The sequence below is a fragment of the Gopherus flavomarginatus genome, chromosome 2 (genome assembly GCF_025201925.1).
Source record: "Gopherus flavomarginatus isolate rGopFla2 chromosome 2, rGopFla2.mat.asm, whole genome shotgun sequence".
Taxonomy (NCBI): Eukaryota; Metazoa; Chordata; order Testudines; family Testudinidae; genus Gopherus; species Gopherus flavomarginatus.
The window spans coordinates 257,124,942-257,364,882 of record NC_066618.1 but is presented as its reverse complement, the minus strand read 5'-3'; the positions used below and the strand labels follow the sequence as shown (position 1 = coordinate 257,364,882).

The following is a 239,941-nucleotide window of genomic DNA, read 5'->3' as shown; positions in this document are numbered from 1 at the left end:
GAGGAGGTGATAGAATGTGTAGCAAAACTGGGGGATGCGAGGTTGAGAGGCAATAGGAGACGGGGGAGCCAATAGCATGGGGAAGGGGCAGCCGCAGCCCGAAGGTAATGGGGCAGGAGAAGGAGGCACTTCCTAGCGAATGCCTAAGTTGCCGCTGTGAGATCAACATGTCTTCTAGTGCCCAAAGGAAGGAGCTCAGCTGAGACCTGGCTGCGTCCAGCCCTTCGCTCGCCCTGCAGGGTCATTGCAACCTTTCCCCTTCCTGCGGGTGATGTGTAAAACCAAAGAAACGTGAACAGCTATAACACCGCTTGGTGATCACTAGAGTCCCAACGCCTCTCTCCCCAGGGGCTCTGTGAGACGAGAAGGGAGTTTGTCCTGCAGGAGGGGGTCAGGAGACATCGCGCCCCCCACTGCAGGGAGAAGAAACGCAGCGCACGCCAAATCCACGCTACAGGGAAACCGGCTCTGTTGAAGCTTTGAAGTTCAAAGGTGGACTGAGGGGACCTAGATGGGGGAGTAGGATCAGAGAAGGGAATGTGGATTGTGGAGGCAGGGGCTGGGGCTGGGGCTGGGAAGCCGGGCTTAGGGGAGAGGAAGGAGCTGATGACGAGCCGCAAAACGGGAGGTTGCTCAAAGTGTCGTCACACGGGCAGGTGAGGTGAGTACAAGGGAAGCCGATCACGTGGAACAGAGGGCTAAGAGTGTGGAGCTGGGAGCGGGAGGGAGGCGAATGGGTGGGGAGCTGGTGGTGGGTGTGGGAAGGGAGCACTCATCGGGCGTTGCTGGAACTTGTTCTGTGCAGACGCAGCAGCGCGGCGTGGCTCCCACAGTAGGAAGAGGGTGATGGGCAGTTTCCCGCTGACTCCCTTTTCAGGATCAGGGGCGGGAGTCTAGCAGCAATTCAAGGCATTGAACCCAGGACGGCTTCCTTCACGCCCTCAGTCCCTTTAACCGCGTTGTATCCAAGGGTAAGAAGATGGCAACAATACTGCTGAGAAGACATCTATCAAATCAGCACTGCGGCCACCCTGGCGGCATTGCTGCGTGTGGTTCAAACTTCAGGCAGAGACCCGCCGCGCTGTGCTGTGACTTCAGCAGGCAGGTCTGGCATCTGTGCTAGGGTTGCCAAGTTTCTAATTGCATAAAACCGAACACCCCTCCCATCCCTTCGGGTGAGGGAGAGGGCTCCAGGCTGGGACAGGGGGTTGGGGTGTGTGTGTGTGTAGGGGGGTGAGGACTCTGGCTCAGGGTGTGGGCTCTGGGGTGAGGATGGGGTTGAGGGGTTCAGAAGGTGGGAGGGACTGGGGTTGTGGCGTCTGGGGTGGGGCTGGGAATGAGGGGTTTGGGCTGAGGGAAGGGGCTCTGGGCTGGGTAGGGCATGTGGGCTCTGGGGTAGGGCGGGGGATGCGGGTTTTAGGGTGGAGGTTGAGACAGGGTGTTGGAGGTGTGTAGGCTCCGGAGGGAGTCTGGGTGCAGGAGAGAACTCTGGGTTGGGACAGGGGGTTCGGATGTGGGATCCCAGCAGAACTTTCCATGGACACCAGGTCCCTGGAGCCCCTAGACGCATGGGTGACCAGGGAAGGTCTGTGCACTACCCTTGCACCCGCAGGCAGGGGAAGCTCTAGGTATTTTGCTGCCTGAAGCACGGAAGGCAGTCTGCCTTCAGCGGCTTGCCTGTGGGAAGTCCCTGGTCCCGCAGATTCGGCGGCATGCCTGTGGGAGGTCCGCCAAAGCCATGGAACCTGCGGACCTTCCACAGGCATGCCGCCAAAGGCAACCTACCTGCCGCCCTTGTGGCGACAAGCAGAGCGCCCCCTGTGGCTTGCCGCCCCAGACAGGCGCTTGACGTGCTGGTGCCTGGAGCCACCCCTGCCCGCAGCTCCCATTGGTTGGACACCTGGCAACTGCTGCCCCCACAAACACCACCTACATTTCATAAAGTGGTTCCAGACCATCAATCAAATCCCTATGGGAGACCCACCTGCCTTTCCCCATCCCCTCAACCCCTCGAGGGAGTACGGGGCTGCTGCTAAGGAGAATGGAGCGAGTGCAGTACAGTGTAGTTGACCCCCAACCCCAGACAGACACATGTGCTGGGCACACTGAAGAGATGCAACTATTGTGAAAGGCCATTTATGTGAAAATTCACTTCCAAATTTTTCGTAATTAGACATAGCAGATACTTATTTGTACCTCTAGGGCAATGTTCATTCATGGATCTGAAAGGTGTTTACAATTATTCATTAATTAAATCTCCCATACACACACACACATTTTTTTAAAGAGATCTGCAGAACATTTTAATCAGCACTGAAATGCAGCCATGTTTTTTTTTCTTTTCAAATTGCAGTTGTTACACAATATTACACAACAATTTGGGACAGGAAGTGAAAAATATCCAGATGGAACTAATGGCTGTAGGCAGCTAGTGCCTTTCATACAAGTATCCCTATCTCATCACTTAGGTGGTATTATACTCATTTTAAAAATATGTAACCTGAGATATCAAGATATAAGGTTGGAAATTTACACACAGCAGTTCCAATGGGGCTAAGTCTCAAGCTCTCTGCATATTTGCTCCCTTATTTTCAGGTGCTCAAGTATCAAAAGGGGACAGGCCATGGGCAGAGAATGGCTTGTTTGAGGAGTCATGTCTTCAAGTTTGATTCTCATTGTACTAATAAGGCACTAGACTTCAAGTTCCCCTTCCTGGGTAGCCTGATCCAAAATCTTCTGAAGTCGATGGGGGCCTTTCCACTGACTTCAAGAGACTCTTAGGCCTAATCTATACCTAAAACATAGGTTGACCTAACTACGTTGCTCAGTGGTGTGAAAAATTCAAACCCAAGAGAGATGTGGGTAAGCTGACCTAGGCCCCATTAAAATAAAGCTAGGTGGATGGAAGAATTCAACCTAGCTAAAGCCTTTAGAGAGGGTGGATTTACTCAAGTGATCGATAACTTCCTTTCATCACTGTAACAATTGTCTACACAGTTGTGCCACTGCAGCACTTGTTGTATAGACATCCACAAAGGGACATAGGCATTGCAATGCCTAACTTTTCAGTGCCTGGAAAATAATTCAAACAACAATGAGATCTGCAAACCCACTGTTAGACACACCTAGGCTCCCTATACAATACATGGGAAAAGACAGACACCTAAGAATGGGACCAACAAAAGCTGGCATGCTGGGCAGGAAGCCACCTAAGCTCGCCAGTGGGAGATGCAGACCAGAGGGATGTGTCTTAAATCCCGCCCCTCAAGAGTTAGGAACAGTAAATCTGGGCTGTAGAGGGAGGCACATATCTCTGCTTTTGATTCAGGAGGCTTAGGTGCCCAAGTTATTTCTTGCAAGAAATGCTGGATGAGAAGGAGATGGTGGTGGTGTCTCCCTCTCTTAATACTTTTAGCCCACTGGTTAGAACACTCACCCCAGATGTAGGAAACCTGATTCAATTCTGTGCTCTCTGCCTGAAGGGGGGAAATAGTTTTAAATAGCAGTTTCCCAACTCTCAAGATAGTGCCCTTACCACTGGGCTATATAGTCATTCTCACCTCATGATTAAAAACAGCAATACTGGTTAAGACCGTGGTCCATCCGCCCCAGTTTCCTGTCTTTTGACAGTAGCAAATACCACAGGCTTCAGAGGGAATGAACAAAACAGGAAAATTGAGTGATTCATCCATTCTTTGTAGTCCAGTCCCAGCGTCTGGCAGTCAGGCTTAGCCACTTTGCCTAACAGCCACTGATAGACCTATTCTCCATGAACTTAACTAATTCTTTTTTGAAGCTAGTTATACTTCTGGTGCTCTGAACGTCCCCTTGTAATGAGTTCCACGGGCTGACTGTGCATTGTGTGAAGAAGTACTTCCTTGTTTGTTTTAAACCTGATGCGTATTAATTTTATGGAGCGACCTCTGGTTCCTGTGTTACGTGAAGGGGCTAAAAACATTTCGTTATTCATTTTCTCTACAATGTTCATGATTTTATAGACCTCTGTCATATCCCTCCTAGCAGGGCCGGTGCTTCCATTAGGCGACCCGAGGTGGTCGCCTAGGGCGCCAGGATTCAGGGGGCGGCATTTTGTGCGCACCCCATGAGGCGCACGGGAGCTTCTGGTTCCGCTCCCATCGCACCGCCCAAGAAGGACCTTCTGCCAACGTGCCGCGGAAAACAGCGGCAGGCAATTGAGCAGCTCAATGACTGCCGCTGTCGCCTGCGGCATTTCAGCAGAGGGTCCTTCTTCGGCGGTGCGATGGGAGTGGAACCGGAAGCTCCTGCGCGCCCAGTGGGGAGTGCACAAAATGCCGCCCCCCGAATTCTGCCTAGGGCGCCAGAAAGTCTGGCACCACTCCTGCCTCCTAGTCTCTTTTCCAAACTGAACAGTCCCAGTCTTTTTAATCTCTCCTCATATGGAAGCTGTTCCATACACCTAATCATTTCTGACCTTTTCCAAGTCTTTTTTGTAGGGCTGTCGATTAATCACAGTTAACTCATGCTATTAACTCAAAAAAATTAATTGCAATTAATTGCAGTTTTAACTGCACTATTAAACAAGAGAATACCAATTGAAATTTTTGAAATATTTTGGATGTTTTTCTACATTTTCATATATATCTTGTATTCTGTGTTGTAACTGAAATCAAAACATATATTTTGATTACAAATATTTGCACTGTAAAAATGATAAACAGAAGAAATAGTATTTTTCAATTCACCTCGTACAAGTACTTACAAAAGTATTTTTTTTGTTACATAAGTGCACTCAAAAACAAAACAATGTAAAACTTCAGAGCTTACAAGTCCACTCAGTCCTATTTCTTGTTCAGCCAATTGCTCAGACAAACAAGTTTGTTTACATTTACAGGTGATAATGCTGTCCTCTTCTTATTTACAATGTCACCAGAAAATGAGAACAGGTATTTGCATCGCATTTTTGTTGCCAGCATTGCAAGGTACTTACATGCCAGATATGCTAAATATTTGTATACCCTTCATGCTTCAGCCACCATTCCAGAGGACATGCTTCCATGCTAATGGTGCTCATTAAAAAAAAATGCGTGAATTAAATTTGTGACTGAACTCTTTGGGGGAGAATTGTGCAACCCCTGCTCTGTTCTACGCACATTCTGCCATATATTTCATGTTATGGCAGTCTACGATGATGACCCAGCACATGTTGTTGTTCATTTTAAGAACATTTCCACTGTAGATTTGACAGAATGCAAAGAAGGTACCAATGTGAGATTTGTAAAGACAGCTACAGCACTCGATCCAAGATTTAAGAATCTGAAGTGCCTTCCAAAATCTGAGAGGGACAAGGTAAGGAGCATGCTTTCAGACGTCTTAAAAGAGCAACACTCTGATGCAGAAACTACAGAACCCGAATCACCAAAAAAGAAAATCAACCTTCTGCTAGTGGCATCTGACACAGATGAAAATGAGCATGTATTGGTCTGTACTGCTTTGGATGGTTTTCGAGCAGAACCATGGAGGCATGTCCCTGGAATGGTGGTTGAAACATGAAGGGACATATGAATCTTTAGCGCATCTGGCACATAAATATATTGCAACGCCAGCTACAACAGTGCCATGTGAATGCCTGTTCTCACTAACAGGTGACATCATAAAGAAGCAGGCAGGGTTATCTCCTTCAAATGTAAACAAACTTGTTTGTCTAAGCAATTGGCTAAACAAGAAGTAGGACTGAGTGGACTTGCAAGCTCTAAAATTTTACATTCTATTCTTGCAGTTTTTTGTACATAATTCTATATTTGTAAGTTCAACTTTCATGATGAAGCTATTGCACTACAGTACTTGTATTAGGTGAATTGAAAAATAGTATTTCTTGTCTTTTTACAGTGTGAACACTTGTAATCAAAAATAAAGTGTACATTTTGTATTGTGTTGTAACTGAAATCAATATATTTGAAAATGTAGAAAACAGCCAAAAATATTTAAATAAAAGATATTCTATTATTAACAGTGTGATTAATCACATAATTATAATTAATTTTTTAATAGCCTGGCAGCCCTACTTTTTTGAGATGGGGTGACTAGAATACTCCCAATATTGAAGGTGTGGGTGTAACATGGATTTATATAGTAGCATTATGATATTTTCAGTCTTCTTATCTATCACTTTCCAACACTGTTAGTTTTTTGAGCAGATGTTTTCAGAGAACTATCCACACTGACTCCAAGATCTCTTTCTTGAGTGGTAACTGCTAATTTAGACACCATCATTTAATCATAGTCATAGAATATCAGGGTTGGAAGGAACCTCAGGAGGTCATCTAGTCCAATCCCCTGCTCAAAGCAAGACCAATCCCCAGATAGATTTTTGCCCAGATCCCTAAATCGCCCCCTCAAGGATTGAACTCACAACCCTGGGTTTAACAGGGCAATGCTCAAACCATTTCACATATATAGTTGGGATTATATTTTCCAGTGTGCATTACTTTGCATTTAGTAACATTGAATTTATCTGCCATTTTGTTGCCCCGTCATCCAGTTTTGAAATCCCTTTGTAACCCTTTGCAGTCAGCTTTTGACTGAACTATCTTGAGTAATTTTGTATCATTTGCAAACTTTTGCACTTTACAGTTGCCTCTTTTCCTAATCACTTTTATGAATATGTTAAAAAGCACTGGTCCCAGTATAGCTGTTTGGAAGACCCTGCTATTTACCTCTCTCCATACTGAAAACTGACCATTTATTCCTATCTTTTAATCAGTTATTGATCCATGAGAGGACCTTCCCTCTTATGCTATGACTGCTTACTTTGATCAAGAGTCTTCTGCAAGGGACCTTATCAAAGGCTTTCTTAAAATCCAAATACGCTATATTAACTGGATCACCCTTGTCCACATGTTTAACCCCTTCAAAGAATTCTAATAGGTTAGTGAGGCATGATTTTCCTTTACAAAAGCTGTTTTGACTCTTACCCAACAAATCATGTTTATCTAGGTATCTGATAATTCTGTTGTTTACTATAGTTTCAACCAATTTGCCTACTACTGAAGTTAGGTTTACCAGCTTCTAATTCTCAGGATCGCCTCTGGAACCCTTTTTTTAAAAATCAGCATTACATGAGCTATCCTCCAGTCATCTGGTACGGAGGCTGATTTAAGCAATATGTTACATACCACAGTTAGTAATTCTGCAATATTATATTTCAGTTCCTTCAGAACTCTTGGGTGAATACCACCTTATCCCGGTGACTGTTTCATTTATCAATTTGTTCTAAAACCTCTTTTATTGACAACTCAGTCTAGGACAATGCTTCAATTTGTCACCTAAGAAATGACTCAGATGTGGGAATCTCCCTCTCATATTATGCAGCAAAGAGTAAAAAATTCATTCAGCTTGTCCACAATTGCCTTGTCTTCCTTGAATGTTCCTTCAGCACTTTGTTTTCCTGCTTCTGATCTACTTTAAAGAAATGTGCTTTTGTTTTTGTCTCTTTTGCTAGTTTGTTCTTCAAATTCTTCTCCGACCTGCCTAATTGTACGTTTACACTTGACTTGCTAGAGTTTATGCTCCTTTCTATTTTCCTCAGTAGAATTTGACTTCCAATTTTAAAAGGATTCCTTTTTGCCTCTAACCATCTCTTGTACTCTGTTGTTTAGCCATGGTGACATTTTTTTTTTTTTTGGTCCTCTTACTTTTTTTATTTGGGGTATATATTTAATTTGAGACTCTATTATGGTGTTTTAAAAAACTTCCATGCAGCTTGCAGGCATTTCACTGTTGTGACTGTTCCATTTAATTAGTTTCCTCATTTTTGTATAGTTCCCCTTTTTGAAGTTAAATGCTACTGTGGTGGGCTTATTTGGTTTTCCCCTCCTTATCCCCACAAGGATGTTAAATTATATACATTACAGTTGCTGTCACTGAGTGGTTCAGCAATATTCACCTCGTGGACCAGATCCTGTGTGACATTTAAGGACTAAATCAAGAATTGCCTCTCCTCTTGTGGGAAATTAGCTGCTCCAAGAAACAGTCATTAATGGTGTCTAGAAACTTTATCTCTGCATCCTGTCCTGACGTGACATGTACCCAGTTAATATGGGAATAGTTGAAATCCCTTATTATTACTTAGTTTTCTGTTTTCATAATCACCATCATCATCCTGTTCAGATGGTCGGTAGTATATCCCTACTGCTACGCTCTTATTATTCAAGCATGTAATTTCTGTCCATAGAGATTGTATGGTATAGTTTGATTCATTTCAGATTTTTACTACATTTGACACTGCTTTCTTTCACATATGGTGCCATTCCCCCCACCAGCATGACCTAGTCTGTCATTCCTATGTATTTTGTACCCTGCTATTACCATGTCCCATTGATTATCATCGCTCCACCAAATTTCTGTGATGCTTATTATATCAATATTCTCATTTAACGTCAGGCACTGAAGTTCATCCATCTCAGTATCTAGACTTCTAATATTTGTATGCAAGCAGTTATAAAATTTGTCACTTTTTAGCTGTCTGCCTTTTTGTGACGTAACTGAATGGGACTCTTCTTCATTTGACTGTTTCTCTTCAGCTCTTACCTGTATTTTAACAACTTGTCCTCACCTCTTTACAGGGATATAGAACATTCCTGTTAATAAATCCTCCTCTAAGGGGTGTCTCTGTCTGAACCGTGTGCTCATTGGTGGCGGGTGGAGCCCTCCTTCGGGGAGGCTAGCATCAGCTCTGCCCCCCCTCGGCCATAGGAGCCCTAAGCTGGCCAGAGCCCTGAGACCCCCTCTTTTCCCCACAGTTGGAGTCCCTCCCCCCCAGGCTGGAGGAGCCCCGAGCCAGGCAAAGCCCCCTTCCTCCCCCCCATGACCAGAGTCCCCAGTTGCCCCCCACACACCTGCCTGGAGGAGCCCCCAACTGGTCAAAGCCCTGAGCCCCCCTGCCCAGAGTCCTAGCCCAGTTGTGGCTGTGCTTCCCCTCCCCAGACCCCAAGCCACCCGGAGAAAAGTGTGCATCCCTCAATGCTCCTCTGGAAGCTTTGCTATGCCCCATGCAGGTTCCGGGGTGGTTAAGAAGGCAGTATGTGCTACTCACCTTCTTTTTGGGTTCATCAGTAATCAACCCAGGAAGCTGAATAGCACATACCACCACCTCAGCCGATCCAGAGCCTGCATGGGGCATAATAAACCAAAAACTTCACTCCCAAACCAGGGGTCCAGCAGCAGCACTAAGGGAGGCTCTGCCTCCCCTAGCCTATTATACCTGCTACCCATGCATGCGCTTCTCTGCACCTGTTATCTTTCCCCCAGTGATTAGTTTAAAAACTCCTCTACCTTTTTAATTGTACATGCTGTAAAAGTAAAATAAATTATATTGTAAGAATAGAAAGGATTAAAAAAATGTTGTCTGTACCTTTAAGCAAATTGTTGGAATGTTGCAATCCAGGTGTCAGGAATACAGACATTAACATAAAACAATTGCACCGTTTAAGGGCAATTGGTAAAGTATTAGCCTTAAATCAATAACAGTTAATAAAAAAATAAAATATGCATGCTGTGCCCCAGGTAAATTTTACTGTTTTGCGTTCTTTGTCCCTTTGTCTAATTCCCGCTCTTTTATCTGTATAAATAAGACTGTTTGGGCCTTGCATGGCCACTCACATATTCTGAATGTTATTGGCAGAGCGCTGCGCTAATAAACAGAGTGGTCTGACAAATTGTGAGTCCTGATTCTAACTTTAACAATGCCAACAATCTGGTTCCATTTTGGTATAGGTAGAGCCTATCCTCCTTTTATGGTCTCCTCCTTTCCCAAAAGGTTCCCCAGTTCCTAATAAACCTAAATCCCTCCTCCAAATACTATAGTCTCATCCATGCATGAAAACCCTGCAGTTCTGTCTGTCTACTCTGGCCGTGTGTGGCAAACTGGAAACAGTTTCAGAGAATGTGACTACTGAGGTTCTGAACTTTAATCTCTTACCTAGCAGCCTAATCTGACCTTCAGGACCTCCCTCCTACCTTTCCCTGTTATTGGTACCTTCACGTACCATGACCTCCAGCTCTTCCCGAGCGCTGCACATAACACTGTCTAGATCAGGGGTTCTCAAACTGGGGGTCAGGACCCCACAGGGGGTCACGAGGGTATTACATGGGGGAGTCACGAGCTGTCAATCTCCACCCCAAACCCCTCCCCCCCTTTGCCTCCAGCATTTATAATGTTGACTATATAAAAAAGTGTTTTTAATTTGTAAAGGGGGTTGTGTCACACTCAGAGCCTTCCTATGTGAAAGGGGTCACCAGTACAAAAGTTTGAGAACTACTGGTCTAGATGCTTTGAGGTAGCCACAACCTTTGCACCCAATAGGCAAATCACAATGTGTGTAACCCTTCTGCCCTTCTGAGTTGGCAGCAACAAGGGCCGGGTTCAGTATCCAGGGGTTCCGTTTCAGTAACACAATGCATAACCGGCTCGAGCCCCCACCCAGTGACCTGGGACACTCACATACCACACCCCCCTGGGCGCCTCTAGGAGGCAATACTTCCCCTCTCGCAAGCACGGAGTCTGAGTGTAGCAAAATCTTTTTAATAAAGGAAGGAATTAATGCGGCATCCCATTGGAGAAACACCACAAACAGGGTTATAACACAAACCATAAACAAAAACCCACCTCCAAGTACGTTTGGCACTGTCCTTTTTCCCTTTAGGGTTTTAAGTCCAATCACCCCAAAGTCCAACAACCCAAAAGTCTCTGGTCAATGCCACCCCAGAGTTCAAGAGTTTATCTGTAGAGGTCCCTCCCCCCAGCGTGGATAGAAAGGGGCACCTTACGTGGTCCGGGGCCAACTGCCCTGCCTCTCCGTGGGTTCTGCTTCTGCCTTCTCCACGAACTGCTCCGCTTTACCAGCCGCTCCACGCTGCTCCTCCAGCCGTCCTCAGAAACTGCTCCGCTCCACCAGCTGCTCTGCTCCATGAGCTGCTCCAGTTCTCTCTGCAAACGGCTCAGCTCCACTCGCTCTGTGGGCCGCTCCACCCGTCCCACAGCTACTCCGCTCTGCCAGCCACTCCGCTGCCACCAGCTGTCCCATGATCCGCTCCAGCCATCCCCGCAACTGCTCCACTCCACCAGCAGCTCTGTTCCACAGTATAGCTTTGGGCTCCCCACTAGTTAGCACCATACTCAGTGCTCTCAGCTCAGTGATTTTAGCTTTTTAGTGAGTTTCAGCTCTTAATGTGGGAGCCCCAGTGCTAGTGCACCATTAGCCCAAAGTGATTTCAGCTCAGTCACCTGTATTTAAATTCTTAAAGGAATAAAAAAAAATCAACTCTGACATTCCACACTGGAGAGAGAAGGAGGTGCAACTGGTGCTTCTGGCTCCACAGGAAGACTGCACCACCAGGCACAAATAGCTGCCCCCAACCTCTCTCCATTCTCTGGGTTTTGGAACCCATGTCCCATGTCTAGCCAGTACCACGCAACTGAGGGTGAGCAATTTGTCACCAAGCAGTCCCACAGCTTGAGAGTCTGGGATAGGGTGGGCGTGCCTATGCAAATACACTCTCTGAAATTCTTTCCACCAGATGTCAGGGTAGAGCTTATCCTGACTCTGCTTACATGTGGTTCTCTGTCACCACAAACTCAAGTAGCTGTATTTCTAATAATCAAGCCCCCCACTACTACTGCCTGTCTTAATAACAGGAGTCCCCTTCCCGAGAGGTTTTCTAGTGGGAGACGATACCATGACAGCACCTGGAAGGAGAATCCTAAGTAGTGATCATTCCCCTCTGCTCCAGTTCAATGTTCTCCCTCGCCTTAAATAAACCCTCCTATGAAATTCTATGGCGCTGAGCGCAATACAAACACAGCTGATGGGCCCCCGCCTGCACTACGGGGCTCAGTGCACACAGCCGGTGGAGTCCCACAAATGCAACCAGCACATTTCTCCCGCCACTACAGGTCACTTTGCGCCGGCAGAGCTCGCAGCGCGAGCCGCGGGGAGGGAGGCGGGGCTCGCCGCACTATGCGTTGCTCTGCCGCACCACCTGCTGCCGCGCGCGAGCCCTCGCCGACACTACACGCCGCCTCTCCCCCAACGAGCGTTCCGCCGCTTCTTCCTTCCGCCACGCTCCCTTCTCCTCACACTCACTCGGCCCCAACCGCAGCAGCGTGCGCATGCGCGCTCCAGGGAGACCCTCAGGGAGGGGCTGGAGGGCGCAGGCACCGCGAGCGACCCTGGAAGCGCTTGTTTTCACCCGGAAGTGCTTCCGCTGCTACTGAGCAAAGATGGCGGCTGACACTGCAACGGAGCTGCTGTTTTTAGACACTTTCAAGCACCAGAGCGCGGAGGTACAGCTGCCCTCAAAGAAAGAGAGAGGGAGGCAGAGAGATCCTCCCCTCTCCTCTGGGCCGGTCCGCTCAAGAGCGCGGGGACTCTGGCTGGGGCTAGGATTCGTGGGAGAGCGCAGGCAGGGGCGAGCCTCGGGGTGGGCTCTAGAAGGGCAGGGACAAGGACTGGGAGGGTGACGCTGCCTGTTCCAGATCCGGGTAGGGGGGGGCCACAATGGCATAAGCATGCAGAGGAGGCACTCCCAGTGCCCTCGTATCACACGGTGAAGCCCTGGCCTGGTCAGATGCTTGATGCATTGTAGCTACAACAGGTGGATATTCGCTGCCCCCTCAACTTTAGCATGGCTTGTGCAGGTGACTGGCAGCGTAGAAATGGCGTGAGTGTTAATGAGGAGGTAGCAGAGTAAGAAAATAGGAATTGGAGGAAGTTAAAGGGGTGGGCGATGGAGAAAGGGGGAAATGGGAGAGAAATTATAAAAGGGACAATTTGATAAGGTTATGTGAGTGAGGGTGAGGGGAGAAGTCAGGAATAAGAGTGCTTTTCTGGAGCCTATGGTGCATTTCTCCCTTGCAGCAGTTAATGAGGAGATGGGAAATATTCATTTACGGTCATATGTTCTTTGTGTCCCATTGCACAGTAGGTGTAGTGTGGATGTACCAAGCTCCCAGGGTAACCTTCCTTGTTGTTGCCACAGAAGCCCAGTGTTGCAAAGATACTTTTGTTGCAGCAGAGAAATTTGTCAGTGATTGTGTCACCTAATGTGACACTTTGTGTGAGAGAGATGTATCTTTAAGCAAGCATGATGTTAAAAGTTAAATTGTCAGAAATGGATCTGCAGGAAGTCGTTGAGGCCGAGAATTTAACTAAATTCAAAAGAGATTGGACATTTGTATGGCTGTCATCTCAGTCTTAAAATAAAAGTGTTTGGTGTTTTCACGGTGGAAAGGGGTAAATAGCAGAGTTCCCCAAGGATCTATAATGGGACCAGTGCTGTTTAATATATTCATAAATGATTTGGCAAAAGGAATAAACAGTGAGGTGGTGAGTTTGCAGATGATACAAAATTACTTAGGATGGATAAGTCCAATGCAGACTGTGAAGAGTTATGAGTGGATCTCACGAAACTAGGTGACTGGGCAACAAAGTGGCAGGGATGGTGTCCCAAGGCTCTGTTTGCCAGAAGCTGGGAATGAGTGATGGGATGAATCACTTGATGATTACTTGTTCATTCCCTTTGAAGCACCTGGCATTGACCACTGCCGGGAGACAGGATACAGGGCTAGATGGACCTTTGGTCTGACCCAGTATGGCTGGTCTTATGTCTAGATGAAATTCAGTGTTGATAAATGCGAAGTAATGCACACTGAAAAACATAGTTCTAAATGTCTGTACAAAATGATAGGATCTAAATTAGCTGTACCACTCAAACATATCTTGGAGTCACACTTGGAGTGGTATGCTGACATGTTGAATACTGTTGAATACTGCTTGCAGTTCTTGTTGGCCCATTTAAAAATATATTAGAATTGGAAAAAGTACAGAGAAGGGCAACAAAAATGATTAAGGGTATGGAACAGCTTCCATATGAGGAGAATTAAAAAGACTGGGATGACTAAGGGGAGATATGATAGAAGTTTATAAAATCATGAATGATGTGGAGAAAGTGAATAAGGAAGTGCTGTTTACCCCTTCATGTGACCCCTGGTTCATGTGTTACCCAACAAAATCAGTGGGCAGCAGGTTTAAAACAAACATAAAGATATACTTTCTCACACAGTGCCCAATCAACATGTGGAACTCATTTCCAGGGGACGCGTTGAAGGCCAAAAGTATAAATGGTTTGAAAAACAAATTAAATAAGTTCATGGGGGATAAGTCCATCAATGGCTATTAGCCAGGGAAACAGCATCATGCTCTGTGTCCCTAAACCTCTGATTGCCAGAAGCTGGGACTGGATGACGGGATGGATCGCTGAATAAAATGCCCTGTTGTGTTCATTTCTCCCCGAGGCATCTGGCACAGTCTGCTGTCGAAAGACAGGATGCTGCGCTAGATGAACCATTAATCTGATCCGGTATGGCCATTTTTACATTCTTAATTAATAGTTTTTGGAAGTGATATTAAAACTTGTTTTAGGGATTAAGCCAATCTGTAATTATAAGAGATCAGGAGGAGACCTAATATGGGGGCAGATTATCCCACATCTACCTGCTATGGTTTCTTGCACCTTCCTCTAAAGCGTCTGGGACTGGCCACTGTCAGACAAAATCCTGAACTAGGTGGAGATCAAGTCTGATCTAGGTGGAGATCAAGTAGCATGGATATGCCACCCACCACATTTTGTCTAATAAGATGGACCGTAGTGCAGCCTAGAAACTAGAGTCCTGCACTAGAGTCCTCAGCAGGCTTGCATTGGGGCAGCTAGCCTGTGCTGAAGCCAGTGCCACCCTGACTTCACTACTACTCTTGTTACCCGCCCTGGCCAGATTAAAACTAATGTGGGTATGCCTTCCTGCAGTACAATTACACTTTCGTTTGTGGTGTTGACATATCCTTAGACAGGCCTAACAGGCCTATCTGAGTTATGCTGGAGCTTTTTCTAGCTCCCCAAAATAGCCTAGGATGGGGAAGGTCCAAAGGAGGCTTAAAACCATCTACCCTTTCCCCTTGCATGGTGGCAAATTCTGTACTGCGCCTCTTAGAAGTGCGGCACAGAATCTCATCCTGTGTTTTTAATTGCTCATATGTGTAACTTTAAGCATGGGAGCACTTTTGTTGACTTCAGTAGGAGTAAGCATATGATTAATGTTATGCATGGGCTTAAGTGCTTTGCTGGCTTGGAATCTGAATGAGGGATGTCTCCACAGTATTAGCAGAAATGAAAGGACCAGATGAAAGATGTCTGTGTCATATATATATTTGTAAAACAAAGGAAAAATCTGTAAAGCAAACAACTTTTGTGATCTACTCTTCTTCGTAAATTGTGAGCACTAAGAGCAACATCCCACTCCGTTGTCTTAATGGTGTTCATAGACCCGTAGACTTTAAGCTAGAAGGGACCATCATGAACATCTAGTCTGACTTCCTGCACTTTGCAAGCCACGGAACCTCAGCCACCCTCTCCTGTAGTAGGCCCAAAACCTCTTGCTGAGTTATGGAAGTCCTCAAACCTTGATTTAAGACTTCAAGTGACACTAAATTCACCATTTACTTTAGTTCAAACCAGCAAGTAACCCATGTCCCAGGCTGCAGAAGAAGGTAAGAAACCCCCAGAGCACCTGCCAGTCTGATCTGGGAGAAAATTCCTTCCTGACCCAAATATGGTGATCAGTTAGACTAGGGGTCGGCAACCTATGGCACACGTGCCAAAGACAGCATGCGAGCCGATTTTAATGGCATGCTGCTGCGTCCTGGGATTGCAGCATGCCATTAAAAATCCAGCCCAGCCGGCTCTTCTGCGCCCTCTGCTCCCCCCCCCCCCCTCCGCGGGGGCAGGGGGAAGAAGCTTGGTCCCGCTGGCTCCCCCGCCTCTCCGTTGATCAGCTGATGGCCCTTGTGCTGGGATGGGGTTGGGAAGGAGCAGAGTCGGCATGCTCACAGAGAAGAAGGGGGGGCAGGGCCTTGGGGAAGGTGGGAGTGGAATAGGGGCATATCCCCTCCAACCCCCTGCCCTGACCCCCCTGCACACACCTCCCAGCCCTCTGCCCTGAGCCCTGACTCCTCCCTCACACACCCAGCCCTCTGCCCTGACCCCCCTACATCTCCCAGCCCTCTGCCCTGACCCCCCCCACACCCAGCCCTCTGTCCTGAGCCCTGTGCCCCGCACACCCCCTACGCCCCTGCACTGAGCCCTGTACTCCCTTCATACACACCCAGTCCTCTGCTTGACTCCTTCACACCTCCCCCACGACCCCAGCCCTGACTCTGCCACCCCACATACCCAGCTCACCCACCCCCTGCCCTGACACCTACACCCCCTCACAAGCCCTCTACCCTGACTCTTGTGTCCCCCCACACCTCATGCACTCCCTACATCCTGACTCTTGCACCCTCCACATTCCCACCCCCACCCTGAGCACCAAATGGGAGCTCCTGCACCCTCCACCCCCACATTCCCACCTGCACCTCTCGCACCAAATAGGAACTGCCCAGGTAAGTGCCCCACACCCAAACCTCCTGCCCCAACCCTGAGCCCCCTCCCTCATTCTAGCTCCTGGCCAGACCTTTCACCCAAAGCCCTGTGCTCAGTACACTCCCACCCTCAGCTTAGTGCAGAGAGAGGAAGAGAATGGGCCAGAACCAGGGAGAAGGTAGGTACCCACTCTATGTGGGCAGGGTCGGGACCCCAGACCGGCAGCAGGCTGAGCGGGTCCGGAAGCCGGGATCCCGGCTGTCAGGAGCCGGCGGATGGAACCCTTGAGTGGGAGTGGGCTGAGCCGCTCAGCCCACTGCTGGTCTGGGGTCCCAGCTGCTGGCCCCGCATAGCCTGCTTCCAGTCTGGGGTTCTGGCTGCCAGACCCTTCCCAGCTGGGTCCTGGCCACAGGCCCCACTCAGCCCACTGCCAGCCTAGGTGAACAGAACCCTAGACCGGCAGCGGGCTGAGCGGGTCCGGAAGCTGGGGTCTCGGCTGGCAGGAGCCAGCGGATGGAACCCTTGAGCAGGAGTGGGCTGAACTGCTCAGCGCACTGCTAGTCTGGGGTCCCAGCAGCCGGCCCCGCACAGTCTGCTGCTGGTCTGGGGTTCTGGCTGCTGGACTCTTGCTAGCCGGGGTCCCGGCCGCAGGCCTCGCTCAGCCCGCTGCCGGCCTAGGTGAACAGAACCCCAGACCAGCAGTGGGCTGGCGGCGTAAGATCAACATTTTAATTTTAAATGCAGCTGCTTAAACATTTTGAAAACGTTGTTTATTTTACAGTACTACAATAGTTTAGTTATATAATATATAGACTTATAGAGAGAGACCTTCTAAAAAACATTAAAATGTATTACCGGCACATGAAACCTTAAATTAAAATGAATAAATGAAGACTCGGCACACCACTTCTGAAAGGTTGTCGACCCCTGAGTTAGACCATGAATATGTGGACAAGACACGCCAGCCGGACACCTGGGAAGAATTCTCTGTTGTAATTCAGAACACATCTCATCTAGTGTCCCACCTCTGGCTGTTGGAGATATTTGCTAATAGCAGTCTTGATTGGCCCATATGCTATTGTAGGCAATCTCATCAAACCATGTCCTCCATAAATTTATCAAGCTCAGTCTTAAAACAAGTTAGGTTTTTTGCCCCCACTACTCCCTTTGGAAGGCTGTTCCAGAACATCACTCCTCTGATGATTAGAAACATTCACCTAATTTCAGGCCTAAAGCTTATTGATTTCCAGTTTATGTCCATTTGTTCTTGTTCCAACATTGGCCATTAAGTTAATTAATGCCTTTCCTTCCCTGCAGTTTATCCCTCTGATGTATTTATAGAATGCAGTCCTATCACCCTTCAGCCTTCGTTTTGTCATGCTAAACAAGCCAAACTTCTTAAGTCTCCTCTTGCAAAGTAGATTCTGCGTTCCTCTGATCATCTTAGTAGCCCTTCTCTGCATCTGTTTCAGTTTGAATTCATCTTCTTAAATGTGGGAAACCAGAAATGCACACACTGTTCCAGATTAGGTCTCGCCAGTGCCTTGTATTATGGTAACAACACTTCCCTATCTTTACTGGAAATACCTTTCTTGATTCATCCTTGGACTGCCCTAGCCTTTTTCACTGCTATATCATGTTGGTAGCTCATAATCATCCTGAGATTTACCAATATACCCAGATCCTTCTCCTCTGTCGCATCTTCAGCTTATAGCAAAAATTCTTATTGTTTGTCCCTAAGTGTGTGACCTTGCACTTTGCGCTGTCTTCTTATTGCACATTTGTATGTTAGTGTGGACTTTGTTAAAACAACTCATAAAAATCATTCTTGTATCTAAAATAGTTCTTAAAAAAACATTTTAACAATGTGAGCTGCCCCTTCCCCATTGATGACACAGTTGTGTTTAGCTGAAAATCTTTTATAAACAGTTTCCAAATACAGTAATGTCTGCAGTTTAGATAGGGCACTAGTAGTAAGATGTTTAGTTAAATGTTCATAATCATTTAATCCTTGGCTTTTCTGATAAGACTTCCTACAAGGAATTCAATTATAGTAGTGGCTTTGTGCAGAATGGTTGTTCTCTAGAAACTGGAATGAAGCTATGAATTCATTTCACATCGATTGCTGGAAAGTCAGCAGATACTAATGACCAGAGTTTGATTTGAACAGATGACGTAATAGTGAATGATTTTGTATCCCATAAGCAGTCTCATGAGCTATCTAGTTTCCCTTTGTTCCTGTTGTCTTAAAATTTTTTTAACTACAGTTCCACTTTTTAGAATGTGTTGATAGGTAGTTAATTTATAGGCCGGCTAGTGGATATATAGTATTAAGCTGTTCTAATTAGAAATGTGATCATGAGCTTCAGGGAAAGTAACTGCTCATGTGTAAGAGAGACAATTTAATTCCTTGCACATTGTCTGATATTTACGGATAAATATATATTTTCCTATTTTATAAATGTGTCTCATGAGGATATATACAGTTTAGTGAAAGGAGACTTTCAATGATCAGTGTTTGCTGAGGCAGTGTCTTTTACTTTGATAAACTCTGATTATTTTTCAGTTTCTAATACATTGGAAGCCATCACATCTCAGTTTTTGTTTGTATCTTTCTTTGTGCAAACATATCTAAGTCCTGGTGTTTGAATGTCCTGAAAAGTCTCTGTCATCCCTGATTTATATGATGTCAGCAGAAATGTCTAAAGCATCTGAAAGTTTTCATATGCTGCTGCAGAGGTAGAAAAGTCAGCACCAAGTAGTATCTTTGCATAGCTCTCAGAAAATTCTGGCTGTAGTCTTTAATATCTCCAACAGTGTTAGCTGCTCTTAAAAAAATAAAATAACCTTCTGATATCTAAAATAAGAACATATTTTATTTCTTCTACAAGCATAAACTTGGCAGTGTTTAAAGTGGCACTGTCTACTTGAAAATTAGTGAATTTTGAAAGTAGCTTCAGTTCCTCTGTCAATTTTTGTCTTTACTATAATTTTCGAAATGTATCTCCCTCTTGTTGCTGTTTGAAAGGTCCTCACAAATAAAAAGGGAAATATTTCTGTAGGGGAAACAATGAAACTTTCTATACGCAAGCTTTCAAATGTACAAACTGGAAAAAAAAAAAGATTTTCTCAACCCTTTCAATTACATTAATCTTAGGTATTGTCACAATAAGAAGTTAAAGAAATTGTCAGGATTGTCCTTTTTAAGTTTGTGCTTTTTTAAATAGAGGGTCCATAAATAAGTTGTCATGTAAAGTAAAAACAAGATAGTATTTTTCAAGCTTAATGACTTTTGTTTGCTCTTTGTTTTTAGCAAAGTACCAATATAGATGTAGTTCGTTTTCCATGTGTTGTTTATATAAATGAAGTACGTGTCATTCCTCCAGGAGTAAGAGCTCACACAAGTTTGCCTGACAATAGAGCTTATGGGTAAGTCTTAAAATATTCAGATGCCCATTCCTTGCATTTTGTTTGAGACGTGGGAATCAGAGTTAAAAACTGCAATATAGGAAGGTAGCCTGTGCTTATGCATTCACTGAATATGCAGTATATATATTTAATGTTTTCTTTCAGGTTTTAAACAATAACATGTTAGAGATTTCAGGTCTTATTTGTTTTGGTTAAGTGAAGCCTGACAGGATTAATTTTTACCTTTGTTCTATCACCAGAGAGACATCCCCACATACATTTCAGTTAGATCTGTTTTTCAACAATGTCAGCAAGCCAAGTGCTCCTGTTTTTGACAGGCTGGGAAGGTAAGAATTTGCGAATTCGTGTACTTCATACATTCATGAGTTTTTTGCATAGCACTGAATGTTTTTCTGTAGAAGAATGTGCTGCATTTACTGGTGTTTAGAAATGAGAAATTCAACACAATATTGTTAAATCTCCAGAGGAGTTTCTTATTTTTTAAAATAAAGATTTAGGGTCTGATAGTGATTAGTGGACATAATACTTAATTCATTGAGTAGCCCTGGTCTCTGTAATGGTACTACCGAAGCTAATAAGTGTTATGGTTAGTAAAAAGTGTTTCTAGGATTGGACCCTTACTTGTAAACACCATTAACAACAAAAGTTCACAATTTTTTGTTTGCAAGCATGTTTCTGTTCCCTCCACCATGACCCTACCCTGTTTGTGGATCTGTTTAAGATTTCTGTGAGGGGAGATGGCTCAGCAGAAAAGATAGTACAGCTTTAGAATTTATCTGTTCTTGAAAATCTTTGAGACGAGAGGATGCATGTACATCCAGGCCTGCCCATCTATGCTTCCATATTTGCTTCTTTCTACTCTTTTCCTCGCATGAACCCTAGTTGCCCCCCTCTTCATTCATTGTGTTAGTGGAGAGAGATCTATGCTTAAAGGGTCTGGGTAGAAGTTCCCAACCGTGACTATTTAACTGACAGTCTCCCTTAAATGTCAATGTATATTGAAAGTTCTTTGAGCTTTTTACATTCCTAAGTTGATGAACCTAGATATTGTATAGTGTTTTGATACTGGCTTGAAGTCTCGTTCTTTCTTTCACTTAAGGTGAAAATAAGGTGATATTAAAGGGTCATGTACAGAAATGTCCATACTTTATGTTAAACATTGAGAAATAAGTTTGTGTTTTGTTTAACAGCCTTGACTATGATGAGAACTCTTCAATTATCTTTAGACCCAATGCAAAGGTAATAACTGTACCTATTTATGCTATAATTTCAATGTTTTTCTTCTTCCTGTGTGGCTATTATTTGAATACTATGATGCTGCTATTTAGTGTGCTTAGCGCTGTGCAAGCAGTTGTAGGGGAAGACCCTATTCTGGAGAGCTCATATTCTAAGCTAGTCCATACAGTTCAATCGTATGATACACTAGGACAGGGGTCGGCAACCTTTCAGAAGTGGTGTGCCAAGTCTTCATTTATTCACTCTAATTTAAGGTTTCGTGTGCCAGTAATACATTTTAACGTTTTTAGAAGGTCTCTTTTGATAAGCCTGTAATATATAACTAAACTATTGTTGTATGTAAAGTAAATAAGGTTTTTAAAATGTTTAAGAAGCTTCATTTATAAATTAAATTAAAATGCAGAGCCTCCCGGACCAGTGGCCAGCACCTGGGCAGTGTGAGTGCCACTGAAAACCAACTCGCGTGCTGCCTTCAGCACCTGTGCTGTAGGTTGCCTACCCCTGCACTAGAGCCATGATTTTAAAAAGTGACCTAAAGTTATGTTCCAAGTAAGTGGCTTGATTTTCAAAAGTGTTGATCACTCAACAGTTTCTATTTAGTTCACTAATAACAATGAACTGGGTGATCGCAGCCATCTTGGTGGATGTTCACCTCAGAATTTGACTTGATTGATGAAATGGAAAGGGTTTGAGATCAGGGTTGCTTCATTTTGAGAGAGCCAAACCACTTCATGTCTGGGTCTAGTCACGGGTCTCAGTCTGCATATATGGAAAACACTAAAATCAAACATCACGACTATACTACTATGTGAAGAATAAAGAGGGTTTAGCCTTTTTCCTTTCAGATTACTTATTACTAATGCAGAGGCATATCAGTACTGATTTGTTAAAGAAACAAGGTGGGTGAAGTAACATCTTTTATTGGACCAACTTTTGTTGGTGCAAGAGAGAAGCTTTTGAGCTACATAAAGCTCTTATTTAAGTCATTTAATAATTTTTTGACAGTTACAAACCAGAATTGTTGTTGTTGATTGTAGCCCACATCTGAGCATATCCGTTAGGTTTGTCTGATGCATTCCAGTGCCATCCGCCCCAGTGAATATTTTAATATACTGGATTTAGTGGCTTTGACAGTGTGTTATAATGAATTCTTTTTGTTGTAAAATTATTCATATGGTATAACCAATATGTTAATTTTTCAAAACCTTGAAGAGATATAAAATATATTAATCTGCAGTTTTTCTTGTGTGTATTTTAAGCATATACCAATACAGAACTAATAATTTAAAATTAAGTAAAGAGCCTCAGATTCACTTTGAGTTTTTTAAAGATGCTTTTTCTTTTACAAACTAGGTCAACACGGATGGATTGGTCCTAAGAGGCTGGTACAACTGTCTGACATTAGCAATATATGGATCAGTTGATAGGGTAATAAGTCATGACAGAGATTCTCCTCCACCCCCTCCACCACCACCTCCTCCTCCCCAGCAACAACCAGGTTTGAAAAGAAACCCAAAACATGGTAAGTGTGTCAGAATCATCTGAAGTAGGACAGCAAAAGTTTTTTCATTAAAAGTAATTATCCCAGCGGCTAAAGGATAATCTTCATATTCTGAGTCCATATTCTGGACTTAATTATCCAGCTGTAAATTTTTGTCTCTTTCTATGTTATCTCTTTGCAGGTTTTAGATAGAATATTTCTTAATAAGTTCCTCTTCTTTTTCTAATGCTTTTAGTGAGAGCAAGTGACTTTGATTAACACAAGGTACTTGTGCAGCTGAAGATGTAAATTAGTTTGTGTTTTCCATGAGCTAAACTTTAAGTAAAAAGTGTTGGTGACTAAAATCAGTGCTTCTAAAACTGAGAGTTAATGAACAAAGCAGTAGTTAAAGGACATGAAAGAAAGCCTTTTACTTAGCCCTTTGTTTGTGACTCTCAGGTTGCTAAAAAGCGATTGTGATCATACCAGAAGTAGAGTGGCCCTGTGCAGCAGTCACGAACAGGTTGCCATTTCTGCCTCAGTAATAGTTTCAGAATTAGGGAGAGAACTGCATTGTTCAGATCTTTAATCATTTTACTGTAGAAATGTAACTATTGAACTATAAACTTTCAGCTTCAGATTAAAATTTGATTTTAAATAATTTTAACTAGTCATGGCAGATTTATAGTATTACTAGACACATTGAAAGCAAATAATCAAGTGGCTAAGTAAATACAACTCTTCACTGCAACTTATGATTTAAAAAAAACTCTAAAATGAATCTTGAACTCAGTGTTGTTCATAAGCAGAGGCTTCTGTTAGCTTTTAATTCACCCAATGGCTTTAAATCTTTATGGGTGCTTCAGCAAGAGTAGTTTCAGCATGAGAGCACCTTCCAGGGAACATTTCCCCCTAGATGTTGCATGATGAAGGTACATACGGTACATGAGTGGTGCTTCCTAATCAAGGTTGGCATCTAAAATGTGCTACATTTTCTATCCTCCTCCCCTAAAATAATTTTTTTTGTTTTTCGAAAAACAAAAATATAGTTGATGGGGAGAAAGAAGATCAGTTCAATGGGAGCCCTCCAAGACCACAGCCCAGGGGACCAAGGACTCCTCCAGGCCCTCCACCTCCTGATGATGATGAAGATGAGCCCATGCCTGTGACAGGTATAGCTAATATAGTTTCTTATTCTCTGTCTACTGCACAGCAGTGGATAATGAAGGGAAAAAGGCCTACCATGTTACTTAGTGGTAGGTGAGCTTTCTGCTCTCATTGATGTTGACAGATTCATTGAGGAGGGGAAGAGATAGCTCAGTGGTTTGAACATTGGCCTGCTAAACCCAGGGTTGTGAGTTCAGTCCTTGAGGGGGCAATTTAGGGATCTGGGGCAAAAATCTGCCTGGGGATTGGTCCTGATTTGAGCAGGGGGTTGGACTAGATGACCTCCTGAGGTCCCGTCCAACTCTGATATTCTATGATTCTATGCTCTTTAGGAAAAGCAATGCAGGTGTAGGATTGGTAAGAGAACCCCTTGTTTTGATGTACCATTTTCAATAACTATATTCAGTGTAAACATTTGAAACATTAAATATAGATCTGTGTAGTGCCTGATCCTGCACTGTATATCCCATGCAAAATTTCCGTGGACTTCAGTGAATTTTTTTCCTGCATAAGGACTATAGAATCAAAGTACAGTAGTCGTCTATGCATTTTTTTACTATGGATTAAAAGTACATAGAACTGTTTATGTAAATACAATTGTAATAAGATAAATAATTGTAGTGAATGTTAAGTAAAAGCCTTTGAATGCTTTTTGAATTTTTTTTTTAATTTCACTCTTCACACCACAAAACCTGTAAACATTAACTACTGGGTTTAGTAATAATGAGATTTATCCCTTACTTTTTCAGTGGCTGGGGAAAAGGAAGATGATGTTGATCACAGGGAGGACTACTTTGAGCCAATTTCTCCTGATCGAACATCCGTTCACCAAGAAGGCCAGTACTCTGATGAAGGGGAGGTAGAGGAGGAGCAGCCAGAAGAAGGGGAGGATGAGGAGGAAGATGTGGATGTTGAGGAAGATGAGGAAGAGGACGAGGAGGATGGCCATACAGTAGAGAGTATTCCTGAGGAGGAAGACGAGGAGGAGGAGGAGGAAGATGAGGAAGAGGAAGAAGAGGAAGGTGAGGAGGAGGAGGAGGAGGGTGAAGGTGAGTATTATACACAAATAGAAATGACTGAGATAATAGAATTTTTTGAGGGAGTGGAGTCAAAAGATTAAAGCAGATGACTCGGTGTGAGTAGATCTGATTCTTATCCTAGCTCTATCACTGCTTTGATTGTGTGACATTTGGGCAAGTCACTTAGCTTGTCTTTTTCTCAATTTGTAAAGAATGTGGAAGGAAGGCCCTATAAATGTAAATTACCATTTATTAATAAAAAATCCGATTCTTCTGTCTCAGTAACTGTGAAGGTGCATGTGTGCTTTACCTACACTATCTTGCACCTTTGACTTGATAAATAACCAAATTAATTGAATGAACAAGTAAGTTTCAAAATAGCTGGTATTAAACCCTGTGCTAGGACAACTCAATAATCTTTATTTTCTTAAAATATAACCCGCCCAATATTCCCTGAAAAACAGACAAAACCTGCCCAAACTCCACTGCCCATGACTGATACCACAGTAACAAACTTTTACAATTACATGATGGAGGACTGAATACTTTGGAAAGGAATTAGACTGAATTTTCAAGGATATGTGAAAATATATGGAAAGGAAAAGGGAAAGTTGATATTCACCAATGCCCAAGAAGCCCCTTGTGTTCTCAGGAAAGTGACCAATTAATATATACCTATCTGACCCAAAATAATCCATGCTTCTCAGCCTTGAAAATTGTTTAACCACTTCACCATGCCTAACTTGCCACGTGTGTGGAGCAAGACACCCTTCCATTGCTGCTCCATGGACCTGCTATGGTTTGTACCAATGTGCCAACATTCTAGCAGAATGTCAGCATTTCAAAGAATACAGAGGAGTTCTGTTGGCTCATAGAGACTCAAGCAGAGAAGAGCAGCCAAGCAGTGAACATTAAGAAGGACGAGATAACTAGATTTATGGAAAGATTTTTTAAGCCTGAATAAAATTATCAGGGAGAGATTTTTAGCAGCTGTTCAGCTTATTGTCAGCCTTTCATAATCAGAGATGTTTAAAAGAGTAATTATGATATATGCTGCTGCTGTTACATAATGTTGTCTAGAACTATCATTTTATGATTGGATTTCTCACTCTAGTAAACAGGCTCTTTGCTTCCTTCTTCATGGATGTGCTGCAGCCATGCTGTGAGAAAGAGTAGTCTACTAATTTTGACTTCCAAGTATAGTAGTAGAAAGAAATCTTTCAGTGTTTTGGCTATTTTAGATTTTCCAAGTAGAAATTTGTACATTACTTTTGTAACCCTGGGGCTGTGGCAGTGGGCTCGGGCAGTGCTTTAAATAGTCCAGGGCTCCGGCTGCTGCAGGGAGCCCTGGGCCCTTTAAGTCACCGGTGGAGCCCTGCCGCTGCTAACCTGGGTCTGCGGCAGCAGGACTCACCGGCTATTTAAAGGGCCCAGGGCTGCTGCAGGGAGCCCCAGACCTTTTAAATCACTGCTGGAGCCCTGCTGCTGCTACCCTGGGGCTGCGGCAGCAGGACTCCACCGATGATTTAAAGGGCCTGGGGCTTCCTGCGGCCGGAGCCCCGGGCTCTTTAAATCACCACTGCAGCCCTGCCACTGCTACCCCGGTATAACGGTGTTTCACTTATAACGCAGTAGAGATTTTGGGTCCCAATGACCGTGTTATATCAGGGTAGTGATGTACTTTGAGTAGTTCTCTGAAGTTCATAAACTGGGCTTGATGTAACTGATTTATTTATTAAACTAACTTAAAACTCTTTTGCAGGTGATGATGGCTATGAGCAGATTTCAAGTGATGAAGATGGAATTGCTGATCTGGAACGTGAAACATTTAAGTATCCAAGCTTTGATATTGAATATACTCCTGAGGATCTAGCCTCAGTGCCACCTGTGACATATGAGCCTTATGAAAGAGAGCTTGGACCTCTTTTGTACTTTAATTGTCCTTACAAGACCATATTTGAGGTTGAAGTTGGTAAGATAAAGGATCAAGATCCAGACAAGGAAAATTCAGGGGCAGTGGAAGCCTCAGTTAAGCTAATTGAACTCCTGGAATTATATCAGGAAGAAAGGGGTGCAAAGTGGGTCACAGCTTTAGAAGAAATTCCAAATTTAATAACAAAAGGACTAAGCTTCCTGCAAGTGAAGAACACAACACAGGACTATATTACCCAGTTAGTAGATTGGACAATGCAGGCTTTAAACTTACAGGTAGCTCTCAGGCAGCCTATTGCTTTGAATGTCCGACAGCTTAAAGCTGGAACAAAATTGGTGTCATCGCTAGCAGAATGTGGGACTCAGGGAATCATGGGACTCTTGCATTCAGGAGTTATTAATGCATTATTTGAATTGTTATTTGCAGATCATGTTTCATCTTCCCTTAAACTTAATGCTTTTAAAGCTTTAGATAGTGTTATCAGCATGACTGAGGGAATGGAAATGTTTTTAAGAGGTGGGTTAGAGGTACATGAAAAAAGTGGTTATCAGAAACTCTTGGAGCTCATACTATTAGATCAGACTGTGAGAGTAGTCACTGCAGGTTCTGCAATTCTGCAGAAATGCCATTTCTATGAGATTCTGTCGGACATTAAAAAGCTTGGTGACCACTTAGCGGAGAATACTCCTCCCCTTCCTAATCATATGGAGTCTGAGCAGGAACCAGACCTTGGACTTGAGAGAACCAACCCAGAATATGAAAATGATGTGGAGGCACCTATGGATATGGATCATCTTTTGGAATCTTCTAATATCAGTGAAGGAGAAGTAGAAAAACTTATTAGCCTCTTAGATGAACTCTTTCATTTGATGGAGACTGCACCACATACAATGATTCAGCCACCAGTAAAATCTTTTCCAACAATGGCGCGCATTACAGGACCCCCAGAAAGGGATGATCCATATCCAGTCCTTTTCAGGTAAGACAGTTGTGGTTCACTTTCTATACCAGCTTTGGGTACCAGAACTGGGTTCTTTTTTCAGTTTGGTACCTATGCATGTTTTGTGGACTACATACGCAATTGAGTAAAGCAATGACTAACATTACGCTAGATTTTTCACTTTGCTAATATACCTTTAGTGGAGGCTTACATATTGCTTTAATAAGCTTTTGGGAGGACTGGATGGTTTATGGGATTGCAATTATGTTGTTGTTTCTAGTTCAGCCTATGTTAATGCTAACCTGAAGTTGTTACCGTCTTACTATTTTTTAGTCGTATTATGGTAGCACCTACGAGCCCCATTTGTGGATCAGGGTCCACTGTGCAAGGTACTGTACAGACATTTAACAAAAAGACAATCCCTTCCCCAGAAGAGCTTGCACTTGATAGTCTGAGACTAGTTCCTGCTGTGGACAAGCATCTGTATCACAAAATCCTTCACTGTCATCTTTGGCAGCTGCAGCAAAGTGACCAAGGACTGAATGGGCAGAGTGTCTGTATATTGCAAAAGATGCCTTTTAAAGCCCATCTCTATGTACAACTCCCCCCCACCCCCGAGAAAGAATCCTAAAGAAGTTGTGTTCTTTTTTTTTTTTTTTTTAAAGAGAAATTAAGTTCAAGAACTAGCAGTATTAAAAAGTTAAGGTTGATGATTCAAGTCCTAAAAATTTAGACTATTCCAAAAATTAAAGTTTTTGCTCATTGGTGATGGTGTTCAATGTGTGATTTTTATTGTGTACATTATTTATTTCAATGGGGATTTACTCCTCATTACATAGTTACAATAATTACATTGTGGAAAAAAGGCTCAGAATTCTGCTACTTAATCATGAAGTGTGGTTAATATATGGTTTCTCATAATATACAAAAGAATAAATTCTGTTGGTCCAAAATATAGGGTAAGATACAGAGGATCTATTTTCTGTCAATGTTCTATGTATCCAGATCATCATACGTTACAGATACTTCTATTTTACCTTTCTGCAGATACCTTCATAGTCACCATTTCTTGGAATCTATCACCTTGCTACTATCCATTCCAATAACAAGTGCTCATCCTGGTGTGCTTCAGGCTGTCAGAGATGTGTTGAAGTTCCTGGGACAGTCACAAAAAGGTCTCCTCTTCTTCCTGTCTGAGTATGAAGCAACAAACCTGTTGATTAGGGCGCTGTGTCAGTTTTCTGATCCAGATCAAGAAGAAGGTCTCCAATCAGATGGTGGCAGTGATGATGCATTTGCTTTGTGGCTCCTGCATTCAACACAGACACTGCAGTGTATTTCAGAATTATTCTGCCATTTTCAGCGGTGCACAGCCAGTGAGGAAACTGACCATTCAGACCTCTTGGGAACATTTCATAACCTTTACCTGATTACTTTTAACCCTGTTGGAAGATCTGCTGTAGCTCATGTGTTCAGCCTTGAGAAGAACCTCCAAAGTCTTATTACTTTAATGGAATACTATTCCAAAGAAGCTATAGGGTAATTGTATATTTGTGTTTACTCCTTATTTGCCTATACTAGCTGTCCCTTTTGTAAAGAAATAGGTAGTGTAGAAGACAACAAAAGAAAACCTTACGCTTTGATGATTTTGCAGAATTACCATTGATTCAGAATAGAATTACAGCATAGAAATTGCAGACATCTTTTGTAATCAAATATCTGTTAGCATGGAAACTATATAGGTCCTCAAGAAAAATGTTTAGTGGTTTCACTATAGGTCAATTTTTTAAAAAAATTTCTAAATATTAAGCAGTGTTTTATCCAAGCTTACTGTTTGAACTGTGAAACCAGGTATAGAATTGTAGGGTTAGAAGGGACAGCTAGGGTCATCTAGTCTAACCCTCTGCGAAGATGCAGGATTTGTGTGTCTAAACCATTCAGGGCAGGTGGCTATCCAGTTCTTTAGAAAACCTCCAGTGAAGGAGCTTCCACAACCTCCCTAAGCAGTCTGTTTCTTTCTCCTACTGTCCTTGCAGTTAGGAATTTTTTCCCAGAGATTTAATCTAAATCTGTTATCCTGTAGTTTGAACCCACTGCCTCTTGTCCTGCCTTCTGTGGCAAGAGAAGAACTTTTCTCCATCTTTTTTTTTTTTTCATGTTAGCCTTTCAAGTATTTGAAGACTGTTTTTATGTTCCCCCTTAATCTTTTCCAAACTAAACATCTCTGACCCCCCCAGATTTCTGAAATCATGAAATTTACAATTTTTAAAATCCTATGACCATGAAATTGACCAAAATGGACCATGAATTTGATAGGGCCTTACGTAGCTTGCATTCCATCCCTTTTATCATCTTTGTCGCACATCTCTGGATCCTTTCCAGTTTCTGTACAACCTCTCTATACATTGGTGACCAAAAGTAACCAGCTGAGTCTTATCCAGGGCCGAGTAGAGTGGTACTATCCACTCCCAAGACTTGCATGTTATGCCTCCATTAATGCAATCTAAAATTCCACCCCCTCGGAAACAGTATTGCATCGCTGACTCCTGTTGAGGTTGTGATCCACCACAACTCCTAGATCCTTCTCAGTGGTGCTGCTGCCAAGCCAGTTATCCCCTGTTTTGCATTTGTGCATTTGGTTGTTCTTATAGACTCATAGACTCTAGGACTGGAAGGGACCTCGAGAGGTCATCGAGTCCAGTCCCCTGCCCTCATGGCAGGACCAAATACTGTCTAGACCATCCCCGATAGACATTTATCTAACCTTCTCTTAAATATCTCCAGAGATGGAGATTCCACAACTTCCCTAGGCAATCTATTCCAGTGTTTAACAACCCTGACAGTTAGGAACTTTTTCCTAATGTCCAACCTAAATCTCCCTTGCTGCAGTTCAAGCCCATTGCTTCTTGTTCTATCATTGGAGGCTAAGGTGAACAAGTTTTCTCCCTCCTCCTGATGACACCCTTTAGATACCTGAAAACTGCTATCATGTCCCCTCTAAGTCTTCTCTTTTCCAAACTAAACAAACCCAATTGTTTCAGCCTTCCTTCATAGGTCATGTTCTCAAGACCTTTAATCATTCTTGTTGCTCTTCTCTGGACCCTCTCCAATTTCTCCACATCTTTCTTGAAATGTAGTGCCTAGAACTGGACACAATACTCCAGTTGAGGCCTAACCAGCGCAGAGTAAAGCGGAAGAATGACTTCTCGTATCTTGTTTACAACACACCTGTTAATGCATCCCAGAATCACGTTTGCTTTTTTTGCAACAGTATCACACTGTTAACTCATATTAAGCTTGTGGTCCACTATGACCCCTAGATCTCTTTCTGCCATACTCCTTCCTAGACAGTCTCTTCCCATTCTGTATGTGTGAAACTGATTGTTCCTTCCTAAGTGGAGCACTTTGCATTTATCTTTATTGAACTTCATCCTGTTTACCTCAGACCATTTCTCCAATTTGTCCAGATCATTTTGAATTTTGACCCTGTCCTCCAAAGCAGTTGCAATCCCTCCCAGTTTGGTATTGTCTGCAAACTTAATAAGCGTACTTTCTATGCCAACATCTAAATCGTTGATGAAGATATTGAACAGAGCCGGTCCCAAAACAGACCCCTGCGGAACCCCACTTGTTATACCTTTCCAGCAGGATTGGGAGCCATTAATAACTACTCTCTGAGTACGGTTATCCAACCAATTATGCACCCACTTTATAGTAGCCCCATCTAAATTGTACTTTCCTAGTTTATCTATAAGAATATCATGCGAGACCATATCAAATGCCTTACTAAAGTCTAGGTATATCACATCCACCGCTTCTCCCTTATCCACAAGGCTCATTATCCTATCAAAGTTCTTCCCTTAGTGTTGCACATTACATTTGTCTTCGTTAAATTTCATTGTGTTGTCTATAGCCCAGTTCTCCAATTTATCAAGATCCCTCTGAATTTTATCTCTATACTCCAAAGTGTTGGCAACCCCCATTGCTTTCTGTCATCTGCAGATTTGATCAGTACGTTCTCTATTCCAGCATTCAGGTAATTAATAAATATGTTAAATGAGACTGGACCCAGAACAGATCCCCGTGGAACCCTACTTGAGACCTCCCCCCAATCCCACATCATTCCATTAATAGTTAATTTTTGTTTGCAGTTGTTTTTTATCCAATTGTGTGTATCCACTTAATGGTAGTTCCACCTATCACACATTTCTTCAGTTTTACTTATCAGAATGTCATGTAGAACTGTGTCAAAAGCCTTGCTGAAGTCCAGGTATATTAGGTTCATCACATTCCTCCTATCCACTAAACCAGTTACTTTGTCAAAGAAGGAAATCAAGCTGGTTTGGCATGATTTGTTCTTAGTAAATCCATGTTGGCTGCTAGTGGTCACCCCTTCATTCTCCAGGTATTCACATATTGAATGTTTTAAACGTTGCTCTATTAGCTTCCCAGGAATCAAAGTCAGGCAGTTCCCTGACTCTTCCTTTCCCTCCTTTTTAAAGATGAGCACTACGTTAGCCCTTTTTCCAGCCTTCTGGGACCTCTCCTGACATCCATGAGTTTAAATATTATTGCCAGTGGCTCCGAGATTTCTTCAGCTAATTACTTCAGTACCCTCGGGTGAATAGCCTCTGGCCCCACTGATTTGAATTCATTCAAATTGGTCAGAAGATCTCTGAAATGTTCTTTACTTTTCCCAATATGCATCCTTTCCCCCGTATTGTCTGTGATAATTTCACTAGTTGTCCAGTCACGTTATTTTTTGTGAGAAGACTAAAACAAAGTAGACACTGAGGAGCTCTGCTTTCCTATCATTTTCTAAAAAAGAACAGGAGTACTTGTGGCACCTTAGAGACTAACAAATTTGTTACAGCATAAGCTTTTGTGAGCTACAGCTCACTTCTTCAGATGCATAGAATGGAACACACAGACAGGAGATATTTATACATACAGAGAACATGAAAAGGTGGAAGTATGCATACCAACAGGAAGAGTCTAATCAGTTGAGATGAGCTATCATCAGCAGGAGAAAAAAAACTTTTGAAGTGATAATTGAGATGACCCATAGAAGGTGTGAGGAGAACTTAACATAGGGAAATAGATTCAATTAGTGTAATGACCCAACCTTTCCCAGTCTCTGTTTAAACCTAAGTTAATTGTATCTAATTTGCATATTAATTCGAGTTCAGCAGTCTCTCTTTGGAGTCTGTTTTTGAAGTTTTTTGTTGCAAAATTGCCACCTTCAAGTCTGTCACTGAGTGGTAGAGAGGTTGAAGTGTTCTCCCACTGGTTTTTGAATGTTATTATTCCTGATGTCAGATTTGTGTCCATTTTATTCTTTTGCGTAGAGACTGTCCGGTTTGGCCAATGTACATGGCAGAGGGGCATTGCTGGCTGTTAGACTCTAAGGTGCCACAAGTACTCTTATTCTTTTTGCGGATACAGACTAACACGGCTGCTACTCTAAAACCTATCATCTTCTGTTACCAGTTCTCCTCCATTGAGCAGTAGACCCACACCATCCTTGGTCTTTCTTTTTTGTCGGACGTATTTGAAGAACTCCTTTTTGTTGTGTCTAATGCTTCTTGCCAGCTGAAACTCATTCTTTTCCTTGGCTTTCCTGATTGGGGACTGTACAGTACAAGAGATGATTTTTTTTTTCCACATTAGAAGTTTCCCCAAATCTTGAAAATGTTGTCACTCTGTTTTTCTGGAGAGACTTATGACATGAGGAGCAGATTTATTTATTCCTTTCTTGAACAGCACTGGTGAAGCAGCGTAAGAAAATATACTCTCTGCTTGCCTGAATATAGCCAATGCTATCCATTTCCCTTTTTTTGAGTACTAAAGTTTCAAAAGGGGAAACATAAGAAATGTCTAAACTATATAAGTAGCAATTACTGTAAAAAACCCAAACTGACCAGATATTAATTATATTTTGAGCTCTTGTCAATTGTTTTAGCTTTCAAAAACTACTGTAAAGAGAGTGATTTTTATTCCACAGTATGAAAATTCTTTAGGTGAACTTGTAATGAAGATAGAGTTCTGCAGGCAAATTCATAAAGGCTCAGGAGTGAAAAAGTCTATCAAGTATCCAGTGTGCTAGCCTAGAATTTAAGAGGAAAATCCTATATCCTTCTTTCAGTGATTCCAAGTCCAAGAAGTCGGTAGCCTATAATTATGCATGCATACTTGTTTTGCTGGTGGTTCAGTCTTCCAGTGATGTCCAAATGCTGGAACAGTACTCAGCGCCTTTATTGAAGCTTTGTAAGGCAGATGAAAATAACACCAAATTGCAAGGTACAGTATGTGTCATTATCAAGTGAATTGTTCGGAATGTATAGAAATTTTTTTTGTATGTTGGTAATTAGTACTTCATGATCATCTGGTTTTGATAATGGGTATAATGAAATTCCCTTTTTAGCTGTGTATGATTAGGCTGAGTCATTGAAAAGATGTATAATTTTTTCTATTATACTAATATGAGTTCTTCAACTTGAATACTTTTTTCAAGTTTATATTTTATGTAATATTCATTACCAAGAATATCAGATAATTGCAGGAAATTTGCACCCTTCGTTGGAAATAATTAGGAAGGGAAGATTTAGCAAGAATAGGGAGTCAGTGGCCGATTCTTACTTTGGCTGTTTTTTAAATTTTTCTCCCACCAGCCCAGAACTCTGGGCCCCTCCGAACATTAAAATGCACTATTAGAAACAAAACATTTTCAATACAAAACTCAGTTCATCAGTTTTTCCAATTACCAGCCTTTTGCCCAAGAGGGATGCCACTCTACCCAGTCACATCATGAAATCCTACATAAACCATTCTTCAACTTCCAGTGTTCCACCTGTGAACCCCCAGACTGGCAGGTTGACAAATCTAGGTTGTTGTGGACCAAGGAGGGGAGTGAACACCAGAGTTGAGGAACTTTGTTGGAGAATGCCCTGTGGCTGGGGATGGGGTACAGTTGGGCATTTAAGGAGCAGAAGATTTTGATTTGGTTTGTAATTACCTATTTTATGTGCCTCTATGCGTGAGAGGAATGTGCTTCTGTTTTGGTTCTGAATGGCTTTGGCGTTGTGTTTTTAAAGGGAATTAGGGCCCCTAGAGTCCATGAGAGATTTTCTTTAGGTGTGTGTATTTAATTTAAAATAAATAAGAAAAAAAAATTATAATTTTAGTTTTACATACAAGGTGATGTTTACAAATTGTTTACGTGTATAAGTAGGAGTAATGAAAGTAGAGACGAGTGTTTCTGACAGATAATAACATATTGATATTGTTTCTAGAAGAAATCTCTTCACTAGGGACTTCCCCCAAAAAATTACTGGAAAGGGAAAATGCCTTGCCAATCTAGCAGTATTCCAGGTGTTCACTTTCATTCCATTTAGAAGGTGATTATCCATAAGATGGTCATATGCCAAAAAATCATTTCAGCACCAAACTTGCATGAGCTGAATACTACAGCATTCAAATCAGATGTATGTCCTTCCTTAATGTGATTTTTTTTCTTCCTCATTATGTTAATGCAGATCATTAAAATCCTTTCTGTTTATCATTCGTACTATGGCTGATACCTATCAAATTTTCATCTAAGTGCATAGCATAGTCTGTATCAATTAAATTATTCTTAAAGCATGGATTTATAAAACAAATACAATTCTAGTTTGACTTTTCTGTTCACCAAAATTTTATCTTGTTTTTTAGAGCTCTGCAAGTGGCTTGAACCTTTGAAAAATCTTAGATTTGAAATTAATTGTATCCCAAATCTCATTGAATATATTAAACAGGTTAGTAAAATTTTTGATACAGATGTTACTTTGTTTGAGAATGTGACATTAGAAGCTTTTGCCTATGCAATCAATTTGTCCATCCATTCTTGATGTCTCAGTCCAACATTTGAAAAGTCTGTGACTTCCATAGCAGATTGTGATGCCATTGAAATAGAAGGAAGGAGTAGGCTGATTTTTGTAAGAGGAAGCAGCCTTAAAAGTTGCTAACAACCTGGCAGTTATCTGTGATGGAAGATGACATATGGAATTTAGTGTGACAGTTTGAAGTGTTTTCCTAAAATATTGTATGTTTGTAAATTTTGACAGGGCTTTTTCTGCAACTGAAGAGCATCAGTACTTGGTAATTTCAGTCATGCCCATGAGTAGAACGTAGACAGAGTGAACCAGGTTTTTGAAGAGTTGGAAAAATGAATGTCAATAAGATCCAGCTTTTTTTAATGATCCATATCAGTTAGTTCAGACTCTTCTGTCTTTATAACAAAAAATCTCTTCAATTTTTTTTGTATATATTGTGATGCCTAAATAGTCTTCTGACATGATGTCAAGTATCAGAGGGGTAGCCGTGTTAATCTGGATCTGTAAAAGCAGCAAAGAATCCTGTGGCACCTGCCCACATATCTACACCAGCGACACCATCACAGAACCTAACCAGATCAGCCACACCATCACCGGTTCATTCACCTGCACGTCCACCAATGTAATATATGCCATCATATGCCAGCAATGCCCCTCTGCTATGTTCATCGGCCAAACTGGACAGTCTCTACGGAAAAGGATAAATGGACACAAATCAGATGTTAGGGATGGCAATATACAAAAACCTGTAGGAGAACACTTCAACCTCCCTGGCCGCACTATAGCAGACCTTAAGGTGGCCATCCTGCAGCAAAAAAACTTCAGGACCAGACTTGATAGAGAAACTGCTGAGCTTCAGTTCATCTGCAAATTTGACACCATCAGCTCAGGTTTAAACAGAGACTGTGAATGGCTTGCCAACTACAAAACCAGTTTCTCCTCCTTTGGTTTTCACACCTCAACTGCTAGAACAGGGCCTCATCCTCCCTGATTGAACTAACCTCGTTATCTCCAGCTTGCTTGCTTATATATATATACCTGCCCCTGGAAATTTCCACTACATGCATCTGAGGAAGTGAGTATTCACCCACGAAAGCTCATGCTCCAAAACGTCTGTTAGTCTATAAGGTGCCACAGGTTTCTTTGCTGCTTTTTCTGACATGATGTAGACTAGTAAAATAGGTTAGTATAATGTATCAAGCATGTCTTTGTTGAAAATTAGTCCCTTGTAACATATGTTGTTTATTCTTTTTTAATAGAATATTGATAGTTTGATGACCCAGGAAGGAGTTGGTCTTCTTACTGCACTCCGTGTTCTTTGTCATGTTGCATGCCCGCCACCTCCTGTTGAAGGTATATTACTGATACAGAAAAAACAGTCTTCTAAGTATTTGTGATTTAATCACACCTGGTAAAGACTGATTTAAATATAATTGATATGAGATGTATGAAAGTTAATTCCTCGTTCCTCCTCCGCCCCTTTACAGGTCAACAGAAGGATCTTAAATGGAACCTTGCAGTTATTCAGCTCTTTTCTGCTGAAGGAATGGACACCTTCATTCGGGTTCTGCAAAAGTTGAACAGTATTCTTATTCAGCCTTGGAGGCTCCATGTCAACATGGGAACCACACTTCATAGAGTTACTACCATTTCCATGGCACGATGTACACTTAATCTCCTTAAAACGATGTTAACTGAGCTCCTGAGAGGTGGATCTTTTGAATTTAAAGACATGCGTGTTCCTTCAGCACTTGTTTCTTTACATATGCTTCTGTGTTCTATCCCCCTCTCAGGCCGTTTAGATAGTGATGAACAAAAAATTCAGAATGACATTATTGATATTTTATTGACCTTTACCCAGGGAGTTAATGAAAAACTTACAATTTCAGAAGAAACTTTGGCCAATAATACTTGGTCTTTAATGTTAAAGGAGGTCCTCTCTTCAATTTTGCGAATTCCTGAAGGATTTTTCTCTGGACTTATACTGCTTTCAGAATTGCTGCCTCTTCCATTGCCCATGCAAACAACTCAGGTATGATTTTAATTAAATTAGCAATTTAATAAATAACTTTTATATTTCCTTTAAAGATCATGTTCTTGTTGAGGAAAAGACCAAGGTGAATAAAAGAATTGATTGAGACTTATAAAAAGGGATTTGTAATCAAATAAGTTGTTTTGAGGTATATTTAATTGTTCATCAGACTTAAACCTCCTTAAACTGGAGGTTTAAGTCAGTATTACATTGATTTTGTCTCCTATTTAACTAGCTAGTTTTCTGGTATCCCATTATATTATTTAAATTATTAACCTTGCAGCTTTTGTATCCAAAACTAGGAGCTGAAATGGCTGCATAGAGATGTTTAGACTTTTCAGTGTGCATTAGTACCAGAAGAGGTGGGAGTTCTAATGTTCAATTTTTGATATTTAACAAAAGACTAAAAATAAACAGCCTCATTGTGATTGTGTTTACACTGGTGTGAGATTAGACCAGGCCCCAAAGGAACACCTAATCTGTTGAGATGACTATTAGTTTCATTTGAAATTTAGGGCTAAATTCTGTCCTGAGATACATGTTTGCAAATCTCATTGATGTCACTAGATTTGTGGGCAAGTATCTGAGGAGGGCAGAATTTGGTCCTCAATGATTTTCTCCTGTAAAGCAAAAATCTTTTAAAGAGCCTGTTTATACTTTTTCCACAGGTTATTGAACCACATGATATATCGGTGGCACTCAACACCAGAAAACTCTGGAGCATGCATCTCCATGTTCAGGCCAAATTGCTACAGGAAATAGTTCGATCATTCTCTGGTTCAACTTGTCAGCCTATTCAGCATATGCTGAGGCGTATCTGTGTTCAGTTGTGTGACTTGGCATCACCAACTGCTCTTCTTATCATGAGGACTGTTTTGGATCTGGTTGTAGAAGATCTACAAAGGTATCTTTGTTCTCCACTGCACAAAGATTTTTTTTTTTTTAATAGCTGTTGAATTCATCCCTGTTCTCTGCAGTAATTTTCTTAGGTGAAGGACACTGAATTTTGGATACATTTTTAGTCTATTACAGACTTGAATTGAGTCCTCAATCCAGGTCTGCTGTAATATCCTGTGTTGCCAACCAAGCAAACAATATATTATTTTAATGTAAATAATTTCACATTATTTTATGTTCATAGGAAATGTTTGGGAGAAATTGAAACAAAATTAGTAGTATTTAAAAACATCTATCTGTATATGCTTAGGTGAACTATAATTTCTTAAATTGATGATAATGAGTTCATATGCAATATAACCATACATGTAATGTAGTAGTTGTGGTAGTTTTCCAGAAATATAAATTAAGATACATTACATAAATTTTAAACATTTAAATTATAGTTTTTGTTTGAAATACAAACTTTTAAATCTACTAAAATGAAAATGGTTGTACAATATAGTCTACTTAATAACATTCTAATATGTAGGAACACTGTTTTTAAAGTGCATTGATATTGTTTCAGCAGTACAGAAGATAAAGAGAAACAGTACACTGGCCAGACTACCCGATTACTTGCTTTACTTGATGCCCTGGCTTCACACAAAGCTTGTAAATTAGCTATTTTGCATCTGGTTAATGGAACTATTAAAGGTGATGAGAAGTATGCAGAAGTGTTCCAGGAGCTGTTGGCTTTAATGAGATCTACTGGGGACAATGTTATTCACCAGCAATGTGCTGAATATGTAACATCCATTTTGCAGTCCCTCTGTGATCAGGTATTTTATACAGTTAAAATATAAATTACTATATGTCATTATAAATAATCTGGTGTGTGTGTGTGTGAGAGAGAGAAGGAAAACAGTAGGACACAAACTTCTAGATTGCTGTGGTTATATGTCATTGAAAAATATTTTCTTTACAGTTGCAGTAGTGTCTTGAATGTTATCTATAATCTTGATGCCTTGATAATTTGGGCATTCTTAATTTATCTGTTCTCAGATGGGAACTGTTGTGATAATGTTTTTAGTTCTTGTACAGCCCCTTAGTTTTTAGTACATTCTAATGTCATGTTTTGTTTTCCTTAGGGTACAAACTCTGTGATGTTTGCACTTAAGTGTCTGTTTCCTCCCAAAAATGTTAGGGAAAATTACTGTTAAAATTTTGTGGGGAGAGTTAGATTTATATCATAGGATGCAAATAACCTTTGATGGTTGTTCTCTGGCTTCTTTGAAACGAGTTTGTTCTCAGCGCTGATCTCAGCGAACAGGTGTCCACATATAAAAAAACCACTCTTGCAACCAGAACCCTTGTTTGGCATCAGTAGAGAGCAAGAATTGAATGGACATGGAGACTGAATTATCCCCTTTGTGTGAAGATTTTGGCACATTGATGGAATTGTGGGATGCTGACACTGCCATTGCTTTACTTGATCAATGAATAAGTAGATCTCTTCCTCCGTGCTGTCAGCCTGAAGCCTCTTACAAACATAAATACTAGTCACATGCTGTTAGCATAAAATTTCAGCATTAAGAAAATCAGTCAGGTAAAAATAGTCAGTAAAAATAGGATCTAGAATCTGAAAACTACATATTTAAGAAATAGACCATTTAGGGACAAACATTCAGTTAGATACATGCATACATTTGCACATGTGTGATTTAGTTGTGTGTACAAAACAGCCTTTGTGCATGCTTAGTCAGTAAAGAGGTTAATTATCAGTTTGTGTTTATACATGATGTGTCTTACCTTATTTTGTGTAGCATGAATTCTACAATATGCCAGAATCAGCATGTTTTTAAACTTTCCAGAAGGTATTATCAATTCTAAGATTTATCTCAAATCTTCATGGTTGATTTAACTATTTTTTGTGATAGAGGGGGACAACTAGAATATACATACACTATACATTTTTATTATATATTTATGTGTGCATGTTTATCTAGACAGCCCTTTCATGTTATGCAGCTCTATCTCAGTCAATACAGCAGGTGTTTAATGAATCATTTAAAAACAATTACTGTTTCTAGCAGTACTCTACAGTAGTATCTTAGCCAGCATTTTCATCCTTCATATATTTAAAAAAAAACCAGTAATTGTTTGTATCACTTAAAACTATTCTTTTTTATTTTGGGTTTCTTGTGTTGGTTACCAACCAGCAAAACAATAAACCTAACAATTTGTATTTTAATTTTGAATACATTCTTTTAAAGATCCAATACGCTTTTAAGTTTCTAAGTAGCTACTGAGCAAATCTATTGTTTTCTTCATTAAAATTAAAGTAAATAGTCTAACTGCATGGTCAGTGTTTACCATCTCTACACATAATGGATATTTTAATGCTTATAAAGTAGTCATGGTTTCTCTTTACAGGACATAGCACTAATTTTGCCAAGTTCCTCAGAGGGATCTGTTTCTGAATTAGAACAGCTTTCCAATTCATTACCAAGCAAGGAATTGATGTCCTTAATCTGTGACTGTCTGATGGAAACACTTGCTAATGCAGAGACCAGTTATAATTGTCTCCTGACATGTATCAGGACAATGATGTTCCTTACAGAGCATGATTATGGATTCTACCACTTAAAGAGGTACTGTTTTAGAAGTGATTTTTGAACAAGCTTTTATCATCTAGAATTTTAAAATCAGATCAAGTTTCTGAAACAAAGGTGTAGAGAGAGAATATTTTAATTCTTACTTATTATTTGTATTACAATAGTGTCTAGCAGCCCCAAACATGATTGGAGCCCCATTGTGCTAGGCACTGTGCAAACACATAAGGTAGTTCCTGTTCTGTAGAGTTTACAATCTAAATAGATAAGACAGAAACGGGTGGGAGGAAAATCAGAGGCACAGAGATGTGAAGAGACTTACTGAAGGCCATGCAATAGGTCAGTGACTGAACCAGGAATAGAGCCCAACTATTGAGAGTCCCAGTAAAGTGTTCTAATCACTGGACTACATGGTTTCCCAACTGTCTGATAAGAGTTGTAATTATCATTTTGGGGGTAGTGGTGCACTTTTTGTTTCTTGGTTGCCAAAAATATTAAGATGCTAATTATTTCCTGTGCAGAAAGACTTCATGCTGAGAAAAATTTAAATTTTCCATAATATATTATGGAAAAAATTCAAGTGGGACAGTTGAGAGATAATGAGCTTTGACTAGATGGGTATTGAGCTACTTGTAGCATTTTTTTTTGTTCTGTGTCATCAAGTGGTGGTGTGTTTTTTGAATAAGAACTCCTTAGTGAGGATGGATACACGGTGGCCGTCACGCTGCATCATAGGAGAACTTCAGTTAAATCTATTTTACACAATATTCTGTTATGTTACTGTTGATTATTTTCCTTATATGCAACTTTTTTTTTTTTAAAAAACAATGAAATAAAATGCAGCAATTGCGAGATGTGGTATAAACACTAGGTAATTTCCCTCCTCTTTTTATTATGAAAACAGCTCTCTAAGAAAACGCAACCATGCTCTGTATACTGTATCAAAGCGAGTAATAAGTATCTTTAGTAAGGATACAGGTGAACTGGCTTCTTCTTTTTTGGATTTTATGAGACAAATTCTAAACTCCGACACACTGGTAAGTGATTATATGTTAAACACTTTTCAAATGTTGTAGAAGCACTGCTTTTGTTACCGATAACAGAGGTGATGTAAAAGTAAAAACTGCTAGCTCAGTTTTGGATATAATGTACTTTTGGGTATAATGTGTTTTCATCAATAATTTAGGGTATCGCTTAACAAAACCTGCTACACGTTGCAAAGAAAGTCTGTTAATGAAGAGTAGCACTTTCCTCACCATATGAAGAAAGTCTGGTTGCATTCCTCAGGAAGAAAATGCAGTCATCTGGCCTTCATATATTTTTTTCATGAATTTTACATATTTTCAGTGTTTGGAATGCTTCTTTGGAATGCTTTCCCATATTTCTGTTCCTATTGTGGTATTTCTATAAGCAGTTTTCTTCATCTTTCAAATTTACTAAAGTTTAGAAATAGATTCCCTTTTATTTTTACATGAATTTCCCAATTAAAAAGCACGATTCAGATGCGTGCATGCTTGTTTTATGACTTGTCAGAGCAACTTCAAAATACTTTGGGTGGGATGTTACAGATTTGGTTATTTAACTATTAGGAGACAGTAGCTGTAATGAGTGTGGTGATAGTGAAATACACCTGTAGGAGAGAAGTTATCAGTAGAAGTTTTTTTGTTTCTTAGACAGAATTTGTAATATTAGGGGCATGTAAGTATATAAGACTCTTTTGCAAATTGATTCTGTGGAGTTCCTTAAGTGTGGTTTCTGAGGTGATCAGTGTGATATTGTGTCCAGACTTTGGATTGGAGTCTTGTCAAGATAGAGATTTGCTGTGTTTCTGAATTTTGTGGTGTTAATTTAAAAAAAAAGAAAAAAAAAAAGAAGTGGATAGAAACAACCTGAAACATTATTAATGCTCTGATACAAATCTATTTTCAATGTACAGTACATGGGAAAAAAGGAAACTCTTGATGGGATGAGCTAACCTTGTCCTTTTGAGTATACTTTATTTAATGATACATTTTGTGTGTGTTTATTTTAAATCACTAAAAATAATATATATATTTTAAAAAAATCTTCCTCTGAGATTTTGGTGTATTCTCTCTCCATTAGTTGAGCTAAAGTATTATCTTTTGTTTTTGTTTGCACGTGTCTGGTGTGGGAGGTAATGGTTTCACTAGATAGCTACCAAAATAGTTTTTGGTGGAAATCCAGTGACTTTCCACATTGTTGTATTTTGTTCTAAAGTCTGTCTGGATAGCTGTAGGTTTTGTAATGCTGTCACAAGATCTAGTTTTTGATGATTTAAAAAAAAAAATTAGCTTTAGCGTGTGATTATTTTTCCTCCCCCCAGGGATGTTGTGGAGATGATGGAAGTCTTATGGAAGTAGATGGTTCCCATCCAGCCAGAACACTGGGTCTTACTACTGCAGAGTTAAAACATTTATTACAGAATAAAGAAGAAACTCCAGAAAATTTGCTCATTGAACTGGAGAAACATGTTTTGGTAAAACAATTTTGGATTATCAAATTCATTTTTTGTCCTTAGCTGACCTCGCTTTACAAGTATGTATAGATGCTTGTCTACTTATTAGTAAAGAAGGCTCATGTTGATGTGCACAAGCTAATGAAATTAGTAAGAATGGTTTTATGAGTGGTGCTCAGAATTGTTTGCATGCTGGCTTTATTATTATTTATTATTTATACTGTGTTAATGCCAACAGGCCCCAATCAGAGTTTGGGAAACCTTTGTGCTAAGACACTGTTTTCACATATGAGACAATAATCCTTTCCCTTGAGAGCTTTATATATGACAAGAGATAACAGGTGAATACAACAGACAGGAAGCATAAGGTGGTAGTAAGATGATTGGTGTGCTGGGACTGGTTTATTAAACTAGCTGCCTAACCACTGCAGAAGAAGAGTTCTGTGTAAGCTTGAAAGCTTGTCTCTCTCACCAACAGCACTTGGTCCAATAAAAGGTATTATCTCACCCACCTTGTCTTCAATAGCCACTGCAAGTCAGCTGGTAGGTAAACAAAGGCTAGACTCCTTGAGGAGTGGTGACTGCTATTTGTTCTTTTTTTTTAAGGTACTAGGGTGCCCTCTGCTGTCCTATCTGCTTTTTCTGGAGCTGTTGATTTTTAGAGTATATATGGATGAACAGAATATAGTGTGCAGAAAATAGTCTGTGAAAGATTTTCTTTTCAATCTGGCAAATACTTAATGTTGACTGTTCTGAATTCTCCTCTTCGGGAAAAATTTCTGATTCTGATGTCTCTTATGTAGGAACATTCTAAAGAAGATGACAGCCTTGAATCCTTATTGGACAATGTAGCTGGACTTCGGCAGATGCTGGAATCAGCAGGCGATCCTTGTCCTCTGAGTGACCAAGATGTAGAACCAGTTCTTTCTGCACCAGACTCTCTCCAGAATCTGTTTAATAATAGGTAAAATAGTAAATATGTTGGAGGTTGAGTGTGCTTAACTTGTGAAAATGCGACAATTTATGGATTAGTATGTTCTGGGTAGGATTTAATTTCCAGGTTTTGTGCTTTATACATATTACTGTTGTTATTAGTATATCTTTATTGTAGGGGAGCAAAGTGTATTTGATAACGCTGTCCAAATGGAATTTCATATGATGCTAAGGTTAAGGGTTTCTCCCACAGTAGCTCTTAGAAAGGTTTTTCATACTAATTCAATGAAGGAATCCTGTTCTTTTTTCAGGCAGCCTTGCACTTAGATGAGGTAAAATTTAAATATGACACTATAAAATGATTTCACGAGATGCAGTTACTACTGAAGTGTTTTTTCAGGTCAGCTTTCTGGTTATTGTGTTAGCGTAATCTTGGTTATAGTACATTTGCTGCTCTTGCTGAAGCTTATGTTTTATAATCTGCACTTTCTTGATTGGCCACAAAATACCAAACTTAAATTTCTTTGAATGTAAATGAAACCGTTGAGAGAGCACTTCTGCAAGAGCAGTGACTCCAGGAGTCACATGATACCCCAGTACAATAACCAAATACTACAATACTACAGCAGCTATGGGCCTTTAATCAAAAATACATTTGATATTCATTGTTACAGGACAACATATGTGTTGGCAGATATGATGGATGACCAGCTGAAATCTATGTGGTTCTCACCATTCCAGGCTGAAGAAATTGACACTGATCTGGATATGGTAAAAGGCTCAATTAAAATTGAGAAAAAAAGTCATAAATGTATTCCTTGTTAAGCTGAGAGTAGAATTTGTTTATAAAACATCTCAGTTTTCCTTATTGCTTCGTCAATATGTGTCTAAACAGTCTCCACAAAGAAAGGGGAAAGAGGGCAGGATTTTTGAAGCAGCTGAGGATAGAGCAGGAAGAGGCCAGCTTCCACCTGACCAGCCTCAGTGCTTGTTAAGAACAGAGATAATTAAAAAAGGAGGGCTGCCAATGGGCATCACTGATGCCATCTAGGTGAGTGGCTCATTCTTTTTGCCCTTGCCCTACAATCTGACACTGCAGGTGCACCTTAAAGATTAATATTGCATACATTTAAGTGTATGCAGAAGCAGATAGAAAATCACTGATGTCCTCGGAATAACTTCCAGAATAGTTAAAGTGCATACACTACCTTAGATTTTCAGAAGGCCTTTGACAAGGTCCCTCACCAAAGGCTCTTAAGCAAAGTAAGCTGTCATGGGATAAGAGGGAAGGTCCTCTCATGGATTGGTAACTGGTTAAAAGATAGGAAACAAAGGATAGGAATAGATGGTCAGTTTTCAGAATGGAGAGAGGTAAATAGTGGTGTTCCTCAGGGGTCTGTACTGGGACCAGTCCTATTCAGCATATTCATAAATGATCTAGGAAAATGGGTAAACAGTGAAGTGGCAGAATTTGGAGATGATACAAAATTGCTCAAGATAGTTAAGTCCAAAGCAGACTGCAAAGAGTTACAAAGTGATTTCAAAACTGGTTGACTGGGCAACAAAATGGCAGATAAATTCAATGTTGATAAATGCAAAGTAATGCACATTGGAAAACATAATCCTAACTCACAGTGTGTGTGTGTGTGTGTGTGTGTGTGTGTGTATAATATATAATGATGAGTGTCTAAATTACCTGTTACCACTCAAGAAAGAGACCTTGGAGTCATTGTGGTTAGTTCTCTGCAAACATCCACTCAATGTGCAGTCAAAAAAGCTAAGAGAATATTAGGAATCATTAAGAAAGGGATAGATAATAAAACAGAAAAATATCATATTGCCTCTGTACAAATCCATGGTATGCCCACATCTTGAATACTGCATGCAGATGTGGTTGCACCATCTCAAAAAAGATATATTGGAATTGGAAAAGGTTCAGAAAAGGGCAACAAAAATGATTAGGGGCATGGAAAGCTTCCATTTGAGGAGAGATTAATAAGACTAGGACTTTTCAGCTTAGAAAAGAGATGACTAAGAGGGGATATGAGAGAGGTCTATAAAGTCATGACTGGTGTGAAGAAAGGAAATAAGGAAGTGTTATTTACTCCTTGCCATAACTTAAGAACTAGAGGTCACCAAATGAAATTAATAGGCAGCAGATTTAAAACAAACAAAAGGAAGTATTTTTTCACACAATGCACAGTCAACCTGTGGAACTCCTTGTCAGAGGATGTTGTGAAGGCCAAGACCATAACAGGGTTCAAAAAAGAACTTGATAAATTCATAGATCTGTCAATGGCTATTAGCCAGAATGGGCAGGGATGGTGTTCCCAATGAGCGACAGGATGGATCACTTGATGATTATCAGTTCTGTTCATTCCATCTGGAGAATCTTGCATTGGCCACTGTTGGAAGACAGGATACTGGGCTAGATGAATTTTTGGTCTGACCCAGTATGGCCGTTCTTATGTTCTTAAGTTATCTTTCTATATCACTTCTTGGAGCTTTTTGGCACTCAGGTATATGAGAAACCAAGTTTCTTCCTCTTTTTCATCTATTCATACTGCAATAGTATTCAGAAATCCTGGTTAGGATTGTGCTAGGAGTTGTATACACATAATAAAAAAGACAGTCCTTTTCCCCAAAGAACTTGCGATCTAAAGAAATTAAAGAAAAGTTCATAGTTACAGGCTAAATTCTTCGTAAAAACTTCATTTCTACACGACTTCCAAATTTTGGATTTAAAAAAAATCCGTGCTGGAGGGTATCATAGGTAAGAGTTTATTCCTGGGAGTTATGGCCTTTGAAGTTAGGTGATCCTAATGGAAACAATGACAGATTCTTAGATTTCCATACTTAGAGAAAACTATCAAATATATCTCATCTCAAATTTAATTCTCATTCATCTTTTCATAGTTATACCTTCCTTTCTTTTGGCTAATATACAAAGACAGATAGATATGTAAATCAACTTTTTCCTCAGCAGACCGTCTCTTCCTTTGCCTGCCTCCTGTACAGAAAGAAATCACACAACTGAATTTGTGAGGCTGTTCTCCAGGCAGGATATGGGCCCTGCTGGAGTTCTAATCAAATCAGACAACAGACTATCAAAATCTAAACCTTAGGCCTTGCCATTGATGGAGGTCCAGGGTTGTACAGGTGCTGCTGCTGCAGCTCCTGCTCTCTCAGGTGCTGTGTCTTTTCTCTCAGCCCATATGACTTGGGTTAAAGGGGCTGATTGGGGCTTTGTGCTCCTATGAGGGATTCCAGAGCAGAATGGAACCCCAGCTGAGCTACTCTCATCCTGCTGCTGGAACTCCTTCTGCCTCTGCTGCACTTCTCCTGTTTCAAAAATACTGAAGTGTTGCCCAGCGTTGCTGGTTGTCGTGATTGCAGTGTAACTGTATTCTGTTATTGCAGGTAAAAGTTGACTTAATTGAACTGTCAGAGAAAGGCTGCAGTGACTTTGACTTGCAAGCAGAACTGGAGAGATCATTTTTGTCAGAACCTTCATCTCCTGGTAGGACGAAAACCACAAAAGGGTTTAAACTTGGCAAACACAAGCATGAGACGTTTATAACGTCAAGGTAAGATGTATTGCTGACTTTGAATCAGTATACAATTAATGTAGTCTAGCTGAGTGGGAGATACCTTCCTGTGGATAGGTAGATACTTAAAATTGAGATTGAGATTGTGTACTAACAAAAAGCTGGTTTTTGAGCAGTGAATTCAAAGCTATGTAGTTAGGTAGTGAGATATTATGGATGATTCATATTTCAGAAATATGAAGAAGCAAAGACTTCTGCAAAGAGCATGCCTACAACATTAAGCTTCATTGTATCTTGGCAGTTACGTTACACAGTTTTTAAATTAAGAATTTAAACTTCTACTGAATACTAATGCAGAGAATGCCGAACATTCAGCTGGAATAAATTCTTAGGTCAGTAAATAATCCTGTTAATTTTGTTTTGCTATACAGTGGAAAATCTGAGTACATTGAACCTGCAAAGAGAGCACATGTTGTGCCACCTCCTAGAGGAAGAGGCCGGGGAGGATTTGGACAAGGTATTCGACCACATGATATCTTTCGTCAAAGGAAACAGAATACAAGCAGACCACCTTCTATGCATGTGGACGATTTTGTTGCTGCAGAGAGCAAAGAAGTGGTCCCTCCAGATGGGATACCACAACCTAAAAGGCCACCAAAAGTATCCCAGAAGATATCTTCACGTGGCGGATTCTCAGGGAATCGTGGAGGACGGGGAGCTTTTCACAGTCAGAACAGATTCTTTACACCACCTGCTTCAAAAGGTATGTTGCCTCTTGTCTGAGGATTTGGAGTAAACGGATTACTGTCTAGGATAAAAAATGCTTCTCTAGGCTATGCTGGACTTAAACCAAAGCTGTGTTTAACTGTTCTCTATTATGGTCTGAGTGATATTTTTGCAAAAGAATGTAGCTAGATCTTCGCTCTTTGGTCTCATGCTGTTGTGTGCAATGGCCACAGGAGTGCTTGTAACTGTAACAGAAAAAAAATTAACTGCCTCGTTGTGAAATGATATGGGCATTTGTCAAATTAAGTACTATCAACTTTAAATGCATTTTGATTAGAAAGGCCCCCTGGTGTCTTGAGAAGAAGAATGTGCAGGGCCCCATGTTTGCAGTGATTCTCTGGCTAGAGATTCTGCTGCCGAATTTAGGCTTTTTTTAAATCAGCAGACAGAAAAACCTATATTTTGTGACAGTGAAGGTTGCAGCAGGATACATCCATTCCATCCAAAACCTTAAAAACATGGCAATAAGAAGTTATAAGGATAGATGTGCATTCCTTTCCACCTTCGTATTGCCTACAGCACTGTTAATAAAACAGCCCAGTGCTCCATAAGGCATTCTGTTCTACCTCCAACAGATGCCCAAACTAGAACTGGGCAAAACTTTTTTGTGTGGGTGTGGTGAATAGCAAATTTGCCAAAAAATGCATTTTGGGGAGCACTGAAACTGCACAAATTTGGTTTGAATTTGGTGAATAATTTCCACTGATTTTTCCCCCCAGAAATGCCAAAACTGTTTTGAACTGACATTTTTGAATAATTGTTTTTCAGATTTTTAATTTGGTGAGAAAATTCTTAAGTTTCAGTTCAAACAAACTTTTTTTTTTTTTTTTTTTGGTTAAGCCACTGAACTGCAAAATCAGTTATTTGTTCAGCTCTAATCCAAAATCAATATGTACCCCGACTTCTCCTCTGCTACTACTCCATACAAAGTCAAGCAGCCTCTGCCCTTTCTGGGTACCAAAATCTCAACCTACTCCCTTGCCAGCTGCCAGACCCTCCAGCTTTACCATTACAGCTTCTGTAATGCAGTTGATATAAAAATACTGTGGCATGTGGAAAAGTGAAAATGGTCTGGGCAGTGTTAAATTGATGGGCATTCCATAATTGAGATTTGTGTGAATTTACTGTCAAAATACTGTACTGGTCGTATTGTTCATTATATTTGAATCCATAAATTAAAAAACAGGTAAGTTTCAGTGTGTTGCAGAAGTAAGGGGCTTTGCCACAAGGGTATGCAGTGGCAGAGGATAGGTTTCACCCCTGCTGCTAACTGTGAGGTATCTGACAGTAGTCTAAATTAATCTCAGCCACTCAAGTCTTTCCCTTAACATTTTTCTTGGAGTCTGACGCCTTCGGTGCCTTAAGCCTTGTTTGGCTGTGTATTGGTGAGACTCTGTTCCAGGCAGGAGTGGCGCCAGAGTTTCTGGCACCCTAGGCAGAATTTGGGGGGTGGCATTTTGTGCGCTCACCATGGGGCGCGCGGGAGCTTCCGGTTCCACTCCCATTGTGCCGCCGAAGGACCCTCTGCCGAAATGCCATTAACCTAGAGATGGCTTGAGCAGCTCAATGACTGCTGCTAATTGCCTGCCGCTGTTTTCTGCGGCACGTCGGCAGAAGATCCTTCTTCGGCAGCGCGACGGGAGCAGAACCGGAAGCTCCCGTACGCCCCATGGGGAGCACACAAAATGCCTCCCCCCGAATCCTGGCACCCTAGGCGATCGCCTAGGATCGCCTAATGGAAGCGCCGGCCCTGGTTCCAGGTATTAGAATTCAGGCAGATTGTATAATACGTGGCCTCTGGAATGAGTTTCATGATGTGACTGCATCAAACGAGTAAGGCTTCTCATCTGTACAGAGCTCATTAGGAGCTTGATATATTGAGGAAGTTCCCTGCATCTTCTAAGTGTAATGATGTGCATCCTGTTCCTTTAGGCTTGCCAGTCTCAGTGCTGTATTGACACTAGTGCCTATGATGTAGGCTCAAGCCATCTCTAGGTTAATCTAGATAGTGCTGGATAGGCATATAGAGACTCTGAGCCCTTGTGTCATCTAAAACATTGGGAGCAAAGAATCCTGTGGCACCTTATAGACTAACAGACGTTTTGGAGCATGATTTGTGTCAGACATTAGGAATGGCAATATACAAAAACCTGTAGGAGAGCACTTCAACCTCCCCGGCCACACTATAGCAGACCTTAAGGTGGCCATCCTGCAGCAAAAAAACTTCAGGACCAGACTTCAAAGAGAAACTGCTGAGCTTCAGTTCATCTGCAAATTTGACACCATCAGCTCAGGATTGAACAAAGACTGTGAATGGCTTGCCAACTACAGAACCAGTTTCTCCTCTCTTGGTTTTCACACCTCAACTGCTAGAACAGGGCCTCATCCTCCCTGATTGAACTGACCTCGTTATCTCTAGCTTGCTTGCTAGCATATATATACCTGCCCCTGGATATTTCCACCACATGCATCTGAAGAAGTGGGTATTCACCCACGAAAGCTCATGCTCCAAAACGTCTGTTAGTCTATAAGGTGCCACAGGATTCTTTGCTGCTTTTACAGATCCAGACTAACACGGCTACCCCTCTGATACTAAAACATTGGGGTTGTCCGTAGAGGCATTCTTGTTGTCCTGTTACAGTATAATTATTCCTAGTAGCCAGGTCATGTATTGCAGCATACTACTAGTTAAACAGTGCAGAGATTAAAATGCAGAAAACTTTACTGAGTGTTATTCAGCACCTGTGTTTTGTGTTTAGGAAATTACAATCGTCGTGAAGGAGCCCGGGGTTCAAGCTGGAGTGCACAAAATACACCACGAGGCACCTACAATGAAAGCAGAGGGGGTCAAAGCAATTTTAATAGGGGCCCTCTGCCACCATTGAGGCCATTAAGTTCTGCAGGTATGTGTGTGTGTTGTTTTTTACAGTACATGGAAGTGGGCATCAAATTGCACAAAGCTCCTAGTTGCATTTTCTTTTTACAAATGAAGCTTATTGCAGGCACCTTGAAATACAGTAAAAGTTTTAAATATATATTAACAATGGTTCATTAATGGTAAATCCCAAAATATACTTTAATATAAACTGTTATTAAAATGTAATCCATTATAAATTTACAAAACTCGTGGATTTGAGTGCTTGAATTTACAATCTTAATCGTGCATTAATACTAACTTTTGCAATGTAATTGTTTTAACAATCTGGTAATTGCATCTTTAGTTAAAACAAAACAATGTTTGCCTAATGAAAAATTGAAAAAAGACTAGAAAATAAATTAAAGGTAGGGACTGCGTATCCTTGTTTATTCAGCCCCTACCTCAGCAGGGCTAATCCATGGGCACTACCACCGTTTATATATTTTTTTTGCTTTAAGGCTATCGACCCAGTCCTCGTGATCGTGCTTCCAGAGGCCGTGGTGGAATTGGACCGTCTTGGGCGAGTGCTAATAGTGGTGGTAGCGGTGGCTCAAGAGGAAAGTTTGTTAGTGGAGGCAGTGGAAGAGGTCGTCATGTACGTTCCTTCACACGATAAAAATGAGACCTTACAGAACAACCCAGCAGGGTGAACTTCTCATGCTGATGACAACAAAAAGAGGCACTAAAGGACCAATTTAGACTTACTGATATCTGAAGACAGTGAGAGAATATTTTTGTTCGAAGAAAGCAGTTTTTGTTTGAAACAAGACTTGAAATTTCAATAAAATTCAAGACTTTTTGTGTACAATTGTATATCTTTTATTCCCCTTGAAAGAACATTTTAACTTTTTCGTGGACTTCTGTAGACAATACTGAATAAGGAACCCATGTGAATTAAGACTTCAATAATTTCTCTTCTAAAATATTAATTGTGCCAAAAGCAAGGTACAGGTGTGCTGATTTTGCAGTAGTACATAAGGAAGCTTGAGGTTTTCCTCTCAGGTTTAGAACTATTAGCTCAGTTTCCTATGGGTCTGTTAGTTATTAAATGAATGAGGTACATCTTACCAATGGTCCTAGTAAATGAGAAAAAGACTGACTGAGACTTGGGGTACGACTACACTGCCCACTGGATGGGCGGGTAGCAATCAATCTATCGGGGATCGACTTATTGCATGTAGTGTAGACACGATAAATTGATCCCCGATCGCTCTCCCGTCGACTGCTGAACTCCAGCTCGGCAAGAGGCGGAAGCAAAGTCGACAGGGGATTGTGGCAATCGACCCCACACTATGAGGACGCGAGGTAAGTCGAACTAAGATACGTCAACTTCAGCTATGCTATTCTCATAGCTGAAGTTGCGTATCTTAGGTCAATCCCCCCCAGTGTAGACCAAGCCTTAATATGTGAAAGAACACAAACCTTACGCATTTAATTTAGAAGTTATGGATAATTACTGATACCACCGTTACATACATTAAACTCAAACCTGCACCCATTGAAATAGGCAGGAAAACTTCCACTGTCTTTAGTAAGAGTAAGTTTAAGGCCTAGAGCGTAACTTTTAGAGATGTTATCACTCTAAGCCTGTTTATAAGAGCCTGCCGGTATGCAGTGGTGTTGTAGCTGTGTTGGTCCCAGGATATTAGAGACACAAGTTGGGTGAGGTAATATTTTTTAAATGGACCAACTTCTGTTGGTGAGAGAGAGAAGCTTTCAAGCTCAGAGAGAGCTAAATATAAGGTGGAACAGATAGTTTTAGCATAAGTAGATAACACACATTCAAAGAGACCATTTAAGGTGGAGTGGCCCATTAACCCCCCTGTAATCATTAAGACAAAAACCGGAGGTAGCGCGCTACAGATTGTTGTAATAAGCCATAATCTAGTATGTTTATTAAGATGATGATTTTTAGTGTTTAGCAAGGTTATGAATTTAATCTCCCAGGGTAGTCTTTTGAAAGTTCTGTGCAGGTTTCCTTTGAGGATAAGGACAGAGGTCAGAAAAAGTGACTGCTTTCTGAAAAGTATTCACCCACAGGTGATGTTTCTCTTTTATCATTTTCACTTGAGCGTGTAATGGTTGTCTGGTTTCACCCACATAGTTGTTAGTGGGGCATTTCGTACACTGGATGTAGTAGACCACATGTTGTGATAGGCATGTGTGTAACCATGGATCTTGAAAGGTGTGTTGGGGGGAGAGAGGGTGTTGATCGTTGTAGCAATGTAGATATGTCTGCAGGTTTTGCATCTGTTGTTCTGGCAGGGTGTGGTGCCACTCTGAGTTGGTGTGTCCTGGTCTGTGGGGAGCTTGCTTCTGATGACAAGGAAAAGTTCTGTGTAGCTCAAAAGTTGGTCCAATAAAAGATCTCTCACCTACCTTGTCTTTCTAATGTGTGCTAGAAGATCATAGGGTGAGGTACCTTCATTATAAATAGAAGCTTGATGGAGTTACATTATTATTCGTAGCCTGCTGACTTGTGTAGTTGGGGGGAGAGAGTTTAAAAGCAGACTTTCATAAAACTAAACAGTTCCCTAAGGAAGCAAGAGATACAAAACTTTTCTCTTTAATGGACACTTTGGCTTTTTGCTTGTGTAATTGTTTGAGATATCTGAGGTTGAGATATACAATGCAAGAGGAAAAGCTTTGAAAATTAAGAGCATACAAAGAATCTGTACAAATAGTCACTTTCATGTTTCTTTTCATGCTAAAAAAACTTGGAATCAAATATGTTTTGAACTCAAATGTTTACTTTTTCTTTTCATCTCTGGGGAATTTGTCCAACATAGCTACTAGGAAGATAAGAGGTTACTAGCTGCAGCCCTCATTATAAAGGCCCTGTACACATTAACCTATGGCAGACAACTGTTTGAATTTAGACTTTGATTCTCATTTACACATAAGTCCGTTTACACTACCAGAATGGTGTAAATGAGCTTTAACCTTAATGAGGATCAAGCCCAGTTAGTTTAAACATTTCCAGCTAAAACTGATCTTAATGTACTTTGGTCAACCAGCAAGCATGCTGCCATTAACCATTAAAAACTCACCACCTTCCACTCCAAGTGCAAGGCACATTTCTTTGACCTTACTTTCTCTTAACAAATACACAGCACTGTGTGGGTATTTGTAGTTATTTATAACTACCAAAACAAGACACTCCATTGCCTGCGCTTCTCCTCCTGGGGAGATGATGAGAGGAAAAAACACACGAGAACTGCTAGTCACCTTGCTTAATTCACTACTGGGAGGGACTCAGATACTACTGTGATGAGAACCTATATAAAACACAAACGCATATTTTAATGTGTACTGTAGATTATGTAAGAACATGTTTTAAAACACTGTTTAACCCTATTGGCTAAGTTGCATTCAACAGTTTTCTCTGAAACCACAGAGGAAGCAAGTGTAGGAAGGGGCCTTGTATGTGGAGACACGGGGCATCATAGCCCTACAAGTTTCTAGGCAATTAGTTTGCACAAAGTTAATTGACAGGACCTGTAGGATAGTTAAACTAAACTTGTTCTAATGAACTGGGCATGGCTAAAGGGAATAATTTTGTTTCATACGGTTGTATATTTTAGCATTGTATAAAGTAACAGACTTCAGAAAAATGATTAAACAGTAGAATCTGAATTGTGAAAAAAGCATTAGATACTCAAAAGTCAATCAAGGAAGATGGAATTTTACTAATGCAATTGTAATGACCAAAACAGGTGATCTAGCAAACATAGGTATTAATGCTATTTTTTTAAATTGAGGAGCATTGCATAAATATTTTGTAAAGCAGACTGAGGCGCTTTTAAACCATGGGTTTGAGGTTTTTTTATTTTTATTTTTTAGAAACTTTACAACTTACGAAACTGCAGCAAGGATGTGAGCCATTTGCTTTTAGTCAGGGAATTTGAAATGAAAAATTAAGGAAAAGCTTGAAATATGGAACAAACTAAATATTCAGTTGGTTCTTGAAAGTTTGAAATACAGCATGTCATGCGTGTCATTTTCAAACTAAAAAATAAAAGGCTGGTAAAATTGATCGAGGTGAACAAAATCTCAGTAAGTCATTAGTCAAACTTGAAAATGAGCAGTATGTCTACAGTTACTTTAAACATAGTTCTAGGCCTTGTAGTTGCATAGGACTTAAATATTTGTGGGAATTCATTCTCCAGGTTAAATTAACTTGAAATCATGCTGTAAATGCTATGTTTAAAATTAATTTACTTGCTTTGATACATTTAAATTGAATTCTTACCATGAGCAACTCAGGTTTAAAACATTAAATTCCACTTTTTAATTTAACTTGGAACTTTGTTTTCTAATTGACTAGAGCACTGGAAGTGGCTAATGCCAAAGGACCAGATTAGTGCTAAATAGCAGCTTTCTTTGCAAGCAGTCCCATTGACATCTTCTAAGGAGAAATGAGGCAATGTTATAGTAGCTAGAGTACCTGTTTTTTTTCCTAATGGAAATCTATTATATAGACCACCAAAAGTCATCGTTGAATGTTTAAAGTGTTATTTTTGTTAAGAGCTGAAGTGGAAACTATTTAAATCAGTCTAGGTACATTTCTGCCATATAGCTGTTAGCTAATAGTGGCTTTTACTGTGCTGTTACATCTTATTTTAATAATGAGAACATCCTTGGTTAACAGTCTGGTTCCTTTACTCCTCTCCTCATCAGTCCTGTGTAGGTAGCCGTTCAGGGATCGACAGGACCGGTAGGTCAGGTTTGCTCTTCATGTTCACTCAGTTCAGCAACAATGCTATTAGGCAGTTAATGATTGTGGCCTTAGTCCTGAAAATATTTGCACAGGAGAAGTTCCATTGAGCTTGTGTGTGAGGGAGTAACTGCAGAGTTGGGGACTAATATTAGTTCAGGAGTATTAGTGTTGCATTTTGGACCCTAGCTAGGTTAATTGTTCAGGGCTGTAAAACAATGTAAAGTTCCTAGGCCTCAAGCTTGGCTCCCTTGTGGGGAAAAATACACAGAAACAACAGGGCTCCAGACAGCAAGAGGAGAGAGAGTAAAAATGTAGTGCAGCAGCATCCATATTTGCACAAGTTAAGACATATCAGCCATTTTGCTCTGTACCAAAGCACTCCCCACAATCAAATTGGAGCCTTCAAAGGGTGGGACTTCTGAATTTGACAGTGTCATAATGAGACACTTTCCCTAAAGATGGTTTGGTCATTCCTGACTAATTTAGCATGTTCCTTTATAAAACTCCAGGTGTTCTAGCTAAGAATGAGCATGTATGTAATCTTCATGTATTGCATACTTTACAAACCTCTAAGTTTATTGTAAAGGAGCAGTGTGCACCAGATTTTCTTCTTTCTACCACTGTGGCCCTAGTAAAACTGTAAACAGCCACTATCTAAGGTAGAATGTTCTCTAGCAAGATCTGCCACTTTATGATCTAGTTAATGTCCATTTTCATTAAGATAATTGTCAAATTGAATTTTTTCCACTGTGCAGTTTCTAGCACAATGATACACTCTACCCTCAGAGGAGGTAAATGAAATACATGATAGATTAAGATTACTACCAGCTCCATAATGCCTCTCAGAAAAGCCAAATGGTAGATGGTGTTGCTGCCAAAGCAAGAGAGTATCTAGAAAGTTTCAGCCATAGAGTGCACTCTTGTGGGTGGCAGAGACTGAGGCATCCTGTTTTTCTATCGTTTCCAACACAAAGGCCTACCCACAATAGAAGGGGTCTTTAGGCCTTACTGCAATACAGTTTGTGATGAGAACCCTTTAAGCAGTGGATAGCAAGTTCTGTTTATCCTGAATCAATACCTGCTAAGCAGGACCTAGACCCCCTCCCTACTGCACCCTAGGCACCTGTAACTCCTGAGGCCTGTATCATCTTCCCTTCAGCATGGCTGCTTGCCTTTGCCTACACCCGAGACAATGGCAGCAAGAACTCCCAGCTGTGAAGAGATGTAAAGTCTTTGAGGAGAGCACTGTTTTGATCAAATGCTAGCCCTGTCTGTTATTTAATGTATCCCAGTCACGGGTCAGACAAAGACCTTTAACTATGACCCCTATTCCTTATGTCCCTTTTAATAAAGTACCTGTCCCCTATTACAGTAGTTTAGTCTCTCACTCTCCTGCATGTTGAGTGAAGTACACTGGGAATAATGAAAGCAAGTTTATTTGCATGTATGTTTCACTATTTTATTAGGCAAGGGGAGGACACCTGATCTTCCATAATGAAAAGAAGAGAAGCGAAATGAATAAACTACTTTTATGAACACTTGAGTAGCTCAACTTTCATACACAGAGCAAATCAAACGGTTACAAGCTACGTGTTAGCTCTCTTCTAGACACAATATGACATTTAGCCCCCAAATTCCACTTTTGAGCCCATTTCCCATTTTTTATTAAATGTAAAAAAAAAAAAATCTAATTTCAGTTTGGCAATGAACCATGTGGCTGGAAGACATTTTAAAGTTCATTTGTTAATATAAAAGTTGCATAGACTTATAGGTATTTAGAAAGGCATCTGTCAATATGAGAAAACTGCATAAGATCCCCCTATGTACCAAGGATAAACTCTATGGGTCTATCCAAAAGATATTCATGAGAAAGGAAAATGCTGGCACCATTCCACATAAATTATCCCAGACTCCTTAACAAATAATCTGTAGAGAAGGACTATCAAAAACACATTCCAGGGGAAGAGTGTAGCAAATTTCACAAGGATTCTTATTTAAATATAGTCCAGGACCTGTTTACTGTCTGAGGGTCACTTTTTAAAAACAACTTTTTAAAGCACTTAAGAATGTTTTTAAGATGTATATAATACAATAACTTTGCAACTAAAATGTTTACAATAATTGCATGTGTTACCTGGCTACATAATTCACTCATCCGCTACTAATAAGGAAAAGAAATTTGCCATGCAATTGTGATGTTAAGTGAACCATCTGCTAACACACATGAACAATAATGATTGAGATGAAAATGTAACTTAATGTTAGAATCAGCCTAATTAAAATTACATGGGTGCTTACAAGCAAACTGGTACATTGCAACTCAGGTACACAGCAGATGTAGGGTTCTCCTGAAAGGCTTGCATTCAGAAAAGTAATTGAAGCCAACAGGCGCTCATTGAACACTATTCTACTGCTACATTTCAAGAAAGAAAGCAATTATATGCAGCAACAGCAGTCTAGGCTGGCTCACTACTTGTTCCATAGGAACTGTATGGTTCTATGAAAAAAACTGAGCTGCAAGGGTGAATGGGAATTGATGGTGCAAGAGCCAGAGAGGGCTGTGTCTTGAAAGATGTGCTGACTCAATTTAAGTGATTGGGTTAGCTGGGTTAAGTGAAACTACAATGTACTAAATGAATAAAATATTTGATAAATATTAGTGATATCCTCAGGTCTTAATCCTTAAGTGCTAATTCTGCTTCCACAACAGACTTACTGCAGTCACTAACATTCTACTTGTTTCTTTCAGCAGGTTGTTAGTATTACGCGCAGTAGGGAAAAAAAATAACCAAGCCAGGCATGGAGACTTGCATAAACCCTTGTAACATCATGGAGCTCTCTTTCCTCATGCATATATTTTAGATGTCTGGCTGGTGGGTTTCACCCACATGCTCAGGGTCTAACTGTCTAGAAATCTGGAGAGCTCAAATATGGCAAAGTGTCCTGCAGTCCTCAAATGTAAGAAACCCCATGATTCAAGATCCGTGGGTCTATTATTACCATTGTTTAGTTCCAGATTTTAGTATCAACATAAATGTCCACCTGATCATGTGTCCTTTGTATAAATTTGAGGTCTGGTGTGGGTAAAACGTTCAAGTAGCTTTTGTCATACCTGTCAAAAGAAAATTAAAGATGTTCAACAGGTGCTTTTAATGTGTTTAAAAAAGACATGTATATCTTTCTATAGTCAGCAGTATTAAACCTTAGAGTCCTTGTAAAAACAGCTAATAGATTGCTCACACCAAAGAAATGTATACACAATTCACCCAGACTGATAACAAGCAGACCTCTGAATATGCACAATTATAAATAAAAGCATTGGCGGTGCAAGAAAGGGCAGTAACAGTATTTAAGCGATCCTGGTCAATACAAATGCCTACAAGTTTTCAACATCAACACAATCTTCTGCAAGGTCCTTCATGATGGAAACAGATGAAGGAGAATTCTCGACAGCTTGGCAGTGAGTTGGATTGCATTGCTAAAATTCTGCACTATCACGGGTTTTGGTAACAGCTAGCTCGATGAAAAACTAAGACGGGATTGGAGATTAAAGGAAAACTGCCAAATACTCTAAAGTCCAAACTGACCTAGTTTAAAGCTCTTGTATGCTGGTGGCAACTGTCTGGAATTAGGAATATTTAAACCACCATTCCTTTGTGATGTACAGTGTTTTTATAGGACACAAATATCTCCAAATTTGCTAGTTTCCCCTGCTGGCTTGACTGAAGTACTTAAATACTATTCCTAGAATCTTAGAATACATTCCAGCTGCTATCATTCATTATGCTTATACACACGTGAGAAAAAAAGATGTCATATACCAGCCTTAACTGCACTGAAATTGCAGTAGCAGTGAAAAAAAAAATTCCCTTTCACCTAGTTGATGTTCTAGTTTCCAGGTCTGTAAGGAAGCTATTGTAAATAATCCAGGGAGGACCACAGGTTAAGAGCTCCTGGTATACAAAAATATTAGTTGAAAATGTCCTTTTAAATGCATGTTGTAATGCCCAATATACTATTAATGGACATTTAAAAACTAATATTGGGCCTACAACTTCTCCCAAATGATTAAAAACTAGTTTTACTATTTGCATAGTATGCAAAGTGTGCTAGATACAAAAACTTGTGTTTTCCCCCACTCTTTTTGACCCATTCAGAATTTAGATAGAAAAGAGGTAATTTAGAACTAATACAAAGTTTTCTAACTGTTCTCAGGAGGCAGACTCCTATGTGTCTGTGAGCTTACTTCTGTTTAGATGACTGTAACTTCCCTGGGTTTTCGTTTCACACTCTCTAGTCGTGTTAGAGGGCGAAAGCTTGTTGATTTCTTGTTTCCTTCTGTATTATTTAATTGGCAGTCTTTCTGTAGGCCTTTCAGCAGCTCCATTAATTCACGCTTTTCGAGCTCTGCTTGCTCCAGCTCTTGACGATGCTGTCTCTCTGCAGCCATAAGGGAGCGCACTTCAGACATCATTCGTGACATCTGACTCTAAAAAGCATGTGTGAAAACAGACTAAAATAAGAGGTCATATAAATACATTTCCAATAATGGTGGTATTGAAGCTGAAATGACTACTGCGTATAGGAGAAGAAATAATGAAGACCAGGCACAGCTGAAAGAATCTGCAATTTTTGATACACCACTAAACCAACAATTTTGTTGATTTGCAGCACAGTTTCCGCTTGCTGTGGCACTCATTTTAAATATTCCAGTCTGTGAGAGCCATGATAGTGCAAATCTGACTGATCACAGATGTACCAGTGGATTTCACTGGCTGCTGGTTATGTTCTGCATTTCAAAACCCAAATGAACATTATCCAAAAACCAAAAGTGTTCAGGACAGAGCTCTGTGACTTATTTGCATCTATGATCTTCCAATATATTTATTCAAATCCAGTACGAAGAAACCTTAAAACATACAAAGGCTCAACAGTCTTGGGTTTTGATGGTTATATTTTTCGTGTTACAGAATAAAAGCTGGATGAATGCGTTAGATAATGCATTCTCTCTCCACTGCTTTTTACTTTAGCTATATCACATAGGTTTTGAAGCAAGTTAGAACAGAGTCTGAACACAGCTCTAGCTAAACTGGTTTCAAACACTATGTTAGAGTATGGGGCCCTGATCCAGCAACTGGGTCCATGTAGGTAGCAGACTCTAACTTTCACACGAAGTACCACTGACTGCAGTGTGCGAGTGTAGGATCAGAACATAGGTTCCTATATTTCCATCCATACTGAGCTACTTTTAAATAGTATGAGAAGAGGAGCTGTTTTTTTTAAAGTATATCTGACTTGCACTGATGCATCCTGTATTTAAAGCACCCAGGCTTAAACAAATGCTGCATGTTACAAATTGGGGAATATGACTATGTATAGCTTATGAATCCTGTTTGATTCTGGGGACTCTCTCTGCACATCTGTGTCAAACTGCAAACTCCATTTGAATGTGCGACTTGTTTGCCTTCTCTGCTGTCTTTTGCCTCCATATTGAGCTAAAACCCACGGAAGGTGACAAGAGAAATTCTTGCAACTTGCACAGAGCTAACAATGGAGGGTTGTTTAGCTTTGACAAAGAGATGGCTGCTTCCCCAGGCAAGCCCAGTCTGAACTCCAGGGGTTGGTAACTTAACAACAGATATGGGAGACTGAACACCTGACAAGGTGATGGGTGGGTCACCTGACACAGGGGACTGGAGGTTATTAGACAGAAGGTCTGTCACCAGCCATTGAAGAGAAAGGAAGGGCGGGCACTGCTGCAGGGATCTGAGAGTCAGGCCTGGTCTACACTACGATTTTAGGTCGAATTTAGCAGCGTTACCTCAATTTAAGCCTGGACCCGTCCACACAGCAAAGCCCTTTTTCCAACTTAAAGGGCTCTTTAAATTGATTTCTTTACTCCACCTCCAATGAGGGGATTAGTGCTGAAATTGGCCTTGCTGGGTCGAATTTGGGGTAGTGTGGATGCAATTCGACAGTATTGACCTATGGGAGCTATCCCAGAGTGCTCCATTGTGACTGCTCTCAACTCAGATGCACTGGCCAGGTAGACAGGAAAAGGCCCACGAATTTTTGAATTTCATTTCCTGTTTGGCCAGCGTGGTGAACTGATCAGCATAGGTGACCATGCAGAGCTCATGCAGAACTCATCAGCATGATGTGCACATTGCCGGGGCACATTGCCCGGACCGTACTTTGTGAGAAGTCTATGTCCATATCACTCTCATCACCGCGCTGCCGTCGCCTCCTTGCCTGGTTTTGTGTTTGGTTCTGTACTGAAAAAAGGCGCGAAACAATTGTCTGCCGTTGCTCTGACGGAGGGAGGGGCGACTGATGACATGGCTTACAGGGAATTAAAATCAACAAAAGAGGTGGCTTTGCATCAAAGAGAAACACAAACAACTGTCACACAGAATGACCCCCTCAAGGATTGAACTCAAAACCCTGGGTTTAGCAGGCTGTTGCTTTCACAAAACAAATCAGGTCAATTTCTTCTTTTGATCCATTCCATCTATCTTTTACATCCTAGGCTGGCAGCAGATGATGCAGTATGACTGCTATCCATTGTCATCTCCTGGGTGCTCGGCAGAAGATGCTGCATTACAATTGCTAGCCATCATCATCTTCTGGCTGCTCGCCAGAAGACGGTGCAGTACAACTGCAATCCATTATCAGCTCCTGGGTGCTCGGCAGAAAATGGGAATGACCTGGCTGAGTCACTCCCATGTCTGCCCAGGCGCCCCTGACTGACCTCACTGAGGTCAGCTAAAAGAGCACCCAAGAGTACGACGACAATGGCTACCAATTGTAATGCAGCATCTGCTGCCAAAAGGCAATGAGCTGCTGCTGTGTAGCAATGCAGTCCCACGTCTGCCAGCACCCAGGAGACGTACAGTGACAGTGAGCTGAGCGGGCTCCATGCTTGCTGTGGTATGACTTCTGCTCAGGTAACCCAGGGAAAAAAGGCGCAAAACCATTGTCTGCTGTTTCTTTCACGGAGGGAGAGAGAAGGGGGCCTGACGACATGTACCCAGAACCACCTGCGGCACTGTGTTTGCCCCATCAGGCATTGGGATCTCAACTCAGACTTCCAATGGGCAGTGGAGACTGCGGGAACTGTGGGAGAGCTACTCACAGTTACCCACAGTTCAACGCTCCGGAAGTCGGCAATAGCCTCAGTACTGTGGACACAGTCCACCAACTTAATGCACTTAGAGCATTTTGTGTGGGGACACGCACAATCGACTGTATAAAAACAATTTCTAAAAAACGACTTCTAAAAATTCAACATAATTTTGTAGTGTAGACATACCCTCAGACAAACTCCATCATCAAGCCAAGAAGCCATGTGGAGTAGAGGGAGGATCCTGGACACCAGAGAAGCCTCTGACCTAAGCCCAAAGAATGCTCAGGAATCTGAGGAAGGGAAATGTGGATAGGTATTTTATTATTTTGTCTAGCTCTGTATATTTCTGATATTATCTAAAGTAAACATTGACTGACTTTGGAACCTTTGAGTATGTCTACACTACAGGATTATTCCGATTTTACATAAACTGGTTTTGTAAAACAGATTGCATAAAGTCAAGTGCACGCGGCCACACAAAGCACATTAATTCGGTGGTGTGCGTCCATGTACCAAGGCTAGTGTTGATTTCTGGAGCGTTGCACTGTGGATAGCTATCCCGTAGCTATCCCATAGTTCCCACAGTCTCCCCACCCATTGGAATTCTGGGTTGAGATCCTAATGCATGATGGAGCAAAAACAGTGTCGCGGGTGATTCTGAGTAAATGTCGTCGCTCAATCCTTCCTCCATGAAAGCAACGGCAGACAATCATTTCGTGCCCTTTTTCTCTGGATTGCCCTGGCATATGCCATAGCATGGTCACCATGGAGCCTGTTTTGCCTTTTGTCACTGTCACCGTATTTGTACTGGATGCTGCTGACAGAGGCGGTACTGCAGTGCTACACAGCAACATTCATTTGCCTTTGCAAGGTAGCAGAGATGGTTACCATCCCTATTGCACTGTCTGCCATTGTAAATTGGTGATGAGATGATGGTTATCAGTCATTTTGCACCGTTTGCAATTGAAAATTGGTGATGACGGTTAACAATCATTTTGTACCGTCTGCTGCTGTCATGGGTGCTCCTGGCTGGCCTCGCTGAGGTTGGCCGGGGGCGCATGGACAAAAATGGGAATGACTCCCCGGGTCATTCCCTTCTTTATGTTTTGTCTAAAAATAGAGTCAGTCCTGCCTAGAATATGAGGCAAGTGTACTAGAGAACCAGAGAGCACAGCCGCTCTGGGTCAGAGCCCCACAGAAATGATGAGCTGCATGCCATTCTAGGGGGTGTCCCTGCAACAACCCCCCCCATTGTTTCCCTCCTCCCCCAACCCTCCTGGGCTACCGTTGCAATGTCCCCCCATTTGTGTGATGAACTAATAAAGAATGCAGGAATAAGAAACAGAGTTTTTTAGCGAGATAAAATGAGGGGGAGGCAGCCTCCAGCTGCTATGATAGTCCAGGCAGGACTTTAAAGGGTGAGGGCGAGAGGAGCGCAGCCTTCCACTGCTATGATAGCCCAGGGAGTATAGAATCTTTTCTTTAGACACGAAGCGGGGAAGGGGCTGATGGAGCTCAGGCTCCAGCTGCTATGATGAGGACGGTTACCAAGCATTTTGTACCGTCTGCCAGGAATGACAGGGAGTCATTCCCATTTTTACCCAGGCGCCGCCAGCTGACTTCACCAAGGCCAGCCAGGAGCACTCATGAGATGATGACGGTTTTCCACCATTTTGTACCGTCTGCCATCAGGAAAGGAAGGGGAGGGGATGCTGCTGTTCAGCCCTGCAGCACTGCGTCTACCAGCAGCATGCAGTAGACAGACGGTGACATTCTTGCCATTTTTCAAACGATTTTTTTCCCTTTTCTTTCACGGGGGGGAGGGGGGCGGTGGAGGGGGGATAAATTTACAAGATATACCCTGAACCACCCCGGACAATGTTTTTGACCCTATAGGCATTGGGAGCTCAGCCAAGAATGCAAATGCTTTTCGGAGACTGCAGGGACTGTGGAATAGCTGCAGTCCTCAGTCCCCCCTCCCTTCCTCCATGAGCGTCCATTTGATTCTATGGCTTTCTGTTACGCTTGTCATGCAGCACTGTGCTCAGTCCTTGCTGTGGCCTCTGTCTATCATACCCTGGAGATTATATCAAATGCTTTGGCATTTCGTCTTCTGTAACGGAGCGCTGATAGAACAGATTTGTCTCCCCATACAGCGATCAGATACAGTATCTCCCGTACGGTCCATGCTGGAGCTCTTTTTGGATTATGGGACTGCATCGCCACCCGTGCTGATCAGAGCTCCACGCTGGGCAAATAGGAAATGAAATTCAAAAGTTCGTAGGGCTTTTCCTGTCTACCTGGCCAGTGCATCCGAGTTCAGATTGCTTTCTAGAGCAGTCACAATGGTGCTCTGTGGGATACCACCTGGAGGCCAATACCGTCGATATGCGGCCACACTAACCGTAATCCGACATGGCAATACTGATATCAGCGCTACTCCCCTCGTCGGGGAGGAGTACAGAAACGGTTTAAAGAGCCCTTTATATTGATATAAAGGGCCTCGTTGTGTGGACGGGTGCAGGGTTAAATGGGTTTAACGCTGCTAAATTTGGTTTAAACGTGTAGTGTAGACCAGGCCTTTGCAAATTCTGCAATGTATGGGTTATTCCACTTCTGTCTGCATTTTCTGGAGCTGTTTCAAAGTTGTCACACAGCCCATGTTAACCACATCCCCTTCTCCAGCCTGCTGACAGATTTTCTGCCTCTCCAGCTGCAGTCAAACGATGGTACACTTTGCTCCCATCTTTTCTTGATAGCTTATTATTTTCTTCCTGGACACAGGAGCAATAGAAAAGTTTCCTCAGAAGATTCTTAGGACTATACTCCATTCTCTTCATTGTTCAGAAGCATATGGGGACTCAAGAGTTGTCCTAGATCTCAAGCAACTCAATAAATGGATGAAGAAAGTGAGATTCTGGATGGAGACCCTAGTTTCAATGGTAGCATCCTTGTCTCAAGGGGACTTTTTTCTCCTGTGGATCTAGCAGATGCATATCTCTACATTCCCAAATGACTACACCACCACAGACTGCTAAGATTTATGCACAGCACAGCCTGCTACCAGTACCAAATGCTTCCATTCAGCTCCTAGGCTCTTCACCAAGATGCCAGGCTCAGGTATCAAGGCACTTAACTGCATCACTTCCTAGACAACCGTTTCAAAACTACAGCATATTCATTTTAGATTAAATCCTAGGAGAGATGTCCTAACTGTAACAACAGTAGGACAGTGGAACTAACTGCCCAGGGAAGTCATGGAAACTCCTTCGCTGGAGCTTTTCAAAAAGAGGCTGGATAGCCATCTGTCTTGAATGGTTTAGACACAACAAATCCTGCAACTTGGCAGGGGGTTAGACTAGATGACCCTTGGGGTCCACTCTAACCCTACGGTTTATGATTCTACCCATCACTAGACATATTCCACAAGATCCAGAACCTGCATGTTGGTAAAGTGTGCAACTCCACCCATAGCTCAATATTTAAAACTACTGAGCCTCTTAGTTTCAAATACAGGAATCACTCTGTTGGCAAGGTCTCATTTCAGATGCCTTCAGGTCTTTTTCCTAAAAGCACGGAACCATTCACTAGAAAACATGCAAGATCCATTCCCAACCAGATGCTGAACTCTCTAAGATGGTGGACAATCCCAGAAATTGTCTGCAAGGGACTTTCCATATGCCTTCCAGACCCATAAGTACTCACGGCCAATGCCAGCCTGACAGGATGGAGAGCACAGCAGGGGAACAGAACAGTGCAAGGCAGCTGGAATCCAGGCGCAAGATACCATAGCATCAACCTATTGAAGCTCCGAGCTCCCAAGCTAGCCCAACAGAGGTTCCAGAACTACCCAGAAGATGAAAATATTCTGATCCAGTTGGCCAACATGATCATTGTGCCATATGTCAACAACCAAGTGGAAACAATGAGTGTAACTCTACACGCAGAAATGATGGCCAGAGAACTCTTTAAGAGCAAAACACATAATAGGATAGCTAAACTAAAAGGCAGACTGACTCCCCAGATGCACCATCAACAACTCAGAGTGGTGCCTGAATTGGGAAATCTTTACTAGGATTTCGCAGAAGTTCATTGTTCTGGCAGTCAACCTATTTGCCAATAACAAGAAGACAAGGCAGCCAAAGTACTTCATTAGGGAAGCAGGTCCGAAATCCCTGGGGATGGTTGTTTCTTTGCACATATGGCTGCAAGACCTTCTATACGCCTTCCCACTTCTAAGAACGGTGATCCAGAAAGTAAGGTAAGGCAAGAAGAAGCAAAGGTGACAGTGCTAGCTCCACGCTGGCCAAGCAGACGCATGGTTCTCTGATCTGAGAGAAATGAAATTGCAACTACCACTGTAGCTATCAGTGAGACCGGACATCCTTTAACAAAGCCCATTACTCCATCTAGAGCATCTACAACTGATAGCCTGCAATCAAGAGGGAAGCATTAGTCACACTAGAACTATCCCTGAAAGAGAGAGAACAATATTCTCCTCCAGGTGACTTCAACCCTAAAGACCTAGTCCTCTATCCAAACTAGGTTTGGTGTGTGGTGTCAATAACAACAAAAATCCAAAGGATCCTGATATCTCACTTATTCTGGACTTTCTTCAGGAAGGCACAGACAAGGGACTAGCTTCACAGTGCCTGGTGTCAGCTGTAGGAGTATCCTATTCACCACATCCTCTGACTCCTTGACAGAGAACCCTCAGATATCCAGATTTCTCAGAGTAGTTAGACTGACTAAACTTGTGGTTAAACCAATCTTTCCAAAAGACCTAACTACACATCGTTTTGGGCCACTGACATCAATATCTCCATTCCACCTATCAAAACTCTTTTTTAGATCATCATCATCATGTCTACTAGACGAGTTTCTGAACAGGAAGCTATAGCCATGCAGGAATGCCACTGGGTGTTTCATGATGACAAGGTGGTACTAAGAATACCAGAATCATTTTTTGCCTAAGGTGAAATCATCTTTCCATGCCACACAGGAGATTGTCCTCCCTTAATTCTGTCCAAAGCCACAGCGCCCGACAGAAAAGCTGTGTCACATATTAGACATTACAAGAGCCCTAAAGATCTACATCAACCATACCAAATTGACAAGATCAGGCTCCTTATTTGTCTCTTAATCCGAAGTGCCAAGGGTTCAGGGTATTCAAGTTATCACTAGCTAGATGGATCAAGCTATGCATTTATAAAGACACCAAGGCACACTCTACAATATCTAGAATGACTTTGTGGGTGGAAAGAGCTTGTGCTTCCACTGTCGAGAGCTGCAGGGCAGCAATATGGTCATAGGTTACATTTAGTAGACCCTAAATTGACTTTCTGTTCTCTGTGGAGGTCTTCTTTTGCAGGAAGATGCTGCAGGCATTGGGCTAGGAATAGCATTGCTATTTTGGGTAATTAACTCAAGGGGGATCATCCTATCTCATTCTGTTTTTCTTATCTCTCCCATTTCTGTTCATTGTTCGTTAATTTCCATATGTATCAGAATTGTGGGAAACTGAGCTGCAGATTGGTAAATTTCTTACCTCTTAATTTCCTTTCTGCTAGCAGCATCTCCCACAATTCTACTCTCCCTGGTTGGCTTCCTAGCCAGAAGACAGTATTTAATTTTGATAGTTATGTTTATAGGCTGTAGCCCACTTATTTTCTAGCACTGAAGTTACTGTTAGTAATCATATTCTATGAGTTTTTTACACAGCTTTGAAATGAATCATCTGTCAGCAGGCTGGATAAGGGGGCATGGCTCACACAGGCTGTGCAATAGCTTTGAACTGCCTCCAGAAACTGCAGTCAGGAGGGGACTAGTCAATACATCTTACAATTGTGGGAGATGCTGCTAGCAGAAAGGAAATTACCATCAAGTAAGAAATTTACTGATTTGGAGTGTTTCAATTATCACGTATCCCTAAAGATAGGAAGTGTCTGCTAGCGTGCCCATACAGTGGAACTGTAGGCAAGAATGTGCTTAATATACTGAGATATCTTGGGGTCAGCACTACTTGTAGAGACCTAGTGAAGCTGGACTCCTAGATGCCAATTCTCCGAAGGGGTAACTGACAGAAAACCTGCGTCAGAAAGGCCAGAGAGACCATGCTGGAGCCTACTGAGACCCAGGGAAGCTTAAAAGCACACAGCCCCAACATGTGGGCCCAAAACAACAACCTGGTGAATGTCCAGCAGGGGAGCTTTACCAGGGCCACAACACTGCAATTATTTGAAAAAGAAAGGCTCAGACCATTGGAATGTAGGACTGTATCTTCTCTAGTGAATTAGGATAACAAACTCCCCACTACTTGAAAAAGCAAAAAAACTAGACCTTTGGGAGAGGGGTAGAAAATAAAAACACATTTCTACAAATGACACTGGAACTTATTTACCTTTAGTTCTTCAATTTCATTTTGCAGAAGACTCTCTTTTTGCACCATATGCCTTCTCTGTGAATCTAATCTGGACTCCATTTCATGCTTTGCCTCTTCCACTCTGCAGATCATTTCTGACCTAAAAAAGTATATTTTTCCTTTTTAAACCTAACCATTATACCTGTGGGCTTGTCTACATCAGAAAGTTGCAGCGCTGGTGAGGGAGTTACAGCGCTGCAACTTAGGAGGTGTACACATCTGCAGGGCACCACCAGCGCTGCAACTTCCTGTTTGCAGCGCTGGCCGTACTCCCGTTTTGTCTCGGGTGTAGAGGATCCAGCGCTGGTGATCCAGCGCTGGTAATCAAGTATAGTCACTTACCAGCGCTTTTCTTGACCTCCGTGGAATAAGCAGGTATCCCAGCATACCTGAGGAAGCCTCTGGTAATCAAGCTGGTCTCCTTCCCCGGCTTGCTCTCGCGTTCCCCGAACCCCGAGCAAGCAGGTCTCCTTCCCTGAGGTTTGCTGGGTGGTTCCGGGAAGGCGAGAGCAAACCGGGGAAGGAAACCAGCTTCGCCGCGGTTTGCTCTCGCGTTCCGCGAACCACCCTGCAAACCGCAGGGAAGGAGACCTGCTTGCTCGGGGGTTCGGCGAACGCGAGAGCAAACCGGGGAAGGAGACCAGCTTCGCCGCGGTTTGCTCTCGCGTTCCGCGAACCACCCTGCAAACCGCAGGGAAGGAGACCTGCTTGTTCGGGGAACGCGAGAGCAAACCGCGGCGAAGCTGGTCTCCTTCCCCGGTTTGCTCTCGCCTTCCCCAAAACCCCTTGAAGCCGCCCAACAGCGCTGCAGTGTGGCCACATCTAACACCACTTGCAGCGCTGGTTGCTGTAAGTGTGGCCACTCTGCAGCGCTGGCCCTATACAGCTGTACTAATACAGCTGTAACAACCAGCGCTGCAAAATTTTAGATGTAGACATGGCCTTAGACTTTCAAGTACCAGAGTAACTACTGCTGCTAAATAGCCACATCATTCCTGAATACAACTGGGTGAAATTTTTCGACCAAAACTTTTCTCCTCAGGAGAAAAAAAGTGCAGATTCAACACCACCAAAAGATTTTGCAAATTCATGCTGATTTCACTGAGTTGCTTCAGTTAAGTGGGGAAAAAAAAAACCGAAGCAAATTCTCCCCCAAAACGAAAATGTTTCATTTAGACACTTTCTAGATTTAAACAGAAAAATTGAAACATTTAAACTACCGTTTCTTTAGAAATTTCCTTTTATTTAAAAGAATTAAACATTAAAAATGTTCAAAATTAAAACAAAAACAAAATGAGTTTTTTTTAAAATTGGAATTGCCAATGAACCCAAAAAATTCATGATTTGCCCAAATCTAGTCCTAAATTAAAGCTCTGCTATAGTCTTGTGTTACACATCTCTCTAGAGATAAGTTGAGTGTGTTTTACCGACAAACGGTATTCTTGCTCAGTATGTACCTATTTAGGGGTTTTGATCTCTCTCGACAGAATGTGCAAGTTCTAGTCCTGGCATCAATATCAGAGATCCTTGGTGCTCAGATCCTATGGTGACGGGCTGCAATACAGAACTCCAAGACAGATGTTTCTGAAATAATTCCAGAAGCTATAGACTAACTTTTTTTTGGCTTTGGATGGTTTATTTCCTTTCATCCAAACTGTCATTTTGATTAATTTTATTTTAAGAGTATACTATTGTGCAGTAGTTTAGGAGAAATGTAATACGTCTCAAATAAAAAGCATGAATATGCCTCAGTCTGTGTCATTCCACTTAACCCAAGGAGAATGGAATTCTGAAACAAGGACATAATACAGAAAGCTACATGTTAAGCTCAGGATAGCATACTTGGTTGGTTTATTGTGGATGTGAAATGACAGTAGTTGTGGGAGAAGGAAAACCAGTATCATTTAGTTATTAAACACAGTGATAGCCAAAACTGAATCATTAACAGGTTAACCTTTTGAGTTTTGAGCAGCAGTCTGGCATTTTATTGGTATCAGGAAAGTTCACTTGTTTCCTGCTGCACTTACCAGGAACTGAACCTGGGTCACCAGCAAAGTGCAGGAGAGCTGGGGCCTCCACTGACCAAAGGAGCAAGAGAGAAGGTACCAGCAGGAAGGGGTGGGAAGAGGTACAAAACTGCTGGAAGATCATGGAAATGATAAACTGGAAGAGGAAGAGGCAAGAAGAAAGAGAGAGACAGACAGAAAGTAAAGACGAACACTGATAAGTATTAGTAGTCTTCCAGCATTTTAGGCCTAAGTACAAGCTTGAACTTGTAGGTCACCTGCCTCTCATCTCTGATAACTTTATAACTGCCAAATATAATTGGAGTTTTTCATCTCCAAAGTGTTTTAAAAATCTTAAATAATAAATCTTACTTCATAATTTGGCTCTGGGTCCATATCAGACTGAGGTAAAAAGTGAAAAGATTTAATGGCCTCAGTCTAGTTCTTTGTATGTATTTCATTCTTTCATGTAACCATCACATAATTTTGGATAATTGCAATCCCCATTCATTAGGATTCTGGGCTAATCAAATTAATTCAACTAACTCAGACTAAAAGTGCAGTAAGAGTTTAAAGTGTTTAATGGCTTTTTAAAAATATCCTCACCAGTTAATACCAAGTGACTTACACATTATGGGTTAGATATCAGAATTAAAAGAGCTAGTACTTGGAACCGTCTCTTATGTGTAGTGATTTTAGGCCCAGGTTAAACACAAATACCCAGGAAACAGAAGTAGTATTTTACCGGAGCAGTTCTAATTCTGTTCTTAGCTCTGCTACACAATTATGCTGCGTGTCTTCTGCCCTGAGAATGCTATAACCACAACCATTAGGGCATTCACGGCTCCGGTATTCACACACTGCCAAATGGCTATCTAAGTTACGTCGTTCAATCTGAACTGGACAACCTGAACAGGAAACAGTAAATTAAGGCAATATTAAATCACTTGCAATTAACAGAAGCATAGTCCATTCCAGGCAAAAACACCCAAGCAAGCAAACAAACCATGGTGCATAGAACTGGTCATATGCAAATCTGTCAAAACAAAGTGATTCCCTTACAGCATGAAGAGATACACCTATAGGTCCCAAAACCTTGTCTACATTAAAACTTTTTGTTCGAGTCTCCCATCATTGCTCTAACACTGGTGGTAACACTAGTGTAAGTCATGGATAGTAGAAAAAATACTGACAGGTGGCCTACACTATTGTGCCACAGCCCTACTCCACCACCAACAGCAGTGGATGGAGATAGTAAGAAAAATGCCAGTTTAGACAAGGTTTGAGTATCAAAAATTTGGCACCCAAGATTAGAGAAAATTTTGGACCTTAGCAACTTGTCCAAGATCACACAGCAAATCAACGACAGAGCTAGGTCTAGAACCTGGTTCTCTTCACCGCTACGCTTGTGCCCTACCTACTACTAGACTAGTATTTCTCAATCAATGGGTCGCAACTCCTGCAGGGTGTGGGACAAAAGGAATCAGGAGGGTTGTGAAGTAATTAAATTATATTGACAGTTCTAAAGCAAGGGGAAAAATTGAAAATAACTTAGGGATATCAAAAGCCTTCAAAGTTTGTGAGGTCAAATGTAATAATGGTATAAATGTTTATTCTTACTTTTATAGTAAATGTAAGGAAGTTGTGCACATTTCTGACTTCAAATAATGGGTTGCCCACCTGACAAGTCTGAGATAAAAGGCACCATGAGCAAGCGCAGTGTATTGCAGATAGGCTGGTAAAGACAAGCAAAAAATATCACCTAGCAGAGGTGGCCTAACTACAAGCACAAACAAAAATGTGCTATAAAAACCTTGCAAGTGGTAGGTTTCAGGGTGTGTGCACTTCTGATTAAGACAAACACCTATATAATTTAATAAAAATATTTTGCACTTTCATATCACCTTTCACTAGAAGATCTCAAAAGCCTCACATCATCTCTCTGAAAGAGCTATTACTTCCATTTTACAGATTAAGAAACACACAAATGTAAATAACTTGCCCAAGGCAACATAGCAGCAGCATAACTGGGAACAGAACGCAGAAATACTTATTTCCTGTCCTATATTAAGTACCAAACAGTGGTTTCTCAGATACATACTCAGCCCTACCTACACTGGCTAAAGTTTGAGTTACCTTCTGGAAAAGGAGCAAAGCAGCAAGTTATAGTGTAATTCTGTTTAATGTAATAAATGCTAAATTGGCCAAAAAGCTGGTTCAATCATCACATGCAAAAACCCACAATCAGATGAGTAATAAAAGCTGAGTATTAGACAAATTATACTTTGGCAGAAAGCAAAAACCATGCATTGCTGTGTATTCTGATAAATTAGGGGTCCAGTATTCAAATTCATTCTGGTTAATTTTCACATAAAAAGGAAAAACTGATGATGGATGACAATCATTACAACAGAGAGCAAATCCATTGTCTAAAAAAAATTTCTGCAAACTCTCAACTGCTTAGCATGCTATTATCTTTTGAATTTTTATTTGGCTCTTTTTTGTTTTGTTTTGCCAGTTAAACTGAAGCAACCATATTGCAGAGGCCATGTCTGTGTAGGAATGTGCAAGCAGAAGTACCTACCCGCCTGCCATAAAGAAAGCTTACTTCAATCTTTTTTGGTCTAGCATGAATATGGTCTAGAACTCAGAAATTCACAATGTGGAACGCAACATAGAAGTGAATGAATGTACATCGCTGCCACCCTATTGTGATTAAGTATGACAGATACCAATTTTCTGAACAAAAGCCTCAACTTTGAACTTTACTCACCAGCATTTGAGCAGGGTATCTGGCTGTATTCACATTCTCTCTCATGTCTGTCTATAGATTCTAGAGAACAAACCATTTCACAACCACGCTCTCCGTTTTTACAATGAAGCTGAAGTCGATTTAGATCATTTTTCATGTATCTATATACAGAAAAGAGTTACTTTGTTTCTTCTTCTTTTTTAAATTCCTGCAACACTGTAAAAGTAGTTGACTTTTGCCACATTTCAGGGATTCTACCTTCCACAAGAAAAAAGGTCATATGCTCGGTTCAAAATATTTCACCATTCAAGTAACTACATTTGATGGTTGGGAGTGGTGAAAGCTATGATAAAGGAATATTAAGGTTCAAAATTAAACATGTAAATTAAACATGAAGAATGGCTATTGAGTGGTCTCAAAACTACCGGTAAGTCTTTAGTACTAACTAGGGGCTCGCGTACACTTAAAATGTTACAGTAGCACAGCTGTACTGCTGTAGAGCTTCAGTTATGGACGCTACCTATGCTGACGGGACTTCCTCTCCTACAGGCGGAAGAATTCTCCTGTCCATCTAATGATGTCTACATGGGGACTAATGTCAGCTTAACTACGTGGCTCAGGGGTGGGATTTTTCACAGCCCTGAGTGACATAGTTATACTAACCTAATTTCCTAAATCAGGCTTTAGAAAAATCCCTTCAACAATCAGATTTGTTACATACCTGTAGAGAGGTCGTAGCACAGACATATCAAGTGCTTGTCTGTCTTCAGGGCAATTATTGTGATGAACAAGCCATCCATGTATACAGGCAGTACAGAAAGCATGTTCACAAGGAGCCTGTAAGGGGTCTTCTAATACATCTCGGCATATACAGCATAAAAGTCCTTCATTAACATAGCCAACAAAACGCTCAATATCATAACCCATTCTTTTCCACAGACTTCCAACCTATTATAATGTTAAAACAGCAATTAGTAACTGATCAATAATTATTTAGCACTGACAGAATGCTTGGTGCTGCAAAATACACAAAAGTAAGGAAAGGTCTTGAAAGCAGACACATTGGTAAAAACAGAGAGGATTAACTTAGTAGGTTCTCTCTCGTTTTGAATTCTATTACAAAATGTGATTCCTGTGGACACTGTGAAAGATTGCTGTTTAATTCTGCATTTGCACAATGTTTTTGAGATTATTTAGAGAATAACTGAAGATTTATTCTGTAACTGAAAATTTAAAGCTAAATTACAGAAAAACCACTGTTCAAATGTCAGAACCTGATTCCTGTTTCTTTACCTTTATTTGTATAAAGTTCTGCAAATTTGTAAAACAATGCTTTTACTGACAGTATTAAACACCTTTGAGTACTTCTTATCCATACGATTTTGTGTGTATCTGTCAACTACAGGTAACTTAATTTTATGTATGTTTCTTCTTATACGCATAAGAAGAACTGTTAACAACAACCCATTCTCTGAATGACGTGGGAGTCCAGAAAAAATAGTATATGATCATGTATTTACAGACTGTACCATAATGCATATGTACAAGGGAGCGTAATTAAGATTGTACAGGCAGTGGAGCCCTCAGCTCCTGTACATGACACCACAGCAGCTGGAAACAGCCAAGAAGAGTAACTACAAAGAAAGTTCTGCTTGGACTCTGCAGCCCTGGACTGAAGCATGCTCCATGCAGGTTGCTAAGTATTCTTGCTTGCTTTTTGAGCAGCTAGGCTCGCATTTTTAGGCAGCCAGGGCCTGTAGGTGTTTCCATATGTCGCATGAGCTGCCTTTATTTATTTATTTATTTAAAACTGTGCCCCCTGGGGTTTCTTTTATGGAACACCTTTCCCCACCCCCCAGCATCATGGTGTAGAAATTCAAACCCTACCTCCTGCTTATATTTTCTGGTTTTCATGGGTTTTTCCTGTTATTTAGGCTTGTTCTGGGACAGTTTTGAATCTTTGGTTTCACAGCCAAACTCTAACAAACCTCTGAGTTTGTGCAAGCTGCAGTCTTTCGAATCATATAACTAGACCAAATTTTTCATGGTGATGGCAAAAGACATATCCTTGACACCAGAGAGACCTCCCTCCTCAAAAAGTTTCAAGTCCTTGCTCTAAAGCATGGAGGCTCTACAGCTCCTTAATAAAACAGATGTTTTGCCCATATTAAAAAGTTACAATTTATTTTTCCCTAACTACATTCTAAAAAATGGCTGAACTGTTTTAGCTGAACTTTGCCCAAAAAAACAGGCAGAGATGCACACCCAGCATGGAAAATTTCAGCCCAAATCGTTTAAGTTTGGAAAAGTTATAACCAACTGAAAACAGGGTCTTACAATGGAAAGTCTAAGGGACAATGTTAATTATACCCAACACTGACAGACATGGAGCTATTCTGTAATTTATGAATACTGTATGTTGACAGGGTTATTGGGATGTTTACTTTATAAATATTTTAGTTCAGTTTTATAAGGGACTGTATGGAGCAACACCCAGGAAGGAAATAGAATGGCTTAAGATAAGCCACTTCTCCACAAACATTTGAGATGAAAGCCATTAGAGGAAAAGGCCCATGGACAGCAGAGATCAAAAGGACTGTAGCAGTTTTAAAAAGGCTCTCTCTCAAGGGGGCTCGGGGAACAAACTAGAGCACAAGCACTGGGGCGGGGAAGTAGGGAGGAATCTGAAGAAGTTAGTCCTGTATAGTTTACTATCAGGCCATGGTTAGCTTTTATGTAAGATAGAGGTGTGTAGAATATTTTAAAAATCTCTTTTTTTAAAAATGGTTTGTACTGTAATTAATAAACTATACTTTGGCCTGAAGAAGTCTGTTTTGTCACTGGATACCCTGATCAAAGACCTTTGATAGGAAGGACGACAGGCATCAGAAATCAGTTGGTCCTACTGGGAAAGCATGGTTGATACCATCTGTACTGTAATTCAGGGCCTGGTCTAACAGTGAGAGAAATGCAGAATTCCATCCTAGGATAGGTAAAGGCTTCAGTCTGACACTTGAGAGGGTTGAACTGAGAGAGACCAGAAAGGAGAAAGAAGTGACGTTAGCCTTGTAACCATGACATGTGCTACCAGCTCTGCCATAATACATGTGAGTTTTATAAGATAGATAGCCCTAAAACTAAGTTGAAAGTTATATGAAAGAGAAGAAACAAGCTTCTGTACCTTAGTACAATTCTGTCAAGGAAGATGTGGCTAAAGTCTAACAATTCTTATCAAGATGGTTAATTACATAAAATATGTTTCAGGTTGCACATTTCTTCTTAATCATAAAAAATTACTTTTGCAACACAGTCAAGCATCATGAAACAGTATTTCCTAAGTTGTCAGAATTTCTAAATAAAGATGTTTATTCATTATAAATATAAAAATATTAAATGTTTTACCTTTTAGTTTAATTCACATTCATACCATGCAGTTTTCCACATAAATGCTTTGGAATTATGGTTTTCAGAGGAGACAGCAGTACTAAATCACCCAATTCTATCATCTCTTCATTGCTTTATGTTATTTTCTACAAGAACACTAAAAAGAAACAGAATCAATTGTTGTGTTTCCTAAGTTACAGATCCCCATGCTTAAACAGCTAGCAGTTAAACAGACTACCGTTCTTATAGCCATTAAAACTAAACTTTACAGTGGCATACATTTGAAAGGTTACTTTATAGTATGTTTAACACTTTAGCCCGCTGTCACTCATGGCTCATATACACTAGAAAAAATAGCTAATAGGTGTTAATTTAACACATTTTTAAACAATACATAGCACTGAGGGCATATCTACACTAGGCGCTAAGTGTTGTTTAAAAAGCATTAATAAAAATATTTTACCATACTTTAAAAACACCCCTTATTTTCCTTGGCCCTGTCCAGACTACAGTATTTTATTTTTGTTATAATTTTGACAGAAAGCATTTTTATTTTTATCAATTTATACTTTCAGTTGCCCAAAATTACGCAGCTTAAGCATTAAAAAAAATAAATTTAGATATTCAAACAATTATTTAATGACTAGGGCCCTACAAAATTCACCATCTATTTTGGTCAATTTCATGGTCATAGGATTTTAAAAACAGTTAATTTCATGATTTCAGCTATTTAAATGTGAAATTTCAGGGTGTTATAATTGTAGGGGTCCTGACTCAAATAGGAGTTTGGGGATGGGGGTCATAAAACTATGTTGGGGGTGGGACTTGTGGGGCTGCTACTCTTACTTCTGTGCTGCTGCTGGCAGCGGCGGCACTACCTTCAGAGCTGGGCAGCTGGAGAGCGGCAGCTGCTGGCTGGCAGCTCAGTTCTGAAGGCAGAGCTGCCGCCAGCAGCAGTGCAGAAGTAAGAATGGCATGGTATAGTATTGAATGGAATAGTTTTGGACAAGGAGAAGTAGTCTGGAGATAAATATGAGAAGTGAGGGGCATATGATTCTTTTATTAAAATATTATATGTTTGCTGTTGAAGAAAAAAATCCAGAATACTTAACGTTGTTGTTTTAGTTAAATAAAACAATTTAAATGTCTGTCTGGTGATGTTCTCCTCATAATCCAGCATCGCAAGAAAATTCTCCATATATTGATTAACCTGTTGAATTGGAGATCACCTCTCAATGACTTCATAAATATCTGCTTCAATTACCTTTGATAAATGAAATAACCAATCATTCAATCATTTTCTGATATAGCTGTAAAACGAATCTGAAAAGTTTTCAAAATAAATCACTGTTTAAAAATGTACCTTCTAAAAATGAAACCTACATCTATCTTTGAGTTGTGAAGAATAAGTATTAAGGTTATAACAATCAATTAGAATGCACTTTTATGTAGAAAACCATGATTAAATCGAGTCTTCCTGACTAGTGATTTAAGTCATTAATTTAATTTAAATCAAACCCAACCTGTTACTTTCACAGCATGAAACAATGTTACAACTTTCTAGATTCACAAACTTATTTTTGCCAAATAAGTAATGTCAAAATTGATAACTGGAATTCCCCTCAGATATCCCATCCGCCTATGTTAGGAAAAATCACTTGAACTGTCTGGATATGGACAACATCCTTCAGTCCTCATCTAAAGTCTCTGTGTGCTCCAGTAGTGCAATTGGTTAGCACATGAGGGAGTACTGATAAGGTTATTAGGACAAGAAGCAATGAGCTTACAAGGGAGGTTCCATGGTCCCCACTGAGAAACTCCTCCCCCTCCCATCCAGGCGCACCTCCAGCATGCTGGGGAACAGGTTTACTTGTCCCAGAAGCAGCAGGCACATCTCTGAGGCCCCTGTGACAGGGGGCCGAGGGTCTCCGCCCTACACACGGACTCCACAGCTCCCATTGTAAGCTCACATTGTCTCCAAGGCAGAGGGCAGGAACATCACATGACAGTGGGGGGAGGGACAGCTGAACTGGCCGGCAACTGATAGCCTGCTGGGCAGATGCCACGCAGGGAACTTAGGGGAGCGGGGAGCTGAGGGGGGCTGCCGGTCCACCCTGGTTCCAAGACCCTACCAGCCAGCTCCAACGGGCTGCTCTTTCTGCAAGCAGCAGACAAAGCAGGCGGCTGCCAAACAACATTTAAAGTTGCGCAATGCTTCCTTGTAACCAGCATGTTCTCTAATTGATCAGCAACGAAACAATGTTAACCCTGACGACTGTAAGTAAGGAGTTACTGTACAACAAATAGACTCTATGAGGAGCTAAAAGAGAAGGCCAGTAGGTTAACATGAGTTTACAAGATCACAGCTTTAGTCTTCCTGTAAATGGACACTAAATCTTATGTTCAGATCAATTCAATTAAAAATAAAAAACAATACTATATAAAAAAAATTACAACTGAAGTCTGGTAAGGTCAAATTGCTTGAACTGATGAAACATTCTTATCTAACTAACAAATTATATCCAGACCATAAGATGCAGTTTAGATTTAAAATAAAAAGCATTAGTGCAAGCAAATGTATAGTGCTAAAAAACAATCACGTTCTTCTGATACCTAGCCTAACAACTATACTCATAAAACCAGAATTTATTAAAAAGAAAAAGTGACCATTTTCCAATCTCCGAGGTAAACCCAATGTAAGGATAATTGTAATATTACATTAAAAGAATGTGTGCCAACTAGTCAGAATGTTGATCCTTATTTATAGTCATTGCTCTCAGTGTGCTGATATCTAAATGTGGGATAACAACTCAAAAATAAGAGACACAAGAGAATAGTTAATACAGGAACTTTAAGATGACAAAGCATTTATTTAGCATATTATTTAATAATTCTTTATTTTTGACTTACATAATTTATAAGCAGGATAAGAAATTCTGGGGAACTAGTGTCAAATTTTGGTCTAAAGTGACGGCTAGTAAAAGCGAATGTGTCGTTTTTTCCCCCCTCAAGACTAAAGGTCTTTCCTCAAGATTCAGTTTCTTTAAACTTTCCTCATCGGTCAGGAATTCTTATTTTTGTTGGTCTCCTTTGGACTCTGTCCAATTTGTCCACATCTTACCTAGAGTGGTAGTCTAGAACTGGAGACAGTACTTCAGATGGGACCCCACCAGTGTCAAGTAGAATGGAACAATAACCTCCTGTATCTTACGTATGACATTCCTAATAATACACCCCAGAATGATATTAATCTTTTTTGCAATTGCATCACATTGTTGACTCAATCAATTTATGAACCACTATAATCCCCAGATTCTTTCCAACAGTACCACTGCCTAGCCAGTTATCCCCCATTCTGTAGCTGTGCATTTATTTTTCTTCCTAAGTTTAGTACTTCACACTTGTCTTTATTGAAATTCACCTTGTTGCTTTCAGACCAATTTTCAATTTGTCAAGATCATTTTGAATAATAATCCTTCCTCAAAAGTGCTAACAAACTCTCCCATCAAGAAGCAATGGGTTTAAACTGCAGCAAGGGAGGTTTAGGTTGGACATTAGGAAAAAGTTCCTAACTGTCAGGGTGGTTAAATACTGGAATAAATTGCCTAGGGAGGTTGTGGAATCTCCATCTCTGGAGATATTTAAGAGTAGGTTATATAAATGTCTATCACGGATGGCCTAGACAGTATTTGGTCCTGCAATGAGGGCAGGGGACTGGACTTGATGACCTCTCGAGGTCCCTTCCAGTACTAGAGTCTATGAATGTAGTTCAGGGGTCAGCAACCTTTCAGAAGTCGTGTGCCGAGTCTTCATTTATTCACTCTAATTTAAGGTGTTGCGTGCCAGTAATACATTTTAACATTTTTAGAAGATCTCTTTCTATAAGTCTATAATATGTAACTGAACTATTGTTGTATGTAAAGTAAATAAGGTTTTAAAAATGTTTAAGAAGCTTCATTTAAAATTAAATTAAAATGCAGAGACCCCCGGACGGATGGCCAGGACCCAGGCAGTCTAAGTGCCACTGAAAATCAGCTCACGTGCTGTCTTTGGCACATGTGCCATAGGTTGCCTACCCCTGATCTAGTCTATGAATCTTGGTGTCATACTCTCCACTCCATTACATGATTATTTATTTAATAATTACAAACATTACAACATTTCCAGCGAAGTATATATTTAATTTTCAGTATATATGAAAGAATAAAATACCACTAAAATTTAGAAATCTGCAAAAATCAAGATGGTATATAACCTTCTACTATAAATAAGCACAGAATCTTTTTTTAAAGTTAGACTCATTGTTTGCTATTTTCCAACAACTAGAGTCAAAAGCAAGTTTGAACCTGACATGCACACATTTGACACATACTACTTTTACACATGATAAGATAAATACAAATTTGTGCTGTAAGATGTGAATTCAGTAATCCTTCTGCAACAATTTACAGACACTTTTCTCCCGAAGGGAGAGAAACCAGGCTTTAAAATGAAAAGTTTTTGGTATCATGTTTCACTAATTTCCCGAATAATCCCAAACTGAGAAGCGCTCCTCTCTCTGCCAACACTTGCATAAAGAGACATCACCAACTGAACTTTACCCTCATACTTCTACCTAAAACTTTTCTTACAACCGTGAAAGGTGGAGCCTAGCAATGTTATTGCCATACTTCAGAATTTGTTTTTAGCTGTTATTCGTCTTAAGGCCAGTACATTCGACCACTTTACACAAACTGAATGGCAATACAAAGGGGAACAAATTCTTGTATCCTACTACACAGGAAAAAAAATTACACTTTAAAAGCAGATTCTTGTAATTTAAATTACATTATTTAATAGCAGTTAATACTCTTACAAACTGTATCTGGGTAAGTGGGTGGGGCACTGATGGATCTGGAGCAGAGCTGACTGACCACCAAGGGGAGCTCCCCGCCCCCCAACCCTTAGAGATGGGCCCCACCACACACGGTTAACCGCTCCCCGTCCCAGTGACCCACTTACCCGCCCAGCGGAGGTCCGTCCCCCCCTCCGCGCCCCAGCCGCGCCGCACCTCACACTCCACCCACTCTCCAGGTTGGTTTCCAAGCGCGGCCGCAACGGCAAGTAGCAGTGCATTTTGCGACTGCTGTTGCTTGACGGCTGCGTGTCACACCAGGATGAACCCAGCAGGACGGCCATACTCTGAGTGGCAGCACGCGCATGCGTACTGCAGCACCCGGCAACCCTGTTCGAGGCGGGAGAGGCAAATGGGCACGTGCGGGTGCAGGACAGCTGGTGCAGTGAGGATGGGCGACAAGAACATGCGCGGTTGAATGATGGCCGGTGGGAGGAAAGCATAGCGCATGCGCTTTGCGGCAAGTGGCTGACGGGAGCCGGTGGCTGCGGCGGGACGGTTGAGTTGGGCGCACCGCTCCGTGAGTGGGGCAGGGGCGCAGTGACTGAGGCGGCGGCGTCTGCAGTGAGTGCTGGGGGCGGGGGAGCAGAGGGTGCTTGTAACAAGCTACTGGCTTGGCGGAGAAATCCTGCCCCTCTGAGAAATCCGCCCGGCCCAGCAGCTCAGATTTTGGTGAGCCCCGACTTCTGGGTGGAGGGGCGATGACAGACAGTGCTAGCTCAGCTTCTCCCCAGATGCCACGCCCTCTTCCTAGCCCTGGTACCCCCCGACACTGGGCTTCACCTGCTGAGCTGGGCACCTGCATGGGGGAACACACAAAATGCCAAGGCAGAGTTGCCAGAGCGCAGTTTTCTGAAGGGCAGTTGCATAACTCCAGCCTGGATTTCAGGTGCCCGAGTGATGCTCCAGGCTGCTCTGGCAGCACTACACCCTGGCTCAGATGTGGGTGGGCCGGGATGCTAAGTGGCTATGCCCTTATTATGAGAATATTGGCAGTCATCCCTCCTCCGTACTGTTCTCTCCCAGCCACTTGTCTTGTAAAATTAGACATGCTCTGCCTTCTTATCAGAAATAAGCTCCATCTTTCTCTGTTTTGAGGTATAACCAAGTAAATGTGTGTTTCCAGATATATGTATATAAACTGAAATTAAATTAATGCACCAGTCTTGAACCACTACTACAGGCAATAAGAAATAGTGCTGCTATCAAAGACGTCAGTCTCAGGCATTGACAAGAAGATGATTTATATATTTATCTACTTGTTTCTGTTCCTGAATAGTCCATACCCATTACTTTTGATTAAAACCTTTCGTAAAGTTTTGGGGTATAAAATGAAATCTGTCAAAATCTCAGATTCTCCTGATTTGTTGTGGTAGAATCTTTTAAAACTGCACTGACCCTGAAAACTCTTTTTCAATGGACTTTATTTAAAATTAAGTATTTGGATATTTTTTAAACATCTGATGTACATACCATGTATAACGCAAACTTTCCAGATTAATTTGCACTATTTCATGAGGTGATAGTTGGAAGTTACTGCCAGTTAGGTGGGTAGATCAAGTTATGTCGGTGCACTCCAAATTACATTGTATTTTGTACCTATTTGGATGTTCATAGATTCATAGACTCTAGTACTGGAAGGGACCTCGAGAGGTCATCGAGTCCAGTCCCCTGCCCTCATGGCAGGACCAAATACTGTCTAGACCATCCCTGATAGACATTTATCTAACCTATGTTTAAATATCTCCAGAGATGGAGATTCCACAGCCTCTCTAGGCAATTTATTCCAGTGTTTAACTACCCTGACAATTAGGAACTTTTTCCTAATGTCCAACCTAAATCTCCCTTGCTGCAGTTTAAGCCCACTGCTTCTTTGTTCTATCATTAGAGGCTAAGGTGAACAAGTTTTCTCCCTCCTCCTGATGACACCCTTTAAGATACCTGTAAACTGCTATCATGTCCCCTCTCAGTCTCCTCTTTTCCAAACTAAATAAACCCAATTCTTTCAGCCTTCCTTCATAGGTCATGTTCTCAAGACCTTTAATCATTCTCGTTGCTCTTCTCTGGACCTTCTCCAGTTTTTCCACATCTTTCTTGAAATGCAGTGCCTAGAACTGGACACAATACTCCAGTTGAGGCCTAACCAGCGCAGAGTAGAGCAGAAGAATGACTTCTCGTGTCTTGTTTACAACACACCTGTTAATGCATCCCAGAATCACGTTTGCTTTTTTTGCAACAGTATCACACTGTTGACTCATATTTAGCTTGTGGTCCACTATGACCCCTAGATCTCTTTCTGCCATACTCCTTCCTAGACAGTCTCTTCCCATTCTGTATGTGTGAAACTGACTGTTCCTTCCTAAGTGGAGCACTTTGCATTTGTCTTTATTGAACTTCATCAGGTTTACCTCAGACCATTTCTCCAATTTGTCCAGATCATTTTGAATTTTGACCCTGTCCTCCAAAACAGTTGAAATCCCTCCCAGTTTGGTATCGTCTGCAAACTTAATAAGCTTACTTTCTATGCCAACATCTAAGTCGTTGATGAAGATATTGAACAGAGCTGGTCCCAAAACAGACCCCTGTGGAACCCCACTTGTTATACCTTTCCAGCAGGATTGGGAGCCATTAGTAATTACTCTCTGAGTACGGTTATCTAGCCAGTTATGCACCCACCTTATAGTAGCCTCATCTAAATTGTATTTGCCTAGTTTATCGATAAGGATATAATGCGAGACTGTATCAAATGCCTTACTAAAGTCTAGGTATACCACATCCGCCGCTTCTCCCTTATCCACAAGACTTATTATCCTATCAAAGAAAGCTATCAGATTGGTTTGAGACGATTTGTTCTTTACAAATCCATGCTGGCTATTCTTTATCACCTTACCACCTTCCAAGTGTTTGCAGATGATTTCTTTAATTACTTGCTCCATTATCTTCCCTGGCACAGAAGTTAAACTAACTGGTCTGTAGTTTCCTGGGTTGTTTTTATTTCCCTTTTTATAGATGGGCACTATATTTGCCCTTTTCCAGTCTTCCGGAATCTCTCCCGTCTCCCATGACTTTCCAAAGATAATAGCTAGAGGCTCAGATACCTCCTCTATTAACTCCTTGAGTATTCTAGGATGCATTTCATCAGGCCCTGGTGACTTACAGGCATCTAACTTTTCTAAGTGATTTTTAACTTGCTCTTTTTTTATTTTATCTTCTAAACCTACCCCCTTCCCATAAGCATTCACTTTGTTAGACATTCCTTCAGACTTCTCAGTGAAGACCGAAACAAAGAAGTCATTAAGCATCTCTGCCATTTCCAAGTTTCCTGTTACTGTTTCTCCCTCCTCACTGAGCAATGGGCCTACCCTGTCCTTGGTCTTCCTCTTGCTTCTAATGTATTGATAAAAAGTCTTCTTGTTTCCCTTTATTCCCATAGCTAGTTTGAGCTCATTTTGTGCCTTTGCCTTTCTAATCTTGCCCCTGCATTCCTGTGTTATTTGCTTATATTCATCCTTGGTAATCTGACCTAGTTTCCATTTTTTATATGACTCCTTTTTATTTTGTAGTTCATGCAGGATCTCGTGGTTAAGCCAAGGTGGTCTTTTGCCACATTTTCTATCTTTCCTACCCATCGGAATAGCTTGCTTTTGGGCCCTTAATATTGTCCCTTTGAAAAACTGCCAACTCTCCTCAGTTGTTTTTCCCCTCATTCTTGATTCCCATGGGACCTGACCTGTCAGTTCTCTGAGCTTACCAAAATCCGCCTTCCTGAAATCCATTGTCTCTATTTTGCTGTACCTGATTATTTTGCTGTTCCTGATTATTATTCCTATACAATGCTTTGACCTGATGTTGTTATTAGGATAGGGAAGGTGAGCCACCTGCTATCTAAGATTGCTATATAAACGTCTTGAACATGGTGTCTGCTCCCTTCATGATATTAAAAAATACAAACTGGGCAGTGCAATAATGTAAGGGCCATTTGTCATAACCTTAGTCCCAGATTTGGACCTTAGCGCCCAAAATATGGGGGTTAGCATGAAAACCTCCAAGCTTAGTTACCAGCTTGGACCTGGTACCTGCTGCCACCACCCAAAAAATTAGAGTGTTTTGGGGCACTCTGGTCCCCCTGAAAAACCTTCCCTGGGGACCCCAAGACCCAAATCCCTTGAGTCTCACAACCAAGGGAAATAATCCTTTTTCCCTTCCCCCCTCCAGGTGCTCCTGGAGAGATACACAGACACAAGCTCTGTGAATCCAAACAGAGTGACTCCCCCTCTCCGTTCCCAGTCCTGGAAACCAAAAGCACTTTCCTATTCCCCCAGAGGGAATGCAAAATCAGGCTAGCAAATCCAACACACAGATCTCCCCGATTTCTTCCTCCCACCAATTCCCTGGTGAGTACAGACTCAATTTCCCTGAAATTTCCCAGTAAAGAAAACTTCAACAGGTCTTAAAAGAAAGCTTTATATAAAAAAGAAAGGAAAAATACATACAAATGGTCTCCCTGTATTAAGGTGATAAAATACAGGGTCGATTGCTTAAAAGAATATTGAATAAACAGCCTTATTCAAAAAGAATACAAATCAAAGCACTACAGCACTTATATTCATGCAAATACCAAAGAAAAGAAACCATATAACTTACTATCTGATCTCTTTGTCCTTACACTTAGAAACAGAAGACTAGAAAGTAGAAACTACTTCTCCAAAGCTCAGAGAAAGCAGGCAGACAGACAAAGACTCAGACACAAACTTCCCTCCACCCAGAGTTGAAAAAATCCGGTTTTCTGATTGGTCCTCTGGTCAGGTGCTTCAGGTGAAAGAGACATTAACCCTTAGCTATCTGTTTATGACACCATTCTTGCATGACATTTAAGGCCCCGCTCCCATGAACATTTAGGTACATGTGACTAGTATAACCAGGGCTGGCTTAGCAAGTGTGGGGCCTGATTTTTGTGGGGCTTGTACTCACTGAGCAGCGCTCCAAGTCTTCAGTGGTACTTTGGATTGCCATGCTCCAGCCAGGGGAGGGGGACTGTGGGGTTCGCAGCCCTCTAGCCGGGGAGCTGGGCCACGGTGCTTGCCGTGCACCGGCCAGGGGAGCAGGGCTGCGGGGCTTGCCGCACTCCGGCCAGCGCTCTTGCTGGGGGAGCGAGACCGCAGGGCTTGCTGCACTCTGCTAGGGAAGCGGGTTACGCGGTTGCCGCGCTCTGGTGGGAGGAGCGGGGCCACGGGACTTGCCGCGCTCTGGCTGGGTGTGGGGCCCTCTTTGGCGCAGGGCCCAATTTGGGGGAATCACCCTAAAGCCGGCCCTGAGTATAATCAACTGAAACAAGACCACTCCCATTCTTTCCTGATTTATAAATTTGCAACACAATGGTAATGAATGCTTGTAAAGATGAGTAACATTGCAAGCCATCTTTCAGACAAACACTGGAGAAAATGCACCTAGCTACCTGTACTCTGGTCCTGCCCCAAAATATCCAATGTTGTTTGCTTCTTATACATCTAGATGAAAAAATTAGTGGCTTCCTTTTGTCTAGTACTCCAAAGTCCTATGATAATTTGTATTTTGAGAATTCTCCGAAAGAGAGATCTAGATGTTAATGCTGCTCTTGTTAGCTGTTTCGTACAGTCAATTGCAGGAGAAGGACCTGTTCCAATATGGGAATTTTTCTAACGTGCCTGGAATCTTATGTATCTGTACAGATCTACTCAGTTGTATTCGAAAAATTCATATGTATGTGTACATATAGGGTATTCTTTCACTGATTGCTTTAGTAAAGTAGCAGTATGTACATTGAGAAAAAGTGAGCTAGTGTAAAATTCTCTTGCTTTTTATATTTTTCTCTGTGTTCTTTACATTATGCTTTGCAATAAATTATATATATATTTATTCTGTAATATTATAATAGCACCGAAAATGTCCTATGGGCTGTAGAGATATATAATATACTTCTGGGGGAATTTTGTGCCAAAAAGTTAAAAATTCTGCACACAATTTTTAAAATTTCTGCGTATTTTATTTGTCAAAATAACACAATATACTCACACCAGTTTCAATTATTTTGGTAATTAATTTCAAAATACCTGTCAATAAGTATGTCTGTAACAATACAGACAACAAAAAAGATTCAGGAAATGTTTTTTGACAAATTCCTTACTAGGCATATTAATAAAGAACTTTGAGTAATAATTCATTTAGACTTTAATACAGAAACGTATTTCCTGCACCCCTCAGAAGTAGTGGAAAGGCTTGTGGGAGTAAGGGGTAACAGAGGAACTGAGGGAGAGGGAAGTTATTGCTGGAAAGAAACCTAGAAGTGAATATGGTGGGTTGTTGGATGTAGGTGAGAGAAGTATGAAACAGGTTGTTTTTATTTTTTTTGTGAGGGGAGCATTTTTAGGGAGTTGGGGATCCCCCCCCCCCGCTGACCCTGGCTGACCCCTTGCCTCTCTCATTCAGTCAGGCATATCTGCCCATGTCCCCATGTGTCCATGCACCTCCCGTCTCTATATCTCTCTGTTCCCACACTCAGCTGCCCCGCCTCTCCCCATCCCCATATGTCCTTGCATCCCCTCCACCCTGTCCCCATGTGCCCCTGCACACTCACTCAGCTACGTCTTTCCCTCATCCTCATGCAGCCCCGCACACCCCTCCCATTCAGCCCCTGCCCCAGTCTGTCCTCCCACTAGCCCTTTGTCTGTGCCCCCCATATTTCATGCCTCCTCGCCTGGCCTTACAGGCAGGGCGCTGTGAGGAAGGCTGCCTCTTCTCCCTATCCATGGAGGTCTGCTCCTGCGTGGTAGCAGCTGCCCTCTGTTCTGGCACAACAGCATCCCCTCATGGGTGAAAGGCATAATTGCAGTGCCTCTCTGGCAGAATGTATTTTCTGTAGGAAAAAAAAAATTCTGGGGATGCGAATTCCGCACATGCACAGTGGCACAGAATTCCCCCAGAAGTAATAGCAAAGGACATCCTAGCCCAGAGCTTACAATTTAAGAGAAGACTGGTCCTGAGAAAACATAGATAATATGTGAAGTATAACCCTTGTAACTTGTAATAATGTTGACTGGTATCATTTTCATTGCTGTAAAAATAGTACATTTAAAAAAAAATGCAGTCAACCTAAATCTTTCCATAGATGCATATCTGCATGAGAGCCTGTTATAGGTTCTTAAGTTTAACAGCAACAAAGGAACTGATATTGAATCATTATAAAATCAAGAAAGGTGGCTGCTGGTTGCATCAATAGAGCCATAAGAAGAGGCTTGCAAATCTTGAATGTGATCAGGGAAAAGCAAAGATATCTCTTTAAATAAGAGTGGTTCCTAGCACAACCCAGGGCCGCCCAGAGGATTCAGGCGGCCTGGGGCAAAGCAATTTCAGGGGCCCCTTCCATAAAAAAAAAGTTGCAATACCAGAGAATACTATATTCTCGTGGGGGCCCCTGCGGGACCCAGGGCCTGGGGCAAATTGCCTCACTTGCCCCCCTCTCTGGGTGGCCCTGGTTCAACCACACTGAAAGTGACTAACATACAGAGTGAAATCAAATGGTGATCATTCTTTCATCCAGGTGTAGCTCTGCCAGTAGCTTCATACATGCACTCTGTTTGACTAGTTAGGTAAACCACAATTATAAAACAGTCATTGATGCTAAGCATTTTTGTATCTAAATCTTTTAAGAAGTGTTTTTTCTTAACAGTAGCCTCTTAATTGCTTTTGTGTGAATGTTCTTAGAAGGGTTGCTGTGCAGCTTGTAGACCACTAGAGTGCAAAATAGTGCAAAAAAAGATTTGTGCCACTGGAGTATACAGTGGCTACCAAATCTGTCTGTGTCCTGTTCCCAAAAGGACAGAGATGTTTGTGTTACATGGAGGCCTACTGGGGTTTGACTGTATTCTTGGTCAATGTCTGTCATGTAATTAAAACAAATAATTTTGGAAACCCAATTATAAAATAATCTCAGAGAATTAAACAAAACTTTAACCCATACATTGTGTCCCTGTACTGCCACATAACATTTTTATAGTAAAAACACATTATCTTCTTCAAGTTCTGTTGCAACAGATGCAAGTATACTGTATCAGAATGACTTCTTGACGTATATTATAGTCTTGAGTTCATCTGCGTGGACAATGATCTTTGTTTGGAAAGCAACTAGCACTCTGTGGGTGCTACTGGAAATAAAGGATACAGAGTAGATATCTGGACTGTAACAGTGCATATAGAGCTGAGACTATACCCAGCTCTATTCCCATCTTGATATGGGGAGTTTACACAACCAGTTTAATTGATTATTAAAGGCAGAATTCTAATCTCAGATGCTCATCTTGAACATTCAGTACTTTGTTTATGAGTACAGTAATGGATTTTCAAGATTAGCTGTGAAGGGCACAAGAGAAGTTTCCATTCCCAAATGTCTGTGTTTATTAGTCCATGTACAGTTTGTAGAAAAGTAATTTGTATACTGTTCATCCTTAAAGTACCTCTTGCTCTTGAGAAGTGCATCATTGGCTTCTTAGGTGAAAGTGGAAATGTTAATGACTGAGTCCTACAGTGTGGATTAGCGAAGATACAGTTTACTATTTCCATTTCTCTGTTTTTAATTATGGTAGTTGCATGTCTTGTTTGAACATCTTGCATCAATTTTGTACATATAGTATGTTAAACTTGACAACTAAAATTACTCTTGGAAATGATCTGAGATACAGACTGTGATAGATACTTTAATTTTTAAGATGTGCGTGTTGAGTGATATCCTGAAATATTTCTGCCATTAAAGGTTCTTGCTACAAAAAACTTCTGTAACTGCTGTTTTTCAGACTGGCAGAAGTAAATATGAGGCGATCAGCAGCTCCAAGTCAACGTCTAGGGAATTCAGCTAAAAAGCCAAGGTTTATACCCCCAGGAAAAAATAACACCATCTGTCTGAAGAAAGAAAATGAACAGCTGGTCCCAGAAATTAAGTTGACTGAGGTAAAAAGAAAAATGGGATGGGGAAATGTTTAGCTATGCAGCACCACAACTAAAATAATTAGTTCTTACTCATGCAAGCAGTCGTAATGGGTCAGATTCTGACCTTAAGTCATGCTGAATTGCACCTTATTCCTCAAATAGTCAGTCCCATTATTACTCCAACTTCACCATTGAAGTAAAAGTACTACTCAATATGAGTAAAAAGTATCAGAATTCAGCATGTATACAAGTCTTACTGTAGCCAATGCGTGGGTTGCAGAGTTGGCCTATACTTCACTGGGTTACTGAGAGGTTGAACTGTAAAATGTATTGAAAATCCTGGCAAAAGCATTTCACAAAAGAAGGTCCTTTCTTAAGATGGGTAATTCAAAAATGTCAATACACTGAGTCACAGTGTGGCGACAAGACAGCAAAGCCTCTGACACAGAAAGAAGTTCAGTATGTCATCATTTATGAGCCAAGATCAAGTGTAAGTAATCTCTTGGCCTATCCAAGGCCATGATCAAGTGTCTTGATGTTTTTAGTCTTTTGGCCTCGAGATGAAAACCTTGTCTGTGTCTCTGGGACCTTGAGGTAAAAATATTATCTAAGTTATATCTTTAATTTTAAGGCTTCTGTTGAATAAAATTCACAAATAGAAGTTGCTGCTTTTGCGGATGGCCATTTATATTAAAAGCACATTTATTTATTTGCATGTGTCAGTGTGTATGTACACAAATATACACAGTAGAGGCTTGATTTTTCCATCCTTATGCATGAATAGTACCTCACTTCTCAGTTGGTACCACTGAAAATCTATGGGACTATTCAGTGTAAGTAAAGAGTGGCAGAATTTGGATTAGAATGACTTGCAAACTTACCACAGAGAAGGAATGATTGATCCTGACCTGTATAACCAAACTTCAAAACTGCAGAGAGCTACTAAAGTTTGGATGTGGGTAGTACCTAATTATTGTCTTAAAATGGCAACAGGAGAAATTTAGATTTTAATATTTTTGTAAAGTGTGAGCTGGTATTTTCTGTAATACATTTAAATATGGAAAAGAACTATGCATCTTTCAAGGAAAAGCAGATTTTTCACTTTTCCATTAAGGGTTGGGAAAATGCTATCCTGAATTTCTGTTTTTGTAGGTAGAAGAGAAACAGCAGAGCGGCTCTGGGCATACAAGAGCTCTTTCTAGAATATGTGGAATAAATATAAATTCTACACAGGCTGTGGAATCTCTTGGAGAAATAAGCTCCATGGAAAAGTGTAATGGAGAAAATGAGTGTAAGGCTGCTGGAATGAAAAAAGTAAATAGAACTAAAGCAGGTAAGAGTCCACTTTTTTAAAGTTGCTGTGATATAATTTGGAAGTATTTGAAAAACATGAGGCTGATTTGTTACTCACTAACACGACATGAATGTTGCATAAATGCTTAAAGTCTTGTAGTGGTAGAATTATCTCCTGTATTACCAAAAAAAAATAAAAATTAAAGTTGCTCAAATCCACTGCTTTCCTCAACCCTTCCTTTTTATTGGGTAGGGGATCTAAAAGAAAGTGGTGAGATTCTTGGAGACCAGCTTTTGGTGCCACCTTTCTAAGTCCTGGTCTGAACTAAAAAGTTAGGTCAGCCCAGCTGCATCACTCAGGGATGTTCAAAGTCCACACCCCTGAGCAACATGGTTAAGCCAACATAACTCCTGGTGTAGACAACACTAGGTTGACCAAAGAATTCTGTTGACTTAGCTACTGCCTCTTGGGGAGGTGGATTACCTGTGCTGATGGGAGAACCCCTCCTGTTGGCGTAGGTAGTGTCTACACTGAAGCCCTACAATGCTGCCGCTGTGCTGGTGTAGCGTTTCACGTATAAACAAGCCCTAACACTTTTTGTTTTCTGTTAAGTTACTATTTTTAATTTTTATGGCTTAATTTAATGATTAATAATAACATTATTTTAAGTGTAGTGTGTTTAATTGGGCCTGCCATTAAAAAAAAAAAAATCCACAACTGTTTATAATTTAAACTACAATTTGTGACTCTTTATAACCATTGGAATTGTAATCAAGTCTTTGTTTAACAAAGTGATGTTCAACCCTATTATAAAATGTAACTGATGTGATGGTTTAATATTTTTGCTTACATTTTTACAGAACTTCTTAATGTATGTTGGTGCATATGATCACTTGACTTCTTTGGAGCGGTTGTTAGGGGCTTCTTTCAGTACTTTTTTTTTTGAGTCTTTACCTGATGTGTCTTGTAATGATTGCAAGGAACTGTGAAAATGGTGGTTAGAAATTATTGTTTTGTCCTCATGGATTATGGTGATCTAGGCTTTCACAATAAAATCACAAACCTCGGTTTGTTTGAAAGGGACTGCTCAACTTTTTAAGACTCTCACATTTACCTGTCTTGTACGTTAACACCTGTTCCTTCTGATGCTTATAATTTAAACACAAGTTTTAAAGTGTTTGTGTGTGGTAGGAAGAGTGGCCAGAGGACAACTTTTTTTGGTTTTGAGTAATTTATGGTCTTCTGTAATGTAAGTGCATGTTCAGTGTTTGTGTTCTCTGGGTCCATTAAATTGCACACTGGCAGATGCTTCAAAATGATATACTTGTGGAAGAACCTCTGTCCGCAGATTCCCCCACAAAAATTGCTATAGAAGTGAAAGATTTCCACTGGAAGTCATAGTGCTAAAGGGAGAATACTGCTGGCATAGATTTTCTGTGGAGATCCGTGTTAGTACTTCTGAAATAGAGTTGTGAATAGAGGGACGTAGTGTTGCCTAATGGATAGAGCACTGGACTAAAACTCAGGACACTGGGTTCCGTTCCTAGCTCGCCTGCTGGGTGACATTGGACAAGGCACTTCATCTCTTGTGTCTCAGTTTCTCCTTTTGTAAAATGGATATTGACCTCCTTTGTAAAGCGCTGATGAAAAGCACTATATAAGAAGAGCTTTATTTTGTTGTTGTTATAAATACTGCTTAAAGTAATCACTATTACTGGGATACAAGCACCAGTTTCTGCTAGCATATCCCTGGATCCAGACTTTACCAAGACTTAATTTGTTTTCAGTATCCTGTATTTTCCAAGGTACCCATATAAGTCCTACCAGTTGTACCATTTCATCTGCTACTCAGCACAACTATTGCAACAATTTTATAAATGATGTAAGCCATAAACTTCAGTCAGAGCATGAAACTTAACAATCAACTTTATTTTGTTAAAACTGCTGCTGTTATGAAACTCAAAAATAATAGAAACCGGTCATGAAAATCAGATTCCACAGATTTTTTTGACTGTAATGAATTTATATATGAATTTTCTAACCAAGTGGTAAAATCAGTTTGGTTTGGTTAAAGGAATATTATCGTGATGATGTAATTTAATTTTTATTAGTAAAAGCTAGTTTTTTTTAGATGATTAAAACAATTTAACAAATCTTAATTTCTTCTACCATATCTGTTTGTTACCTACATATCATTCAGTTTGGACAATGAAGCTGGATTAGTAAGTTTCACTTTTTGTTTCTTCTGTACCGGCACAATGCTGCTGTGTTTTTTAGGTTTCAAACACAGCAGGAGAATGTGCAAATAAATGCCTCAGTTACCACTGAAATTCTTATGAAACACCTGTAGATGTTGAGACAATTGAGTTCATTTGGATGGTCATTCTGATACCGCTCCCGGAGAATGCTTTGCATTCAATCTTCTAAAACCTGAAAATTGACATTCCAGCTGCACATTTTCATTGTGTCCCTTTTCTGGAACGTATACAATTTGTATTAGATAGCATCTATGTAAAAACTGTACTCATAGCTAACATAAAAGAATTCTTGCCTTTCTAGCTTTAGTTTAGACTGAAAATATTATGTACTTGTTTTCTGGAAAATTTTCCTGATTAAAACCATGCATGTTCTCAGACACACAACCCTGAAGAATTTTTGTATTGAATTTTAATATTTAGGTGCAGATTGACAAAAAGGTCCTATTACACAACAAGCCGTTTAAGTATAATTATGACTAGTGAAAAATATGATGCTCCTTCAAAAATACATAGTTTTGGAGGATACTTTTTTTTAATCATTACTGTTGTTGGAATATCAGTCTCTTTTGAAGTGGCAAAGTGCAGTAGTGTAACTTGGGCTTTTTTGTATTCAGAACATAGGACATGACTTGTTGGCAGCTAAGTTAGTTTGCATAATAGCAAAGCATGGTGACTAGTTGTTAAAATGTGCTAGCAGCACATTTTGAAAACTTAGAACAGTGGTCCCCAACACTGTGCCCGCGGGTGCCATGGCGCCCACCGAAGTATTTATGTGTGCCTGCCTAGTGCCCAGCAGGGGAGAGAAGTCACGGCCCCGCCCCTGCTGGGGACAGAGAACTCTGGGGCTCTAGGCTTCATTCTATGTTAAAGTAAGAATAATAAATAAAATATATTTGGACCAGCAGTTCAACAATGTTTAACTTCTTAAAAATAAATAAGATGAAAACTGTTTATGATATTTATTTTGTAAAAACGCCTTAATTTTTCTTACAGGTAGATAAAAAAGAGCAAATTCACATGATAAGGTGAAAGAGTGTTTTCCAAATTTATTAATACCTTTAACATGTAAAATTATCCTTTTTTTTCTTATGGATTCATATATTATGTATATTAAATATGATTTTTTGTATATTTAATGTACATATACAAAATAAGCCTTAAAAAAATTGTTGGCGCCCACCACACTCTTCTGAAAACATGAATGTGCTACTGGCCACAAAAAGGTTGGGGACCACTAACTTAGAACAATGCTACTAGTGAGTGAATACATTTGGTTCTGTGACTTCCTACATAACAGAACCTCTGAGCACTATCTTAGTATAAATAAGTGCTACTTCTAAATCAATCCAAAGGAGGTAGCAGGAGTAGGCAGTTCTTAATGAAGAAGGGAAAGGATGGTTTTGCATTCCAAGCCATGGACTCGAACTTGGGAACTCTGTTCAGTTCCTGATTTTGCCACAGACTTCATATATGACTATGGGCAAACCAGTTACCTGTGCCTCAATTCTCATCAGGAAAATGAGGTGATAATACTTCTGTATTTTAGAGAGGCTTTGTTGGGTGGTAAGTGTCATGAAGAGACTAAGGGCATGTCTACATGTACAGTGCTGCAGCAGCACTGATACAGCTGCGTTGCTGTAGCGCATCTGGTGAAGACATTTTATGCTGATGGGAGAGAGCTCTCCCGTTGGGATAATAAAACCACATCTGCAAATGGTAGAAACTGTGTCACATGGGGAAGCTCTGTGCACATGAGCGCTTATGTTAATATAACTTATGTCACTCAAGGAGTGTGATTTATTCACACCCCTCAGTGACATAAGTTATGCTGACCTAGGCTGTAGTGTAGACATAGCCTAAATAAATTTTATTTGTTAGAACTCTTCCCACCCATTTGTATATGGGAAACCTTACCCTTTATTCGTTTTTGATGACCTGAGAGAGTGATGTGCTCTCTCTCCTTTTATCTGGAAACATTCTCTCTTTTGATTACTATTATATTTTGGTGAAGAGTGGGTGAGGTTTCTGTCTTCTCTTTTATTTATTTTTGGGCTTTTCCTTTTTCCTGCATTTCAAAGTTTGCATGCTCTTTGGAAGTAGTATACATTGAGAATTCCTGGGGGCCATGCCAAATATACTTTCATTGCTAACCATGGCAGCAGAGAGAAGAGAAAATTGATTTGTAGAACTGGTATGTGACACTACAGCTCTCTTCATATGAACTGCTCCAGCAGCCAGCTGCTTTGGAGCAGCTGTGCAAATAGAAGGTGGCTTTTCAGAAGAAGGCCTCCAGCTAGATCACATTTACATTGGAGAAGTGGAGGGGAGACAGTGAGGTGGGGTGTGGGGAATCCAGTAGTTTATTTAACCTTGCCCTTATTGCTCTTCTTCCTTGCCTCCAGATTAGTCTAGTGTCTTCACATTGGGCAGCAGTGTTCTTATGCAAGAAGTTTGGGTAATTTTAAAAAAAAATCTTTTAATGTGTTTGAAAAAAGTGTGATATATCTCCCAGTATGAAAATTCTTAACAGTGCTGAGTTCAGAAGCTATCAGGGAGAATCTAGTTGCACTTAATAAGTCTTATGCCTTGTCCTAATTGTCTGTCAAGTTTCACTTGTAACCAGTGTGACAGTAGCTTGCATTTGGAGTGTCAATGGATATACATCAGTATCTTTAGGCAATTGTGCAAAACAACATTCTTTAATCTTGAGGTGAGAATCATAAAACTAATTGTTTCTATCAGTTTGAATTGAACAGTACATTTAACTGAATATTTTTCATCATTTTTTTTTCCATGGAATTTCTTCAGTTGTATTCAGCTGGAAAACTGAAGTGAGTCAAACAATTTTTCTTTTATTATTCTCAAGAGTGTGCTGGGGGAATCCTGTAAAGCAAACAAGCAGTCTGGGGATCTCCACAGCTAGCAGCATTCCAGCCCTGGGTCTCAGTTGCTGGTAATATAAAAATCTGTAACTTGTATCCAAAGCAGCAAAGGTCTTTAGACCCAGCACTCATAGCAGAGACATCTCTTGGTCCTGTGGCAATCAGCTGCTAAGTCCACAAGGCTGTCTGCAATTCCTATATTTCTCATCTTCCCCTCCGAGATCCGGTTGGCTCAGCTCTCAGAGGGTAAAAGGGGGTGACCTCAAACAAAATTTTATAGGTAACTCGAAAAAATGCCAACTAAAATCCCTGTCTTCCCCCCGCCCCATTGCTCTTCTCCCTTTCTTTGGGCCAAAGAAAGTCAAATACTGCAACATATGGCATGTCGGTTGTGGTCCTATTTAAACAATTGACATCCCTGCAATCTGATGACATCTGTGACTCACTATAATGTCCTATCTGCATGTGTCTGCAAACTCAGGTAGTAAAGAAAGGTATATGCAGTGATACTTTAAAACTTGGAGATCTTGGGTCTCCAGAAAAGTACAGAATCAAGGACTAGTCCCCAAGTTTGACTGGGTTGACTTCTAGCTCTAACTGGTCAGGCAGTCTCACCGCATCTGTGCTACCCTCCACAGATGTTGTGATGGGAATAGGCAGATTCATCTTAGCTGCAGTGAAGTGCTCATATCATGAAATTTCCCTTGATTTTCATCAAGTGAAGTACTCTGGTTTGGGTCAAATTCCTCTGCCAGTGTCTTAAGTTCAAATTGCAGAGTCAAATCAAATGAAGATTGTGTGAAGCCTGCACATCTGCATTAGATCCATTCTGTTGAGATCTCCTGTTTACTTGAGTCTCTTCCAGCAACTCTTCCTCTGTTATCTTTGGAACAGATGCTTTAATGTTCAAAAGCTTGACAGGCTTTTCTACAGTAGCATTCCGTCTGATATGACGCTTACAGATCTCATATTTCCTCTCCACTACTTAGGTCATTCGAGGCCAATAAAATCAACCTCTAGCCAATTCTAACATTTTCTCTACTCCTGTGTGGCCCATCTCATTGTGGATTCTAAAGCACAGTTTCTATGAGTGCAGGGACTCACGAGCTGTTCCCAACCTTCTCCTCTTCTTCAAACCTTCCTGTATAAAATCTCATCTGACGGGAAGAGTTTTGGCCATTCTTGCAAGTATAGTGGGTCTCGTAGTTCTGCTACTTCTCCTCATTCTGACTTGGTCTATGGTGAGACTTCAGAAAGTGAATCCCATGTGCTGTATGCTTTCCAGTCAACGAGAATAGACTCTTGGGCACTTGGTCTTCCAGGCCATGGACTTGGAGTTTGAAACTGATGTGGTATGCTGTCCTTATCACAAGACAGTGTCTCCAAATCCTGTAGCATGAGCTGCTGATTCTTCTTCAGGATTATCCTCCTGAGATCTAACTTGTACTCCATGCATCTGCAAGATTGCTGTCTGTACTCTTCGTACAAATCCTCCAACAGGGAGCTTTGCTGGGGGAAAATCTCCTGTTCTTCTCTTTTAACTTTGAGTTTATGCCACCTTGAATATCTGCTGATCAGATGTTGGTGCAGTAAATGGGGTAGGAGTATTCTCAGTCTCCTATGAAATGTTCTTCCTGTCTACAGTTGAAACACATGTTCTTTTTTTGATCTTTCTTTGATCATTTGCTTTTCAGTTTCTTTAGGCTTCTGAGGGGCCTAATATCCTTCTGAACTAGGCTGAGCAGGTCTTGGCCTAGACATCTGCAATTGAGTCAACTGCTGCTCAGCCAAGGAGGGCTGTGATAGCTCCTTTTCTTGAATGGTCTTATGTTAGGACACAATTTTGCATGTTAGCATCTCACTGTTTCAGAATACATTTGGCTGAAATGTACAGGCAAGCTGTGCAATACATTTATTAAATTTTGGGCACAATTCAAGGAAATGTCCTATACAAATAATGTAAATATTCAGGTAACTAGCTAAACAAACAAAATGACATAGGAAAAATTGTAATAGAAAGATTATAATACATGTAAGAAGAAATAAATAAACTTGGATATTTTATATTGCACTGTCTGCACAGTACAGGAAATTTTGTAATGTTGAAACAAATCCCCAGATAGTAGATTGAGGTAGGCAACCTATGGCAGGCGTGCCGAAGGTGACAGGCAAGTTGATTTTCAGTGGCTATCACACTGCCTTGGTCCTGACCACTGGTCTGGGGGGCTCTGCATTTTAATTTAATTTTAAATGAAGCTTCTTAAACATTTTTAAAACCTTATTTACTTTACATACAACAATAGTTTAGTTATATATTATAGACTTTTAGAAAGAGACCTTCTAAAACGTTAAAATGTGTTACTGGCATATGGAACCTTAAATTAGAATGAATAAATGAAAACTCGGCACACCACTTCTGAAAGGTTGCCAACCCCTGTAGTAGATTAATTTATAGTGCTGTTCCCTGGACAACAAGACTTGTAAGGATTGACTGCAGAGTCCATATTTGTTTTGGGGGATATTGATGTGTGGCTTTAGGTGGATATGAGTGGTCCATCCAGAAGGGTTGTTAAATTTTCCTTTGCCTCCTTTCTGAATTTGGTCTGTTGGATAGACTTGTACAGGGGCAAGTGGGGTTATGTTGACAGTAACAGTCATTCTTGTGGGGGAGGTAAGAGACTCATATTGTTTTGGCATTTGTTTGGATGTGCAATATTGTGTGCAGGAGTAGAAGGCCTATTTAAAAAGCTGTTAAACTTACTTGTCTTCCTTTATTTAAAGGTAAAGTTTTATTCCCCCTCCCTCCCATGTATTAGCTTGGTTCTGGCTAGCAGTAGCACATTTTCAGCTGTGGTGACTCTCTTCATTGACATTAGAATGACCGTGTTGAATATTGCTGCTGTGCTAGAAATACAGTAGTCTGAGTGCAGGGGGGTAATTGTTTGTGCAGGGTTGGCAAAGTAAGATGACGCAGGAGAGAAGTGTGTGCATAAACCTGTGTCATGTTTGATTTTTATCTCATTGGTTTTGTCTGTTTACTTTCAGGAATCCAGGGTGTGTGTTGATTGCTGAGTTGGCTCCTCAAATCATGCTGTTCACTGGAAGGAGAATGTTTTAATAATCATGCCCCATGACTTAAGGTTGTGATCCCTGACTTTGCATATGTAACTGAGATCACCTAGCTGGATGCCACTACAGGACCATTATTGGTGCAATAATCTTAGCTGGGTATTTGGCTCTGCACAGAGGGAGTATCAGGGAATGTAGTGTAACTGTGTTTTTTTTTTCTGACCTCAGTTACAGGAGGCTGCTTGCCCCTAAATTAGATGTGATTGTGAGTCTCCATCTTGAATGTAAGTCCCAAGATGAGATCAAGGTGGGCCAAGAGTTGGTGTATACATTATGAAGAGTCACATCAGAGCCCCTTTGTGAATTTATTGCCGTTACTAATTGTAACAATAATGGAGTTGCCAAGACTGATAGTGCTTAGTGGCATCAGTGTCTATGCAGATGATGGTTTTTCTGAGTTGGCTGAGGGTCTCATGATACTATGACAATCATGGGACTGTGTCATGTGGATTCTGATTAATTTGCTAGAGCTGGCCACAGTCTGGATCTAATGTTTGGGATAGGATAAAGATTGGGAGTATGAGGCTTGTCATTGATCAGCCATTGCTTCCTTTTGTTCAGAGTCACTTTCATGTCATAAAAAATTCTGTGGTTGCTTAGGCTGACAGCTTCTCGAGGTTTGTGGAATACATCAACAAGGCATTTTGCTATTAGATGAGAGTTATCATTGATTTTTTCTTTTTTAGAGGGAAGGAAGCAACCCTGGCAGAAATGAGTCCATACCCAAAAACCTACTCTTGGTATTTATTAATGGTCTGACATTGCCTAGTCTCAAGATTTCCTTTGTAACTCCATGAACACCTACTCAGAGTAGAATTTTTCATCATTTGGTCTAGCTGCAGGTCTTAAGACAGCGTTAGTCATGTGATGGAGTGTTAACTGTTAGATTTGAAATGGCTTTTCTTACTATTAATGTTAGCTCTATCACCTGTATTCAGTACCATTAATCATCAGGTATTTCTACTGTATGGCTTATTGGGGATAATTAGATTTCTTTGGGTCCTGTCTACACTTCTGTTACAGATCAAGTGGAGTGCCCCCTACCGTCCCACGGGACTGCCGTGAGGGGAATCTAAGCCCTTGAGTTCCTGGAACCCCAGGTGTTTTAAGCTGCTTCTTCCAGTGCTTGCTTATATAGATTCCAGTTAGGTGTGTGCACACCACATGCACAGTCGTTGGAAAGTTTTCCGCAGCAGCACTCGTCGGGTCAGCTGTGGAGCCCGCTGGAGTGGTGCCTCTTTGGCGCTCAATATAGGAGCCTGCTGACTCGGTGCCACCTCAGTTCCTTCTTACTGCCAGTGACGGTCATTGGAAATGTGATCGCTTGCTTATCAAGTTCTCCTTTTGTTTTCTTTTGTTCTCATAGCCTTTCGGTTCGCTGTAGTTATTAGTGTTAGTAGTGTTTAGCTGTTGGGAATGGAGGTTTCCCCTCCACCCTGACTGCCTATCTCTTCTTAAGGATTCGGGGCATGCCTCGGTCGCAATGCTGCAAGTCCAGCAATAAACCCATACCAACGGGTGACCCCCACAACACTTGTCTAAAGTGTCTGCCGGAGGCACACCAAGCCAATAGGTGCAGGATTTGTAAAGGGTTTTGCCCTAAAACAAGAAAGGAGTGGGACTTCTGTTTAAAGTAGCTCCTTATGGAGGCGGCTCTGAGACTGCAATCCTCCTTGGCACGGCAAGACTCGACACCGAGTTCATTGGTGCGGAGCACTCTGGTATCCGTGGCAGAAGCGGCACCACTGAAGGATTCTGGGCACAGAGACCCACGGCACCTCTGCTCCCTGGTGCTGAAGCCGGTGGGAACTGTCTGGCACCAGTCCCATTCCCCGGCGCCACAGGAGTGGCATCAGAAGCAGGGTAGAAGCGGATCACCACCTTCAAGACCCACTCCTTTGGAGTCGGCCAGTGGGGTGCATCCTTGAGAGCTTTGGAGCTGGTACCTTTGAAATCGACCCTGCAAAGGAGACCTTTGTGTTCAGTGCTGTTGGACTCCCTAAGTCATATGGTGAAAGAGGTGGGGCTACCATCCACCCAGACACCTTTGAGGCTGCAAGGGACCTCATTGCCATGACAGCACTGTGGTCCTTGGCTCTCTGCGACAAGCCTCTGGCACCACTGAAGGCAGCACCGTCATGGGGAAAGACGGCAATGTTGCATCCATCTGCATCTCCAAGGCATTGCTACTGGGCACCGAGAAAAAGGCACCACTCCGAGTCCCGGCACCGATCCATTTCATGCTGTCACTCTGACTCATGGCACTGCTCATCATCCGGGCCCCAATCCCCACATCAGCACAGGTCCCCGCCTCGGCACAGTCCCATTCTCAGCACCAGTCGAGGTCTCGGCTCTGATTGTCTTCATGGTGCCGCTCCGGATCCTAGGACCACTTATCAACCTAGCTTCACTTGGCACCGCCATGGCCATCAAGATCCCGGTCCTCATCTTCAGACTTGGAGGTGGGGTCCAGATCCTCACACTGGAGCTGGCACTGGTCAGCACATAGATGCCCCAGTGGCAGCACAATGCCATGGCCAGTGCAATGGCAGGGGCTGGCACAGTGTCCCTTTTGGACCTCCTAGGCATATCACAAGGCCCAGGGTACCTTGTCCAAGAGCTCCTGGTTGGTGGTATCCAAGCTCAGGGTGCCAATGGCCTTGGCCAACCGCCCTGCCCTGTCTGAACTGTTGGCAACTTGCTCGCTCCTGTATCTATCATGGAGGGTTGCTTTTCTGGTTGCCATTACTTCGGCATGGAGGGTCTCAGACTTCAAGACCCTCTGACCCTCCATACATGGTCTTCTTCAAGGACAAGGCTCAGGTCAGGTCTCACCTGGTTTTTCTTCCAAAGGTGGTGTCCCAATTACCCTCCAACCAGGACATTTTCCTGCCTGTTTTTTACCCTAAACCTCATGCGACCTGCCAAAAGCAACAGCTCTACTCTCTGGATGATCGATGGGCACTTGCTTTTTACATTGAATGGACGAAGCTGTTCCGAAAGTCAAACCAACTATTCATGGTGGGTAGCAGACTGTATGAAAGGTCTCCCAGTCTCATTGCAGAGGATCTCATTGTGGATTACCTCCTGTATCTGCACCTGCTACGAATTAGCCAACGTTCCAGCCCCGGCTCTCACGGCCCATTCCACGAGGGCGCAGGCCTCAGCAGCAGCGTTCCTGGCCCAGGAGCCAATTCAAGAAATCTGCAGGGTGGTGACGTGGCCCTTGGTGCACGCATTTGCCACTCGCGCTATAACCCAGCATACTAGAGACAAAGCAGCCTTTGGCAGAGCAGTGCTCCAGTCTGTCATTCCATAACTCCGACCCCACCTTCAAGGTAGGGCTTGGGAGTCACGTAATTGGAATCGATATGAGCAAGCACTCAAAGAAGAAAAAATGGTTAGTCACCTTCCTGCAACTGTTGTTCTTCAAGATGTGTTGCTCATATCCATTCCAGACCCACCCACCTTCCCCTCTGTCCAGAGTAGCCAGCTAGCAGGAACTGAGGGGGTGCCATGTTGGAAGGGTCATAGATTGAGCGCCACAGAAGCGCCAGTCAAGGGGACTCCACAGCTGACCCGACGGGTGCTTCTAGGGGAAAAATTTCTGATGACTGTGCACGCAGTGCGCACACACCTAACTGGAATGGATCTGAGCAACACATCTCAAAGAACAACAGTTACAAAAAGGTGAGTAACTGTTTTTTACTGAACCTGAACGCAGTCCAGCCAGTGTCCCAATATTGAGGCCCCTAGGCTCATTCTTGGGGTACAGCCCTGATATCTAGTGCCTCATCCTGAGAGCAGGAACCCAATGTGCAGCTAGATAGCCCCTGTGGGCACAATGCTGACCCTTCAGACTCCTCTATACATAAACATTACCTTCTCCTAGAACTCTTCCCCAAAAGTGTGAAGATTCTGATTTACAGTTCAACTATCTTGGAAGGCTTTTAGTAATTGTGAAGCATAAAACACACTCAGACACTCAGTAATTGTGCTATACTCTGGGCTCTCTTCCTTAATAATATAAAATAAAAGAAAGTTTGGATATCAGCTGCAGCTAGCTCACCCTACTCTTGGGAGTCCTTGGAGGGGACCCTGTAGTCTCAGGAAGGGAGGCAGGGTCCCCCATGTCTTTTGGAGGCCCTGACATGCTGGGCTGCTTCTCTCTCCCCTCCTGTTGAGCTACTCCTGTTGAGCTACAGGAAAAAATGGCCCAGGAAAGATCAGCTCCTCCCTCTTTATAACCTTCCTCTTTCCACTGGGGCCATTGCCAGGTGACCAGAGAGCCCTGCCAGATAACTTCCAGATAACTTAATTGCCAAAGCAATTCTCCTGGGTAGGAGCTATCTCTTTGGATGACAAGTTGTCAAAGTTTAATGACTCCCTATTGTTTTTTTGCCACCAGCTTTTGGAATTTCAGCCCAATGCGGAGGCAAACAGGCATGGGCAGTGTGTATCATAGGCTGGGGGAAGCTATGCCTCCCTAAACAGCCCTGCATGACCCTGTCCACACTGAGTCCCAAGGCCCCCTCCTGCTTGCTGCTTCCGTCTTGGCCCCAGCCTAGGCAGGCTGCTCCTCTTCAGGGAAGCATGTTGGGGCTAGGGCAGCTGCCCTGCGGCCAGGACTTGGAGGGCTGGGGCCGCCCAGGGCTGTGCTGCCTGGTTCTCCAAGGCTGGGAATGTTGAGCCTGCAGCATTCTAGGGAAGGCAGAGGGGCTGAAGACACTGGGGCCGCCCGCCTTGTGCTGGGGGCACTGGAGCCACTTGCTCGGTGCTTGGGCCACCCAGCAGTGGGACCGCAGCAGCTGGTGCTTCAGGTGCTGGGGGTTGGGTGCCACCCACCCAGCGCTTGGACGGCTGGGGTGGAAAGGGGGGAGCGGTGGCTACAGTGGGGTGGGGGCTCTGGGCTCCGGCAGGGGAAAGGGGGCCTCAGGCAAAGGGGGCAAGCCAGGGCAGGAGCTAGACTCCCAGAGCCCGCCGTTCACCCGCTGCCCATGAAAACAGGTAATAAAGGCAAAAGGCTGCACATTCAGATGGAGTTTGTATGCATCTGTGCAAACTGCAAAGATCCCCCAGGATCAAATAGAATTTATAAGTTGTACAGAGCCTCCTAGCTCACCACAGCTTCATATACAACTGCTTGGGAGACCTGATTACACCACAATTGTTCTATGAATGAGCTATACTATTTTTCCAGTTTATAGTGTAGTCAGGATTGTGACCATGTTTTGTAACAGGGCTAAAGCATTGCCCATATCTCCCTTGACATTAATGCCTCTTGGACATGTTGTCAGGCTTAAACATGATTAAGGTCATATTTACTCTACAAATTTGAATAATTTTATAACATATCCTCTAGCATGATTTTATTTGCAATGTACGTAGGTCCACAGAGTTGCACCATTCGTTTATTTCTTGGTTTGGTGCTAGGGGGTTGGCCTCTAGAGCCTTTGTGAATATTGTTAATAAGAAATTAGTTTTATTTGTTCTGCCTTGATGGGATCAGTGTTAGTTCTTCAGGGAGTCTAACACCTTTCCAGTCAGGGCAGCTGTCTGGAATGCAGTACAAGAGGCTGCCCTGGGCCAAGTCCAGACTTGAATAGTCACAGTGCTAATATTTTCACATATTGTGTAACACGGAGTTCATAATTTGATAGTCTTATTTCACTTTGTCACATGAATAACAAAGCTTTGTGTAATGAGGCAATTACTCCTGAGGGCATTCTGTGCCAAAAAAAATTAAAATTCTGCACTAAAAAAATTAAAATTATGTGCACAGTATTTTAAAATTCTGCAAAATTCTTCATATTTTATTTGTCAAAGAATGTGGAGGCTCCAGCATGGCATTTGGGAGCAATGGAAGGCCACTGGCTGCACTGAGTTGGGAGATCACTGTGCAGCTTCTTTCCCTTCCCTCCCACTGAGACATGGACTTAATAGTTAGGCTGCACCCAACTCTGACATAGTGCAAGGACCAGGCCTGCCCCAGAAACACCCCAGAGCCCTGCCCCTCCATACCAGGTGTTGGGAGACAGGCTCAGCAAGGCAGGATCCAAGTGTGGAGGGACTTAGTGTGGGGGGATCCTAGTGTGAGTTGAGAGGGTTTTGTATGGGGCAGTCTGGGTGTGGACAGCTCAGTGGGGAATCTGGGAGCGGAGGGGATCTGGATGCACAGGGGCTTGTTGGGGTTTTTTGGATGCAGTGGTAATGGGACTCTGCAGGGGGTCCAGGTGAAGGAGGTTGGGGCTCAGTGCGGGGGGTCTGAGTGTGGGAGAATAGAGCTGTGCAGAGGGTTCTGGGTGTGGGGGTCTCAGTAGGGGTTCCAGATGCTGGGGGAATGGGACTCGTGGGGTGGAGATCCATGTGCAACTGGTTGGGGCTTGGTGGGGTGGTGGTGTGGGTGGCTCGTCAGAGTCGTCCAGGTGCAGGGGGAGTGGGTCTTATCAGGGGAATTCTGAGTGCAGGGGGGTGAGGCTCAATGGCAGGTCTGGATATGAGGGGATCTGGATGCACACGGGTTGTGCAGATGGGGGAGCAGTTCCCTGTACAGGAATCCCTCCCCCTGCAGCTGAGGAGTGATGGATGCAAGAAACAGGCCTGGGCGGGTCGGGGGGAAGGGGATTTTGCAGAGCTTCCTGCAGCTGGGGGAGAAATCTGGGGATGGGTCTGACCCAGCCCTGGATGTCGTGTGGGGAAAGAGGAAGTCTCATCCAGCCCAGCCTGGACTAGCAGCTGAGCCTGGCGCAGGGTAGGAGCCACCAGCTAGGTCTTCTCCAGTCCCGCTTCCTGCCCTACAGTGATTTACCTCTCTGCCAGCTGCTCTGGGCACCCGAAACATACTGCACTTTTCTGCGGGGAAGCAAAGAAATCTGCAGGGGACATAAATTCTATGCATGCACAGTGGCGCTCAGGAGTAGGCAACAGACAGCGTATTGGGATTTTCCTGTGTTCCAGTTAAGTGAGCTCTGATTTGTGCTCTTGAATTAATTGAGTTAATACACATACTAAAGCATTTGAGTGAGGGGAATGAGAATTGAAACTGGTAGGTTACAAGTTGGTCAAGAGCTGTGGAAACATTGGAGTTGTAGATAGAGATAAATTTAGGGGAAGCGATTAGGGTTGTCAAGTGAAGGCTTAGGATATGTTTCATTCAGGGGAAATGGGAAGGCTCCAGGCACTTGAATGATCATTGTACAGACCTGACTGAGTCCTTCTAGTGTGTGGTTACCAGTCTGTAGTAATAGGACTCAGCCTTTGAATTCCATGTTCTTTCAAGCCATCTGGCTTTGGGCAGAGTCCCACCATGATCTTTAGATTTGGGCCTGTAAGGCTCACTCTGGTTTGGCCAATCTACATGGCAGAGGGGCAAACTGGACAGTCTCTACGCAAAAGAATAAATGGACACACATCTGACATCAGGAATCATAACATTCAAAAGCCAGTGGGAGAACACTTCAGCCTCTCTAACTGCTCAGTAACAGACTTGAAGGTGGCAATTTTTTGCAACAAAAAAACTTCAAAAACAGACTCCCAAGAGAGACTGCTGAACTCTAATTAATATGCAAATTAGATGCAATTAACTTAGGTTTAAACAGAGACTGGGAATGGTTGGGTCATTACACTAATTGAATCTATTTCCCCATGTTAAATTCTCCGTACACCTTCTATGGGTCACCTTGATTATCACTTCAAAGGTTTTTTTTTCTCCTGCTGCTGATAGCTCATCTCAGTTGATTGGCCTCTTACAGTTGTCATGGCTACTTCCACCTTTTCATGTTCTCTGTATGTATAAATATCTTCTTTCTGTGTGTTCCATTCTATGCATCCGAAGAAGTGAGCTGTAGCCCATGAAAGCTTATGCTGAAATAAATTTGTTAGTCTCTAAGGTGCCACAAGTACTCCTGTTCTTTTTGCGGATACAGACTAACACGGCTGCTACTCTGAAACCTGTCTAAAACCAAAGTAACTTTTGCTCTCAAAGCATACAAAAGTTACAGATCTTTAGGCGAAACAACAAGAATTTATATGCCCTTACACCTTCTTGTGAGTCCTTAGGGCATAGTCCATATGTCAAGGTGTAGGCCCCTCCTGCAGTCCTCTTGTTGTGGGCAATGGTTGGTTGTTGGGAGAGGGAGCAGAGTATATCTTCACCTTAAGCGAAGTTTCTGTCCCCTCTATAATGTGACTCATTCACTCGCTTCAGTGTCCTAGTCAGGTGGTTAAAGCCCTAGCCCCTGTTAGAGACAAACTGGGAGAATCAGTTTTTTTGCTTCATTACTCTCTTTAGAAAATACCGTTGTTCCCATAGAATCATTCATAATTGATGGTCCTCTCATTCAGGGTCAGACACCTCAGTCTTTCACACTAGACATTACTATAGGCAAAGAGCAAAGCATGGGAAAAAGAGGGCAAGCTAAGCATAAAGAGCAGTGTTTTTACCAAGTGCTCACACTCCGAATAAGAGTTTTGTAGTTCCATCTACAACGGGCTTTAAAACTTTAAGAAACTCAATTTAATCTTGCTTTGAATGCAGTCCCAAATGAATGACCACACTCCTGCCTAGATCTGTCTTTATTGCCTTTAGATACTTTTAACTGTAATTAGATTTCTTCCCCTTCACCCCCATCCCAGCCTATGTTTTTCAAGGATAAACATGGTAAGCTGGAGAAGCTGTTGCCAATATCCCTTCAAATCAAGCTCATTTTCAAACTCTTGACTTTTCAGTCATGGGCCTCCTTTTTCAAACTTGGTGCTCAGAACTGTACACAGTAACCCTGTACAAACTACCCCCTTTTAAGTGGAAACATTCTTTTCCTTAGCTTTGTAAGTTCTTGTGTTTCTCAGATTTTGTTAGTTTAATTTAGACCATGGATGTTTAAAAGCTGGTATATGTATTTTTAAATAAGACTGTCTTTAAAGTGAGATTTTTGACAAATATTAGCTATGCAGAATGATTAGCACTGGTACAGCATGCACATCTTGTTAATAAAAATATTTGGCTCTGAAAGAATGCCTGGAAGTAGTATTATAAAAGTAGATTTTTTTTTCCTGGCGGTTAGTGTGAAAATCCCAGTATCCACACACTGTAATACACTCAGTAAATCTGTCATGATTGAATGTAACCTTTATTACATGCAGACTGGGAGTTAGATCATGCCATTTCTTAGGCACCGCAGACTGAATGTTGATGACATACACATTACAGGACAGGCATGTTTTAGCAGGGCACAGCTGCAAGCAGAAGCTAAAGGACAATTAATTGTTCATGTATATCTCTCTTTTGTTTTTGCTGTAGATAAATGTTTTATCATTAACGGAGACTGCTTCTTTAAAACGCCTGTGTGTAGGTAGCTAAAACAGACTGCAAAATGCAGGAGAAGCTTAGCTTTACTGTGAAGTCTGAGTCTGAGTGTAACCTAACTAGCTAGAGGATATGCAATTCCTGATTGACAGCAGGACTAGCATTATGCAAATACTCTAAGAGCTAACAGCAGCTGGGAAACAGTGATCAGGGGCTCTGTTAGGGATCTCTCTCCACACGCCACACTTATCTCTCTAGTTTTTATCTCGTCTGCTGTTGTGTTTCATTTCAACAATCAATAAATTACACAAAACAATTGTTGCTTTTTTGACATTATTAAATTTAAAATCTCAGAGCAGTTTGTTTTTCAGCTAGAGATCTGTGAGAGCTTTTTACTCAAGCTAATTTGGTTAAATTTCAGATAGTAACATGCTTATCTTTAAACCTTTCTGTTTTAAAATCCGGTGTGTCTGGTCCCTTCATACTAAAGTGTATTTTGCATGTTTCTTCCCGTCGTCTTCAGTCTGAAGCCTTATGTAGGTCAGGCTTGGCTTAAGCAGATTTCCTGAACCTGCGTCAGCTTAAGCTGAAGGAATTTTAATAAACCCTCCCTTGTAGGCGTGGGCCTAAATGAGACTAGCCTAGTTAAGCCTGATCTTTTTCTGTTTGTGAAAAAGAGCTGAGCAGAGCTAGGGACTGCATGGTGGTTTCAAAAACTGCCTCCTTAATTCGGAGATAACAATGGTTGGGAAGGCCAGATCTTCTAATTTTACCTTATCTGAAAAGCTTGATTTGCTAAAACTTGTGAAGCCGTATGTTAAAATTCTTGAAGAACATACCAATAAGCATTCAGTAATAGTGGAAAAAAACAAATGCTGGGATATCATAGCCGATAACTACAATGCCATCGGAGTAGATCGTCCTCCTCGTACTGCACAGGGCCTGCGCACGCTGTACAAGAGGCTCAAAGAATATGCCAAACAGGAGCTATTGCAGCAAAAGGAAACCCATTCAGAATATAAAAGCAGCATTTCCGAGCCAACCAAGAAAGTTGTGGAGATGATTCCACAGATTTCCAGTGTGTGTTTAAGAGACAGGAGCAGTTTTCAAAGGTGAGATACATTTTACTTTCTTATTAAATTAAAATTATGGCGCCTCCTACCTACTCTATAAGGCTTATTGGTAACTTGAGTTCGGTGTCCTAAAGCAAATACCCACAATGGAATTGAAAAGGATTGGAAACAATAGCAAGATACTATTTCCTTTGTTTTATGGTGACTTAGCATTGCATTCTATTTTCAGCTGTGTTTCAAAGCTTGTTTCAGTGTCTTGTGTCATATTCTGGAAGGTGAGGGTTAAGAGGGAATCACAGAGAAATAGTAGCTCCAACCTCTACCCCTCCCTCACCTTTTAATAGGCAGATTATTCAAACACTGGCAAAGTGATGGCTATTCTCCTCCATTTAAGGTAATACTTCAGTCATCTTGCTGCATATAAAACTATTACCAGTTTACATAGGATCTATATAAAGTTCAGGGAACCAAGAAATCTATTTCATATACCTTGTCTGTATCATAAATTATTCTATTAGGCAAATATGGAATCTGTTTTAACTGAATCCAGACCTTAAGCACTTTGTCTCCATACAGTAAAGTGCCTTTAACATTACAAATAGATTTTTACAGATTACTTTTCCTTCACTTGCTGACATTTCCTGAAACCAGAGCAAAGCTGATTGCAATATAAACTGTAAATAACAATACACGTATTGTATGCTAGGCAGTTTGTAAGCATATGAACAGAGATTGGGGAGCTACAGAATCAGTAGTTTTCTCTTTTGTAGTTCTTTTTAGTGCTCCAAGAAATGAGAGACTGTCTAGATTTGAGTCAGACATAATACAAGCAGGCAGTGGGCAAGGTTTCCCCACAGCTGCTATAATGCCCCTCAAATCAGACTTGCAACACACTCTCTTGGTACAGTATTGGTCTTTTCAGGATCAGAAACTGCTAGGGTCAGATTTTGCTTCCTCTGGATGCAGATATTTTAAACTAACAAGGATAAAAGTAAACTCTGTCCACTACCCAGAAGTAATGATAAAGCCACATTTTTACATTCTTTTCACTAACAGATCAAAATAATGTGTGAAGCTGGCTTCCCATTAATCAGATACTACTTATAGTTGGTTGGTGCAACAGCTAAGTGTTCTAGGAGAAGCTGCCATGCGCACACATGGGAAGTTTGATTCATGTTGCCAATGACTGAACTGAATGGTAACAATTGTCTAAATCCTAACCTGCCAGATTCTCTAAATAAATAAATAAATAAATAACATGTTCTTGTGGGGCTTTGGTGTAAAGAAATCTGTAGCACCAGTGCAGTCTAGTTGCTACTGGTGAATGCTCATATAGGTAAAAGTCAAAAGATCTTATTAAAAACAAAACAGCCTTTTTAATTAGGTATAAAAGTGATGTCTTGATCACCACCTACTGTAATGAATAAAATTAGTCTGAGAGCTATAGATGTTTCATGGACTTGTATATAGTAATGGTGCTTTTCATGCACAGCATGTTCAAGAGCCATAATTTGATTCCTGCAACTCAAACATATTTGGACTTTGTTAGGACTCCGAGAACATTGAATTGGTGCCCAAAATGATTTCCCCTAATATACCAGTTGGTGCACTAAGTATTGGAGAAATACTTTTAAAATAATTTATACAAAATACACTATTATTTTGTATTCTTTCATTTTAACCCTGAATTACACCCCTCCCCCCCCAACATAACCAGTTTTAACCCCTTATAACATGACTTTGTTTTTGGAGGTGTATATATATAAGTAGTTGACAAAGTTATAATGTCACCTGGTATCTGGTAAGAAATTCTTACCTAATTAAATTAAATTAAACAAAACCTATGAATCATGGGAGCCTCAGGGTTATAAATACCACCCCCATTATGGTAACTATAGTTTCCCTTTCTTTCAGTGGAGTTGGCAGGAGTCCCACTGTAACTGCCAAAAAGGAGCTTCTCTTATTACAGTTCCTTCTTTCTGTTTTCACCTTCTATTTTACTGTTGTTTAGCTCTTAAGAAACTAACTAAAACTAACTCACAAGTCTGAGTTACATGGAGGCTTAACATTTTGCTTGTTTCTTGGTGGGGTCCACTGTAGTGGATCATTGTGGATTTCTCACCATTGGGCTGTTCTAGACCCTATCAACGCCCAGTCTACCTCCCCTCCCTTTTCTGGGAGCCTCTCTTTCTCTTTAGCTTGACCTGCTTCTCCTGATACTTGTTTCCACCCCTTGCCTCAGGCTAGGAACAACAAGTAAGGATGAGGAAGGCCACATTAGGAGCAGAGGCTATGGCAGGAAGAAAAACAGCATGTAGCCAGCAGTGGAGAAGAGACTAGCAGTTGTAGTTAGCAGTGGGAATGTTAAGATTGTAAAGTCAAGCACTCAAAAGTTATGAAGTAAAAGAATTAAGGCCCATGCAACCTTAATTGTCCCCTTTTGGGTATGCATTATAATACAGTCTTTAATTACATGATCACATTATTTTTCCCACAGGACCACTGTCTCATTCAATGCACAAGATGGACACTGCTTAAGGAATGAATCCGGGCTGTGTATTGAATGAAGCAGTTGTCAGTAGTCCCCCTGCCTCGTTTGTTGTACAAGTAGAAAGGTGTGTGGTGAATGAGGCAGGGTATTGCATGAAGAGAAAGGATGTTCTCATGGTTAAGGCAATTGAATCTTACCCTGGAAAACTGGGTTCTATGCCTGCCTCTGTCACAGAGGCTTTTGGATCCACACAGGGATTTAGGTGTCGTGACACTTAGCATTGCAATGCTTGACTTTCAGGTTTCTAGAAAACCACTGTAATCACTGGGATCCACAAAGCCTGAATTAGGTGTCTAGGCTCCCTATACAACGCATAGGGAGAAATAGGTACCTAAAAGTGGGATCCCCAAAAGCCAGTACACTAGATGGGGAGTTGCCTAAGCTAGCTAATTGGAGATGTTGACAAGAAGGGTGTATCCTAAGCCTGCCCCTCTCATGGACTTAGGCACCTCCCTGTAGTTGAGATTTACATGCCTATCTCTGCATTCTAGAGCCAGGAGTCCCTTTCTTAGCATGAGGTTGGGTGCCTAAGCAAGAAATGGAGAAGGAGGGAGGTGGAGGTATCTCCTTTATAACTTTTAGCTCAGTGGTTAGAGCATTCATCCAGGATGTGGGAAACCAAGGTTCAATTCCCCCTTCTGTATGATGGGAAGGAAGGATTTGAACAGGAGTCTCCTACCTCTTAGGAGAGTGCCATAATCACAGACATATGGAATAGTCTGATGTGGAGCTTCCTCAGTCTCTTCTGTTGAATCTGCTCCTCCACTTTGGGTAAATAATTAGAGTAATTAGTGCAGAGTGAGAGAGGGAGACTGAGTCTATAGCTTGGTGGTTAGGTCACCTACCTGACAGATGGGTGACCCCAGGTGTCTGGTTTCTCTGTTTGGGTTGCATAGGGAAGATAGGTAGGGGACTAACTCATTTCTCTTACTTTGTGGATTGTGCTGGAGTGTAGGCATGAGCTAGATGTCTGTCTAAAGTGAGGCTGCAGTATACGTGCTCAATGTGAGAAAATATAGGCATCTACAGTAAAAAAGTTACTGAGTGAGTTTAGGTGCCTATGGGATTAGGCAGCAACTGAGACAGGGAATTGTGGATTGCAGTGATGCTTAAAACTGGGATTTAAGCACGTAAGTCCCCTTGTGGATCATTTGTGATGCTAGGCAACTCACTTAACTAAACTTTTCACAGGTTGCTGGTAACTATGGTCATGGCTACGTTACCACTTATGTCAGCAAAATTTGTTGCTCAGTGGTGTGAAAAAAATATATTTCTGAGCGACATAAGTTTCACCGGCATAAGTGGTAGTGTGCACAGCGCTCCTGCCGACATAGCTACCACCACTCATTGCAGATGGTTTAATTATGTTGACGGGAGAACTCTCCGATCAGCATAGAGCAACTGCATGACAGATCTTTCAGTGGCACAGGTGCATTGGTACAGCTGTGACACTGTAAGGTCTCTAGTATAGACATAGCCTATGTGTTCCTCATTTTCTGGGTGCCCAAGTTGAGAAATGTGGGGCTAGATTTGCAGAAGTGCAGAACACTCACAGCTGAAACTGAAGGCAAGAGCTGTGCTTTAAAGAAATAAAGTGCTATAAAATGAATGCTAAGTAAAAAATGAGGCCATAGGCCCTTAAATTGAACATCCAAAATTAGTGGACACTTTTAACCTTAATCTCTCTGTGCCTCAGATCTAGAGCCCTGCAAATCCACGGGTATCTATGGACCATTTCTGTGTATAGCAACGCGGACGTAGATACAAATTTTGTATCTGTGCAGGGCTCTGACAGTAAGAGCCAGCCGGGCAGCTTTGAGGAACCGTGGCATGGATCCTCCACCTGCCCTGGGCAGGTAGCTTGTGGGGCAGGGACACTGAGTGGAGAGACTGGGGGGCAGGGACACTGGGCTGGAGTCAGGGGCTGCAGCTCCCCACAGCTGCCAGTGCATCTCTCCCTGACCCAGAACTGGCTGGGGAGGGGGTGTCTCGAAGCCGCAGCCCAGCCACGGTAAGAGCCTTGCAGACAGCTGTGGGGAGCTGCGGTGGATCCTACACCTGCCCTGGGTGAGGGACCCGAGCAGCCCCCAGGCATGTCCACAGGTCTCACCCCTTCCCTCTGGCCAGGCCAGTGTGGAGCCCAGCCAGGGAGCCTTGGGGAGCCGCGGCAAACCCTGTGGTGCAGGGGAAGGGCCTGAGAGCAGTTCCCGGACATCTCCCCGCCCAGCTCAGGTCAGGTGGAGGGTCCATGATTCCTCATGGGCTCCCCACAGCAGCCCTAGCGGTTCTCCCCAGCCGGGCTCTGATGGGCGGGGGGTGCCTTGGAGCCTCAGCCCAGCCCCGAGTATAGAGCCCTGCAAATCCATGGATATCTGCAGATAATTTTTACTGATTGGATGTGGATACATATTTGTGTATCCGCACAGAACTCTAGGCAGATCCTCATCTGTAAAATGGGAATAATGATACTGTAATACCACTTTCATGGAGTGTTGTGAAAATAAATTCATTAATATCTAGGAAGCATTCAGATTCTGTACTGATGAGCACCATAGAAAAGTTCATAAGGAAATTAATAACTCTGTCTTCAGAGCAGAGTTTAAAAAGTGTGCCATAAATATGGCCGAGGGCCACACATTCAGCGAGGATAACCAAAATATTGAATAGCTGATCATTAAGTAAGCATCATCCATCCTAGGCACTGAAGAAGAGAGGGGTCCTGTGGAAGAAAATAGTATGTAATTAAAAATTATATCATAATGCATATACACTAGAGGGGCAATTAAGAGTACACGGGTCTTAATTCCGGTATTTCTTAACTTTCTTGGCTGGCCAGCCTTCCGTTTCCCGCCTCTAGTCCATGCTATGACTCTCTTGCTACCTCACAGCTACTCTCACACGCAGAAGTCCAGCAGCAGAGTGGGGGGCTATCCAGTTTATTTCATTTAATGCAGCATGTGTGATTGCTTCCTTGTGAGCAGGTAGCAAATGTGTGCATTTGGTGCAAGTGACTAATGGTCCATAAAGCCCACGTCTGGGCTCTTCAGACCAGAATGGCTTAATTAGAGGAGCTAAGGGAGATAGAGAGGTACATACATGAGACTTTCTGGAATGCAGTAGAGTGGTCCCACCCTCTCATCTGTCAACCTCTGTGCTGTTGAGGAGGATGAAATCTCAGGGAAGGTGAACATCAAACTGGAGCAGCGGGAAATAATCCCATAGTTGGAACCCTTCTTCCAGATGATGTCATCGTATCTTCTCACACTGAGGCTACCTCTCTGAGGGAGGGGACCCCTGTTATTAGGAAGAGACAGGAATTTAGTTATTAAAAATATAGATAGTCGGATTTGTGATGACTGGGAGAACTGTACGGCGAATAACCTGCCAGGTTGAAGACCTCTCAAGACATCTAGACACACTTCTGTGAGGTGCTGGGGAGCACATAGGTGCCAGGAACATAGGGAAAGGTAGAAGAGAGGTCCTGAAGGCCAAATTCAGGCTGCTAGGTAAGAGATTAAAGTCCAAGACCTCATTAGTAGCATTCTCTGAAATGCTTGCAGTTCCACATGCAGGGCTAGTTAAACGGATAGAACTGCAGCCTCTCAATGTGTGGATGAGATGATGGAGTTTGGAGGAGGGAGTTAGGTTTATTAGAAACTGGAGAACCTTTTGGGAAAGGAGGATCTATACAGGTAGGATGAGCTCCACTTAAACCAAGATGAAACCAGATTGCTGGAATGTAAAATTAAAAAGGTCAAAGAGGAATTTTAAAACTAAGGGCTGGGGGAAAGATTACACATGTGGAAGAACACATGGTTCAGACAGAGACATCTCTTAGAGGAGGATTTATTAAAGGGAATATTTTATAACCTAGTAAAGAGAAGAGGACAGAAGTTGATAAAATGCAGGTAGGATCTGAAGAGAAACAGTCGAATGAAAAGGAGTGCCTTTCAGTTACATCACATGAAGGCAAACAACTAAATATTGACAAAATTTAAAATTGTTTGTATACTAAAGCAAGAAGTTAAAAAGCTAAGATGGGTGAACCTGAGTGCCTGGTATTAAATAAGACTATTGATATAATAGTCATCCTAGAAACTTTGTGCAATTATGATAATCAATGGAAAGCAGTAATATCAGAAATATATCAGAATGACAGAGTGGGTTGTGCTGGTGTGGGAGTGGCATTACATGTGAAAGAAAGCATGGAGTCAAATACAGTAAAAATCTTGAATGAATCAAACAATACTATAGAATCTCTATGGATAGAAATTCCATCCTTGAATAATGAGTATAGCAGGAGGACTATACCACCGCCTGACAAGGATGGTGATTGTGAAGTGCTCACAGAGATTAGAGAGGCTTCAAAAACAGAACAGTTAAAATCTCAAAATAATGGTAGATTTCAACTATCCTCATATTGACTGGAAACATGTCGCCTCAGGATGGGATGCAGAGAGAAAATTTCTAGACACCATTAATGACTGCGTCTTTGAGCAGCTGGTCTTGGAATCCACAAGGGGAGAGGCAATTTTTGATTTAGTCCTAAGTGGAGCACAGGATCTGGCCCAAGAAGTCGTAATACAATAAAAGCTGTTTTTTATCCGGCACTTCACCAACCGGAAAGCTCTATAAGCCAGCATTTCTGATCTTCATTAAAATTCTATTTTATAGTCCGGTTGGTACAGGGCCAACAAGGGATTGGGGTGTGGGAGGGGATGTGGAGCGTGGGCTCTAGGAGGGAGTTTGGGTGTGGGAGAGGATGCAGGGTGCCAGATCCTGGGGCCACTCACCTTGGGCAGGTCCTCGCAAGCAGCGAACTGTCCTGGCTGCTCCTAGGCGGAGGCATGACAGACGACTTTCTGCGCTGCCCCACCCTGAGTGCTAGCAACACAGCTTCCATTAGCTGGAAACTGTGGACAATGGGAAATGCAGGGGTAGCTCCTGTGGACGGAAGCGGCACTCAGAGCTGCCTGCCATGCCTCCACTTAGGAGCAGCCAGGACAGATCCCTGCTTGCAGGGAGCCGCCTGAGGTGAGCGGCCCCTGGGTCTGGCATCCTGCACCCCCTCCTGTGCCCCAAGCCTCCTCCCACACCCAAACTCACTCCCAGAGCCTGTGCTCCACACCCCCTCCCGCACCCAAACTCCCTCCCTCTTAGTTAACCACCATTTTTCACTTACTGGCACCTCCCATTTCCCCAACATGCTGGATAAAACAGCTTTTATTGTAGCTGAACCACTCAGTAATAGTGGCGATAATGTAATTAAGTTTAACATCCTTGTAAGGCGAAAAATACCAGAGAAACCAACCACAGTGGCATTTAACTTTGGAGCTATGCAAAAATGGGGACGGTAGTTATAATGAACAGTCCCGAGTTAAATGTCTGCAAGCTGCATGGAAACATTTAAAAAACACCATAACAGAGGCTCAAATTAAGTGTACCCCAAATAAAAAAAAAAAACCCAACAACTACAAGATGACCCGACCAAAAAGCCATCATGGCTAAACAATAGAGTAAAAGAGGCAGTTACAGACAAAAAGACATCTTTTAAAAATTGGAAGTCAAATCCTAGTGACTAAAATAGAAAGGAACATAAACTCTGGCAAGTCAAGTGTAATAGTGTGCTTAGGCAGGCCAAAAAAGAATTTGAAGAGCAACTAACAAAAGACACACAAACTAAAACCATTTTTGCTGTTAAGTACATCAGAAGCAGGAACCCTGCCAAACACTGGGGCCACTGGACAATTGAGCTGCTAAAGGAGCACTCAGAGATGACAAGGCCATTGCAGAGAAACTGAATGAATGCTTTGCATTGGTCTTCACTGCAGAGGATATGAGGGAGATTCTCACACGAGACATTCTTTTTAGATGACCAGTCTGAGGAACTGTCCCAGATTGAGGTGTCCGAAAAAGAACACATTTGTTCTGCACAATTCAGTATAGTATCTTGAAATCCTATATATTTCCCAGGGCTTACATCTGTCACCTCTCCCCACTGGGAAAGTTGCATACAGTGCTAGCTCACCTTAATACCTAAACTTAATAAAGTAAGTTCTTCCAAGATATATTGCAGGAAATTGCCATATTTATCACAAGTTAAATCTGCTCCTATTTTTGTATATAATGGCTTTTGTTTACAGATAATGACTTAATTATTATATATATGTTTTAGTGCTAACATAGATAAAGAAACAGTTGCTGGTACCAGTTCCCCGCAAGCAGTGTTGGATCACCATCCTGCCACAGTCACAATGGAGTTGGAACCAGAAGAGGATGTCAAACCACCTCCTTCCTTGGCTGTAGATTCACAACAGAGTGAGGACTTAGAACAAGGAGAAGAACACCAATTGGTGCATGTTATGGAGAGATCTCCTTCAACTTCATTATCTTCTGTTGATATGAGAATGATGTTGTCTTCATCTCCCATCCCAAGAAGAGATGATTTTTTTAGGCTTGAGGTCGGAGAACGCTTTAGGCCAGCCTGTGGGTATGAGCCACAGATGTTGCAAATGCTGAAAGAGGAGCATCAGATAATCTTGGAAAATCAAAGAAAAATTGGGCTTTATGTCCAAGAAAAGAGGGATGGCTTGAAAAGAAAGCAGCAGCTGGAAGAAGAGCTATTGAAAGCAAAAATCAAAGTAGAGAAGCTGAAGGCAATAAGACTACGACGTGATCTGCCAGAATACAACAGTCTTTAAATATTTATCATCTCTGTCATGTAATCTGAGATGTTTTATTCTCTGAGATACTTTCTAATAAATTCTTTTGACCTAGCAAAATGATTTTTTATGTTAATTTGGATGGATCAGAATATAGCCTTGAAAAACGAATGCATGTTTTCCATTTTGTTGTTTATGTACATTAGCAAAAATGTCAAATGTCTTTCACAGGTTTGAGTCTTCTAAATATTTCTAGTCTGAAGTATAATCAGATACTGTAGTTCTAAGTGTGTAAGATAAAAAAACTGCCTTTGGAAATCTTCCACTGAACTTTTATTAGACCTGGAACAAGCTAATGAAAATTTAGACAGGTGTTCTTAAAGATGTTGATTTTATGCTTTATTCTTTTTTCAAAGCAATTCCTATCCTTTTTAGTATTCTTTATGAAGTTATTTGAAGGTTAATAAATATATATATAGAGAGAGAAATAAAGGCCATGTTTCTTTTTCACTCATTTTAAATTTGTAAAGCCTATGGCAATGGTGAGATTTTGCTAATGTATTATATTAGCTTGGGGAACATAGGAAACTGACTGGATTGTTTTATTTTTTATGCTCAACTGAGGAAAGGTTGAGTAAATGCACATATCTTTTTAAAATTTAACACTTTTTATAATATTCAGTGGATGAAAGTTTACGTAAGATAATTTCAAAATAGAGATGCTGAAGGCAACATTTAAATTTTCATAACTGCATGCATGCATAATTTGTGTGCACAGTTACTGTGATTGTGTATTCAGTTGTGGTAATTACACTGGCAAGTGACTAGGAAGATATCTAATTTTTTCATTTCCACGCATAATTACTGTGATACATGTGCAACCAAGACAGATGCTGGTGCATTTGGATCAATGTCACTGTTATGCTGTAGCTACCAAAATGCAATAGTTTCTCTGCATAAATAATTTGTGACCCAAAAGCCAAGAAAAATTCTTTATTATCTAGGATAATTTTTGTGAGTGGTATGGCTTGTTGATTTATTTACAAATAAAATCCCAAACATAAAAAATAAATCCATTCCCCTATCCTTCCTAGCAACATCTGAAGACTGCAGGATTGCATAGGTTTAATTAAGGGCTTAACTGAGCCTAAAGAACCTTCATTTGTGATGCTGTTGTGAGAGATGGAGAGAAACCAGCTTGACTGTCAGAATCCAGGATGAGCTTGTGGAGTTATGTAGGGGAGTGGGGGGGGAAGTGAGAGGAGACAAATCTTTTACTTACAGTCTGAGGAAATTGGAAATTGAAATCACTGAGAATCAATGAATGTGGAATCAAACAACCCTTTTCTCCCCCCTACAGTCACTTTAGGATAGAGCAGCACTTTAAGGCCACGTCTAAACTCACACTTACTTATGTTGGCAAAACTTACGTCACTCAGGAACCCCCCGAGTGACATAAGTTTTGTGAGCATAAGTTCTCTTGTATACAGCACTGTTTCACTGTTCATTTAGGTAGTTTTATTGTATTGAACGGAGAGAGCTCGTATCGAGCAGCTACATGAACGATCTTACAGCGGAGCAGCTGCATCAGTACAGCTGTGCTGCTGTAAGTTTGCTAGTGTAGACATGGCCTAAGATGAGAACCCCATTATCTCCATTGTGCCTTTTGTATGCCTTGAAGGTGTTAACTTCTCAATAACTAGTCTTGATTTCAGTGTACATCCTGGCCAACCCCAGCATTCTTCACTTCCAGGATACTAATATGTCTTGTAGAGCTGGAACCACTTCCACAGGACATTCATTTTCTGGGCCTAAAAGACTCAAAACTTCTTTTTAAAAAATAAAAAGCATTCATCTTGCTGTACTTTACCATCCAGGATGTGGCTTCTGAGGAATGGGAACCAGCATAAAGTAAATTTTCAGTGCCTACTTCATATCATGAAAATACCTGGCTTTGCCTGAGAATCTAGATTCTGGTTGTCCAGTGTTATGGGGTAGATGCCAAGTTGTTTCTGTGTTCTTGTTTCAAGTTCTCATAGATGTGGTCCCATGTTTAACAGAGGCCAGAATGTGTCTTATAGGGCTTATGGTTTTGCAGAGGTGGTCTTGACTACAACCCACTCTATACTGGTTTCCAGAGCCCTATACATAGACTTTGGAAGTGTTTCTACCTAAATATCCATTTCTTTTGACATCTCTCTCTACAGATGTTATCTCTGTGAGCGTCAGAACCATTTAACTTGCCACTCTTTGCCAGCATCAGGTGGCTTCTCACCAGGAATGTAGAGGTAGATGCAACGACGAAATTGGCAGAACCTCCCCAGAGTTTGATTCTGGGACGGAAAGAGTTGGGTGGATGAAGACATAATAGAATATGGAGGTCCCATGAAGACCCTTTCTTCACCATCCTCACTCCATATTATGGTTGTTTTGTTTCTATTATGTTTGTCAGAGAAAGGAGTTTTCTCTTCTTCTTTGTGCTAGCAGCATCTTCTATCCAGAGACATCTTATATTTCCAGTTTCCTTTGTTCTGATTTCATCATAGTGGATCCTTCAATTCTTGGGTCATTTTGCAGTTGGCTTGCACCCTGTCCTGTGGGTTCATGTCTACCTTTAGCCATCCTCTTTCAAAGGATGGCTAAAGGTAGACTTTTTAATTTTTTTTTCCCATGGAAGATGTCCTTTCCTTCTCTTAGTCTATCAAGAAGTAAACTATATTTAGTGCTTCTCTCTCTCCAATTATTGTGGGTCTGCACTTCTTCTCCAGCACCCACATCTGGTTTGCATCACCACTTTACCTGCCTCTTAGACTTGGGCATCTTTCATTTCTTAGAAGGTGTACCTTCAGTATTGTTATGTTATAGCATTAAGGTATATTTACACTGCACACCTCTGGCAGTGACATGTAGGGTATGCTGCAGCAAAAAACAAGCTGTGTTCACACTACAGTGGGTAGCTAAATATGGCTCTGAAAGGCTCTGGCCAGGGGGATGCAGTGGGGAGCTGAGGGAGCCTTTCCGCACTGATGAGTCTTTCACTGTGGCAGGGAAAGACTCTGGCAACTTCCCACTTTCTCTGCCAAGGGGGAGATGCCTGAGCCTTTCCCCACTGTCTCCCTGCTGTTGGAGTCTTTCCCTGCTGCTGGAGTCTTTTGCCACTACTTTTGCACTGCATGAAAAGACTCTGGCAGTGGGGAGGCACCAGGACATTACATTGATAAAAATAGCACTATAGATGTGGGAGGAACTGCTTGGGCATGTAGAGAGAGAGTTTTGGCATGTCTTTATATGCCTAAACAGTACCTCACTATCTAGAATGTTGTTTATACCCATTCTAGGGCGGGGAGCATGCAGTGTATGTACTCTACACACTGCCATCAGGATTGTGCTGTGTAGACATACCCTTAGGCAGTTCTTCTGGACTGCAATCTTAGGAACTTCTCTATTCCAGTACACAGCCGTACTGAACTAACATATATGAACAGGGCAGCATGGAAAATACAGCACCATGTTCTGTCCTTCTCCTTCCCCAGTCTTTGTACCTTAGCAGTGCCTCCGTCTCTGTCTGCCTCAGAAAAGTGTACCTCTAGCAAGGATGAGTGAGTGGAGCCTTCACTTTCCTGGGGTCTCCAACAATTTATTAGTGTGCTTCCAGCAAGATAATCATGCTAAACAAGTCCTGGCAAGAGCTGCAATCTCAGTTTTGAGGGATATATTCATTTGTTTGAGATTGAGGCAAGCAACTGTAATAGTGTTCCCCTCTTCTCCTCTTGACTCAGAACTTTTGAGAAAAATAAGACATGTCAGAAATCATGCTACTGCCTCCTTTGTTGCTCTTTATCTTTGAGCACAGGAGCATTACCAAGTTCTCATCCTTGATAAATGCCCTTCAACTGGAGCATCTGTTCCTAAGACAAGTCAGTTTTCCCAGCTCGTGTCACCTAGACTTGACATCCTAGAAGTTGAATGAAGATGGTATTTCACTATAGGATTCTCAGAGGATGTAGCTTGGGGTGTTTCCTCCTGGAGAAGGAATAAGAACATAAGAATGGCCATACTGGGTCAGATCAAAGATCCGTCTAGCCCAGTATCCTGTCTTCCGACAGTGGCCAATGCAAGATGCCTCAGAGGGAATGAACAGAACAGGTAATCATCAAGTGATCCATCCCCTGTCACCCATTCCCAGCTTCTGGCAAACAGAGGCTAGGAACAACATCCCTGCCCATCCTGGCTAATAGCCTTTGATGGCCCTATCCTCCATGAATTTATCTAGTTCTTTTTTGAATCCTGTTATAGTCTTGGCCATCACAACATCCTCTGACAAGGAGTTCCAGGTTGAAAAAATACTTCCTTTTGTTTGTTTTAACTGCTTCCTATTAATTTCATTTGTTGACCACTAGTTCTTGTGTTATGCAAAGGAGTAAATAACACTTCCTTATTTACTTTCTCCACAACAGTTATAATTTTATAGACCTCTGTCATATCCCTCCCCCGTTAGTTGTCTCTTTTCAAAGCGGAAAAGTCCAGTCTTATTAATCTCTTCTCATATGACAGCTGTTCCATACCTCTAATAATTTTGTAGCCCTTTTCTGAACCTTTTCCAATTCCAGTATATCTTTTTTGAGATGGGGTGACCACAACTACATGCAGTATTCAAGATTTGGGTGTACCATGGATTTATATAGTGTTAATATATTTTCTGTCTTATTATCTATCCCTTTCTTAATGATACCCAACATTCTGTTTGCTTTTTTGACTGCTGCTGCACATTGACTGGATGTTTTCAGAGAACTAGCCACAATAACTCCAAATACTCTTTCTTGAGTGGCAACAGCCAATTTAGACCGCATCATTTTATTTGTAGAGTGGAGATTGTTTTCCGATGTGCATTACTTTGCATTTATCAACATTGAATTTCATGTGCCATTTTATTGCCCAGTCACCCAGTTTTGTGAGATCCTTTTGTAGCTCTTTGCAGTCTGCTTGGGACTTAAGTATCTTAAGTAATTTTGTATCATCTGAATATTTTGCCACCTCACTGTTTACCCCCTTTCCCAGATCATTTATGAATATGTTGAACAGGACTAGTTCCAGTACAGACCCCTGGGGGACTCCACTATTTACCTCTCTCCATTCTGAAAACCTACCCTTTGTTTCCTATCTTTTAACCAGTTACAGATCCATGAGAGGACCTTCCCTCTTATCCCATGACAGCTTACTTTGCTTAAGAGCCTTTGGTGAGGGACCTTGTCCAAGGCTTTCTGAAAATCTAAGAACACTATATTCATTGGATCCCCCTTGTTCACATGCTTGTTGACCCCCTTAAAGAATTCCAGTAGATTGGTGAGGCATGATTTCCTTTTACAAAAACCATATTGATTCTTCCCCAACAAATTATGTTCATCTATGTGTCTGACAATTTTTTGTTCTTTACTATAGTTTCAACAAGTTTGCCCGGTACAGAAATCAAGCTTACTGTTCTGTAATTGCAAGGCTCACCTCTGGAGCCCTTTTTAAAAATTGGAGTCAGATTAGCTATCCTCCAGTCATTTGGTACAGAAGCTGATTTAAATGATAGGTTACAAACTACAGTTAGTTCTGCAATTTCACATTTGAGTTCCTTCAGAACTCTTGAGTGAATACCATCAGGTCCTGGTGACTTATTACAGTTTAGTTTATCAATTTGTTCCAAAACCTCCTCTAATGACACTCCAATCTATGACAGTTTCTCAGATTTGTCACCTAAAAAGAATGGCACAGATTTGGTAATCTCCCTCACATCCTTAGCCATGAAGACTGATGCAAAGAATTCATTTAGTTTCTCCACAATGGCTTTATTGTCCTTGAGGAATTGGACTTAAATTTGTACACTCAGATTGGGACATCTGTCTGTCTATTTTAAGGTTTTCTATAGTGACTATCAGCATAGTAGCTGACAATTCCTTCACCTGCTAGGTATTAGAGAGAGGGATGAATGTACAATTATGCTCCCTTAAGTCCTCTACTTTCTATGTGGAGGCTTCAAGTTTAATTTACTGCAGTTGCTGCAATATGCAGACCATTCAGGTAGAGGACATTGGTTCCCATCTCAATGTGAAGAGACTGCTTCCTCCTGAAACTGCCAAAGTACTGTTAGCCCTCAGACATTTGTCATTAGTTTTTCAAATGTCTGTAGGTGCCCCTTTTGAAACTGTGAGAAGCATTTCTGAAATTGCTTTCCCTCAAGGAGGCACTTCTAGTTGCTATTGAATCTCTCTCCTGCAAGAATGAGTGATTTGAATGACTTGATTATCTCCCTAATTTCCCTTTGTGTCCAACTGTTTTTCTCCCTGAGTGGGTGATCATGTTAAATATTACACAAATTCTTAAAAATATTTTGAGCTGTAATAAAGACAAGGCCACCTGCTATTGCCCAGAAGGAGCAAGAATGTTGTTCTTGTATGACCAAGCTATGAAATCTCATCATGCCAGAAGTGTCACCACTCTTGGGTAATGATAATAATTTGGGCTTGGAGGTTTTAAATACCTGCTTCTACTATTAACAAGGCAGCCACTTAGTTTCACCCACCACTACCAGATGGTCCAGTCTTTTGCTGCAGACTCTTGCATTTGGCTACTGTACAGATAAGTTCTGGGATACAGTTGCTGTCTGTAAGGGCTTTTGCAAGGTAAAATGGGAGAATTGGGATGTACTATATGACAAGGCAGGATTGCTTACAGGTAATCCTGTTTGTCAGAGTTCTCTCTTCTCATGTCCTCTATCTCTCCCGCCTGCTCACTTGGGGTGTTGCCAATTATTTTCTTTCAGCTCTTGCTATTTTCCTGTTTAAGGATCCACAGGACTAGAATCTAGGTCAGTGAAGCCTGGGGCAACTGATGTTCCCACATCACCCCAAGGAGGTCATGCAGAGCCACATCCAAGGACTACTGTGGCAATTAGGTGCTGCAGGAAGTACTGCCCAAAAGGGCCAGAGCAGCAGCACCCTGTGGTGCTCTGATTGGGCCACTCTTACTTTTTAACCTCGAAGGGTGCCCCAGAAAGTTTTCTGGGCAACCACACAGACTTCTGGCTCACTGCAGCTTCAGACTTTGCCTTGTGTCACCTCATTTCTCTCTCCGATCTTTGGTCTCCAACCCCAGCCTGACTTCTACCCTGACTCTTGCCTTCTGATTTCAGCTCTCACAACTGCTCTGACCACTGCCTTGTAGCCACCTCTGGACTCCATGACACCAGTCCTGCCGTACTGTCTACACCTTAGTATCTTACATCGTTTTAGATATTTTTTTCTCACTGGACAGAATAGAGTTTATATATTGTCTTTGATTGACAGACCTTTTGCCTCCTGCTTCCCAATAGGTGAAGCCATGGTACTGTCTGTAAGAGCTGTTGCTAAGTTGGAGAAGAGAAGAGAGGATATGACAGACAGGTTTGCTGGTGAACAATCTTCCCTTATTTCAGCTCTAACTTCTTTTAACAAGGTAGTCGGATGCCATGTTGGGGGGTGGGGTGGAGTGCAAAACCCAGAAAGTAAAGAGAGATTACAAACTTTGGAATTTGTTCCATATTCTAAAAAATTGCTTTGTTCCACAGCATTCAGTTAAAAACACATGTTATGGAAATGTTAAATTTTACATAGCTCTACAGGCATTAAGCTGAATATATTCCAAATTTTAAATTTCCGTTTTTAAAAAACTTTAACAGCACATTGGACTTCTGGTTTAATTTCTTATCATCTTATTCCACAGTGTTATAGGATTGATCAATTCAAGTTGTGATAAAATAATGATCAAAAATTCCTTGCCGCAGGAGAGAATTTAAATAATTATTGTTCTAGCATATTGACGTCTTTTAAATACTTTGGATGGAAATAAATAGAAACCCTAGGATAGTGAGTGTCTTTTAGAAATAGTTTGTATTTTAAAGATTGAAAATACAATTTAAAATATAGCACTATAGTGCATGTATAATACACATTTTTGATTTTTCATTTTATTCCTTTTGAATTTATTTTTAAATCATCTGAAAAGCTCATTGCATAACATTTTGACACATAATGTTTGCTATTTACTATTGTTACATTTTAGAATTTTAACTGGGTTTCTTTGGGTAACAGATTACTGAAATTAAGATGTCCTGTGAATTATGCTTCTTGCTGATTAATACTAAAATGAAAACAATCAGTTTTATCCCAGTCAGACTGACTATATTGATTAAGTGATGTTCTTTATTAAAGTAGAGTCCACGTGGCCTGAACAAAGTTCCATTAGTAGCAAGGATGTGACTTCTTTAGATTTTACTGGGTTTTAGCTAGCTAAACCTCTCTGTTGATGGATCCTCCACAGTCATCCTGTACTCTACCAGGTTTGGAGATAATTGTGTTTCTCACTTTGGGAGAGGAGAGAGTGAAATGGAGGGAATGCCTTACCTTCTGCAATCATGGAATGTCATAGACATTCTCCAGTGTACCTGTCCTCCTTCTGTAATGTGGGATCTGATACCACCCAACATTATGGCTATGTGGAATAATCCCTTGAACCCTGATGTGTTCCAAAGATCTCCTGGTGGGTGTAACACTGACAATGGTGTTTCCTTGGCTGACTGGATATATGAGAGCCATACAGTATAAAATACAAGCTAGTTGAGTAGTTTTAATTAACCAGCAAAGAGTTCTGTGGCACCTTATAGACTAACAGATGTATTGGAGCATGAGGTCTCATGGGTGAATATCTACTTTGTCAGATGCCCACGAAAGCTCATGCTCCAATATGTCTGTTAGTCTATAAGGTGCCACAGGACTCTTTGCTGCTTTTACAGATCCAGACTAACATGGTTTCCCCTCTGATACTTTAATTAACCAGTTACCACACCATATTTCTCATGGTTCTTATATGTATGTTGCCTAGCTAAATTACACACTTGAATTATTATAAATTTATACTTTCCATTAGCTGAAATAGAATTTTAAAATAATAGATGGGATAGGGAGGTGCACTGAGACTGGATGAGGAGCCTAGGCAGAGCAGTTGAGAATGGGAGTCAGTGGGGATTGCGAATATGGGTGGAGGATGATTGGAAGCAGTGCTGCGGTGGGAGAGAGAGATTTGATGAAGAGCTGGCAGGAAGGGAGATAAGACTGTCAGGACAAGGAGCTAGAGGGCACACACAGGGAACTGGCAATGTCTGGGCAAGGAGACTGGGGAATTGATAAGAATCATGAATAGTGGAAACTGGGCCTGCCTAGGTTAAGCAAATGGGACTAAGATGAAGAGCGGGGGTTAGGGTAGAGACAGGATAGGGACAGGTTGGAGGGGATGGAGCAGAAGGAGTCACACTTAGGGGGAAGATGCACAAGAATCTGTGCCTACTAGAGAACACTCCCCTGCAGAGCCCGGGATGGAACTGAAGATGGTTCTTCAAGTGATTGCACATGTCCATTCCACTTCAGAGGGGTGTGGGGGGGGGGTGCAGTGCAGTGCACTAATCAGAGATTTTTCCCTCAGTGTTACCTGACTTTGTGGTGCATGTGCCCTCTGCTGCTTTGCGCTGCTCCATGATGGTATAAAGGGTGGAGCCATCTTAGACATCCTCAATTCCTTCTTGCCACCTGTGGTTGGTAGTTGGAGTATGTTGGCTTGCTTCCAGGGCTGGCCTTAGGGAAAATAGCATCTTGGGCAAACTTGTATTTTGGTGGCCCTGATCCCTGTGGGCTCCCCAGGCTTCCTAACCCCTAAACTATGTTCCCTTTGTCTGTCTGTCCCTGGGCCCCCCTCCTGTGTCCCAACCCCTGCACCCCTCTGCTCTGCTCCCTGGGGAAACTGACCTGGAGCACAGAGCAGCTGGCATTGCTGCTCGCTCCCCCCTTGAATGCTGCTCCTTCGCTCTCTCCTGGGAGGTTTGTGAGGGAGAGAGCAAGGAGTGACATCAGGGCTCCCTGCATCAATGTCACTTTCTTCACCTGGGCTTCATAAGGTGAGAGCAGGAGAGCAGCAGCTCTACCAAAGGGGGGAAAAAACATAGTAGGAGACATCTACCTCTTCAGTTTTCATCTGTGGCAGGTTCCTGGAGGCAGTCTAGAAATTCCAAGCAGTATTTTTGACTACCTTGTCGAGGATAGAGTACCAGATCCACTCTTGCAAGTTTCTCCATTTTTCTTTTCTGACTGGCTGTCATGTTATAATTCTCCACTCTGAACCTTAGCGTCCAAAAGATGGGATACCAGCATGAATTCCTCTAAGCTCAATTACCAGCTTAGTACTTGTAGCGCTGCCACCAACCAGGAATTCCAGTGCCTGGTACACTCTGGTCCCCCAAAACCTTTCCCGGGGACCCCCAAGACCCAGTCCCTCTGGATCTTAACACAAGGAAAGTAAACCCTTTCCCTCACCGTTGCCTCTCCCAGGCTTCCCCTCCCTGGGTTACCCTGGAAGATTACTGTGATTCAAACTCCTTGAATCTTAAAACAGAGAGGAAAATTCACCTTCCCCCCTCCTTCTCTTTCCCCCTCCCAGACTCTCCCCCTTCCCTCCTTTCTCCCCACCAATTCCCTGGTGAATCCAGACCCAGTCCCCTGGGGTCTCACCAGAATAAAAAAACAATCAGGTTCTTAAACAAGAAAAGCTTTTAATTAAAGAAAGAAAAAACTAAAGAAAGTAAAAATTGTCTTTGTAAATTTAAAATGGAATAGGTACAGGGTCTTTCAGCTATAGACACTGGGAATACCCTCCCAGCCTAAGTATACAAGTACAAATTAAAATCCTTCCAGCCAAATACACATTTGAACTCCTTCCAGCCAAATACACATTTGCAAATAAAGAAAACAAACATAAGCCTAACTCGCCTTATCTACCTAGTACTCACTATTTTGAACTTATAAGAGCCTGTATCGGAGAGATTGGAGAGAAACCTGGTTGTACGTTTGGTCCCTCTGAGCCCCCGGAGAGAACAACCACCAAAATCTAACAGCACACACAAAAACTTCCCTCTCTCAAGATTTGAAAGTGTCCTGTCCCCTGATTGGTCCTCTGGTCAGGTGACAGCCAGGTTCACTGATCTTGTTAACCCTTTACAGGCAAAAGAGATATAAAGTACTTCTGTTCTATTAACCCCTACTATCTGTTTATGACAGTGGCTATCCCACTTCCTATCTTCTTGGTCCCATGTTACCACAGATTGATGTGTTCTAAGTATTGCTGGAGCAGGGATACATCTTGCACTTTATTTCCGTCCTTCCCTTCCACTCTCTAACCCATTCCTCTTAAGAGACCACTCTCACAAGGCTATTCTCCTCCAGGAGATCCAGTCTTCCATTTGTAAAAGCGCCAAAGAGTTCTGTGGGAACTTATAGACTAACAAATATATTGGAGCATGAGCTTTCGTGGGTGAATACCCACTTCATTGGATACATTGACCCACGAAAGCTCATGCTCCAATACGTTTGTTAGTCTATAAGGTGCCACAGAACTCTTCGCTGCTTTTACAGATCCAGACTAACACGGCTACCCCTCTGATACTAGTCTTCCATTTGGGAGCTATAGAGAAGGATCCCTTGTGTAGACAACGGACTCACCCCTGCTGCACCTCCTACTGGTGACTTCTGGGAATTGGCTCCATTTCCAGCCTCCAGAGTGCCCTCTGCAGGCCGGTGATCCGCCTGTCCTCTGGCCCCCGTGTCTGTCCCGGACCCAGTGCCCTTGTACCTGGAGTGCTGACCCCGGCAGTAACCCCTTTCTCTCAGAGTCTCCCCCTTCCTGGGGAACCCCCACCCACTATCCCCACCTCACCTCAGTGTATGGCTACTGCCAGTCATTGTTTAGCTCCCATGCTCTGGGGCAGACTACAGTATCAGCCTACTCATCGCTGGCAAGGCTGGGTTTAGACCTGTTGTCGTGGCCTACCCCTGGGCTGCCCTCTGCGACCCCCAGTACCTGTTGCCTTCTGCTAGGCTGTAGCCTGGGGCTTTCCAGGCTGGAGCTCCTCTGCCTTTCCCCAGCCCTGCTCCACTCAGGTACCCTGTCTCTAGCTCCTTGCAGCCAGGCCTATCTCCCTCTACAGCCAGAGGGAGACTGACTGGGCACAGCCTCTTATAGGGGCCAGCTGGCCTTGATTGGAGCATGGCCACAGCTGACCCTTCTTTCCCCAATCAGCCCAGGCTTCTTGCCCCAGCCACAGCCCTCTCCTGGGCTATTTTAAGCCCTTCAAGGCAGGAGCAGGGGACCAACCTGCTTACAACCCTCTTCTCTGAAGGAAAGGTTTCTATTCCCATTACTTCTTGATTCCAAAGGCAAAAGAAGGATTCAGACCCATCTCAGGTCTGCAAAATCTGAACAAATATATGAAGAAAACAAGATTTCATATGGTCACCCTGACCTCCATTGTCCCCTCCCTGGAACCTGGCAACTGGTACGCTGCCGTCAGCTTGAAGGATGCTTATTTCCGTGTGGCTGTTAATCAAAGCCACAAGAGATTCCTAGTGTTTCTAGTCAACATGTATTTGCCGTTTACAGTTCTAGCCTTCAGCCTGTGTGTTGCTCTGCAATTATTTACAGACTGCATGGTGGTGGCTGCATTCCTAAGGAAAGCAGGGATACACATATTTCCTTGCCTGAATGACTGGCTGATATGAGATCGATCCATGCTCCAAGTAGAAGTCAGTCACACCAGAATCTGATCCTTCTTCTTTGAGTGCTTGTTTTTGTCCATTCCAGGTCAGATGTGTGTGCGCCATGTGCCCTGGTGCCAGAGATTTTTCCCCTTGTGGTATCCATACAGCTGGCTCTAGCATCCCAGGAGCCCTACACTCATGCACCGGTATAAGAGGCGCCACCAACCCCGCGCCCTTCCAATTCCTTCTTACCGCTTGTGACAGTTGCTGGTACAGTGTTCTTTTCCTTGTATTTGCGAGCTTTTTCCAGTGGTTGCTGAACTGTGTTGTTGTAAGTAGTCTTAGTTTTAGAGTGAGTGAGTTAGTGAAATATAGTAGTCCCCTGAGGGGACATCGTCCCAGAGACCAGGCATTCCCTGGTCCCCGGGGTTCAAACCATGTTCTGCCTGTAGTAAGCCCATGCTAGTGAGCAATCCCTATTTGAGCTGCCTTGGGGAGGTTCACATCAAGAACAAGTGCAAAATTTGCCGGGGTTTCAGGCCACACACCCAGAAAGACAGGGACATTTGTCTAAAGGCCTTGCACGTTGCAGCTGCACTTAGACTGGCTTTGGAACCGAACTGGTTGGACTTGGCATCAAGCATGTCGGCTTTGGTGTGCAGCACTGCTCTGGAACCATGTCCCCTTCAACACCACTCTACGTCCCCAGAACCAAGAAAGCAGCACAAGAAGCACACCAAAAAGAAGGCACTTCCAGGTGCCCAATAGAGAAAAGAGGGGCAGAGCTGATAAGTCGAGACCCATCCTGGGCCATTTGTCCTCCCCACAGAGGCATTCAACTGTGGAGCTGACTCCACCTGCAGCGCCTAGCCTGATCCAGGACCCACCCCTCACTCCTGGGAGCGGCCGGGGTACATCGCACTTGAGAGCCCCCTCCACACTGGAAGCTTTCCAAGCAGCAAGGGACCTTATGGCTTTGCCAGTGCCTCCCACGCCCCGGGACCACCCGCCTCCATAGAACCAATGGCAATCGCATCCAGAGGGAAGCCTGCTATGGAACCTCTGCAACGGTCCTCAACCCAGTGCCAGTCTTCATCACCATGCTGGTGTCTGGCATCAAAGCATCTGTCTCTAGCGGCCCAACACTGGTCATCAGAGCCCCGGCACCAGACGCTGGGGTCCTAGCACTGATCACCAGCTACTCATAGCCGTTCTTCAGCCAAGTAATCGATCCCCAGCCCTACACCATTCACTGGTTCCCCATCATAGCCAGTAGGAGGGAATGGCAATGACTCTGCCTTGCTCACCAGAGGAGGATTCCCCATCAGACTCTGTAGGGAATCTGCTCCCCCACAAAAGAGGTGCCTCTACCCAGCCTATGCACTGGATTTCAGTGCTGGACCATGTATGGAGGTATGGCCTCCGGGGCAGTGACCCCTGGGGGTTCCTTGTGGTGCTCAGGCTGTTCTCTCACCCTCAATCTTTCATGATCTCCGAGAGATAGGCTGCAGCCCCACCATACCCAGTTCCAGGGCTGGTCTCGGACTCCAACCGTGGTACCAAGACCCCGGTGGTATCTCTGATAGAGATTGCTTTGGAGGCAGTAGAGGATTCAGCTCCTTCAGTACCAGTGGCGGCATCCTCCTCATCCCCAGATGAGCCAATCACAGGTTCCGCTAACCTACCGCCTCTGACGATTTTAGGGCTCATCAAGAGTTCCTTAAAAGTTTTGCCACCAATCTGGGCCTGGAGGCATAAGAGTTGAAAGAGCCCACAAACAGACTATTTGATATTCTGGCCGCCACTGCTCCCTCTAAAGTGGCCTTACCAGTGCATGATGGAGTAGTTAAGTTGGTAAAGGCACTGTGGCAGACCCCATCATCTCTCCCCCAACCTCAAAAAGGGTGGAGAAAAAATACTATGTTACCACCAAGGGATGCAAATATATGTATTTGCACTCCACCTCCGAGTTCTTTGGTGGTTTCCGCCGCCAATGAGCGGGATAGACAGGGCCAAACAAGCACTACCCCAAAGAACAAGGATGCTAAACACCTAGATCTCTTTGGTAGGAAGGGTTTATTCCACTGCTAACCTCCAACTTTGTATCTCAAATCAGCAGGTGCTGCTGGGGAGATAAGAGTTCAATGTCCATGATTCATTGGGAAAATTTAAGAACTCCCTGCAACAAGAGTCATGGAGGAAGGAAAGATGGTGGCTAGAACATCCTTCTAGGCTGTCTTAGATGCAACAGATTTGGCAGCAAAGACAATGGCATCGGTGGTCACTATGAGGCTTAGTTTGTGGCTGCAGTCATCAGGACTGTCCCAAGAGGTTCAGCAGATGGTGCAGGATCTCATATTTGAGGGAACCTTGTTGTTCTCAGACCAGATGGACACCAAACTGGACAGCCTCAAGGATTCCAGGGCCATACCGTGGTCTTAAGACCTTTATAAACTGTTGACCTCCAGGAAGCACTTCAGACCACAAGAACCACCCAGGTTCTTGAGGCCACCCAGACATGAGCCAAAGAAGAGAAGAGGAAAAGGTTATAGGCGCCACCAGCCAGCCATCCTCTACCACCACTCAGCAGAGCACTAGCTGGCTCCTGAGCAGAAATATACAGGCGTTTTGAAGACATGCTCGGGGAAGACTTACCGGTCTCCCTGCTGGATCCATTCCTCATTTTATTTTTAAACCACCTTTCGACATACCTCTCTGCTTGGTCATCAATTACATTGAACCACTGGGTACTTATACCATAGCATAGGGGTACACCCTTCTCTGTGTGTCTATCCATCTACTGTACCCCACTTCCCTGTCTCTCTTCAGGGACCCTTCTCATGAGCAAGTTCTTGTCCAGGAGGTATCAGCCCTCCTGCAGGCAGGGCTGTGAAGGTAGTTCCTCCAGAACTGAGAGGGAAGGGATTTTACTTCTGTTACTTCTTGATTCCCAAGGTGAAAGGGGACCTCTGGCCTATCCTAGACCTGCATCACCTCAACAAGTATCTCAAGAAACTGAGGTTCTACATGGTCCCCCTGGCCTCCATTATTCATAGAATCATAGACTATCAGGGTTGGAAGAGATCTCAGAAGGTCATCTATTCCAACCCCCTGCTCAAAGCAGGACCAATCCCCAACTAAATCATCCAAATCCAAATAATCATTATTCCCTCCCTGGATCCAGTAGATTGGCACTCTGTCCTCAATTTAAAGGATGTGTACTTCCACATCTCGATCTTCCGCAGTGGGCTACAGCCACTACCAGTTTACGGTGCTTCCATTTGGCATGTTGGTGGCTCTGTAAGTTTTCACAAAGTAAATGACGGTAGTCACAGCCTACCTCAGCCCTTGAAGCATATAGATTTACCCATACCTTGATAATTGGTTGATATGAGGCCGCTCATGAGCTCAAGTTCAGCACAGCATCAGTGCAGTGTAAGCCACCTGCTGGGTGCTGGGCCTCCTAATAAAGGATCACAAGTCGATGTTGGTCCTGGTGCAGAAAATAGAATTCATAGGAGCAGTGCTCGATGCCTCTCAAGCCTGGGCATTTCTCCCGGAGACTAGATATCGAGCTATGGTTGACCTAATCACCCCAGGCATTGGGCAGCCCATTGATGACCGCTTGTGTCTGTCTACTGCTGTTGGGACACATGGCAGCATGTACCTATGTGGTACAGTACGCGTGGCTACATCTCAGACTGCTTCAGATGTGGCTTGCCTCAGTTTACTCCATGAACAGGCACCATTTGGACTCGGTCCTTACCATCCCACTGCCAGTGCTGGTATCCCTGATGTGGTGGTTGGGCCTGGCCTCAGTTATGTCTGGAGTACCCTTCGCATCCACATGGTGCACAATAACATTGGCGTCCGACACATCGGATCTAGGGTAATGGCCTCACCTTGATGATTTCAGGAACCAGGGTAGCAGAATAGGCTATCCCTACACATAAATGTAAAGGAGCTCAGGACAATACCCTTGGCTTGCAAAGTATGCCCAACCCACCTGTCATCAAAGAGGGAGGCTCCAGGCCAAGGTTCTCTGCCAGGAAGCTCTCGGGTTATGGGATTGCTGCGTGAAATATTCCATTCACCTGGAGGCATCTCATCTCCCTGGGCAGTGGAATGTATTGGTGGATCACCTCAGGATGCCTTTTTCCTCTCACCATGAGTGGTCTCTCCACCTGAGGTGGGGAACTACCCAGGTGGACATATTCGCCCTCACACAGAACACAAAATGTCCTCGCTTTTGCATGAGGCATAGTCAAGACAAAGATTCCCTGTGCAATGTCTTTCTACAGTCCTGGTCAGACGGCCTGCTGCATGCCATCCCTCCAATACCCCAAGTTCACACAGTCCTTCTGAAGTTTAAGGGGGACAAGGCGAAGGTTATCATTATTACATCAGCATGGCCTCATCAGTCTTGGTTTGGCATGCTTCTAGATCTTGCAGTCAAAGCCCCATTGACACTCCTGCCCAGACCTGACTTGATTTCATTGGATCATGGGCGACTGCTCCATCCAAACCTCGCCTGCCTGAATCCAGAGGAGAGAGCATGGTTGGAGCAAGTCCAACAGGTTTTGCTAGACAGCAGAAAGCCTTCTGCTAGAGCCACCTTCCTGGCCAAGTGTAATTGCTTCATATGCTGGGCAGCCGAGAGGAGCCTTTGCCCCACTCAGGCGTCCTTCCAGTCCATCCTAGACTAGTATCTCCTTCACCTGAAGCACCAAGGTCTGTCATGGTCATCAGTCGAGGTCCACTTAACAGCCATCTCAGTGTTCCATTCTCCAATCCAAGGCAGATCGGTCTTCGCCCATGAGATGAAAAGCAGGTTCATCAGGGGTCTGGAAAGTGTCTACCTGCAAGTTTGTGACCCACTTCCTCTTTGGGGTCTGATCCAGGCTCACAAGGCCTCCCTTCGAGCCCCTGGCATCTTGCTCCCTGCTGCTCTTCTTGCGGAAGGTTGCTTTCCTGGTGGCAATTGCTTTGGCCAGAAGGAGTTTGGAACTTCAGGCTTTGACCTCAGAACCCTCTATATGTTTTCTTCAAAGATAGGGTTCAGCTACATCCTCACCCAGCATTTCTATGGAAGGTGGTGTCACAGTTTCATAGTAACCAAGACCTTTTTCTGCCCATCTTCTTTCTGAAACCACACAGGTCAGAGGAGGAATGGCGTCTGCATTTTCTGAACATTAGAAGGGCCCTAGCCTTTCATATTGACAAGACAAAACCTTTCTGCAAATCCATGCAACTTTTTGTTGCTGTTGAAGATAGAATGAAAGGCCTCCTGGTGTCATTCCAGGAGGGTCTCGTCCTGGATCACAGCCTGCATCCAGGCTTGCTGCGAACAGGCAAAGGTCCCACCTCCAGCCTCTTGAAAGCCCATTCTACAAGAGCGCAAGCATCTTCAGCTGCATTCCTTATGCAGATACTGTCCAGGGTATCTGCAGGGCTGTGACATGGTCATCAGTTTGTACCTTCGCATCCCACTATGTCATCATCCAACAGGCCAGAGATGATGCCAGTTTTGGGAGAGCCATGTTGCAGTCAGTACACCCGTGAACTCCTAGCCCACCTCCAAAGGCACTGCTTGTGAGTCACTGTTCCATGATCCTTTCTCCTACCCTGCTGTCAGAGGTGATGGCAAGAAGGAACTGGGAGGATGTGGGGGGTAGCTCCCCTTATACCAGCACATGAGTGCGGGGCTCCAGGGGGCACTAGAGCCAGTCCTATGGATACCAGTGGGGGGAAAATCTCTGGCAATGGTGCACATAACACATGCACAAACCTGACATGGACTGGACATGAGCAACTCATCTCGAAGAACAACAGATACGAAATCCATCTGCAACTGCCTCCCACCTTCTGGGTGCTCAGAACAGCTTGGCGGATTGCTTGAGCAGATCTTTCACTTGTGATCCCTGCTGTATCTCAGGCTGCGTATCATGAGATTCGTTTTTCAAACCAAGTGTATCCTTCACATAGACCTCTTTGCAACTTGTCTTAACAAAGTGCCAGGGCAGGTCTCAGGGATTTCTGACAGATGCTTTCCTATAATCTTGGAAGGACAAGCTGCTGCATGCCTATTTTCCCATTTCCACTTCTTCCCAAGTGTTGCTCAAATTCAAGCATGATCATTCTTGTATGATCCTCATAGCACTGTCATGGCTCTGCCAGCATTGGTTCTTCAGTCTGCTGAGCCTATCCCCCAGGGCTCCTTTGAGACTGCCTTCAGAACCTGACCTGATCTCCAAGGACCACAGTCATCCCTACATCTCCACCCCGCTGCTCTCCATCTGGTGGCCTGGATGCTCCATGGTTAGCTTCTCATGAGGTGGAGTGTTTGGAGAATGTGCAAAATATCTTCCCAAATTGTAGACAGCCATCTACTAGATACACGTACCAGCTGAAGTGGAAATTATTCTCCTTATGGTCAAAGCAAAGCAGAAGGGAGTTTGTCCTTGCACCTCTATCCAACATTTTTGGATTACTTGTCCTACTTGAAACCACAAGGCTTATCCCTTAGTTCCATCAGGGTACCTGGCAGGTATCTTCACTTTCCACCTTCCAATTACGGGCCACTCAGTATTTTCTAATCTTCTATCATTTAAATTCTTAAAGGTTATATCTCCGTGTCTGAATCCCGTCCTCCCTGGGACTTAAATCTGATGCTAACAAGGTTGATGGGTCTGCCTTTTGAACCGATGGCTACCTACTCTTTACTTCATCATCTGTCTATGAAAGCACTGTTTTTGGTAACTATTATCTCCCTGAGAAGGGTGGTGGAGTTATGAGCATTGGTAGCTGACCCCCAGTTTGCAGTTTTTTATAAGGACAAAATTTACTTATGCCTACATTCGAAATTCCAGACTAAAGTAATATCAGCGTTCCACTTCAATCAAGCCATATACTTATCAACTTTCTTTCTTAAGCTCCATTATTATAAGGATGAGGAGAGACTATACTTTGGATGTTAGGAGGTGTTGGCTTTTTACTTGGACAGATCTGGGCTTTTAGATTGTCATCCCAGCTTTTCTTGTCAGTTGCAGACAGGATGAAAGGCTTTCCAGTCTTGATGCAGAGGATTTCCTCAAGGATTTCATCTTGCATACATCTGTGCTAACATTGCTGATGTATCTCCTGCAAGCAGAATGGTAGCACACTCTACAAGATCTCAAGCAACTTCCACATTTTTCTTTTGGATCAAGTTCCTACAACAGACCTTTGTAAGCTGCAACTTGGTCATCAGTACAGACCTTTACAACTCACTATGCTTTATCTCTGTATTCCAGAGATGATGCCAAGTTTGGACAAGTACTCCTTCAGTCACTGTTCAGGTAGATTCTGGAACCTGTCTCCAGATTTTGCTGCTTGTGAGTCACCTGAAGTGAAATGAACATGTGCAATTACTCGAAGAAAAGAATGGTTTCTAATGTGTTCTGTAACTGTGGTGTTCTTTGAGATGTGTAGCATATGTCCATTCCAAGACTCCCTCTCTTCTCTCCTCCATATCAGACTCTAGCCAGTATGAAGGAACTGGGGGATGGTTGGGTTGGCATTGCCCTTTATTCCATCATGCAGTAGCACAAGGCGGCAGCAGCAGCAAAGACATGGCCCCCATGACAGGTACTGCTAAGGGAAAATCTCTGACTCTAGTGCAGAGGGTGTGCACGCACTTGAATGGACATATGTAATGCATCTGTAACTGTTCTTTGGGAACAGATTAGTAACCATTTTTTCCTAAGTGTCACCATTCCTTTGCTGTTAGAAAATATCTGTGAAACCCACTGGCAAAGTGTCTTATCCCCCGTTAATGCTGATCTACAGAGGATGGCAACCAGCTGTGGCCATCAGTTACTCCATTAGCTGAAGTTACAGAGATCTGTGCCTCTGTTTTGCATCTGTAAAATGGGGATAATAATAGCCCTTCATCTCACAGGGGTGTTGTGAAAATAAATTAACTGATACTTGTGAAGCACTGAAATATTGTACAATGAGCGCCATAGAAAAGCCAGTGAAGGAAATTAATAATTCTTTCATCAGATAAGAATTTGAATAATGTGAAATAAATAAGGCATGGGGCTCCACATTGAATAATGAGGAGAAAACAAGATATTCAGTAGCTGAGCATTAAGTGAACATGATCCATCCTGTGCATTAAGTCAAGGGACCTGTGGAAAAAATAATATGTGATCATGTAATTAAAGATTATATCATAATGCATATGCACAAGAGGACTCAATTAAGGTTGCACAAGCAACCTTAATTCTGGCATTTCCCAATGTTTGAATGCTTGATCTTGCAACATTAACAGTAAAATTCTTTTTACAGATGATGTGCATGTGCACGTGCGTAAAATAAATAAGTTGATTAAGTTGACCACCTGGCAAGATAGTATTAAAGTCCTCCAGGGCCTTGCAGTACTCTGCAGTCTGCAAATATTTTCATCTGGATTGTACTTTCCTGCTTCAAACTATGGTCCAGTCCACAAAACTAATAAGACAGAGAACTCCATGGGGAAGATAGGGGAATTAAAAAGTTATGGTTTGGGCAGTCCTCTTATGTTGGGTACAACTGTCAGTGGATTGGGTTGCTTTCTATTTGAATTCATTTTAGTAAAATCTTTGTCTGCATTTGCAGATGTACTAGTATTCAGCACAGTCTTAGATGATAAAATGTGTCCCTGACACCAATGTTTTTATGATAAATTACTGTACTGCTTAGATCAATATAGCTTTTAAAGAAGGCTGTTTGTAAATCCATTTCTAAGACGCAAAAATGAGTACTGTACTAAAAATAATTTTAGCAAAAGTCCAGAAATTATTTTAAGTATCTGTTTTAACTTATTTTGTTATTTTAATCCTTAAAATGCAAACAAACCCTGTGAAGAGTATATAACAGGTCTTTGGGTGGCATATTTAAAACTGTTTTATGCTGTAAAGAGACAAATGAGATAGCCCTTAATACTATTGAAAAAATAAATAAAAATGCAACTAGGTAAGTAGGACTAAAGCCACCTGTGGAACAAATGTCAGTGGAAGAATTTACATTCATGTAAAAGGTAGTAGAGGGATTTGATTCCTTGGAAATTGCACTGGAAACCTGACTCTGTTGGTTGAAAGCTGCTACACCTTCATCTGTGTATGCCTCCATATATTAGGGGTCAGTTCAGCTCCAAAAATGGGCAGGACTGATACAAAATAAAGCCTGTCCAATGGAGCTTGAGTCTGTGTTTTCCTGCAGAAGTTCATGTTTGTGAATTTGCATTGAAGCCCCTGTAATTTAAAACTGCTTCCATTTTCCTACGGTCTAGACAAGCAAGGACAGCACAATAACCACTATTTACCCTCCATAGGAATGAATTTCCTGCCTCTGGCACAGTGCGCTTTCCAGGTACAAGTTACAACTTATTCACCAGCTTTGTTGAGTTTTGGCCCTAAACATAATTTTTCTGCTTGAACTACTGAATGGATTACATTTATGTAAATCATATGTATGTAACTTGATTTTGAAATATTACTCCTTCCCCTCTAGTAATGTCATCAGCCAATCTGTAAGTAATCATTCCTTCATAACACATGAAAATGTTAAAGAAGTGCCTTCTTCCAGGGTAATCTCAGGAATTTTCAACAGGCATGTTTAAATTATTTAGATAGCCTAGGAATAGTTTGTTTCCTACCCACTGCAGAGGATAAAATATGTTTTGTTAATAAATGCTCTTTAAAATACAGAATAGAAACATTAATGGACCATTGTTGGTTCTCTGAGTCAATATTATTCAAGCCAATTGAAGGTTATCACTGGCAAAATAAAATAAAATAAATAAATAAATAATTCCAAACAAGTAAGTAAATCAGGTTTTCCTCAGATATGAGTTAAAATAGATGTTAATAACAAGTATGCATAATCTTAATAAACCTCTATTTGCCAACTTACTCTTTGCTTCACTTCTGTTAGATTTCTGGAAACTGTGAAGGCTTGCCTTTTTGTAAATCACAAATAGTCCTGCTATTTAATAGTTTTTTTGGGGAGGGAACTCCCCGCAAAAAAATAAGATCCCTCCAAAAAGTTGCAATAAATAGCACATCTTCAGAGAATGCAAAGTGGTATATTTGTAATGTGGCATATGAGGATTTAGTGCATGCCTCCCATTAACATTTAATGTGAATTACATGACGAAATCCCTATGAAATGCTTTGAAAAATGACCCCTTTGACTGTGGTACAATTCACTTGTGATTATTAAATATAACTATTTTGTCTTACTACCAATGTATGTAGTGATTAAGTTTATTGGGTGTTCTGCTATTTTAATAAGTAGAAAAAAATGAACAGAAATCAAATAATTCCAAATACGCATTTTACAATAACATACAAAATACCGTACATGGCCATTCAAATGTATATTACTTTCTGAAGTCTTGCCTGCTTTTAATTTGTCACTGAACATTGGGGTTTTTTTATTTACATAAAGATGTTAGAATTGATTTCAGTGTGTTCTAACATCTTAGAAAACGTTACAAACAGTCGACTTGGATGGCATTTGAATGAATTCAACATTTTACTTAAGTAATCTGGTCTAGTGCACCATCTGATGCCTGCCAGCATTCCAGAATTGTCAATGATGTTGCTGTTGCCTTTGATGATGGGACATGCATAACTATTTCTGTGGATTTATCAGAAGCTTTCAACTTAGTTCATTAATTTTTTACTGTGAATGGTGGTCAGTTGGTTTTCCTAGACAGTAGAGAGGTTTAAGAACATTTTTTCCACTTAGAAGCTATGTTTTGGAAGTCTTCTCTACCTATCATCCCTCCATTAAAGCAGTATCCTTAAGAGCTAAATATTTTGCTAAGAGGTGAGTTTACAATGCAATCATTTCACAACTTCTATAGTTAAGGCCATCACCACTTTCCTATTATGATACACATATGCATGCACACACAAAACTGCATTAAAAGAACATTATTAAGATGGCAAAGTCAAGCACTCAAGCATTAGGAAATATCAGAATTAAGGGTGCCTGTGTAACCTTAATTTTGCCCTGTGGTGTATAAGCATTGTAAAACAGTCTTTAATTACATGATCACATACTACTTTTTCCATAGAACTCCTGCTTCAGTCAGTGCACAGGCTAGATGGTGATCATGTAGCAAGCAGCTATACAATATTTTATTTTTTCCTTATTCATAGGAAATGAATAAAATTCCAGAATTGTAGAACTGGAAGAAACCTTGAGAAGTCTTCTAGTCCAGTCCCCTGCACTCAAGACAGGACTAATTATTATTTTAGTATTATCATCCCTGAAAAGTCTTTGTCTAACTTCTTCCTAAAAATCTCCAATGATTGAGATTTTTCAATGTCCAATTGTTCAATGTGTGGCCCTGTGTCTTATTTGTTACACATTTTCGGTACTGGCCTGCAGACAGAACTATTAATTTCCTCATAGTTTTTTTTTATGGCACTCATCACTAGACTGAGTTCTTCACAAATATTAATGTGTTTATTTCCACTATACTATTGTGAGATTCATAGATTATAAGGCAAATCATCTTGTCTGATTGCCTGTATAACACAGACCACATGACTGCCTTGAATTTATTCCTGTTTGAACTAAAGCATATTTTTTAGAAAAACTAGCAATGTTGATTAAAAATATCCAGTGCTGGAGAAGCCTCCCCAGGCCTTGGTAACTTGCGTGAATGGTCACTGTTAAAAATGTGTGCTTTATTTCTAGCCTGAATTTAGAATTAAGGTAACACTATCTTTCCATCATAATGTTGGGTTTAGGTATTCCTGGATCTCAGATCAGCATGTGATTTTAAATATAATATGTACACATTCCAGAATACCTAGCTACAGTGCAAAGAGCTGTTCTCTGAATTTATGTACTATTTTTCATTCTATTCTACTATTCTGATTGCTAGTATGAAATTGAACTAAAATAAAACTTCTGTTGATCCTCAGAAGATATAAAGAGCCACAGTCTCTGCTGAGCATATGTTCTAAGAATGTATACGGGAATGGATTTAATTTCAGATGCCCATACACAAAGGTGGCATTTCATTGTAGAGATGGATCAGAATCCAAGCCCTAGGTCCAAATTCAGTTGTATGCTGTGATGTTCAAATATTCTGAACTACATTTTGGCTTCATCTGTCCTTTTTTATCATCATGTGTGGCAGAATTAGAAGCAGATTTCTTATTCTTTTGAACAGCAATACTTGCACTTAAACAATGCTTTATCAGAAGATTTCAAAGCACTTTACAGAGGGTAGATATCTTTATGTACATTTTACAGATGAAGGAAACTAAAGCATAGAAGAGTCAAATGACTTGAGTAAGATCAAACCGTGTGTGTTGGCAAAGCCAGGATCCTGACCTAGTCTTGTACTGTCCACTGGAGCATGCTGCATTCCTTATAGGAGTTTCACATTTAAGCTGCTGTACAGTGCTGCAGATTAATTTGGGAATGTATATTTTATTTAAATTTTGCATTCTTTCAGATTTCCTTTTACTTTTCTGTGCAGATTTAATCAGTGTCTACCTCTAAACCTGTTCTGCAGAAACTGGTTACACTAATTTGCCACTGCAGCATTTATTTTCTTTTTCCTCCCACATTCCCATTTTCTGTAAATCATCAACTCCATCACATTACAGGAATTCATTCTCACATGGAGCAAGCATTTGCAGAAATCTTGAAACTTAAGGGCTTACTGTCTCACCTATTGTAAATACCCACTTTTATGGTCTCTGCATTTTAGCCTTTGGACCATAACACTTCAGCTGTATTCTCTCACTTCAGGAAGAAGGAACACATCACCTGCAACAGCTTCTTAGTGATCATGAAGAGTTTAGTTTGATAAAGTGGGCTTTTTGTTTTTTGAGAGAGAAATGAGTGTACACAGATGATTCCCTGTCTCTTTTCGTTTATAGTATGCACATATTTCTGTTAGTCTGTGTGCAGGATAATAACCAGAAGCAACAACAGAGCTTACAATGTACAAGTGTAGCTTCGCTTCTAGGACGTCAGCAAAAGCAACTGTATTTGGATGCCTTCAGCTAGCAGTAATTTCACTGTCCAAACTGCTGCTCTGTATTCTGCTACCAAACACTGCCCTTAGCAGCTGTATGGAGTGCGTCAACCTTACACCAAATGATTTAAACATTGAGCTAGGTAAGGGGTCGGCAACCTACCGCACACGTGCCAAAGGTGGCACGCGAGCTGATTTTTGATGGCATGCGAAGCGGGTCGCTGCTCTGGGGTTCCCGCTGCTGGCGCCTTGCCAGCCGGGATCCCGCCACCAGTCCCACTCAGTGCCAACTGCTGGCCTGGGGGAAGGAACCCCAGGCTGGCAGCGGGCAGAGACTCTGGCTGGCAGGAGCCAGTGGCCGAAACCGCAGGGCGGACTGAGCCACCGTGACTACTTCTGGCCACTAATAGGTCTCTGGTACATTTTGCAAAAGTGCAAGGATTTATTCATGTGTCTTAGTCAAATTACCACGCTCCACCTACATTAAATTCTCCCTGTATTTTCAGATGGAAAAGAGGAGGGGTTTTTCTGGCTTTGGGGTTATTGTTTTTTTGCTTCTAGTCATTGTGTAGCATTGCTGTGTACTCTTAAATAGCTGATTTGTTGCACCTTCCAAGTGGAAGTATTTCTACGGTGGATCCACGTGTATATATTAAGCATGCGGCTTCACCCGTGGAGTCCCATTTACTTCAAAAAACAAAAAAAAGAGGAGTACTTGTGGCACCTTAGAGACTAACAAATTTATTTCAGCATAAGCTTTCGTGGGCTACAGCTCATTTCTTCGGGTGCATAGAATGGAACACATAGAAAGAAGGTATTTATACATACAGAGAACATGAAAAGGTGGAAGTAACCATGCCCAACTGTAAGAGGCCAATCAATTGAGATGAGCTATCATCAGCAGGAGAAGAAAAACCTTTGAAGTGATAATCAAGGTGACCCATAGAAGGTGTGAGGAGAACTTAACATGGGGAAATACTCAATTAGTATAATGACCCAACCATTCCCAGTCTCTGTTTAAACCTAAGTTAATTATATCTAATTTGCATATTAATTCAAGTTCAGCGGTCTCTCTTGGTCTCAACTTCAAAAACAGACTCCAAAGAAAGCAGCAAAGAATCCTGTGGCACCTTATAGACTAACAGACGTTTTGGAGCATGAGCTGTCGTGGGTGAATACCCACTTCTTCAGATGCATGTGGTGGAAATTTCCAGGGGCAGTATATATATGCTAGCAAGCAAGCTAGAGATAACGAGGTCAGTTCAATCAGGGAGGATGAGGCCCTGTTCTAGCAGTTGAGGTGTGAAAACCAAGAGAGGAGACTCCAAAGAGACCGCTGAACTTGAATTAATATGCAAATTAGATACAATTAACTTAGGTTTAAACAGAGACTGGGAATGGTTGGGTCATTACACTAATTGAGTATTTCCCCATGTTAAGTTCTCCTCACAGCTTCTATGGGTCACCTTGATTATCACTTCAAAGGTTTTTCTTCTCCTGCTGATGATAGCTCATCTCAATTGATTGGCCTCTTACAGTTGGCATGGTTACTTCCACCTTTTTCATGTTCTCTGTATGTATAAATATCTTCTTTCTGTGTGTTCCATTCTATGCACCCGAAGAAGTGAGCTGTAGCCCACGAAAGCTTATGCTGAAATAAATTTGTTAGTCTCTAAGGTGCCACAAGTACTCCTGTTCTTTTTGCGGATACAGACTAACACGGCTGCTACTCTGAAACCTGCCATTTACTTCAGGGACTCTGTGCGCACACACACACAGCTCCACGGGAGTGGTTCCCTCTACAGGACTGGAGCTGAAATTTGTAAAGTCCTGTGGCATGAAAATCTCTATCAATAAATAAAATATCTTGCATTTGTATCGTTTTATTAACAATAAAGTTAACATTCATCTGATACTTTACTTTAATTTTTAGGCAGTTCATATAATCATGTTTTGCATTTTTTTTTAAACAGTTACCATTAGAAGTGATATTCAGATTATTTGATTTCCCTTTTTCACTAGTCGTCATTATAGGTGGAATTTTATATTTGCTGCTTCTGATCTAAGTATAAACACCTAAAAAGAGTTAGTTTTTTGTGTGAGCAGTCTTTTAGTGTCAAATCTGTGTAGTGCTGAATCCAGATGAAGTCAAAGGAGCAAGCTGATTAAGCCTTGACCAGCATGCAAGGATATTTTAATGAAAATTCATCTCATTTTCACTTTGATGTTGTGCACATATGCTGTCCTAAAAAGGAATGTTTCAGATTTTCCTTCAAATAATTCTGCAGACTTGCACTACTATTACTTAACTCACGCCAGACTGGTAACCCATGGAAGGCATGTGATCTTTGTCTTTATTCAATAGTATAGACAACTGTTGCTTGCAATATTGAGAATCCTTAAAGTTATTAACCTAATTGTATTTGGCTAATATTTGCATTGATTATAGATATAAGTAGCTGCAATGCTGCCAAATGTATGACTATTTATAGATAGAAACATTTGGTTTACTGCAATCTCAAGTAATGCTGCTGTTTTTCAGGATTTTAGGATAGCGAATGGCTTTTAATATATTACAAAGAAAATGGGTGAAATATTCTTTCAACTGGAAATGTAAAACAATTTTATTTTCTAACTGTTTTCAGGTTTTTTAACGCTACAGTAATAGTTATTCTGAATGCACTCTTTTGGCTTTAGTTGTGGATCTATTCACTTGCCTCCCTTCTGCATTGAATTCTAAGTTCCCATCTTTACTTTCAAGGCATTGCTCATCTCCTCCTCATCTGAGTCCATACTCTCATTTCCTTCTTCTCACCACTTTGTTGTTTCAAAAACTTACTTTTTATCCCTTACCCACTGTCTCCTCCTTCCATTCCATACCAGGAACTACCTCTTTTTCATGGACTAAATAACTTCCCTTCTACGTGAAAATCTTTCCTTAAAGCATATATTTTCCACACAGTATTTCATAAAATTAGTGCTCCTTTGAGCTTGCATCCCTATCCATTGTTTTAAGCCTGAATTATGATGTCTCTGTCTCAATTGGATTGTAAGTTACTCAGAACAGGAACCATGCCAACTTATGTTTGTATAGCAGGAAATGCACAGACTGCACTTGACTGATGATAGTGTTGGGTTTTTTTTTTTAAATAATTTTCTACTTCAACAGAGATCTTTTGATATTCTTAGTTATCTTCCTTCTTTTTAGACCCAGTGCATGTACGAACACCAGAAATAGCAAGACACAAGAAAGAGGAAGACGAACCTGACTGCCTTGCAAAATACTTCAGTGTTGTGTGGTGTAAAGCTTCAAAGAAAAAACACAAGAAGTGGGAAGGTGATGCTGTTCTTATTGCAAAAGGAAAGTCTGTGATACTGAAAGATATGGAAGGCAAAGACATTGGAAGAGGTATTATAGATTTACATACCGTTGTTGCTTAAACATTGGCCTAAAAATAATGTGTGTGTTGAATGGGAGCAAAAAACTCCAAGGGGAGCAGTGGGGACAAAAAACCTAACTGGCTTCAAGACTGAGCTTGATAAGTTTATGGAGGGGATGGTAAGATGAGACTGCCTACAATGGTATGTAGCTGATTTGTGACTGCTAGCAGCAAATAACTTCAACGGCCATTGATGGGAACTAAATGGGAAGGGCTCTGAGTTACTACAGAGAATTCCTGCACTTAGGATGAAAGAATCCCATGCATTGCTACAGACTAGGATCCGAGTGGCTAGGGAGCAGTTCTGCAGAAAAGGTCCTAGGGGTTACAGTGGATGAGAAGCTGTATATGAGTCAACAGTGTGCCCTTGTTGCCAAAAAGGCTAAGAGCATTTTGGGCTGTGTAAGTAGGAGCAGTGCCAGGAGATCGAGGGACGTGATCATTCCCCTCTATTCAGCGTTAGTGAGGCCTCATCTGGAGTACTGTGTCCAGTTTTGGACCCCACACTACAAGAAGGTTGTGGAAAAATTGGAAAGAGTCTAGCGGAGGGCAACAAAGATGATTAGAGGGATGGAGCACGTGACTTACGAGAAGAGGCTGAGGGGACTGGGCCTATTTAGTCTGCGGAAGAGAAGAATGAAGGGGAAATTTAATAGCTGCTTTCAACTACCTGAGAGGGGGTTCCAAAGAGGATGGATCTAGACTGTTCTCAGTGATAGCAGATGACAGAACAAGGAGTACTGGTCTCAAGTTGCAGTGGGGGAGGTTTAGGTTGGATATTAGGAAAAACTTTTTTACTAGGAGGGTGGTAAAGCACTGGAATGGGTTACCTAGGGAGGTGATGGAATCTCCATCTTTAGAGGTTTTTAAGGTCAGGCTTAACAAAGCGCTGGTTAGGATGATTTAGTTGGGGATTAGTCCTGCTTTGAGCAGGGGGTTGGACTAGATGACCTCCTGAGGTCCCTTCCAACCCTGATATTCTATCATTCTTTGATTCTTTCTCAGGTATTTGGCTGGTGGGTCTTGCTCATGTGCTTAAGGTCTTACTCATTGCCATTGTTGGGGTTGGAAAGGAATTTTCACCTAAGTGAAATTGGCAGAGACCTTGGGGTTTTTTTTGCCTTCCTCTGCAGAATGTGGCATGGGTCACTTGCAAGTTTAACTAGTGTAAATGGCAGATTCTCTGTAACTTGAAGTCTTTAAATAATGATTTGAGGACATCCGTAATTCAGCCAGAGGTTGAGGTCTATTACAGCAGTTGGATGGGTGAGGTTCTGTGGCCTGCAGTGTGCAAGAGATCAGATTAGATCATCATGATGGTCCGTTCTAATCTTAGTCTATGAATGAAGTGAAACAAAGCTGTTAATAAATTGTGTAAATTAGCGATGACCAAACTGTGGTCTGTGGCCCACTAGTCAGAATGGGAGAAAAATAATTATTACACAGAAACCCAGGACAAGTAGAAATGTTTTTGGGGCAACTAAAAGAATCACGTTTCGTGCCCACCAAGCAAAAAGTACAGGGGAAAATGGGGCAGACTGAGTTATATCAGGGGAAAAAGCATTGCACTGCCAGTCCAGGAGAGGGGCTAGAAAAGAAGGGCCGAGCAGATCAGTAGAGCTGCCAAAAGGGAGGAGCTGGGCCTTGTTGACATCAGCCACACAAATAATGCCCCAGGGAAGTGGGTTTGCATCAGGGACAAATTCATAGCTGAGCAGGCAGACCTAAGGCTGAACCTCCATTTGAATGTGTTACTTGTTAATGGTCTGATCAGAGGTCTGGTGACTGGGAGAGATTGGAGCTGCGTTTTTCAGCTACGAAGAAATAACTGGTTTCAGAATAGCAGCCATGTTAGTCTGTATCCGGATAAAGAACAGGAGTACTTGTGGCACCTTAGAGGCTTACAAATTTATTTGAGCACAAGCTTTCGTGGGCTACAACGCACTTCATATGCATCCGATGAAGTGGGCTGTAGCCAATGAAAGCTGATGCTCAAATAAATTTGTTAGTCTCTAAGGTGCCACAAGTACTCCTGTTCTTTTATTAGTGAAGTAACTATAAATATTGCCTTTTCCCGAAACGCAAGCCAGAGTTGATCGTGCTGCAATTTTTAGTCTTGCAATCATAGTAGCAGCTACTGTATGATATATTTTGATTAAGAGGAAAAAATAAGGCTTGTAAGCTATAGGTTGCAGTTAATTCAAAAACTTTGCCTGAAAGACAAGCAACAATTTAAGTTGTCAGCAAAGCCAACATAGATTATTTAGTAAGAAACTACAGTTTTATTGTGTGTTGCTGCAAAACACACTTGTATTTGAATTTAAGACAGAGATGGCCCTGTAATAATTTGTTACAACCCTAGCATTGCAAACTTTGCCTCTGCCAGGCACTTTTAATTGACAAATAATCCATGACTTTACAAATTTAATGTAGTTTGTATCAAAACTATATATGCATTGACTTGCTTGAATTAAAAAAATAAGAGTGAGCGAGAGAATAAGAAATGTCTGGAATGCATCAACCTGTTAATTTTTTTTAAAAAATCACATTAGCTTCATTTAACAGAGGGTGATACTGATGGTCCTGATCTAGGTAAGTGTGAAGTACATGGTGCTTTCCAGAATTAATAGAAAGCTAAATATGGATATTTTTATGTTGGAAAGATTAAACATTTCTAGTCTTTAAAGACAAAGCTTCAGAAAAACCAAATCTCTGTGCTTGAAGCAGCCATTGACACTGATACCAATTTCACCAGCCCCCACAACCACTTCAGTTTACTTGAGAGAATATCACAGTTTGAAAATTGGAATAGCCACGTGTGAAGATGATGGAAGGGGGAGACATGCATCAGGGCCCTAACTGTACCCTGAGTGATCACTACTTCCCACCACCCAACACAGATGTAATGAGGTTGGAGTAGTCTCTCCATAAGAGAAACTAAAACAACTAATTATTCCTCAGAGAAGGTTTTTAATGATTTACGGCTATAAAGGCAACACAGACAGAATAAGAAGAGAAAAATTAAAGACCATCACGGAATTAGGATTAATATAAATGGCAGGTTATACTGAAGACAGGCACAAATGCAGGCAAAGCTATCATTACTAATTAATCAGTTAACCCTACATGCACTGTACCAGTCTCCAGCAAACAAATTATATGCAATAATGACACAGATTAACTAAATTTCTTTAATTTTAAACTACCTATAAGTATCTACTATTAGTTTTAAACAACTTATGAACTACTGACTTCTATTATAAAACTAAGTGGCAAATTATAGTGAAGACAGGCACAGCGACATGCAAAGCTATTGTCACTTATCAACTACTACCTTTACCCGCACTGTACCCGTTCCCAACAAGACAGTTGTTATACATTGGTTAACTATTTACTACTACTATTCCTAAGCAATTTACTACTACTAGTAACCAACTTACTTTTACTTCTAAACAATTCACTAGTATAATTAAACGATAGTATCGATACAGACTTAAGAGTAACCAGCTCGAGCACAACCAGACTTCTTTACTCCAAAACCTTACCCTGCATTTGTCCAAGAATAGGTTACCCTTCAGTCAACCATTTTCTGCATTGGCCAGGCACAGATAGTCAGTGAAGCACAAGTCCCTTTGATTCAGGGTGTGTGTGTGAGCCCGATCAAAGAGAGATCTCTTTTAGGTCAACCCACATATACATACACACACACCTGTACCTTTGCATTATACCTCTTTATACATTATTTGTTGGTTGTGTTCCAAAGCAGGTCAACCAGTTAAGGTGGACAAATGTCTTAGTATGGTATTTTGCAGTTGTTTTGATCTCATGAACTGTGCACCTGTGCCCAGCTCATCTTTTCTTTATGCGGCCAGTTGTCCTAATTGTGGTCAATTTGCTAGACTCAAAAATATTTGAGTCAGCCTGAAGAAGTACCCCGCTGTAACACTACCTGATATAACGTGGGTTTGCATATAGCACGGTAGCAGCCGGGCTCCGGCGGCGCTTTAAAGAGTCCGGGGCTCCGATTGCTATGGTGAGACCCGGCCCTTTAAATCACCACTGGAGCCCTGCTGCTGCTACCCCGGGACTGCGGCAGCGGGGCTCAACTGGCGATTTAAAGGGCCCGGGTTCCCCACAGCGGCCAGAGACTGGAGCTCTTTAAATCACCACCAGAGCCCTGCTGTTGCTACCCTGGGGCTGCAGCAGCGGGGCTCACCGGCGATTTAAAGGGCCCAGGCTCCGGCTGCTGCGGGGAGGCCCAGGCCCTTTAAATCAGTGCTGGAGCCCTATTGCTGCTACCCTGGGCCTGCGGCATTGGGGTCCGCTTGTGATTTAAAGGGCCTGGGACTCCCCGCGGCCGGAGCTATAACAGCGTCTCACCTACAGTGTGGTAGGGATTTTTGACTCTCCACGACCGCGTTATATAGGGGTAGAGGTGTATCTGATTTCAGTGCATAGTAACCACAAGTCCTCATCTAATTTCACAGAGCTTCCTTTTTGCTTAATCTTAGTCTATAAAGCTTCCTAGCTAGATTTTGCTTATGCTTGCAGGATTTTATTGCACTCACTTTTTGCAGCTCCCAGAAGTTTGTTGCCTAACACTGCTTGACAAGGCTTATGCTTGCAGAGAGGCCTACAGTTAGGTTTAACATTGATAATACTTATACAATACTTATTACATTAATCACACCATGCTTTCTTGTCAGATAACCAAACTGAGTTCTTAGATTCCTATGGAGGAGTGATCGGATATTTTCCCCACTTATTACTAGCAGTACACAGAGCACTTGCTTATTGTCACAGAGAGGTGTCTGGTCAGGCGATGCAGGCTCCCCCCATATCCATCTGCTAACTTGCATTAAAAGGCAGCTAAACTATATTGTTTTTATCTTTTTCCATATAAGCCATTGCCATGATTGCCACAGGCATATTATGAGATTGCAAATGGGACAGGAAGGTGGTTCTTTTGATCATGAGTGGGAGGGGAGAAGAGGAGTGGTCAATGAGACAGTCCCTTTCTTGAGACGTGGTCCACTCCATGGAAATAGTTTAGGTACTTCAATATCTAAATGTATGCTTATATTCAGTTATAAGAGGATAATTCACAGCAGTTTTTAAAATATTTGGTACAACAATGTCCAGATTATGTTGCATTTGTTCTGTTTTTTTTCTTGGTATTGTGATCTACTTGAATCTGTTTTCACTTAAATGAAAAGCCTTGCTGCTACTTTGTTTTCTTAGTATGAAAGGTTATTCAGATTCATATGCTTAATTATTAAAGGATTTGATGACATTTCTGATTTCACTTCCTGCAGTTGAATATTGATGTTAAGGCAGTGATACCCATTGTGTGGTCCTAATTAATTGCTAAACATAAGTAAATGAATTATTATTTTTAGGTACTGGATATAAATCTAAAGACCTTGAAAGTCTTGATGAAGGTCAGACGCTGACGATTGGAGGAAAAGAAATTGAAGTGATGGGTATAATTTCAGCAGAGGACTTTAGTAGTGGCAAATGTTTTCAGACTGGTGTTGGGATGTCCACCACAGTCCCAATTGCTTCTTCACAAAGTACCCTAAAACCATTCTGTAGCCCATTCAAAAATGTCTGCAAGCCAAGCACTAAAGAAAATCTACTTAAGGAGTCCCAGAACTACAAACCTCGCCATGATCCAAATGCATCAAGTAAGATTTAAAATTCTATTATTTATTTAACTATCCACTGTCCTTTTGTAAGAAAGCTCAATGCGTAAACAAGGTTTTTATGTTCCCTAGCCAAGTACTGAATGAGAATCTAGGGTATCCCAGTGAAAATCAAGTTTAACCAATAACATCACAGCATGATTCTGTTCTACAAGTGGCAGGTGTGCTGTAAACCATGAGGTTGGAGGCTGTGTCACTGACATTTGAGAAAGTATTAGTATCCTAAAATAATCCATATACCCTAGAGTGTCTTATAGCACAGTTTTTTATAAATATTATTGATGATTATAAAAATTGTTTAAATCAGAATGGTTCCGAAAATAGACTAGCGAAGAAAAATGAATGTACTGAAAAGAGAAACTAACTAGTGCCAAACATGCTAGAAAAGTTCTAGTTTGCCACCAAGTTCAACGGAGTGTTGAGAGACTACACCAGCATGGTAGTTGCAGTGGACAATGAGCAGTGAAGAGGTTAAACAAAGTTAGAAGAATTGCTTTCAGGAGAGTCTGATTCCTCATAGCCACCAATGTGCAAACACAAGAGTAACTAAAAGTAACCAAGTTCAGTGAGACATCTACTGCAGGGAAAAAGTTCTGGAACACAATATTATAGTTACTTTGTGCTGTCATCCCATTAAATTCCATAAGTTTACGGAGGATCAGATCATGTGAGAGCTCCAGTGAACACCTGGTAGTTGCAGGAAGTGGTGTTGAATATTTAGCAGGTCGATATCTTCCATCTATCTTTAATAAGCCAGTGGTGCAGCCTGCTGTTTAGGGACAATATTCTGGAGAAGGCGCCATGTTTCAGATGAGAGAAAAACACCAAGTATATTAGTGTTATCAAACTAAATGATGCATAATTTTAATTTTTTTAAAATGCACCTAAACCACAGCTTAGCATTCACGCTGCAGTTTATTAAGCCTCATCCCATTTCTTTATTTGTACGTCATCTGAGATTATAAGGTCTTCAGGGCTGGCCCATGTCTTCCTACCTCTGTAAATTGCCTACCCACTCTAGCCTTATACAAATAAATAATAATAAGATCCTCTTATTATCTTATGGCACTTTTTGTAAGAATAGACCAGTGTTCTGGTCTAATTCCGACTGTATGATGTTCTGTCTCCCTGAATTCCCTGCTGTGGTTTCAAGATGATATGAGATTACTGCCCTAAATTGCTGTGTAGTGCTATGTTCAACCGCAGAGTTGGCTGCATTTTGTCTGTTTCTGCAGTGCTATGTGAAAGACGTGGGTTTCTCTCCAATTTTTGTGATGGATTTGAGTGCCTCCTGCAAGCTGAGCCTCTCAACTCCCATGGAAGTTGAGAGCACTCAGAACCCCACAGGATGGGGACCTTTAATCTATAAATTAGCATGAGTAGGCTGTGATGTGTCTGTTCACTGTCTTGTGTTGCTCAGTATTAACCCCTTCCAGTGCTAATAGACTCCAAAGTATTCTGCCCATTCCTCTGTAGCCTTTGATGGGGAGCGGGGATGATGAAAATCATATGTGTGTGTGTGTGTGTGTGTGTGTGTGTGTGTGTGTGTGTGTGTGTATAGAGAGAGAGAGAGAGAGTGACAGACCCAGGCCAGTTGGGTGCAGGAGTCTGGTAGAGGGCAAATACACTGGTCACTGGGTGAGTAGTTTTCTGTTCCCTGAGTGACCAGAGCAGGGTCTGCACTAGAGTAGTCAGGAATTTGCTAGAACCAATGAAGGCAGACAGGCTGATTAGAACACCTGCAGCCAATCAAGGCAGGCTAATCAGGGCACCTGGGTTTTAAAAGGAGCTCTCTCCAGTCAGATGGGGAGGAGCCAGAGGAGAGGAAGTGCGTGTGAGGAGCTGGGAGCAAGAGGTGCAAGGAGCTGAGAGTGAAAGGGTGTGCTGCTGGAGGACTAAGGAGTACAAGCGTTATCAGAGACCAGGAGGAAGGTCCTGTGGTGAGGATAAAGAAGGTGTTTGGAGGAGGGAATGGGGAAGTAGCCCAGGGAGTTGTAGCTGTCACACAGCTGTTACAAGAGGCACTATAGACAGCTGCAAATCCATAGGGCCCTGGGCTGGAACCCAGAGTAGAGGGCGGGCCCGGGTTCCCCCCAAACCTCCCAACTCCTGATCAGACACAGGAGGAGTTGTTCCAGACTGTGGGGAAGATCACTGAGGTGAGCAAATCTGCCAATAAGTGCAGGACCCACCAAGGTAGAGGAGGAACTTTGTCACAGTATATATAAAAAAGAAATAAAGGTTAGCCACAATGTTCTGATAAACACTATTTCCTCATTTCCTGTCCTAAACTGATTATTGTTGGTAATCCTCAATTAAACAACTGCTGTAGTTGATCCAAACTGGCAGATTGTAGTAAGTGGTGGATGAAGTGGTTCTTACATATATTAAACTTTTAAAGCACTTCTGAAACCTTTAAGATATAAGGCAGTGTTTTAATATTTTTTTTTTATTTACATCAACACTGTATCTAGGTACTCATAAATAACAATAGCAGATGTTGGTCTTTATATTCTTTGTCTAGAAGTGACCAATATGTTAAAAAGCAACTTTCAGCAGTTATTGAACTCTAGCAAATAGTTACTTGATATAGTTACCTTGGAAAAACAATACTTTTTGCTTATGAAGTAAACACAAATTCTCTCTTACCACATCTGTGTATATTTTGAACTTTAAGATTCTTTAGTTATGCCACGTCCAACTCCAGATCACCAGCGGATGTTCAATAAGGCTGGTTTACCTGTGGTGGATGTAGTTGTGGATCCTTACCTTGTAAATCATCTTCGCTCACATCAGAAAGAAGGAATTGTATTCCTGTACGAGTGTGCGATGGGAATGAGGTAGGAGAATAACTGTCCTGTTAATTTTAACTCTGGTAATTTTTAGCTTGTTTAAAAAACACACCCCAAAACTGAGATGAATTCTGTATTTCTCTGTTAGAAGAGAGAGGTTGAATTATCCTATAAACCAGTGGCTCTCAACCTGCGGGCTGCATGCGGCCCAGTTAGCACACAGCTGCAGCCCAGCTGTATGCTAAAGGGTGGCAGGGTCCATGGCCTGGGCTGCCACCTGGCACCCTGCATCAGGGTCTGGGATTAGGGCTGCCACCCAACACCGCCCAGAAGGGCCTGGAGTCGGGCTGCCACCATGTCCCACACAATAGGGACTGGGGTCAGGGCTGCTGCCTGGCCTTACCCAGCAAGGTCTGGGGTTGGAGTCATGGCTGCGACTGGCTCCACACAGCAAGGTCTGGGGTCAGGGTCAGGGCTGCTGTCCGGCACCACCTGGCAGGAATCGGGGTTAGCGACCGGGTCAGGTTGGGGTTGCCTCCTGGCCCCGCACCACAGGTTATGGGGTCCCCAGCACTCAGCCACACCATTGGGGCTCTGGTCTTCTCCCCACGCTGTGGAGGATCTTTGGGTTGTGGGCGCTGGGCATAGCAGTGTGGTGATGGGGTGCTGTGATTCTCAACCTGTGGCCCAAGTAACACATTGTGGCCCGAATATGCAGCCCACAATGATTTATAGGTTGAGACCCACTGCTATAAACCATCTGACCCAAGCCAAAGTGCAGTGCTGGTTGGTACCTCAGAAATTTTCAGTCTAGTATAAAGGTACATTGATGTACCACTCTGTTGAAAAATTACTACTATATTACTTTTACACTTGTTACATCAGCTTTATATACTATAGGCTGCTTATGGTATGTTTTCATGTGCTTTAACATAAATTACTTAAACATTTTTAATATGAAAGAATTCAACTAAGATCTCTAATTTTGGATGATCGGTATGTTAATCTAGTAACGAAGCTGAGTTTCACACAGGCATATAGAACTTTTTGGTTTAACTGAATAAAAAACTGCAACATATCATAGTAGAAATAAATAGGCTTTTATATACTTGAAAAAAAAACATATTTGCCAGATCAGAATGCAAATAGTTGCAGGATTTCCTTCGCATTACTAAATTATCATTATTTCTTACAGACTAAGTGGCAGATTTGGAGCTATTCTTGCTGATGAAATGGGCTTAGGAAAAACATTTCAATGCATTTCGCTTGTCTGGACTCTCCTGCGTCAGGGGCTGTATGGATGCAAACCTATAATAAAGCGGGCACTGATTGTCACCCCTGGGAGTCTGGTGAAGAACTGGAAAAAAGAATTTCAGAAATGGCTGGGAAGTGAAAGGATCAAAGTATTTACAGTTGATCAGGTGAGATTTATATTCAAAAAGGTCAAATCTGGCTCAAAATAAATAAAAAAAAATCCAGCATTCTAAGTAAGCTGTTTTTTAACAAGCAGATATTTGTCTACAGTGTTTGCAGCCAAAACATTGCAGAAGGGAAATGTATGCATGAAAACTAAAAGTGAAATTGATTAGAAATTGACTAGTGTACTTTAATTGTCCAAAATGAGAGTAATCCAAAAAATAAAGAAGTGAAATAGTGAAAATAAAACTTCAAAAAAAATTATTATTACTCTGCCATGTTGTTTGTAACAAACATAAGGCAATTTATTTTCAAAAATGTAATTCCATGTAAGTGTATTTGTATAAAGTAACAGAGAGAATGCTGCCTTTTAAATCTGACCTAATATCTGTTGTGAATAGATTAAAAGTTAGGTCTGGTCTACATTTAAAAATTAAGTTGACATAGCTGGCGGTGTGTAGGGGTGTGAAAAATTTACCTCAGCAACATAGTCGCAGTGTCATAGCTCTGCCACAGTAGCACCCATAGTGTAGATATGGCCTTAAACACTTCCTTTTTGGCAGTCTTCCTTCATGGTCTGTATGAAATAGTGAGTCTTTCAGATGAAATGAAAGCTCTTTTTACAAGTATTTTTATATGCTTTACGAAACTTTTAATTTTTTCCATGTGTACCTCTCTTTTGTTTTTTTTCCTGATTTAGCACCAGTCCTGCTATGGTGCTGAACATACATATCTTCCACTGAAGTGAACTGATTTGAAAGAAATTGTCTGTTTGGCAGTAACTGAGTTTGAGCAAAGTAAATGATCAGTTGTGTTAGTTCTTGAGAGAGCAGCTTTGGTGCAAAAAAGATTCAGTGTAATGCAAAAAAAAAGTTTACCTAAAGAGAGATTTAGACATTGTCGCACATTTTCTCTCAATTGTTAGGTTTTTTTTTTATAACACTGTTATATTGAATTTATTGGCAATTAACGTGACCCAAAGTGACAGCAACATATTTTTCTTTTCATTTAAGTCCTTCTAACTTCTTATTCATCCGGTTGAAGCCAATGGGATTTGAGGAAGCTCGGCAGTTTGTAAGATTGGGCCCCTAAAAAGCAAAGAAAACATTGACATGCAAAAGTGAGATAACAATACCACTTGCCTACAATATAATGAAGTATTTTTAAATAGTAATTTCCTGTCTATCTTATAGGAAGAATGGCAATTATCATACTAATGGATTATATGAAATATAAATTTGAGAGAGTGTTGTCATTATCAGTTTCCAGAATACTACTACTACTACTTCTTTAAAAAGCAAAATGCCTACAATAATAATTAATAATGAAAATTTGTGCTACTTGAGTCACTGAGATGTTTATCATTTACAGTTCACTGAAATCAGTGGAAAGGCTTCTATTGACTTCAATGCCCATTGAACTGGTGCCAAGAGAGGTGTTCAGAGTACAGGAGTGGGAACCAGGAACTGTGGAGATCTCGTATTAACTGGCAGTTGCTCCATGTGTAGCTTTGGGCAAGTCACTTAAACTTTTCATCTCAGTGTTTGCATTTGTAAAATTGGGGTGTACCTGGGCAGCCACCTAGCCATTTCCTGATTGCCCCTTCATGGCTGTTGAAGGCTCTTCTGCAGCCTGCCTCTGGTTCCCCTCTTTAGAGCCCCTGAAAACTTTAATATAGTCTTGTGGCTAACACACTAACACACACACTCACACAGCACATCTGGGATTGGTTAAATAATAGAAATCACTCAAGACAGTCCTCAAGGTCTTCAAAATAAAGTCCATCATTACAACCTAAAAGTTCATACTCAGCTCAGGCTTTTCTGCTGCACGCAGAACTCTTCTTCTATCCCAATCTGCTCTTCACGAAACTGCCACTTCTACGCCTTCATAGCGAGAGCTCAACATTCTGGTTCTGGCTTCCTTCTCCCGTCAACATCTCCCCTCTTCTGAGAGAAAGCAGCATGTATAGTACCTAGGCTTAAAAGGCCAGAAAGCTCCATTACAGGGGGTTATAATACCTACCTGCCTTAGAGAAATTGTGAAAGGATGAATGAATGTTTTGAAATGATTGCAAAGAGTACTGTTAATTCCATAGTTCATTGTCATATACCCATTATATCTGACCATAGTGAAGCATGTGATAGGGTGTAATGAATAAATAGAGTTGCTAACTCAGTGGATCAGATCATTTGGATCCAGACTGAGTTGTCTGTCTCTGGTAACTGAGCTTTGGCTGGAAGCAAAAAACATAATTTTAAAAATTCTGGAATGTTGAGGGAGCTTCAGGGTGCAGGTTATGGGCTGAGCCATGTGCTTTGTAGTTGGAGAAGGCCAGCAGGGAAGTACAGCCTAACTCATGGTGGAGATTATCATCACTTCCCTCCAGGAAGAAAGGATTTTGGCTTCCCTTGGGAAAACAATTGTTACAGCTCTACTGAAGAAACCATCCATTGCTTTGGACTATCTTAACTATCATTCTGTATCAAACATACCTTTCTTGGGAGAGCTTATTGGAAAATGTGTTGACCTTTCAAGTTATGCTGCAAGATTGGTCTCTTGGTTTCAGAGAGAGAGGTGCACTGAAAGATTTGAGGTGGTTGACTGTAGGATATTAGTTAGTAGTATAGTTAATATTAACTGCTAAATGAGCCATTTGGGATATAGAGTAGACTGTTCTATTAAGTGGCTTTGGGCTGAAGAGTCTCTTGTTGCAATTATTTTTGTCCATATATTTCTGAATTTTTGACAGATAGAGATCATAAGCCTTTGGCTAGTCTATGGCATGTCTGACTGGTCCAATGAGACAAAAAGATTTCTATGGATAATCAAATAGGTATGGTGCAAGGATTTAAATAAAAAGATGTGTCATTTTATAAATCATGTATGCAAATGTGACTACTGTAACCATGTAATCTGGCAAAAACTCTTTCTTGTATTATATTGAACTTTTGTTTGATTTAGTGCCCCAGTGCTGTTTTCAAGATCTAAAACCTCTGATTTTTCCATGCTGCTCAAACTCAATTATCATCACACACGCAATTTGTATCATGTCACTTTTCTTTATTTCTAAACCTTGAAATAAGTAACTAAGGAAAGAGACCACAGCAAAGAGTAAACACGAGTTAAACATACATGTCGAGGCCTTCTGAAGGAAAAAGGAATTTAAAGGTTCAAAACAATAGGCCCCATAGCTTTTTCCTGACTGTCAGTAAAATATTTTGGGATAGTCTCTGCTGGATACACCAGAGCAGGAGTGTTGTCAAGGAGCTGGTTATGGGTCCCTGATTCTCTGTCTCCCCAGCTTCTATGCTGACGTAACTTATTCATGCTAAGTATGCTCTCCTAGGGTTACCACTGTTATATGGTTCATAACCGAGTGAGGACTATTTGATTGAACTGAAACAAGTAAAGAGAATGTGACAAATTTATTATAAGATCACAGCATAAAGTGGTGTCTACTGCATCTTGTGATTCCCATTATAAATGTACTGGGAGTCGCTTGGGCTTTTCATTATCTCCATTACAATTATCAATTTGAAACTTACCCACAACACCAGGGTTAAGTAGCTGTTACACCGGGTCTGTAGTTTTCACCTTCATAGTAATGTGCTTTAGTAGACTTGATGTACTCGAAGAACAGTGAGCTGCCAAGCAGTGTGGTGGTAGTATTCTGTATTGCCATGTTGGATTCCCATATTTCTTTTGCAAATTAAGAGGGAAGAAGTAGTCCTAGCCCCCTGGGAAGGTGGGGAATGACCTGTATCATGCATAGGGACCTGCAGATATCCATGGAACATGTTTGCTGTTCATGGATGGATGCATATCCAAATTTTATATCTAGAGCCCTGCAAATCTGCAGATATCTGCAAATTTTGTATCTGTGCAGGGCTCTAGTCATACAACAGAAATTCTTCCTAAAACCAGAGAATCAGGGAACAGGGTCGAGGCGCTCCAAAGAGAATTGGCTGTGTGATGCAAATTTTGTTTATGCTCTACAGGATAACAAAGTAGAAGAGTTCATCAATTCCCCACTTCATTCAGTTCTGATAATCAGTTATGAGATGTTGCTGCGCACCTTGGACCTAATTCAGACTATAGAATTTAACCTCCTAATCTGCGATGAGGGGCATCGTTTGAAAAACAGCTCCATTAAGACAACCACAGCCCTCGTCAGTCTGTCCTGTGACAGAAGAATTATCCTGACTGGTCAGTATATTACAAATAGCCTATTTTATAGCTAGATGAAAAGAGCTAACTTTGGTGAGTATGTGAAAGAAAGTTGCAAGTTATACAAGTATGAACATTTTGGCAACATTATCAGACATATTGTTTTTATAGTGTTTTTATAGAAATCAGCATAAACTCTGAGTCAAGTGTAAAAGTATAATTAGGCAGGCTAAAAAGGAATTTGAGGAGAAACTAGAAAAAGACGCAAAAACAAAGAGTACAAATTTTATAAATACATCAGAAGCAGAAAGCATATCAGTGGGGCCAATGGACAGTCAGTGTGATAAAGGTGCAAGCAAGAAAGACAAGGCTGTTTGCATCAGTTTTCACTGCAGAGGATGGGAGGGAGATTCCCACACCTGAGCCATTTTTGTTAGATGACAATTCAGAGGAACTGTCTCACGTTGAGGTATAAATAGAGAAGGTTTTGGAACAAGTTGATAAATTTAACAGTAATAAGTCACAGGGACCAGATGGAATTCTGAAAGAACTCAGATATGAAATTGCAGAACTACTGGGATGGGGCTTAGGGATGAGAGGTTTGGGGTGTGGGAGGGGGCTCAGGGCTGGATCAGATGGTTGGGTGCAGACTGTGAGGGCTCCGGATAGGCTCTTGGGTGGGGCCAGGGATGAAGGGTTTCGGGTGCGAGAGAGGTGTGGGCTCTGGGATGGGGCAGGGGATGAGGGATTTGAGGTGCAGGCTGCGCCAGGGCTGCGGTGGGGAGAGAGGACTCCTGCCAGCCCTCTCTCTCTTCAGCAGCTCAGGGCAGGGGGGAGGCGCCTTTCCCCAGCCGTGGCAACTTCTGTGGGGCTGGGCTGGGCTGGGCTGAGGAAGGGGCTCTTCTCCCCTGGCCATGACAGGTCCATGCTGGGGCCGGCGGGGCATGGTGCCTCTCCCCATCGCAACTCTGGACCCCTGCACGGGGCTTAATAGTTGGCCACATGGCCACGCAGCTTAGAGTGAATTTTAGGCCTGTGCCAATGAAACTAAATAAGTTGCATCACCATTTTAGTTATATCATACATCCTTTTTGTGTTGACAAGACCTAGGCTCTGATTCCTAGCTGGAAACACTGTTCTGCCTCTGGGTGATTAACCATTGGAACAAACTAGCAAGGGAAGTGATGGATTCTCCATCTCTTGATGTCTTTCCATCAAAGATATGCTTTGGTCAAACACCAGTTATACGGGTCAATATAGGGGTCAGACCAGATGATCTAATTCTAATGGTCCCATGTAGCCTTAAAATCCATGAAACTATTAATCTATTAATGTTGCATTCTGTTGCCTTCTGGTTGATGCCTGGAGCAACATTGATTACATATCAGAAAGACCTCCATTTAGACCATCTAAGTTTGGAGGGACTATCATTGCATAATAGGACCTTTGCAGGAAGGAAAATTAAAATTAAAAAAAGATTTTAAAAAATATTTCTGATTTCTTAGTTATTTTGTATTGTGTTTAAAGTTAAACTGTCATCCTGGAGAGAAGCCCTTGTACTGTATTGTGAAAAGCTATAACCCAACTTGTTGCATGAGATACTGCTGCATTTGTTCAAAATAAGAATAACCTTGCAAATGAAGCTACAATCTTCACTCTTTTTTTTTCCCCCTAGGAACACAAAATCTGAAGCAGAACAAGTAGTTCTTCGAGTAGTGGTCCGTATGTGTATTCCATGTGTGGGTACACATGCACTCCATGTGCCTAAGACCAGAGATTTTTGGCAAGTAGTTTCCATTTATCCGTGCCTATACAGCAGTTCCTCGTGCTCCATGCTCAGAGTATAAAGGGCAGTGTGGACCAATGCCTTTTCAATTCCTTCTCCCCCCCACACATGGCCCGAGTCAGAATTCTCTGTCCAAAGCTATTTTTGCATCATCTTTCAAAAATCTGTAAATATAATTATAAAGTTTTTTAGTATTTTTAATCTTTTAGTGTTTTTATACTCTAGTTAATATAATTCAGTTTCTCCACCTCTCAGGGATCCTTTCCGTGGGGAGAAGGACTATGTCCAGAGGCTTAAAAACTCTCTCTCCTACCCCTGTTCCTTCGTGATCAGCGATCAACACTAGTGCTACCTTTCTGCCTTGGGGAGGCTCACATCTCTGCCAAATGCAGCATCTGCGGCTCCTTCCTTCCCCAACCCTATGAAGGAGGAGAGCTTCAACTGAGGAAATACTTCATGGAGAAGGCCATGAGACCCCAGTTGGATCCAAGCTGGGAAGACTCCCTCTATACATCAGTCTCAGACTACAAGTAGCGCCTCTCTGAACACAAGCGCAGAAACAGAGACCAGAGCTGTGAAACCAGAGAAGTAACTGCCTTAGCCTCTCACAAGAGTAAAGGGGATGCTCATAAACACAAGGACAGATCTCCCTCCAGATCTGCTCCTAAAAAAAGGACCCTACTCCATCCAAGTTGGGTGCGTCTTTCACATGGTTTGTAGCAACTGAGGTTCCCTTGAGGATAAGGTGTGAAGGAGAAAGGTACTGACAGAGCCTATTAGGCTCTGTGTTCTAGGTGGTCAGGCTTAGTGGTTGTGGAGTGGTAAAGAATAGGTACCAAAGGTTGAAGCCAGAAGTAGAGTCGGGACCAGGCTGAGGGCAGTGCTGAAATCAGGGTCCAGGGACAAGCTGTGGCTCAGAACCAGGATCAAGAGCAGGCTGGAAGCCTGGGAAGTCTGTAACACAATGAGGCAATAGAAGGTTTCCTAGCCAAATAGTGCTGTTGCACAGATTAACTAGTAGCTCTGGCAATCAGGATGAAATGTGTGTGTGTGTGTGCATGGGGGTAATCTGACTGAGGCCCTTCCCAGGGATTGGCTCCCTCAATGTGCCTGAGAGATGAGTCACTGGCGGGATGAGTCATTGTAGCTGAGCATGGAGCCCTGATCTAGTTGTGGGTTTGTCTTACAATTCCAAGTATGGCTCCAGCTCATAAGCCAAAGGATAGGCATCTGCAGACACCAACTGGGAGCTCCAGGTTATAGTCCTCCCTCAGTGATGAAGGCAAACTGGTAATTAGGCCCTCTCTCTTCAAGTTGCAGTGGATGCGGCTGGTATAACATCTAGAGCTATAGCTATGGTGATACTTATGAGGTGTGAATCTTGGCTCCACTCTTTAGAGTTCCCCAGGGAGATCCAGAATACCATTGAGGGCTTCCTCTTTGACAGGTCTGATCTCTTCAGCAAAAAGACTGACATGTCTTTGCACTCACTAAAGACTCCAGGAGAACTGTCTACTCCCGGGCTTTTATATCCTGGCCCTGAAGAGAAAACACCAGAAACAGGTAAATAAACCAAGATCTTTTCCTCAGCTGTTTTATCTCCAGCACCTTTATGATCTGCCATGTAAATGTCAAAGAGTACAAAGACTGAGATATACTGCTTCCTTCACTTGACCCACAACTGCTCAGCCTCACCCACAAACCAGGGGTTACTTTTGATGAGACACTTCAGAACCATGTACCTCTATTGATGCCATCCATTCCTTACTGCCTCTCAAACTCTTGATGGGTGCCTCATCCTTTTGTCCACAACTGGAGGGCAGTAACAACAAAGAAGTGAGTATTGAGATCATCCACTCTGGCTACACCATTGAGTTTCTCTCTCCTCCTCCGCACAAATCCCTTTCCCAGCCCATCTTCAAAGACCATTCTCACAAGGAGATCCTCTGTCTGGAGGTGGATACTCTCTTACAGCACAGGGCTACAGAGGAAGTGCACCTCAATATCTGGGGAAAGGATTCTAATCTCAGTATTTCATAGATCCCAAGAAAAAAGGAAGATGGAGATCCATTCTTGACCTACATCAGCTGAATATCTTTATTTGCAAATCCAAATTCTGTATGGTCATGCTGGCATCAGTAATCCCCTCCCTAGAGAAGAGCACATAGTTTGAGGCTTCCGATATGAAAGGTGCTTACTTTCAAGGGGACATTCATCCAACCCACAGAAGGTTCCTCAGATTTCTGGTAGAACAAGAGTACTACCTGTTCAGAGTACTCTCATTCATGCTGGCAACAATACCCGGGGTCCTCATGAAGATCCTCTCAGTGATGGCAGCCCAGATGAGACAGAACAGCTGTACCATTTTCCTGTACCTGGACATTTGACTCCTAATGGGCAGATCCAATCAGGAGGTCCAGCTGGCAACCCTATTCTTACTCCATCTTCTGGCATGCTTGGGAGTCTGTGTAAACAAAGAATAATCCACATTGACTCCTGCAAAAATCAAAGGCTTTATAAGAGCGACCCTAGTCTCAGCCTCAGCAAAGGTCTACCTCCCTGTGGACAGATTCCAGGCCACAAACCGCCTAATAAGTCAGATCACCCTCAAACTTCAAACCACAGTCAAGGTCCAGTCTTTCCCTGCCAGGCCACATGGCTTCATGTACCTGTGTAACACTGTTCACCAGGCTTTACCTTCATTGTAGGTAGAGAAGGGGCATGTTTGGACGAGAGCTGAGGAAGCATTGTTCCAGGTCAGCCATAAAAATGTTGGCATATTGTTGGGCCATGCGGGTGCCTATAGCGGTGCCACTGATCTGGAGATATATATTGTCATCAAATTTGAAATACTTGTGTGTGAGGATAAAGGCACAGAGGTTTGTGGATCTTGGGTAGTAGATAGAATAACCCTGGTCGGGGCTCTAAGGGTATGTTGATTTGTTCCAGAGTTAGTGTAGGGAGTGTCCTGAGTAGATGGTGCAGTTTCTTAGTGTATTCCTCAGTGGGATCTGAGGGAAGTGGCCTGTAGAATTTGGTATTGGAGAGTTGTCTAGCGGCCTCCTTTTGGTAATCAAACCTGTTCATGATGACAACAGCACCTTCTTTATCAGCCTCTTTGATTATAATGTCAGGGTGGTTTCTGAGGCTGTGGATGGCATTGCGTTCTGCATGACTTAGGTTATGAGGCAAGCAATGTTGTTTTTCCACAATTTCTGCCTGTGCACGTCGGGGAAGCATTCTATATATAGATCCAGACTGTCATTTCGACCCTCAGAAGGAGTCCACGTGGAGTTCTTCTTCTTGTGCTGTTGGTGGGAGGGTAACTGTGTATCAGTGGGCTGTTCAGTGTTATCCTGAAAGTATTCTTTGAGTCAGAGATGGCAAAAGTAGGCCTCCAGATCGCCGCAGAACTGTATCATGTTGGTGGGGGTGGCAGGGAAGAAAGAGAGTTCCCGAGATAGGACAGACTTTTCTTCTGGGCTGAGTGTGTAGTTGAATAGATTGACGATATTGCTGGGTGGGTTAGGGGTACCATGTTTGTGGCCTCATGTGGCAAGTAGGAGTTTAGACAGCTTACAGTCCTTTTTCCTTTGTAGAGAGGTGAAATGAGTAATGTAGATCTCCTGTCTTATTTTAGAGAAGTCCGTTTGTATGGAAGTTTGGTTATTTATGAGAGTCTCCAGGTTGAAGAGCTCTTTTTTGATGTTTTCCTGTTTGTTGTATAGGATGCTGATCAGGTGGTTCCTTAGTTTCTTTGATAGAGTATGGCATAATCTCTCACTGTGGTCTGTGTAGTATGTAGATAGCAGTGGATTTTTTACCTTTAGTCCATTTGATATGATGTCCATCCGTTTGCATTCCTTTCCAAATGCAAACGGAAGGACATCATATCAAATGGACTAAAGGTAAAAAATCCACTGCTATCTGCATACTACACAGACCACAGTGAGAGATTATGTCTTGTGTTTGTGCAAGTTTCTTCATGAGGTTGATGGATTTCAACTCCATACGGCTATATGCAGTGCCTTACATGGTGTCAAGTATCAGAAAGGTAGCCATGTTAGTCTGGATCTGTAAAAGTAGCAAAGAGTCCTGTGGCACTTCTTCTCCCTGTAAATGGAAAAGAAATCTCTTCTCCCTGTAAAGACAGTCAATTTATGGAACTGGTGCAGCAGGAAACCACATCATGGTCTTGACAACATACCTGACAGGTGTGCAGAACTCTCTGGTGGACAAAATTAGGACACTATTCCATCGTGAATGAAATCTTCACCTGGTGAGGAATGCCATCTTGGGATCTGTTGCCTCCCAGAAGAACAAGAACTTCAACCTAACTTGCTCTAGAGCAGCACTAAGCTGGGACTTCAGGAGTGGTTCCCTTTTATTGTCTTGGACAGACCACCTGAGATACACCTTTCATTCCATCCCACCTCTACTACAGTTTTTGTGAAAGATTCATCACAACAAAGCTTGAGTCATTCTCATCACACCTAACTGGCCTAGACAAATCTAGTTTCCCAATCTTTTACCCATTTTCTCATCAGTATCTGAAACTTCTTGAATTGTTAACTCAGTAATATCAAACATGCCAACTCAGATCCTCTTCATCTCACAGCCTGGTTTTTGGATGGGTGTCAGACCTAGAGCATCCATGTTCAGAGGCTGTTCAGACTGTTCCCAGTTAAAGCAGAAATGCTCCATCAGAAAATTCTGTCTAGCTAAATGGAGATGTTTCTCTGCTTGGATACAACAGAACCAGTTGTCCCCAGAAAAAGTAGGTATTCATGCTGTGTCAGACTATTTCCTCATTCTCAAGACATCGGGTCTTCCTTTTTAGCTCCCTTTGGGTCCATTTAGCAGCAACCAATGCCTTTCATCCTTTGGTAGAAACATAGAATTATAGAAGTGTAGGACTGGAAGAGACCTCAATAGGTCATCTAGTCCAGTCCCCTGCATTCAAGGCAGGACTAACTAGTAACTAGAGTATTCCTGATAGCTGTTTGTTTAACCTGCTTTTAAAAATCTCCAGTCACAGATTCCACATCCTCCCTAGACAATTTGTTCCAGTGCTTAAGTATCCTGATAGTTAGGAAGTTTTTCCTAATGTCCAGCCGAACCCTCCCTCACTGCATTTTAAGCCTATTGCTTCTTGTCCTATCCTCAGAGGTTAAGGAGAACAATTTTTCATTGTCCCCTCTCTAACAATCTGGTATGTACTTGAAAACTGTTATAATGGCCCCCCTCAGTATTCTTTCCTACAGACTAAACAAACCCATTTTTTTCAATTCTTCCTCATAGGTCATGTTTTCTAGGCTTTCTAGGTCTCCTCTGGACTTTTTCCAATTTGTCCATGTCTTTCCTGAAATGTGGTGCACAGAACTGAAAGACTAAATTATATTTTTACACACACAAAACAGTCAGATTCCTGAAAGATCTCATTAGGACTTCTCCCCTGGTGAGAAACCAGCACTGCAATAAGATCTCCATCTTATACTCCCAATACTTACCAGATCACGCTTTGAACTGTTAGCCATGTGTTCCATGTCCCACTGGTCCATGATGATCTCCTTCCAAGTCGCCTTCACGTCAGCTAGAAGGATGAGTGAACTGGGAGCACTTGTGGATGACCCACCATATACCACATTTCAGAGGGAGGTTTCTCTTTGCCTCCTCCTGAAAATCATGCCTAAGATAATTTCTGATTACACATAAATCGGCCTATTTACCTACCAGTATTCTTTTCAAAACCTCATGCTTCCAATGAGGAGAAGAGACTTCTTTCTCTCAATGTCAAGCAGACTTTAGTGTTCTATCTGCAAAGAACGAAACCAGTTAGGAAAATGCCTAGACTATTCATCGCTATAGCAGACTGATTGCAGGGACAAGCATTATCTACTCAGAGACTCTTGCAGTGGATCTCCTGCTGAATCATTCTTTATCATCAGCTGATGCGTATTCCTCCCCCAGTGGGGGTAAGGGCCTGTTCCACTAGAGCACAGGCAACCTCAGTAGTATCTCTTCAAGAAGCACTTATACTGGACATGTGAAAGGCAGCAATCTGAAATTCTGTCCATACTTCACGGAACATTACCCTTTCATTCAGGCCTCTTCTGCAGATACTGCTATCCCAACAGCTGCATTATACACTATATACCAGCTGCATTCTTGTACCTCCTCCTGTCTGAATACTGCTTATCAGTCAACAATGTGTGGAATACACATAGGGAACTCCACTTGAAGAAATTGAGGTTACTTAGCTGTAACTGGAGGTTCTTTGAGACGTGTGGTCCCAATTTGTATTCCACTACATATCAGTCTTCCCTCTGTTTCAGATCCTATCTGATTCAGGGTAAGAGAAGGAACTGGAGAGATGTCAGTCTGTACCAACCCTTAAACTCTCAGGTATGTCTACACTACAGGATTTTTCCGATTTTACAGAAACCGGTTTTTGGAAACAGATTGTATAAAGTCGAGTGCACGCGGCCACACTAAGCACATTAATTCGGCCATGTGCTTCCATGTACCAAGGCTAGCGTCGATTTCCGGAGCATTGCACTGTGGGTAGCTATCCCATAGTTTCCGCAGTCTCCCCTGCCCATTGGAATTCTGGGTTGAGATCACAATGCATGATGGGGCAAAAACAGTGTCACAGGTGATTCTGATTAAATGTCATCAGTCAATCCTCCCTCTGTGAAAGCAACGGCAGACAATCATTTTGTGCCCTTTTCCCTGGATTGCCCTGGCAGATGCCACAGCATGGCAACCATGGAGCCTGTTTAGCCTTTCTTCACTCTCGCCATATGTCTACTGGATGCTGCTGACAGACGTGGTACTGCAGTGCTACACAGCAGCATCCCCTTGTCTTTGCAAGTTAGCAGAGATGGTTACCAGTCCTAGTGTACCATCTGCTGCCTTGCAAGTTGATAATGACAGTAACCAGTCATATTGTACCGTCTGCTTCTGTCATGGGTGCTCCTGGCTGGCCTCAGTGAGGTCAGCCGGGGGATCATGAACAAAAATGGAAATGACTTCCCAGGTCATTCCTTTCTTTAAGTTTTGTCTAATAGAGAGTCAGTCCTGCCTAGAATATCAGGCAAGCCTACTGAAGAACTAGAGAGACAAACAGCCGCTCCGGGTCAGACCCCCAGACATCCTGCAGAAGTGATGAGCTGCATGCCATTCTAGGGGGTGCCCCTGCAACAACCCCACCCGTTGCTTCCCTCCTCCCCCACCCCTCCTGGGCTACCGTGACAGTTATCCCCCCATTTGTGTGATGAAGTAGTAAAGAATGCATGAATAAGAAACAACACTGACTTTATTGCCTCTGCAAGCAGAGATAAAAGGGTGAGGAAGCAGCTTCCAGCTGCTGTTATATTCCAGGCAGGACTGAAATCTCCAGGAGACAAAGCTTAAAGAAGAGAATGACTGGGAGTCATTCCCATTTTTGCCCAGGCGCCCCCGGCCGACCTCACCAAGGCCAGCCAGGAGCACTCAAGGTGTGATGATGACGGCTATTAGTCATATTGCACTGTCTGCTATCAGGAAGGGAAGAGAACGCTGCTGTGTAGTGCTGCAGGACAGCGTCTGCCAGCAGCATCCAGTAGACATATGGTGACATTGAAAAAAGATGAGAATCGATTTTTTTCCCTTTTCTTTCACGGGGGGGAGAGGGGGAACTGCCGACATATACTCTGAACCACCCGCGACAATGTTTTTGACCCTTCAGGCTTTGGGAGCACAGCCAAGAACGCAAATGATTTTTGGAAAGTGCAGGAACTGTGGGATACCTAGAGTCCTCAGTCCCCCCCTCCTTCCCTCTGTGAGCATCCATTTGATTCTTTGGCTTTCCGTTATGCTTGTCTCAGCTCCTTAAGTTTCACGCAGCACTGTGTTGAGTCTCTGTTGTGGCCTCTGTCTATCATAGCCTTGGAGATTTTTTCAAATGCTTTGGTATTTCGTCTTTTGGAACGGAGTTCTGATAAAACAGATTAATCTCCTCATACAGAAATCAGATTCAGTATCTCCCATATGGTCCATGCTGGAGCTCTCTTTTGATCCTGGGACTGCATGCTTGCCTGTGCTGATTGGTGCTCCATGGTGGGCAAACAGGAAATGAAATTCAAAAGTTCGCAGGTCTTTTCCTGTCTACCTGGCCACTGCATCCGAGTTCAGATTGCTGTCCAGAGCGGTCACAATGGTACACTGTGGGATAGCGCCCGGAGGCCAATACCGTCGAATTGCAGCCACACTAACCCTAATCTGAAATGGCAATACCGATTTCAGCGCTACTCCCCTTGTTGGGGAGTACAGATATTTATATTAAGAGCCCTTTATATCGATATAAAGGGCTTCGTTGTGTGGACGGGTACAGGTTTAATGCGATTTAACACTGCTAAATTCGATATAAACTTATAGTGTAGACCAGACCTCAGTGTGGTGCATGAGTGGAGCAACTGTGCTGGCATGAACTGACGGACACTACCTGATAGAAATCTCTTGTCTCAGGAGCATTGAAAACATGTGTACCCACATGTGAAATACAGATAGAGACCACACATCTCAAAGAACCTCCAGTTACAGTAAGTAACTGTCATATTTCTTCAAAATGGAAAAAGAGAACAGCTAAATAAGAAAACAAGAGAAAACAAGATTACAAATTCATGACTAGTTGAGTCACAATAACTAGATATTCAATCTAATCAGTCAGGATACAACAGTTAGTTAAGAACTTCAAAGTTCTTACTATTATTGTCAATTTTAAACTCTGTATTCAGCAATCATATTTACTATCAATTTCAAGAAAAAAACTCTTAAATGTGAAAAAGTACATACTGAAATATTTTTTCTTCACCTAGGCACTCCAATTCAAAATGACCTGCAAGAATTTTACGCATTAATAGAGTTTGTAAATCCAGGAATACTTGGTTCTTTGTCCACATACAGAAAAATATATGAGGAGCCTATTATTCAGTCCCGAGAGCCTTCAGCAACAAAGGTACCTCATTTAAAAACAAGAATTCAGTCATAGAATATAATTCATAAGGAGAGTTAGAAAATTCATCTTCTAGAGAGTCAAATATAATTTAGACTGTTTTCTTCTTTAATGCATAAACTATGGCTGAGATTTTTCAAACAAGCCTGATTCCCTTGGGCTCCTCTGAAAATTCCAGTATTAAAACGTAAGTAAGTTCATGTAATACTCACAGCGTGATTTCTCTGGGCATTTCTTTCTTTTATGTCAGACAAGGTGGGTGAGGTAATATCTTTTATTGTCAACTTCTGTTAGGCCTTGTCTACCCTGGCAAGTTACTGCGCAGTAAAGCAGCTTTCTGTGATGTAACTCCTGAGGAGTACACATTGCCAAGCCACTTAGTGTGCAGAAACTCGTCAGTTGCAGTGTTGCAAAAAAACCACCTGGAGGAGAGTCATAATGCTTACAGCACTGATGTTCCTGCACTGCATTGTGAGTGTAAACACATCAATTGTTTTCAGTGCTTTAATTGGCCTCCAAAAGTGTCCCATAATCCTGCAAGTGGCCGCTCTGCTCATTGTTTTGAACTCTGGCTGGCTGCCCTGAATGCATGCACCTCTTTCAAAACTCTGTTTCTGACAGCCCTGCATGCTGTGCTGATCTGCTCCAGGACACAAAGCAAACCGTTATTGTGGAATGCTCCTGCTGTTGAACACAGAGATGGGTGTGTGTGTGTGTGTGTGTGTGTGTGTGTGTGTGTGTGTGTGTGTGTGTGTGAGTGACAGACCGACAGCTGTGCAGAGAGCTGGTGAGGGAGGCAGGGGCTGATGTCGGGGTTTCTCCCCCTGCCTCAAGACTGGTTGCTTCCTGCTGCTGTCTGAACTTATAAGACAGCACGCTGATACACTCTCTGTCCCCCAAAACACAATCTCTTCCGCCCTGCCCCATACACACACTCCCTGTCTCTCACACTCCCCCCTCCTCTTCAGTTGAAAAGCGGCTGGCAATGTAGTAGGATGATCATGGAACAATGGGATTGGGAAGCCTGCATCATGTGATGCTGTGCCTGTCCCATGAGGCATTGCAAACCGTTCCCAAAGCACCCTGCAGCCAGTTGCACTGTGGGATAACTACCACAATGCACTGCTCTCTTTGCTGTTGCAAGAGCTGCTAATGTGGATGCACTCCACCATCACAAGGAACACAGTGTGGACATGCAACAGCGGTTTAATTCCAGTGCCTTAATAAAAATGGTATCACTTGTTGCACAAAAACTCTGCAGTGTAGACATACCTTTAGTGTGAGAGACAAGCTTTTGAACTACTGAGAGGTCTTCCTCGGGTCTGGGAATGGTACTCAGTGTCACAGCTAAATAAGAGATCAAACAGATAGTTTAGCGCAAGTAGTTAGCACATATTCTAAGGGACCATTCAAAGTGACCATTCAAGGCCCGTTAACACCTCTGTAGTCATAGGACAAAAAGAGGAGTTAGTGGGTTACAGATTGTTGTAATGAGCCAATTTGCCTGTTATAATAAAACACTGGATTTATGGCTTATTGCAGCAATATTTACTTTGCCATGAGTGCAGGTGACTGGACCAGTTGAACTCTTGCAGTGCCTTCTAGTCCTACAATTCTATCAGTCTATATTTACATGTGACTTGCTGAGTACCTTTCCCAGACCTAAGGAACAGCTTTGTTGTTGTATCTACTCAGCAATGTAAGCCTAGGGGTAGTGGGACCTGAGTTAGCTGACCTGTGTCAGGGAACCCTGGGATTGAGCGTCTACATTCCATTTGTTTACCCTAGGTAAAGAATTTTCTGACCCGTGCTCGAATCTAGGGCTCTGGCATCCACACTGCAGTGCACAGACCCAAGTCAAGGTAAACATATCCCAAAGTGCATAGAGCCCCCTCATCCCCGGTGTCAACACTCTAGCCCTAGGAATGTGGTGGTGCACTGTGGGAAAACCCTATTGCTCATCCTGTTTCCTAAATGTGGCAGTGTTATTGATGGGACTCAGGTGCCCATAAGGAGCACGAGTATGTAAACCGCATAATTAGCTCCTTTGGTGACCTTCTCAATAGAATAATGGCACTTTGAGAAGGCTTTATACTGAACTACCATCTAATCTGAAACTTAGGCTCCCCAGGTCTAGGCTAAATTACATTTACAGAAAAATGCCCATGTGCATCTGTTCTGAGGATAATTAGGATATCAGTCTCTAGGGCAATCACATTGTTAAAATGAAACTTGGTTGGTTTTTTATTTATTTTATTCTGTTTTGAAGTTTGACATAAAATTAAGGTATCAAAGTATAAACACAAATTCATGCCTTAGCCTGGCTGTTGCTGGCTGCGGAGTTGAGAAGTGCGCCCCCAGGGCTTGGGGTGCAGTGTACTTCAACAACCCCTGGAGATCACTTATCTCTGCCCCCACCGCACCCCAGGAGGCAGGGATAAGGGATCCTCAGAAGGCTGCAGGGAAATTTTGGGACTGGTTTTCATTCACCGCCCTCACAGTGCATGCAGCCCAGGTATCCCTACACATGCAGGGAGGGTAGAAGGGGCCAAGATAGCAGAGTGGGGACCAAACACCACCCTGCAGGGAGGGGGAGTGCCTGAGGTCCCAGTTCAGCACAGCCAGGGGAGGGATGACTTGCAACATCCCTGTGGCCAGGAGCCATCTCTCACCTGTTAGCTTTGCTCCCTGCTCTGGGAGAGCTCCATGCAGCAGAGAGGAGAAGCCAGAGTAAGAAGGGGAAGTATGTTCAGCCAGGCAGTAATCGTACTTCTGGCTGCTGTATTGGCTGCCTGCAGTGTTGCTCCTCTGCCTCCAGGAGCGCTGGGATGCATCCAGAGGACTTCTGGGCTCTGAATCAAGCCAGGGCCACATGCACGCAGAAAAGCACTAGGACTTGGACCCTAAGTCCCAGCTTAACATGAGCTCAAACCCTCCAGTCCTGGGACCCTGTGTCTGAACCCTAGGTTATCAAAATTGCAGTGTGGATGCAAGGGGGGTTTGGCTCAAGCTCTGGTTCAGACCTGGGCTTAAATTGCTGTGTTGACATACCCTGTGTAGCTCAAAAGCTTGTCTCTCTCACCAGTGGAACCTGGTCCAGTGAAAGATACTACCTCACCTACCTTGTCTCTTTAATATCCTGGGACTGACATGGCTACAACATCACTTTTTTTTTCGTGTGTCAGACTCTGTGACTCCAATTCAGTGTTTTCCAGTCTGGAACATAGGACCACAGGGGTACCAAACTAGTTGGGTGGGAAGGGCATTTTAATTTGGTCTAGGGCAGCTGTGGTAACTCAGACTTCTCAGCCTCCTATTTGAAATTAGAGTTAAATGCTGTTGTTTAATCAGCTGTATTGGAATTTTTTAACTTTTTAAGGTGTATATAATGAGTTTTTAGAACACCTGTTTTATTGAATAATTATTTCGTGGATTATTGATTAGATAATGATCTTAGATGGTAGGAACAATGAATCTAAACAACTGTTTATCATTCGTTCCAATTAATTGAAGGGCTCCACATATAGCCTTGTTCTACCACTGTCTAAATGTCTACAGGCGAGTCTCATCTTACACAGGGGTTCCATTCCATGGTTAGCAAGTAAAGTGAAAACCGTGTATAGTCAAAATTACATTGAGTTGAATGGCAGGCGGAATTGCCAGCACTACAGAAACAGTATTTGAATTGTTGTTTTTCTTTTTTTGTTTTTGCCCACCACATAAAGCTGAAATCGCACATATTAAATGCGCGTAAGATGCGACAGACCTGTACAACGTTTCTTTCCTTTTAGGTGCTGCATAAATTTGTCCTGGCAAACCCCACAAAAATGGTCACTTTCATGCCATCTTCCATCTCCTCAGCCTGTTCACCTGCCATTGTAGCAGTCTGACAGGAAGGGGACTGTGTGATTGGCTGGAGAAAGGAGAGGGCATATAGTGACATGAGGGGAAGAAGGGGGATGAAGCACTTGGAGGGATTGAATGGAGATATAATTCTTAACTTCTACAGTTCTGAGGAGCTTCTCATGGCAGTTGCCTTCCTCTGCTACTTTGTGAAGGAGTGGAGCTTCTGACACGGTTTGGGAGTCTGAGGGCTGGTCTACACTACAGACCTAGATCAGTATAACTATGTTTCTCAGGGGTGTGAAAAATCCACATCCTGGAGCAACATAGTTATACCAACATAACCCCCCATGTAGACAATGCTATGTTGGTGGGAGAACTTCTCCCACTAACATAGCTACTGCCTCTCCTAGAGGTGGATTAATTCTCTCCTGTCAGGGTAGAGCATTTTCATTAAAGTTCTACAGTGGTTTATTTGGTAGTTTGCTCCAGTTGGTGTAAATGCACCTATGCAGCATTTTAAGTGTAGATATGCTCTGAGATGGCAGTCATTTCCTTTACTCTAAGGGCATGTCTTCACTAGTAACGTTAAAGCACTTTAATGTGGCTGTGTAGTCTGTATAGAGCTCTCCCAGTGCTATAAAAAAACCATCTCCTTGAGGGGCATAGCTACCAGCACTGGGAGTGTGACTCACAGTGCTGGTGCACTGTCTACACTGGCACTTTACAGCGCTGAAACTTGCAGTGCTCAAGGGTGTGTTTTTTCACACCCCTGAGCGAGAAAGTTGCAGCCTGTAAAGTGCCAGTGTAGACAAGCCCTGAGACACTGTTTCAACTCCTGCCATTGTCTGTCCATTCCACATTTTAGGAGCTGTACAAATTGCAATATGATGCCATTCATTTATCACTTCAGCATGGTTCTGTGGAATTCAGTGCAGCTTTGCTGCATAAATCAGGAACCTTGCCACATAATTTGAGCCTATAGTGACTCATAGTGCATTAGCTCTTGCCTAGGTTAAGAGTTTAAAAACTCCTATGACAAACTGAGAAGGAATTAATCATTAAAACCCTGTGTCAGAAAATGGTAAACTGTGTTCACTACTGCCTGATTAAGAATCTTATAGCAAAGAATTGTGATATAACTGAACATGCTTGTGAAGTCATATCTAAACCTCTGTTTGTTATATTAGGAAGAAAAGGAGTTAGGAGAGAAAAGAGCAGCAGAACTCACTCGCCTAACTGGACTGTTTATTCTTAGAAGAACACAAGAGATCATAAACAAATTTCTCCCACCGAAAAAGGAGAGCATACTTTTCTGCCGACCAACAGCCTTGCAGCTTGAACTCTATAGAAAACTGCTTAGTTCTCGAGTCATTAGATCCTGCCTACAAGGAGTACTAGAAAACTGTCCTCATCTGATATGTATAGGAGCTTTGAAAAAACTCTGCAACCATCCCTGTCTTCTGTTTAATGCCATAAAGGTATTTACTATATTTTGCTTCAACACAAATAATTAGACATTCCTACACAATAAAAGTCATTAAAATGAGTTACTGTTAAAAACTGTATCAGCGAAGTTCCACAAATGCCCTCCCAAAATGATATGCTTTAGAGCTTTCAAAAAACCTAAACATTAGAAAGTCAGTTCTGTCAGTTTCATTAGGGTGGTAATATCAAGTACTTCTAGCATTTCTGCTGTAATGTGATCATCTTCCACCACTTTGTTACTTTTCAGCTTTTTGACTGCACTTTGTACTTCTGACATCTCTTGAACTGATGTTATTGTCAAGTTGATCAGGTTCACGTACTTAATCAAAATCTGGTATTAAGTGAGGATAGGTCTATTGAAGACGTATTTTAAATGCTCTGCCCATCTGTTTTTTTGTTCCACCTCAATTGTAAGCATTTTTCTGTCTTTGCTTTTTACTGGCCCGTGTCCTGTTTTGAAATTTCCACACAGTGTTTTAGTCATTGGAAAACAGCTCTGTGGTTTCCTATCATAGCAGTAGCTTCAATGTCAACTGCTAGGTCTTCAATATATCTCCATATCTTTCTTTGCATTGCTTTTCACTGCTTTGCTTTCTTATACTCCTCCTCTGTCTTTTCCAGTTGTTCGTTTGGTCTTAGCCTTCAGGACTTTCCGTTTCAGTACTTTCCATATGCCACATCCAGTTCTTGTTCTGTCTGTGTTGATTTCTAACTACAACTGCTGCAGCTTGAATCACATTGTCTCTGAGCACTGCCTATTTTTCTTCAGGTCCAGTCAGTGTCTCATCTTCCTCTGCCACTGGTGATGCCTCAAATCTGTTCCTTAGTTCAAGTTAGAATTTCTTGCAGAAAAAAAGGCTGGATTCAGACCGAAGAGATCCAGTGTAGATCAGATATTCATACTAAGGACCATCACAGAAGAATGTACAATGACATGCTCCCCTCTTCATCAATTTAATTGATTTTTCAAAAGGCATTTGACAGCCTGCAAAGACAGGTGTACATTCATAGAATCATAGAATTGTAGGACTGGAAGGGACCTCCCGAGATCATCTAGTCCAGGCCCCTGCATTTAAGGCAGGACTAAGTATTATCGAGACCAGGCCTGCGCAATTCGTAAAGTGGCAAGGGCCATGTTACTCCAAAGAAAACAGCTGAGGTCCAAACCCCCCTGATCCCGCCAACTCCCCCACCAGCGTGGCCAAGCCCCCCCGAAACACAACACCCCCCCTGCACTGCTCAACCCCCCTGAAATACTCCCCTGCCAGCACCGTCCACCCCACAGAAACAAACCCTCCTTCCCCAGCGCTGCCGCAACAAAACAGCGGTATTGAACCTTGGTAATATGTTATAGCGGGCCCTTGAGGTAGTATAATTAAGGTAAAAGAAAAATGTCTTTTTGCTAGAAGTAGAATAAGATCTTCCCCCAACTTTGTAATCAATTGCCCTGTTGAATGAGAGAGGCATGGAAGGCAGCACTTCCAGGCAGCTGCAACCCTTGGAGAGGGGAGGGGAGCCAGACCAGATCAGTAGAACAAGTCATCCACTGACTCCTCGCTCGCCTCCTCAGCCTGCCCCACCCCTCCAGCTCACCTACTCAGCCCCTACCACTGCCCACCCGCTCGCTCGCCTCCTCAGCCTCCTTACCCTGCCGCCAGCTCACCTGCTCCTTCTGCCACTGCTCGCCTCCTTGCCCCCCACCACTGCCCATCCACCTCTTCAGCCCCCCTCCCTCACCTGCTGCTTGCCTACTTACTCCCCACGAGCTGCACAATGAGCCCACCTACTCATCCCGCGTGGGCCGCACAGTGAGCCCATGCGGGCCACATGTTGTGCAGGCCTGATCTAGACCATCCCTGACAGGTGTTTGTCTAACCTGCTTTTAAAAACCTCCAATGACAGAGATTCCACAACCTCCCTAGACAATTTGTTCCAATGCTTAACTACCCTGACAGGAAGTTTTTCCTAATGGCCAACCTAAACTCCCCTTGCTGAAATTGAAGACCATTGCTTCTTGTCCTATCCTCAGAAGTTAAGAACAACATTTTTTCTCCCTCCTCCTTGTAACCACATTTTATGTACTTGAAATCTGTTATCATGTCCCCTCTCAGTCTTCTCTTTTCTAGACTAAACAAACCCATTTTTTTCCAATCTTCCCTCCTAGGTCATATTTTCTAGACCTTTAATCATTTTTGTTGTTCTTCTCTGGACTTTCTCCAGTTTGTCCACATCTTTCCTGAAATGTGGCACCCAGAACTGGACACAATACTCCTGTTGAGGCTATATCAGTGCAGAGTAGAGTGGAAGAATTACTTCTTGTGTCTTGCTTACAACACTCCTGCTATAACATCCCAGAATGATGTTTGCTTTTTTGCAACAGTATTGCACTGTAGATTCATATTTAGCTTGTCATCCACTATGACACCCAGAACCCTTTCCACAATATTCCTTCTAAGGCAGTCATTTCCCATTTTGTATGTGTGCAACTAATTATTCCTTCCTTAGTGGATTACTTTGCATTTGTCCTTATTGAATTTCATCCTATTTATTTCAGACCATTTCTCCATTTCATTTTGAATTTTAATGCTATCCTCCAAAGCACTTGCAACCCCTCCCAGCTTGGTATCATCCAAAAGCTTTATAAGTGTACTCTCTGTGCCATTATCTAAATAATTGATGGAAAATATTGAACTGAACTGAACTCAGGACCAATCCCTGTGAGACCCCACTCAATATCTCCTTCCAGCTTGACACTGAACCAATGATAACTATTCTGTGGGAACAGTTTTCCAACCAGTTATGCACATACTTTATAGTAGCCCTGTCACCAGGGGCAGGGGGTTACACTGAGATCGCTCAGTTAGGGAAAACTGCAAAGAATGGGGCAGACAATCCCCCAAACTGGTGGTTATTCTAATACTTGGATTCACAAAGTCAGCAGCAAAACAGCTTTCACAATGCCTTTCTGGTTACCCAAAAGCCAAAAACACAGTTCCCTTAAAGCAACCCAGCCTTTACGTTCCCACCCAGACAGCCGAGTCAAATATGATGAGGACTAGTGAAAATCTTGTTCGTAATATAAAAAGGTCTACCAATCTCAAAGGAAAAGACACATTACCCTCCAGGATAATGAATATTTCAGATCTTACCCAAATACATGCTTACTGCTAATTCTTATTAACTAAATTAAAATTTATTTAAAAAGAAAAGAGAGTGACTATTGGTTAAAGGATCCTTATTCCAGGTCTCATCCTTGACTTAGGCGTCCAGCTTCTGACTCGAGCTCTGACCCTGGGCTCCTATTGCTAGCAACTGGCTCCTGCTCTAACATTAGGCATAACATCTTGCCTCCAATACACATGACTGCCCATGCCTCACTCTATGAAAATTTGAGCAGCGCAAAACCACAAACAATAAGGGAATTAGAATTGACACAGCGAGCGTGAATCTTACAAAGGCCAGTAACACTCTGATGGAGCTAGTGGAAGCTCTGCAGACTTTGCAGACTCAGGTTTCCATTCTGCAGGTGCAGAACATGGGCCTGCAAGCTCAAGGCGTGTCACCTTCAGCTCCAACCCTTTCTTCCTATGAGCCCAGGCTCAGGCAGGGGGACTGCCTGACAAGTTCAATGACAATCATGACAAATTTTGTGGGTTCCTAAAACAGTGTCAGCACCTATTTCTGCTATGCCCATAGTTGTGCCTAACTGAACCAAGTTGGAGTGGGATTGATTATCAGCCTTTTAGCTGGCGAGGCCCTAGCTTGGGCCTTTCCACTCCTGGAAGAATCAAGCCCACTTCTGGAATAATTTGAGTACTTTGATCAAGCTCTAGCAGTGATCCTCAATGACGTAAGTCACGATCCTACAGATGAATCTGTGCTTCAGGTGTTGCAGCAGGGACACCAACCAGTTGTAAATATGCAGTGGAGTTCTGATGCTCAGTAGTAGACACCAAGTGTCATTTCTGGCTTGGCCTAAACAACAATATTAAAGATGAACCAGCATGGGTGGAATCCCTGTCCAGCATGGATGCCTTAGTCAACCTGTGTATCAAGGTTGATGACCACCTGACCAGCCCCCACTATCCTGGCTCCAGCTAGCCCTGACAGCTCTGGCCCCCTTCTCCACTAGTCCCTTCTCCATAGCCCGAATCCCTGCAAATCAGTCAGGTATGGCACTGCCTCTGGCATGGAGAAGAATCAACACAAGACATCAGGCCTATACCTACACTGTGGGGAATCGTGATGCTTTGGATCAAGCTGCCTTGCCAAAATCCACTTCTGCGCCCTGGTCAGGAAATGCCAAGCCCCAGCCCTGATAGGAGGATCCCCTATCCCCAGAAGGCTGCACCAGTGTTTGTCCACCGGTTTCTTGTTGATGCCCAATCAGCATTCAACACATGCCCAACTTTCTCTTCAGCTCTGACACACTTCAATACCCGATACCATCCCACCCAGTGGATTCTAGTGCCTCAGGCAATTTTATAGAACTGGAGTTTGCCCAAGCACACACAATCTCCATACAGAGCAAGGACTCCCCCAAGTTAGTGGAGTCCATAGATGGGTCATTCCATTTATCAGGACTGGTCATCCACCAGATGGCTCCCTTAGAGGTAACTGCACTCTGAGGCCATTGAGAAATCCTCTAGTTTGAGCACTGCATTTATTAGTTGTTGGCATCTCCTGGCTCATCTCCCATGGCCCTCACATCTGCTGGTGGACACGCACAGTACACTTTCACTTCCCATTTTCCTTACAGTCCTGTTTCCCAAGAGCTGACCCAGGACCAGCACCTCTTTGTGGTGTACTTGGTCCTCCAGAGAATTCAAAAATGCAAAGAGAGAATCCAAAGGTGACCCTGACAACCCCCATAATGGCTCCAGGGATTCTTATTGAATATCAACACTATGCCAGTGTGTTAATGAAAGAAAGCCAGCACCCCATCACCCCATTATAGCTACAGCTGCCCCATCAGCCTTCAGGGAGGAGCAGAGGTTCCCTTCAGGCATGTTTATTCCCTCTCCAAATGTGAACTACAGGCATTCTGGAGCTATCTTGAGAACTTACAGAAAGAGTTCATTCAATCCTCCATGTCCCCAGTAGGGTCCTTTGATCTTCTTTGTGGCAAAGAAATGTGGCTCCCTCTTGCTTTATGTGGATTACTGAGCTCTGAACAAGATTACAATCTGAAACCAGTACATCTTACCACTTGTTAATGAGCTGTTTGAAAGACTCTGCTCTGCCAAGGTCTTCACAAAGTTGGACCTTGGTGAAGCTTATAACTTGATGAGGCTCCAGGAAGAAGAATGGAAGACTTTCTTCCATACCAGGTATGGACATTAAGACTATTTCAGCGGTTCTTAAACTTTAGCAACCCTAAGACTCCCATTTTGATTTACATTTTTTCATGGACCCCCAAACCCATCACTCAGCCCCAGGCCCCACCCCCACCCCCAGTCCACCCCTTTCCCCAACGCTCCACCCACCTCTTCCCGCTCCTGCTCCACTCCTGCCCCTCCTCTTCCCTGCCTCTTTCCTCTTCCTCCCTCCCAGCACCTCCTGCATGCCGCTGAACAGTTGTTCCCTGGTGTGCAGGAAGTGCTGGGAGGGAGGAGCAGGAGCTGATCAGCGGACTCCCTGGAGAACCCTCACGGACCCCAGTTTGAGAAACGCTGGACTATTTGATCATGTGGTTTGGGTTGTGCAACACTGTGATGACCTTCCAGTTTCATAAATGACATCTTTAGGAACATGCTGGACCAATTTGTCATCATTTGTCTGAACGACATCTTTGTTTTCTCCAAAAGTCAGGCCCTCCACAATCATCATGTGCACATTGTCTTGGAGAGACTCCACCAAACCCACATGTACTCAAATCTCAAGAAGCGAGAGTTCAGTCAAGAGGCAGTGGAATTTTTAATATACAGTTACAAACACCAGTTACAAACTGACGAGTCAACTACACACCTCATTTGGAACTGGAAGTATGCAATCAGGCAGGAGGTCAACCAATGAAATTAATAGGCAGCAGATTTAAAATAAAAAAATGGAAGTACTACTTCACACAATGCAGAATCAACCTGTGGAACTCCTTCCCAGGGGATATTTGTGAAGGCCAAAACAATAACAGGGTTCAAAGAAGAACTTGATAAGTTTCTGGAGAATAGGTTCATCAATGGCTATTAGCCAGGATGGGCAGGGATGCAACACCATGCTCTGAGTGTCCTTATCCTCAATTTTCCAGAAACTGGAAGTGGATGACAAGGGGTGGATCACGTGATGATTGCCTGTTCTGTTCATTTTCTCTGAAGCACCTGGCACTGGCCACTGTCAGAAGATAGGATACTGGTCTAGATGGACTACTGGTCTCACACAGTATGGCCATTTTTATGTTCTTATGACAAGCATCATATTGGACGAGGGGCCCCAGTTCATCTGCCAATTCAGGCTGGAATTTCTCAGACTTCTTGGCATCAGGTCTCTTGCCTCTCCGTCTATTACCCACAGACTATGGGGAAACAGAGTGTGTCAATCAAATCTTAGAACTGTATTTTTGCTGTCTTCTGAGTTACCACCAGGGCGTTTGGCTCCCCCTGCTGTGCTATTGAACAGGTAAATCCAGGGCCTTCGAGTTACAGCTGCTCAAGTCCTTGAAGATCCACCCCATCTTTCACAACTCACTTGTGGAGACCTACACCAGGAACCCATACTCATGCTCCAACCCCACCATCCATATCAGTATGTGAACGGGAGGAGTACTTGGTCCACCAAATCCTCCACTCTTGATGAGTTAGGGGAAGACTTCAGTAGCTGGTGGACTGGGAAGGCTACAGTCCGAACGAGTAGTCTTGGGAACAAGTAGAGAACATCCATGCCCTGACCCTGTTGTGGGAGTTCTCACGGGAATGTCCTGAGAAACCAGGCCCCGAGGCTCCTACCAGCTGCCCTTGAATGTCGTGAATCAGGCAATGCAGCCAAGCCAGTTTCTGGGCAACCTAACAAGTGCAGCTAGCCTGTAGTAGGCTGTCAGATTGGATACAGAGCCTGATTGGTGGGAAATGTCAGAAGATTGCTCTTTAGTGCAGCAGCAGTAGTTTGGTGGCTGCTCAGAGCTAAAAGCTCTTGCACCTGCTTGTTCCCAGCTTTGCTCCCACCTTGTTCCAGTGCTGCTCCTCCTTTGTTCCTCAGACCCTTGCTCCTTTCCACCCAGCCTTGCTCCTGCCTTGCTGCCCTTCAGATAACCCGTCTCTAACCTTTGGCTCACATTCCTGACTTCTGACACAAGCTCTGCCCCTTGGCTCTGGCCGCTGACTCCGGCTCTGATCCTGGGCTCCTATTTCTGCCTACCAACTCCAGCTCTAGCCACTAGGTGTGACTCCTAGTCCAATCACTAGGCATGACCACCCATGTCCTGAACTCTGCAAAACACCCCTCAAAAAGCTACAAAGATAGACAACATGGAAAAAGTAGCTAGCCAAGCAGGGCTCAAAATCAGTTATGCTAAAACAAATATCCTTGCAACCCAGATGTCAAGCAGTAATATCACATTAAACAGCAAAAATATCAAGGAAGTACATCGGTTCATCTACCTGGACAGCACCATATTAGCTAATGGAGACCTCAAAAGGAACAGACATCAAGGAAAGGAACAGCATCGACAACATTTACTTACTTCAGCAATGTATGGAAATTAAAGATATATAGCACCAGAACAAAATTTGGAATTTTCAGTTCAAATATAATCTTGATGCTAACATTCAGCTGTGAGAGCTGGAGATCTACTAAAATGCTTGACAGAAAACTTATTCAAAAATAAGTGCTGTGACGGGGCAAGGCCAGATGGCTTTAGGAAAGTAATGAGAAACAGGCATGTTAGCCCCAGGCTAAACAAATCCCTGTTACCATGGTCACCAAATGACAGTTGCTCCAGGTTAATCAAGACACCTGAGGCCAATTAAGATTCTTCTAGAAAGCAGTGGAGACAGGTAGGTTGATTGGGACACCTGAAGCCAATCAGGGGCTGGCTGAAACTAGTTAAAAACCTCGCAGTTAGTCAGGTGGACATGCGTGTCAGGCGCTGTGGGAGGAAGTTGCACTGTCGGAGAGTCTGAGGAGGACACACAATATCAGGCTCAAGGAAGGAGGCCCTGAGGTAAGGATGAGGTGGTGCTTGAGGAAGCGGGGGCTGCTGTGAGGAAGTAGCCCAGGGAATTGTACATGTCCTGTTTATAAAAGGTCAGCTACCATAGCTGATGCTACTAGGGTCCCTGGGCTGGAGCCCGGAGTAGAGAGCGGGCCTGGGCTCCCACCTTTGCTCCCTCTGATTAATCACTGAGACTGGGAAACAACAGAGACTGTGCAAGGGAGTATAGTTTCTCTTCCCCTCCCTCACTGGCTTATGTTGAAAATGGTTCAGTAGGCTGTGACCCTTGCCTCTAGAGAGAGAAGAGTGACGTGGAAGGTCACAGTGAGCCTCTGAGGCTAGTGAAATCTGCCAGGAAATGCGGGACCCACAGAGACAAGGACAGAGATTTGTCACAATTGGTGTCAGGGATGGAATCATGGTTCACATCGTGGCTGAAGAAAGAGGTTTGAAAAAAAATGTGCACTGGGGTTTTGGATTTTGTTTTGTTTGTTTGCTTTGTACCACAATGGAGGTGGGAAGAGCCCTGGTACTAGCCATGGCAGCCCAGCAGGAGTCCATCCGGGTTCAAGCAATGGCGCAACAGGAGTCTATGTGGCTACAGCGGGAAACCAATCAATTATTGATGGGCCAGGTTACCCAAGTTCGTTCCCTCTTGTGAGAGGTTGTGGACCAGCTAAAGATCCTCACCACCCAGGCCCAGGGGTCCTACGGGACGTGAACCCTGAAGGCCATTGGTTGTCTGCCAAAGATGACGTCGGAAGATGACATAGAGGTATATCTCCCCTCATTCGAGAGGACTGTTCAGCATGAGGCGTGGCCCCAGAGCAGTGGGCCAGCATTCTTGCCCCATTTTTGTGCGGAGAGGCCCAGAAGGCCTACTTTGACTTGCCTGCTATGGATGCCACTGACTATACTGGCTTAAGGTAGAGATCCTAGCACGATCAGGGGTGACGGCAGCAGTACGGGCCCAGAGGTTCAATGAGTGGAAATACCAGGGGAACAAACCCCCAAGACCCCAGCTATTTGACCTAATACACCTCGCATGGAAGTGGTTACAGCCTGAGGCGTCCAGCCCAGAGGAAATTTTGGAGACCCTGATCATGAACCATTACATGTGAGGACTGCCACCAGATCTTCACAAATGAGTAGGCCAGAACAAGCCACCCACCTATGACAAGATGATTACGCTGGTAGAAAGTCGCATAACAGCCAGAGAATTGACCCAACTACCCAAGGAAGGCCCCTTTCGAAGCAAGTACTCAACCCCAACCCTGGAAGGTTGGGTAGTCAAACACCTGGGGAGTCGTAGGTGGAAGAAGGGGGGGGGCAAAAACCAGCGGGGACCCCAGAAGGAAGGGATTGGCCTGAGTGGGGGGAACCCTGGGACTAAACCCCCTAACCTCTGTGATAGGGGAATGATTAAAAGCAATTATAGATGCTTTCCAGTGGAAGCCAGTTGGTGTGAGAGAAAAACGGCGCCCCTGGAAACTTTATGAAGAACTCTTTGCAGGAAGGGCATAATAATAGATCTCAGTGCCATAGTGCAAATGAAAGCAGCAGCAAATGACAGAGAGGAATAGAAGAGACTAGATTCCACCCTGTGCACCAGCATTGATATGGGAAGGATGTACTGCTACTAAAGGATAATAGGATAATAAGTAGTAGCCAACATGGATTTGTCAAGAACATATCATACCAAATCAATCTAATTTCCTTCTTTGATAGGGTTACTGGCCTAGTGGATGAGGGCAAACAGTAGGTATACCTTGGATTTAGTAAGGCTTTTGACACCATCCTACATTATATTCTCATAAGCAAACTAGGGAAATGTGTTCTATATTAAATTGGATGTAAAACTGGTTGAAAGACTGTACTCAAAGAGCAGTTATCAACGATTCACTGTCAAAGTGGGAGGACGTATATAAGGGGTGCCACAGAGCTCTGTCTTGGGTCTGATACGTTTCAACATTTTCAATAATGACTTGGATAATTGGAGTGGAGAATATGCTTATAAAATTTGCAGATGACACCTCCAAATACTTTGGAGAACTGAAAATGACCTTGATAAATTGGAGAAATAGTCTGAAATAACCCGATGAAATTGAATAAAGAAAAGTACAAAGTACTATACTTAGAAAGGAAAAATGAATTGTACAACTACAAAATGGGGAATAACTGGGTAGACGATAGAATGGCTGAAAAGGATCTGGGGGGTTATAGTGGATCACAAACTGAATATGAGTTGACAATGTGATGCAGTTGCAAAAAAGACTAATATCATTCTGGGGTGTATTAACAGGAGTCTTGAAAGTAAGACATTGGAAGTAATTTTCCTGCTTTATTCAGTACTAGTGAGGCCTCAGCTGGATTACTGTGTCCAGTTCTGGATGCCACACATTAAGAAAAATGTGGATAAATTGGAGAGCAATAAACGTTTTAGAAAACCTGACCTATAAGGAAAGGTTAAAAATACTGGGCATGTTTTGTCTTGAGAAAAGTAGTCTGAGGGGGAACCTGATAATCTTCAAAGGCTGTTCCAGATGATGGTGTTCAGTTGTTCTCTTTGTCCACAGATGGTAGGACAAGAAGTAGTGGGCTTAATCTGCAGCAAGGGAGAGTTAGGTTAGATATTAGGAAAAACTTTCTAACTATAATCATAGTTAAGCACTGGAATAGCTTCCAAGGGAGGTTGTGGAATCTCTGTGGTTGGTTCTGAAAACAGGTTAGACAAACACCTGCCAGGGATGGCGTAGGGTATACTTGGTCCTGCCTCAGCACAGAGGGCTAGACTAGCTGAGCTCTGGAGGTAACTTTCAGCCCTACATTTCTATGAGTCCCTCAGTATTCTTACTAAAATGTCAGCTGCAGAAGGCATAATTAGATTGACATTAAAATTAGCATCCATGGCCTTCAGAGAAGCAGGACCCAAACCTTTGAAGGTCGTGCCCCTATTTCCCCATCTATGCCCCCCCCAGGGCTGAGAGTGGGGCTGTGGCTCAGGGAAAGGGGGGATGGGAGTGGGGACGTGGCTCAGAGGAAGGGAGGATGGCAACGGGGAAGGCCAAGGGGATAGATCCGGGGCTGGAAATGGGGCTATGGCCAGGGGGCTGAGGTTGGGGATGGGGGCGGGGGTGGAGCTTCAGCCAGGCTGTGGGAGGGGGCAGGGCTTGGAGCGGAGTCAGCCAGGCCAAGGCTGGGCCCAGGCATGGGGCTAGGAGCTGGGGATGCAGCTGGGGGCACGACCAGAGCAGAGATGGGGGTGGAGAGGGGCTGGGTGGTGCTCTCTCCCTGCCCCTCATGGGGACTGGCCCAGGCCCTGCCATGTCCCCCTGGTCATTCCTCTACAGTCCCCTAGGGGAGTGGGGTATGCCCCACAGTTTGGGGACCTCTGCTTTGAAGTCAGCATCTGATTGAGATGAATGGAAGATGTGTAAACCTATTGCAAGAGTGCAAGAGCTATTGTTCCAGTCTGTGACTCAGAGAGAATATTGTGTTCATTCAATAAATTTGCTTCACAACTGTAAATGCTAGAAACTTTTTTTAACATGAAAGCTTAACTTCTGTAGAAATTGGTGAGAAGGAGAGGGAGATATAAACACAGGTTGGTTTTATTGCTGTTATTTTTATTACACTGATATAGCTATTGTTAGACTGCAGCTAAGTGATTTTACCATTTTCTCTCCACCCCTTCATTCTGGCTGCATATTCCCTTTGATAGCTGCTCTTCATCCTCTCAGTTCAGTAATTTAATCTCTGGTTGGGAAGAGAACAGTTTTCTCAAAAATAAATGCCTGTATTGCTCCGTAATAAGCTGGCACAGAATGAAGCGGGAGCAAACAAAGCATTATTTACCTCTCATATGTTTCTGATGTCATGTAACTACTTCTTTTAAATCAGAGAGGCAGGAGTGAGCAATAGTTTTCTTCCCCATCCTCTATCCAGCTGTAGACGAGACATTAGTGTATAGGGTATAGAATCAAGTTTAATTTTATTATAACAATGGTTTGTAAAAATTGCAGTAGAGCCAGTGATGAGAGGTTATCAGCCAGATGACTTGTTTGTTCATTAAAATCTGTATGCTGGTTCTTGATCTTGTCTTTCTCTAATGCTTTTTGTAATCATAATGAAAATATTGGCAAGGCTTTTTTGTTTTGTTTTTTTTAAGTACCTTTTCAAAAAGTCATGCGGTTACCACAGATGAATCCTTTTTTAAATAGGAAAAACAATGTAATCCAACTTGTGATGAATCTGAGGAATCCAATCTTTATGAAGGTTTAAGAGAGATTTTCCCACAAGATTATACCTCCACCACTTTCACTGAAACTGATTCAGGAAAATTACAGGTCCTGGCAAAGCTGTTGGCAGCAATCCGTGAACTCAGCCCTTCTGAAAGGTGAGAGAGAAAGAAAGGTAGGAGAGACGTATTAGCTACTTTTTGAATTTAGATGATCCCTTTGATTATCCCACTTTCTGTTTTCACCCAAACATGATGCCAAAGTATTTACCCTGAGGGATCTGTCACTCCGCACAGCTACCAAGCATACTTATTCATACATACATGCATCCTAGTCTATAGCTTTGCCTCTTGTTAAAATTATTAACATAGGAATTACAGCTGGTGAACACTTGTCCAAGTTTCTGTTTCTATTATTTCTGGACAGATATCTAGTTTTTCTTTTTCATGCTGACTTCTACCAACTAAGCAGATGTCTCACACTGAAACTACTGTTCTGTGACATACTGCCTGTTACTTGCATAGACTTTCCAGCACTTTGTATCCCTTGGGGCAATCATTTAATGTGCTCAGTATTTTAAACTGTTCAATAAAATATTTTGTAATTACTAGACTGTGAGCTCTCTCCTGTATAGTCATGTTTATGACTAGCTGTTATTCAGGGTTTTCCTTTTACTCCATTTTAGGGAGACATTAGCTGTCTATAAGTTCCTTTTCAAAAGAGAATGTCAGGAAGAAGCACTCCCCAGTGTGTCAGTACAAAGGGAGCTGCTGTCTCCTCCTACTGTTAATTTATAGCAGAGGTTTTCAAACTATGGGGCACGTCCCCCTAGGGGGGCACAAAGGAACATTCAGTGGAGCAAGCAATGACACCAGGCAGCTTGGGCATCTGCCCCATGAAGTGGGGCTTGGGGAGAGGAAGCGCCACCTCCACCCACTGTTTTCAAATTTTTGGAGCTGAGCCCCCACCTTGTTATAATTTTTGGTTGCGCCCCCCCACCGCCCCCACCCTGACAGGCTGGGTGGCCAGCTGAGGTGAGTCAGGGGATGGAGGTGGCTTTCTCTCCCTGAACCCCACCATGCGCGGCTGGCCCAAGCCATCTGGCCTCGCTGCCTGCCCCCCGAATGTTCTTCTATGCTGCCCTGGTGGGGCGTGCTCCACAGTTTGAAAACCTTTAAAAGCTGATGCCTAAATGGAAGGCAGAAATCTGGGGGCATGTATAATATGTAATCTGCCCTCGCATGCCCCCCCCCATGTTGCCTCTGTCTATCTCAGACAGGGGCACATGGTAGACTACATTATTTGGAAAGAGGTACGCAGCCTAAAAAGTTTGAAACCCACTGATTTGCAGTTTGTGCTGAGGCATTACTTTGTGACAAGTCTTACTTGTTCAGTTAGACCTCTTCCCCCCTTCCTCATTCAGTACAGTCTTCCCCAGAGATTAAAGGGGAAGTCTGCACATGTCTGAAACAAAGTGATTATGAGTGATAAGTGTATCCGATAAAACATTGATGAGATATCAGTAACTCAAAAGACCAGGAGACCAAGTTTACCAAAAATATCTGTAATATTTACAAAGTCGTTTGCCCTCCTTTTTCCCTCATCCCGTTTCATCCAAATCCCAGCTTGGGGAAGAGGAATTTTGTTTAGATAAATGACCCTCATTTAGCCCATCTGTAATTCCACTCCTACTCAGAAATCTCTCAAATTGCGTGGTGATGCCACAGTAGCTTTTTCTTTAAGTGGAGCCACTTACAGGCGCATATAGTTCCTCTTAGTTTGTGTAAGTAGAAATTTTATAATCCTATCTCTGTGCTTGGTCCTGTTTGTACATTAAGCAAAATCCTGTTGAAAAAATAACTTTAATAATTTATTTGAATGCTTCACAGTAGGTATGATGTGTCTTTATTTGCAATGCCAAATACTTCATTTTTAAAGAGAGGTGAGTAAAATCAGGCTGATGTGCAGTTTTTGTCTGAGTTGTCATTTGATTTCTTCAGTTGTCTACAATAAATAAATATAATGCTTTATTATGTTGTGCATAAGTAGTTAAATCTAACAAGTTCTTTGTTTCTCTGATTGACAGAATTGTGTTGGTATCTAATTATACACAGACATTGAATATTTTGCAAGAGATGTGCAAACATTACGGATACTCTTATACAAGACTTGATGGACACACTCCTATCTCACAGAGGCAACAGATTGTGGATAGTTTTAATAATAAATTCTGTTCAGCATTTATCTTTTTGCTGAGTTCGAAGGCTGGCGGTGTAGGTCTGAACCTTGTTGGAGCATCTCATTTAATTCTATATGATATTGACTGGAATCCAGCCACAGATATTCAGGTTTGATAGAGTTGTGTGTATCAGGGATGGGGTTTTAATTGATGAGGGGAGAGATTCTAAAATGTCAAACCTTAAACCTCTGGTCCATATTGAATATTGTTCAGCCTGCATTTAGACAAGTGTAATTATGTGGGGAAAGGAGGAAAAATTTGTCTGGCAGGTTGTTTAAATTAGCTTTGTCTCCACATCAGAAACACATCTGAAGGATTCCCATGCAACTTTGTTATCCATATCGATCAGCTGTTGGATCTCTTTTTGTGTTGTGACATTCAGCCAGGAGATGCTTGTCTCTAGTTTGAATATTCAGGGTAAAATTAAATTAGAACAGCTGATTGGGACAAACAAGAAGCGTAAAGTTTAGGGGAATAAATCTCTCGTCTCCCTGGAGGGGTTTCTCATATGGCCCAGTCTTCTATTGACTTTGATTTTCTAGTAGAATAGCCATCATCTCTCTCTTATGTTTCCAAAAGAAAATTAAATTGAAACTGCTGATCATTATGTGTGGTGTGTGCTGAGGAAGAGGGAGCTCAGCTACATCTGAGTTAAGAGGAGAGGTCCCAAGTAGCATGAAGAAAGGGACAAAATGAAATGGCAGCAGATGTTACAAGAAAAAAATAGTTACTGCTATTCTTGTAATGATTGCGGTAGCTCCGTAAGTATTATTTTATCTGGCTTAAGTGTGCTTGGATAAAACTATTTTTTGACAAATTTTAAATGTCTTTAAAAAATAAATTCTTAAAATTTCAATACATCACCTCAAAGGCTTTGCTCTTGTTCCCGATCTTCATCAGCACCATCATGTGGTCACTTCTCATATTGCTTGAAACACAGTCTAGTAAAATCAGTCTCAAATATTACAGCTTACTAAATATTGAAACTTGTGCTGAATATGTACTTGTAACCCTTAAATTGTTGCCAAAAATTCACTTAAATGGACACTGTCAAGTAATTTTTTAAGATGTAAATGTTTTGTGCAAAAGCTGATTTTTCCAAACCCAACTGAAATGGACATGTTTTCCCTGTTTTTATAAATATTGAAAAAAAGGTATGAGGGTCTAGGGAGAGGAACTTAAATATTCCTGTGTAGTGTTAGAAACCTAAATCCAACACAGCCATTCTAATACCTGAAAACCACAGTGAAACTAGGGCTAGCAGAAATGAAATGGACTAATCTAATTTCATATGGTAATCTAAGCAAGGTGAGAGGCAGAGAATAAATGGTAGAAGCAAATTAGATTTGAAAAATATTTCAGATTTAATAACCTAAGATTTAATGGTAATACAGATAGACAATCTTTTTTGGAACATTTTATTTTGACGATGTCCCTTTAAGAAGCTAGCAAGTGCTAAGAACTTGATTAGAAAACAATAAATGTTTTAGCTAATGTTCTTTGTGTAATAAGATTTTAAATAACATCTTTACCTTTTTTATCTTCTTTAGGCAATGGCCAGGGTATGGAGAGATGGTCAGAAACACACTGTGCATATTTACAGACTGCTAACTACAGGTCAGAAATGTTATAAATGTAAATGTTTCTCTAACATAGGCTGGAGGGAGGCAAATCTTGGCAAGTATAAGAAGAGGGTGGGGCACTTTTGGAAATCACATAAACATATGTCTTTGCTTTGCTCTGATTATTCTTTTAGTAACTGAAGGTAATACTCCAGCATTTCAAATTATCCAATTATCAAGCAACTGGAATCTACCTTTAGAAATACTGGTTTAAAATTTATCTTATGTATCTGATGTTTTTCAATGCAGGCTCAATAGAAGAAAAGATCTATCAGAGACAGATCAGCAAGCAGGGACTTTCTGGGGCAGTCGTAGACCTTTCCAAGACATCTGAACACATCCGTTTTTCCATTGAGGAACTTAAAAATCTCTTTATACTACATGAAGATTCCAGTTGTGTTACCCATGACCTGCTTGAGTGCAACTGTATGGGAAAGAAAGACCATCAAAGTGAGCTTTCTGTTCTTTATCTCCTTGGCACTTGCAGGGTTGGTACATCCTTTTCCAGGGACACCCAATACAAGAGGATTAAAGTAATGAAATTCTTTATTGGATCTTCATGATATTGCCTTATGCCTGATTTTTTTTTTTCAGATCCACAGGACCCTTTCATCAGCTGATGATGAGAAAAGATTCATTCCTTGAACTAATGACCTCTACTTTTAACAGCCTCTTAAATCCTTAAACAAATCAAGGCAAATTGGACTAGTGACAATGGTTATGATCAGGCAACATTATTTATGAAACTCAGACAAAGAAAGTGTCAAAAGCAAGAATGATTAGATGATACAAACAAGGGACTAGATTATCAATTGGTGTAAATCACTGTAGCACTGTTGATTTGACTGGGACTGTACCAGCTTACATCAGTTGAGGATCTGGCCAAAGGTGTAATAGTGCCCAAAATACAGACAACCATTTGTGGCAAGGTTACTATCTAAAATTGGAAGAGAGTGATTAGAACAGTCAGCAGAAGGGTGCAAAACAGATCCCTAGCTTCTGCCTGCCCTATGCCAAAGATAAAAGTAGTTCCACTTCCACTAGTATTCCTAATACCTCCCTTTCCACTCTTTCTGTGTGGTGTGGTGTTTAATTTTTTTTTGTTGCATATAGTTGATTTAAATTAGGGTTAGGATTTTTTGTTTTCATATGTTTTTTTAAATGTCTTAATCTTGTTTTCATTAAGATAGCTCTCCACAAGTCAAACCTTTATGACAGATCTAGCATCTAAGAAATAGGGCATCGATTGCCCCAATAAGTTCCCTTCTTCTGATGGGCATGAGATGCTCATCTATAATAGCACTACTAGTGTAACAATGGTGCAAATGCTGATCTCTTCTAAATAGACACTCTCTGCTATCATAGTAATGAGACCCAAAGAAATATCTACAACATTTTAAAATTGCATTTTTACAGCACTAAGTAAAAATGCAGTTGGTGAGAATTATTCTTCTAAAATCCTCCTAAGCCTGCCATCTAAGTACATGTCTTCTTACCAGCAGATGCAAACAGGAAATTAAGCAATAAAAAAAGGGGTTGACCCTGTTTGGTTGTTTACATGTTTCCAGCAGATAGACTAGAGTTTTGCTCATTTTGCTTCTCCTCCCCTTCTCACCTCAAGTTTGGCAGGGTTTGTATAGTTAAGGTAGGGTGCTTTTATAGTGAAGAGTTTTTTTTGTTTTTCACTTTACTTTTGGTTAAAGTACTCTGACAAGCAATCTACTGATTTCATTGTCTTTGTGTTCTTTTCATGGCTGAAAAGCTGGGGCTTCAGTTCTTGGGGGGAAATGGAGCTCATGTGAGCTGGTAAAATAAACCTAGTGGATCCAGCTCTATGTTTTCTGTGGGCACTCGCGCAGGGCCTGTTTTTTTACCTAGTGTCCTGATAGTGACTTGATCAAGATCTACAGTTACAGGAGTATTATAGACATCCCAGAGGGAAAAATTTGCACACAGGAAGAGGAGGGACAGTCTGGTGGTGGTGGAGGGGATTCCTGGAAGAGGAAAGGTAGGATCGTAGGGGGGTACCTGGAGGGGAAGAGGAGGGGTATGCTGGTGGTTGGAGGATAGGATTGCCAAATATCCAATTTTTGACCAGAACACCTAGTTGAAAAGGAACCCTGGCAGCTCTGGTCAGCACTTGCGACCGGGCCATTAAAAGTCCAGTTGGCGGTGCAGGGGGGCTAAGGCAGGCTCCCAGAAGCAACGGTATGTCCCCCTTCTGGCTCCTACACATAGGGGCAGCCAGGGGGCTCTGCACGATGCCTCCGTCCCAAGCACTAGCTCTGCAGCTCCCATTGGCTGGGAACTGCAGCAAATGGAAGCTGGGGAGGCAGCCCCTGTGGACGGGGCAGTGTTTAGAGCCGCATCTCTGCATAGGAGCCGGTGGGGGAACATGCTACTGCTTCCAGGAGCTGTTTGAGGTAAGCACCACCCAGAGCCTACACCCCCTGGCCCCCTCCCCCTCCCTGACCACTTGCCCCCGCCCGCCCTTCTGTACTCCAAGCCCCTCAGCCCCACCCCAGAACCCACACTCCCAACCAGAGCCCTTCCCCCCACACACACACACCCCAACCCAGTGCCCAGCCCAAGCCCTCAACCCCCATCCCCCGCCCCAGCTGTGATCTCCCTGCTACCCTCAAAACCCCTCAGTCCCAGCCTGGAGCACCCTCCTACATCCAAAATCCCTCATCCCCAGAGCCTGCACCCACAGCCAGAGTCCTCACCCCCTGCAACCTCCTGTCTAGCCCTGATCCTTCACCCCGTCCCAGCCCTGATCCCCCTCCCACTCTCTGAACCCTTCAGTCCCAGCCCAGAGCACCTTCCTACACCCCAAATCCTTCATCCACAGCCCCACCTCAGAGCCTGCACCCACAGCCGAAGGGCCCCACACACACACACACACTAACCCCTGCCCCAACCTGGTGAAAATGAATGAGTGAGTGAGGGTCAGGAGAGCAAGCATTTGGTAGGGGGGATGTAGTGAGCAGGGGTGGGGCCTCCAAGAAGAGGGGCAGGGGTGGGGCCTTGGAGGATGGGCGGGGCAGGCTGGTTGGAGGAGGAGGGGCAGGCTCGTTGCGAGGGTGCCTCGGAATTGAAGAGGATAGGAATGTTCCCTACTCGCTACTTCCTCTACATCACAGAATTGTGGGAGATGCTGAGCTGCAGAATGGAACATTTCTTAGCAGTAATTTTCTCCCTGCTAGCAGTATCTCCCACAAGTCTTCCTACCCTGCATGGCTTTATTAGCCAAAGAACAACATTTAATTTCTATTGCTACAGTTTGTGGGCCAAGTAGCCCACTGTACGTAGTTCACTGGTTGGCATTCAGGTTATTGTTACCCAATTATAAGATGTTTTCCACAGCTCTGGAATGACTTCTGTCAGGAACCCAGAAAGAGGGATAGTACCAGCATAGGCTGCAACACTGAACTGCTTCTAGAACCGCAGAGAAGAGGGGAATAGCCCACATGTCGCAGAATTGCAGGAGATGCTGCAGCAGAAAGGAAATGATCATATAAGAAACTTTCCATTCCATCTACTTGTATGAGGACTTATACTCTGGGCTGGCAGAGGGGGACTTTTGAGAAACAAAATTAACAAGTTATTTACTCCTTTTTGTGTGTGTGGCTTTTATTGTTATAGAAGGTTTCACTTGCTGTTCTGGAAAATTGAATACTGATCCAGACTGAGAATTTTCTTGGTAGTTCTCAATCTCTGTTTCACTTTATCACTTTTCAGATCCTTCTTCAGAAAAGCTCCCTGTGTATAGAGGTTGCCAACTGGGACAACATCATGCGAAGGCTGATTCAAAGAAACCTCTTTCTATGTCACAGCTCATGCAATGGAAACACTTTTCAGGGCAGCACCAGACTCTTGCTGATCCCTTCCTTGAAAGAATAAAGAATAATATTTCTTTTATTTTCCAAAATGTAACCAATCCAGCTACTCCCACCCCATAAAACTAAATTATTTTTTCCATGTACGTGATGTGCCTTGTACTTGCTGGGTGCCAGTCTTCTGAGAAAAATAAAATATGCAGTAGCCTTTATGTTGCTGCCAAAACTCAGTTTAGGCCTTGTTTTTACGAGGAGGTTTCTGTGTAAATGTACAGCTGTTGATGTTTTTTGTAAAGTTAGTGAAATACTATCAGATTAAAAGTGCCTTATTAATAAATTGTTATAATTGAAAGAATTTTAAAAATTTAATGTGCTTTTCAATACATCTGCTGGTTTGGTATAATCAGTAGTGGTTAAACTATTTTATACAACCTCGCAGTTAGACCTAAAGTACCTGACAGTTTTCTTTCAATGATAATGATAAATTGTCATCTCTGTATTATTATTAGTATATCAGCTGGATGTTCAAAGGTACATTAGGCTATAGTATATATGTGATGTTCACAAGTCTCTGGCTGGATTTGTCTCTGCACCTGTAAAGATAATGGATCTGATTCACCACTACATTACCCCAATATAACTCGTGGTTTCAGTGGAGTTACCTCATCATAAAACTAGAATAGCCTGCCGGTCAATCAGGCCCAGATTCTGAGACCACAGCTTAATTGTGCTTGACTATCTTTTATGAGAAACAGCAGTGCACAGTGCATTTAGTTGAGGAAATTAACATTCTCTGGTCCCCAGCTATGCTCAATGCAGGTGCATGTTATTTCTATCTAAATACATATGGCGAACATATTTTTCTGATCTCAGAGCATTGCGTACAATGTAATTGCATGTACAATATTAGGATATTACTTTTCTTTATGTGATCAGGCATAAGAATCTGCAATAGAAATTGTAGCTTTAAAAGTACTTTGTGTGGTATCTCAGCTATGTAATTCCTCTCTATGAGGAGAATATTTTATTCACAAATGTGAAAAATGGAATCTTATGAACAAAAATGTGGCATTATTTCCAGGAATACTAGAAGTTTATAGAAAGTGAAATCACTTTTAATAAAATTAAAATTGTAATTTGGAATTCATTGGTATTTATTTATTTGTATTGTGGTAGTGCTTAGGGGCTATAATCATTGACCAGGGCCTCAGTGTGTTAGGTGCAGTATAAAGACAGAACAGTTGGTAACTGTGTTTGTGTTTGGTATCTGGAGTGTCCACTAAAAAGCCCAACCTGCAGGAAATAACTGTAATTGATTTGTCCTCTTGTTTCAGTTGTTCATAACATTTAGGGCTGCCGTTGCCCTGGTTCCCACTGACTCCACTGTGAATCTGTGAGAGTTTTTTGATGCACCTGTCATGGTATCTAAGTACAGAGAATTAATGACAAGAACCAAGAAAGCACTGAACTTTCTAAATGCAATGGTTTGGGGTAGTCTAAGTAGGGGAGGGAGGTGAGAGATTGAGGGGGGCACTAAAATGTAAACACTTTAAAAAGACAAGTTGTGTTGGTGTGTGAGTCTGTGTCCCCCATTTAGGATCAGAATGAAATAACCTGGTGCAAATTATTTTTGGTCAAAACCTTTTTCCTTCCGCATGATCAGTTTATTTTAGCTAATATACACCCAGATTCTCAGTTATGGTCTAGGCCATTACTGGCTAGAATTCCAGCTCAGCTCTATGCCGGCTGAGAGTTCCTGTGATGGGGGTCGGAGCTCTCATCTGGCATAAAGCAGGAGAGCTGGTTTCTGCACCTACCACTTTCTGTTCTGGTGTGTGAGCATGTGGGGGAGGGGGCTTTTCTCCTTTACACCAGTCCTCAGCTGGCCAAGATCCTGAAAGATATTTAGGCTGGAAGTTAGGAGCCTAAATAACTTTGAGGAGCTGTGCCTTAGACCCCATACTGCACTCCCATAGATTAAAACAGCCACTGTGCTGCTCTGTCACAGCAGGGCAAAGTGTGCCGCAGAATCAGCAATACAAGACAGACTCTATGCCACACGTACTCTAGACAAACAGGGCTTGGATGCAGATGAGAATCTACCCTATTATTCCTGCTAAAGTACATATTGCTAAAGAGACTCAAATGCGCCTGTTTTGGATTGGGGATTACCCTGATTTTAGGGGAAAACATGTTTGTTTTATTACAAAAATTGTTTCAGTTTCCATTAACCTCAGCTCCAACTACCTGCTTTCCCTCATTCCAGCTTTACTCACCCTGGTTCACATCTTCTTTAATTCAGGTGATGGCAGTGTTGACTCACACACACACATACACACGAAGTACCTTATTATTCATTCATAAATTGACCAAGTAAAATTTTGCTATGCTTCCATTCGGTCAATACTGCTGCTGGTGGAGCAGACTAAAACACAGGAGGTTCTAAAATGCCAAATTCGAACAATCTTTTCCAGTTGACTCGGGTTATCATCAGGAATTTGCAAAGTGAGATTTCAGCCTTTGCAGGCCAAATGCATGTGGAAGGAGAGTAGTTCGTTCACATGCTTTCTATGGAATGAATTTGATGTTAACTGTGTTTGTTTCTGTTCATATGCAGTTTAAATAACTGATATGTTGTGGCATGACAATCTGGGAGGCTGTACAAAGTAACAAGGGGAAAAAACTGCTCTACCTTGGAATAGGTTCTGTTACTGAGGGATAAACTTGATACAGGGATATTTTTAAAAATAGTTGTATGTTAGTATTGTCACCTTGGTATTGTCTGCAAACTTATGCACGTTTTCTTACCAGACAAGACTCTCCAAAGGCTGAAAGAGAACCTCTTTTGCTAGGGTGACCTGATGGTGTCAGCAGCAGCTCATGGTACTGTTTCTCATTGCAGTCAAGATTCAATGCACAAATGATTGCACATAAGCCTTTAGGATTTAACCAGACTTCAAAAGCCTCTACGTGGCAGCATCCATAATTCAGATTTCAGGGTGAATTTGTAAAGTAAGAGCTGCACAACAACAAAAGACTGAAATAGGGATCTAGGCATTTGCCAAAGATCATGGACAGAAGTTTTGGTGCTTTACGCTAAACTTTAAACTGATCACTGACCCAAAGCACGGTGCACAGAATTATCCTCCAGGTACAAATAAGGCTTGATCTCCAGTTTTCTGCAGTAAACTCAAGAGAAATGCATATTGGGAAACTGGTTTGCTGAACAACCCAGCTGTAAATAAAATGCAATTTCTTTATAAACTTCATTGAAAGGAGGGCAATACCACATCATTTATAATCCAAGTGAAAGGATGCATCTTGTAAATCACAGCTGCAACCAGCACCCCATTGCAAATGTTCTACATAAGATGGGACTCAATGCAGCAGATATAAGCAGGTACCAAGGTCCCAGTCCTGGGGTCTAGCCAGGTTGCCCCATCCAAGGGGGAGGGGCAAAAGTGGCTGCGACTCACTGTTGACCTCCCTTAATCTCCAGGGCAGGTGAAAGCTAGTTCAGTCCTTGAAGTAATTTAGACCAGCCTCAGGGTTGCTCTAAAAAAATACAGGCTAGTCATGGTTCAAAGGGGTGGTTATGTTGTTTGAGGCTTCCCATACTGCAGTGCTCTCCAGACACGTCCCTGTAGTGAGCAGAAAGGGAGCTGCCTTTACTCTATACCCGCTGGTAAATCCAGCCCCTTTGTGTTGCCAGAGCAGGAATCAGGGTCTGGTGCTAAGTCCTGAAAGTAAGAATTCGGTGGGAAATAATTCTCACTGAAGCATTGATATAACAGACAAAGCAGTGGGACCATGAATCTCTCTTGCAATAACAAGAATGATAATCTAAGGCCCAGATAGGCCATAGTTCTACTAATCTCTCTCTTTTAGCTGTCTGGACCCTTGGGCTTCCCTAAGAGGATTCTCTGTTGTTTTTTTTGCCCTGGAAAGTTACCTGGAAGCTGGAGGAATGCCCTGCAGAGCTGTAGTTCCTAGTTCAGTAACAAGCAGATTTTCATAACTGGTTTTATTCCTGGGTTATGTCTGCTTCTCTTTCAAATGCATCTCTGTCTCTGGTGGGGCCCAAAAGGTATCCAACTATGGACTTGCTGACTGACAAAGGTATTTGGATTTGCACCAACCGTTTATCAATAGGTCACAGTTTATACCCTAATTTACTTCAGCTCTTTAGCCATGTTCAGGCACAGCAGTTCCTGCTGGCTGGCTGAGAGCAGGGGACAGATGTGCTTCCTCCTCCCAAATGGCAATTGCATTGACCCAGTCATCTGGGAGCTCTCAGAGAGACAGGCACTGGGCTCTTCCCAGAGAAATGCATAGGGGTACTCTCAATCCACTTGTATCCCACACCAGTGGCAGTGGCACATGAGCTCTAAACCACTCACTGGTTTTCAATCTGTTGCTGGCAAGTTGGAGCCCAGCATTCAGAACAGTTGTACCGGTTCAATGCAGTCCTTGAGCAGCCTCTGCCCAGGGGGCTTGTGTGCAGATTGGGTTGCAAGAGACAGTGAATCCCTTGGACATGCAGTCAGCAATTGCTGCCAACAGTTGTCCCCCTGAGCATGGATTTAATGCTAGTGGGAATGGGGCAAAGTAAATTGTAACACAGTTTTCATGTCTTGTCTGTAATTTTGACTCAAATGCTCCCACTACTGTGTGCTGTAGAGGGGAGAAAATCCTTGGATCAAAGCCATAGTGGAGCCATGGAAGTGGGGAGAGGGAGAAGGAATTAAATGATTAAATGGGATATTCCTCCTCCCAGGCTAGTCATCTGCATCCCCACTTCCCACAAAACTTCCTTAGGACACAAGAGGCATTCAAAAAAAGGCAGGGCTAGGAGTCGGGAGAGACATCTGGGAAGTCACACAGCTTCATGTTCCCTGTAGCCTGAAGGCAGGCTGCAGGAAACGTTAGTGTTAATGCTGCTGCCCACCTACACTCTGTAACTCCCGTCTGCAATCGCAGAGCGCAACCAGCAGAGAGCGCTGGCTTTATGCCGATTCCACTGATTCCCTGGAAGCGGGTGTCATAGTATAATTCCCAAATCTGGACCTTAGCGTCCAAAATATGGGTACTAGCATGAATTTCCCTAAGCTTAATTACCAGCTTAGATCTGATAGGCTGCCACCAATCAGGACTTAAGAAGAGCGCCTGATAGACTCTGGTGTCCCCAAACCCTTCCCTGGGGACCCCCAAGACCCAGATTCCTTGAGTCTCACAACAAAGGGAAATAAACCATTCCCTTCCCCCTCTTTACCTCCTCCCAGATCTTTCCCGCCCTGGGTACCCTAGGAGATCACCGTAATTCAAATCCTTGAATCACCACTCCCCCCTCCCTTCTTCCCCGGAGAGAGATACACAGATAAACGCCAAGAGCAGGCTTTTCTTCCCTCCTTCCTTTCCTTTCTCCCACCAATTCCCTGGTGAGTACACAAACTCAAGTCCTTTGAGCCTTAACTAGGAGAAAAAAATCAAACAGGTCTTAAAGCAAAGCTTTTAATAAAAATAGAAAGAAAAAAGTAAAAGGTTTATCTCTGCAGTTTAGATGGTAAACAGTACAGGGTCTTTTAGCTTATAGAAAATGGATAAACAGCCTTATCCAGAAAAAATACAATTTAAACTATTTCCAGCAGACTACACATTTGCAAATACAGAAAAACAATGTAAAAGCCTATTGTCTTTCTACCGTTGTACTTACAAATTGGAAACAGAAGATTAGAGAGCCTGGAGATTCTTGTGGTCCCTCTCAGAGCCCAGAGAGAGAACAGCCCAAGAACAAACGACCCACACCCAAACTTCCCTCCACCCAGATTTGAAAGTGTCTTGTTTCCTGACTGGTCCTCTGGTCAGGTGTTGTTTGTTAACCCTTTCCAGGTGAAAGAGACATTAACCCTTAGCTATCTGTTTATGACACGCCCCCCAAATCGCAGACAGTGGGAACGTCACTGGCGGTGATTTCTTCCGGGAACTTTAGAATAAACAGATTAATACAACACATGCACCTTTACATATACTACTAAGTATGTAAACTACAAGACTTTCTACATTTTAAGAACAAATTTCAACCAGTGGATTCTGGGAAACTCTCACGGGAGAGTGCATCAGCTACTTTATTAGCAGCTCCTGAAATGTGTTGAATTTTAAAATTAAAATTTTGGAGAGCTAAACTCCATCAAAGAAGTTTTTTGTTGTTCCCTTTGGCAGTATGAAGCCACTTTAGCGCAGCATGGTCAGTTTGTAGCTGGAACCGCCGTCCCCAAACGTATGGGCGTAGCTTTTCCAGGGCGTACACAATGGCGTAGCATTCCTTTTCACTGACTGACCAGTGACTTTCCCTCTCAGACAGTTTCTTGCTGAGAAACACGACAGGATGGAAGTTGTGATCTGGTCCTTCCTGCATGAGAACTGCTCCTATACCACGCTCAGATGCATCTGTGGTTACTAGGAATGGCTTGTCAAAGTCCAGGGCCGTTAGCACAGGGTCAGACATGAGCGTTGCCTTAAGTTGGGTAAAGGCCTTTTAACACTCATCAGTCCACTTAACTGCATTTGGCTGGGTCTTTTTGGTCAGGTTGGTCAGTGGGGCAGCGATTTGGCTGTAGTGTGGTACAAAACGCCAGTAGTACCCGGCCAAGCCTAAGAAGGATTGAACCTGTTTCTTTGACTTTGGGACAGGCCACTTTTGGATAGCATCCACCTTGGCCTGTAGGGGGTTTATGGTTCCTCGACCCACCTGGTGTCCCACGTAAGTTACTCTGTTTTGGCCTATTTGACACTTTTTGGCCTTAACAGTTAGTCCAGCCTGCCTGATTCGCTCAAAGACCTTTTCCAGGTGTAGTAGGTGTTCGGGCCAGGAGTCAGAAAAATGGCCACATCATCGAGGTAGGCACATGCATATTCGCCCAGTCCTGCTAGTAGACCATCTACCAGCCTCTGGAAGGTGGCGGATTCATTTCGCAGCCCGAAAGGAAGTACATTAAATTCATACACCCTCGCATAGGTGATGAATGCTGACCTTTCCTTGGCAGGTTCATCTAGCGGTACTTGCCAGTACCCCTTGGTTAAGTCTATTGTAGATATGAATTGGGCATGTCCCAACTTCTCCAATAGCTCATCGGTGCGTGGCATTGGATAGTTGTCTGGACAAGTTACCGCATTTAGCTTACGGTAGTCCACGCAAAAGCGTATTTCCCCATCTGGTTTGGGTATCAGAACCACTGGAGATGCCCATGCACTGGTAGATGAGCGTATTATACCCATCTTTAGCATGTTCTGGATCTCCCATTCTATAGCAGCTTGGGAGTGAGGAAACACCCGGTAGGGTGGGGTTCTAATTGGGTGAGCATTACCTGTGTCAATGGAGTGGTATGCCCGTTCAGTCTGTCCTGGGGTGGCTGAGAACAATGGGGCGAAGCTAGTGCACAGCTCCTTGATTTGTTGCCGCTGCAGACGTTCCAGGGTTGTGGAAAGGTTCACCTCTTCCACGCCACCGTCTTTTTTCCCTTCGTAGTAGACACCATCAGGCCACTCAGCGTCATCTCCTCCCTGGACTGTAAACTGACAAACCTGTAAGTCTCTGGAATAAAAAGGCTTGAGAGAATTAACATGGTAAACTCTGGGCTTTAGGGAGGAATTGGGAAATGCTATGAGGTAGTTAACAGCTCCCAGGCGCTCTTGGACCATGAACGGCCCTTCCCATGATGCTCCCATCTTATGGGCCTGTTGCGCCTTCAAGACCATAACCTGGTCTCCTACCTTGAAAGAACGGTCTCTAGTATGTTTGTCATACCAGGCCTTTTGCTCTTGTTGAGCATCCTTTAGGTTTTCTTTAGCAAGGGTTAAAGAGTGTCGGAGGGTGTTTTGTAGGTTGCTTACAAAGTCCAGAATGTTAGTCCCTGGAAAAGGCGTAAACCCCTCCCATTGCTGCTTCACCAACTGTAATGGCCCCTTAACCTCGTGACCATACACAAGTTCAAACAGTGAAAATCCTACTGGGATGTGGTACAGCCCTGTAGGCAAAAAGCAGCTGCTGCAACACTAGGTCCCAGTCATTGGAGTGTTCATTGACGAATTTATGTATCATGGCCCCCAAAGTTCCATTAAACCTTTCCACCAGGCCATTGGTTTGATGGTGGTACGGGGTGGCAACCAAGTGGTTCACCCCGTGTGTTTCCCACAGTTTTTTCAGGGTCCCTGCCAGGAAATTAGATCCTGAATCTGTAAGGATGTTGGAGGACCAATCTACCCTGGCAAAAATGTCTGTTAGGGCCTGGCACACAGCGTTAGCCCTGGTGTTGCCTAGAGCTACTGCTTCCGGCCATCGGGCAGCAAAGTCCATGAAAGTCAGTACGTACTGCTTTCCTCTGGGTGTCTTTTTTGGGAAAGGACCCAGAATATCCACAGCTACTCGCTGAAATGGGACCTCAGTTATGGGGAGTGGCTGGAGAGGGGCCTTGACCTGGTCTTGGGGTTTTCCCACTCTTTGGCACACCCCACAAGACCGGACATACTTGGCAACGTGCTTGCCCATCCCCTCCCAGTGGAAGGACTTCCCCAACCGGTCTTTGGTTCTGTTCACCCCAGCATGGCCACTAGGATGATCATGGGCTAAGCTTAAGAGCTTTTCCTGGTACTTAGCTGGAACCACCAACTGTTTTTGTGGGTGCCAGTCTTCCTGGTGTCCACCAGAAAGAGTCTCCTTGTATAAAAGTCCTTGTTCTACAACAAATCGGGATCGAGTAGAAGAGCTGAGAGGCGGTGGGGTGCTCCGTGCCGCTGCCCAAGCTTTCTGAAGGCTGTCATCTGCTTCCTGCTCAGTCTGGAACTGTTCCCTTGAAGCTGGAGACACCAGTTCTTCCTTAGACTGTGGACTTGGGCTTGGTCCCTCTGGAAGCGATGTAGGTGATGGGGTTGTTTTCGTTGCTGGTGAACTGCTTTCCGCTGGTGCACCAGGGGGCATTTCAGGCTCGGGCTGAGCCTCTTGGGTATGGTTGTCTGCTGCTTCTGCCAGTTCAGGCTCGCTAGCTCCCTCTGGCATTGGGGTTGAAGATGGGTTTGCAAGCGCTGGCGTCAGTGATGGTAATGGTTCTGGTGCTGGCTGCTTTCCCAGTTCCTGGTCTGGGACAGGAAGCACTGTGGTTGTTTCTGTTGTTGGCATGGGATCCAGGTCCACTACCTCTGTCTAGGTCTCTGGTAACATAGATGAGGCCTCTGTGGATTGCTCAGGAACAGGAATGGGTCTGGAAGCTTGCCTGGTTTGGCTACGTTTAACCATTCTCACTCTCTTGGCCCGCTTCACCTAGTTGGCCAAATCTTCCCCCAGTAGCATGGGGATGGAATAATTGTCATAGACTGCAAAAGTCCACATTCCTGACCAGCCTTTGTACTGGACAGGCAGTTCAGTTGTAGGCAAGTCTACAGCTTGTGACATGAAGGGGTAAATTGTTACTTGGGCCTTTGGGTTGATGAATTTGGGGTCGATGAAGGATTGGTGGTAGCTGACACTTGTGCCCCCGTGTCTCTCCACGCGGTAACCTTCTTTCCACCCACTCTCAAAATTTCCCTTAGCTCCAAGGGTATTTGAGAGGCATCTGGGCCTGGGGATCTTTGGTGTGATGGTGGTGTAATGACTTGCACTCGGTTTGGGTTCTTTGGGCAGTTGGCCTTTATATGTCCCAGTTCATTACACTTAAAGCATCTTCCAGCTGACTGGTCACTGGGTCGAGGTGGGTTACTGGAGACTGGTGAGGTGGAAGAATAGGGCGTCTGTGGCTTTCCTTGGGTTGTAGGTGGGGTCTTGTGCTGCCCTCAGTTATAGGGTTTATTGTCGGTGTGCCCCCTGGGGTATTCGCTCCCCTTGACAGTAGGTTTTTTCTTTTCTGCCACCTCCATCCATTTGGCTCCAATCTCCCCTGCCATGATTACCGTTTTGGGCTTTCCATCTAGGATGTACCTTTCTATTTCCTCAGGAACACCATCTAAGAACTGCTCCATTTGTATCAGGTGGTGCAGCTCGTCCAGACTGTTAACCTTTGTTCCTGATATCCAGGCTTCATAATTCTTTGCAATGTGGTAGGCGTGTCGGGGAAATGACACATCTGGTTTCCATTTTAGAGTTCTGAACTGCCGACGGGCATGTTCAGGTGTTATCCCCATTCTGTATCTGGGCTTGGTTTGAAAAAGTTTATAATCATTCATGTTCTCCTTATGCATTTCAGCCGCCACCTCTGCTAAGGGTCCACTGAGCTGTGGCCTCAGTTCTACCATGTACTGGTCTTCAGAGATGCTGTACCCAAGGCAAGCCCTTTCAAAATTTTCTAAGAAGGCCTCAGTGTCATCACCTGCCTTGCAGGTGGGAAATTTCTTGTGATGTGGAACAATCATTGGCACAGGAGCATCCTGCCTAGCCCGCACCAAGTCAATTTCATGCTTTCTCTCTTTTTCCCTCTCTTCACTCTGTTTTTGCTGTTTTTCCATTTCTTGTTGGTGTTTCTCCCTCTCTTGTTGGTGGGCTGCATCTTTGGCTGCTTGTTCTCTTTGTAGGCTGCCAGTTTGATGTTTTCTTCCCTTTCTTTCAGCTCCACCTCTTTTTCTCTTTTATCCATTTGTCGCCTGTGGTCTGCTTCTTTGATTTGTCCCTCTGCATCCACTTTTGACCTGGAAGTCATAGTTCCTGTTTTCTTGTGTTGGGGTGCCCTCTGGTGTTTTTTTGTCTGAACTGCTGGCTCTCTATTGTCTCCTGGGGTTGGTTTAGCAACCGAGTCTTTTTTAAGTACTTTCTTGATAACTTAGAAACAAAAAAACTTTTAATTTGCATATGTGTTCTGCTGGTGTAGTTGACTCACAGCTGGAGTTCTATTGTTTAACAAATGACCCTCGTTAAACTTAATGGCCCTGCCTGAGGCAATTTCTATGCACAGCCAGATGGAGTAAGGAAAAAAAAATTCTCTGGCTATAGGATTAAAAAAAACACCCTTCTTTCTGCTTACAAGCAGCTAACAGAGAAAAGAAAATTAATAATTCTACTGGCTTTTGGATTCTACTATCCCGCACACTGCCAACATGTCATAGTATAATTCCCAAATCTGGACCTTAGCGTCCAAAATATGGGTACTAGCATGAATTTCCCTAAGCTTAATTACCAGCTTAGATCTGATAGGCTGCCACCAATCAGGACTTAAGAAGAGCGCCTGATAGACTCTGGTGTCCCCAAACCCTTCCCTGGGGACCCCCAAGACCCAGATTCCTTGAGTCTCACAACAAAGGGAAATAAACCATTCCCTTCCCCCTCTTTACCTCCTCCCAGATCTTTCCCGCCCTGGGTACCCTAGGAGATCACTGTAATTCAAATCCTTGAATCATCACTCTCCCCTCCCTTCTTCCCCGGAGAGAGATACACAGATAAACGCCAAGAGCAGGCTTTTCTTCCCTCCTCCCTTTCCTTTCTCCCACCAATTCCCTGGTGAGTACACAAACTCAAGTCCTTTGAGCCTTAACTAGGAGAAAAAAAATCAAACAGGTCTTAAAGCAAAGCTTTTAATAAAAATAGAAAGAAAAAAGTAAAAGGTTTATCTCTGCAGTTTAGATGGTAAACAGTACAGGGTCTTTTAGCTTATAGAAAATGGATAAACAGCCTTATCCAGAAAAAATACAATTTAAACTATTTCCAGCAGACTACACATTTGCAAATACAGAAAAACAATGTAAAAGCCTATTGTCTTTCTACCGTTGTACTTACAAATTGGAAACAGAAGATTAGAGAGCCTGGAGATTCTTGTGGTCCCTCTCAGAGCCCAGAGAGAGAACAGCCCAAGAACAAACGACCCACACCCAAACTTCCCTCTACCCAGATTTGAAAGTGTCTTGTTTCCTGATTGGTCCTCTGGTCAGGTGTTGTTTGTTAACCCTTTCCAGGTGAAAGAGAGATTAACCCTTAGCTATCTGTTTATGACAGCGGGCCCCGCGCCTAAGGTGGCCCCACTCTGGGGGTCTTCGGCAGCATTTTGGTGGTGGTGGGTCTGCTCCGGGGATCTTTGGCGGCATTTCGGCAGCAGGGGGGTCCTTCAGTGCCATGTAAGACCTGGAGCGTATGACCCCCCACCGCTGAAATGCTGCCGAAGCCCCGAACTGCAGCCAAGTATTCCAATTAGCCCCGCAGGGCATAAAGCCAGCCCTGCCGGTGGGTGGCTGACAGTGGCAGGACATCTACTGCTCCTGCCATGCTGTCACAGGCCTGGAACCATAGCACAGAAGTTTGCATATACTAATAACTTGGGCCTCACAACTTAGGTCCATCGCTTTAAAGGCCTTGAAGTGACCCTTACCTCTGACCTTTTGGAGAGCTTCCAAAAGTAGTAGCTGAGACCAAAACTGGGCAAATCGGTAGTCTTCACTTTCCATCTTGACAACAGAAGTGCATAAAACTCTTCAGTGTTGAATTTTGGGGTGAAACTGTGTGTTATGACCCAAAGCAACATACCTGGGTGGTGGTCTTGACTTCACACTCACCTTTCATGACCACCTCAAGAAAGTAGCCTCCAAAGCAAAGACTCGCATCAATATTATCCAAAAGTTAGCTGGAACAAACTGAGGATCAACTGCCCCAGTGTTAGGGCCATTGGCCTTTGCCCTGATGTATTCAGTTGCAGTGTACTGTGCACGAGTGTGGACAAGAAGCTTCAATACCCAACTTGTGGCTAGGCAGCTGAATCAGAGCATCTGAATTTTCATGGTAACTTTAAATTCAACACCTCTGTCATGGCTTTCTGTGTTAGCAAACATTAAACCACCAGCTACCCATCAAGATATAGGCAAAGCACGAGAACAGACTTACAGCAATGACTACCTAGAACTTCCCATCTGTCAGGTCATTGGCATCATTCCCCAACAACACCTGAATCACGAAAACCACTATGGCCCATGCATGACCACCTCCTGTCTCTGGATCTGGCCATGGAATGGAAGTGTGTCTAGATCTCATCCACCATCTCAAACAAGCACATTATCACTAACCCGACAAGCCACCCTCCTGGTTTCAACCTGCCATGCAGACTTTGGACCACCCTGAAGGGCATCCTGACAGCCCATGGAAGATGCAGTTACTTGATGCACAAATGGAAAATCAAAGACTCCCCTTTGTGAAACTGTGGCGGACACATAACACACTGCCCCAGTATGGATGCAAAGATGAATTGGATGATGTCCACACCATCATAGAGGAGGCATTGAAATGGCTTATGAACCTACAACTGTGTCTATAGCATGCTCTGCAATTGCCATTTGCAGGGGGGGGGTTGCAAAGGGAAGCACAGAGATGAGGGGGTGGGGCTTTCTGCAGATGGTTGGCTTTTTTGTGTCCCGCCCAGTCTGTATCCCTACCAGTCTAACAAAGTAGGGTGGAAGGAGAATGGCTTCACTGCAGCCAGTGTTTACATTAATTTGCTCCCACCCCCACCCTGACGCATGAGTTACATGGCAAGGAAACACATGGCCCTGTGTTCTCGTTGCTCTGTTTTGGAGAATTTAATATGTGAATAATAGTTGTGCTGATAAGACGTGCTAATCTTTGAGCTCCCTTGGCTGACAGTAGCATTTGCTATTTTGTCTGTCTCACGTCTTTTACCTGATTGCCAAGTCCAGTGCGTTGACCCTTATATGGACTCTAGAATCTTGCCACTTAACTGTACAAAACAGTGTTTTCTGTCACTGGTCCAGGCCTCGCTGTGTGTGCAGGGCTCTGGCACCACCACATCTCAGTCACACTTCCCGGGTGCTGAAAACAGTCTTGTCATATCTGCACCATTTCTGCCCTGGTTAAGCAGACCCATTGCTCACAGCCATTGCCAGCAAAGGTTCAGTTGGCTAGTGTAGCTGAGGCATTTATCAGCCCTTATGTATATGTCTGTCATAACTTTGTTTTGATTCTACAAGCAAGCAAGAACAGTGTTAAAGTAGGCCAATAGCAGCTCTCCTGCCCCACAACATGCCTATTTGCCTCATACATCCACCCCCAGTCTCCATGGAGCAAGGGGAATCAAGGGAGTTAAACAGTCATGAAAAGGAGAGGGAGGATGAGTAGAACAGGATCCGTTGTGTCCCCCTCCCTCAGGCACTGGGAGAAGGCTTCACCCTCCCTAGCTGGAGTCCCAGTGTGACCAACCTTTTCAGGTCAGTCTGACAAGCATTCCCCTGTAGCCAAGTGCAGGGAGAAGCCGCTGCTCACCAGACATTCCAGGTGCAAGTTTCCCACTCTGCTTGTCTCCTCTTGTAAGTGGGAGGCGGAAGGAGTGAGGGGACTGGTGCCAGGAGATGGCTGAAGGGTGGAGGCAGAGGGAGGAGACTCCCCTAGTTGGGGGTGGGAGTGCGGTAATGTGCAGACAATGAAATCATGGCTGTCGGTTGCAGGGATTGAGTGAGGGCATCAACAGGTGTTTCCTGGCTTTTTCTAGTGCTTTGTGAGTGTTCTATGTACTTGCTTGGTTTTTGACAACAGTTTTGGGGAGGGCAAATATATACTATATGCAGCCTTATAGCCTTATTTAATATATAGCCAGTGTCAAAGTGTCAAAAGTGTGTGAACATCACTATGGAAGAAAGGGTGAAACCCAGTCTGTGCTGGTCTTCGGCTGTTTACCAGGAGTTAACACTGCACCAGCATAATGACAAAGCGCACGTCCAGACTAACCCGCGGCATCGGCGGGTTAAAATCGATTGCTCGGGGATCGATATATCGCGTCTAGTCTGGACGCGGTGTATCGATCCCCAAGCGCGCTTACATCGATTCCGGAACTCCATCAATCCGAACGGAGTTCCGGAATCGACACGGAGAGCCGCGGACATCGATGCCGCGCCGTCCAGACTGGTGAGTACCTCGATTTTAGAAATTCGACTTCAGCTACGTTATTCACGTAGCTGAAGTTGCGTATCTAAAATCGATTTTAATTCCTAGTCTGGACGTGGCCCTAGAGACAATGTTTCACATGCTTTCCAGGAGCAGTGTCAAAGCTGTATCCTTAGAGGTCTTCCTTGTATTTTCCACATTGAAATGATATTTAGTCATTCATTTATTACACTGAGTAGCCTTTTGGGGAGAACTAATCAGATGATAGCAAACCAAGTACTTTTGCAACAGATGTTTCTTCACACTGTTCCCAGCTGCACTCTCCCCATCTGTACATGGTGTCCTTCCAACCTTTGAAGTCGTCTCACCTGTTCTTGCTAAAATGTCTCTGCTGCATTAGAACAGTCGTAATGAAGCATTTAGGTAAATAACATTTCTTTCATTCTCTTCTGAGCTCATGAAAATGAGATCCTGACTCCTGCATTCCTCAGTGATACAAAGTTACATTCACATGAGTCTTGCCTGAGAATGTTAGAGAAACAACCTCTGGTTGCTAAGCAATGTCACACACATTTTATTAATCAAAGTGATCGTGCCCTCTGTTTGCTGTCAGTGCCAGTACTAAATGGGGAATTCCAAAGAGAAATCCCCACTGCTGAAATGGTGTCACCAGTTAGGCAGCCTTTGAAACTGGTGATGTGTGTGTTTCTCTCTCTCTCAGACACACACACACATTTTCAGCAAACTTATATTTCAGCAAATATAAATTCTGGTAAGGAAAACAAATCTGAAATGTGAGCTGCATAATAATTAACGTTGATTTTCTCAATACAAACTGTATGTCTATATCTGCATCATTAGATGCTTTAGAAAATCAGATTCTAAGCATCTCAAAAACACCAAAGATAGGTAATCTATTTGTTTTGTTTTCTATCAAAATTTAATTTAGATTCCATTCAAAAGTACCAGTATGCCTGACAAGCCAATGTGGTGCTGTTGGGATGAAGCAATACATTGTACAAATCTGCAGGTGTGATAGGAGAGGGCCAAAGACAACACAACAAACAGTTGCTGATTTTCAGGGAGGGCAATTGAGGACAGGAAACTGGGAAGTTTAGGAGATAAGACTTGATTGTCAGTGACAGAGTTAGTTGTCCACCCAAGGCTAGGGGCAAGAATGAGTCAGGGAGCCATAAAACATTGTTCAATTTTACAGATTGTGGCAAGCTTCCCTAGATGCTTAGTTTTCTCAAATTCCTACCCATTTATGTTGGACTGGAGAACCCTAATCTAGAGATCTGCAAATCCATGGATATCTGCTATATATTGCAGATATCTGCATCCGCAGACCATTTTTGCAGATCGGGGATGGATGCAGAGCCAAATTTTATACCTAAAGCCCTGCAAATCTGACTATATCCACTTTATATGTGCAGATATCCACGGATCATTTATGTGGATCACTGATCAGATGCAAATACAAATTTTGTATCTGCACAGGGCTCTACCCTAATCACCTCCTTGCTAAGTCCCAAACTCTCCAGTTCCCTTCTGTGACCTTTGAGAATGCAGGACTTTACCCCAGGTCTGTCCCAGCAGCTTTATCAGTCACCAAATGGGTAGCAGCTAAACCAGATACACTTTACAAGAAAAAACTAAGTGAACCTTCCACATACAGCTATATATTCCCAGAAGCTGTAGAATGAGGGTACAATGCAATGAACCCCTAAATAGGAGAAATCCAGCTCAGCCAATGAACAAAAAGTCCCAAGTGCCCCTCCAAAATTGTTGGGTGTGGTTAACCATTTTGGAAAATGCCTGCAAAGAATATTTCAGTTAAAAAGAAAAAGGTAAGCTTAGGAAACTTGAGAAATCCAAGTTACGGTTTCAATTACAACAAACACACACCAGCCACTGGAGAGAGTCAAATAAGGCCCCCCAAACAAACAATGTCTTCATGTCACTAGGTCACCCAAATAACCTTAACTCTGACCCCATGTTGCTATCCTTAGCATACCCATAAATGTAGAGACACACTTTTCTTATAAGAACACACAGATTCAATTACTTCATTTACCTCATCCCTGAAAGGCCTCAAATGACTTAACACCAAACTAGCTGAGATGCTGCCTCTTTCTCTGAGCCAGACTGACATTGTTAGCCTCAGTGGAGGTGCTCAAGCTAGTGCTACCACAATTTAAAGGAAAGGAGACAGCTGGCAGGGTGCTTCTCCATGGAGGACCTTTTACTGTGGTACTCACAGCCTCTGGTCGGAAATAACCTGAATGTGTTGACACTCAGGGCCTGCAACCAGGATCATTTAATTAAATGGGGGTCTACCAGGCTTTTGGGGTGGGATGGGAGGGGAGGCCTGGTTGGTGTGCTCAGAGAGATGGGGTAATTTTAAAGTTAACTGACTTGGTGCGGGTTATGTGGGGCACGGGAAAGTAAGCAGCAGATCTAATATCTGTACTATACTGTATATATTTCTGTAAAAGGCACTTTTTTCTTTACAGTATTGAATGTAATAATTATAATAATAAAACAGACTCTTACACACTGCAATGTAATTTAAACCAAACTTCACCAGTGTTTATGTCTCTAACTCCAATGATTCCTGCCTTCTCTAAAGCTGTATTTAGTTTCCACTGCTTCCAAAAAGTGAGCATCACCTATTCAATCAATGATATTAGCCATAGTTAGCGTATCTACAGATTCAAATTACTATGCCACAAACTGCAGATACTAGCCTAGATCCTTCAATTATGGGACAGAAAAGATGAGCCCAAAATTTTGTGTGGGTGCTAAAGATCACACTTAGAGTATGTCTGTGTTGCAGTCAGGGTGAATGGCAGCTTGTGTAAGATAGATAGCACACTAAAAGGGGACCTGAGGCTGCGGTGTCATGGACTTCAAATACAAACGGGTGAGTACCCAGGAGGGTCAGGTGGGCTTGTGCAGCCCACAGCACTGATAGTTTTAGCAAGTTAGCTAGATCTCAGGTCGCATGGGCACATCTTCATACACTGCCATTCAACCCCCTGGCTGCAATGTAAACATATCTTTTGGATCAGAGACAAACATTTATAAAACCAATGCTGTGTACTTACAACACTCCAGATGGAAACTTTAGAAGTACAGGGTTTTTTTTTCCCAAATAGAATGTGACAGACAGGCTGCACACTTCTTGAAGCTCTTAGCAGTATGAAAATGTAGTTACAAACTCATGCAGGAAAATACTTTTATAAAACCCTCCCACATTTTACAGAGAAGGAGTAGTGAAGGCTGGGAGGGAAATAGGAAATTGATGATGGTCTGGGGCAGAGTTAAGGTTGTTTGAGTATCCTGATCCCAATAACATTTGGCGTTATATAAATAAAGTAGAAAGGAAATACAATCTACTGAAAAATACAGTCTTTGGTCTAAAGAAAGCATATTTCAGGCATTTAGGAATATTATTAATACTATTTCACTGCTTTCAGCTAAGACTCAAAGATACCTTTCTTAATGGCAGGTGTCATTTGATATATAATATCAGGGGTGGCTCCAGGCCCCAGCACAGCAAGCGAGTGCCTGGGGCCACAAGCTGGGGGGTGGTGGTGGTGGTGTGCCCGTCGTAGTGAGGGCGGGAGTCAGGGACCCTTCAGCAGCATTTCTGCAGGAGGTCCGCTGATCCCACGGCTTCAGAGGCAATTCAGTGGCAGGTACGCCAATGGCTTAGGACAGGCAGATCACCTGCAGAACTGCCACCGAATCTGCATTACCAGCAGACCTCCTGCAGACACGCCACTAAAGGCTCCCTGACTGCCGTGCTTGGAGCAGCAAAAAACAGAGAGCCACCCCTGTATAACATAGCTAAAATGGACTGCACCAACTTTTGGGAGGTCAAATACCCTACTTGCCACAAGAAGCAAATCAGTTTGTGGTAAACCGAAGGCCCACTTTGTGAGATACGGTATTCTGGACATGGCATGCACTGACAACAGACTTCAATTTGCCTCAGAAGAATTTGCACACAAATGGAGTTTAACCACATACCTCCTCCCCAGCATACCCACAGAGTAATGATAGGGTGGAATCAGTTGTGGAAACAGCTAAGAGAGAGTTACTCAAGGCTGTTTCTTCTGATTTGGCCCTCTTGTTAGCATTTTTGGCATACACACTGGGGTGCCAAAGCAGTCCAGTGCAGGTACTGATGGGATGACTGAGGGCTGGTCTGTTACAGCCAGCAGGATGGGAACACTGCTGGGAGGAAATGGCCAATGGTCAGAGAAAGCAGGCACTAGAGTACATCAGGTCAGCCAAAGATTTACTAGCCTTGGAAACGGGCACTCCTGTGAGGATCCAGCCATTAGAAAGAGACACTGGAAGGAGTGGACTGAAGGAGTTGTGAGGGGTGCTGGAGTACCTAGGACATACACGGTGATTATCCAAGAGGGACAAGAGATCCAAAAGAACCGGAGTCACTTAACAGCCAGCAGACACAGAGAAAACCTACAGAGATCAGAACAGAGAGACAGAGAACCAGCTGGAGGCGTCCCCCACAGGGAGGGAGCAGACTTCACAGAGTGATAGTGGGCTAGGCTTGATGACAAGGAGACAGAGAGAGGTCATTCCATGTGGTTGTCTGTTGAGGAGACTAAACTAGCTCAGAGACTAGCCAGCTGAGTCTGTCATAAAGATGAGATTCCAGCTTAGCTATGTGCTAGCAACCTCTGGCTGAAGGGACATGGGGTGGGAGCCTGGGCATCAATTATTTGTTTTTAATGTTTGTATTAAAACATCTGTGAAATAGAAAAGCTGTATCATGATCAGTGGAACTGGAGTCAGAGGGCTAGTGTTCCCTGGAGGGGCTGTTATTGACAGGACACCAGTGAAACGGGAAATGCAGGAGTTAGGCTGGAAGCAACTCAGCCACATGGACAGAGCAGTGCACAGAACTCAATATAGTTTCCCTTCTTCAACTTAACCTGCATTCAGCTTTGCCCTTTGTGAATGAAACAACAGTCCCCTGGTTAGGGCACTCACCTGAGGGGTGACAGATCCCCATTCAAATCCCTATTCCCCCCCCAGGCAGAGCAGGGGCTTGAACTGAGGGTCTCCCAAATGAGTGCCCTAACCACTGGGCTAAAAATTGTGAGGGTGCTTGTCCCTGCTCCAGCTTGGGTGAGCTTACTGATAGGGTCCCAATCTGATAGGCTAGCTCTGAGCATACTTATTGGGTTGGGCCCTGAAGGAGAGTTAGGTGGAAAAAGCCCATCTTCTCCCAAGTAGGGTTATCAGATAGCAACAGTGAAAAAACTGGACAGGAGGTGGGGGGTAATGGGTGCCTATATAAGAAAAAGTCTCCCAAAACTGGACTGTCCCTTTAAAAATGGGACATCTGGTAACCCTACCCCCAGGTCATGCTTCACACTTGGTCTTATGCCTCCGGACTCCTACACTGGTGCTGCAGTAATTTTGCTCATAGGCATCACAGGAACTTTTACTGCAACAGCATAGGTGCTGAGCCGTCATGAGTGTAGGAGCCTCAGCCTGCAGGGTTTGGCAGCAGCTGAGCAGAGATTTTGTGAATGACAGTGGGGCCTGATTCTGGGATTTAGATGCCTAAAGTGGCAGTTAGGTGTCTAAGTCCTTTTGTGAATCTAGCTCGTAGGATCTTTAGGTGCCCACAGAGTTAGGTGGCATCTGAGAAGGGTGTTGTGAATGCCAGTAACACCTAAATGTTGGACTTGGGCACCCAAGTCCCCCTTGTGAATGCCATCCTTTGTGCCAAAAATAAATTTAATATATAGGAAGTATATTTTCTTTATGTCTGATTAAAATACGGCTGAAATGGTACACCAGTATGCCACCAGGCTGGGCCAATATCTTTGTGATTCTCGCACTAACTTATTAGAGACCATGTATGCAGTATTTTTAGGCACCAAAGATGATAAAACCAGCCCACATATATTGTGACAATCACACTTGCAACTTAACTATGCTGTTGTTAACTGGCACAGCAGTGAAAAAACAAAGGAACAGCTAAAATTGTACTTGAATGCATTCAAAATAGGAGGAGTGTAGGAGCAGGATTTTATATTTGCACTATAAGAATTAATATATGATTTGATCATCCTGACAGCCATCCTTTCTGAATAGCAGAAAGGAATGACCTTCTGGGACATTGATAGAAACGCATCTGACAGACTGCCAGTGTCTGTACTGATGTTGAGGCAGGGACAGACCAGAACAATCCTTATGACTGATTATGGTCACCCTTTTGTTTTAGGATGTTATAATGACTACTATGGTTTCCTATATATATTATAAATTAGGTAATTTGGTTAAATATACATTTCTTTGTTTTAAGTTTTAGTAAGTAAGAGACAGGATCTTGTATTGTGTCTATGTTAAGAAGATTAGAGGAATGTTGAAGGCCCAGGCTACAATGTGAACTGTTTTGATTACAAGATTTAGTAATGTTTAATTTACAACGCCTTTCTTGCTCAACATAAAAACTGCTGTATACCTTTGAAGGTCTCTGTAAAAGACTGTTTGTGTGAATGAGGAATGCATGCATCAGGAAAAGATAAGGTGTGAAGGCCATTGTTAAAGTCAGATGGTCAAGGAAGGAGGAGTGAAGAAACTTGACGCCAGAGAACCATCAGCATGCATCCATAAGTGAGGAAGGGCAGACTGATGACCGTGAGGTGAAGGCTGGCACCACTAAAGACAAGACAATTGATTAAATTGAAACCAGGACAGGATGACCCTCTCTGAGGTGTTTTGGAATGTTAACATCAAAAGATAACGCCAATTAAGGAGTAACCGGCCACAAACTGACACAGCAAAATCCATAGACTTCAACACAGAAAAAAGACTATAAGAACAGGGTGCTTGGCCATGGGACTTTGGGTTCATCTTGCCACAACTCCAGAAACGTCGGATCATGACTGACAGAGCTCGGCTCCCCTCTGTGACCAATCTGGCTGGCCATTAGACTGATCCAGACTCTGGACTGGTAACTATAAACATCAACTCACAGGACTCTCTCTCTCTGTGTGTGTGTGTGTGTGTGTGTGTGTGAGAGAGAGAGAGAGAGAGAGAGAGAGAGAGAGGGGCATATGCTAACTGCTGTATTCTCAATAAAAAAGGCGTATTGCCTTTTTCCCTGAAAAATATCCCATGTGCTTCTTATAAGCATAACAGGAGAGAAACACCATATACAAAATAAAGGAAAATTGCCAGAGAAGGAAGGGACTTAGAGTGGAACCACCCAAAATGGAAGAGCCATTAAGTTGCCTAGTTATTTGAAGGATTACATAGTTGATTGAAATTAGTTCGTTTCCATTATAGAAGAGTTATGGTATCGGCATGTTTTCTATGTATATATGTAAATAGCTAATAGATAATGCGCCAGTAGATGGTGCTCAAGAACATGTAGCATAGCTCCTGGGTCTGTAGAACCAATAAAACGGCTTGTTATTATTTATTATTTGTATTATCATATTATCTAGGTGACCTAGCCAGGACTCTGTTGTGCTAGGCACGGTACAAAGTGAGAATAAAACGTTTTACAGGACAAATGGCTCCTTCTGGTTGCTCTTTACATTAGCCCTTAATGTTAACACAACAAAAAGATTTTTCAGAAGTGTGTGCATGCATTCTGGGATTCACCCCCTTGCACGCGGACTAATGCCAATGCATAGCCAAACCATTTTGCACAAACATGCAGACCTGTGCAAACACATTCAAGAGTGCACATGGATGGATGAAATTTGAAAAGCTGGCCCTGGATGATGCAGTTGCAACCATTTGTAAAAATCCTTTGGTAAAAATAAGTGCATATTTGAGACTGTGTTTTGTCTCAGTTAGTTTGTGTACTATACTTACTATTTTACATGATTTACTCTAACTTTTTGGAATGTCTGTTTTGTTTCTTTTTCCTATAGTTTTGTATCTTGCTTCCCTTACACCAATAATCCTTACTCATACACGTAGTCCAAATAAAATCAATGCGACTACCTGTGTGAGCTACAGATTCAAGACTGGCCTTTGACTGTGGTCAGCCAAACGATTCTGGGCTTCAAGATACCTGATATCCATGGAATCATTAAATCACAAGTCAGAAAATAAGACAGACTCACTGGAAGAGGAGACATAGGTACGTCAGGAGCAAATAATATATCAACCAGCAGCTTGTATACACCATATTTGCAACCATTTGTCATAGAGAGAAATAGTGACCAAGCCTTGAAGAATACAGAGAGCTGGTGTGAAATCATGCATATAGAATTATATCCAGCATGAGTGTGAGCCATGTGCTGTTTCTTTTATCCTCTTGGTAAAGCTGGCCTGGACTAGGACAGCAATTTGTGTTCAAAAACTCATCTCAAATGATCATGATAGAGATTATTTTTTGTCCCCCATCTAGTATGCACTGGATGCAATTTATTTTCTCTACTGTATTTGGTATACGTACACTTCTATACACACAAAAACATAAGCTAGACTGGCACAAATGAGTGACTTGTACGTTTATGTGTTTTTTCTTTAGCCATGGATCACCCTGTTTCTTCATTGCTTTCCATTCTGCGACGCACTATGTCAGAGAGATCATGTTGTGGATCACCCAAATGTCCAGTTTCCATCTTTCCTTCCAGCATTGTTGGTTATTGCCAGTTATCCTGCAGAGATTGGTTCCTGGAACACAGTTTGAGAACTACTCTTTCTAGGAAAAATAGTTTATGCCAAAATATGCAGTGAATGGTGAAGATAACTACACAGGAAGGGTTTTTCCCCACTTTGAACTTTAGAGTACAAAAAGTGGGGACCTGCATGAACACTTTTAAGCTTAATTACTAGCTTAAATCTGGTATGCTGCCACCAGCCGGAATTTAGTGTCTGGCACACTTTCTGTTCCCCCAAAACCTTCCCTGGGGAACCCAGACCCAAACCCCTTAGGTCTTAAAACAAGGAGAAATTAACCATCCCCCTCCTTTTCCCTCCAGACTTTCCCCTCCCTAGGTTGCCTTGAGAGGCTTCGCACTGATTCAAACTCCTTGGATCTTAAAACAAGGAGGAATTAACCATCACCCCTCCTTTCCCTCCCCACCAATCCCTGGTGAGTTCAGACTCAATCCCTTGGATTTTGAAACAAGGAAAAATTAATCAGGTTATTAAAAATAAAGCTTTTAATTAAAGAAAAAAAGGTAAAAATTATCTCTGTAGAATCAGGATGGAAAATGCTTTACAGGGTACTCAGATTCATATAGACTAAAGGGACTCCCCCCAGCCTTAGATTCAAAGTTACAGCAAACAGAGGTAAAAATCCTTCCAGCAAAAAGACACATTTACAAGTTAAGAAAAAAAACATAAGACTAATCCGCCTTGCCTGGCTATTACTTACAATTTTGAAACATGAAAGACTGATTCAGAAAGATTGGGAAAGCCTGGGTGTACATCTGGACCCTCTTAGCCCCAAGAGCGAACAACGAACAACACAAAAAGCACAAAGAAAGACTTCCCTCCACCAAGATTTGAAAGTATCTTGTCCCCCTGTTGATCCTCTGATCAGGTGTCAGCCAGGTTTATTGAGCTTCTTAACCCTTTACAGGTAAAAGAGACATTAACCCTTAACTATCTGTTTATGACACTAGGAAAAATAGTTTATGCCAAAATATGCAGTGAATGGTGAAGATAACTACACAGGAAGGGGTGATGCAACTGGAGATGATGAAGAACAAAGGCTGAGAACTGAAATACATGTTTGCAGTGTTTCAGTGGCTGTACCTTTCCCAGACCTGCGGAAGAGCTCTATGTAGCTCAAAAGCTTGTCTCTTTCACCAACAAAAGTTGGTTTGATGCAAGATATTGCCTTGCCCACCTTTTATCTCCTCAAATACATGGCAAGCTGCAGGTTGCTGGAAGATCATAGCCACTGGAATTCAGTGTTATTAGGACTCTTGAGGTCCCTTCCAGTCCTAGAGTCTATGAGTCTATGAGACTCTGTCCACACTAACCCTGCTAGCAACAACCTTCTAAGGCCTGGAAGTCACATTAAATTATTTCCCGTAGTTTCTACTGTTCTGTTAATGTTCCCAGATGAATGTTCACTGTATTGTATATCTTTTCCTGATAGGATAAAACACGACTGCTAGGAAATCACATTATAGGTGAACTGGTAAGAAATCATTTTCAGTGTGTATTTGGCTTGGGCTATTGTAGTAAATATCTGGTTTCAATCAGCTGTTGTCTTATGAAATATTTGAAATACCCATGGATGGTTTAGACAGTATTCAAGTTATGATCGTGGCAGGCTTTCAGGCAAATACACAATGGAAAGACAATTTGAAAAGATAGGACTATTTTTTTCTTACAGAGTTTTTGTATAAAAGGCCTCTTTTCAATTACAGATGTGCTGAAATGTTTTCCTTGTTAACATTGTATGAACTGATTAATGTCAAGGAGCTCTGCATTGTTGGGATTTCTATTTCTTTGCCAGGCAGCTGCTATGGCTCCTAACAGGTCTGTTCAGTGTACTGCAAGTGCTGGCAGCTGCAAGTCAGGATGCTAACCCCATTCTTTCGATAGCCAGACTCAGAGATTCCACTGGTAAGCTAAACCGTATCCTTCTAAATTCAGAGTGGCTTTGAGCTCTTCTCTTCGGCCAGCAATCATTTAAAAGGTGAATTGATAACTAGTAGAAAAATATGCATTCCATATGGTATGTCTGACAAATAGATCCTCTTGGTGGATTATCTAAATTCCTTTGGAACATACTCAGTTAGAGAAACCGAGGGAAATGTTAGGGTAGATGAGGGTTTTTTTTGACCATTCTACTCTGCCCCCACTCTACTCCTTTTCTGTTCTTCAGTGACCCACCCCTGCTTTTCCCAAGAGCTCCCAGAGTTAGTAATTGCCTCTTGCTGTCTTTATGGTTTCCAATATATTTATTTGCTGCCTTTCTGATTTCTTTAAGGAATCACTTAATGATTGTTCTAGTGCGAATTCTCAGCAGTTTGTTCACTCTTTTAATAACAATTACCGAGACCTTTAAAACTGGGCCCCTGTTTCAGTGGAATTGGTTGGCCACATAGTGGATCCCACACTGCCTCCTCTTAAAGGTGGTGTTGTGACTGTGTGACTAGGAACTCTGGGAAGCACATTGTTCCCTAGAGCACCCACTGGGGTGGAGCTGGAGGCATTTTGTCTCCAATGCCTGGCTTTGGCTATATACCCCAGTCCGGCCTACTATTATCTGCTATACAAGCTGTACTACAGCCAGGAATTTTCAGTACATCATTTGCCTTCTCAGTTGAGAGATGAGATTGTTTTCTCTTATCCAGACACAGACTGCAACTCTCCATCCTTTGCTCAAACACACTAAGCATGAGAAGGGATTGATAGATCAAGCCTCTAAAAATAACCAGACGAAACATTTGCAGTAACAGTACACATTCTAATCTGCCAGGACCTCTGTGTATGCTGAAGGTATAATTTGGTTAAAAGGTATGAAATAGACAAAGCTGTAGGATATTATCAGTGACAAAATATCAAATCTAAAGGCATTGCAGTGGCTTTCCCCTTTTCTTCTGGAGGCACTGCACTGCCTTCTAATTCCAATCTGGCCAGGGGCTGCAGAACCACAATCTGGCCTTTGGATTCTTTGTGAGCTGCCCAGATTGGGGGCTACAACAGCAAAGCATTGTGAGGTGCCCATGTTTGCAGGGCAGGTGGTGACACCACCCCCCGACTGCTCTAGACACACCTCTGAATGGGATAGTGGCTCAGGACCAAATACTGGAAAACCACAACTGCACCTCTGGCAACTCACCAACATCATGCCCATTTTATGATGAGTTTAATCTGGTGCTAAGTACTGCATCAAGTACAGAGCCAGCAGTGGCGCACGATGACATCACCATCAGGGATGGTGCCCTGCTGGCACCAGAAGCCAGCACAGGAATTGGTGGGAGCTGGAAGCAGGAGTTGAATGAGGCAAATGAAGTGACTCTGCTGATGAAACTGGTCCTAGAGGAAGCTTTGCCAAAGGAGCAGCTGCAGCACATCCTGGGATTGTATTCAGAGAAACTTTTAGACACCTCTCCCTTCACTCCCTCTGAGAAGCAGCCCACAGCGGAACTGGCAGCAGAAACAGAAGAGGGAAAGTATCAGAGGGGTAGCTGTGTTAGTCTGGATCTGTAAAAGCAGCAAAGAATCCTGTGGCACCAAAACGTCTGTTAGTCTATAAGGTGCCACAGGATTCTTTGCTGCTTTTACAGAAGAGGGAAAAGCTGCACTGGAGCCTGGTAAATTTCTGGCTTCATCTTTGTGTTTATTAATATAGGAATGGCAGGGAATTCTCCCTACAAACCAAAGCACAAGATATTAAAAGCCCTGGGCAGCAGCGTGTATCTGCTAATGGAGGATTGAATGCCAAGGTCTCAGTGTCCCCCTGTCCCTCTCCCCATCACATGGAATTCAAAAGAGAGAGCTGGAAACGTAAAGTATGTTAGAGAATTTTTACTGGGAAGGTGCACATTTTGCTAATACATTGCATTTTTTAAAAAATAAGAACCTTATATTACCTTCCCTGTATGCACCCTGCTTTGCACCAACCCAACACTGTAATGAACCACCTGAAAAGACTGAACTGTTTGAGAGTGGTGGTGGGGTGGGGGAAGAGGTTCAAATGTAGTCCATTTCTGTTAAATATAGTCCATGAATTCCATGGGTAACAAATTTCAGAGTGGTAGCCGTGTTAATCTGTATCAGCAAAAACAACGAGGAGTCCTTGTGGTAAGAGAGTGGCCCATTACAGACAGTTGACAAGAAGGTGTGAGTAACAGTATGGAGAAATTAGTATTGGGGAAATTAAGTTTAGGTTTTGTAATGACCCAACCACTCCCAGTGTTTATTCAGGCCTAATCTGATGGTGTCCAGTTTGCAAATTAATTCCAGTTATGCAGCTTCACTTTAGAGTTATTTTTCCTCTCTTGATATCCTGCTGTTAACTGATTTATCTCATTAGATTGACCTCACACTTGGTAAAGCAACCCGCATCCTTTCATGTATTTATGAATTCTCCTGTATTTTTTATTTTATGCATCTGATGAAGTGGATTCTAGCCTATGAAAGCTTATACCCAAGTAAACGTGTTAGTCTCTAAGGTGCCACAAGAACTCTTCATTGTTTTTATGGGTAACAAAATCATTAGTCCCAAGTATTAGTGGGGGTTTGACTGCAATCCAGAAATTTGCCAGAAAGAGAAGGGAGTGGAGTTCTGTGTGTTTGCTGCTGCCCTAACAATCTGTATCGGAAGCTGTGGGGAGTCATTAACCCACGTGTAAACTCTTGATTACCTTGTGAATTCTGACCCAATCCCAGGTGCTGATAGCTGCAAACCATTCCGATAGCAGGAACCCCAGCTACATAGTCACATTACAGGGAAGAGTGTATATTTCAGGGCCACTTCAGTAGCACATTAGCCCACTCCACTCATAGATGTGCTGTTCAGCAAGGCTCAGAGAAATCCACAGAAAAACATGGAAGTTGAATTTTTACAGAGAATCTTTAGTTTCTACATTTTGTGAAAAAAATAAAAACATACAGTAGAACCTCATTTATCTGAGCCTCCATTATCTGGCTTTCCATATTAACCAAACTAGGGCTGACAGCCTGAGTCATGGGTGGTGGGGCTTGGGCTCTCAGCCCTGGATGGATTGGCTCAAGCTTCAGCTGATCTGACCCTGGTCCCACTTAGATTGGATAAATGGGGTTCCACTGTATAAAATGCAGACATAGAAGCATTTGGTATATGTAAGAAATACAAATTGCAATTCTATTTATTTTTATATTTTTATTATGATTGAGGGCACTGGTAATCGTTGAACTTGCTTAAAAATTGTAAATAAAGCAATAAAACATGGTGTTCAACTGATACCTATACATTTTGTATTTCCAAATGAGTTTTTCTGTGCTCCTGCACTGAGCCATTTGAGACAATAACCCTCTGTGTCTTGCCCTATTCCAGGCCCCTCAACCTCTACAGGCTGCGCTACCTCCACAGCTCGCCCGCACTTGCAGAAGCTTGGCTCACTGTATCTTCACGGACAGTTCCATGAGGAAATATTTCTGTGATGAATTTATGATTGAAGTTCTCGACAGAGCCAAAAAGCAGGTTGAGTACCAAAGGCAAAAGGACTTGCACTGAGAGGAAAGACATGCTAAGAGACAAGAAGACAGTCTCAGGCTGGCTTTGCAGCTTGAGGACATGATATCTGTGAAGGAGCAGGCACTTGCTTTGCAGTTGCTGGAACAGGAATGGTGGTTAAGAGAGGAAGATAGAGACCAAGTGCTGGTCCGCTTTGCAGTACCCTGGCCTGCATTCCAGGAACAGCTTGGACAACTCCATGGCTGGGTGGCCCATGCAGTTGGGCCCTATGAGAGGCTGGACACAGCAAATGTGCCTATGAAGTCCTCAGTGCTGAACTCCTGCCCCATGGATGCCATGACATACCTGGGTACAATCCAGACTAATGAGCAGCTGTGTCACGTGGGCCACTCACAAACAGCCCTGCCACGTGGGCCACTCACAAACAGCCTTCCAGCATGCAAGCCATACCCTGAGTATCTCTATGTACCTGCAGCCTGTCAGCCACACTTGGGTTACACTCTGACTCTCACCAGCCTCGGTTATACTGCAGGGTGACCCCAAAACCACACCCAATCTCAGATTTCCCCACAGAAATGTATCTCTTGTACTGCCCAGCCCTCTCCTGGACAGTACAAAATGTTTTAAGTCCTGTTATTCCTTCAAGGCAATAAAATGGCTGCTTCTTATTTCAAATAGTTATTCAAACACTTCAATTTAAATTCACTGGATTAGATAAAACAGTAAAACAAGTTTATTAACTACAAAGAGAGATTTTAAATGAGTACTATTAATGGGGCATAAAAGTGAAGAATGATTACAAGAAAAATAAAAACATTTACTAATACCTAACTTAACAAACTATATCAGATTCAAGCAAAGTTTCTCACCACATGCTTTCAGCAGCCTTACTGACCAAACTCAGTAGGTCAAAACCCCTCCCTGAAAGCCAAAGCCTGCTTCCTTTGTTGCTTCAGATGCAGTGAATGCGATGGACAGGGGAGAGAGAGAGAGGTACATTGGAGTGTTTGTCCCTCCTTTTTATAGTTTCAGTTTCTCTCTTGAAAAACATTTCCAGCTGGACAGTAGGAGACAATGTGTCTATATGGCAGGATGTTCTCTGCTGGCTTTTTCTCAGCTGTTTGAGCTTTCTTTGTTTCCTTTCCTGCTTGATGACTCTGTTCACTGGTTAAATGCAAATTAAGCAGAGCGTACATTCCTTTGTTTAGGACCGACCTATTTGCCAGCTTCAGTTTGAACAGGGCTGTGGGGTTTGGATCACATGTTACTAACATCATACAAGTAAATATTATAACTTCACATGCAATGTAGCTGTACATATTTTATCAGGGCGATATTGACCAGCAAATTATGAGTTTTCAAATGATGCCTTACAAAACATGCCATGTACAATGTCTCCATCACCTTGCCTTGGCGCCAAGTGCATGGCAAACATGGACAAAAGTGAAAGGAGAATGGGGTACCAGGGACCATGCAATAATAAGGAGTGTGCATCCTGTACATGGTTCAGCTGTTTGTATTTTTATGTGCTTTGTTCTCGGTTACTTTTAAAGCTTTGGATGTTACTGGTATTTTAGTTGCTAATGGCAGCTGGTCTGCCAGGCAATGGTTTAATAGTGTACTTTTCCAATACATGGGTGTGGAGGGGCAAAGACACTGGCACAGCGCCTTCTGCTTATCATCCCACCACAAGTGGTGGAGAAAGCGGACACATGTGGTCCACCCCTGATACCAGGGGCAGGGCAAGGTCTGTAGGACTATTGGCCTGGATCTGGAACTGAAGATGGAGAAAAGATGGACTGGTATTGGAGGGATGGGTGGCCCAGCTTGCCGAGCAGCAGAGGGGGTTGTTCCAGCTGCTGCGGGAGTGGACACTTGGACCATTTGGGAGACCAGGCGCCAAGGGCTGGAGGCAGGTGCTGAGGCCTAATGGGGCCACCGGGACACTACTGGGATGGAGCAAGGAGGCCCCACCCAGAAAATGCACTGTGAGGTCAACAGGGGGGGCCAAAAACCTGTTGGGCCTGCAAGGAACCTGGGCATCTAAAGAGGAAGTGCCCTTAAGGGGCTTGCAGGGCCCCGGCTAACCCTCAGGGAAGGGCTAAGCCTGAAACAAACCATGGCAGGACCATGGCAAAGGCCAGGCACAGGAGGTGCTTCCTCTGCCACAACAAGGGCCATATAAGATGGCACTGCCCCCTGAAGCAGAAAGGGGGGGTATCGGAGACACAGGCCTGGTCGAGACTGGCCAAAGGGAAGTGGCCGTGTGGACCGAGGCCCCCAGCGAGAAAGGGGCTGGGCCAGAAAGGCCCCAGCTGAACCAGGGAACCCACACAAAAGCCAGGAGGGCTACAGTGGGATCTCATACAGAGAGGGAAACTCATGAGGGAGCTGAGAGGGATACTGTGGGGACCCAGATTGTAATAGATGGAAGCAGTTGGCTCCAAATAGTGGAAAGCCTATGGCAGGAGATGGATTCCTGTGGGCCCAGCTGCGAGGGACGCTGGGGTGATAGGGATTTCCCACCCCTGTGCATTTTTAAGGCTGGGGTATAGTGGGGTGGTCATCCTGCTCCTGCCCGTAGGGGGTTAAAACAGCCGTGGAGTGGGCCGTGGTGCAGAAATGCTAGGCTGACTGGGGGAAGCAGCCATAGGTGAGGCTATGCCTCATTCAGGCCACGGCTGGCCCTGTAAGAGGGCTGAGGACCAGAGACTGAGAGACACACTCTCTCTAGCTCTCCAGAGAGAGAAGGACCTGGCTGCCTGGGAAGCTGAGGAGGGCACCTAGAGTGGAGCAGTGTTGGAGAAGGGCAGGGGGAGCTGGGGAGCTCCAGCCTAGCAAAGCCCCAGGCTGCAAGCTGAATTAAGGCCCACAACAGGGTACTAGGGCTGCAGAGGGTCAGTCCAGAAACAGGCAGAGATTGCTGGTCAAACCCCCTTTGCCGATGATGAGTGGTTTACAGACTGCTGGCTGCCCCAGTGAGTGGGGGCTAAATGGAGACTGGCAGTAGCCACTGAGGCAAGGTGGGAATAGGGGGCTGGGGGTTCCCCTAGGAGTGGAGGCTGAGAGTGAGGGGGTACTGCAGTGGGCAGAACCCCTGGGCAGCGAGCAGTGGGGTCTGGGAAGGACATGGGGCCAGCGGCAGGTGAGACACCAGCCTGCAGAGGGCACTCCGGGCTGGAAAGAGAGAATTCCTTGAATGACCAGCAGGAGGTGCTGTGCCAGTGAGTCGTCGTCTCGCCACAATATGTACAAATAAAGGATTATATTTATAAAGAAATTGTATTGCCATCACTGCAATACATCATATAATGAGTATTTCAAGTAATAAAGGCAAATACATGATCAGGGCAAACTGGGAGATTGTATGCAAAAGCCGACATGTCAGTACAATTATATACATCAATCCATACATCAGTTATTTACATCACTCCAAACTGTGCCCTCCCATTTCATAAAAGTACAGTGCATGGCAATCAGTTCCCCCCCCCCCCCCCACTCTCCAAGCGCATGCATAAAGCTACTATTCTTCGTCTTCCATTTGACCCAGCAATTCCATAATGTGGAAGCACAGAGCAGCCCTGATTTCTGTTGCCCGGGTGCATTCAGGTCCAGCTGTGCTAGGTGCACTTTCTGGCTGAGTGCCTGGTTCAGCCGCCCCTCGCTGTCATTGGTCCAGGGAGATTGGCTCACCTTTGGCTTCACAAAGATTGGGAAGAGCACAGCAAGCCACAGTAACACAGACAGGATTGAGAACGTTGGAATCCAAACTGTTCCGTAAACATCATCAGAGGGATTTCAATCAGCCAAAGGCACATTCAACCACCATTCTACTCCTACTGCGAGTGTAATTAAACCTTCTTTTGCCAGTGTCTCTGAGATCAGGGTACAGTTTCATAAGCCAAGGCAAAAGAAGGTACAAAGGGTCCCCCAGAATAACTGTGGGGTCAGTAACTCTGCTTATGACAATGCCACGTGCTGTGACTAATGCCCCAGCCTTTCCATGAATGATCATCAGAAAACTCTGACATCATGAACTTTTCCAGAGCAGCCTCTGTGGTCTCTCAGGGCCTGCCTAACAAAGGAGCAGTACCCTTGGCAGTTTGTGTACTCCTGTGCTCCTTGAAGAGGGCAACTATGGGCACAAGCCCCAGCCAAGTTTGAAAACCCCATTTTCTCAAAGCCAGCAGTCACCTCAGGAGTATCTCTTATACCTGCCACCTTGAGGTAAATCACATGGCTGATTGCCTCAGAAACCTTCACCACCACTTTACCCATAGTTGACTACCCAAGACCAAACTGATTGGCACTGGACCTGTAACAGTCTGGGGTAGCAAGATGGTTATAGCAGCTGGCATGGCCACCCTCATACATATGTCTTTACACTGCAGGGGCACTGCAAGCTGCTCACAAAGCTCCAGAAATGTAGTTTTCTTCATGTATCATCCCAGATCTGCAAGACAATGTGATCCCACGAGTCTGTGTTTGGTTCCCTACTCCAGGAACGCCAGTCTACGTAGAGGACATCAGTGGCTCTTCCGAGTGTCATGAGCAGTCTCAGCCAGTTCGAGTCTGCCGTGCCTGGGTCTTCCTTCCCCTGCTCTGTCATTAGCTGTCAGGTGCCTTTGGTGGCTCAGAAAATGCCACTGAACTGCCCACAAGCATTTCATGGAAGCTCTGCTCGTTTCCTGAAATCAGAGTGAAAGCCCAAGCAAGAGAAGTTCTTGAAATGATGATTCCTCCATGTTGTTGCCTCTGGTTGCTGGGAGAGCACAGACTAACATGATGGCTTGGCCTGATGTGCTGATGGGCTGTTCAAACTTCCGGTAATGTGGCGGGGGGGCATGGACAGTCAAGTTTTCCCACACTGCATTTTGGGAGGGTACTAGGAAGTCTGGGATATGGTTGTTTGGACTTGGGTCTGTGACTGCAGTGTAGATGCTGGAGCCCCAAGTTCAGGCCTGGGTTAAAATATTCTTAACATAGAGTAAGCAAACAGAGTAGATGCTCAAGCCCTGGGTTCTCAAACCCAGGGTTTGCTGACATGAGTCCCACTAACCCTGGGTTTACATTGCAGTGCATTGTTATACTTGTTTTGCAAGCTGAGGCCTATAGATGTTAATGATTTTATCCACAATGGCTCAGATACAACATGGAGCACTGAAAACCAAGCACTCAAATACCACTGTGAATACCTTGATAAGAAGAGAGAGAGAGAGAGCGAGCAAGGAGCAAAACCTGCACTTTCTAAGTCCCCAGTGTGCCACTCCAGAGCTAGCCATAATTCAGCACTTAACGTTTACTACACAGCGGTACCTTGCATTCCCTATACTTAGAATAGGGAATTCCCCAAATGCTACAATAATTTTAACCATTGTGACTGGTAAACATCCTGATTTTAATGACACTCTTGTACTCGGGTTTGGTGTTGTCACTAGGCTCTATTTTTAATAAGAGTGAGTCTCATTCTATTTTCTTGGGGTAGTCTATCAATATCTCTTCTGTGTACTACATTAGCCCTTGTAGGAATCCTGTTGCCTAGCTAAACATAAACACAACCTATTTATATATTGGGACATAACTAGCTAAGCTGAACAGTACCTTAACCTAGTTCAGCAGTTGGGTAACACTAGGTATTAACAGAGGTTATTTCTGTCACTAAGGCGTTTCAGACTCACTATGTTTAATTAAAGCTTTGACCAAGCTTTAGTATTCTTGCGATCACTTGAAGCCACAAGGATATAGATATAAAACAATGTGACAAGCACCAAATCTCACAATCTGAAATCACTTGGTTCTGATCTCAAGCTTGTCCCACATACTGTGTCTGATGCCCCGGTCATTTGTTTGCCTGAACCTTTAAACAGACACATTTTATGGCAATACCAAATATTTTCCAGTTCAGTTTTGAACTCACTGTTTCCTTCACTCCACTCACTGCAAAACCTTTTTTTTCAAACTGGTAATGTGCTAGCAACCCAAGATGTTCTGTTCAACTGATGCAAGCATGTACTTACGTATTCTTGTGCTAAATTAGTTTGTCGCTTCTGAAATATGGTAAGTAAAATTTGTGCCTTTAAATTGGACGGGATTCAGTAGATTAAAAAAGCTTTTGATTCTTGCTGCCTCACTTGCAATGGTGTATACTCACTTTGCCCTGGCCTACACTGGTGGTGGTGGGGGAAATGGATCTAAGCTATGCAACTTCAGCTACATGAATAACGTAGCTGAAGTCAATATATCTAGATTGACTTACCGTGGTGTCTTCACTGCGGTGAGTCAACTGCTGCCACTCCCCCATTGACTCAGTGTAGACAAACCTTTGAGTGCATCAAGGAAAGGCTGCTACTAAACCAGTAAGGCAGACTCCACAATATTACTCTTGATGGGATGTAAACAAAAGGTTACTACCTGGTCATTTGGGAACCTCCTTGTTTCTAATGGAATTAGCAGTTAATACTATTCCATAGTACATGGGAGTTTGATTATATAACACCTCATATCTTGCTTTCTTGCATTTAGAAACAATGGCCATTTATTGTCAGTTTCCTAAGATTGCTTCGTTTATGAAAACAGCATTTTCCTTCTCTAATGTGTAATCTAAGGATTCAGAGAACTGCTGTAGCTGCAGTTCTCTAATCAGTGGCTTTTAAGAAAGCATAAACATGTACGTCCACTGTGCCTTTTATTGCTTCCAGGCAAAGACAGGGATGAGATTAACCCCTTAGCATGGGTGGTCAGGATTTCCTGATATTACTAGTACAGCTGAGGTACTAATTCCACATGGCTAACATAGCCAAGGTGTTACAATGTAGCAAAAATCCAGGTCACAGCGTACATTAATAGGCTACTGGTGCACACCCTGGGTGAGAGAGGAGTGAGGCCTCAAGCAGAGTGCATGGGGCAGCTGAAGTGGGGTGTAGTGCCTTAGTAACACGTACCCTGCTCTAACTTATTCCTGTTCAGAGCATAACTCTTTAGTTTTACTCTTTTGAAAAACACTTTTCAAAAGACTGTTTCTGGGCCATGTGTTTCCTTTCACAGTGAAAAGTAGTTCTCAGTAGAAATCTACAAGAAAATAGTGGAGAAATTTCTTGAAAGCTTTTCTATACTGTTCTGAACATACATTTTAAATATTAATTCAGCAATGCAAACATTATGGTAAAAAACAGGGAAAAGGTCTTTATAACCTGAACAGAAAAGGGGGCAGATCACAGGCTGGACTTGTGCTCCTCCAGCAGTACAAAGCAGGCAGAAAGCCAGCTAAATGTAGCTGCATGGGACTTCCCCATAAAGGGAACACCCCAGGTTGCACAGAAATCTCCCCCTCAAAGTCAGTCACTGTATTTCTGTGGGTGAAGAACTTGCTCCTATCCCCCCCACCATCCCAATTCCTATCTTTGCCAGGTCCTTCTCCTACTCACCTCTTCCCTTCTTCCCTTAGACACAGAGAAAGTAAATTCCAAGTATGAGCCACCCAGCCAGGATTTCTGCAGATACTGCCCTGCCTGAAATTACAGGGAGACATCTGGAAGCAGAAGTGAGGGTCAGAGACCTTTGCTCCGCACTAGCAGCACAGCTCTAAATGGGCTTCTAGTGGAGGGGCTGGGATAGTATTTCGGTTAGTACATTTGGAATTTATTGCCACCATTTGGTTCAGCACAGGCACACTTCAGATCAGTAAATCTGCTTGTAAGAGGCTTACATCTTTGAACAATGGCAACAGAAAGTGAAAAAACATGACATCTCTAGGGTCAGACATAGTCAAGTTAGCCATGTGCAATTTCTTGTGTACATTTGTATATGCCTGTCTTAGTCATGCAAATACTCAAGTACTGTATCAGAAATGTGCACACAAACATGGTTGCAGGTACTATATTGAGTTTTTGCTCATATACTATAAATGAGGTTTTTTGACTGCATATTTACAAGAGATTGGCCCTATGGACTGTATTACCGAGGCGGTCACAGGACTGGTGAGCCATAAGTTAAGAAAAGTGACTGCTGTCAGCCTGTTAAACACTTTGGATATGATTTTAGTTTTTTTCTCACTTAGCCTTGTGTTTTGTTGATTTCAAAGGTTGCTGCTGATTTCCACCAGTGTGAAGCAAGAATCAGGCCTTTAATTCTGTAGATATTTTGAAGATATCCAGTGCAGCTCTGAGGAAAGAATTGGCACCAAGTTTCTGCTGTGCCACACAGTTCTTCAAGCTTGTCCACTAAGAGCCAAGGAGTTTCTGGAAACAGCACCATACTGCCTAGCAGGTATGATGTGCTCACTCATAGGGTAGTTTTAGGTTACAAGTCAAGCAGAGGTGGGGCTTGTAACTAGGATGTCAAAATATTTTCCATCCCTTGTGTAATGGGATATGGCTACATTATGTTTTGCCCCCTAGTTTTCCTATTTGTTCAGCGTGATGTTTATTGTCTTCTTCTTTAGTCCATGTATGTGGCACATTGGGTCTTAGTTTATATTATGAACTCTTTATATTATTAGTGTTGTTTAAAACTCATTAAAAGATACTTTCACCTTGCTATACAGAAAGATTCTCAAATTGGGGGTTGGGACCCCTCGGGGGTCATGATGGTATTACATGGGGGGGGGGTTGCAAGCTGTCAGCCTCCACCCCAGACCCCACTTTGCCTCCAGCATTTATAATGGTGTTAAATATATAAAAAAGTGTTTTTAATTTATAAGGAGGGGTCGCACTCAGAGGCTTCCTATGTGAAAGGAGTCACTAGTACAGAACTTTGAGAACCACTGCTATACAATATTGTGTGTGTAAATACCTGCCCTTGAATGATACATGCCAGGAAGTGTTTGAATAACCAAGCTGTAAACTACATATAACCGAGTTTTGCAGTGACTCAGCAATCAGATCTGATTTATGTCGTTCAAAAATTATGCTCCATGTGCTTCTCACTTTCGGTTATCTCTTTCCTCCTTGTTTCTAGGTCCATCCCCTGGCCATTGCTTGAATTGCTAGCAACACAAGCTGGGGTTCTAAAAACAGGACATGTAGCTGCTTTGATAGTGCCAAGAATTCAAGACTTGCTTTTGTCCATTTCTCCAAACTTGCTCTTTAAGGGCAGATTTTCCTCAAATGAACTTTATGCACCATTCACAAGGGCTTGCATAGAAATGTGCTATTTCCAAATAAACACAGTGCTTGAGCAGCTGCTGAAACATTTTTTCTTCTCTGTCTATAAATGACCCTCTCTCTGGGCTTGATCCTGTAAGGTTCTCAGTGCCCTCAACTTCAATTAACTTCACAAGAACAGCCTCTTTCATGTGAAGCCCCTACAAGTAGAAAAGGATCAGTGGAGAAAATTTACCTAATGGGGAACTTGCTCTCCTCCACCAGATAATTCGTTAAATACTAGGTACAAGACATCATGGTTAACACAGAAACTTCCTTGGGCTGTTGTATTTCAGTGCCTCTAAGAGAGACAATACTATGCCATACACTTTCTCAGACATACCTTCCACTAATGTGTCAGATGAACTTTTACACTAAAAAGTTATCATAAGCCTAGAAAATCCTCTGCACTGACTTTACTTTGGAGGTTTAATGACAATATTTTTATTACATACAACCCCTCTGTTCTTCTTCATTGTCTATGTTCACAGATCAATAGATTTTTGTGAAAGATGAGGGAGAAAGGAAAAGATGAAAGGCCTGTGTATGAAAGTGGGTCCCAAAACCTCTGTGTGTATGGATTGCTTCTAACACTTCTCCATGCTGCACCTTTCAAGCTGCTTCACCCCATGGGAATACAAAGCAGGAGTGATGCTGTTGGAGTATTGTAGCTATTGGCATTATATTCACTATGTCCCCTATAGACGGTACCAGCTGTGATCACCCCTTGTACGGGAAAGTGGGTGCCTGGATTTCTGCCCAGACTCTATACAGTGTTATAATCACCTAGCCCTTGCCCATATTTTGTTTAAGGCCTCTCTCTCTGTTTTCATTGGCATGTGGCCTGCAGTGCTGACTTGAATCTATTAATACAGAACCTGGGTAGCACATTGTACTTCTCATACATATGATTTTTAAAAGATGGATTCTCAGAGCCATATCCTGAATACGCTGACACTCTGTTATCCCGGGTTGGGATGCCACCCACCAGACCCCTCTGCATGCTGTGGAATGTTTTTACTGCTTCTTTCTGCACAAAGAATGTATTCCCTATTACTGGGGTAGGTATGCAGTTGCTGTGTGGATGGCAGCCTTTGTGTTCACAGATTTTGTACTAGACATGCCAGTTCCCTCCCGTGTTGTGATCAAATTGTGTTGGCTGAAGTACGTGCTAATGCGCAATTCTGTAGCATGGCAGGATGCCTTCTGAGCATCTGCCTCATTTCAAACTCATTTTAGGGACAGGCAGGATTTAGCCTGATTCTCTGCTCCGTTGCACTGGCACAAAATGGATGTAACAAAAGGCAG

General features: G+C 42.6%; 4 protein-coding genes across 14 annotated transcripts; 3 read left to right on the top strand and 1 right to left on the bottom strand.

Moving 5' to 3' along the window:
* The first annotated feature begins 12,215 nt into the window (after positions 1-12,215).
* Positions 12,216-52,657, top strand: VIRMA (vir like m6A methyltransferase associated). Of its 2 annotated transcripts, none has more exons than XM_050940500.1 (24): positions 12,216-12,322; positions 19,769-19,884; positions 20,124-20,210; positions 21,075-21,123; positions 22,474-22,642; positions 23,650-23,772; positions 24,517-24,816; positions 26,549-27,698; positions 28,707-29,198; positions 33,805-33,959; positions 35,370-35,452; positions 36,790-36,883; positions 37,018-37,562; positions 38,231-38,466; positions 39,031-39,280; positions 40,875-41,092; positions 41,958-42,090; positions 43,398-43,550; positions 44,333-44,493; positions 45,137-45,233; positions 47,883-48,049; positions 48,442-48,773; positions 51,556-51,699; positions 52,172-52,657. In XM_050940500.1, exons 1-24 carry the CDS (start codon positions 12,260-12,262, stop codon positions 52,327-52,329), a joined length of 5,475 nt encoding a protein of 1,824 aa, XP_050796457.1. In that variant the 5' UTR covers positions 12,216-12,259; the 3' UTR covers positions 52,330-52,657. The 2 variants fall into 2 exon arrangements, with proteins under 2 accessions (XP_050796457.1, XP_050796456.1); XM_050940499.1 differs by having other exon boundaries at positions 39,028-39,280.
* Positions 52,658-57,878: 5,221 nt separating this feature from the next.
* On the bottom strand, positions 57,879-83,280 carry LOC127045286 (E3 ubiquitin-protein ligase NRDP1-like). Of its 6 annotated transcripts, XM_050941262.1 has the most exons (9): positions 83,173-83,280; positions 79,333-79,386; positions 78,141-78,279; positions 75,460-75,686; positions 74,760-74,899; positions 72,732-72,894; positions 69,960-70,080; positions 60,680-60,922; positions 57,879-59,545 (listed from the first exon to the last, which is right to left on the bottom strand). In XM_050941262.1, the coding sequence occupies exons 4-8, from the start codon at positions 75,663-75,665 to the stop codon at positions 60,686-60,688; spliced, it is 867 nt and encodes a 288-aa protein (XP_050797219.1). In that variant the 5' UTR covers positions 75,666-75,686; positions 78,141-78,279; positions 79,333-79,386; positions 83,173-83,280; the 3' UTR covers positions 57,879-59,545; positions 60,680-60,685. The 6 variants fall into 6 exon arrangements, with proteins under 6 accessions (XP_050797219.1, XP_050797222.1, XP_050797220.1 ...); XM_050941265.1 differs by lacking the exon at positions 79,333-79,386; XM_050941263.1 differs by having other exon boundaries at positions 78,141-79,386; positions 83,189-83,258.
* A 91-nt stretch (positions 83,281-83,371) lies between these two features.
* Positions 83,372-201,602, top strand: RAD54B (RAD54 homolog B). Of its 5 annotated transcripts, none has more exons than XM_050940716.1 (15): positions 83,372-83,401; positions 91,842-91,995; positions 93,127-93,307; positions 149,971-150,171; positions 155,602-155,889; positions 158,585-158,747; positions 159,895-160,120; positions 164,117-164,324; positions 174,930-175,069; positions 180,100-180,390; positions 192,761-192,936; positions 194,865-195,126; positions 196,568-196,634; positions 196,889-197,089; positions 200,381-201,602. In XM_050940716.1, the coding sequence occupies exons 2-15, from the start codon at positions 91,858-91,860 to the stop codon at positions 200,599-200,601; spliced, it is 2,763 nt and encodes a 920-aa protein (XP_050796673.1). In that variant the 5' UTR covers positions 83,372-83,401; positions 91,842-91,857; the 3' UTR covers positions 200,602-201,602. The 5 variants fall into 5 exon arrangements, with proteins under 5 accessions (XP_050796673.1, XP_050796672.1, XP_050796675.1 ...); XM_050940715.1 differs by lacking the exon at positions 83,372-83,401 and adding an exon at positions 83,414-83,536; XM_050940718.1 differs by lacking the exon at positions 83,372-83,401 and adding an exon at positions 83,414-83,536 and having other exon boundaries at positions 200,006-200,466.
* FSBP (fibrinogen silencer binding protein) lies at positions 111,527-121,605 on the top strand. The gene is made up of 2 exons (XM_050941239.1): positions 111,527-111,953; positions 120,641-121,605. Exons 1-2 carry the CDS (start codon positions 111,583-111,585, stop codon positions 121,164-121,166), a joined length of 897 nt encoding a protein of 298 aa, XP_050797196.1. The 5' UTR covers positions 111,527-111,582; the 3' UTR covers positions 121,167-121,605.
* Positions 201,603-239,941: the final 38,339 nt, after the last annotated feature.

Excerpts from the sequence above, each read along its gene's own strand:
- RAD54B (XM_050940716.1), top strand. The coding sequence starts at position 91,858 with ATGAGGCGATCAGCAGCTCCAAGTCAACGTCTAGGGAATTCAGCTAAA. Across the intron at positions 160,121-164,116 it reads AAGTATTTACAGTTGATCAG|GATAACAAAGTAGAAGAGTT; the intron begins GTGAGATTTATA and ends TATGCTCTACAG. Across the intron at positions 197,090-200,380 it reads GGGAAAGAAAGACCATCAAA|ATCCTTCTTCAGAAAAGCTC; the intron begins GTGAGCTTTCTG and ends ATCACTTTTCAG.
- LOC127045286 (XM_050941262.1), bottom strand. The coding sequence starts at position 75,665 with ATGGGTTATGATATTGAGCGTTTTGTTGGCTATGTTAATGAAGGACTT. Across the intron at positions 72,895-74,759 it reads GATACCCTGCTCAAATGCTG|GTTGTCCAGTTCAGATTGAA; the intron begins GTGAGTAAAGTT and ends TTTCCTGTTCAG. Across the intron at positions 60,923-69,959 it reads ATGAAATTGAAGAACTAAAG|AGTCAGATGTCACGAATGAT; the intron begins GTAAATAAGTTC and ends CATGCTTTTTAG.
- VIRMA (XM_050940499.1), top strand. The coding sequence starts at position 12,260 with ATGGCGGCTGACACTGCAACGGAGCTGCTGTTTTTAGACACTTTCAAG. Across the intron at positions 22,643-23,649 it reads GAAAAGAAACCCAAAACATG|TTGATGGGGAGAAAGAAGAT; the intron begins GTAAGTGTGTCA and ends ACAAAAATATAG. Across the intron at positions 45,234-47,882 it reads TTGACACTGATCTGGATATG|GTAAAAGTTGACTTAATTGA; the intron begins GTAAAAGGCTCA and ends CTGTTATTGCAG.
- FSBP (XM_050941239.1), top strand. The coding sequence starts at position 111,583 with ATGGTTGGGAAGGCCAGATCTTCTAATTTTACCTTATCTGAAAAGCTT. Across the intron at positions 111,954-120,640 it reads GACAGGAGCAGTTTTCAAAG|TGCTAACATAGATAAAGAAA; the intron begins GTGAGATACATT and ends TATATGTTTTAG.